The sequence below is a fragment of the Lampetra fluviatilis genome, chromosome 41 (genome assembly GCF_964198595.1).
Source record: "Lampetra fluviatilis chromosome 41, kcLamFluv1.1, whole genome shotgun sequence".
Lineage (NCBI taxonomy): Eukaryota > Metazoa > Chordata > Hyperoartia > Petromyzontiformes > Petromyzontidae > Lampetra > Lampetra fluviatilis.
In genome coordinates this window covers 7,860,575-8,104,367 of record NC_136315.1, presented here as the reverse complement: position 1 = coordinate 8,104,367, position 243,793 = coordinate 7,860,575, and the positions used below count along the sequence as shown (strand labels likewise).

Here is a 243,793-nt window from a genome sequence, read left to right as displayed (position 1 = left end):
GCTCTGCAATTTCATCCGATGGAAATTGCAGTAGTTCACGTATACAGATGCGTGTTTAAAGAACGCCATTCAGATGTTCTATTTGTGAGCATCTATTAAGGCTGGCAACTGAATCAGAATGGGAGGATGGACAAATACTTCGTCTGGCCGCGCTTGTCTTTCTAGGTCTGATGTTGGCGCATTGCTGCACCAGCTACTCATTTAAGGCTAAGTTGACCTAGGGGAAACACACTGATTCAACTACAAAATCATTTTAAAACAATACTGTACGGTCGTGTATCAATCCAATGCTGGATGAACGCCTTTCGGTCGTGAGCTCGTTTAACTCTACTCCTCTACGCTGGTCCCAGTGGGTTTGGTCAAGAGGTTGTTGCCCAGCTGGGGACCAGTTCGGATACCACTTGGCCACTCGTGTTGGCCGTGGCTGCCAATCGAACTCAGGCGATCGCGTCCGCAGCTCGGTGCGCAATCCACCGTTACCACTTTCGTTCACCCATCACCCATTGCGCCAGTCCCGGCGAGCCGTGCGACGTACGCGTCATCGGCAGTTGTGAACGGAAGGTTCCCCGAGACCGCCGTCGAGTCAAGGTCACGGGGTCACTCGACGACGCTGTTGCCCCGCGGGTCTGCAGCCGAACACATCCACAGAGCGGGGCCATGTGGTCACATCGGCCCCAGCTGTGGAAGTTGGCTTCATGGCACGGTACGGAGCCTGTCGACCAGGTACCGTTTTAAACGATTCAATGTGCGTGCGTATTATGGTGTGCGGTCTGTTCTCCTATAACGCGGTTCCTGAAGAACACCGCGTTATGGGGGGAAAAGTCGCGTTATAATCTCCATATATATAAAAGGCAAAGTTGTGATTATGTGTGTCTGTTCAAATGTTTAGCGTACTTTCCGACATACAACAAACTTGAACTTTGCCATGTGGGTACTTTCCAGACTGTACACCATGCAAAAAATATAAAAATACACTTTTGTGCTTTTTGGAGGGGGAGCTCAATAATGCATATATTTTTTGCACAGCAAGTGAGCTGTGACGTCAAATCTGTCATGTGACCCGCGCATGTGGAAGCGTAACGCATTGTAGTGTAGTGGTTCGCGCGCCGCGCTACGAACCCGGCGCCAGAGTTCGATTCCCGCTCACGGCCACCACCGGTGACGATTATTTGAAACGGTCCTGGGCCTCCCCTAGGTCGACTCAGCCTCAAACGAGTAACTGGTGTGGTGTGTGAACATCGCCACTGGGGAGACAAAGGCGGCCGGGCGTGGTGAATCTAAGTCCCGGGCGAATCCGGCTAGTAAATAATGTGGTAAAAAAATACGTGAGATGCGTACGCAAGGCCCGACAAAGACTGAGGCGCGTGGGTAGCGTCTAGAAGCATCCAGCAGCATCCCGCTGCCTTGTGCGACGATGCTACGCAGAGGCAGCCGTGCAACCACTTATTCCAAATCGCGCGACGTAGTTATGTTCACTCAATCGCGTTATATCCAATTCTCGTTCTGAAAACACGCGTTATAGGTGAACAGACTGTATTTCATTCAAAGCGTAATATATTTCGCTGCATATTGCCCATGTTGCAATTATACTCCAGAGTCGTGCGTCTCTGTACAGCCGGAGAAACGTGGAGCAATGAGTCACAATGCTGAATCTCGGTGCTTTCGGAGTCACCAGACTCAACGCTTCTTCTGAGGCTACACATCTGCTGGGTTCAGACGAGGCCAACCCTTCTCTTTGTTACGGTGACTGACACCAGAACCCCCACCGGGTGCGCATTGCGTCGTCGCTAGCGGTGAAACGATCATTTCAATTGCTATAATTCAGGTGGTTGCTATTCGATTAAAATGTGTATCGAGCACTGGTGAAGGCTCGCGGCCTCTAGTGGCTGGAGGAGTCATATGAAGCCATCCCCATCCAAGATAGACGAGTCCATACCAGACAGACGCGAATCTATGCACGTGTCGTGAGCTAAAGGAAATTGATAATTACCGTATTCTCGTCTAGATTACATGACGCACTTTCCCCATGTCATTCAAAACAACAGTTTGGGGGCAGGGAGGAATGTGTGAGACCAGAGTTGCAGTGCTGGATTAAGCTAGTGCGGGGCCTGTAGCATATGTTATAAAGCGGCCTTAAATAAAAATATAAATATTAAAATACAATGTTTTGACTTGCATAGTAAAGTAATTGTGTATTTTTTCATTTGCTATACAGACAGATAATACGACAAATCGCTAACCTTAAACACCCGGTCGTTCATAAAAGTTGAAGGCGGTGTAGTACTATAGCAACAGAGCAAGTGCAGAATCACTGAACCGGAATCGATATCTTGAAAGCGTTTAGCGCGGGGCCCTTGAAAGTGCGGGGCCCATAGCACGTGCAGCTACTTTTGCTACCGGGATAATCCGGCACTGCAGAGTTGCATTCGGGGTGCATTTATTTGGTACCGGGCACAAGTTTGGGGTGCGTCTTACCTGTCCGGAGTAGCTCTTCATCCAGACGATGCCGCAAATGAGTGGAGCCGAACACCCGTAAGAGGCCATCCATAAATGACGTCACGCGATTTTGGACGATTTTTGACCCCCTCCCCCTTCGTCACACGGCGTCACAAAAAGTCAGACCCCCCCCCCCCGTCAAATATGACGTCACATAGCTCTGCCCCCCCCCCCCCCCCCCAAAACCATATTTCCATTTTGAAAATAAAACATGCTTCAAATAGCTTTAAACTATTGTCATTGTAGTGCGTATTTAATGTGGTGCTGCACTCTGATGTTGCAGGAGAAAGCATTTATTAAAAATTATATTTAATTAAGTAGAACGTGTTGTCTATATTCATTTAAAGTTGCGCATTTTGATGTGACGTCACATTAACCCTCCCTCCCCTCGTCACACATCGTCACAAATGTCTGACGCCCCCCCCCTCCCAGGTGCGTGACGTCATTTATGGACGGCCCCACAGCATCCGTAGCTATGTGGTTGAACGTGACCTTGGAAGAAAGACTTAACCCCAATCGCCTCCAGCAGGTGGTGCTCTGGTCAAAGTTTATCCGCTGAGTGCTGCCTGGTATTGCCGTGGCTATACGTCGCAGTACCGTGTACAAGGCGCCCAGTGTGATGACGTTTGAGTTGATCAAAATGCGCACCTGCAAAATGTTATTTAAGTTGCCTATTAATATAGCATTTGTTTCATGTCGTGCTGTGCGCAACGGATTCATTGGGAATATCATCGGTACGAGTCGTCACCCCCGAGGCTCGATTTCAGCCAGAGCTGTCCGGTGCCACGCTCCGGAAAATATAAAATAAAATATTTCCTCCCCGAGTAGAATTCCCAAGTGAAACTTGGACGGACACCCGCTACGATTATTTATCACGGAGAGCGACATGCTCACATGTCGTCTCCTCTTAAAAAGAGAACGTAGCAAAACACGCATTCCACACGAACAACACAGAAGTGAATGAATGTTAATGGCCCGTGCGGGAAAAAGCGACTACGTGACCGAGCCTCAAGACTCGTTGTGGCGAGGGTCCTGCGACGCACACAGCGTTGGAAGAGATTCGCGTTCACGGGAGTTCCACTGCGGAGCAACCCCGCGAGTAACGAGGGAGGTAACACACAGACAAAGACAAAGGTTCCCCGGTTATAGCCTGTAACAGACTGTTGGGGCGAGTGCCTGTTCGCGAGTAGCGCACATGAAGGCACAAGACGGGTGGCCAGCACCACGCCCGGCCGCCTTTGTCTCCCTTTGTGGCGATGTTTCGTACACTGCACCAGGTTACTCATTTGATGCTGAGTCGATCTAGGGGGAGGCCCAGGACCGGTATCAGATCATCGTCACCGGTGTTAGTGGCCGTGTGCGGGAATCGAACTCGGGTGTCCCGGGTTCGTAGCACATCGCGCTAACCGCTGCACCGCCGCTCCTCCCACACACACACAAGCTCCGAGTTCGTGAATCAGTGGCTGCACTTAACAACAAGCCTACAACACCTGCTACTCCCGTGCACTCTACCACCATCGACGCACTCACCAGGCTCACCTGAGCTTAGCTCACGTGACCACACGCCAGTGGGCACGCATCCTCTCTGGATGGCTGCTGCGTAGGCTGCCGTGTGATGTCCGACGTTTCGCGGCCACGTGCGAGGCGCTTCCTCTCAAGAACCGCTAGCTAGGCGAGGCGAGCTGTACGAAGACCGTCATCGGGGCAGTATGCGGGCGGGAATGGACAGTCCACGGAAGCAGCCAAAAGCGCGCTGCCCCGTGGGGTTTGGGTGTCGATATTTGCTGCCAACTCCTCGTGTCCATCATCATCATCATGACCACCACCACAGCCCCGCGCGTTACGCATCGCCACCGTTCGCCTCTCGCGTGAACCAAGTGTCGTCGCTAGCGAGACCCATCTGACGGCGACTTTAAGAGGAGCTTCAACTATCCCGCAACCCGTCCTCCAACTGCACCCCACCACCCACCCACCCACCCACTCCCGCTCCAACCTCGATGCACGTCAAATCCCACGGATTAATCTGCTGAAAGCCAACCAAAGAGGATTACGTCCTTGATAATTCCCGGGCACTTTGCTCGGACACCACGGCCGCTGCCTTTGACAGAGGCCACCACCACCACCACCATGGCCGGCTCGCGTGAGCAGCGCACCGCGTTCCCCACGCGCCTTCTGCTGCTGCTGCTGCTGCTGCCGCTCGCCACGTGCCACAGCCAAGCGCAGTATAAGTTCGACACCGCCGTGGTGCTGCACCTGGCCAAGGTGCTGCTGGACAACTACTGCATCCCCGAGAACCTGGTGGGCATGGACGAAGCCATACAGCGAGCGGTGGACAACGGGGAACTCCTCGGCGTCTCCGACCCCGAGAGCGCCGCGTCGGCGCTCACCGAGGGGATCCAGGGGGCCCTCAATGACCCCAGGATCGCGGTGAGCTACGTGCCAGACGTGGACGACGACGGCGAGCGGGAGGAGGGTGACGCGGAGGGATGGGACGCTGGTGAGCAGCACCGCCCCACCACCTTCGAGGAGCTGCTGGCCACCATCCCGCAGAAGACGAGCTTCGCGGTGCTGGACGGAAACGTGGGCTACCTGAGAGCCGACGAGATCATAAGCGAGGCGACCATCAAGAAGCTGGGCCCCGTCATCGTCCAGAGGATTTGGAACCGGCTGGTGGACACGGACACCTTCGTGCTGGACCTCAGATACAACTCGCACGGCGACATCACGGGCCTGCCCTACCTGGTGTCCTGCTTCTGCGAGCCCAGGCCCGTGCTGCACCTGGACACGGTCTACTACCGGCCCACGAACGAGAGCAAGGAGATCTGGTCCCTGCCGGACCTCCAGGGGGCCCGCTTCGCCAAGCACAAGGACGTGTTCGTGCTCGTGAGCGCGAACACCGAGGGAGTCGCCGAGAACGTGGCCTACGTGCTCAAACACCTCCACCGGGCCACCGTGATCGGCGAGCAGACGGCCGGAGGCTCCCTCGAGGTGGAGCGCTTCCGCCTGGGCGACTCTCGATTCTTCGTCACCGTGCCCACGGCGAGGTCCCAGAGCCCGCTGACGGGCCGCAGCTGGGAGCTGACGGGCGTCTTCCCGTGCGTGAGCGCGCCCTCCGAGCGGGCCCTGGACAAGGCCCTGGAGATCCTGAACGCTCGCGGCGTGGCCCGCAAGGCCGTCGAGGCGGCGGGCGAACTCCTGCTCAGCTCCTACACGTTCGTGGAGCGCGCCTCGGCCATAGCGGACCACCTCTCGTGGTCCGAGTACGGCTCCGTGGTGTCCGTGGAGGACCTGACGTCGAAGCTCACCCAGGACCTGCAGTCGGTGGCCGAGGACCCGCGTCTCGTCGTGAGCAACCGCGAGCCCGAGTGGCCCCCGCTGGCGCAGCCGATCCCCCCGGGCCCACCCGCGCCGCTGCCGGACGACGAGCAGATGCTGGAGGCCATCGTGGACAGCGTGTTCAAGGTGGAGGTCCTGGAGGGGAACATCGGCTACCTCCGCTTCGACGAGTTCGGCGACGCGTCGGCCGTGATGAAGCTCAGGAAGCAGCTGGTCTCCAAGGTGTGGGAGCGCATCCAGCCCACAGACAACGTGATCATAGACCTCCGCTACAACCTCGGGGGTTCCTCCACCGCCATCCCCATCGTGCTCAGCTACTTCCAGGACGCGTCGCCGCCCGTGCACTTCTACACGGTGTACGACAGGCTGCGCAACGTCACCGCCGAGTTCCACACGGTGTCGAACCTCACGTCGCAGCTCTACGGCTCCAAGAAGGGCGTCTACCTCCTCACGAGCCAGCACACGGCCACTGCGGCCGAGGAGTTCACCTACCTCATGCAGTCGCTCAACAGGGCCACCATCGTGGGCGAGATCACGGCGGGCAGGCTGGCGCACAGCCTGGCGTTCCGCCTCTCGGACACGCGCCTCTACATGACCGTGCCCATCATCAACTTCATCGACAACAACGACGAGTACTGGCTGGGTGGCGGCGTCGTGCCCGACGCAATCGTGCTGGCCGAGAACGCGCTGGACGCGGCCAAGGAAATCATCGACTTCCACCCGAAAATGGTGTCGCTGCTCGAGTTGGCCGGCTCGCTCGTGGAGGGCTACTACGCGATGTTGAGCGACGGCGAGAACGCCACGGCCGAGATCCTCCTCAAGTACCGCGAGGGCAAGTACCGTTCGGTGGTGGACTACGAGGCGCTTGCCTCGCAGCTCACCTCGGACCTGCACGAGATCTGGGGCGACCACCGCTTGCACGCCTTCTACAGCGACCTGCAGATCGAGCGCATGGACGCGGACAAGACGCCCAGCGTGCCGTCTCCCGAGGAGCTCAGCGTGCTCATCGACACCGTCTTCAAGGTGGACATCCTCGCCAGCAACGTCGGCTACCTGCGCTTCGACATGATGACCGACGCCGAGGTGCTGAAGCACGTGGGGCCTCAGCTGGTGGAGAAGGTGTGGAACAAGATCTCCGGCACGCGCTCGCTCGTCATCGACGTGCGCTACAACATGGGCGGCTACTCGACGTCCATCCCGATCCTCTGCTCGTACTTCTTCGACGCGTCGCCTCCGCGCCACCTCTACACGGTCTTCGACCGGCCCAGCAGGAGCAGCGCCGAGGTGTTCACGGTCCCGCGGGTGCTGGGCCAGCGCTACGGCGCCAGCAAGGACGTCTACATCCTCACGAGCCACATGACCGGCTCGGCCGGCGAGATCCTCACGAGGGTCATGAGCGACCTCAAGCGGGCCACGGTGATCGGCGAGCCCACGGCGGGCGGCTCGCTGTCCACGGGCACCTACCGCATCGGGGACAGCCGCCTCTACGTCTTCATCCCCAACCAGGCCGGCGTGAGCCCTTCGGGGGGACGCACGTGGAGCGTGGCGGGCGTGGAGCCGCACGTGCACACCAAGGCGTCCGAAGCGCTGCAGTCGGCCCTGCGCATGGCGGCGTTGCGCGCTGACGCCCCGTCCATCCTGCGCACGGCGGGGAAGCTGGTGGCCGACGGCTACTCGAGGGCGGAGGCCGCGCTCGGCGTGCCCAGCAAGCTGGCGGCGCTGCTCGCGGCCGGGGAGTACGGAGCCCTGAGGTCCGAGGAGGAGCTCGCCTTCAAGTTGACCGTGCACCTGCAGCTCATCACGGGGGACCGCCACCTCAAGGCGGTGTGCGTGCCCGAGCATGCCACGGACAGGATGCCGGGCATCGTGCCCATGCAGGTGAACGTCGTGCCCACGCGCATTTAACGCGATCAAGTCCGTCGGACCGGAGGCAGATTGGTCATATACTCGCAGGGCAGGCTCAGCCGAAAGTTACGCATTTGCTGAAGACCTGCAATTAAGATTCCCATCATTACCGAACTTAGTCGCTTGCCTCCCACGAAGTGTGCGACTAAAGCCAGGAGGAAGAAAGAAAGGAATACCCACTCTGTATGACTCGTACACAGTGTTCTGTCTATCAAGCTGGCTAATGGTGCCTCTGCAGGACACTGGTGGTGTGTGGACCTCATTATTTTCCATTGGAACCCAGGAGTCATCAGAGTTTAGTTTATTGAGCCATGAAGATTAATACTGAGCCCTGGGCATGAACAACGTGCTCTGAATGTTAATGCTCGGGGCTCACAAAGACACTATTATTGTTTAAGAATTAGCAGTGAATTTACAAGTATTCACAACAAACGCTTGAGAATGTTCGGCATCTTATGTTTGGCATAATCTGACTTTCTGAGCCTCATATTCTTAGATTTTTTCGGTAAAGTCACGTGACTTTACCGGAAAAAACCTAAGAATGTGAATCCTTGCAGTCACGAAAGCTTTAAATCTAGAATTTCTGAGCCTCATGAATTAATATTGGTTCTTGATGATCCTAAATAGCGCATGTTCATAACACTCATCATTGTGTATGTATCCTGCGTGTTTTATCTAACCCATGTGCTCCTCTTCCTGTCTATCAGTCTTAGTTCAAGCGTCTTTGCACGCTTCTTAACCGCGCAGGGTCAATACAAGCAGCAACTCTGCGTGAGAGTTTCACAGCAATCGCTGGCCCACGCTCATTTGAGCAGAGAGACACTTTGAGACACTATTATGCGTCAACATCACAATGTGATGGGCCACGAACGTTTGCTAAAACGCGATGCGTGCTCTTGGCTCGTGCGACGAGTTTAACGTTCTCAATCAGAGCAGGCTCCTCGCAAAGTGCTGCTTGTCGCACTCGCTTCTGTGTGTGTGCGTCACAGAGTGGGGACCCATAGGCAACTACGAACCCGGCGACCCGAGTTCAATTCCAGCTCACGGCCAACACCGGCGACGATTATCTGAACCGGTCATGGGCTTCCCTTAGGTCGACTCAACCTCAAATGAGTACCTGATGCAATGTGTAAACATCACAACTCGGGAGAGAAATTCGGCCGGGCAAGGTGCTAGCGAGCAACCCACTTCATCGATGCTCTCTAACAGCACTTGCCTCAACAGTCTGTTCGAGGCTATACCGGGTGGTGGAATCTTTGTCTTTGTCCCAGATGCCTCCAACCGAGTCGTTTGAGGACCTCATCAAGTTCTCGTTCATCACGGACGTGTTGGAGGGGAAGATCGGCTACCTTCGCTTCGACCTGTTCAGCGACCTGGAGGCGCTCGAGCACGTGGCCCACCTGCTGGTGGAGCACGTGTGGAAGAAAATCTGCGACACCGAGATCCTCATCATCGACCTGAGGTGCCGGGTTTCTCCCCCAAACACCCACCCCCCTTTCCCCGATACAATCGCGACAAAGTTAAAAAAAAAATGGTGTTTGTTTTTTACTACCAGGTAAGGCCCGCTGAGCTTGTACATCGCTCTTGATCAGAAGCGATCCTGTCTATCGCAAACGATGGCGGCTCAATGTAGCGGCTTAGTGTCGTCTTCGTCGCGTGGAAATGTATCGGAGCCGAATGCTCTAGACGCGTGGCGTCGATTCTAAATGTGGAAGAAGCAACAAGTAAACCCGTAAAAACAAAGTTTTTCACTATAAATCCTTTATATGCGTGGCGGCTAGAGTCATCTCGTCCTCTGGCTTGAGATGGCTGCCACCTATGGGTCAGATGATTGCATGGCAGCATTAAGCAATTGGTAATTAAATATAATATTTTTGTCCTAAAAAGTGTAAAATTTTGGAAAACATTTTTCACGAACATTAATTGTCACGCACAACGAGTCTGTGTGGAAAATGTCAGCTCGATTGGATCACGGGAAGTGGGTTAAAACACGACCGAAAGATTTGCACGGTCCTAAGCAAGCAAGCAAGTGAACTTAATATAAAGGATTTAAAAAAAAAACAGAGGACTCCCGAAGAAAAACCCACGCGACCACGGGGAGAGAAGCACGCAAACTCCAAATATACAGCAGGTGTCAAGAATCGGGATCGAACCCCACGACCTCGTGTATACCAGGCGAGGGAGTTAACATCCCCTAGCCACCGTGATGATGATGATGAGATAGAGAGAGGGACGCAAACTCCAAATACACATCAGGCATCGTCAGGGTCGGGGATCGAACCCACGCCCTCCAGTATACCAGGCGAGGTAGTTAACGTCTCGTCATAAATACAGAAGCCCGGGGTGGTGGTGCCCGACCGTGAGTCAGCCCTCTAGGGGCGAGATTGGTGGCTCAGCCATAGAGGCCATCATGCGCGTGACACCCGCCTGCAAGTACAGCAAGTGGGTTTGTGATGACATGACTTCTACATTTGAAGCTTTCGTGACTGCAAGGATTCATATTCTTAGGTCTTTTCGGTAAAGTCACGTAGGTAAAAACATTAAAATTAATAAAAGTAAAATAAAATAAATAAAATAAAAATCACGACGTTTCGGAGGCAACACAAGCTTCCGTCTTCAGGTGGAACCATCACAGCCACGACAGCTGTATCAGCTGTCGTGGCTGTGATGGTTCCACCTGATGACATGACTCTTCTATCAGAGGTTATTATTATTCTTGCTACCACCAGGTGGCGCTGTGACACCACATTTACAAGTTGTAGATCCAGACTTGGAAATCTTCGGCTTCGTTTCCGATTGGGGTTGATTGGGTGGCGTCGCTTGTTCCAAGACTGTCGGCATTTCCACGTTTGCCAACCTCGCCGCATGAATCCGCGAGACGCTGTACTCGTCAGAGCGATTGTCGGTAATTCGCAGAGGTGGGACAAAGTCATTGTTATGCAAGTCCAAGTCGAGTCACAAGTCATCAAATTCCTGACTCGAGTCTGACTCGAGTCCAAGTCACATGACTCGAGTCCACATCTCATAGGTGGGACAAAGTCATTGTTATGCAAGTCCAAGTCGAGTCGCAAGTCATCAAATTCCTGACTCGAGTCTGACTCGAGTCCAAGTCACATGACTCGAGTCCACATCTCATAGGTGGGACAAAGTCATTGTTATGCAAGTCCAAGTCGAGTCGCAAGTCATCAAATTCATGACTCGAGTCTGACTCGAGTCCAAGTCACATGACTCGAGTCCACATCTCATAGGTGGGACAAAGTCATTGTTATGCAAGTCCAAGTCGAGTCGCAAGTCATCAAATTCATGACTCGAGTCTGACTCGAGTCCAAGTCACATGACTCGAGTCCACATCTCATAGGTGGGACAAAGTCATTGTTATGCAAGTCCAAGTCGAGTCGCAAGTCATCAAATTCATGACTCGAGTCTGACTCGAGTCCAAGTCACATGACTCGAGTCCACACCTCTGGTAATTCGGTAAGCGTGGACTGTGGGGGAATCGGAATTTGTGAACCAAAGCGTTTGCGACACATCCTTTACCACTTTCCCATCAGCACTTGCAACATTTGGCTTGCGTTAACTGTTCATCAGCAGTGAAGTATGGTCAAACAATCCTCGTGAGCCACGCAGCATGGGAAGAAGACCTCCATCCAACAGTGTCTTGACCGAGGGCTGCAAGATAAATTATACAAATCCAAGGTTATGAATATTATTAGATTACAATTATCCACGGTTATCAGTTTTCACACACACACGCACTTCAATGGCTATGTCTAGAACGATATTGTCTCTGCTGAACTCTCAATCGATTATAAAGTTAATCGATTCATCATTGAGTCCGAGCTCAGTCCAGAATGAGCGATGATGATGATGATGTTGTTGCACTGCAGGTACAATGTAGGAGGTCCCATCTCCTCCATCCCCACACTCGCCTCCTATCTGTTTGATGAAGATCAGCCGGTTCTGCTCGACAGCGTCTACACGAGACGGTCCAACACCACCCAGCAGATGTGGACCATCGCGCGATTACCCGGTAAACAAAGCACGGCACGCAACACAGCGGCGAGCCCGGCAGGTACAACGCTCACGGCATCGTGCGCTTTCAGATGCGCTTCTGCGGCTGTGGTCTCGAAACGCTCTTCCTTCCGATGTTAGGCAGCCACCGGAGCAGTGCACTTTCAAATTATCCAGTTTGAAAGGCCATTTATTCAGAACTGCTAGTTTTGTGTGTGTGTGTTTAGTTGGTTGTTCTTCACTCCGCACCTCCGATTAGCGCCGTTGGCTACGTACAGTGCGAAAGACGTTCAGCGTTCATACACACGTAAGTAAAACAACGTGGAATAGGCCGGTTCAACGGGATAATCCGGTGGGAATTTTATTGGATGGAATTATGATTTGGTGTCCACACACACACACAATGCATGATTCTAAGATCGGTACAAGTGTGAATATTGAATTGTTGCCTTATGTAATCAAACAAATCAATTGCCGCTGTGTCTATAACCCACGAATGCATCCGTCGTGAGTTATAGTGTGAGCCTCGATACACGAATTTAGCTTACGACTACCATATGACCAATAGCAATTAAACCATACAAGTGGAACAGAGATTGTCATGATGCGTTCTCAGCAGAACGCATTGCCATTACAGTAATGTGTTTCTTTATTGTGATTGTTCCTATTGATTGTTTTTGTTAGTATTGTCATCACCATTGCCGATGTTGCAATGTTATTGTTATTGGCATTATCATTGTTGGCATCAGAACTTATGTTATGCTGCCCACCAATCCACCCGCCTGTCCACACTTACCTTGCTAACACACCTACCCACCCACCTGCTTGCTCCTACCGTCCAAAATACCAACCTGCCCATCTGCTTACCCACCCACCCATTCACCTTCCTGCCGACTTGTCTATCCAACCACCTGCCTAGCCACATACCCACCCATCTGCCTACCCACCTAGCCACCCATCTGTCTGACCACCTAATCCACACACCCATCTCTCGCCTTCCCACAACAGCCCCCCCCCCTTGCCCACCCATCTGCCTGCCTTCTCATCCACTTGCCCCCCACTCATCCACCCACAACGCACAGCAGCAGCAACAGCGGCCACCGTTAGCTGCTCGGTGGCGGTGGTGTCACCACGGCGCTTGTGCGAGGCGAGGTGCCACCTTGAGGCCACGCGAGGTGTCGAGGGCCCGCTGGTAGGAGGCCCCCGGGACGGGCCGGTTGAGTGGCCGGGATGCACCACCGGTGCCTCGCCACTGTGATCTCGCACACAAAGACAAAGGCCCCCCGTGTGGCCTGTAACAGACTGTTGGGGCAAGTGCTGTCAGCGAGCACTTATGAAGGCCGGCAAGGCACACGATGGGGTGGGTGGCCAACACCACGCCCGGCCGTCTTTGTCTCCCCAGTGGCGATGTTTTAACATACCGCACCAGGTACTCGTTTGAGGCTGAGTCGACCTAGGGGAGGCCCAGGACCGGTTCAGATAATCGTCACCGGTGTTGGCCGTGAGCCGAAATCGAAGTCGGGTCGCCCGGTTCATAGCGCGGCGCGCTAACCACTACACCACCACTCCCCACTGTGCTCCCGCGCACACACACACGTTCACGCACACACATGTTCACGCACACACACACGTGCACGCACACACACACACGTTCACGCACACACACACACGTTCACACACACACACACGTTCACGCACACACACACGTTCACGCACACACACGTGCACGCACACACGCACACGCTCACACACACACGCTCACGCACACGCACACACACGCTCACGCACACGCACACACACGCTCACGCACACACACACACACACGTTCACGCACACACACACACGCGCACACACACACGCGCACACACACACGCGCACACACACACGCGCACACACACACGCGCACACACACACGCGCACACACACACGCGCACACACACACGCGCACACACACGTTCACACGCACACACACGTTCACACGCACACACACGTTCACACGCACACACACGTTCACACGCACACACACGTTCACACGCACACACACGTTCACACGCACACACACGTTCACACGCACACACACGTTCACACGCACACACACGTTCACACGCACACACACGTTCACACGCACACACACGTTCACACGCACACACACGTTCACACGCACACACACGTTCACACGCACACACACGTTCACACGCACACACACGTTCACACGCACACACACGTTCACACGCACACACACGTTCACACGCACACACACGTTCACACGCACACACACGTTCACACGCACACACACGTTCACACGCACACACACGTTCACACGCACACACACGTTCACACGCACACACACGTTCACACGCACACACACGTTCACACGCACACACACGTTCACACGCACACACACGTTCACACGCACACACACGTTCACACGCACACACACGTTCACACGCACACACACGTTCACACGCACACACACGTTCACACACACACACGCAGGCAAGCGCTACGGCTCGCGCAAGCCCGTGCTGGTGCTCACGAGTCGTCAGACCCTGGGCGCCGCCGAGGAGTTCGCGGCCGTGCTCAAGCGTCTGGGCCGCGCGCTCCTCATCGGCGAGACTACGGGCGTCGGCTGCTTGCCGGCACACACCTACCACGTGGACGGCACGCACCTCTATCTGGCCGTGCCGGGCCAGCGCTCGCTGCTGGCGCGCTGGGAGCGCACCGGCGTCTCCCCCCACGTTCCCGTGGCCCCCCAGGCCGCGCTGCTCAAGGCCAAGCAGTTGGCGCGGCACCGGCTGGCGGCAGCGCCCCCCGCCACCACCGCCGCAGTGCCCCCCTTGAGCTTGTAGGCAAGGGTGGGATGCAGTGGCGTGGTTGGGTTGGGTGGCGTGGGCTCCGGTGCAACAAGTGAAAAGAGATTTAAAGCTTTCGTGACTGCAGGGATTCAACTTCTTGGTTCTTTCGGTAAAGTCACGTAGAAGGGAAGTAATAAAATAATAAAAATGAAACATAATAAAATAATATAATAAAATAATATAATAATATAATACCATAATGTAATAATATTATATAATTTTATTATGTTTTATTTTTATTATTTTATTACTTCCCTTCTACGTGACTTTACCGAAAGAACCAAGAAGAAGTGAAAAGAGATCACCTGGCCAGGGCGTTGCCGCGGTGGCGAGATGTTAACTACCTCGCCCGGTATACGGGAGGTTGTCGCGTTCGATCCCAACCCTGACGCCTGCTGTATATCTGGAGTTGGCATGTTCTCGCCATGGTTGCGTGGATTCAAGAGTATTTTTGGCTGCTATAAATTTCCATACGCTAAGCCAATATCGTTGAGCCATCATTTGTGGCCAGGTCGCTTCTGAAAAAGAGCTACGCAGCTCGGTGAGCCTTACCTGATCATAAACTAGTTGTAGTTTTAATTTCCACCCCCACATCACTTATTGTGTAGGAATAATCTGCGGTTATTGTGTCGGAATTACATACAGGGGCTATACACTGGGTGGCATCGGGGATAAATGCATTAAATATAGCCGTGAGATTCAAGGATTTGAGATACTGGGTGAGGATCACAGTTTACAGATGTAATGTGTTAAGTGCGGTGTAGGATGAGATGCAGCGATTAACTATCGGGTTGATGCAGGGACATATATATATGGGGCTTACGTGTAGGGATTCGATATGGGGTCAGATTTATGGGTTCGCAGGAATACTGCCATGGATCACCGTATTCTCCAGATTGTAAGATTGTCCGCAAAGTGAGAGGCACCCCAAACGTGTGCCTGGTGTCAATCGAGTTAAACAAACACAGCAAACAAACAGACAAAGATCCCCTGTATAGCCTTTAACAGACTGTTGGGGCAAGTGCTGTTAGCGAATAACACCTTTGAAGATGGGCGCGGCACACGAGGGGGTGGGTGGCCAGCACCACGCCGGGCCGCCTTTGTCTCCCCAGTGGCGATGTTTACTACACACCGCACCAGCTACTCATTTGAGGCTGAGTTGACCTAGGGGAGGCCCAGGACTGGTTCAGATAATCGTCACTGGTGTTGGCCGTGAGCGGGAATAGAACCCGGGTCGCCTGGTTCGTAGTGCAGTATGCTAACCGCTACAACAGTAAATGCATAATACAACAAGATTATAAAACGCACACCCATCTGTTGCTCTAAGATACAGGGATGGGGGAGGGGGAGAAATAAAACAAAGTGCGTCTTATAATCCGAAGAATACGGTACTCGACCGCATACGCACTTGCGATCCCAGAGGTCACCGATTCAGCTCGATCTCCCCGGCGCGTTAGTTGAAGCCACGTCGCGAATTTCTCCTAAAACCCAGCCACCCACAACCGCCTCTGTCCCACCCAGCGGTGCAAACGGGTTCAACACGCCAAGTCGATCGGCAGGATGGGTTCAGACTCGGCCTAATAACCCCTCCAGAGGGGGGGGGGGGGCTCCGGAGAGCTCGTCACGCACAGTTCAAGCACTTGGCGAAAGACGCGGCGGCATTATACTCGCAGTGTACCATATAGCACGTGATTGTGATCGCATAGGTGTCCTATATATTTATTATATAAGAGAAAACCCTCGCTGCGGGATGGCACTCGGTTGTGTGGCGATGTCTCTTCGCTCGCACGGTCTCCCCAGTGCCGGATTAAGCTAGTGGGGGGGGGGGGTGTAGCATATGTTATAAAGGGGCCCTAAATAAAATAAAAACACGTAAATATTAAAACACACATGTTTAACTTGCATAGTAAATTAATTGTATTTTTTTCATTTGCTATACAGCCGGATAATTCGACAAATCGCTAACCTTAAACACCCAGTCGTTCGTAAAAGTTGAAGGCGGTATAGTACTATAGTAATAGAGCAAGTGCAGAATCACTGAACCGGAATTGATAGCTTGAAAGCATTTAGCGCGGGGCCCTTGAAAGTGCGGGGCCCGTAGCACGTGTAGCTACTACATATGTAGCAGCGACTACATATGTAGTCGCTGCTACATATGTAGCTACTACACGTGTAGCTACTTTTGCTCCCTGATAATCCGGTACTGGTGCTCCCCCCTTGCTCTCTCGGTGTGTAATTCGTTAGCGTGCAATTCTTTACACAATCCATTTCCAGCTTTTTGTTCAATATTAATTGTTCAGCGTCAGTGTTTCTGATCCGTATGTTATAAGGCTAATGTATGATTAAACACTTTAAATCTTTACCCCTGTCAGTATGGTTTTTTTTTCATAATTTGGTTCAGTTTTCCAAAACGCACTCCGACCTATAAGGTAAGGCCCACTGAGCTATTTAGCTATTTTTCAGAGGCGACCTGGCCACAAATTATAACTCGACGCAGTGGCTTATCACGTGGAAATCAATAGCATCAAAATTCTCTAAAAGCATGTTTCTAAATGTGGAGGAAAATCGGAGGACCCGGAGAAAATCCACGTGACCACTGGGATAGAGAGACACGCAAACTCCTGTATACCGAGCGAGGTAGTTAACAGCTCGCCACCGCGGCATCCCCAATTTGTTGGAGAAACCCCGAGTACCCGGAGAATACCCATGTATGCAAGGGAATCCCACTAAAAGCTTCGCATGTTATTTAATCCACAGACTCAATCCAGTGAGTGGACCCAATCTATCCATGGATCGCATCCATTTGCTGGACTGCCATCTCCTGGCATCTCATAGCCATGCACTGGTGCTCAGCCGTGTGAGTATCCGAATGACCAGGCTAAAAACCGGCTTAGCTTCTGAACTCCGACAACAGCGGGCTCAGCTCACAGGCAATACAATAATTGCATGCGTTTATCTAAAAATGCGCTTGTCCTGGTGATGGTTGCGGCGGCAGCGTGTTGAGTCGGGCGGTCCAGACCTCCCTTGCCCTGGCGACAGACTCCAGCTCTTCCTAGGGAATTCCCAGGCGCTCCCAATTCTATTTCTTGAAAAACAAATGACGAGGCTATGCAAGTTCCGATGGTTTGTTAAGTGAGGACTAGTCCGTGTTTTATTAGCAATATACAATGTGTTTAAGCACGTTGAGCAAATGATTCACAACAGATAACGCATAACAAATAATTCGTAGCACATAAAGAGACGTCGGCTTGATCGTTTATTCCCATTTCAACATTCTTTCCAAGACATACAATGGCACCATCACTAAATCGTATTGTTAATGTAGACATAGCAATGCAAATAATATTAAAAAATAATATACTTTATGCATAAAATATTAATAATATATTTAGCGGTTTTAAATGCATTGGTAATTTGACAATACTTCTTCGTAAAAAAGACTAAGACTGATGTACGTTACAGTTAAACATATACACAGGACAATAGTCAAAAGAAAATGCTCATCGTGGGTGGAAGGAGTGGTGGCACAGTGGTTAGCGCACTGTGCTATAATCTGGTGACCTGAGCTGAATTCGGGCCCAGGGACAACATCAGTGGCGAGTGATCAGCACGGTGAAGAATGGTGGTCAAACAACCGTCCATGACTGACACGTCGTTGGAGAGACCTTCATAGACAATGGTCTGTGATCTTCTTGGTTCTTTTGGTAAAGTCACGTAGAACGGAAATAATAAAATTAAAAAAATAAAACATAATAAAATAATTCTCACGACGTTTCGGCCACAACGCAAGCAGCCGTCTTCAGGTGAAGAACAGGTCTGTCGCTGTCTTTCCGACAGACTTGTTCTTCACCTGAGGACGCTGTCTTTCCGACAGACCTGTTCTTCACCTGAGGACGGCTGCTTGCGTTGTGGCCGAAACGTCGTGAAAATTATTTTATAATGTTTTATTTGTATTATTTTATTATTTCCCTTCTACGTGACTTTACCGAAAGAACCAAGAAAATTAATCCCTGCAGTCACGAAAGCTTTAAATCGAAATGGTCTGTGAATTCATTATTTTATTTAGATAAAAAAAATTGCAGACTATTTATTGTTTTTCCGTTTATTACTCATGACCAGTTTTACTGTTTTATGTTAACCTAAGTAGTATGTGTGTGTGCATTTTCATACATATCACTATAAATATATACATAGATAAAATATCTCTAAAACCTTTTTATTTTAAACATAAAATACAGATCAAAGAATATTTGTTTTCTCTGCAGTAAAAATCCGTTACACACATCGCACAAGTCACACTACAAAAGGCACATTGGCACCAAATTACTGCGCATAAATTGTGCTTAATTAACGTCACCGTACGTCGGCCTTGCCAACCAATATCATCGCTGCAAGCGGAGCATGGTCGGGATTTCACAGTGGGGTTAGGGTAAGCGACGTTGGGAGCTCGTAGCAGAGCGCGGCGGAGAAAGTGTCGTCGATTTCATCGCGTCGAGGCGACGGCGGACGGGTTGCGACACGCGTGCGGGTTTCGAGTCGGACAAGGCAAACTAACTCGGGGAGTTCCGAATAGAACGCGGCAATGAAGCGTATGCAGGTGTAGCCAGGAGGAGCGGGAAGGCGGCCGACGGCGGAATTGCGGAGTCCCATGCTCGTCACGGCGGCCGTCACGCGGGTCAGTTATGCGATATCATGTGCCTGGACAGGTGGTGCCTCTCCCGGAAGCTCTCCCCGCACACCTGGCAACGTAACCTCTCCTCGCGGCGCCTCTTCGACAGCGGCTCGGCCGAGCGCTCGCAGCGGTGGTGAGAGCGCATGTGGTAGACCAGGTCCGACGTGAGACGAAAGGACACGTTGCACTTGGCGCACCAGTTCTGCGGCGGCAACCCTAGCCCGCCGGGACCGGCCACTTGAGGCATGGGCAGCGGAGGAGACGGCCTCAAGATGGGCCTGGGCACCAGAGGTTTGGACCAGGAGGCCCTGCAGTCCGCGTAGACGAACGTGGGCCCGTTGTGAGCGGCGGCGGCGGTGGCGGCGGCGGTGGCAGCGATGCCGCGCACGCCGAAGTGAGCGGACGCCGTTGTTGTCTTCAGCAGCTCGGAGACCATGAACTGAGAGCTGGTGGAGCGCCTGTGCTCGGACTTGGCTGGAGGCGAGAAGGCGCTCTTGTGCTGGCCCCCCACAACGCTCTTGGGCGTCTCAAAGACATCGCCCCTCGAGGTGTCCAGAGGATTCGGCTCACCGGCTCTGGAAGGAGTGCGCCTCTCCGAGCGTTCACCTCTTGCGATGCTGCTGCTGCTGCTGCCGTTGTTGATGTTGTTCATCCACACCGCGTGCGTCGGTCTCGCAGAATAATGAGCACCGTCATCCGGGGAGGACGTCTCAACCTTCTCAACCTTTCGCTCTCGTTTCCACGCCTGCTCCTCCCTTTGTTCGCCCCGCTGCAGGCCACGCTGAGCCTTCGGCCGGGCGACGCCGTGCGCGGACCTGGGACCTTCGACCGCTGCCGAGCACAGCAGGCGACCGTGAGCATCCGACGAGGTGTCACGGGCGATGTGTCCCTGCATTGCGCTCTCGCTTAACGCGGGCCGCGACTCGAGATCCCGGGCCAGGTTGTGAAAGTCCACGGTGCATTTTCTGGCGGCGGGGGCAGCACAGGGAGCGGCACTCGGAGAGGCGAGGCACACGGGGTTGGAGTCTCGCAGAGGAGTGAGCCACGGCTGCGGAGCGAGTCTCACGCCGCACGGAGGAGCGCGGGGGTCGTGCGCCGGCGGGCAGTCCAGTCGGAACATCCCCGCGTAGTGTGAGCAGCGGTATCCCACGGAGTCTGCAAGGAGCGCACACGAAGCACAGATTGTCAGACAGAGAGATGTACTCGTCTACTCAAGACTTCGCCGTTTGTATTCTGCAGCTCCTGCCCACCTTTTGGAGCGACAAGCATTGGATGTGAATCGAGGCTCGTTCAGTTCCACAGTCGAGCAGACTGCATCGGATTTATATATATGTATGTTGAACTTCTTTTGCACCGTATGTAGCCAACCGTGCTAATCGAAGATGTATAATTGTGCATAATTAACTAAATACGAAGGGCAGGCCAATGGATTGTGTAAGATATTCTTCAATTATTTTAGTGGAGTGACAGATTTCTCATATATTGCTTGCATGCCAGTCTAAATGACAGGTGGAATGGCAGCGCAGATGATTAGCGCACCACGTTATGAACCCATTCTATACCCTGCTACGGCTAACGCCTTGTGCCACGGCACTAACCCCCCACACCCTCCACCCACCACTCCTCACTTCACCAACCAGCACTGACCAGTGCGGTCACGTATAGCCAAGTAATCCGACGACTAAGGCAAGCGTGGATAAAGAGGCCTTCATCTCGCAGTGGATTGACAAAGAACTACAAATAATGACGATTATTTTATTATGATCACTTCTAATCTAACTGAACACGAGGGACATCAATCGCACTTGTAATAGGACGACTCGAATCTCCATATTAATGTGCGATGGTGCGCGGTGATGGACACGCCGACGACTCACACATCATATCCATGGGAGACGCGGGACCCTCCGATCCGACGCAGCTCCTCCTTCGCTCGCTCCTGCTGCGTCGACGTTCCTTTTCAAGTTGTGGATGGTCGCCGTTATCCGCCGCCTCTGGCGAGCTCTCTATCCCCTTGTGCGGACCCCTCCTCCTCCTCCTCCTCTCTGCCTCGCCCTCCCTCCCTCCTTCCCTCCCGCCCGCTCCTTCTCTTGTTGTATTCTCCGCTCCCCCCACCCCCACCCCTCTCTCTCTCCACCTTCCTTCTCCACTCGCTCAACTTCTCTTCTTCTGTCGCGCCGCCGCCGAGACTCGAGTCCAATCGATCTGTTCCGCCTCTGCCGGAGAAAAGGGCGAGCACCGTTAGATTTGTTGCTCCGCGCAAGGAGTCGCTTTTAAGTCCTCGTAAGGGGGAAGCGGGTGTCTAAGTGGACTCAAACTACCTCGCCTGGTATGCAGGAGGTCGTGGGTTCGATCCCGACCCTTGACGCCTGTTGTATATTTGGTGTTTGCGTGTCTCTCTCTCTCCCGTGGTCGCGTGGTTTTTTTGTCCAGATCCTCCGGGTTTTCCCTCTACATTTAAAAAAGTGCCTTTAGGGTATTTGGCTGCTATGAATTTCCACGTGATAAGCCACTTCGTTGGGCTATCATTTGTTGCCAAGTCACTTCTGACAAAGAGCTATATAGCTCAGTGGACCTTACCTGGTAACATGTAATAGCGATGTAGACTACCTGTTCGCAATGCACTTGGAGTATTTAGCTGGTGATGGGAAGTCTGTGTCAATGTCCATTGCCTTGAGTTTCACAATTCGCTCGTAGAAGCAATGCCACGATTTTCCATCTCCGTGACTTTACCGAAAGACCCAAAGAATAACAATGCCACGATGCCAAACACATTACGAGCCGGTGACAAACAAAACTTAACATCGCCGAGCCACATTGCAGCTCCACGTCTACAAGATATTGGCAATCCCTGCTCGTCTCAAAACAAATGATCAACTTTCCGAGATCCGAATATTATTATTATTATTATTTCCCCCACATATGATAATTATTCCAGGTGACTAAATATAGTTTGTGGAATTCGCAGAAATGTTGAGTGTTCGGAAGGATTTTCTCTAGGGTGCTCCAGTCTCTTCCCGAATTCCAAACACTATTTTGTGGAATTGGCCACATATCTCATGGAGGTTTCCCTGTGCAAATAATAATGAGCATTGTTGTGGTTCATTGTATTCAACTTAAAATGCGTCAAATTTTGCGGTCAATTGTACACCACGTTCACGCATAATACAAGGAAGAGTAGCTTACAGGTTTGAAGATTACCATACCTGTCAACCCATACGGTGTACCCTTGATATTGTACAGGGAATTTGAGTTTTCAGGTCCATACGGCATGCAGCCATTTCAATAGGGCAACATTTGTTTTGTCTATTTGTGTTTCTCCCTTGTGATGACACTTTGTAGGATGAACTTTGAGATTTCTAAGGGTACGGGGTGACCAATAAGGTCCGATTTGGTCCGCAATAAGGTCGGCACTGATAAGCGATCGACAGGTACGTGATACACAACGCACGTTTCAATTTTCACCGCACATATACACACGCATTGCACGTAAACGTAGGGATACAAAAGTGTACAAAGTGGTGAGAAATCTTTAATTAAATTCACAACGTCTGGCTCCGCACTTTTCACCTGCCCCATCTTGTTCTAGGTACGAGTTATTACCGTCGCAAACATCGCACAGGGAACAACTTCACCTCGCGGTTTCGTTAATCACCATTCCGGACAATAAAAAAAAACGCACAAAGCTTTTCTTAACACCTACGCGACTCCCGAAGTTGAGCAACTGTGTTCAAATCGATCAAACCCCCGCCCCCCCCCAAATCAATGAAAAAATATAAAATCTAAAAAAATATAAACAATAAAATTTCTGACCGCAACCATCACCCCGCCGTTCCGTCCCGAAACCAACCCCACTCGCGCCCACCGCTCACTCAACTCGCTTACCACCAAGCGAAGAAGCAGCAACAGCAACAACAAAAGCAAGCCTCGACTCGCCTGCGCGGGGTTCCAGATTGTTTCCCTTCCGCTCGGCTCAGCGAGGTCTCCCCACAAGCAACGGGAGCCACACTCGTCCGGGCTGGCAGCGAGCAGCGAGGGGATCTGGAAGCATATGGTCGCAGCGTTAGGAGCACCAGGCCATTGTGGCGCGTTCGCCACAAAGCGTCAAATGAGGCGTGTGGTCGCCTCCGCCTGTGTGGTCTTTTCTGGAGGGGGGGGGGGGCATGCGGTTCGCTTTGTGGGATTCTTTTTTTGGGGCTCGCCCATCGATTTGTTGCCCTATACCGCGGGCCCACTCTTGTGCGAAATAAAAAAACAACCCCACAGAAGGGGACGGAGATGGGGGGGGGCACCCTCCCACCCCCATCTCTCCCCGCCTCCCCCCCCCTCTTTTCAGCGCGGCGACAGAGGGTAAAGGACACGGCGCAGATACGCGTGACATAAGCCTCTTTGAGACCGAGTGGCATCTCAACGGGTTTAAGATGTTTTTCTTTTGGGGCCGGGGGGTGGGGGAAAGTGTGGAGGGGGTGGAGGGGGAGGAGGAGAGGGGCATAATGGCTTTTAGCCTCTTGTTCCTAATTTGCTGCCGGAGCCCCATGAAAAATTCAAACGTTTGGCAGCCGATCGAAGCCCCCTCTCAATTTGGATCATTCACCCGCTCCCCACTCCCCCAAGTCCATCAATTATGCGGCCTTCCTCGCAGCAAATGGATTTTGGAAAGGAAACTTCCCGAGTCGCCGATCGAGCGCGCCATGAAGCCGTCGCGTTATTCCGCGAGCTGAAGTTGTTGATCCCAACGAGGAGTCGGAGTGACTCCTCTGACCAAAGCCGTAATTATAATATATATTGGGGGGACACACATCCCCCCCCCCCAATATTCAAATATTCTCAAAATTTCCCCCCCAATATATTGCTATAAAACATTGCTATGCTATGTAAATAAAAACAACAATATGCTAAACCTTACCCACAATATCTGGACTTGTCTTCATATAAATCAATGCATAGATTTCTGTTCATATGATTGTGGTTATGGTGGTACTTTATTAATCCATAATCTCTGCTATTACAGACAATGAAACAAGAAATGGTAAAAAAAAGTAAAAACAGAACATTGTAAAAAATAAAAAAGTCAATCCAATGTGTTCATGAATTTTTTAATATTTTAGGCAGGAAATGAGTTTTCAAATTTAGATATTTTTCTGGGTTGGGACCCCCAGACACCCTGGAAAATTTGGTCTCCCCCAATGTTGAATCCATGGCTACGGCCTTGCCTCTGACATACACGGGGGCTACGCGCGAACGTTCATCGCTTCGATGAGGGCGAAGCTCGCGGAAAGAGGTCCATGAGTTGCGAGTGCCTAATTCAAAGGTGTCACGCAACAAGATGGGTCAACAATTAAGGAGGGGGGTCAAGGAACCGTTCGGATAATCGTTACTGATGTTAGCCGTGGCAGGGAATTGAACCGAGGCCGCCGAGACCGTAACGACGTATCGTAATCGTGTAGCCGCAATGTGATAACCACCGCGCTACCACATCCCCTACGAACATAGCCTGTTACAGACTGTTGGGGCAAGTGCTGTTAGCGAGTAGCACATATGTAGGCCGGCACGGTCAACACCACGCCCGACCGCCTTTGTCTCCCCAGTGGCGATGTTTACACACCGCACCGGGTACTCATTTGATGCTGAGTCGACCCAGGGGGAGGCCCAGGTCCGGTTCAAACATTCGTCACCGGTGTTGGCCGTGAGCGGGAATCGAACCAGCGTGGCCGGGTTCGTAGTTGCAGCACGCTAAGCGCTGCACCACCGCTCCGCTACAAAAATACACAACAACAACAAAGACACACACTCATACAAAAATACTAGACAACGGTACACAACATATGTACACGCGGACACACTTTCATACAAGATACACCCAGAATCACACGGACACAAACACAAACCCACAGGTACGTACAAAGACAAAAGATCCTCCTACACACGCTGTTGGGGACAAGTGCTTTAAGCGAGTACCTATGAAGGCATGAGGGGGTCGTGTGGCCAACACCACGCCCGCCCTCCTTTGTCTCCCCAGTGCCGATGTTTGCACATCTCACCAGGTACTTGTTTATGGCTGAGTCGACCTAGGGGATACCCGAGGACCGGTTTAAATATTCGCCACTGTTATTGGTCGTGAGCACGAATCGAGCTCTGGTGGCCAGGTTCGTAGAGTCAGTGCGTTAAGCACTAAAAAAGACAAAGATCCCCCGTATAGCCTTTAACAGACTGTCGGGGCAAGTGCTGTTAGCGAGCACCCTTGAAGGCCAGCACGGCACACAAGGGGGTGGGGGGTGGCCAGCACCACGCCCGACCGCCTTTGTCTCCCCAGTGGCGATGTTTACACACCGCACCACGTTACTCATTTGAGTCTGAGTCGACCTAGCGGAGGCCCAGCAGCGGTTCAAATAATCGTCACTTGGTGTTGGCCGTGAAAGGGAATCTAACCCGGGCGAACCAGGTTCGTAGCGCAGCGCGCTGACCGCTACACTAACCGCTCCACACACACACACAGCCCCACACACACACACAGCCCCACACACACACACACAGCCCCACACACACACACACAGCCCCCCCACACACACACACAGCCCCACACACACACACACAGCCCCACACACACACACACAGCCCCACACACACACACACAGCCCCCCACACACACACACAGCCCCACACACACACACATCCCCACACACACACACAGCCCCACACACACACACACAGCCCCACACACACACACACACAGCCCCACACACACACACACAGCCCCACACACACACACACAGCCACACACACACAGCCACACACACACAGCCCCACACGCACACACACAGCCCCACACGCACACACACAGCCCCACACACACACACACAGCCACACACACACAGCCCCACACACACACACACAGCCCCACACGCGCGCGCTCAGAGACAGACCCACACGCACGCATAGCTTATGCTCGGTGGGCGTTGATGAGCGTTCGCACCATTAGTCGCGTTAGCTTTGTCCGGAGCTTCGCTCCCGAAGCCTCGGCACCATTGTCCGCGAGCCGTCCGCCTCGGCGTGACCGAGGCATCCGTGGCCGCACAGCGAGAGACGCGGCTTTGTGCGCAACCTCGCTCGATGCTTGCATACGTGTCAGGTCCGCTATCACAGCGAGTAGCGCCATGCATGTAATCCCTGGCCGCTGATGAGCGTCGGTGACCCTCCACACACACACCCAACCATCCCGGTTACCCGACTCCATTCATATCAATGCGGACAAAGACAAAGATCCCCCGTGTAGCCTGTAATAGACTGTTGGGGCAAGTGCTGTTAGCGAGCACCTATAAAGGCCGGCACGGCACACGTGGGGGTGTGGGTGGCCAACACCGCGCCTGGCCGCCTTTGTCTCCCTAGTGGCGATGTTTACACACCGCACCAGGTACTCATTTGAGGCTGAGTCGACCTAGGGGAGGCCCAGGATCGGTTGAGATAATCGTCACTAGTGCAGCGCGCTAACCGCTACCCTACCGCTCCCCGCAGAGGGGACACACACAGACACACACACAAAGACACACACAGACACACACACAAAGACACACACAGACACACACAGAGACACATAGAGAGACACACACAGACATATACAGACACACACAGCGACACACACAGACACACACACAGAGACACGCACAGAGATACACACAGAGACACATACAGACACACACACACACAGACACATACAGACACACACACAGAGACACACACAGAGACACACACAGACATATACAGACACACACAGCGACACACACAGACACACACACAGAGACACGCACAGAGATACACACACACAAACACACACACAGAGACACACACAGACACACACAGAGACACATACAGACACACACACAGAGACACATACAGACACACACACAGCGACACACACAGAGATACACACACAGACACACACACAGACAAACACACACACAGAGACACATACAGACACATACAGACACACACACAGAGACACATACAGACACACACACAGAGACACACACACACAGACACACACACAGAGATACACACACAGACACACACACAGAGAAACATACAGACACACACACACAGACACACACAGACACACACACAGAGACACACACACACACACAGACACACACACAGAGACACACACACAGACACACACAGAGACACATACAGACACATACACAGAGACACACACAGAGATACACACACACAGACACACACACAGAGACACACACACACAGACACACACACAGACACACACTGTCGGCTCCCTTGTCCTCTACGTATACGTACAGCCATCGTGGCACACGAGGGGGGTGGGGGTCAGCACCACCACGCCTGGGCTGCTGGTGTGTAGCCACCCACACTAGGTGTGTGTGCTCATTTAAGGCTGAGCGGACCTAAGGGAAGCCCCGGACCCGATAAAATATTGGCCACTGGTGTTGGTCGTGAGTGGGAATTGAACTCGAAGGGGTCGCTAGGTAGAATTGATGCATAATGGTATCACTAATATTACTAAATATTTATAAATGTTTACAAAATTAAATTCGACAAGACATTTGACGAGAACGTTGTCGTGGTTTAATGGATGGTAAACAGGATTTGGAAACCAGAAATCACCCTCTCGATTTCTCCACCAACATGGTGAAGTATGGTCAATCAATCTCCTAGTCCGTGACAGCGTCCGGAGGATATCCAGCAATGGATTGACAAAAAATTATGCAGTGATGTCGACGGTAATATTTCTTTCAATTGTAAGCTATTGTTGTTATTATTGGCAGTAGAAAACCCTTTGCCTTTCAATGGAAAATAAGAGACAGCTGTCATTTTCATCATCTACTTTCATTCTTCCTGTACTCGGAGCACAAAAAGTAACATGCTTTTTTTTTACGTAATAATAAAATGCCAAGATATGATGTATTCTTTTAAATCTAGGGTGTAAACATTCTGGGGAAATTATTGCATTACCAGGAGCACAAATGTAAAAGTTAGAGCAATTTGAAATGAAATGTATTCCTTGACTTCCACGTCTTCGGTGTTGCCATCTATATTCGATGTCTTCTGAGCTTCTTCTTCCGCCGTTTCAACTCAATCCAACGTTTATTTGTTTCGCGGAAGGAAAAACAAATCCCGTGTAGCCAGCTACCCGGCTAGTTTCGGTGGCAACGGCCCCGCAGCCCCTCGAGTCGGAGTAATTGTTGGGGTGGAGAGGAACCCAGTGAGCAGCCAGCCAGGAAACTCGAGGCATACTTTTTTAAAAATAGTTGTATTAATTATATGTTTATACTACACTTGACAATTCCATCACATAGATGTGTTTTTGCTAGATTGTATGATAACAATTGGTAGTACGTTTATATGCGTATTAGCGGGTTCGCCCGTCCTAGGACGGAAGCTGTAATATTTACGAAAAAATTAAGCAGAGTATAATTGTATCTTGTGGAAATTTAATGGCAGTGAATCTTGCACGAAAGTATGTCATCAAACACTTCACTGCATTTCACTGTAGCATTGTATTAATGGCAGTGATTCTTGCACAAAACTACATCATAAAACACTTCACTTGATGTCACTGTAGCACTGTATATAACTGACCTTCAATTTGTGCAAGTTCACTGATCTGATACTTTATTCTCTTCTGCTTTCGGTCGCTGGGGTTGAAATAAATTGGAATTCGATACACTATCATGGAAAATCACCGATAAATGTCTATTTTACCACAATGTAGAAGCATAAATTAGACTTGCCTTTTGTCTCAAGTGCTGAAGAAATAAATAAAGACACCAAATCCACTTTGTTGCTGTGTAGAATTATTTATTAAATTAACTTTCAATAAAGAAACGTAAAACTTCAAGCGAATTTGCGAAAAAATGTATTTCCGCTCGACCTTCTGCGTGAGTGTAAAAATCCACCCGCTCATGAATATTAATGAAGGGGGGTGCGCACGTGGAGTGACGTCACACGCTCATGAATATTAATGACGGGGGAGGGGGGTGCGGCATGTGGAGTGACGTCACGGGCGTTACACACAAACATAAATTCTTGGCTCATTATAGTAGAAATGCAAGTAATGTGTTTCAAGTCAGTCTCTGGTTCGAACAAGCTTTTGTGTGAGACGTTCATCTTCCACTGGTAGTGTCGAGTGAGTGGTGGAAATTCCGCATTCGTGTGAAGGGGCTCCGTCCATTCTGTTGACTTTCCTTTCCCGAGATACAGCTCAGATGTTAACAGGGAGCAGTGCTCCCCATCGTGAGCTCAAATCCAGGCCACGCTTGTTGCCTTGCCATGCATTCGAATATTTACGAGGTCGATAAAATGAGTACCACCTGATGATGTTTCATACACACAACGATACCCTGTTAAGTCTTACAGCTCGTGTCGGCAAGTGCTGTTAGCGGGCACCTTATAAGGCAGGACGCCGCACGTCGAGGTGGTATGATGAGTAGCAAGGCACACGCCTTTTGGGGCCGTCCATAAATGACGTCACGCGATTTTGGACGATTTTTGACCCCCTCCCCTCGTCACACGGCGTCACAAAAAGCCAGACCCCCCCTCAAATATGACGTCATAAAGCTCTGCCCCCCCCCCCCCCCAAAAAAAAAACATTTCCATTTTTAAAATAAAACATGCTTCAAATCGCTTTAAACTATTGTCATTGTCGTGCGTATTTAATGTGGCGCTGCACTCTGATGTTGTAGGAGTGTTGTTATCACAATTAGTGTTGTTATAACAATTATATATTTATTTAAAGTTGCGAATTTTGGTTTGACGTCACATTTCCAACCCCCCCCCCCCTCTCGTCACACATCGTCACAAATTTCTGCCCCCCCCCCTAGGTGCGTGACGTCATTTATGGACGGCCCCTTGACCGCATTGTCTCCCAAAGTGCTGATTTTCTCGGTACTCATTTTAGGCTGAGTTGAACTGCGAGAGACCCGGACCCAGTTCGGATATACAGCGCCACGAAGGGGCATCATGGGGAGGATGTCACCAGCATCTGGTTGACTGAGCAGTGTTTAAATGTGCACGTGAATAGTTACACGATTAGTAGCTGTTGAGTAACAGACGGAACGTGCAACAATAAAACTCACGAAATTAACGAATTCATATAAAAAGGTAAATGTACATGCAATGGTGCTGGCACGTTGAATTGCATTTGGGACGTCAACAAATAATTCGCTTCGAAGCGTTCACGTTTATCTCGCTGGTAATCCGTGCACAGTAACCACCACACAAAGATGCCCCGTATAGCCTTTACATACTGTTGGGGCAAGTGCTGTTAGCGAGCACCTATGAAGGCCGGAACGGCACACGAGGGGGTGGGTGCGCCAGCACCACCCCAGACCGCCTTCGTCTCCCCACAGCGGCGATGTTAACACACCGCACCGGGTACTCATTTGAGGCCGAGTCGACTTAGGCGAGGCCCAGTCCCAGCTCAGATAATCGTCACTTGGTGTTGGCCGTTAGCGGGAATCGAACCCGGATCGCCAGGTCCGTAGCGCGACGCGCTAACCGCGTCACAACGCCGCTCCCCACCCACACGCGCACGCGGTCTCTCTGCTCCGCAGGAAAATAACTCAAACGCACACGCGAGGGCGTCATCCCGTTGTGCACTTTTTATTCCCGCTGCAACAGAAAGGTCGACAGCCATATGCTGTTGCCGTGTAGACCTGCGCACGGTACACCTTTACGCCAGGCCTTCCTAAACCCCGGTCCTCGCAATCCACCACCACGCTCCCTGCGGCTTTCCGCGTTCACCAATTGACTCACCATTCAAATTTTGATTTAAAGCTTTCGTGACTGCAGGGATTCATCTTCTTGGTTCTTTCGGTAAAGTCCTGCATAATGCACGGGGATAATATGACTTTGAAACCCCCCGCCCACCACCTACGCATTCCATAAGTAATTACTAATCCCATATCTGCATTTCCCATAAATATGCTAAATTCCTCTTGATATGCAAATTCATTTGTCAAGGCGCTCTTCCCCCTCCAACCCAGCTTAAATATACGCTGCCAAGCCTGGTGGTGTTCATTCAGACGCTGTCTTTCCGACAGATCTGTTCTTCACCTGAGGACGGCTGCTTGCGTTGTGGCCGAAACGTCGTGAGAATTATTTTATTATGTTTTATTTTTATTATTTTATTATCACCATTCAAACGCAATTTAACTCGTTCCCACGCTGCACGCGCCCGATGATTGCTAAACAGGCGCCCCACGTGACGCGCTAAGCAATTGAGGCTGTCTGCGTCAAATGTAACACGCGTACACATACGCGATGAACACTTACACACGCACTCACACAAGTGTATGTACCGTATGTTGAACCTCTTTCGCACCGTACGTATCCAAGCGTGCTAATCGCTGGTGCAAGGGTAAAGAAATTGGTTTTCCATTTAAAATAACGTGGAACGTACGCGTACAGCGTGGAATTAGTTAATTTTCAATTGAATGGGGAGTCAATTGGTAAACGTGGAAAGCCGTAAGCGTGGTGGGGAGGATCGCGAAGACTGGAGTTTGGGGAACCATACCTCTGGTGGGACAATTCCATGTTACTATGGCGGGGTTCAGTACATTTATCATTGACCTCTCACCGATTGTTGCAAGCCTGGCCAGGCGGTGGCGCATTCACGAGCGCACCGCGCTATGAACAAGGCCCTGCAGGAAGTTAAATTCCTTACCAGGGACAGCAACAACAACAAGAACAGCGATAAGAATAGGTTTTACCCTTTCTGGCAATAAAAACAGTTGTGTTGAGATGCTAAAACACCAAACTGAAACATTTTGCGAGGAATCGTATACTGCATTAACAACATATATTTGAAGTGAACATGCAAACAAAAAAAAACATGCTTTGGTAGTATTTGATGCATTGTCTTTGAAACTGATTGGTCCACACCAGAGACAGCTTTCTCTAGAGCCTCGTCTCAAACGGTGTCAGACCAGAGGACGCCAAAAGGCGAACAGCACAAAGAAAATGCCACTGCCAGGGACATTGAGGGCTCGGGGTGAGCAGCCACATCATGGGACCTCCCTTGCCAGTATCAAAGTATATCAATAGTTTTTTTTTCATTTCAGACGCTGTCTTTCCGACAGACCTGTTCGTCACCTGAGGACGGCTGCTCGCGTTGTGGCCGAAACGTCGTGAGAATTGTATTTTATTATGTTTTATAATTTATTATTTAATTATTTCCCTTCTACGTGAATTTACCGAAAGAACCAAGAAGACATAACAATAGGTTTCACCCGATCTGGCAATAATACAACAGTTGTGTTAAGGTGTTAAAACACCAAAACTGAAACCTTTTGCGAGGAATCGTGTCTGCACTAACCACACATACTTGTGGTGAACATGCAAACTAAAAAAAGCGATCTCTGAAGTTCTGAGCCTGCCGCCTTCCCCTCCCACCTCCCGCCCCTCTCACTTCACCAACAGTTCCTATGATTGCTTTTTCATTGCTTTCATGGCTTTATTTTGGTGATTTCGAAAAGTGTATTGGTTTGGCCATGTTTGTTTGTTGTAGTACAGAGTTAGACTGATGGCCTTAATCTAAGCTGTCTTGTGGTTGTTGTTGTTGTTGTTTGACTTGCATCCCACTGGGATTTTTGCACACAGTGTTGGTGTACGGTGTTTTTTCTGCAATATTTTGCTGTCTTTTCTTGGATTTTCTGTTTGCACTTAGTCACATATTCACTTTAAGATGTTTTTTGTTCATGTTTTTGTTTTTTGTTTGTTGCGGTTGCACCCGATTCAAGAGCTGAATGGCTCACAGGGCTATACCTAATAAATGAACTTGAACTTGAACCAAACCGCACTGGCCAGAGTGGTGAAGTATGGTCAAACTCTCACGATCGGCGTGGGGAGCCCTTTTCATCCAGCGGTGTAATAACAAAGGGCTGCACGTAATTCAACTTAGAGTGTTCATTATAAATACAGTATATAAGTGGAAAAACATATCTGATGTGTTATGAATTTGTCGTTGTGTGTAGCGGGGGGCAGTGCTGCAATATGAATTGTCCGGATGGACCCTTACAGAGTGGCCCAGATGTATTGTTACCCCCCCCCCCCAATTAATTGACCCCTAAAAATGTTTCACCCTTTGCATATTCATGTGTTTTAAATTAACCTTTCAAAATTTTTTATCAAGTTTTATAGAATTAAATGGGGGGGGGGGGGGAGGTTGGGGTCACAAGACATCTGGACCACCATGTACCTCGAGGGATTAATTTTATCGGGAGCTGTCCGGGGCTAAGCTTCGGAAAATATTTAGCCGCCCGTCCCCCCTCCCTCTTCCCGATGTCAGGCTGGCCCGGGTGCGAATTGAACGTAGCATGGCCTAAGTAACGACCCACCCACCACATCAGCGAAGAGACCCTTTATCCAGCAGTGGACAAATGAGCTGCACGTCGTACGATGCATTGCAATGTTTTTGTTGTTGTTGTTTGTTCAAGGTCACAACAAACATCGTTGTTGCAGACTAAAACCGAAATATATTTCACCCCACGCACAACCTTTGCCTTCGTGCGACTGTGGTGACGGCTGATGACAGCCCACCTCGCAACAGCGAGCCGGCGGCCTTCATAGGTGCTCGCGAGCAGCACTTGCCCCAAACAGTCTGTTCACACAGGCTGCTACGTGGGGCGGGTGGGTCTTTGGTGATGGCTGGGTGGTGGTGGTGCTGGTTGTAGCAAGCTGGGTGGTGGTGGCAAGCTGGTTGTTGTTGGTGCTGGTTGTTGTTGGTTGTTGTTGGTGCTGGTGGTAGCAAGTTAGGTGGTGGTGGTGCTGGTTAACAAGCTGGTTGTTGTTGGTGCTGGTTGTTGTTGGTGCTGGTTGTAGCAAGCTGGTTGTTGTTGTTGGTGGTGGTTGTCAAGCTGGTTGTTGTTGGTGGTTGTCAAGCTGGTTGTTGTTGGTGGTGGTTGCAGCAAGCTGGTTGTTGTTGGTGCTGGTTGTTGTTGGTGCTGGTTGTTGTTGGTGGTTGTTGTTGGTGGTGGTTGTTGTTGGTGGTGGTTAGCAAGCTGGTTGTTGTTGGTGGTGGTGGTTGTCAAGCTGGTTGTTGTTGGTGGTGGTTGCAGCAAGATGGTTTTTGTTGGTGGTGGTTGTACCAAGCTGGTTGTTGTTGGTGCTGGTTGTTGTTGGTGGTGGTTAGCAAGCTAATTGTTGTTGGTGCTGGTTGTTGTTGGTGCTGGTTGTTGTTGGTGGTTGTTGTTGGTGGTGATTGTTGTTGGTGGTGATTAGCAAGCTGGTTGTTGTTGGTGGTGGTTCCAGCAAGATGGTTATTGTTGGTGGTTGTTGTAGCAAGCTGGTTGTTGTTGGTGGTGGTTAGCAAGCTGATTGTTGTTGGTGCTGGTTGTTGTTGGTGGTGGTTGTTGTTGGTGGTGGTTAGCAAGCTGGTTGTTGTTGGTGCTGGTTGTTGTTGGTGGTGGTTGTTGTTGGTGGTGGTTAGCAAGCTGGTTGTTGTTGGTGGTGGTTGTAACAAGCTGGCTGTTGTTGGTGCTGGTTGTTGTTGGTGGTTGTTGTTGGTGCTGGTTGTTGTTGGTGGTTGTTGGTGGTGGTTGATGTTGGTGGTGGTTAGCAAGCTGGTTGTTGTTGGTGGTGGTTGCAGCAAGATGGTTGTTGTTGGTGGTTGTAGCAAGCTGATTGTTGTTGGTGCTGGTTGTTGTTGGTGCTGGTTGTTGTTGGTGCTGGTTGTTGTTGGTGCTGGTTGTTGTTGGTGCTGGTTGTTGTTGGTGCTGGTTGTTGTTGGTGCTGGTTGTTGTTGGTGCTGGTGGTAGCAAGCTGCTTGTTGTTGTTGGTGGTTGTAGCAAGCTGGGTGGTGGTGGCAGGGAGATGGAGTGATGAGGAGGAAGAGTGGTCACGTGCCTCGTCTCGCCCTCTCGTCTCCTCCCTCTCAATGGGAGCTCAGCACCACCCCCATCCTCCTCCTCTGCGCTCCCAGCAGTGGCTGGAAGAGAGAGAGAGTTTAAGCGGGAGGGGTGGTGGTGCAGAGCTCCCTTCGATTCATCATTGTTAATTCCTAAGCACTTCCCCCCCACCTCCTCCCTCCCTCCCCCAAAAAATTAAATCATATATCCGTCTATACATTCAACGACACTTACACTACAATACAACATCCAGATGTCTATACAAGGAGCAACACAATAGGGTGACGACGACGACGAAGACATTGGTAACGGAATTCGGAAACTTAGCGAGCGAGCGAGCGAAGCACAAAGGGAAGACCAGGAAAACAACAGCAGCAGCAGTAGCAGCAGGCAAGCAAGCAAACGTGGGGAATCGGAAAAGACGGCAGAGTTTTGCAGCATGCCGCGCGCCTAGAATGTGATCTGCAGCTGCGGCCGCAGTGCGCTGGGCTCTAGCGGGCGGCTCTCTGCAGAGCTCCGTCGTGGCAAGATGGGCACTACGGGGAGAATGAGGATGATGATGATGAAGGTGGTGGCCGTGGTGGTGGTGATGATGATGATGACGACCGCAGTGGTGAGCGCTGCCCGGGCTGAAACTCCGACGGCGGGACCGACGGGCCGAGGCGGGAGCCAGTGTCAGGGAGCTTTCGATCTCTACCTCGTCTTGGACAAGTAAGGATTGATGGTGGTGGGGTGGGGGGAGCGGTGGCGCTAGTGGTGAGCGCGCTGCGTTACGAATCCGACGAGCAGAGTTCGTTCCCGCACACAGCCATCGTCGTATATACGGTGGTTATCTGAACCGATCGCGCTCGACTCTGCGTTAAATGAGTTGGTGCGGTGTGTAAACTTCAGAACCGGGGAGACAAAGGCGGCCGGGCGTGGTTCTGGTCACACCACCCCCAGTCGCTAACAGCACTTGCCCCCAACAGTCTGTTAGCTATACGGGGGATCTTTGTCTGTTGATGGTGGTGATTCGCAGGGTAACTGCCCTATTATTCATCTTGCTGCTTCTCTTCTTTGTTGTTGGCAATACGCAGGGCATATTCACCGGGTGGTTAAAACCAAATTAAACAAATTTCATGTTAACAGGTAAGGCCCACTGAGCTATATACTGTAGATTTGTTTTTCATAAGAGACCTGGCCACAAATGATAGCTCAACAAATTGGCGTGTTACGTGGACATTTAGAGCAGCCCAAAAATCCTCTTAAACGCGTGTTGAGTCTCAACGTGAAGGCAAAAACCAGAGGGCTCCGAGAAAAACAAACCACGTGTCAGGCTCTGGATCGAACCCACAAACCTCCTGTGTCCCAAGCGAGGCAGCTCAATTCTCGCCAGCGTTAACGGGTCGCTGTAGATGTTGCGCTGGGTTGTTCAGCGAGGCTTGACGATACTAAGTCAAGGTAGTGGTGGAGTTTCCACATTCCTACGCCTGGGATCAAGTTAATGTCGTATTGCTATAAACTACATTATTACATCATGGGATCTCCTTTGCCAGTACCAAAATATGATCATAAGTATGCCTTTTGGTTTCCTCTTGTCTAACACCGTTTGGGACGAGGCTCAAAAGAAAGCTGTCTCTGGTGTGGACCAATCAGTTTCAAGGACAATGCATATATTATCAGAGTTGTGGTTTTTTTTGGATTCTGACCACAAGCATTGTGGTTAATGCAGAAATCATTTCTTGTAAAAGGTTTCAGTTTGGTGTTTAATCATCTTAACACCTGTTTTGTGGCCAGAATCAAGGGGGGAAACTCATTCTCATACGTTATTACAATTGTAGTTATTGTCACAGTAGTGGCTATTATTAATGTAGTTGCGTATTACGAGATTATTTATTTTTTAATGTACGTGGCAATTTCAACCATATATGTGACATCATCCGTCAGATCTGGGAAGCTAAGCAGGTCTGAGCCTGGATAGGCAACCAGCTCGGCTGCTCATAGGCTGCTGCGTTCATTGTGGTGGACTGGAAACAGCAGTGCAACAAAGTCCATTGTTGTACAGTACTCTGCTTATGAGCTCCCGTGCCTATGCTCCCCTTCCTTCACCAACATGCACTAACCAGTGTGGTGCAGTGTGGTCAATTATCCCCCACGACCCCCACGTGGTTGTGTACTCGCAAATGTTTGTCCCAGTTTTGTGTTGGCTGCCTCGTCCAAGTCTTTGGGTGCTTGTGTCTTGGACATGCAAGCCGTCATCCAGCAGTGGATTTTCGATTTGCTACTTGCACAATGCACGGGTGCTTTTGCTTCTAATAAACAAACGGTATACTGTACAAGGAGTGTTGTAAATATTTGAATACGGTGCTTCAGTTTAGCTTACAACCAAATCGCCACAAATACACTCGGGCTTGTTGAAGCTGAGAAGCTAAGCAGGTGAAGCCTGCTAAGTAATGTACTTGCCATGGGTGACACACCAATGCTTGCCAGGTGTTGTATCGGCATGGGACTGCAAGGTAACGTCAGGAGGTGGGTTGTGTTGAATGTAACCCCTGTCTGGTGAAGCCAAAGTCGCATGAATGGATTTGGCCAAACATCCAAATGCTGGCAGGACCCTGCTGAAAAGATTTAAATGTGATCACTAAATTATTTATCAAGTACAGTACTCCATTGGAACCTCATTTGGCAGTAAAAAATATGATAATTGTTTTTTTACCCTTCTATCTGGCAACAAAACTGACACCTTTTTTTTACAAGGAGTCATGTTTGCATAGACCACAATACCTGCAGTCATAATGCAAACAAAAAAGATAACTCTGATAATGTGCACTGTCCTTGAAGTTGATTGGTCCACACCCGAGACAGCTTTCCTTAGAGCCTAGTCTCACATGGGTGCAGGTATTATGGTCTATGCAAACATGACTCCTTGTAAAAAAAAGGTGTCAGTTTTGTTGCCAGATAGAAGGGTAAAAAAGTCAATTATCAAGTACAGTACTGTTGTATTTTATTTTTTTGTTATTATTTTTATTTTTTATTCACACTTTTATTATTCTATCTACGTGACTTTACCGAAAGAACCAAATAATATAGTACTTCTGTATAGCACAATAATAGAATGGTATAATATGTTCTATCTTCAGATAAATGCAACGTTACATTTCCTATGTAACTTATACTCAGTAACTTAATACCCAAGTGTTTCTGTTGATTATCAGATATTGCCAGACTGATTTTTAATAAGGCACAAGTAAAATGTGGTTTGGCAAGTACTGGCCCTGCCTGTGCAAAATGGCACAGCGCTTGCTCAGATGTTTTCGGTGATGTAATTCAACAAAACCGAAATGTAATCGTCAAAGTTGGAACCGTTTGACGACTTGTGGCGAGGCTGCATGGTTTTCATTTCGGCAGCGATGGCACTTTTAGAGCCATGAGACACTCGAAACGTAATCCATGAAAGATTGAATCGTAACGCTTTCCTTAATCGTTCAAACTCATTTTTCCGCTGGCAGTTTATCTCAATTTAAGAGGACATCCCATTGATTCAAGAAGTCTGAAGTTATTTCTTTCTCTTGTGGACTCTTTCCTCCGATTGGAGTTTCAGTCATTGATGGACTTAATACAGGATGGAGCTTTTGGTGACCTTGTCATGCAAATTAATACGAAAAATATAAAGTTAATCATTTTTAAATGCTTTTTCCTTGCTGATCATTGCCATGACCAGTTTTATTTTTACATGATAATTTCCCTCTCAACTGTCACTCCAGAATCATTCTTTATTCATTTAAATTGAATGCACATATTCATCTTATTCTGCAGTCCCATTATTCACCTTGGATTTCTTTTGGGTCATAAACCATCTTCCGCCGATAAATATAATTGTAAATTAATTAAAGCAATTTTTGTTTACATTCTTCATTGTTACATTTTTCAAAATGAAATACCGTAATCTTCACATGGTTACTTTCTTCGTATTAAGTATCCTTTTTTAGAAACGTTTTTGCATAACGTAAATAATTTGCAAGTGAGGATTAAAGTCAATTCTTAAGCATAGCTCTCCGAAGGTGTGATGCAGTACAATCTGAAAAACACATTGGAGACCAACGCAGCAACACAACTGTTACAATGTATGTATGTTGAACTTCTTTCGCACCGTACGTAGCCAACCTTGCTCATTGGAGGTGCGGGGGAAGGACAACAAACTAAACACAAAAAGCAGTTAAAACCTACGCAGTGAACGTTCAAACATCATTCAGTGAATCTCATTCCTAGCAGTTTGAATTACATGGATATTTGAAGGTCAAATTATGATATGCTGTAATGAAGCTTAAAGTACATTCAGAGGTCGTGGCACTGCACCACCGATGAACGCATAAGGAAAAACATTCAAAGGATTTGAGGCAGGTAGCCAAATATTCCTTCGGATATTTAATATTGTATTTTAAAGAACTTTCCATGCTTTGCATTTTTTTGCATCGAATGAAATATATTAATTAAAAAATGACCCACTTTACAAAGCAACTTCACACAACTGTGAAAATTACACATCCGGCCCCTTTGTATATGCATTAGAGTACAATGAAACATTTTAACACGTAGGCTTTCGCGACCAACATTATCCATAATAAAGGTTTTTGGGTTAGATCGCGTAAGTATAAATATGTCGAAACCCTCCACCACCCGACACAGCCAATCAGTAAAGGATTTGTCACGTGGGCTGAAGTAGTATTTACTGATTGGCCGTGTCGGGTGGTGGAGGGTTTCGACACATTTATATGTGAACCGTCAGATATGTGAAATGTGGCGTGACTGTCATTGCCGAAATGATAACTACACATTAGATTTTACGTGCGTTTTACAGACTTAATAACGGGATGTGTTGCCGTGTGCGTGTGTTTCACTGCAAGGTCTGGGAGCATTCAACACCACTGGGGTGAAATCTACCACTTTGTGGAAAAATTGGCAGAGAAATTTGTAAGGTATGTACCTTCTTTTTTACTGTTGTTGTGAAATATTGTGTTGACTGTTACTTATGTGGTGTTCTGGCGGGCACACAGGACTTGCAATCCCGAGTTCAGTTCTCTTTCCCAGCATGGCAGCTGAAAGTTGAAGCAATGGTCAAGTTTCTTGAGTTGTCCTCACCGCAGTTAATCAGCAGGGTTTATATGGTGGGGTAAAGTGTGGCTACTCTCACCTCTTTCAAGACTTCTGATCAGTGTGGACGAGTGGACCAAAATACTCTGGGTGGGTCCCTCTAGAGCTCTCTAGCGGGGAGACCCTTTTGCCCGTAGTGGCGTAAGCAGGTGATTGCAGGGCTGCACCATTCAACTTTTTAAAACTTCAAAATCCAAAGTCAAACGGTGTATTAATTCTAGATTTGAAGCTTTCGTGACTGCAAGGATTCATATTCTTAGGTTTTTTCGGTAAAGTCAACACAAGCTTCCGCCTTCAGGTGGATTAAAATTCCACCTGAAGATGGAAGCTTGTGTTGCCTCCGAAACGTCGTGATTTTTATTTTATATTTATTTTATTTTACTTTTATTAATTTTAATTTTTACCTACGTGACTTTACTGAGAAAAACCTAATAATATCAAACGGTGTACCCTGCTCAAGTGACCAATGGGGTATTGCTCATTTGCACTGCCTTCACTTTACACGTCGTGTAAGTGGCAGGGCTCGAAACATCCACACGATGACCGCTTGATTAATATTGAGTGGGATAACTGAGGTGACTGCCTTCCGCGATTTGAACTCGTCACCATCCAGTTGTGAGTAAAGCACTTGAAATCGCTGTCACCTGACCAGATTTGACTGTTTCTGAAGAAGCTTCCAGCACATGAAGTGAAACGTCCGACATCGTGCCGAACAACACTCGATTCAACGCCAAAACACCTCGGAGAGCTTCGTTGCTCGTACGAAGTGAACCTTCAGTCCAGTTCACCAAAATGTTTAGGCCCTTTTTACTCGCCACTGTCTCACCACTAGGTAAATACAAATAAAGAAGATGTATACTCTTTGGTTCTTTCGGTAAAGTCACGCTTGTGTTGCGCCCGAAACGTCCTGATTTATTTTATTTTATTTTCTACTTACGTGACTTTACCGAAAGAACCAAAGAGTATGGATTCCTGCAGTCACGAAAGCTTCAAATCACGATTAAATAAGATTTTTTTACATTGGATTGTCATCTTGGAAATTTAACTTCGTATCTTGAATGCCACAAAAAGTGTGGGTTTTTAGAAAGTCTATTATGGTTTTACTATCATGGCCTAGTATTCTGAAAAAAAAAAACATGGGTGGGGCACTGATGAAATGCAAATTTGTTCCAAAGATTTCGGCATGCTGATGTCTTTGTGGGTATCATGTTTCCTTTGAAATGAAATACAATCATGCACTTGCCATCACATGTCATATACACAAGCTCAGGAAACCCGTCTACCGATTTAAATTGTCCACCAAGTGAAACGTGGGATGTGGGAGCTTAATTTTCTCGTAACGTTTCAAACATTCACACTTGTGAAAGGAGGCAGGCAAACATCACCGTGAATCCATTCGAGGGGTCGTTTAAAAAATGTTTTACTGATGCGCACAGTGCAACATCGCACATCAGTCTCACCGAGGATTGAGGTAAAAGCGAAAATGTGTTGCAAGGGGCGGGTACGTGAGCATCTTCAAAAAAATTAACCCGTAAAAACAAAGTTTTTCACTATAAATCCTTTATATGCGTGGTGGCTAGAGTCCTCTCGTCCTCTGGCTTGAGATGGCTGCCACCTATGGGTCAGATGATTGCCTGGCAGCATTAAGCAATTGGTAATTAAATATAAAAAAAAATTCCTAAAAAATGTAAAATTTTGGAAAAAATTTTCACGAAAATAAATTGTCACGCACAACGAGTCTGTGTGCAAAATGTCAGCTCGATTGGATCACGGGAAGTGGGTTAAAAAACGACCGAAATATTTTCACGGTCGTAAGCGCGTAAGCAAGCAAGTGAACTTAATATAAAGGATTTAAAAATTACAGTTACACAGCCGTGCAGAATCACTGCACGGGGTGTGGGCGGCAAATTGGTCAGAGTGGATATGCGACGGTCGGATATGCGACGTACGTATTTTTAAGTCCTCTGTTTGTAACCGTGCTCTGTAGATAAGAAAAGGATCTTTGTTTAACTTTGTACAGTACGCGACAAACGTGAGAGAAATGTGCGAGCGTGTTTGGACAGAAACAACACAGCTCTCGAATGTACTCCAGATTTTTAGAATTCTTTGTCTTCATAGCGCCGCCGTGACTGGGATCAAGGTGAAAGCTTTAGCCGCTGGCTGAGACAGCTCTTTCAATCATTTTTGTTTTTTCTTAAGTTTTTTAATGCTCTTGGCGTTTGTGAAAAAGCAATATTATTTTTTATTGACCACACTGACCAGCCTGGTACTATCCATCCAGACAATCTCTGTCATTGTTCAATTATGAACAAGTTCATCTGGATTCTTATTTATATTGATTCAACCCCGTCACCCATCCTGGGTTGAAAAAAATCAATGACCACATTGTGTGAGAAGTCAACATTGGTTGTCCTAAGGGCAGACTCATTTCCTACATAGGAATGTGGAATTTCCACCAGTGGCTCATAGCTGAAACAGGGAGACACTGACTGTGAGTTAAGTTGTTTGCATGATACTGAACTTTGTATCACTTATCTTGCTTCTCAATATTCCTGCGCTGGAGGCATAGACTTGCAGACTAATGATACGTATGGCGAAATGGCATCAACAATAGTATAACACTTTAGGAATCCCAGCATGCTTTGCTTACCAAGATGACACCCAAAGTCTTGGGCCCTTTCTGCCACACAGCGTTGTGACGGCCAACAGCTCACAAGAGCCGAGAGTGGCAGCAATCAGTCCCTTGGATTTGTTTCTCCATTTGCTCTGGCTCATTTGTATGGTTTTGAGCACTAATATTACCATAAATATTGCTTCATACTTATTTGAATGAATTTCTTTGTATGTTTTCATACAATTCAATACGTGGCACGTAATATTAAGTGGTGACATCAATGTTGTCTGTTCGTGCTGCGAGGAATTTGCATCTATTGCTGAGAATTACTTTTAAATCAGCTACTTGCTGACTTAGATTGTTGATGTAAACCGTCTTGAATTTGCCTGCAAATGGCGTCGCCATCCCTATGGCCAGCCGAATATGTACAAGAATGGTCATGGCATCTTGATATTTAATCCCCCTCGGTGTACCACGACCACAACCCCCAGTCTCCAACAGCTCTAGATCTCACAACTTGGGATGGTGACGGAGCAGCAAATGCTAACAATCGCTGGGCTTGAACAGGATTCGTCATGGATCTGTCCATCGCTATGTACAAGTGCATAGACTCTGTGAATTGGCAGCAGGGACACGTCACTAAGAAGGGATGATAATAATAATGGAGTGGCAGCCAAAGAATGGAACACACCGTCGCTGTACGCCCTCTGAGAAATATGGCGCGGTCACATTGCTTGATGTGCAGGATGATTACGTTGCAGGATCGCGATAGGTGGCAGCAGCCGCGGTGGCCGCTATGGGAAGGAGGCCTTCATCCAGCAGTGGATTCGCCACGGCTGACGATGATGAGCCAGATGTGTTTATTGGTAACGAATGCAAATGATGAACGGTGCTCGCGTTTGGTGAGCATAGGCCTTGGCAGGGATGGACGTGAATTCATGGCAGCAGCTGAGAATTTCCACAATGTAGTGTTGTGGAAAGTATTCCACAGCAGATATCCAAAATTAAAATAACGCCAGTAAATTTTATATTTTTCACTCCGCACACCTTGGCTTTGTTGTTGACTAATGAGGCCGCGTGCAAATTAAATTTCTCCGCAATGACTTTGGGTAGGGAACCAGCGGCGTTCCTGCACTCTGCGTAAACATTTACGCCCGCCGATCCATTGCAAGAGGCGGTGCACTTTGGGATATTAAAACTGGTGGATGATAAATTGAGGGCATGAATAGGGGCAGCACGCCATTTGGTGGAAATCACTCGAGCCGGGCGATCAGGAGGGGCCCCTATTTTTATTGTCATCGTCTGAAACCGTAACATTGCCAAGTCTATTGTGTTTACAAAAAAAATCTCGCTTAAAATAAACCAGGACATGTACACGCGGTGAACGTGGCACATAAATTAGATTTATTGTTTTAGGGAGTGTATTGTACTATTTAATGACCTACTTCTGTATGTGTTGGCTCTGAAACGCACACACTCCCACACATACACCATCAAAAGATACAATCTGGTCGTGAACGCCTACAGTATTGAGGCATGCTAAGAGGGCGATGTTACTGGTATAGCCAGCAACACACCTGGCCACCTTTGTCTTCCCAGTGCTCATGTTCATACCCCAATGTGAGAGAGACATTTAAGGCCGAGTCTATCTAGTGGAGGCACAGGACGGGTATTGGCATCACTGGTCACTGATGTTATTTGTGGCCTGGAATCAATCTGAGGTCATTGGGTTCATTGACCACTGCATTACACTGATCCTTGCAGCTGGTTCGGTGGACTTGTGATTTATTTCAGATTTAGAACATGCTGTAAGAGTTATTTGTAAAAACAAAAACACATGTAGTTATTTCACAAGCATGTATTTATTGTGCCGATGTGCTTGCTTACTTATTCACCCATAAACATTCATGTGTACGATGAACTGCTTCGCAATGCATGTACTGTATATAAATTATATGGGTGATGTGAAATTTTAATTCATTAACAAGGAGACACGTCTGAAAATGTATATTTTCTTGATACTTAAAACACATTTCTCTTCTTCTTGGTTCTTTCGGTAAAGTCACGTAGAAGGGTAATAATAAAATGAAAAAATAATAAAATACAATTCTCACGACGTTTCGGCCACAACGCAAGCAGCCGTCCTCAGGTGAAGAACAGGTCTGTCAGAACATTTATCTTGCCATTCTCTGAGGGGGTTGTTGGACCATACTTCACCACGATGTGAGCCATGGCAGGGAATCACACTCGCCAGGTCTATAGCTCCATGCCCTGACCACTGCACTCCCACTGGCCTCCTTTGGAGCCTAATCGTCCAATTAATAATTTGTACAGTATGGTTCCTGCATTGTCGTTTTTAAAGTGGTGAGTGGTGGCACAGTGGTTGGCGCAATGCTATTAAACTATTTAAACTAATTCTAGATTTGAAGCTTTCGTGACTGCAAGGATTCATATTCTTGGGTTTTTTCGGTAAAGTCACGTAGGTAAAAAATTAAAATTAAAATTAATAAAAGTAAAATAAAACAAGAAATAAAAATAATTTTACTTTTATTAATTTAAATTTTTTACCTACGTGACTTTACCGAAAAAACCCAAGAATATTTAAACTAAACCATGTATTTATTTTACCAGGTAAGGCCCACTGGGCTATACAGCTCTTTTTTTTCAGAAGTGACCTGGCCACATATAATAGCTCAACGAAAGTGGCTTACGATGTGGAAATGTATAGCAGCCGAATAAATACTCTAAACACATTCTTCTAAATGTGGAGGGGGAAAAACTGGAGGACCCGGAGAAAAATCCACACGACCACAGGGACAGAGACACGAAAACTCCAAATATACAGGTGTCAGGTTTGGATCGAACCCACGACCTCCTGCATACCAGGCGAGGTAGTTAACATCTCACCACCGCGGCGCCCTGCACTACGAAGCCATCAACCAGAGTTTGATAACATCAGTGGCAGCATTTAATTATTTAACAAATTTCCCTTTTTATTCAATGAATGAATATTGCGAAGATAGAAATGCTCGTGTAATATGTCATTATATGCAGGAATGTTGATGCGCTGTTTCCTCTCCCTCCCACCTTCCCCCCCCGTCTGCGTGAGAATGAACGTTGTCAATGACCAGAATTGTGTCTGCTTGTTGCTGCAGCCCCCAGCTGAGGATGTCCTTCATTGTTTTCTCCACCCATGGGACTGTGGTCATGCCCCTAACAGGAAACAGGTGGGACACCAACCGTGACACGCACACACGCCAGTGGCGGCAACACAGTGGGACCATTACTCTCATTCTTGGCGTGGCTGCCTAGCTATTAATGATATTATTATAAGTCGCAGAATAGTTTTTTTATGTCGTTGAATTACTGTTGGGATATTTCATCATCACTGTCATCATCATCAGACATAGTGTATACACTGCTGGATTAAGGCATCCATCGGCCATCTCTCAGGCTCGCGATGCAATAAACTATCCAGCTGCTGGACATTGTTATTGAATTACTAAAGGTTTCTTTCATCATCATCATGATCAGCTATTATCTATGCACTGCTGGATGAAGGCATCCACAATTCCATCGCTGTCTTTTATGGTCTCACTGTGCAACGATTCTTGTAGCTGCTGCACCTGAAGCTGATTTCATCGCTCCATCGCTGCGGCTGACATCTTCTAAACCGCAGCCACTGCACAAACCATGACCGATGCGGATTCCTGATGCACAAACGGAAAATTAAAAACTCTCCAGTGTACGACTGGTCGTTCAGAACAAACCATGCAACGTATAACAACACAATTGCCCGATCAACAAATACGAAGGGAGACATCACAGTGATACACTCCACTGGTCCCGACGCGGTTATCTGGCTTGGCCACCTGAATGTGAAATTGTAGTCGTTGCTCTGAGTCTGCATCGGCCGTGCGAATGAAAAAGAAGTCGCGTGGTAACCTTTGGTTGCTACTCGGTCGTCATTCCTCGACACGACGTGTCCAGCCCCCACGTGATCAGAGTGGGTATCGGGGTGCTCTGCGGTCTCGTATGCGGATGTAGGTAGTGACATCGTGGATCATCCAGTGTTTGGAGATGAGAGATTTTATGATTATAAAGTTTTCTTTTATATAGTAGCGTCGTGCATGCAAATTGCATCTCTCACAATCGCTGAGGGCACCACAGGCAAGCGGTGAGGCAGCAGCCAGGCGGCGAGCCACCGGAAAGAATTTCCCGAGCTTTGTAGTCCTCTATATATAAAGATATTTTTCGGCCTATTTAACGGGCGTTTTATACACGTGGGAATAAACTAAAGAACTCGGAGAAACCCCACGCTTCGCAGGGTCCTACCCTCGATCCCATACAGAAAGGCCCGATTATATTATTCTGCACTTTGCCGTGTCACCTTCTCCTGGCAAGCCAGGGTATGGCTCCGTGACACCTACGCGAAGGGAGTTTCGCGATGTTTCCGCGCGATGCAGCAACCCTCGTTGCCTCCACGGTGCTGGATCGCGGGCCGCGGGCGTAGCCACCACCGCTCGGATTCGTGGAGGCTGTAGAGCCAAGAGGGTTTCTGTCGTCGAGTTGGGATGCGTCGAAGGGTTCACGTGAAGGTTCCAGTGGCAGCTGGGGCAAGGAAATGTTGCAAGGATGGAGGTTGCGAGCTCCTGCAGATGAGAGGTTTCTGGGGATGGAAACACGAGCTCGGCCAGCCTGAGGTTCTGCTCGCTTCCTGCTCGTGCGATGTCCGAGTTTTCGAAAGTGCACGCGCTGTTTACTGCGTGGTGGATTTTTGTGTCGTTGTGCCCCCGCCCCCGATGTGAGAAGTTGCTCCCGTTTTGGCAACTATTATCTGAAGGAAGTTAGAACAAAACCAAGATGAGACGAGCATCCATAAAGGCAGGATGCGAGTGGACTCTGAGGTTGGGTCATGGGGGAGTCGAACCGAAAAAAAAACGAACTCTGACTCCATCATGAACACTGCCAACCGATGTTGATGCAGACCAACGGCTATAATTTTACGTTGAAGACGGTTGATGCCAAATAATTGCAAGAGTAGCACAGTGGTGCATCGCTGCTGTGATTCACTCTCTCGTGTTTGTGAATGGGGGCATTGAGTCGTTCTGTACGTTCCATGGTCTGTTCTGGGTGACCACAGTCGCACATCAGAGAATTGTTTTAATTTCCCGTTTGTGCATCGAGTATCTGCATCTGCTGCTGCCATGGTTTGTATGTACGTATGTTGAGCGTCTTTCGCACTGCACGTAGCCAACAATGCTAATCGGAGGTGTGGGGAAGGACAAAAAACTAAACGCACAAAGCAGTTCTAAAGAAATTAGTTTTCAGTCTAGATGATTAAACAGGGCATTGCTCCAGTGATTTCCTGATATCGGAAGGAAGAGCGTTTTAGGCGGCTGCAAAAGCGCATCTGAAAGCGACCATCTTTGTTCGATGGCCAGCCAAATTGCAGTGGATGCGGTTCTCGGGCATTGTGGAAGATCAACATCGGGGATCTTCTGCTTCGTTGGGTCTTTCACGAGGTGTTTGTTCCTCTTTGATATCTTGTCAACTCCCATTTGGCTTACCAAGTATCATCGTCCTCATCATCATCATCAACACCAGGGTTGAAATATGCATTGTTGAAGGTTGCGTGCGTGGGCTCCAAAAGGGCTTCCTGTCCGACTTCTTCAAGCGACGGTGAGGGACGCTGTTGAGACCCTCCTGGCGGATAGCGTGAGTGAGCTAGAGGAGTAACGATGCTGCCACATGGCCCGGCAATTGGGCTTGCCGTCACGGCCCAGGGTCTAGGGTTAATTGTTTTTTTTTTACAGTGTGGTCAATGTGGTGGCCACTTTTGGCGATGTGTTTTTTTTACATGAACCCTTTTAAGTACGACGTATATGGTTGGAAAAATGGTTGATTCTCGCACAAATGATTGATTACATGTATTGTGATCTAGAGCATCATCTTTATGCCCCCCCCCCCCCCCCATTACATTTAATGTTGAAGATGGTGAATTCATTGTTGTGCTGGCAAATCGCCACCACCAATGCCATCCCCTTAATTTCAATAGAACCTTTAAATGTGATTACTCTGTTTTATCCACACACGAACAAAGTGACATGTTAAAGCAAATATAACTCGACATGACTGTGGCCTCCGTATTGAAATTGTGCAATATTTTAGTTGGTGCTTAAAAGTATGAAAAAAAATCTTACATTTTCTTATAATGAAAATGTTTGATTCTGTGTAATTATGAAAACGTGAGTAATATGTAGTGTCACTTTTGTAAGAAAACCTCCCTGATTCTCAACATTTATCCTTTCCTGAGCCGGCGGTGGAAATTTCACATTCCGTCGGCAAGGGGACCTTGTTCTGTTTGTAGACCATCTGCTGCTCACTCTCCACAAATTGTTACCCATTTTTATCAAACCGATGAGTAAAATAAACACGGCGGTGTATTCCGTTGTTTCTGGTGGTAGCTTTCGTGTAGAGTAGAACCTCTCCTTAACGAGCACCCCTGTTAACGACTAATCGCTTAACGACGGGCCTCCATAGAGCCCAATGTGTAGTGTATAGTGTAGTGTAGTGCCTCCATAGAGCCCAATGTGTAGTGTATAGTGTAGAGCGTAGTGTATAGTGTAGTGTAGTGCCTCCATAGAGCCCAATGTGTAGTGTATAGTGTAGTGTAGTGCCTCCATAGAGTCCAATGTGTTCGCTTACCGACCATTCCCCTGTTGACGACGGGCTTTTGTAGGTACAGTAAATATGAATGAATGCATTGATTAGACTTATTTAAATATTGTATTTTTATGTATTACTATCCATTGTTTAAATATCATGAAGTACTTTTTTGGGTGAAAAGGGGTAACTTTTGATGTTGTCGAAACGAATTAAGGCTTTAACGTGTATTCCCTATACCCGCTTCACTACCAAATCCCTTAACGACCGGTTTCGTGGAACCAACGACCGTCGTTAAGAGGGTTTCTACTGTCCGTGTGGGTCACAGGAAACTGTTATCGAGCCTTTGCTCGGCAGCATTTCTGACATCGTCCGTGTGTTCACTTGGCATTCCAGGGAGCAAATACAGCTGGGCTTGGAGGAGCTGAACCAGGTGCAGATCGGAGGAGACACCTGCATGCATGAGGGGTTTGCTCGCGTGAGTTTCTCTCCGACATCTATGTCTTTTTGGATATTTTTTTCGCTGGCCGTCCCCCAACTGTGATATCACGACGCGTCATGAAGCAACGGAAACATTCTTGTGGAAATCCATCGGTAAGCAGAGCTTCGCGGTTCAGTCTGGGAATGGGCCCCAGACCGGGCTCGAGATGGCACGCCACTGTCAAGCGTGATACTCCGCGTGCCAGTCATCCAGTATTATTTCATAAAACTGGTTTATTATGATGAAAAGTACACGGCAATGTTTTCCCCTTTTTTTCAAATATTGGAGTGTTACCGTGGTTACGGGATATCCCCGCTATGTTGTGTTGAATGTCCTGTGGACTGCGAGGAAAACATCTTTCATTTGCGTCTATTGAAATTAATCGGACGGTTCGGTTTAATTGCCAAGGGGCGGTGACACGAGGGAGCTGTTGCTCGTTTTGCCGCTCATTGCAAAGGTTCGCGGTTCGAAAATAAGCACATTGTCCTGCGGAGGGAGCTGGTAGGAACGTTGGGTTGCTCAGTCAATGGCCAGGGTCAACGGCTGCGTGGTGTATTCCGCAAATATGGCCGACTGTGAGGGCGGGCACAAGCCGGCGTGAGTAGGCTAAACGTTGAGTTTTATAAGGGCACCGCGGGGTGACCAGCCCCGCCCCACCCCTCCCACCCAGCCCCTCCTCACCCTCACCACCCTCCCCACCCTCCCCACCCAGCCCCTCCCCACCCTCCCCTCCCAGCCCCTCCCTCCCCACCCAGCCCCTCCCTGCACGACGGACACAGTAATCCCCTGTGGGCTGGTGTAACCAGGAGGTTCCTACCAGTATAAAACCCCTGAAAATTACTCTGTTGTGAAACATATCAGGACCTGCCTTAACAAAAAAAAGTCTTGAGACTCGACGAGGCTTTCCTGAGGAAAATAAATGCGAGCAGAATTAAATGGTATTAATTCGGCATGCAAAGAGGCCTATGTGGACTTGTAGTTCAGTTTTGCCAACGGTGTTTGTTGACGTTTAAACACGTAGGCTTTCGCGACCAATATTATTCATAATAAACGTTTTTGGGTTAGATCGCGTTATTTATAAATGTGTCGTAACCCTCCACCACCCGACACGGCCAATCAGCAAAAAAGTGTCACGTTGACAAAAGACAAATAGTTCACTACTTTAGCCCACCGGTGTGTTGAAGAGTGAATCCACAACATTTCCAGTTTTTGAGTACGACGTTTCGCTGGTAATTACATCATCCAGCATCATCGGGCAATTCGCCAGAATGGAGAAGCCCTCCACTTGCTCCCGGTCTTAAATAGAGCAGCAGCAGGGTGACGTCATCATTTAACTCCTGCAGGTGTGATGATTTCAGGTGGGGTTGGGGGGTATTGTAATTATATAATAGATTGGTAATCAGTCAATTGTTATGATTAGTAATGAGTTGTAATGTGTGTTATTGTAAATATCAACTATGTTAGTAATCAGTTAATTAGTATGTGTTTCCCCTATAAGGAATTGTAATTTTGTTGACGTGTTCGTTCAGCTGACACTTATCTGTCATCTTCCACCCAGGCGAGCGAGCAGATACAGCAAGAATTTTATTACGGTATGTGGTCTTTTTTTACTGCCTTTTTATAAGCAATAATTTGCAATGGATTACTCTGTTGCAAATCGTTTCGGCTACAGATGGCCCACAGCTTGTTGGCGTAAAGTGTTTTTTTTCCCCTTTCCACTGGTGGGAAAATGCTAATTAAAAAATCTGTTAAAATCTGCGGTGATTTGGTCATCACTTTTCCAGGGCACTGGCAGAAACTTGTTGCGTGCAGTGACGCGTAAAGTAAGATTATTTTATTTGTTATTTACACAACATTAAACTGGGCAACTCGTTACGTAATTCATGTAACATTACGCCTAGCCAATCCTTTTGTCTGATGAAAGCCAGCACTGTCCTATTTTTTTCATTCAAACGTAGGCTCAAAGGTTGCCGCACTTTGCTCCCATATTGATATCCGTGTTAAATTCCATTCCTCTATCTGGCACTTTTTAATTTTCCACATTTACCAGTTTAGTTCACATTTTGGGGTATGCACCTCACATGCCTGATGATTGGTAAAACACAGAAACCTGTGTCATGGTGGGCAACAGTGAACTGGCGTTTGTGATTTGCAGGGTGTTAGAATAAAGTCAGGAGAATGTGTAAAATGTGTTTTATTGTGTTCTCGGGTTTAAAAGATGTATTCTTTTTCTCCCATAATGTAAAGCAAATTTAGGGGTGTGTGTAATAATCTGGTAGGTGTGTGCATGTTTGTTTGTTCATGTGGTCAGGTTAGTATAACTCTTTTGACAATGGGCACACGTTTGGGGTGCGTCTTGTATTCAGGAGCATCTTATAATTCTGCTGAATACCCTAATAAATATTCTACCCATATCGTTAAGAGAGGCTCCTTGCTTGTAGGATTTGGATAATCGCCAGCATAGATCGAGGCAATCCTGACTCTGCTGGTGATACACTGATTTTGCTTGAATTTGAATGTTAAATGTATTGCTTGCTTTGTAAATGTCAAGAAATAAAGGACCTGGAATTGTGGGAATGCCAAGTAATTAGATTTAGAAACAATTGAAATGGTGAACGTTGGAATGCTTTGGGTGGTCCTCCATTATACTTTGCAAAGCCCTTACTTAACCATGGTAAAACAAAAAAGTGATGGTGGAGTAGAAGACGTGGTGCCAGGTGGTTGGTGCAGTGCTATGAACCTGGCAAGCGGAGTTGTATTTCCAGCCACGGCTAGCATCAGTGGTAAGGCACCTCCCCTTCGCCAACCGGCATGCTCTGAGCATCGTGGTGAAGTATGGTCAAATAGCCCCCCCATTACTGACAAGTTGTGGGGGAGGCCTTCCTCCAGCAGTAGATGAACAAAGGGCTGTATATTATTATAATTAAATACACAATGTGAAATGTGGAATGATGCCATGAAACATATTCCTGTGGCTGTTTCTAACAACGGATTTGACGTGTGAACCGAAATGGTTCATTCTAGATTTTAAGTTTTCGTGACTGCAAGGATTCATACTTTTTGGTTTTTTCGGTAAAGCCACGTAGGTGAAAAATTTAAATAAATTAAATCACGACGTTTCGAAAGCAACACAAGCCTCCGTCATCAGGTGTAACCGCTCCAGTACGCTACAGCAATTTTACTGGAGCGGTTACACCTGATGACGGAGGCTTGTGTTGCTTCCGAAACGTCGTGATTTAATTTATTTTAATGTTTTACCTATGTGACTTTACCGAAAGAAACAGAGTACGAAATGGTTCGGCTGCGTTTTTCCGTATTTTCCCGCGTATTTTGTCGCGGCACATCGTCCGACATTTCGCTCCCCGTGCCGAGAGCTTCCGCGTTTCGCTTCGCTTCCCTTGGAGAAGCTCGCTCCCCACGCGCGGAGTGGAAACGTCGGGCCTCGCTCAAAAATAACGCTCGGCACGACCTGAAAGCTCGGCGGAGAGCGCTCATTGTTTTTTTTTTCTCCTCCGCACTGCTTCTCGTAGGCGAAAAGGCTGCCAGCATAATCATCGCGCTCACTGACGGGGAGCTCACGGAATATTTCTTCTCCTACGCAGAAAGAGCGGTACGTACGCCGTTTTGCGGCCACGTCCGGTGCAGAAGAATCGCTGCTCGGCAGAATGCAAAGTGCTGGGTTTCTACGCTTGATGGTAGCGTTCGCGTTGGCCACGTGTACGAGCACAGGCTGAGCATACTTTAGCACCGTCGTCATTTGCAAACACTGCCTTATTGCCTCGTAACCTTGAATGCACTCGGTCTGTAATGAGCTAGTGTTTTGGACAGTGGCTTTTCTTCACAAGTAGGCAATGAGAGAAGCAAGTCGGAATATTTGAACCTACAGAGGTCGCACATTGCAATGGGAGTGATTTTTTTTAAATACTGACATTTGAAAAGGGATATTTTGTCAATTCCCATTCGTTTGCTTTCCCAGTCTCTGTTCAGCGCACTGTACAAATTATGCATCTTTCGTTTACGCGTAATGCGACGTCCGTGAATTTTGCGCAGCAGTGCAGAACTAAAGCCAGATGTTGGCTTACTGTAGAGCGCAGACGGTGGGAGTTCGGGTGTCAGCTTTACAACAGCTGTTCGGTCGAGCAGAAAGAAGGAAGCGATGATGGTGGAGGAGGGGGGGGGAGAGGTGACATCAACAACCGCTGTCCGCGTTGACTTTTCGATCGCGATCTTAACGATGCCGTGAAGGATTTTGAGTGCGTGCGTGCGTGAGTGTGCGCCGGGCGCGTTTGTGTTATTTGCGTTGGGCGGACATGCGGGCAACCATCCCGAGCCCTGACCCCCCCCTCGCCCGAGCGCCCGCTGACCTTGACCCCGTCTTTTGCCGTGCCTGTGGTCGCGGGGTTGCGCAGGCCGATCTGGCTCGGCAACAAGGAGCCATGGTCTACTGTGTGGGCGTCAAGAACTTTAACTACACGCAGGTGGGGCCCTTCCCGCGCGGCGGTTTGGTTTTCGCGGAATGCGACCGACTTTGGTGGAATGCGTAGCGGTGCACGTTGATTGTGTGCCACGGTGTCAAACAAAAAGTCGGTGATTAATTGTTTTCCTCTTTTCCCAACTGAGCATTGGGACGCTACTCCTTGTCATCTCCCGTTCACAGATCCTGAGCCAGTGGTGTAAATTGCACATTCCGCTGGTGGATGTGAGGTTATCCGTAGGACAACCTCTGTTGACTCTCGCACAAAGTGGAAGCGATTTTATTGACCTGGAAATGATGATGGGCTGAGTCAACGCCCTCCCCCCCCCCCAACCAACCAGGATTTGAACTCGCAATGTGTTTGGAACACAATGAATGGATTGCAATTAACAAATTTGAGCCAATGTACATATTCTACGTGCACTGCATTGTGGGCAGTCCTGTGGCTAAAGGGGATAAAGACAATCACAATAACCTCAAAATTCACATATTATTAGGGACCTCATTAAAATCGATAATACCTTGGGTTGTATGTTGTCCAGCTGGGCTAAAATGACCGAAATAAAATCCTATCAGGATGCTAATTACTGTGGGGAACACCGTCATAAAATGCTTGGAGTTTTGCAGGGTCCCCGTGTGTGCCTGGCCTGCCAACCCTTGCACCCTTGTGTCTCCATTGCTACCATTTGAAGAGTCCCCTATGGGTTCATTCTATTATGCCACATCTACTACCACTTACTGGATTGTGACGCACTGTTTTTTCCTGTTGTTTTTAAGCTAAAGTTGGGGGTGCATCTTATAATCTGCTAGCCGTGTGTGTGTGTGACCTAGAACTGTATCCCACAGTGGTGAGATGTTAACTACCTTGCCTGTTAACTGTTAACTTCCTCGGTATACAGGATGTCGTGGGTTCGATCTCGACCCTTGACGCCTGTATATTTAGAGTTTGCATGTTCTCCCCGTGGCCGTGTGGATTTTTCTTCAGGTTCTCCGGGTTTTCCCTCCATTTAGAAACGTCCGTTTCGAGTATTTGGCTGATATACATTTCCACATGATAAGCCACTTCGTTGAGATATCATTTATGGCCAGGTCACTTCTGAAAAAGAGCTATTTAACTCGGTGGGCTCTATGTTGTAAAATAAAAAAAGTTAATTAGTTTGACCTTTTTGACACCGGTTACAAGTTTGGGTGCGTCTTCCATAATCCGTAGAATATCGTAGTTAACGTGCCTGCATCGGCCACTTGTAAATGTTTCACTGGCTCGCAAGGCCACGCAACGTTTGTTTATGGACTTGTTTTTCCAAAATCAACTATCTTTTAAAAGAGTGCAGTCATGTAGCTTTTGTAGTGTTCATTTTAAAAAATACGCTTTTATGATGTCCATTAGCCATGAAATCATGCGCAGGAAGTTGCATTTGCAGCCTACACATTTGTATTGATCGGAAAGAGGCTCGGTGTAACGCCAAGCCATTTCCTAAGTGCTCATAAATAGAGCAGGGAAAGACCCTGCTTGATGTGGATTAGCCCAAGTCAAGCACTAAAATCGCGTCGGTCCCGAATTGTAACGTCAGATCAAGAATTGCCTGGTTTATTTAGTGCCATAATTAACAATGTAACACAGCAAGACATTTAAACCGATTATCAATTAATTTGATCCACGCGAGACCGTGAGGGCCCTTTTGAGATACGACCTCGGTTAATGCATGAACTCACTGGCGTCTAGGAGTAAGATAATGACCAAAGCACTTGGAATGCTTCCCAGTCTCGTAAGACAACGGAAGCCAAGCTGATTCGAGCCTGGACGGTGCTTGAATAGGCGACCACTATGCACGCCAGGGTGTTATGGGCTGGCTGTGGGGCGACCCAAGGAGGCCAGCAGAGGGGCAGTGCAGCCAAATCTGTTGCGCTATGCACCCACATCGATGCCCCCCCACCTTCACCATGCCGCATGGACCAGCAGCGGTGAAGTACGGTCAAATATCCTCCATGATCTTCTTGGTTCTTTCGGTAAAGTCACGTAGAAGGGAAATAATAAAATTATAAAAATTAAACATAATAAAACACAATTCTCACGACGTTTCGGCCACAGCGCAAGCAGCCGTCCTCAGGTGAAGAACAGGTCTGTCGGAAAGACAGCGTCTCATTCAGACACTGTCTCATTCAGACGCTGTCTTTCTGACAGACCTGTTCTTCACCTGAGGGCGGCTGCTTGCGCTGTGGCCGAAACGTCGTGAGAATTGTATTTTATTATGTTTTATTTGTATTATTTTATTATTTCCCTTCTACGTGACCTTACCGAAAGAACCAAGAAGATGAATCCCTGCAGTCACGAAAGCTTTAAATCGAAATCCTCCATGATGTGCACGGTGTTGAGGAGGCCCTCGTCCAGTGGCGGATCGACCAAATGACTCGAGGTGGCGCAAAGGAGGGTGAAGTATCCGTTTGGTTCTGTAGCGTTCTTGCATAGTGTGGGGGACCCAGCGGTTTCTACGGTGGAGTCATTGCATCACTTTGCAGTGAAGCATTTTCTAGGTTCGTGGCGGGAAGCGGCGGCAGTGTTGTTGTTCGCGCGGGGAGCCAGCGCTGTGGAGCCAGCGCTGTGGAATGCTTCACCCCGCGCGTAATTAGGTCATCGCCATAGCTGGACGGTTTTTTTTGGGTGGGGGGGAGGAAAACTCGGTAAGAGCTCGCTTGTTGAAATGAAGCACAGTGGTGCACGGTGAGGAATGGTATCCCGGTAAACATGCCCCAACGTTTTGGGCCCAACGTGTTTGGCTTGTTGTTGGAACCATTGGACCATCGTGGTTCCAACATTCCTTGTTTTACTGAGACGAGACGGAAGTAAGCTTTTCCGTCGACTTAAAAATCACTCGTCGCTTAACGCCGGCTTGTATGGCTGCATTTGATTTTTCATGTTTAATTTGTACTGAAAACCACGTGTGAATTTCTTTTAATGAATGATAATGCATTGTATTCTGCGACGGCAAATGTATCTGTTTTATTTTATGTGTAAGGACTGAAAATTAGCCAGATGGTGCGCGGCTATGTGATTGAAAGGTTCAGATTTCAAAGTCCCGGTCTGGGGTTGACTCGACTTCACATTTCATCATAGTAATGTATAATTTTTTGACTCGGCCCTTCATCCTTCCATGGCTGATTTCAAAATAAGTACCACTTTGTGGAAAGTCGTGCCACGGAAACACTCTTCACCACCATAGGAATGTGGAATTTCCACTGCAGGCTCAGTGCTACCCCTCCTCAAATCTGGCTGTCGCCTGATGAAGCTAGTTGTAATTACTGGCGAAGCGTCATAATCAGGTTGTAAATGTTGTGGTTTTGCTCTCCAACATACCGGTGTGATGTATTAGTAACGAACTGGCATGTGCTGCTTACGTAACAATCCTTACTAATTGGCTGTCGGATGCTGGCGGGTTTAACGACACATTTATACGTGTCGTTATATATTTACGCGCTCTCACCCAAAAAAGCTGTATTATGAATCGGTGCTGTAAATGGGCATAAAAAAGACACTTCCGGACGAAGTTGAGATGAAAACCACACTCTGGACGTGTTCGACTTTTGCAATCCCGAGTCTCGCCGCCATGTGTTTGTTTGCAGTTGGCCCGTATTGCAGACACCAAGGAGCACGTCTTCCCGGTGCAGGGAGGCTTCCAGGCTTTGCGAGGAATCATCGACTCGGTGAGTTGAAACGTTTCTCTTTTTTTTTTCGTCTCGTGTTCTCAAAATCAAATTTGTGCCACAAAACCCCCTTCATCGGACATTGCCCACGACGCGGTATACGGATCCCCATCCTTCCCGTGACCTCGTGCTGCAGCCGTTTTTGATTTGCAGATTATTTTTACACTTTCTCTCGCCGCTCTGGTAATCTCAGTTAATCGTTCCTCGCTTACGAAATTAGCCGCACGGACACGGCTAAGGCTCCCGCTTCAGAGCCCAAGCCAAGGCTTTTTTTGCGTGCGTGTAAGCGTGTAAAATGTGCCGCAATCGACTTGGCTGCCAAGGCGTTGTTTTTTTTTTATTGCCGGCGAGTCTCTTTTTTCCACCTGACTTTTGGATTGCATCCCTGGCTTGTCGTTGTCCTGTTGTGTCGGTCTGCCCTCGGCGCAATTATACAGCGGTCAATGTGTTGACGCCGTCGGTGCGGGTTACTGCTGACGCGCTGCGTGAATGCGAAACAAGCCACGAAGTTGCTTGAAATGCCGCCTCGCCATAGCTTCTGAATCGCCCCACGCACATCGAGCTGGATCGACGGCTTGTCTACTGTGCCGACCTATCAATCCGTTTGAGCCTCCCGATTATGATCTTCCCACGCTTAGAGATGCGTGCGTGCGGATTGTCGCTCAAGAGCAGCCGCGGCGCCGTCGAGGTTGTGCGACCAGTTTTGATGGTTTGCGCGATGCGTTTTATGCCTTCGTCAATCTCTGCATTTGCCGATGCGTGCATGTACCAGCCCAGCTTGCATGACAGATGTGCTTTCACAGTGTTTTAACGTGACTGTAAACTGGATACAATTGATGAGTCGAAGGGTTTATTTTATTCGGATATATTTTTGGGATTTTTTTCATAATTGGACCAGTTCAATCCGCTTTCAGATAAAGGCCTCCCCAATTAACCTCAAAATGTTGATGTAATTATTAGGCTGTGGCGACTTAATTTATTTTTTAAGACTCATTGCCACCAACTTGTGTGGAGTAAATTATTTAACTGTAATCCTCCAGCACCCAACCGAGTCAATGAAATAAAGTTTGTAATCTCCAACGAAATATTACTTTAAAAAATATTGTCAATTTTGCTAACTTTTCAACATTCCTCCCGACTTACCCCATCAACCAAAACAGTTGGCACGTTTGGCCACTCGACAACCTAATTCGATCAGCTCTGTCGGATAGTGGAGGGTTTCGGTTAACATGTTACATAACACCTACATGATGATGCCACCAAAATTAAACTAAATTCATGATCATAACATTGGTTGTGAAAGCCCAAGGAATAAAATGTGTAAATAGTATTGTGGTTCGAACCCATCGGGAATACGGTTAAGATGAAAAGATCAATACTCATGCGCACACGTGCTCGTTACCCTGCTATCTGTGCGAGCAGCAATGGCTGCTTTATAGTGTTGATGACGTTCCTTCTTTGTTTTAGATTCTGAAGAAGTCGTGCACCGAGATCTTGTCGGCAGAACCTTCGAGCGTCTGTGCTGGAGGTAAGAAAGCTAATGATCACGTTAAGTTGGAAGTTTTTATTTTCACGGAAAGCCTCAACGAGAGTCCGAAGTCTCTTCCAAAGGGAGAGTCCTATTGTGACGTTTGGCGAACTTTCATTCGCGGGGCGTTTTTTGCGTCTTCTTGGTTCTTTCGGTAAAGTCACGTAGAAGGGAAATAATAAAATAATAAAAATAAAACATTTTCTTTTTAGAAGGTAAATAATAAAAGAAAGAAAAGAACAATAAAACATTTTTTATTTTATTATTTCCCTTCGACGTGACTTTACCGAAAGAACCAAGAAGATGAATCCCTGCAGTCACGAAAGCTTTAAATCGTTTTTTGCGTGTTAGAGAAAATTGGAGCGCCCGTAAGAGAATACCCGCATTAAATCTCCGCCATGGGCTATGGGCAACCTGTTTTTGCTGGACTACATTCTACAAGAACCACCTTGTCCCCTTGCTGGTAGCTGCCACACATTATTTTTATCGTATATCAGGGATTCATTAAAATTTCGCTGCACAATCTGGGACCTTCTTACAGAACCGACTTGGAACCGCTCACGTTAAGTCTCGAATGTACACAGTTGTCGGCCGCTGATACCTGCTGACGAAGGCCCCCCAAACCAATCGGATATCCACGCAGCGCAACCGCGAACACCTGCGCCGTCGTCTCCATCCCAGCGTCACCGCCGCCGCCAGCTTCGCACGTCCTCGGCCGACTCTCCTTTTTGCGTGGCGACACAATTCGGTTGCGGTCAGTCCGCGGAGTGCACGCACGGACGAGCACTGCGCGGGCTTGCCCGCTAACGTGTTGGAGCTCGTCAAAGTAACTTTTTTTCCCTTTGCGACCTTTCCCCTCGTAACGGCGTGCCGTGAGAGAGTTTGGCGTTTAGCTCGGCGGATAAACGCCGCCCCCCCCCCGTTCCCTGAGCGCGTGCCCACCTCAATTATGTAACCGCCCGCGCACGCTGGCGAGTAGGTGACCGAGGGGGCACCAGCCAGGTTTGTTGCTTTGCAGACGGAGTCGTGACGAGTTTTGTCACTCGCGACAAGGAGTACGATGAGAAGGTCGTGTACACTTTGTGTGTGCGTGCGTGTGAGTTTTTAATTCCTTTTTGAGGGCCTTAGGAAAAAAAAACACCAAAGGGAGATCTGTGCAATGTTGATGTGTGTGAGTTTTTTTGTGTGGCCGTGCTTAAGTTTAATACAAGGTCCGTGTGAAAACTGCTGAACAAACATTAATAATCGTGATACATTGTGCAGGGCTGTGCCTATTTAAATATACATGCAATTTAATCTCACTGCAATCTGCTGTATTACCAGTACTATGTTGCAGTACTGGTGATGCATTGTTTAGGACTGTAATGTTTTATATTCACGTAGTGACTGTGAATGTCACTGTGTGGTGCCGGGCTTGCGAGGCCACAGCGGATAATGTTGTCATTATGTGCATCCCGGTTACTGGGCCTAGTACCAGGCCTAGCGGGGCTTTGGTGAGCGCTGGTCAGCGCGGAGGCACCACGTACAGTGTGCGGTGCGGGCTCCCGGTGAGGGAGCGAGAGGGAGCGTCAGTCAGCCAGGGTTACGTTGGGGCAAGATATGCCGGTTGACCTTTTGACACGTGACCGGATGATATTGTAGGGGGGCCACCGGTGGATGGGGGCCGCTGGGTGGTCACGTGGTAGTAGAAGAGCTCACGGGAGCCTTCGGGAAAGGGCCAGAGAGATCGAGAAGGTGGGCGGGGCGAGAGGCGGGGCGAGAGGCGGGGCGAAAGGCGGGGCGAGAGGCGGGGCGAGCCCCAGCCCGGACCGATATAACGGGGTTCTTGACTGTTTGTGAGTGAAGATCCACGTCGGGTTGAAGAAGCCTCTAGCCACGCAGTCCGGGACCCAGCTCGAGGTCCAGACCGAGATAGCGGGACCGTGTCTCGTTCTGCCGTAGCGTGGTTAGGTGGGCGTTCAACACCCGAGTGTATGTCACGTGATGTTGTGTTGAGTTGATGTAGTAAATAGTGTTGCTCCCAAGACAACGTCTGCAACTCCATATAAATGAAATTAATCTACACTCGGGTGCCGCTCAATGTGGAAAAGTGAAGTTTAAGTATTCTGACATTGCACCCTTTCTCAGTTTGTTCATTTGGTTGTAAAAGTCAACAGCTGAGAATCTCCTTCTATTCTGTTCATAGTTACAGGTGGCTCAGGGTCCCCTCTTATTTTCAGAGTCTATTGTTTACACTTTGACTCTGTATTGAGTGGTTCCCTACTACTCACCTACCCTCTCATTTACTCACCTACCCACTATTCACCTACCCACTACTCATCTACTCGCTTACTTACTCACCTATCCACTTCGTCACCTACTCACTCACCTACCCACTTATTCACCTACTCACTCAATCATTTACTTACTCACCTGCTCCCTCACCTGCTCACCTACCCACTGATTCACCTATTCACCATGAGTCTATAATCACTCACCTACTCACTCAGGATCCCCTCCTCTCCTTCTCTGCGTCAATGTCCCTATACTCTGACTAAACCTATTGACCGTAATGCATTTTTCAACTCCGTCAAGCAACTAAAAATTATGTATGGATTGTCTTTAAACTCGGTTGGCTTTAGTTTAACAGGCGATTTGAATAAAACCAGGAACGTGATAATGACAAACCTTTATTTTGAGTAGTGCCATAATCTACACTTTGAACTGAAAAAAATGCATTATACGTTTATAGTGTTTTCATTTTGTATTATAATTGATGGGAACATTTTATGATGTGAGGAACTGTATCTGATTTTGCACAGTGCTTATTTTCCTGTTGGACATTGTTGCTGGAAAAAGACGAACGAATGAATATCAAACACCATTGTGCCTGGCCTCTGTGGGCTATGAAAAGGCATTTGACTCGGTGAAAATTGATGCAGTGGACTCAGGCATCTTCCAAATGAAGGCCAACGTTTTTTTAAATAAGTTATGAGAACCGTTTTGAAATGGATGTACAGTGTTTCAATGTGAGTGTGGTCTCTTTTGTCATAATTGCAACTCATGATGATAATCATGAAGCCACTGTTATTTGTTGATTTTTCTAAATTCAAGTTTTAAAGCCATGTACCTCAGGGTTATGATTTGATGCACAAAACGATTCCTTTATAATTTTACATCGTGGTGATTATAGCAGCCCACTAGTGGTTGCAAGGGTCACATGTGAATCTGTTACATACGAAATGGGACCTTTTTTGCCATTATCAAAGTATGAAAAAATAAGAATAGGTTTTAACCTTTCTGCCAATATAACAGGTGTTCAGATGTTCAAACACCAACAGATAATCTTTTGCAAGAAATGAAGTCTGCATTAACCTCGCGTGTAGCCCAACCGGTTTCAAAGACGATGCATGTTTGTTTGCATGTTCACCACAAGTACGTGTGGTTAGTGCAGACATGATTCTTTGCAAAAGGTTTATATTTGGTGTTTGAACATCTTAACACTTGTTTTATTGCTTGAAAGGGGTAAAACCTGTTTTTATTCTTTCATACTTTCATTTTGATACTGGCAAATTTCCATTTTGTAGCTGCTCACCCCGAGCTTTTTGGCGTTCTCTGGTCTGATACTGGTGAGATTCGGCTGCAAAGAAGGCCAATCAGTTTCAAAGACAATGCATACATGATCAGAGCATATTTGTTTGCATGTCCACCACAAGTACGTGTGGTTAATACAGACTTTGGTTAATACAGACTTTATTCTTTGCAACAGGTTTCTATTTGGTCTTTGAACAACCTTAACATCGTTCCATACGACCCACAGAATATGTCATAAGACACACGTTGGTTCTTGCACGTGTCATTCTACGCCTATATCGGGAGCTCAAGAAACGTATTAATCGGTGAATCGATACAGTGACATTCCCGTTGTGAGGTTTGCCAAAAATCCCCTCGCCGATTGTTTTTGCGATGGAAGAAATTTCTCAGATTTGTAAAAAAAAAAACAACCGCCAACTTCGTCCGGTATCAGAGGTCAACAACATTCCGTTTTTCCTTCAGTCAGCCTTTTGAGCTGCTTGTTTTTATTTCGGCTGAACTCGTGCGCAGTAGCAACGCTTGGCCGAGCGTCATATTACCGTAATATTTTCCCCAGGGATCGTCGGCAGGAAAATTTAAAACTATTCTGGCTATCGCCTGATGAAGCTTGTTGTAATCACCAGCGAAATGTCGTACTCGAATTGTAAATGTGGTGGTTTTACTCTCCAATACATCGGTGTTGCTGACTGTTATTCACTCAATCTCACTGGCTTCTCTTTCTCTCTGGACAAGGACCATTGCCACAAAATGTCAACCTATTCTATATTCTATTCTATATTTTTTTACTTTTCATGGCAGTGTTTCTGACGAATGAGTTAAGCTTGTATTTATCAGTGGGTTGGGCATTTGTAAGTTGTGTGCGGCATGCCACGCGTTTGATACCTGATGTAAATATTTTTGCAGATTTGTATTATTATTATTTCTCATTGACTAAGCCCAGCAAATATAGCCCCAGGTACTTATGTAGAAGATGAATAGCTATTTAGTCTTTGGGCTCTGTATACCTTTTTTTCCATTGCCAAGCAAATTGTCTACTCGAATCAAGGACTCTAGGTAAACGCTGAGTAAGCACTTCATAACGGGAGGATACGTGCAGGCTGAACAACATCAATCTATATATATAAAATCGCAAATCTGTCTGTCTGTGTGTGTGTCTGTGTGTCGCCGGACCATACGCAGTTTCATTGGACGGCGGTTGCCCCTGGCAACGGGTAGGGACGCATTCGCTGCGGGGTGGACGCCATTTTTAATTCCCGTTAAAAATATGCGCATGCATTAACACGCGACTCTGAGGTAAATTCATCAAAGTTTCACGTCCTCTTCACTCCCCTCCCACCCCAATGTGTGCAATTACTATTATAGGGTCGGTAGATAATAAAATTATAGCGATTACACAGTATTATTGTAGCGCGGGGGGGGGGGGGGGGGGAACGGCACCCGTACCCAGCCTCAGCCGGGTGGGCTATTTAGGCGAGGCCGGAGGCTCTGCACGGTACTAGGCCTCGACACCCACCACGCGACTCTGAGGTAAATTCATCAAAGTTTCACGTCCTCTTCACTCCCCCCCCCCACCACAATGTGTGCAATTACTATTATAGGGTCGGTAGATAATAAAATTATAGCGATTACACAGTATTATTGTAGCGCGGGGGGGGGGGGGAGGTAACGGCCCCGGTACCCAGCCTCAGCCGGGTGGGCAATCTAGGCGAGGCCGGAGGCTCTGCACGGTACTAGGCCTCGACACCCCACCACACTATAGGCCGTACATATTACTGCACAGCGGCCGAGGAGATCGTGGCTGGGGCGGGGGGGGTAGCAGCCCATCTGTGTATATATGTAAGGTTATTAAGAAATATATTTTTCACCCGGGCAACGCCGGGTACTTATGCTAGTACTGCTATAAAAGACCATCTATGCCTTGAGTTTCCTGGCTGGCTACTGGCTGGGCTCCTCTCCACCCTGACAATAACTCTATTGTTAGTCGCGGTGAGTCATTGCCACCAAACTAGATGGATAACTGGCTAAACATGGAGACGTGTAAGGTTGTAGTAATACAATACATTTAATTTGAAACGTTAAAAAAGTTTTCTATTTGTGCTCCCATTGATGTCATTCTTTCACTATAATATTCTTTCAATCCTAGAGTATATATACAGTACAACTAAACCCTCAGAATACACTTTATCTTGGCATTTTATTACGTTAAAAAGAAAATTACTTTGAGTGCCTAAGAGTACAGGATTGAGAGTGGTGTTAAAACGGCAGCTGTCTCTTATTTTCCGTTGCAGCGTAATGGATTTCTCCACTCGTAGACTTGACAACACGCAAATGTGTGCTGCTGCTGCAGTTCTCAAACAGCAGGAATGCGCACCACTCCTTGCGCGCATGCCATGTGACCACCGCATTGCATGTCCGCTGATCTCAGCCTTGTCTCGCTGAACATTAAAAAAAACCACAGCCTCACTTTAAACCGTCTTTTGAGTTGGTGGTCTAGACAAGGCTGAGCGCGTGCATGCGGCGCGTGACGAGGAGTCGTTCTTTCTTTGCCCGTTCGCGACACCGCTACACCTTTTTGTACGTTGCTGGTTTGCCAGCTCCAAAGACAAAGATCCCCCGTATAGCCTTAACGGATTGTTGGGGCAAGGGGATGTTGGTGAGCACGCCATGAGGGCCCAGCATACGAGGCACGATGGTTGGTGCCTGGCCAACGCCACGCCCGGGGCCGCCTTTCATCTACCCAGTGCCGATGTTTACACCGCCACACACACCGGCTCCTGTGACTCTGTGGCTGTGACTCGACCTCGCGGAGGGAGGCCCAGGACAGGTTCAGATATTCATCACTGATGTTGGCCGGGTTCCGAATTTCTAAATGTTTTGAGACTCCGCTGCGCTGCTACTCCCCCAAACACGACGTTTGTTTTTGTAACACTCAGACCACCCCCCCCCCCCAGCCTTACTGGGCATCTGTGAAGAAGAGCTTCATAGCTCATCGGATTCTTCCAGTATAAATACAATTTTCTGATTCTGAATAACAACAGTACTGTACTGGGTGTGGTCCATATGTCTTGTGACCCCCCCCCCACAATTAATTTGCCCCTAACATTTCTTTCCCCCCTTTGCACATTAATTTCTTGCAAAAATATTAAGTTTTAGATAACTAAATGTGTGTGGGGGGGTCACAACCACCTTGTACGTGTACAAGGTGGTTGTGACCATGGTCACGTGCACAGCACCCCCCCCACTGCTCCTTGCAGACTCGCAAAGTTCGCAAGGCTCCTGTCTCGCGCCCTCACTCTCCACTCTCCCACACACATCTCCCTCTACACCCCCCACAAACCTCTCCCTACTCCTCTCCCCCACACAAACCTCTCCCCCCACCCCACACACCTCTCCCCCCCCTTTACACCCCTCCCCCCCTCCACACACACCTCTCCCCCCACCCCCCACACCTCTTCCCCCACCCCCCACATCTCTCCCCCCCCACACTCCCCCCCTCCACATACACCTCCCCCCACACCCTCCACACCTCTCACCCCTCACACACCTCTCCCCCCACCCCACACACCCCCCCCCCACTCCTCTCCCCTCACCCCACACACCTCTCCCCCCACACTCCCCCCCCCCTCCACATACACCTCCCCCCACACACCTCTCCCCCCCCCACACTCCCCCTCCACACACACCTCTCCCCCCACACCCCTCTCCCTCCACCCCCCACACCTCTCCCCCCCCTCCACACACACCTCCCCCCCACACCTCCCCCACCCACCACTGCCGGTCCCTCCCCCAAGCCGCTGCGAGGAGGCCTCCCCCTGCCTCAAACCGGTTTGGCAGCGCACGCTGCACAAAGTTGCTTCAAACTTTCTTCAAACTTTGCTTCGTGGACAGAGAGGGGGGGAAAGTTTTTCGCAAAGGTCGGCGCGCTCCCCCTCGCAGCGGGGAATTTGTGAACAGTTTGCCTCTGCTTCGAGGTTTTTTAGCCCATTTGCAGATGTGTGTGTGTGTGTTTTTGTTTATCCTCTCGTTCGAATGCACATTTTTATAAAAGTTTAAAGCAATGGAATTGTGTGTGTGTGGGAGAGGTAGGGGAGCGGTAGTGCAGCGGTTAGTGCTACGCTGCGCTACGAACCCGGCGACCCGAGTTCGATTCCCCCACTCACGGCCTCCCCTAGGTCGACTCGGCCTGAAATGAGTACCTGGTGCGGTGTGTAAACATTGCCACTGGGCCGGGCGTGGTGCTGGCCACCCACGTGTGCCGTGCCGGCCTTCATAGGTGCTCGCTAACAGCACTTGCCCCAACAGTTTCTTAATGTTATACGGGGGAACTTTGTATTTTATGAATGCATGCGGGGAGTGGTGGCGCAGTGATTTGTAGGCAGGGCTTTAAACCTTTTGCAGCCCGAGTTCGGTTCACAGGCCATGGCTTATAACACTAGTGACGATTATCTGAACCGATCATCCTCTAGGTTTCCCCTCGAAAGGCTCGGCCTTGAATGAGTACTTGGCGTGGTGTTTAAACGTCAGCACTGGGGGATACAAAGGCAGTCCCGGGCGTGATGCTGGCCAACCACCCCCTCGTGTGCCGTACCGGCCTTAATAGGCGCTCGCTAACAGCACTTGCCTCAACAGTCTGCCTAGGCTATACAAGGGAAGGGATCTTTGCCTTTTTTGTATGGGGATGGAAGTCTGACCCCCAGAAATGATTTGTACAAAAAAGCCTGCTGCTGCGTTTTGTTGTGGTGACACGAGCTGCCCAATGCTGTCGACCTTTGCAAACATCTGACGACGTCTCCCCCCCCCCCCCATGGATGGACTCGTCCCTGTCCACAACAATGTGGAGTTTCCACTGCCACTGGAGGTGTGGATTTCATTCGTTTGCGCAACGTTTTGCAACTGTTTTGCAACTGTTTTGCAACTGTTTTAGCTCGAGAACTGCAATCTGTGTGCACGGGCGGTGTACATAGCTTGGTACATGACTGCGGCATGATGTATGCGTGTATGTTGAACTTCTTTTGCACCGTGCGTAGTCAACCGTGCTAATCGGAGGTGCGTAATTGTGCTTAACTAAATACGAAGTGCAGGCCAATGGGTTGTGTAAGATATGCTTTAATTATTTTTTGTGGAGTCACAGATACATGAAGGAGATGGGTGCGGGGAAGGAACAACAAACTCAGCGCAAAAAGTAGTTCTAAATCAGTGAGTTTTCAATCTAGATGATTTAAAAGTGCACCGCTTTTAAATCTAACATCGGAAGGGAGAGCATTCCATTTCAGACGGCCGCAGAAGCGCATCTGAAAGCGCGTGATGCGGTGACCGTCACCGTCTTTGTTCGATGGAAATAGCCAGAAGCCGCTGCTGCGAGGATGACCGGATTTCATGTGATGGTTGAGATCAGCAAGGCATTGTAGTTCATTTGTTTATGTTTCTGAATGAGATCGGCAATGCATTATGGGTCATTATTCTTTGGTTCTTTCGGTAAAGTCACGTATAAAGATAAAATAATACATTAAATAATAGCATACGACGTTTCGATTGCAACACAAGCAATCATCATCAGGTATAATGAAATAGCGACATAAAATCTAACCAGAAAACTATAGACAGACATATAAGCAGACAGATATCACCAAGATACATAGGTGGCCACCCCACAGAGACGATCACCCCTCTCTGTACCTGTATCTTGGTGATATCTGTCTGCTTATATGTCTGTCTATAGTTTTCTGGTTAGATTTTATGTCGCTATTTCATTATACCTGATGATGATTGCTTGTGTTGCAATCGAAACGTCGTATGCTATTATTTAATTTATTATTTTATCTTTATACGGTGACTTTACCGAAAGAACCAAAGAATAATTCCTGCAGTCACGAAAGCTCCAAAATTAAGATTGGCATTGTGGGTCATTTGTTTATGTTTCTGGACGAGATCAGCAAGGCATTGTGGGTAATTTGTTTGTTTCTGGACGAGATCAGCAAGGCATTGTGGGTCATTTGTTTATGTTTCTGGACGAGATCAGCAAGGCATTGTGGGTAATTTGTTTGTTTCTGGACGAGATCAGCAAGGCATTGTGGGTCATTTGTTTCTGCTCCTGGACGAGATCAGCAAGGCATTGTGGGTAATTTGTTTCTGGACGAGATCAGCAAGGCATTGTGGGTCATTTGTTTATGTTCCTGGACGAGATGAGCAAGGCATTGTGGGTCATTTGTTTATGTTTCTGGACGAGATCAGCAAGGCATTGTGGGTCATTCGTGACGAGCACATTGGTGTGTAATGAGTGCAACCTTAGAATGTGATGATCGTGCACGCTGCCCTGGGCTTTCTCATTCACGTGCTCGACTCTTGTGTGGACGTGCGTTCAACTTCGCATTAATGGACACTGTACATGCTGTAGATTTAAACAAAACAAAAGTTTTCGGTCGCATCCGTGTTGCTGCTACGCGTTGTGCCAGGCTGTTACTTGACACCCTGGCGCAACGCTTGCAGATGACACGTTCCATCTCAACGGATAATCTCAGCAAATTGTTTCGATCAATAATTGCATACACAATTGTTGCAGTTATCTTCACCTAAAGAAACGCTGATATGTTTTTTTTTAAATAGATATATAAAAAATATATATTTTGCCAACTCCGCACTTTTGCAGCGTGAATCCGCTGCGATCCATCTGCAACTGCGGCTCCGCTTTTTGTTCGGGCGGAATTTTTATTTTTGAAGGCGCCAATTATTTTCATGATTTCATTGCACGGTGGTGGCTTTCGGCACGTCGTCGTCGTGGGAGACGCCAGCGCACAGCGGTCGCTCGAGTCTGCCGTGGGGTAGGAGTGCAAGGAGGGTGGGGGCTAGGGTGGGGGCAAGGGTGGTGGCAGGGGGCCGTATTATCCAATATGCCACAGTGTAGGTACTGTGACTATTCACCTACTCGCCCACCAGGGCCATATTATCCAATAGGCAACAGTAGGCACTGTGTCTCGGGACGACGAAAACTAAAGGGCCATGTTTTTTTGTTTGAACGATAAAAAATTAAACCCAAGATATATTGAATAAATATATTTATATAGCAGGGATCGGCACAGTGTACAGGGGGTTAGGTTCCTTGTAGCCGCGAATTCGCGTAAGTTGGGGTTCGCCGTTACGAGTATATAAAATGTATAAAGTATGGTACTGTACAGTAATTTATCCACTAATCTGTATTTGATCAATAGTAAAGATGCGAGCTGGGTGGACTAATTTCTTACGTGGGCGATACGCTTGCACGCCGTCAAATCCATGTTGGCGTGATGGCGGGCGGTGTGATTTGAATTCTCGCTTCTCGCCCCATGCTTGTAGCGAAAGTACGAGTCACAAGTGTAAGTACGAATCGGTCAGTCGCGTATGAGCGGATCCGCGTACTCTGAGACCTTACTCGATATACAAAGAGGCAGAGTCATGTAAATGTCAATCTTTTTTTTTCACAAGGTGAGAGAAATTAACACCGGAGATGAACTTTACGAGATTTTGTTCACTGCAAAATTGGCAACAACATCCTTCAAATGGTGTTTTTTTTGCACAACCTCATTCTCAATAGACAAGCGTGCAAGGCTTGGTAACATGGGGCAGCGGCAGGCAGTACCAACTGCATACGGTTATCACTGAAGGCCTACGAAACACAAGTGCCTAAAGGGGGGCCATCAAGAACATTAATCCGGCCCTGGGTGGTGGGATCGCTTGCAATCCGGAATTCTCAAATTGCCCGATGACGCAAGCGAAAATGAGCGACGCACATTCCCTCTCCCCCCTAGGGAGCAAGTGTTTGAGATCGTGTTGTTCTTGTGTAAATACCTTGTGTCCGCTTGCCTACACACGAAACACATGCCACAGACGTGCTGTGTTTATGTACATGGTACGTACGCACCCTAGGTGGCCTGGTGGCTCGCAGGCTCAACATTCGGCCACTTTTGCAAGTGTGCAACAGTTTTTATTCCGAATGCTAGCCGCTCGGTTGAGTCTGTAGAGAATTTGCCGATGCTCGGATTGCTGTTTGTGTTATATATTAAAACTAGCTTTACTACCCGGCTTTGCCCGGGACTTGGATTCACCACGCCCGGCCGCCTTTGTCTCCCCAGTGGCGATGTTCACACACCACGCCAGTTACTCGTTTGAGGCTGAGTCGACCTAGGGGAGGCCCAGGACCGGTTCAAATAATCGTCACCGGTGGTGGCCGTGAGCAGGAATCGAACTCGGGTCGCCGGGTTCGTAGCGCATCGCGCTCACCACTACACTACAATGCGTTACGCTTCCACGTGCGCGGGTCACGTGACAGATTTGACGTCACAGCTCACTTGGCGTGAAAAAAATATATACATTATTGAGCTCCCCCCCCAAAAAAAATACAAAAGTGTATTTTTATAATTGTTGCATGGTGTACAGTCTGGAAAGTACCCACATGGCAAATTTCAAGTTTGTTGCATGTCGGGAAGTACGCTAAACATTTTGGACAGGCACACAATCACAACTTTGCCTTTTATATATATGGAGATAGCTGTCCCTCTGCATGGCTGTAGATCATCGTTGGATAATGGTCGTAAGTTAATCGCCCATTTAAGCATTTTAAGTTTTGTAAACCAATTGTAAAACTAGATTGTTAATTATGACGGCCATTAGATCGACTTTTTTTTTCGTTTCTCTTGAGGTTTTCATCATTCACAGAAAGTGTTTTTAGAAATTCGTTGTTATCCCTCCTCGTAGCGTATGGCAAGTGTGCGCACAGTGCATCACATGTCCAGCTTTAACGTTTGTGAGCCATGTGGGTGACAGCTTTGGGAATAGTGTGACGAACGCCGGAGAGCCGACTGGACAGTGTTAGTCACGCGATGGGGCCGTCCATAAATGACGTCACGCACCTAGGGGGGGTCAGACATTTGTGACGAGGGGGGGGGGGTTTGAGAAATGTGACGTCACATAAAAATGCGCAACTTTAAATAAATATCGAATTGTTATAACAACACTTATTGTTATAACAACACTCCTACAACATCAAAGTGCAGCGTCACATTGAATACGCACTCCAATGACAATAGTTTAAAGTGATTTGAAGCACGTTTTATTTTCAAAATGGAAATATGGTTTTGGGGGGGGGGGGGGAGCAGAGCTTTGTGACGTCATATTTGAGGGCGGGTCTGACTTTGTGTGACGCCGTGTGACGTAGGGGGGGGAGGGGTCAAAAATCGTCCAAAATCGCGTGACGTCATTTATGGACGGCCCCGATGGACCGCGTTGACTCGTCAGCAGCAGCGCGATGCGGCCCACCGTGCGGCCCACCGTGCGGTTCGCGTGGCCACAGTCGTCGCTCCGTGGGCCCCCATCTCGAACGTGTCCCGCGTGTGGCGAAGAGCCCGGAGCTGTTGATGGGCGGAGGAGCCAGTTTCCCTGGCAGAGCAAAGCCGTGTCGAGCAGTGGTGTGGGGGGGGGTCCCCCAACCCCCAACGGGGCTTTGATGAGGCACCTTCTGCAGAACTCCACGGTTGGCATTCGCCAGCGGTCCTTCGGGTTGACCCCACTTTGTTCAGTCTTCTCGCGCGGCGACCCCAGATTGGTTTCCTAGATCGCACACGAAATTTGAATTATCTCACCCCCCCCCCCCAATAGACCGTGCCAAACTGTCCCCACAGCGATCGGGGGACCACTTGTCCACGTGTATGTGGGGAGTGGTAGTTTAGAACTTTAGATTGTTACCCTATGAACCCGGCAACCCGGGTTCGATTCCCACTCACGGCCACACAACCACTGATGATTATCTGAACCAGTCTTGGGCCTCCCTTAGGTAGACTCAGCCTCAATTGAGTACCTGTTGCGTTGTGTAAAATCATCGCCACTGGTTCGGCAAAGGCGGTCGGGCGTGGTGCTGATCACCCACCCCCTCATGTACCATGCCGGACTTCATAGGAATTCGCTAACGGCACTTGCCCCAACAGTCTGTTAAGGCTATACGGGGAATTTTTGTCTTTATGTTGAAATATTTTACCACCGTACGTAGCCAACCGTGCTAATCGGAGGTGCGATTTAGCACGGCACAAGACATCAGAAAGCAGTGATAGCCGTCCTCTACTGTCCTGAATTCCCAACAAGAATGACACTGCCGTATGTTTACCTCATGGTCCTGTTGCTGCTGCTGCTCTCTAAACTGCCGATTGTCGGTTAGTGTTTGTAACACCGACATCTGCCAAGGACGGTGCTCTTTTCTATTGGTGGTTCTGAGCCAAGTGGGAGGAAATTCCACATTACTGTGGCAGGAACCACACCTTTTGCAGAACAACTGCTGCTGAGAATGATTACCATAAAAAAATAACCTCTGCTGAATGAGCTTTTTTACTGAAAATCCTTACACAGATTATATTAACCCTTTAGGTGGGGGGGGGGGGGGGGTTATCGTCTGGTTAAATAGGGGGGCACTGATGGATCACACGCCTGGGCTCGTTCGGCAGCGTGTGCCTCATCTGTGGTAATCCCCCCCCCCCTGCATGGCGCAGAGAAATCGGTTCCTGAACGCAGAGGTGCGCCACGCTGTCGCGCAACTTTTTATTTATTAATCCTTTATATTAAGTTCACTTGCTTGCTTGCGTGCTTGCTTGCTTGCTTGCGCGCTTACGACCATGCAAATCTTTCGGTCGTTTTTTAACCCACTTCCCGTGATCCAATCGAGCTGACATTTTGCACACAGACTCGTTGTGCGTGACAATTAATTTTCGTGATTTTTTTTTTCTAAAATTTTACACTGTTTAGGGAAACATAAATAAATATTTAATTACCAATTGCTTAATGGTGGCAGACAATCATCTGACCCATAGGTGGCAGCCATCTCAAGCCAGAGGACGAGAGGACTCTAGCCGCCACGCATATAAAGGATTTATAGTGAAAAACTTTGTTTTTACGGGTTAATTTTTTATTTTATTTTATTACACGCTTTTTATTAACTCACTCTGTCTGTTGTTGTTGTTGTCGTATCCTCAAATCTTGTAACTCTATTTTAACCCACTTCCCAATGTGGCATCGACTGCAAACTTGGTATACTTATGTCGTACTGATGACAACACTATATTCTATCATAAAAAACATGTGAAAAATTATTTTCTTTATGTTATGTTTCGGCTTGGGTCTAATTGTCCACGCTCAACTGACGTTGGCTGTAAATCACCATGGTCCCTTACGTTATGGCAAGCTTTGTGGCCACTTCCTGCAGTCGTGGAGTTCTGCCATTACTAGTACATTTCATTAAAGCGTGTTTAAAAAAGTTTTTAAAAGTTTACTTTTTTTTTTTAACCCTTGCGGCCCGTGGCTAACGCTGTCCCCGTGGCCCTCTCGCGCTAGCGCCGGGTTGCTGTTGCGTTTGGACGGAGGAGGAGAGAGGGAGAGAGGGCGTGCTCTCGTGCGTGCTAATGGGCTTGGTTTGGGCCACCTGGATCAACACGTGTGTCAGTGTGCACAGTGGAGAGCTTGGTGCTGAGCGCTGGAATAAATAGAAGGAACGGTGACGTCTTCGTTGGACAGTTTTGAAGTCGTCATCACCCCCTCCCCGACTCCTACAGAGCTAAACATGAGAACGTCTTCGCGATGTGTGATGTGTTGTCTACTGTACTCCAGTGCGTCTATCATTGCGTATGCTTCTGCTGTCGTATGTATGTATGTTTAACTTTTTTCACACCGTACGTAGCCAACCGTGCGAATCGGAGGTGTGGGAAAGGACAACAATAACATACACAACAACAAACAAACAAAACGTAGTTAGATTATGGGGAGCAGGAGCGGAGTAGTGCGATACGCTATGAGCCCGGTGGGCCGAGTTCGATTACCCCTCGTGGCCATCACCAGAGACGATCTAAACCGATCCTGGGCCTCCCCCTCGTGTGCCGTGCCGGCCTTCGTTGGTGCCCGTGAACAGCATTTGCCCCAAAAGTCTGTTAAGGCTATGTGGGTGAACTTTGCCTTTGTAGGTCGAGCAGTGGCACAGAGGTGTTCCCGCACCGCTGCGCTATGAGCCCTGCGGCCTGAGTTTCATTCCTGGCCATGGCAAGTGGCGAGTGCTATCTGAACCAGTCCCTGGGCCTTCCTGCGTTCCAGTCAAATCGTCCTGAGTGAGCAACCGGTGCGATGTGTAAAACATCAGCATTGGGCAGACAAAGGCGGCCAGGCAAGGAGCCCCCCCCCCCCCTCCCCACCGCGCCGGCCACGCCACCAACTCTCTCGCATGCCGTTCCGGCCTTCACGTAGATGCTCGCTGACACCACTTTTCCCCAACGGTCTGTGTCGGGTAGGTGTGGGATCTTTGTCTTAGGGGCAGAACTCGCCCCTCCCCACCACCGACCCCTGGGGTGATCTCATCGCTTCATCTCCACGGTGGTCTTCCACTCGGGCCTCGTTCCCTCCTTTGGCTGCCATTCTGTCATCAGTCTCGGCCATTGGCCATCGACGCTTATAAGTGGCGCGTCCGTACAAATACAGTTACGTGCGTTTTGTGTTGTGCCATTGCTTCAGTGACTCATTTGCCAAAAACAACTGTGAAAAATGTGAGCTCCTTAAGTGGGGAGTGTTGGGGAACACACGAACGTGCAATAACAGGGAGACTTAAGCTGACCGCAGACAGCTTATAGCCCTGCTGCGTAGTTTGGAATTGATTGAAGATGGAGCCAGTGCACAGCTGTTTTGTGCTCTGATTCATGCTATGAGAGAGCATAGATTACTTACAGCACATGCCTCTACCTCCCTGCATTGTATCAAGTGGTCAGCTGCATTAGTTTACCCACACATGCACACTCAGCTTTGAAAGATCCAACTTCTGTTACATGCGAGTCTTGTGAATTTTTGCACGTCGGCCATGATCAGCCATTGAGGTGCCATGGTGGTGAGATGTTAACTACCTCGCCTGGTATGCATGAGGTCGGGGGTTCGATCCCGACCCTGACGCCTGCTGTATATTTGGAGTTTGCATGTCTCTCTCACCGAAGTCGCATTCTTTTTTCTCAGTCCTCCGGCTTTTCTCTTCACATTTAGAATAATGCGTTTAAGAGTATTTGGTTGCTATACATTTCCACTTGCTAAGCCACTATCTTTTGAAATAGCCAGGTCTCTTCTGAAAAAGAGCTATATAGCTCGGTGAGTCTTACCTGGTAAAAATAAAAATTGTTTATTTTTAGTTGTTTAAGTCTTCTGCTGGATGAAGGCCTCCCCGCGCCGTCGTTTTTCTCACAACCCCGCGATGTAACAACCCATCGAGCGCCTACACACGAGCGGATCTCATTGCTCCACCCTTTCGATGGCCGTACTCTCGGGCGCGTTCTATTCCCTAATTATTATTCTTGAACGTGAGCCATCATTATCCCTTCCCAGAGCCCCACTTACGTTTCTTAACAGTTTGCGTGATATCTTTGACCTGCGCGTCTATGTGCACTCAATAAACTGGCAATGCAATGTGATCATAAGTTCTCTATATGTTTTAGACGAATGCCTTGCCAAGTTAAAAAAAAAATTTCAGGTCAAACCTTGTTTTTCAGATGTTTGGCCGATTCCATTTTGAGGAGTCTGGTTTTCCTTCATGGAGAATGTAAGAGTTACCATATGAGGGAAGCGCACTCAAACATCTGACAGGTCGGAAACCTACTTGCTGTACTGCTAACCAGTGTCCACATCGTAGACCTGTGAGCTGGGAGTCTCACGTATGTGCATGTACAGTTTATTGTTAATCCACTGCTGGATGAGGGCTTTGTGTCTCACAGCGCATGATAATCCCTGCGTGATTCACAAACCCCTCATTCTAAAGAGCTGGATTATGGGGTTGCACAACCAGCAAAATGTTATTAAAAAAATAACGGAGTGCAGATTTAGGGTTTTTTTTCCCTGAAAGTTTAAAATACTAATAACATTTCTAAAAATAAAAACGTTCTCTTCAGAAGTATCTCACCCAGCTACGATTTCATAACCCTAAACACCTGTAAAACACACCCTGCACTCAGCCTTGCCACGTGCAATCCATAGAAACTGTCTTGAAGCGACATATTTATAGTCTCCGTGCATTCCAGTGGGTGCTTTAAAAAAAAGAACCCAAAAAACCTGGACGTTTAATTTTTGTGAGTTTGTATTTGTTTACGTGCCGCGCACCTCTCGACGCGAGGCTACGTTCGCTTTACAAAACAGCGCTGCTGTGGAGCCCAGCAAGCCGAGTTCCATTGCTGGCCATCGCTAACGCCAGTGGCGATTGATATCTCTCCGGACGGGTCCCCTGTGCCCCCTACCCTCCCCCAACTTCGCCGAGCTGCGCTGGCTAGCGCGGTGAGGTGTGGTCAAAAAGCCTCCCAATACCTAAACATCATGGGGAGGCCTTCATCATTTATTGTACTCGGCTGCCCTGTGACTGCCAGGTGTGATAGGCTTGAGCTGCGAGGTGGCCAGGAGATGACGGTACAGCAAAAGGATTCTTGAATCTATCTGTGCGGTGTTTTGAGTATTTGTGGGAGTTTTCTCCGTTCACTCCAGTTGGCCAAGCATCCTAATGATGCAAGACCCTCGTTAAAATGTGTCTTGAGGCTCGGCAAGGCCTTTCTGGGCATTGTTTATTATTGACTAAAGGGCAATACGTGATTGCTCTGTCACTGTGAGCTCAGCCTCGCCCTGTTCCCAATACAGGTGTATGTTGAACTTCATTCCCACCATACATAGCCAACTGAGCTAAACAGAGGTCCGTGCGAAGGGCAAAAAACTTTATGTAAAAAGCAGCTCTCAAGAAGTGAGTTTTCAATTGAGATTTAAAATTGCATCGCTCCAGTGGCTTCCTAATATTGGAAGGAAGAGCGTCCCAGACGGCCGCAGAAGCGCATCTGACAGCGCGCGATGTATTCACCGTCTCTGTTCGATGGCTAGCCAAGAGCCCGCTGCTGCGAGGGAGGGTGACCGGAGTTCGAGTGGTGGTTTGTGCTCCTTGGCGAGATCAGCGAAGTGTTGCAGTTCATGTGTGATGATGCATTCTCAAGTGTACGCCCGTCTCTGCTGCCCTTCCCAGAGTCGTTCCAAGTGGTCGTCAGGGGCAATGGATTTTCCCACTCGAGGAACACGGAGCAGGTCCTGTGCAGCTTCAAGATTAACGACTCGGTCACCATCAGTAAGTGGACGCACCACCTGATCGTTGACCAGATCACCGCAGCCACGCTCACGTAACCATAAAACCGCGTCCTCTCTTTGCGCTTGGATACGCGCGGCGGGATCAACGGTAACCACAGCTCTCTCCCAGAGACGGTTGTCGTCGGAAAACACGAATGCATTTTGTGCCTCCGTTCAACTCTCTGCCCACTCTTGCAGCTCTGTCATTGGCTGAACCCGAGGTAGCACGGAGTTCGACTCTCGCTGCTGCGTAGGTTTTCGGGGGTTTGTGCCGTGCCGTTCTCCCGAGTGTTTTTGGGATGCACGGCGTGGTGTTTGGCACGGTGTCCGACGTTTTGCTTCCAAGTTGAAGCAGATTCCTAATGAGCTGAACTTCATGGTTGTGCCAAGCTTCAAACAGAACAAATTGGAATAAAATATCGGACATCGTGCTGAACAACAGGTGGTTACAACCCGAAATACATGGGAGAGGTGAGCTTGACCCGGTTAACCTGAGGGGTCAGTGAGTTCTCACCCGGTTCAACAAATAAACTTCACTGCACTCTGTCCTCAAGTGAAATGCCCACGCACCGTAGTCTCGGAAGTGATAAAACTACGAGTTCATAACTTTCATTGTTGTGGCTTCAGCTATTTATCCACACATTGTGTATAATTGGCCGATAACACCTTAATTTGTCTAATACGAGGACTACGAAGCTTGGGCAATTGTTCGCGCCTCCTCGCGCGCCTAGTGAGTCGTTCCCTCCGCGGGGAGAGGTGAGCGAAATACTGCCCGGTACGTTCCAAGTTTAAATTGTTAGTTATTTTTATGATCGCGTAATGCGTTACTAAATGATGTGTTTCCGATGTGCTTTCGGGTCGTGGTTAGTGCCGCGTGCCGGGCGCACAGTGGGGTGGCCCTCGACGTTTCCCCAATGCATCTGGTGCGCTATGTGTGCTCGGGACGCAAACCGTCGCGCGCGACAGATATTCCGCAAGCACCTCACCCGAGAGAGACCGCGCCGCGCGTTTACGTGAAGCGTAGCCGAGTGGACAAGAGAATCGCTTCGCTCGTCGAGAGGGCGAAGGTGAAGCGTCGCTCCGATGTTTGCGCCTGGCTGGCCCACCCCAGGGGAGGGAAGGAAACAGCAGCAGGGGTGTTCTTTTCTTTTTAGCGCTGTACAGCTGGAGCGGCAGGGGGCTCTAATTGTTGTTGTGTCCTGGAGATAGTTGGGTCATAGTTTAGGGAGGAGGTGGACAGAGTAGGAGAGAGAATTAGTAAGCATGTGGAGGCAGCGGAAAGAGCTTTCATGTGATGCCTGTCAGCCGGTGGTCAGTTTTGTCTCGGCAGTGAGCTTCACCTAAGGCTGTGTATCTAGGTCAGGGGTCTGCAACCTTTAAGACATAAAGAGCCACTTGGACCCGTTTCCGAAGGAAAAAATAAACTGGGAGCCGCAAAACCATTGCAACATTTAAAACAAATATAACACTGCATATATTGTTTCTTACCTTATTGCTATATACAGGATCGTGCAGTCAGCTGTCAATCTGAATAAAAAAATGACTTTTTCACTTAACAATGTAAAATATATTTTTGCAAATTAATAGCTAAATTACCTGGTTAATGGGATTTTTGCTCCTGAACCTCAGTGCACAGTGTCTGCACATCAGGGCTGTAAGACGTCACCTTCATTTTCACACAGGCTTGCAAGCTGTCATCTGTGAGGCGTGATCGATGTTTGTTTTTAATATAGTTCATGTTGGAGAAGACCTGCTCACATACATATGTGGAGCCGAAGATCGACAGGACTCCAAATGCATACTTTTTCATGTTTATATAAGTGTTGGGGATGGCATTCCATGTTTCGAATACAAGTTTGTCCTGTTTGGGAAGGTTTTCAATATCACTCCATTTATGATTCTGAGCCAGAATGGCCTTCTGACGGGCAACATCCTCAAGAGTAGCGGTCAAGCATTTGAACTTGGACACCCATATATCTTTGTCGGCTATATCGGCCAGTTCCATCTCAAGATCAGGTTGACTTACACCTGCAAATGCAGTCATATTCAATAGGGATGGATCGATCGCCAGGGGAGTGACAGGGAAGGATAATGTCGTTTTTTCCTCTCTGAACTCACAGAATCGTTTCCCAAACGAACTTTGCATTGTGGTGATTGCAGACTTGAAATATTCCAAATTTATCGTATCATGACTTTTTTGAACTCTCTCAAAGAGGGAAAGTGAGACAGTGTACCTCTCTGTAAATCTTTGACAAACACTGTCAACTTGCGCTCGAATGCCAAAACCTCCTCCAGCATGTGCAGGGCTGTGCCACCTTTCCCCTGAAGGGTTGTATTTAGCGTGTTTAGATGTGCTGTCATGTCTACCATAAAATGTAATTTTTCCAGCCACTCTGGCTGTTCCAGCTCAGCAAAGGTGAGCTCTTTGCTGCCCAGGAAGGTTTTTACTTCTTCCAAACATGTGACAAAGCAACGGCAACGTTATTGCCTGTCACCGGGCGGGCAGTGTGGAGCGGAGCGGCGACCTGTCAGCAGCGGCAACGCCAGAGCAGGTGTCACAGTGCGCCTCCTCCCCTCGCTAGCATCTGCCCCGGAGCCGCGGTCAAGGTTCAAAAGAGCCGCATGCGGCTCCGGAGCCGCAGGTTGCCGACCCCTGATCTAGGTGGATGTCGCGGGAGCCCCGATAGAGGGTGTTTGGTCGATTTTTCCACGCTGCACGTTATATAACCACGGGGAGGGGGCGGGGGGGAATGAAAAGAAGTAGTGTTTAATAATGTACTTTAAGAGACACGCACGCAAACACACGCCCGCCCACACGTAGCAACTTTTAAAATGTCCCGGCGCTGTTTTGACGTTTTGTAATGTGTTCGTTTGTCCCGAGGCTTTTGCTCTTCTGAATCCTTTCGGAAGCTTTTGGAGTGAGGTAAATCAAGGAACCCTATTAACCGCCCAAACTAACAACGATGTAATGAAAAGGGCATTCGGTCTTCGCCGAATTAAGTGGAAATGCCTTGGCTTCGGGCAGGCAAAACTAAGGCGATGATGCGAATGCGTGTCGCGAGGATTTAAGGGCCCGCGATTGCTGCGCGGCGGGGAATTGTTCTCGCCCACAAAGGGAGTCGCTCGCACAAATTAGCCCCGGGGGCGACGGCCGCTCCGCTCGCAGACGCCTCAAGGCTTCTAACGCGCCCGCCCGACGCGTTGCGGATAAATTCCGAGGGGGTTGAGGGAAGCCCGGCTCCGCGACCAGAACCCAGATGAACCGAACACCGAGTCGCTGCCAAGAGACGCACAAACGGAGGCTTGTCTATGCGGCCTGGCACAGCCGTTGCCTCATTCTGCAACGTGTGAAAAACAGTTGACAAGAAAAAAAAAGCGGCGGCCCAATACGTAAGCTTAAAACGGGGGGGGGGAGGGGAACAGTGGCTGGGAAAAGTGGCCGAGGTGGTGACTTGGGAAAGCTGCAGCAGTGTCGAGTTGGCAAGGAGCAACCACGTGTTTGTTTTCTCCCGGCTCGGGATACGATTGGGCTTGCCCACCGTCGCCCCCCTGCCGCCACCCGCAAGCTCCAAGCGCCGGCTCTTGACTTATTCGGCATAGCCGACTTCTGACGCTCGTGCCCTCGCCAGAGCGTTTTGGCACACGAGCGTACGGCGGAATTTGCTTGGAAGCTAAAATCGCCCAAGCCGAACTTAACGCTACTGCGCGGGCTATCGCGGTTGTGCGGTGTCGCTCTCGGACGGTGGTCTTTCGTGGGGTGGTACCGCGCGTCGTTCGGCATTGACATCCCCAACGTTTGGCTGCGTGAGGAGGCTTCTTCGGAGACTGCATTTCCGGCACGCGGAGGGTTAAATGAAGGGCATCGTGCCGAATGACACAGCGATGTAACACGACAAAACACATCGGAGAGATGCATTGTGTTCGAAATGCTGGCGTCGCCTGCATTTGACAGGACATCCTGTGGTGTATCCCATGACAATGTTTAACAAAAAGTAGTATTTTTAGTTTGTGTGCGCATTTCAGTACGTTCTTCTTTGAACCCTGAGTCTTTGCTTTGAAAACGATGTCACAAAATTTGACACTTTTTTTTTACAGTATAAATGCAATTCATATTTCATCAAACGCATTGCTTTATGGAACTTATTGTTCGGTAATTTGCCAAGCAAGGAAAAAAAACATTTGTACACTTACACATCAATGTTAAAAGGCTGACTGAACTTTGCATTCATTCTCTTAAAATAAAACTAAACTTTTTTTTTTACCAGGTAAGGCCCAGTGATCTACATTGCTCTTTTTCAGATGTGACCTGGCCCGACAAAGTTACTTATCACGTCGGAATTTATAGCAGCCAATTACTCGAGAACGCACATTTCTAAATTCATACAAATGAAATGGCCGAACCTTTTTTGGCAAACTGTGTACAATTGTTTTGGATTTTGGTTGCATCGCATAGGACGAGGGATGCTGACGTGCCGTAACTGTCAGCAGCACACTGAACTTGCAATTCAGAGGTCACCAGATTCTATCTCCTGGTACCGCAATTGAAACAATGGTGTAAGTTTCTTAAACACCCCACCCACCTCTGTCCACCCATCAGCATGAATGGGTATGCCACAGTCAGTTGATATCGCAGATCATGTGTGGCGGGGTAAAGAGTGGGTACTCTCAGCCTTGTTGTGGAAGTATAGTGGTCAGCGCACTGTGCTCTGATTCCAGCGATCCGAAATCGATTCCCAGCCTTGACAATGTCAGTGGCAAGTGGTATCCCAACTTATCTGGGGCCAATTTAACACATCGGTTTTCGCGACCAATATTTTTTTTGGGTTAGATCGTGTTAATATAAATGCGTCGTTAAACCCGCCACCACCCGACACAGCCAATTAGTAAGGTTTGTCACGTTTACGACACGTTTATATTTACACGATCTAACCCAAAAAAAATCTATGATGGATTATCTTGTGGGCCCTCGCCTAGGTTGAAACGCTTTTATGCAATAATGTTTTCAGTTTCATTTATTTGGTATAGCCCTGTGAGCCATTCGGCTCTTGAATCGGGTGCAACCGCAACAAACAAAAAAACAAAAACATGAACAAGAAAACATCTTAAAGTGGCTATGCGCAAGCAGAAAAATCCAGAAAAAAACAGCAACATCTTCCAGAAAAAGCACCGTACACCAACGCTGTGTGCAAAAATCCCAGTGGGATGCAAGTCAAACAACAACCACAAGACAACTTAGATTAAAGCCATCAGTCTAACTCTGTACTACAACAAACAAACATGGCCAAACCAAAAAACTTTTCTAAATCACCAAAATAAATCCATAAAGGCATTGTAACAGTGATCATAGGAACTGTTTGAATGCGATCACCGGGGTAGAGAAAGGGGGCCGGGTGTGGTGCTGGCCACACTGCTGTGACGCAGCGGCCTGTTGCAGGGTGCCTGGTTAACAGCACTCCCGTCCCCGGTTTAATTATAAAGCACTTGGTGTTCTCCGTGTGCGTCATCATTGTCACGAGGTTCCTCCAATCACGATGGTTGGCCAATATCATCCGCGAGTATTTAGAGTGGTGGAGGAAGCCGGAGAGTACTCGGAGAAAACCCATACTGCTCCGATTAGCATGGTTGGCTACGTACGGTGGGAAAGAAGTTCAACACTCGTACAGCAATTTTCAAAGCTCTACACAGACCGATTCAAGAATCCTTCTCTCGACTGCCATGTCCTGACCACCTTGTACCCTAACACTGCAATATTGAATTTTCATAGACAGTCAAAGAAATAATTTCCATTCATTGTTCATCAATGGCTTCCCCAATGATTAATCATGGACTTTTGGGTCGGATCGGTTCGCATAATTCAAATTTTTGTTGTTCAACCCTCCTCCATCCGAGACGGCCATTTAATACATTTATCTCTTGGTTATTGCCGCTTCAGCACACTGGCAATGTTGAATGATCCACACACATTTAACAATTTGGTCGTTTGACGTTTTTTCCGGTAATTTCAACCAGCATCATCAGGCATGGTGTATGACACACATTTTAATGGCGCTATCCGACCCAACAAAATGATCTATTATGAATCATAACTTTGGTCGCGGTATTAAATTTGGCCTCCCCCCATGTGTTTCGGTCTTAGTGGGCTTTTTTAACCATACTTCACCACGCTGGTCATCTGCACGGGTTTCTGAAGAAGGAGGTTACGGGGGGGGGGGGGGAGCAGGGGGGGGGGAATGAACGCACCTTGCCAGGCTCGCAGCGCATTGCCGCTCGGCACCACCATATGTTTATTCGAGCACGGTGGCTTGTACCAAGAAAAACAGCATGCCCGAGGTAGTTTCGAGTGGACGTCTATGTGTCCTCCTCTTCTCGTCCTCTCTTTCCAGCGGAAAAGCCCCTGGAGCTACAAGACAGCTACCTCTTGTGTCCCGCGCCGACCTTGCAAGACACAGGAGAGTGAGTGGTCCTTTGTGCAACTCTGCCCGGCGTCGTGAGCTAACGGCTCCGCTGTGTTTGCTAAGTAACACGCGAGGCAAACTTTCCATGAATGGTCCCGTGACAATAATCCGGTGGAACGTTGCGCCTGCGAGCCAGTGTCGTTGTGAGAGGCTCGCGGGTTTGCAGGTGGCTTGCTTGTTGCCTGAACAAAAACCACCGAGAGGTTTCGTTTCCTGAATGTGAATCTCGGAGAGCTGCTGCTCTTATCAGATGATATGCATGTGCAACCCTGCAATTGTTAGCAAAGGTGCCTCTACGAGAGAAAGCTCTGGAGGGGTTTTAGCCTACTTTTGTATGCCGCCAGATGTCTTATGATAATGAACAATGTGTGCAATTGATGTTTTATCAACTATGTGAAGGCATACCTTTAGTCAAATCATAATGTTCAATTGTTTCCCTATATATTCGCTGTCTTGCATGGTAAGTAACAGTGAATTTTAAAGTGAACATAAAAACCGACTCTGTCACCGAGAGGGAGAAAAAAAGGGACAATCTGTCTCCGTGACATAAAAAATTCCCGATTTCATCCTTGCCCTGCCTTTTATAAACGTTAAGTTTATTTAGATTGCCGTACCGCGTATCCCTGTATTCAAACCGTAACTCACGACTTGCTCCTGAACATTTTGTCAATGACCGTAAAAGATGGCCATTCTTTGCGAGCAGAATTTCCGCAATGCAGTTAGGAGCTCAATATAAGGGCATCTTACATGGGCGCAAACTATTTGACGCTTCTGCTGCTGCTCCGTTGGTAAGCAAAATGAACAAATAATGTGACACTCGTCAACAACACTGTGGCCTTAAAATATATATACTTTGTTTGTTTCATCGGTGACGTTTGTGCGATTTCAGAAGGGGCATTACCTGAAACGTCGTCTTTATATTTTCATTATTTTAAAGCAGTTTTGATGAATGGGTTTTTTAAATATTTTTGTAAAAGCGTAGTTCTGATAGAAGCAACACATGGCTATGTTACACTGGTTCGGGCAAATACGAAGGGCACTCATACCATGGACCTGCTCCCAATTGGGGTGTGCTTTTACTCAACTTCTGACAGTGTAAAATTATCCTATTAAACGTAATCCCTTGAGTGTGATGTTGTGACATAACTGTAAAGAGAGCGTGGAATAAAATGTAACAATATAAAACGCAGGGTTTAGTGAGAATTGTGGGAAGCATTCAGCAAAGCAGCCATGGTAGAACTTTTGGTCTGTGTTATTACAGAGGATTGGAGTACAAGCCTTATCAGCTTTCTTAGAGATACGGCCTTTGTGTCTGTACCAACATGCAAGACTTTTTAGGCGGAAAAAAACCCCTCCCTGATTCTAGGTATTCCCATTCAAGAGAAACAAATTAACTCCTGCCACAATTGAATAACCTAAAATGGATTTTTTTTTCTCCCCCCTCGGTAGAATACTGCACAGGTGGGTTTGTTAATGGTAAACACTGAAATGTCATTTTTTATTGGATTGAGTGACACAAAAATAATAATCTGTCGCTGTTCTCCAAGTGCCTAATTGTCTTCTGTCTGTTGTTTTTTTCCCTCCAGGCAGGTTTTCCTCCAAGTGAGCATGAACGATGGCCTGACCTTCATTTCCAGTTCAGTTACCATCACAGCCACCCACTGCGTGAGTTCCTTTTCCATCTTGACGGTGTTTTCCTTTCGTGCTTAAACGCTACTCGCACGCACGCTGTGCACACCTTTTCAATTAACCGTTCCATTGCCGAACCGCACTGTGCATTGTATTGCAATGTTTGCCCTACGTCTTTGGACAATAATTTACTATTATTATATCGGTCCGTCACATTGGCTGGCAGATGGTTACATGATGGTCCCCTCTTGCGCACAATATTCTGGGGTCTTTAATCTCCACCTCATGCCCAACGGCTCACGTCCGGTAATGTCCAACAGTGTTATTACCGAGGTGGAAGGCATGAAACGAAGCATCGATTCATTGATTGAGATCGATTATTGCACTCACGATGCATGCATCGAATGATGGGTCTGAGAATAAATCATTTATAGTTCATTAAAATGATGCAAAGGTTGGCGCACGGCGTTATAGAACGGTCCATCAGGATTCGAATCCCGGTTACGGGAAACACGCGGCGAGGAGACATCTGAACTGGTTCTGAGCAACCCATGATGTCACCAACCCACACATTGACCAATCTGGTGAAGTATGGTTAGATAACCCCAATGACCAACGTGACATTCCGAGGCTTTTATGAAGTAGTCGATGGGATGTACAGAATATACTGATAGGTCACTAATTGGAGTAAATACAACTGTGGACAAGCATGGGAAATACGCTAGCAGGATCAGCTCCTTTCCATTGTTTTGAGGAGCCGATTGCTTTCATGACTGCTTCCAAAATGATATAGGATGGGATCCTCTGGGACCAAATGTATATACAGGTGTCTGTACATTACATTTGAGAGGCTATTAGACAGATGCTTCAACTACACAACCACCCTCCACCATCACCCATCCATTACATATAACGTACACGAGTGGAAAAACATTGATTCTTACACGTGGGATTCAATGCATTTATCGTGCATAATTTTGAATCGATATGAGCTATATGCGTTGTTATATACAGCTTAACTTAATGCAACTTCTTCGTTAAAGCTGAAACTCATAATGGATTTTGGAGGCATTATGAAGCTGCACATATGTAAGGAATTACACACACGCATTATACAATGTTTTTATAATATATTTTTTCCAATCCCTTTACAAGAATTGCTGGAGGGCTTTTATCACTGCGAGTCTGTCCATTCAGTGTGTCTGTCCCTGCAGATGTCAATGTGTCACGTGTTTCTTAAACCGCGATATCTTTAATGGTTGTGGTGAACCCACATTAGGTAGTTGAGGTTCTGGATTCTGTCTGCAATTTTGAATGATGTCTCCAGCAGTATAAATGAGAAGTACATTTTATATGCCTCTTAACTGGCTTAATTTGATGTTACTCTTTTTAAAACTGAGCATATCTTAGGAAGAAAGTAATACTGCCATTTCTTGATATACGGAACCGATACGTTCCTGAAAAGTTGTCAATGAAGCAAAATTCCATTTATGGAGCTCTGCTTTCCCATTGACTTCCATTAATTCATTGGAGGCACGTTCTTACAGAAAACATTTTGGTCCCAAGACGTAAGAAAATCACTCTCAAGAATGCAGCAGACCTTAAAGTACATTCAATAGTAAATTGATAAATATCTGATAAAGTAATAATAATACTCAAAGTCTTTGGAAACCGGTACGTTATTAAAGGTGTGCATATTACCTGGTAATTAAAAAAAAAAGTTAGTTTATTACATTGCAGGATCGTGAGAGATGGCAAAGGCTTATGGGAGGCCTTCATCCAGCAGTGGATTGATCGTGGCTGCTGATGTTGACATCGATGTTATATTTTGCAAAATGAAACACTCGATCATACTCCTTGATTCATTTATTCTGTACTCACGATGCGTAGAAACACCACTGCCACGCATGCCATTCTCTCCTTCATAGGTGCTCACAAACTGCCCCAACAGTACTCTTTGGTTCTTTCGGTAAAGTCACGTGATTGAAAATAAAAATTAAAAATAAAAATAGAAATTTTCTTATTTTTTTTTTAATAAAAATAAAAAATAGAAATAGCATTTTTTTTTTTTTTTTTTTTCCCTACGTGACTTTACCGAAAGAACCAAAGAGTATTATAATTATCATTAACTAAATTTAGTTATTTTCATTTCATTATTTTTTTCATCTACGTGACTTTGCCGAAAGAACCAAAGAGTATGAATCCTGGCAGTCACGACAACTTCAAATCTAGAATGCCCCAACAGTCTCTAAAGCTGCGCGCTTTTCTTGTCTGCGCATGTCTATGAATAAGTGATGTGCCTGTAAGCGAGAAAGTCAGCAGGCACGTAAGCTATTGTGACGTCACTTATTGCATGCCGTCACGACTTCCAGTTGATAATATTTTAACTCTTTTGTTTGTATAATTGTTTCATATTTAGATTGTGCACGTAAACGAGGATATGAGAAGGTCAAAACAAAGACAAAGATCCCTCGTATAGCCTTAACAGACTGTTGGGGCAAGTGCTGTTAGCCAGCACTTATAAAGACCAGAACGGGACACGAGAGTGTGGGTGGTCAACATCACGCCCCACCACCTTTGTCTCCCCAGTGGCAATGTTTACACACCGCACCAGGTACTCATTTGAGGCTGAGTCGACCTAGGGGAGGCCCAAGACCGGTTTAAATACTCGTCACTGGTGTTGGCCATGAGCGGGAATCGAACTCGAGTCATCAGGCTCGTAGCACGGAGCAGGTCACCGCACACACACATACACGTGACGCAATATTACCCAGAGAGCCAGATAAATTCAGAGTTAATGCAGCGTTCATCCACGGGGGCTCGGCAAGTCAGACTAAGCCATCCACATGATTCTCAGGGTTCACCGTTAATACTCCAAGGCTCAGAGAGCCAGACGACATCTTTATAATTCTTGGTGTTGACTGATAATGCACAAGGGCGCACAGGGAGCCAGACTGACACTTTAGGGATTCGCAGGCTTCGGCGCTAATGCCCGAGGCTCCGAGAGCCAAACTTAAGCCCACCTACTACACAATCTTTAGGCTTCATTGTGAACGCCCGAGACTCAGAAAGCAGACTGGCCACCTTTTTGCGATCCTTAGTGTTCGATGTATGTTTGCCCTATGCTCGGAAAGCCAGCATCAAGCACAAGCATGGCTGTGGGAAAGCGCCGAATGTAGTGATGCGGCACACTGCCAAAAGTTGATTCTTGGCTTCGGAAGAGAAAAAAAAATACTTGACCAAAATTGATCGAGTGCAAACATCGCACATTCACGTTGGGTACTTGAATGTGAGTGGTGGAGAGTATTTTAAGCCTGGGTTGCCGGGTGCAAGTTGCACACACGCACACACACGCGCTCGCGTGTGTGCGCTACTGCGTGGCGCGATGATGTGCATTCCGGCACCCAAGTGTACACAGAAGACGACGACCTGAACCCCCCCCTTCCCCAATACCGACCGAACGCGCTGCCCTATTTTACACACTGCTCTCCGTGTTGTGTAGGGCTGGTGGACGGAACGTTGAATCACCTTCTCCACACTTTAATGGAAGAACATTCCCCCCCCCCTCCGATGCAGTTTTTGGGGCATTGTTTGGCGTGTTTGTCAGAAGTTTCGCTGCACGTACCATGAGCTTCTGTGAATGTTCGGTTCCTGAAAAATGTCCCAGCACGAGGAGCGAAAAGTCAAGACGTCACTCGGAACAACACGTGCACACACAACCCAAAAATACATTGCAGATCTGTACAGCACTACCGCGAAAACCCCTCCCTTCCTTTTGAAAGGGAATTACACCTTTATCAGGATTTAAACAAAGAAAGCATGTACAATCGGACATTAGGGCAGTGTTCATCTCTCTTAATAATTTTGAGCCAATGGTGGAATACCACTTTCCTGTGGCAGGGCCCAAGTATGTCCTTATGATGACCATCCTTGACATCCTACAAAATTGTACGTTTTTTGTTCGAGTTGGAAAGATGACGGGGTTGAGTCAACTCCTGGCCAGTATTTGAACTTGCAAAATTAAGATTGTGTGATGAGTGGATTCTGACCACAGTGTCACCCAGCCTAGCCATATAGTGTGTAAACAATCTGATACAGTGGTATCTCGGTATACGTCGTTAATTCGTTCCAGAAGGTAGGACTTATACCGAAAATGACGTGTACCAAACGAATTTTTCCCATAGGAAATAAAGGGAAAGGACACAATCCGTTCCAGAGTATAAGAAATTATATTTTATATGCCATATTATACATTAATGGGGTTGTATAAAATAATTTATACACTACTTATTACTAAAATGCATACATAAATTAAAGTAAATGCATAAATAAATAAAAATAAATGGAAATAAAAAATAAAATTTAACGTCACTTTACCTTGCTGAGAGGAGTTTATAGCCTACGAGGATGGTGGTGAGGAAATGGAGGAGTCGTGAACGGGGTCTACGAGGGTACGCGGTGACTCATCCCATCCCATACAAGTTCTAGCAAGCGCGTCGTATCCCAAGCAAGACGTCGTATCCCAAGACATTTTTTCTTGTCAAAAAATGACGTATACCAAATTCGACGTATTGCAAAGTGGTCGTATACCGAGGTACCACTGTATTATTATTATTGCTTATTGTGGTGTAACAATGCATTTCTTATTCTTTGGGTCTATCGGTAAAGTCATGTAGATAGGTTATTTTTTTTGAACCTATCTACGTGACTTTACCGAGAGACCCAGAGAATATGAATTCCTGCAGTCACGAAAGCTTTAAGTCTAGATGCATTTCTTGATCATCGATTCTAATTTCCACAATACATTAAATCCCGCATGTTAAGAATCGACTTCTTCAATTCGTATACGTTGTACTTGATTAGTTCACGTAACCCCTGCAGCCAGTTAGAGGCGCTACAACGCACTGGAATGTGAAATAAAAATAAGAAAGATCATCTATAACAGGGTTTTTTTAATTCCATCACGAAAATATAAAAGTGTCGTTCAACCCGGCACCACCCGACATAGCCAATTGGTAAGGTTTGTCACGTAAACAAAACATGCCACATCCAGAAATCTGGCTGTCGCTTGATGAGGCTGGTTGTAATTCCCGGTGAAACGTCGTAATCGAATTGTAAATGTTGTCAGTTTACTCTCCAACAGGCCGGTGTGCTGAAATTGTAACTAATTGGCACGTTTTATTTACGTGACAAACCTTACTAATTGGCTGTGTCGGGTGGCGACGAGTTTAACGACACATTTATATTTACGAGCTCTAACCCAAAAAACACTTCTAGTGAATAATATTGGTGTTAAACAGAACATCATCTTACATTGAATAGGTATTGGCAAAACATCCCAATGCTTCATCACTCAACTGGGATTTTCACATCGCAGCATCGGCCCCCGACTTCAAAGTCTTTGGCAGAACAAGCCTGAAAAACAGTCCTGTGACTCGGTGAGGCATTCCTGGGTGAATAAACTTAAATAAAATAAATAACATTATCACACCGAGGATTTGGATAGCCCACATAATTACAGGCCTGACTATTACAACGGCATTTGACTTTGTTTACTTGTTTAATACATCTGTTCCCCGTGTTTCTTGATACGGTAGAACAATTCCCATTATCTCTCTCTGTCTGTCTGCGAGCGATTCCTATTTGTCAAAAGACGGTGCCAACGAGTTGTGCACACGTGGCTCTCACCGCCATCGCACAAACGTGAAGCTTGCTTTCCTGCGCCCAATCCTAAACTAAACTATTTACAAGATAAGGCCCACTGAGCTATACAGCTATTTTTCAGAAGCGACCTGGCCACAAATGATCACTCAGTGAAGTGATCTTGCACGTGGAAATGTATAGCAGCCAAATACTTCCATAATAGAGGTTTTTTTTGGTGGTTGGATCGCGTAAATATATAAATGTGTCGTTAAATCCCACCACCACCTGACACAGCCAACTAGTAAGGGTTGTCACGTAAACAGAACTTGCCAATTCGTCACTAGTACAGCACACCGGTGTGTTGGAGAGCCAAGCCACAACATTTACAATCTGAGTACGACGTCTCAGCGCACGTCGATTCTAAATGTGGAGGGGAAAAACCCGGAGGAGACAGAGAAACATCTGCACGACCACGGGGATAGAGAACATTCAAACTCCAAATATACAGCAGCAGGCGTCGGGTTCGGGATCGAACCCACGACCTCCTGTATACCGAGCGAGGTAGTTAACATTTCCCCATCGTGGCGCCCCGTGCTTGCTGCCTCCACACCCGCGGCCGCACCCACTGTGTAAGCACGTCAGGTGGGGAGTGTTACTTAATAGGAGCCCCGTTTACACCCACTCAACAAAACGAAAAATGCTCAGCTGCTTTACCAAGCATGTTTGTACAAGTTCCGTGTCAAGTTTTGACTCAGGTTCAATTTTTTTTTACGTTTATTTATTTTTGCTCCATAAAGTAGAAAAAAATATATTGTTGTGGGGGAATGTGCAGCATTTTACAATAGCACTCTTGTTGTTTGATTTATACATGACCTGAATGTAGAATTTTACAAAGAAATATTAAGCATTCTTAAGCGTTTTAAAGATTTATTGTTTGGCAAAGCTTTAAACTGCTCTGGTCGTGAATGAATGAATAGTTGGTTTATTCTATTTCTAGATTTAGCATAAAAGTATCATGATTTTTTTTTATAATGATAATAGACTTGGATTGTTTCCTTTTCCCACTCTGTGTGAATCTAAATAAGAATAATGAGCTCAAGTTATTTACCCAGGAAGGCCTCTTTGAGCCTCAAAAGCTCCCTTAACATCAGTCCTGCATAGAGATGTATGGCCAATTCGACAAAATAATGTTTTAAAAATAGAAATGTACTGCCTTTTATAACAATTGTGTGGTTTTTGACCAAATCACCCGAAATGCACCCGATCTCTGAAGCGAAGCAGAGCTGAACCCGAATAGTATTTGGATGGGAGACCACCATGCTTACCAGGTGTTATAGGCTGTGGAATTAACTTGTGAGCAGCAGAGGGCGGTTCTGCAAATTCCATTGCAACACTACTATGCTCCCATGTGCTTGTTCGCCGCCTTTACAAACCTGAGCCAACCAGCTCGGTGAAGTATGGTCAAATAACCAAATAACACGGAGAGGCACATATTCAACCGTGACAACAAGGCTTTATATGTGCACACTACACAGTGGTGTGGAGACTACACAAAGGTCTATTCTCGGTAATAAACGGCGGCAGCGTGTCGTAACTGGTATGGCTGGGTTGAGGCACATCTGAATATCTGTATGAATGCCACAGTTCAGACATTGGATCACCCCCAGTGTGGTTCAGTCAGCCTCCCTTTGTGTCCCCTTCTTCCCACCATTGCTTTCTTTGTCCAGGACTGTGTGAAATTGTGTCCGTAGCCTCCCGTCAGATGTTTTGCCTCCAAACGTTTGAAATTATTAATAAATTAAAACACGCAAAAAAACATAATTGATGGCCGTTTTTCAGCGACTGCCGGAGGAATGCCTCCCTGCACCATATCGTTCATGAGGGTTGTTTGACCATACTTCACCACTCTGGTAATTGCTGGCTTATGAAGGTGGGAGGGGCCCAGGTCCGATTTCAGATATCCGTCTCTACTGATGTGGCCGTGGCTGGGATTGTAACTCGCGTCACTGGGTACATGGATTATGGATTGACTCATGCAGCTAACGAAGGATGCTAGGTTTAGTAATATATGTTATATATGTCGCTATTATTAACTTTCAATCACATTTCTTATGATCACTGTTACATTGTTTTTATAGCATTATTTTAGTAATTTCTAGAAAGGTGTAGTTTAGCTCGATTTTTTTTATGTAGTATAGAGTTAGATTTAATTTTTTTCATCTAAATTGAATTATGATTGTTATTGTGATCTAACATCAAAATGGGATTTTTTGCACAATTTAGTACACAGCATAAACAAATGGTGCTTTTTCTGGAAGGTGTTATTGTTTTTGTAGGGGATGTTTCAATTTGCGTAACAGTACATTTTAAGTGTATCTTGTAATTTTATTGTTTGTTGTGGTTGCACCCAAATCAAGAGCCGAATGGCTCACAGGGTTATTCCAAATAAACTGAAATCGTGTAGCTTGCTAACTGCTTTGCCACCGCTTAGAATAACATTGCTGGTTTTGCCTTCAGATTCCTAAGAGCTGATCTCGACAGAATTATGTTTGAGCTTTGCTGATTTTCAGTAAATGGACACGCATTTTACAATTACGATTATCACATGCACAATTTCGCGTATGTGCATTGTGAGCGTACTAAATTAAACTAAACTATTTTTTGGTTTACCAGGTAAAGCCCGCTGAGCTATATAGCTCTTTTTCAAAGTCACATGGCCACAAATGATAGCTAAACCAAGTGGCTTATGTGGAAATTTATCGCAGTCAAATTTTCTAAACGCACATTTATGAATGTGGAGGGAAAAGTCGGAGGAACTGGAGAAAAATCCACATCGCCACGGGGACAACATGCAAACTCCAAATATACAGGCGTCTAAATGGTTTTAATGGAGTGATGCGTCGCTGCGTGTCTGGCATTCAAAGCTGATAACCGTCTTCTCAATTCCCGCAGTCGGACGGAACCATCCTGGCGATCGCCTTGCTCATCATCTTTCTCTTGCTGGCCCTGGCCGTCTTCTGGTGGTTTTGGCCGCTATGCTGCACCTTGGTAAGAATCGCGGTCCGCTGAATAGATGTTTTATAAACTCGTTGTTTAATGTTCATATTCTCTGGATTACAAGACCCCCACCCCACCCCCGCTGCCGCCCCCCCTGACACTGTAAACCACGCGCCAGGCTTTGGGACTCGTATCTAAGAGGGGCGCCATTGGCCCATGGACGTTGGGCAGTTTACCAGTTATTGGTTTAAGCAAGCCTGACTGCTGATAAGACGATGAGTGTTGAGACCGGTCTGGAGGCTTACCTGCATTAAAGCAATGGCAATAAAATTCGCTCCCAGATGGCCATGCAGCCGAAGGGATGTGTAACTACAATACTTTTATATTTTTTTTACGTGGAGAGAGACATATGTCAAATGACACATTGTCTATTTATTTTATTAACCCAAAGTTTGTGTTAATTTTTAAAGGAAAATAATAAAAATAACGCCAATATAAATAAGCCCTGGAAAAGCAGAAAACAAGACAGTAAAATGTAAAAAAAATGGAGTGAACATTGGGAAAAAAGTGTGTCTCATTACACAGAGAGCATACCTGTCAACCCCTTATCAGTGCCCTACCTTATTACAGACCAATTCAGACCTTATTGGTCACCCCGTGCTCCTGATAAATTGCAACGTTTATCCTACAAAGTCCCATCACGAGGGAGAAACACAAACAAAAAGACAAAACATTTTTCCGTACGCTGTATGGACCTCAACTCAATTTCCCTGTACTAGAATACGGGGTAAACTTTATGGCTTGACAGGTATGAGAGAGTGCAGATATGGTAGAAGTGGCCGTGTGGTGGTAATAAAGTCGTTGACTGTACCCATCACAAGTGAAGTTAATGCAATCACACGTGTAATGGTGGAAGTGGCCCTTATGGCAATAAAGGCTACACACTGGATGATAAGATGCACCCCCCAATCCGGAGATTATAGTAACGGCTTTGCTGTTAACGCTCTCCACTTTCGTCCGTCCCGTGCTGTTTTTGGGTCAGCTGAATTTCTGCATTATCCCTTCCCCGTCCATTCTGCTCCGTTTTTGTTTACTTATTTTCACCGTTTTGCCCCTTTTGAGGTTACCGCTGGGTGCTGCTAAACCCCTGAAACCGGCCACCTCCCGCTCTGTTCCCTTGTTATCGCATAGTCCACCTCAGGTGGCATTGCCGGTATAGTGCCGCACTCGATTGATTGACAGGCTATGGTGCCGTGGCGTAACGGTCTTGCACCCTGCACTCGCAATCGCTCCCCCACCAACCGCCTATTTCCACCCCGATGTTTAAGTGGATGCATCGCACATTTGGACGATCGGCGGGTCGCATGTGGTAGAGTAGAGTGTAGGTTCCCCCCCAAGTTTTGTTGCAACTTTCTGACCCCGTGCACCTGCCGGACATCTGTGAAAAGGAGCTTTATAGCTCATCGGATTCCTCCTGTGATAATAAATAAGGATTTTGATTCTTCAGTGCTTTCTGGTCAGCTTGGAAGAGGTGAAAACTAAGCCAAAATACCCTCACGGATGGGCTGTCTAGAGCTCTTTCCCATGGAGGCCCCATCCACCAGCAGTAAGTCATTGCAGAACTGGGCCAATGCCTTCACTGTACATGCAGCGTGGTTGTTTATCTTGCAGTGTGTTTATAAACACAGCTGCAATATATATAGAGCAGCTCCCAGGAGTAACACCTATTGAGCCTTGCGGACATAGCAATAACTCGGGCTCAACCCGTGTCTGGATTTGTTCTCACTGCTGCAGGAGACTCTGGTGAACATGAAATAGCTGGCAGGAAATGGCTCGCGCCGATTGCCTTCGCAGCCTGTTTTTATCGAATGCATCGTTTTCTCCTCTGTACGGCCGCATGGCTAAACTCCTTGTCCGATTGTGTCTCGCCGTCGGTATACGTTGGTCAGAAGGCACTGAGCTATCGCGCAAGATTAATGACGTTTTGCCTGCCAAATGCTGCGGCTTGTGCCGTTTGTTTTTGTAAATTCGTTTTGGCAGCGACGGTGGTCATTCAGCCGTCGTGTTTGTTTAACCGAGTCATTTGTGTAGATCGTGCTCTAAACAGCCATGTAGCGATATTTCTAAACTCTTGATTTTTCTTTTTCTTCTAGGTCATTAAAGATCCGCCGCCACCACCAGCGATCGTCGAGGTAAGGTTTTAATGATTTATTCTGGCTTTGTCTGAACATCAGTTTACCGTGGCACAGAAAGCGAAACGACTGCGTGGTGGACATTAGCGTGCCGTACAGTTTCACTTTCAAGAAAAACAAACGCTGCTGTTGGCAGTGCTCTGCTTAGAAAGATGATTTAGACTTGGGCAGGACGCACGGTGACCCCCCCACCCACTCATCATTGATCCAGGTGAATTTGCTTCCAAGATCATAGAAAACAGGAAATGGCCTCCTTGCTACCGGTGTGAGTTGTACAGGCAAGTCCTGGATTAACGCGTGGCGGCGTTCACACTGCAACACGTTTCCGCTACAGCGCGGTTCTTCTGCGGGGGAACGCTTTTCACACAACAAGGAATGCGCGCGCACCGTTATAACGCCGTTTCTGCCGACGACGGACTACTGCTTTCTTGAGCTGCGCGGTTGAGCAGTGTAATACAGCGCGTGGAATGATACCGTACTTGTGGCCTACCCTCATCCCAATTCCTGCCATGGAATGACTGCAGGCTGATTTTAGAGTGCAAATGTGGTTCGGTACAGTACAGCGATTCCTCGCTTAACGCGGCTTTCACTCCATGCGGCACTTTTCAGGAACGCCTCTACTTCGGCGTTAAACGAGGAATTACCATACATGTCGAGGTGTGATTTATTTATGAGCGTGCCTGTGTTTATTAATCCATAATGTTTTCTTAAGCGAGCGTTTGTAGCTATAAGTCATTGGCTAATGGTTTCACACAGTAATTAATGTTTTTTTACATTATAGTTTGGACACCATATGCATCACTAATGGGGCGGGGGGGGGAGAAAATTGAGGAAAATTAATCAGGAACAATGTTTCCATTGTTGAACTTTGAATATAGTCCAAACTGTAATCATCCCTGTTTTATAAACGGAGGGACAGCTGTGGTTTATTTGAAGTTGTTCTGGTCGTAGTGGTTATTCTCAAGTTAACACGGCCAGATGAGAGCAGCGTTTGTCCAGACGTGCGGACACTTAGTGTCATGATAAATCCAATAGTTTCTGCACCCAGTCCAAATCTGCGCCGTCAGAATATATTTTTCCGTGCAAACTTATCAGTGTCTCTCCCAGCGGGATTGTCTTTGAGACGTGTAATCTTTTTTTTATTAAATTGTGTGTTTAACCTCAGCAGACACGGAGGACATTTTTTCTGACACGTTTCCAAAATGAAGGCCTGTCGTTTCATTGTCTTAACTCCCACATGTATCCAACACGTACTAAGCTATACAATTGTTTTAATCTGCAACAAATTATGTCATTTTGTTACCTTTTCTCTGCCCAAGTGCAGTGTTCAGACTCGCAAAGAGAAGTTTGCCCATCATCCTTCTTTGGTTGATAAAACCAGTACCACTTTACAGAAAGTCAACAGTGGCTGTGCTTTGTGAATAAACTGGCTCCTATCTTGGGAACATGGAATTTATGCTGCTGGTTTCAATGGAGATTGGCACTGTATGCTCATTTGAGCAGAGACGCCCTTCAGCTTGACTTTGTTTTTAATTGTTATTTAAAATTGCGTGGTGGTTGTAATATTTACGTTCGTAAGCCTGGCGACACTGAGATCGATCCCAGCCAGGGGGGAGTGGAGAGTGATATTGCAACCGGTCCTGACCAGTGCGGTGAAGTATAGTAAAGTAAAACAACACCCATCATCTGTACAGTATTTGGGGGGGGGGGGAGGGGGGAGCAGGGTGAGTTGACCTTCATGTAGCAATGGATAACAAAGGGCTGTACATGTTCCTGTGCAGTTAGAACTATAACTAGGTTCGTGTGAGTAGGCATCATTTGAGAGCCTCAGCCAAAACGTTTCTTGGCAGTGCATTTTATATGCAGCAGCAGCAGTTGCAGAAACGCACTCTGCTTACATTGGAGACTTGTGTCCCCCGCCTCGAAATGGACCCTGCTTTGAAAGAAAGCGTCCCACTGTTCCAGTGTGGTCTGAGGTTTTCGGGATCTGTGAGTATTCCGTTAGCCGCAGCTTGACATTCTGGCTTCCACAAGGCAACGGGGGCCCCCTGTTCGGCTGCCCCTTTCGCCTGTTTCAATGCGCCGAACTAGGCCGGTGTCACTTTCCAGAAGCGGCGCACAGGGAAGCGACCGCCAATTGTCTGGGCATTGTGCAGTCGGCTGTTGTGGGAGTTGTCACAGTCCGCTGTATTGCCAGTTGACGTTGCGTCTTGTTATTGAGGAAGCTTTGAATAAGTCCCTGCAAGGTTTAGGGGGGAGAAGGGCCACTGCTCAGAATTTTGCCTGTAATGTAGAAGAGGATGGATTTTATAAACGGAAATGGTTTTGGCAGTGGTCCTTCTTCGTAGCAGAAGGGCCTTCGCCCGAAATGCCCCCCATTAAATATTGCTTTCCTCTCGAGGGCAGTGACATTGACGGACCGTAGAAAGGGGGATCGCCCAAACAGCTTGGTTTTTTGGAGAGGAGAATAGCCCGAAAGGAGAAATTGAGCAGACCAATAGGAGAAGGGCAGGGCTGAGCGACGATGCCTCGCGTAACATCATCAATGTTCCTTCGAAAAATATTCTGAAGCAGAAGATGATTAGTGTTGGAAACGGCGACATTTGCCAATATGATGTGTAAATGTAATCCATAATATGTATCGAGTTGAACTTTAACGTAAATCTTTTTTAAGGGACTGTCTGTTGTCTTGGTGTGGTCTGGGACTGTTTTTGCTGTTGTTTACTGCCTTTCCCAAGCTTGGGAATTGATGATGCACTTTGAACCCGCAATATTTATTTATTTAAGGAGCTCCATGGTGGTGAGATGTCAACTACCTCTCCTGGTATACAGGAGGTCAGGGGTTCGATCCAGACCCTGGCGCTTGTATATTTGGAGTTTTCATGTTATCCCTGTGGTCGCGTGGATTTTTTTTCGGGTCCTCCAGTCTTTCCCTCCACATTTAGAAACATGCGTTCAGACTATTGAGGTTATTTTGCTGATATAAATATCCAATTGATAAGCCACTTTGTTGAGCTTTCATTTGTGGCCAGGTCGCTTCAAAAAAGAGCTTTATAGCTCGTCGGATTCCTTCAGTATAAATACATATTCTTATTCTGTTTGATGAGCGCATGTAACGGTGTTGCAAGACATCCGAACAAGTTGGTATCAGGGAGGTTTTTGTTTTTTATAGCATCGCCACATCAGCACCGTACGCTACAGCAGCTCCGTGCGGGAAGGCCCTGAGGTCTGTCGCATTGAACAACTAGGTTGCAAAAGTGCCTCCGCTCCTGCTTAAATCCGTGTCAGTTAAGGGAGATTTACACTTAACGTGTTTTTTTAAAATGCAATTCGGCTGCTTGGGGGTAACCACAATGGCAACAGTGAAACAGAACTGCGCTGATTCACTGCATACGGGGTGGGGGCAGATGCCCAACGAACATTGCTTGGCTTCGCTTGGCCAGGCAGAGCACAGCAGTGCCATTGTGTCGCTTGGGCTTTAGCTCTTCTTCTGTTGCGCGGTACTGCGAGTTACGTAAGCCGCAGGAAGCAGAGAGGGCCTTCACGAAATTAAGTTACGTTTGGCCGTTTGCCACCTTGGGTGGCGATTCGTATCGGCACTTTCGTACTTGATTCACCGGTGTCGCACAGTGCCCCTTGAGACCAGAAATAGACGAAAGCAATTGGTTGAGACGGGGATTCACTTTTAGCGCTGAATATTGCCTGGGTCGCTGATGGACCAGAGTAGGTGGCACGTGACTTAAGTAGCACACAGCCGAAGCGAGAACGGTATACTGGAGGTTGTGGGCCCTGTGCAGAAATATTTCACGGGTTACTGACCCCGGACAGACTCGGCTGAGAATTCATTCCTGGGTTGAGACTGTAGGAAATGTTATTCCACGTTATCGTGGTGGATCCAGGCCTGTGCCCATCCATCTCTCCATCCATCTCGCGTGACCGACCGACTTGACGAGATTGTTGAGGCACCGTGGTGGCGGCTCTGGTTTTGATCTCCCTCCACGTTGACTGGTCATCAACCTCACGGGATCGGTCGACTTGTGGTTTTAAGTCTGTCCAGCCTGCTTTATTCTGAACGGGCAAGTCTTTCTTGGGTCCCCTCTTAGTTGTGTAGTGATTAGCACGCACCGCTATAAACCCATTGGCCTGCGTTCAATTGCCTTGACCATGGCTAACCAACAGTGGTGTTTGATATGTATGGATGTTGAACTTTATTCGCACCGTACAAAGCCAACCAAGCTAGTCGAAGGTGCGAGGGAAGAACTACAAATGAAACACAAAAAGCAATTCTAAAGAAAATCGTTTTCATAAATCAGTCCTGGGCCTCTTCCCCCCACCCCCACTTTCACAAATCTGCATTGACCAGCATGGTGAAGTATGGTTAAATAACCCAATGATCGACACGGCAATTGGAGAAGCCTTCATCCACCAATGGATCGACGGAGGACTGTACATGACAATAAAGTTTTTTTGCAAAGCGTGGGAAGGTGCTTTGCTTGTTACCATGCGTGTGCGATAAAGCGATTTCCGAATGGAGCGGAGGCAATGTGAGGCTTCACTTGGAACTCGGCCCATTAGCCTCGTAGACGGTGTTTCTAGCCGCAGCTGGGTATCGGTTTCATCGAAGCCGCTGCCAAGTTGCTGACGGTCGCTTAAAGCTTTGCGACACTCATAAGTGGCTGTGCGTCCATCCACGCTCAGGTACGCGCTTCCGTTTTTGGGACTGGTGAATATTCCTAACGGATCATTCATTCATGCTGCTGCATTGGCATTGATGCACTGGCAGAATTAACAAAAGCAGCGAAGAGGTTTGTCAACACCGTGGCCTTAAAAGGAAAAAAATTGGTGAAGTTTTAGGCGATGGCCCTTCTTCACAACATATAAATAGAGGCCCTAAGAGATGGTGGATAATAAGAGCTAGAAATTGCACTTTACGCCATGGGGCCTGCTAAGAATTGCGTTTTCTAAAATGTTTCTTGTTGACCAGTTGAATTTTATGGCGGGACCCTGGGTCTCGAATAAACGGAAGTCAAAATCGTTATTAATTAACTACTATATTTTTGGCGACTCCGTCCCACCGCGCACATAAACGCCACGACCCACCTGGCGCAGGTCATTCTGTTGTCGTGTCGTGTCCAAGCGCAGCAGCGAGGACGAATGCGCAGAAGAAACAAAACTTTTAAACTTTGATTAGCGCATCGTGCAGAGCTCGTCGAGAGGAATAGATTGCCGTGTCGTTCGCCTTTAACAGACAAATTACATCGCAATGCAGTTTATGTGAGAGCCCGGGGTTTATGGCACCCCGGGGTCCCGCCACAAGGTTCAGTTGTTGAATTGGCATATGAATAGTTACCTCATAGTAGCTCTATCAGGTAGCAAAAAACCCCTACTATATAATAAAAAAAGTATCGCTAAAAATCTCATTGATATTAAAGGTCAAAATATAAAATGTTGTTTGGCACATTGCATTGTGGGAAGATTTATTCTCGTGAAAACAAGGCATAATCCACCTCGCAATGCATTCCTGGGCTCAAATTGCCATTTCAATAAAATGAATATAACTTTCGATTTAAAGCTTTCGTGACTGCAGGGATTCATCTTCTTGGTTCTTTCAGTAAAGTCACGTAGAAGGGAAGTAATAAAATAATAAAAATAAAACATAATAAAATAATTCTCACGACGTTTCGGTCACAACGCAAGCAGCCGTCCTCAGGTGAAGAAACAGGTCCATCGAGAAGTCATTCAGACTCTGTCTATTTTATTACGTTTTATTTTTATTATTTTATTATTTCCCTTCTACGTGACTTTACCGAAAGAACCAAGAAGATGAATATAACTGCGCTACTTTCTTCAGGCAGAGATATCTGGAGTGTGGTGAAGTATGGTCGAACAATCCGCACAACCACCATGCCCCAAAATGGTTTGGGAAGCCCTTGATACAGAAATGAATCGACAGAGGGTTATACATCATTATTGTATTCTTTTCAAAAACAAATATGTTACCTAACACCAGAAGCAATAATAATATTAATAATAAATGGTGGCGAGATGTTAACTACCTCGCCTAGTTTACAGGAGGTTTTGGGTTCGATCCCGATGCTGACACCTTTATTTTTGGAGTTTGCATGTCTCTCTCCCCATGGTTGTGTGGGTTCTTCCCCGGGTTCTCCGTTGTTTCCCTACAAATTTAGAATCAACATGCGTTCAGAATATTTGGCTGCTAAAAATGTCCAATTGATAAGCCACTTCGTTGAGATTTCATTTGTGGCCAGGTCGCTTCTAAAAAAGAGCTACATAGCTCAGTGGGCCCTACCTGGTTAAAATAAAAAAAAATTGTTGAGTTTTTAATCTTGATTCGAAGCTTTCGTGACTGCAGGAATCCATACTCTTTGGTTCTTTCGGTAAAGTCACGTAGGTAGAAAATAAAATAGATCACGACGTTTCGTGCGCAACACGAACGTCTGTCATCAGGTGGGAAAGCAACCACCTGATGACAAATGCTTGTGTTGCACCTGAAATGTCGTGATTTATTTGATTTCATACCTCCGTGACTTTACCGAAAGAACCAAACAGTATGTTGAGTTTTTGTTTGATCTGCCCAGATGGCACAGCGAGATGGGGGGGGGGGGTACGTTGCTTACAATCAGAAGGTTACGAATCCAATCCCTGTCCGGGGTCGGCTCGGCCCATCGTACCTGCAGGGTTGTTTAAAACGAGCATTGCTTTATTGGGACGTCGTGACGACACGTGTTTGATGTAAAGACTCGCCCCCTACCACAGGAATGTGGAATATCAACTGCTGGGTCAGGGCTGTGAACAGAGCACCCACCCCCACGTTCAATTGAGAAAAAAACAGCTGGGGTTTTTTGTTGTTAAGTGAATTGATGCATCCGAGGAAACGACTGCCTGGGAGATGGAGTGATGAAATCGGATTGTTGCATCGCGTTGGTGAGCTGTGATGTGGTTGTTAGCGCCCAAAACCGGCCACCCGAGTTCGATTCCCGCTCACGACCGACAACGGTGGCAGATATCTGAACCGGTCCCGGGCCTCTCCTAGGTCAACTCAGCCTCAAATGAGTATTTGGTGTGTAAACATCAAAATTGGGTGAGGCAAAGGTCCGTGGTGTGGGGCACCCACCACCATGTGTGCAGTGCCGGCCTTTATAGGTGCTCGCTAACAGCAGTTGCTCCAAGGGTCTGTTAAAGGCTATATGGGGGATCTTTGTCTTTGTTACATCGTAGTATCGTCAGAAGTGATGGCAGCTTCGGAAGGCTTTCATCCAGCAGTGGATTGACCATGGTCTTGATGATTAATGAATCATGAAATCAGTTATAACTCTGTTTATTTCAAACTTAGCATTTTCTCCTTTGTAACAAATGCACATTCTCTTTAAGCAGCTAAAACATGCTAAGTTTAGAACTTTAGATTCCTTCTAGATAATGAAGGGCACTATTGGTGTCATTAATTATTATATATAATTCATGCACCGGATTGTGAGTCTTCCCACGGGCTGGAAATTAAATCAATAATGTTATTGGCTTCTGTTAAAATATTTGTGCATTTTATTTTAAGTTAACCAGCAATTTGTATGCAGAGTATTTGTCTATTTTCAGATGTTTTATTGAAAATGAAAACATAAAAAGGGAAATTTGTTTTCCATGAAATGCCAAGACACTCCTGCAGAAGAGAACAATCGTGACACGAGGAGCATTCGCTGGATAAATAATAATAATGATAAAGATTAAAATAGATCGGATTCCTCCTGCCGTGGGACGCGCTACCGTGGTGTGATGATTAGCACGCTGGACTTGCAATCCTGAGGTCACCGCAGCAGTCGAAGGGATTTCCAGATTATGAGGACAGCAGAAGGGGAATGAGCCGACCTCCCACTGTGCAATGGTTGTCCTTCGACAGAAGGCCTTGGTAGCTGGAGTTGGAGGGTGTGTAGAGGGGAGTAGAGTGAGATGAGGGGGGAGAGGTAGGAGAGTACATGGAGGGGAGTAGAGTGAGATGAGGGGGGAGAGGTAGGGGGGAGTGTGTGGAAGGGCGTAGAGTGAGATGAGAGAGGAGACGTACTACTGTGCACTACATTTCACTATCTCGCATGCAGATGTTCGTTCAACTTAACATTACATTCTGGTATTACGCTATACTCCTCACTGCAAATGCCTCGATAAATGTTTAATATAGTACACAACAATCACATGAACTCACAGCTAAGCACATTCGAATTCGATGCACTGCACGTTTGGCCGCATTTATCCAAAGTTGTAACTATTGCATTTGGTATTACATTCATGCACACGCGTGTGTGTGTGTGTGTGGCTCAGATTCACAGCACGCATGTGTGATTAAATGCACATTGGCTCTTCAGACAAACCTTTTAAATTAAAATCCTTGTTTCCTAATCCGTGATAAGTAGTTCAGCCATTTTAACTGAAGTATCCGTTTTTGAGCTGTACATAGTGCTTCTCGGCGCTTCACCCGTCACCCCCACTCATGTCCTCTTCTACCCGTCCCCCCCCCAATGTGTGCAGATTCTACTGACTCAATTGTGTGTAGGGGTCGACAATTTTTGTAAACCTGTTGGATCAACTTTGAACTCCCACATCTGGGGGGAGGGGGTGGAGTCCACTTTCTAGAACTTTTTGATTCGGGCCTTCTGAAAGGCTCTTATAATTTAGTTGATGGACAAATAGACAAACGGAATGCCAGGATTTTATAATAGAAGTCCAGCTGGGATGTGCAGTTGGTGTATTTCGCAGCCCATATTTGGAAGTGTAACTAAATCAATTAAATAACTCGCCACCTTCATGAGTGACACTGCCTTCTAACAAAATACAGGAAATTTGGCCTACTCTTCCACACTGGCCTGGTGTCTTGGAAGAGGTGGCACTAACCCAAACTTTATCCAACCACACACGAGCCACGAGCCTGCCGATCGTCTTATCTGCGGCTGAACCATGTATACTTGCTGCTGAGTGGACCGAGGCGATGGGGGGGGGGGGCGATTAATTGAATAAACTCTGTCCATCGTTTCAAATGGCACGCCACGGGATGGGGTCGAACAGGCAACCTCTGCATTTCCGGTTGCAGTGCGCGAACCGTTACGCCCAGGGCATCATCTCTCTTTATTTGTTAAGTGCAATTTTTTGCGTAAAAATTAAACATTTTCAGCCGGGGCGCTGAGAGAAAAGTAGCAGCAGCAGCAAGCCAGAAGCCTTGGCACATATTTTCCAGCTGACCATCTGCCGCGACCACAAGGCATGTCATTGCAACTTCTCGACAGCATACAGTACGGAATATTTAATTGCGCTGCCAATAAAAATAAGGTACCTTAATTTTTTTTTGCACTAAGGCTCGAATTTGTCCCGGAGTTTTTCGCGCACAGCTGCAGGCGGTGGCGGAAAGGGGAGACCGCAGCCAGAAAAAAAAAGATCGTAAGCACTACGGTTGAGAGTTTGAAATGTTACGTTTTCATAACTTAAGGCAGTGCACCTAGAGCATATATTAATATGAGCGTTATACGTTTTAGCTTAATTTGACGTGTGGTTTTGTCTGCTTGGAGTGGTCGTGTATGTATGCGTGTTAAACTTTTGCGCTGTACATAGCCAACTGTGCTAATCATAGGTGCGGCAGAAGGACAGCAAACTGAACACAAAAATCAAGAAGAAACATGCGTTTAAGAGTACTTGGCTGCTACAATTGTCCACGTGATGGGCCACTTCGTAGAGCTATCATTTGTGATAGCCAGGTCACTTCTGAAAAGGAGCTATATAGCTCAGTGGGCCTTACCTGGAAAAAATACATATTGTTCATAGTCTAATGCGGATTAGTTCTTTGGTCAAATGACCTCATGGCCCACACAGTGGAGTGACATAAGGGCCGTACATGTATAATATGGGGTGAAAGTTGAATCGAGGTTGGTGTACTTTGCTATGATCCCAGAGACTAAGGTTAACTTCCTTTTTAAGTGGTTATTTGCGTAATAAAAACAACTACCGTACAATGGCAAACAGCATCGCATAAACTATAAGCACAATTACAATTATTGACAAACTGTTAATACTAACGGGGACAAGTGCAGTCATCGTTACATTCCTGACCTTGATGCTCAGTACAAGTCGCGATTGATATCGTTTCCTGAATTGGGCCTTCTTTAGGTCACCTCAGCCTGAACTGATTTTCCGGTGCTAATTTGAACATTTAATCGGAGAGGTGAATGTGGCTGGGCAGCCATTCTGCTGGCCATCACTGCTGCATTGTGTGATGTGACATCGGTGCTCTCGAATAGCACCTGTGAGTCGAGTGGTGGTGCACTGGTTAGCGCGCTATGCTTTAAACCCCGACAACCTGGGTTGGATTACCATCAGCAGCAAATGTCAATGGCGAGTGATATCTCAAGTGATCCTACCCCCCCCTCTCCCCGCCCACACCTTCACCAACCCACGCTCCACGGTGAAGTATGTTCAAACAAGCCTCACGGTTGACATGGCATGGAGAGGACTTGATCCAGCAGTAGATTAACAATGGGCGTCGCGTAACAATTTGTAAGGCTAAACAGAGCACCTCAGTCCTTACAGCGTACAGTTTTGCCACTTAACATTTGAGCGCCGTGCACACCTCGTTGGCGTCCTTAAGAAATATTACGTTGACTCGTTAGAAATTGTTCAGTCTTCCGTCATTCACATGTTGGCGATGTCCGTACGTGTGCGTGCTCAGGACTCGTCAGATGATGAGATGCCCAAGAAGAAATGGCCAACGGTGGACGCGTCTTATTACGGAGGCCGTGGAGTTGGAGGCATTAAGAGAATGGAGGTGACAGAAGCCCTGAGGCAGTGTTGTTCATCGCAAGGCCCAGACGATACACAAATGTGATAACACCCCTTGCAGGTTTTTTGACGGCCCTCACACTGACAATGTCTTATCGGTGAAAGTGCCCCCTCCCCTTGGAAAATGAGTGAAGAACGCTGCCCTGAGGCCTGGCCCTGAGGCCTGGCGCTGACTCTTGGCCTACTTCACAGCTGTTTGACGACACCCTCGATCGTATTGCTCTTTTTTTCAAAGGAATTTCCACTTCAGGTGGAGCTCTTGAGTCTGCATCTCTGAGATATATTGGGTTCAAATCCAGCTGCCCGCGATTAAACTAAGTTCTCGAGTAGAGCCTGATCACAATACGATTTCACAAAAAATTTCACTGCTAGGCGTGGCCTGCTGTGCACGTGAGGCTTTGGGGTCCTATCTCTGATCATCATTGCCTTCACTTATAATAAAAAAGCATCTGTCTCTGTAGAAATTAGAGCAACACGTAGCAGCGGAGTGCAAAATTACACGTGCTCACACCGGCTACAGCAGCACCTAAGCGAACCAATCACACGGGGCGCGCTCTCTCGTCTGTGCGTGCGTAGGTGCGCTGGGGGGATAAGGGCTCCACCGAGGAGGGCGCCAAGCTGGAGAAACCCAAGAACGCCGTCATCAAGCTCCCCGAGGAGGAGTTCGAGCCGCTCCGAACGGGCCCCAGCAAACCCAAGCACCAACGGCAGCCGCCACGCAAGTGGTACACGCCCATCAAGGTGGGGGACGCTCGCGCGACGCTTCGCCTACCCGCTCGCAAGCACGCGTGCTCGCTCTGCCACCGGACGTACGCCTCGCCCTACGCCGCCCGGGTCGTGGCGGTTGTTTTGACCATACTTCACCACGCTTCGTCAGTGTGGGGGTTGTGATGGGGGGGGGGGTGGCCACCCCCACCCCCCCTTCCCCCATCTGAATAGTGTGCCCTCTACTGTGAATAGTCTACACTTTGCTGAAAGGGTTCAGGGGCCGGGGGTGATTACCCCCCCTCCCCCCGAACCCTTTCAAGATATTGCTCGCTCACTGATGTTAGCTATGGCCCTGGGAATCAACCTCCGGTCATTTGGTGAGGGACTTTACGATCGATGCGGGTCGGGGACGGGGAGTCGAGGAGACGGTGCCTGGCTGAGTTGTCACCCTCGACACTGATGTCAGCCGTGGACAGAAACGGAACGCAGGTTACCGGGGTCGTAGCGCAGTGCCGCTATTCACGGCTCCACCCCACTGATGACTTATGGCGTTGCTTCTTTGTCAAGCGTTATTTTAAAATCTAGATTGAAAACGTATTTCTTTAGAATTGCTTTTTGTGTTGAATTTGTTGTCCTTCCCCCACACCTCCGATTAGCACGGTTGGCTACGTTCGGTGTGAAAGAAGTTCAACATGTATACATAACACATGTCCTTTAACGTAAAACACGCATCAAGACCGATGGTGAAGAAGAGACCCACTGATTTTCACACATCGTGGGTGAAGAGACCCACCGAGTCGACCTGCAGACACCAAAGACAAAGATCGCCATCGCAGCTTTTAACAGACTTTTGCCGCAAGGGATATTCGTGAGCATCTAATGAAGGCTGACATCGTGCACGAGGGGGAAATGTGGACAACGGAACGCTCGGCAGCCTTTGTCTCCGTAGGGCTGACGTCGTTTACTCAGCGCATCAGTTACTCATTACAGGTTGAGCCTACTTGCAAGCACGGGCGGTACGCAGACATGTACATTGTTGTCATTATAATGCAACTTTATTATCACGTGGGGCAGACCAATGCCAGAGTAGTCTGCTTTTTAAAATCTGTGAGCCTGAGTTTGATACAACACATTCCTGCGGAGGGAGCTGGTAGGAACGTTGGGTTGCTCGGTCAATGGCCAGGGTCAACGGCGGCGTGGTGTATTCCGCAAATATGCCCGACTGTGAGGGCGGGCACAGGCCGGCGTGAGTAGGTTAAACGTTGAGTTTTATAAGGGCACCAGGGGGTGACCAGCCCCACCCCTTCCACCCCCCACCCAGCCCCACCCTCCCCACCCTCCCCACCCAGCCCCTCCCCACCCAGCCCCTCCCCACCCTCCCCTCCCCTCCCAGCCCCTCCCTCTCCACCCAGCTCCTCCCTGCACGACGGACACAATAATCCCCTGTGGGCTGGTGTAACCAGGAGGTTCCTACCAGTATTATGTATTTATGTTTAGAGATTTGCTTTCCTTTCCTATACTTTGCACTCTGATCGTTTTTTTGTATTGTTTGGTGGTTGTAACGTTTTTACCCACCCCTACTGAACATCTATGAAAAAGAGCTTCGATAGCTCATCGGATTTCTCCAGCAGTAATAAAGATTCTGATTCTGATTCCCGACGACGGCTAACGGCCGTGGCGAATGATTATCCGAGCTAGTCCTGGGGCCCTCTCTCCACCACCCTGCGTTGGCCAGCACAGTGAAGTGCCGGTGAAATAATCAAACGGTACTCATGACTGGCACTTCACGGGGCGGACCTTCATCCAGAGTATTTATGTATACTGGAGGAATCCGATGAGCTATCAAGCTCTTTTTTCACAGATGTCCACTCGGGGCAGGTAAGAACGTTGAAACGTTACAACGTTAGAACAACGAGCGACACAAAAACAGTCGTGGATTGACTAAACCGTAACTACGTATTGTTTTTAACACAACACGATGCACGTATAGATGTGGCCAGATACACTGCCGCGGTTGGGTTTGGATGCTGGTTTAACGGAGTTGCTGCTGGCGGTGTGGTGTTCTTGCTGTCGTCCTCTTGTTTCCCAGGGGAAGCTCGATGCCATCTGGGTGCTTTTACGGCGCGGCTACGATCGGGTGTCTCTCATGAGACCGCAACAGGGAGACAAGGTACGCACACCGCCCTTTGTTTAACCCGCCCCCCCCCCCCCGGGGCGAGAATCTGTGAGCCTTGCGAACGCATTTGTAGCACAGGGGAGACCCGCATGTGAACGGCGAGTTGTCGAACGTTCCGACGGGGCCCGATTCGTGATTCGTATTTGGGGGTTCTTTTGCTGTGGTTGTCCCACCTGATGACGGACGCTTGTGTTGCGCCCGAAACGTCGTGATTTGTTTTATTTTATTTCTAACTACGTGACTTTACCAAAAGAACCAAAGAGTATGACTTGGTTTATGAGCAAAACCGTAGCGAATGTTTGCAAAGCGAGAAAAATGTATGACCTTTCGCTGGAGATTAGGACCAGCATCATTGGGTATTTAACAAAAGCTCGGCTCTGGTGGGAGCTGGGAATATTTGCCCACGTGACAAGTTGCTTTGATTGGCTTTGTCGTCGGGTGGTGGAGGGTTTTTCTAGAAAATAAATACATTTTCCCCACACCACGATCTAACCCAAAATAAAACAATTAAAATATCGGTTGTGAAAGCCTTCATATAAAATTAACCGGTCCGATTCATGGAGAGGTTGTGTTTTTCAACTATTTTTCAGGAATTCTGGTATTCGCTGGACATTTCTCAATTGCACCAAAAAAATATTCTTACACATTATTCAACGCGTGTATCGTGATCGATATGAATCAACGCAAAGATGCTTCATTCCAGCTCTGGCTTTAGCAAATCCCTCACTCGTCCCTTCTAATCTCACTCTGAAGGAAACTATTTCAAAATGCTTGACACTCAAAATATCGAAAAAAATATTTATTTTGCAGCAGAAATTATTATTTGTTGCGTTTGATCAATGAGGCACGAGTGAGCACTGTTATAGAGTTCTGCGCACAGCATTACAAACCTGGCGACCTCAGTTCGATCCCTCCCTCTGCCCCCTCCCACCACCGTTCACCATCCCACACCGACCAGCGTGGTGAAGTATGGTCAAAGAACCCTCACAACTGACGTGGCTTCAGGAGACCTTCACGCAGCAGTGGATTGAGAACAACAAAAGGGCTGTAAACATTTTTTTTTATTATGATATATCTTAGATGGCAAACAATATGTATAGTCCATAATAGAGGTTTTTCGGGTTAGATCACGTAAATTTATAAATGTGTCGTTAAAACCCACCGCCACCCGACACAGCCAACTAGTAAGGGTTGTCAAGTCAACAGAACATGCCATTTCGTCACTAGTACAGCACTAGTGTATAGTGTAGTGTATAGTGTAGTGTATAGTGTAGTGGTATAGTAGTGTATAGTGTAGTATACTAGTACAGCACACCGGTGTGTTGGAGAGGCAAGCCACAACATTTACAATCTGAGTACGACGTTACAATCTGAGTACGACGTGTTGTCGGGACGCATTTTAGCGGCAATGGCAGGTCAGGTGAGCATGTGAAAGGCTCGGTTGTTGGTGTGTACAGGGGTTTTCTAGGAAAGCCACGGCAGTTTGTTCTTTCCTGGTGTTTCTCATTTCCTGACATCCTGTGTGTTCAATGGAGCTGCAGCGAGAAGGGGGGGGGAACAACCCAGAGAGAGGAATTCTGGCCATGTGTCTGCAAATGGCTGTGTTGCATTTAAATGGTTGGCTGTTCTGCAATATGGCCATTTTTAAAGGCACTGAGAAGGGTCTTATGTTTTTATGATATTTCTTTAAAGCTGAACTTTTACGTCTCAAATTCTTTAACTCGTTATATTTTGTACATTGGGGTGGAAAGGTGGTAAAGTGGTTAGAATGCTTTAACACGTAGGCTTTCACGACCAATATCGTCCATAAAAAAAAAAAATGGGTTAAATCGCATAAATATCTAACCCAATAAAACCTATATAATGGATGGTTAGTACACTGTGCTAATACCCATTAGGCCTGAGTTTGATTCCCGGCCATAGCTGACATCATTGGCAAGTGATTTCTGAACCCCTACGCCTTCACCAATCTGCACTGACCAGTGTGGTGAAGTACGGTGAAACACCCCCATGACCAACACCGTGTGGGGGAAGTTGTCCTTCATTCAGAGTTATCTTAATTGTTATTGCTGTTAAGCTAAATTGAATTGATTTGCATGATTTTAGACATAATGCACACGTTATCAGTATTATGTAGAATTATTTACAACGGAAAGGGAATACCCTATACGAGCTTTTCGATTGTTTTATATTTGGTGTATAAATTCACATTATAATGTATTATCTATATAATTTATTAAATATATATTGTATGAGGTATAGTAACTAGATTTGTGCATTATTTTAATGTTAGTTTCTGTGTCGGTGATATACATTTTGCGATGGCGCCACGGTTATTTTATATTATTACGACAGCAACATCTTGAAACGAACCATACATTTCACATTCGCACAGCCTTTGGGTACAATAACAATCACGGTATCCGGCCGGAGCATGGGACACTCACTCGGAGCCCTGTGGGATTTTTTATTCCTTCAATTGTACAATTATTCGGATACACATTTGCGTGATCCGACGAAACATTTGCTCACCGTCGTATCTTTTGCTGCTCACGAAACGCTCGTGTGACCGCAAGCGACGCATTCACGACAACAACAACAATAATAATAAAAAAATGAAAATGCAAACTAGTTAGCGGGTTGCAGAGTGGTGCGCCGTGACAGGTTCATGCCTCGCGGTGTTGCCCGCGCCATTCTTTCGCCAGCCGCTCCATCTGCCGAACGCAAACACGGGTGGACGTGCGCATCACGTGTCCCCTCTCTCCCCGGCGCCCCTCTAATCGGATGGGACTGCTTGAAGGGGCGGCCCTTTCCGAAGGTGGCATCTTGACGGGGCAGACCTTTTTGCGGGCTCCGTCGGGCGAAAACATTTCGGCGCAAATTTACGTCGCCTGGACTCCCCCCACCCCTTCCCTCCCGACCCGACGCTCCGCTCCGCTCCCCGGCGAGACGTGGTGACGTTGGCCGGAGCTGAGAGCCCCGGCTGCTCGTCGCCTCGAGAGCAGCGGGGGCAGCTTCGTTTGCGTGTGGAGGGCGAGCGGGGGCAGCTCCATACTCTTTGGTTTTTTCGGTAAAGTCACGTAAGAAGGGGGCAGCTACGTTTGCGTGTGGGGGGCGGCCACCCCCATTGCAGTTTGACCCCCTCATTCATATGACGTTATACCACTCTACGGTCAGGGTAAATCTATCTGATTTAGCGAAGTTGTCTACGTATGGTGTGAAAGAAGTTCTACATGCATACATAGAAAGGTGTGTTAGCGAGCAGCTAAAGTCAACGTCCGTGTACTGCATGTTGTGTACATACGTACGCCTAGGAATGTACGTATGGTCAGTGTATACGTAAATAGTTATGTTACCCCAAGATTGATGTCGGTAATTAATGCAATTGTAAATCAAATATCAACAAACATAGCGTTGTTTTGTAATATACACTTAAATGAATTATCAGATAGATACATTCGTCTAATGCAATTGCATTACTTTCCTCCTGTACATCGTGTAAAATTATGGTTTTAGTCTTTATAAATACTTACAGATAAATAACAACCAGATGCTCTGTATTATCATACAAAAATAAATAGCCACAGCATTGGCAGTGGTTCACAAGCATAGCCACCAATGGCACATGATTTATTTCTATAATATATGGAGAACCTGCTAATATATCAAAAAACATATTTTGCAGTGCAGCACTGTGTATTGCAAAGGTAGGCTGCGTTCGAGGACAATAGATGCAATATATTTTTCTGATATAAATATAATTTAAAAAATTACTGTGCCTATGAGCGCGAAGCAATTTAAATACAGTAAAACCTTGGATTGCGAGTAACTTGGTCTGCGAGTGTTTTGCAAGACTAGCAAATTTTTTTTATATAAATACTAATTTGATAAACGAGCGAGGTCTGCCGAGCGTCACGTGATCACAACTGATATACGAGTGCTTTGATATACGAGTGCTTTGGATTACAAACACGTTTCCGGAACGAATTATGCTCGCAATCCAAGGTTTTTTATGTATTTGGAATTGTAAAACGCAAGTGGCCAACTACCCCAGTAGACGTGCCCAATGCTGGGCCAGTGCTGGCATGTGGTTGGGACTGCTGGACCAACGTTGGCTTAATGTTTGCTGGGAAGCTGCGATGAAAATGCGGTGCTTATTTTTAGTTAATTGAGGCAAATGTGTTTCTCTTGAATTCCGGACGACAATCTGGTGCGTGCCTTGTCAGTTTCGCACAGCGTTGTTAAGAGGAGTAAAGTAAACAAGACTGCCCCCTTTATACACCATGTAAGTTGCCAGCCTTGTGCAGTGAAGCTGCATGCGTGCGTGTGTGTGTGCATTCATACCAGCCAGCCGTAGTTTAGCGGCTAGCGTGTTGCGCTACGAATCCGGTGACCCGAGTTCGATTCCAGCTTAGGCCGATACCAGTGACGCTTATCAGAATCGGTCCTCTGCCTCACCTGCATCACCTGCGTCGACTCAGCCTCTAAAGAAGTATCTGGCACGGTGTGTAAACATCGCCACTTGGGAGACGAAGGCTGCTGGGTGTGGTACTGGCCACCCACCCCATCATTTGCCATTCCGGCCTTCATCGATGCCCCGTGAACAGCACTTGCCCCAACAGTCTATTAAGGCTATTCGGGAAAACTTTGTCTTTTATACCAGCCAGCCGACCAACCGTGCAGTGCGTTCCACACAGCGGCTCCTGTGAGTAAAGTTGGTTGAAACTGAGCTTCGTTGCTTATCGGGGTTCAGCATGCTCTCCGGGAATGACCCCCAGGAAGTCTGATTAAAGCAGCCAAATGACATTGTTTTTGTTATCTTTATTTATATTTGAATTGCGCGCTAAAGGCGGCGTGCCACGAGGTGCAGGCATTTCCATTTGGAATTATTTGCAGCGGCGCAGCAGATCACGTCGTGCGAGGAAAGTCACTTTTCTAACTGCTGCACTCTAATTTAACGCTACGCTTTGCACCGCTTACTTACCACAAAGATTATCGCATTTGCAAACTGAATGGTTTTAATTCTTGGAGCTGGAACGTTATACATTTCAGTACAAAAAACTGATTTGATACGATTGGTTTATTGTGTAGTCATCGGTGACCACACAGAGATGACCGCCTCGATGAATTTGAGAAACTGGTCTAATATCTGGGATGGAGCACCCAGTGCCCACCTCATTGATTCGACCCAGTCACTCACTCCCTGGAAGTCGGTCGCCTCCTTACCACTCCTCTATTGCTACTACCACAGACTGTTACCATGAACTTGCTTCCTCCACCCATGTTGAGGATTCAGTCTACCTCACTGACTGCCTCGTCTCATCCATACCACAGTTCAAGTCTGATTTCTTTCCTAGCAACTGCGACTTTGTAATTCCCTCCCATCATATTTGTACACTATTTTCTTTATTACCTCGCTCGATTCAATGAAGGCATTAATGCATTTCTATTAAACCTTTTAAGAGTGCTGTTGTTTATCACTGGCATTTTGGGTCCTTTTGAGCCTTTGGGCCTGTGGTCAGTGTACATGATTTCAAAATAATTGCAGGTGGCTGAAATCCAGATTGAAACCCATGCTTTGAGCAGTGTCCACTCTGTAAGCCACCCAGCCACTTTACTCCCCCCCCCATTATCATATATTGTTTGTCTGGTCGGGGCATGGATGTATGGAAGCCACATTGTTGCCGACTTAAATCTTAATAACAAGCAGGCCAGACGGAGCGTGCTGTGCGATGCAATTTTACAGCATGTGGACTCTCCACCCTTCCCCCCCCCCACGCACCTCCTCCCCCTTCTCTCCCCGCACCAGCCCTTCTTGCCACCCTGAGGTTATTTTCGGGCTTTCCCATTACCATGATTCCCGCATTTGGCTCGGATGAGCGCCGAGGCTGGGACGATGGTGGAGGCTGTCAGAGGGTTCGCACGTGAATTCCCCAACCGCTCGTGACATGCCGCCTGAGATGTGTCCAGCAGTGGGATTAATGCCTATCCCATGTGACAAGTGACGGCTCCTAAAACCATGAGCAATTAAGGCCAAACCCTCTCTGCTGCTGTTGATGCACGTTGTTTGCTGACCTCTCAAAGTAAATGGTCGGACCTGGGGTCAATTATCACAAATGATAACAACTGCAAATTTGTAATGGATTGTGGTCGCATTGTAAATGGAAATGTACATTACTGTTTGTAATTGTAGTTGTAATTGTCCCTGGGGACTGGTAATGACGCTACATTAACACAATGTATCTGTCCAGTCGCTTTGTGTGTCTGAAATTTGTGGCACACACCCGAGATATGGATGATTTTGGAGGTTGGTGTGGTGTTGCTGTGCAGATGTCGTTGTGTGTGAGACCCCCATCCTACAGGGGCTGTGAGATGGCCCGTGGAAGGGAAATATGTGAAGTAGGTTGCCGAGCTCGCTGTAGATAGTTGAATCTTAACTTCGTTGTGGATGTAGGTTTTTTTCCCCCCCGTTTCTTTCCACGTGGAAAAATACTCAAATTGTTCAAACGTTCCAATGCTGCAGGATCTTTGTGACAAGGAATGTTGACTCGGCGAGGCCTTGCTAAGTAAATACATCTCATGAAATATATTGCGGCAACGTGGTGGGCAGGAGATGGCAGTGCAGAAAAAAATACATTGTTGTACCGTACTGATATGCTCCCGCAACTATGCTTTCTGGCTTCAATCCACACTGACCGGAATGATGGCATATAATAAAGTAATCCCCCGCCACAGCCTTCATGACTTAGGGAGACCCTCATCCAGCAGTAGATTGACAACATGGGCTGTACATGTACATATGTAAAATATATTGGATTATTGTCATCTGGTGAACTGTTCCCTTTAGAGAAAGAAAGGGCGTCATTTGGTGTTAAACTATTGAGTCAACTTCAGAAGTGTAATGCTGTGTTCCCATTTTCTGAGCTCGTTTTCAGACACGAAGGACAAGTTCCAGTAAGAGTCTTCTCATCATCCAATGGCGACATCACAGTACTCCCATCACAGTGCAATCGAGACATCATTGGCGATATAATTGTCCCTTGACATCCAAACTTACTTCTCCAAAAAATTAAAATTAATAAAAGTAAAAAAAAAATCACGACGTTTCGGAGGCAACACAAGCCTCAGTCTTCAGGTGGAACCGTCACAGCACGCTCGATGTATCAAGTAAATGAGAAATTCCAAGAGATCCGACCCCGTATATATATACTGGTTGAGGGGGGAGGAGCCAGGGCAGGCTCCTGGATAGGAGTTTTTTATTATTATGGTAAGGTTGGTGCGGCTGAAGCTACGGCTAGTCTACATAACAAAGGACTGAGCCTTTGTTATGTAGCGTGCTGTTACGGTTCCACCTGAAGACAGAGGCTTGTGTTGCCTCCGAAACGTCGTGATTTTTATTTTATTTTTATTTAACTTTTATTTATTTTTATTTTTTACCTACGTGACTTTACCGAAAAAACCCAAGAATATGAATCCTTGCAGTCACAAAAGCTTCAAATCTAGAATTATTTCCCCAAATCCACGAGTGATTAGATCTCGTGCCGAAACTCCGCAAAGATCCGCACAGTCAGCGCCGTTTTTGCCGCTCGTCTCGAAGGGCGGTGGTGGCTCCGTGCAGGAGGATGTGTGTTGGTGGTTTAGTCAAACTGCGGGACACATGGCATGGGATAACCAAAAAATATTCTATCGTCGAACGTTTCCACGTGTCAGTGTGGCTAAATCTCAAACACATGTCCGTATGGGTTTACTGCAATGGAAGTCTAAAAAATTGCTAGGAGGGGTGGGGGGTGGTGATGGTGGGGGAGCCAGGAGGCTGGCAGACTATTTCAAGAAGTTCTGTGATCTTGCCCACCCCGTGGTAGTTAGGCCGAGGGGTTCAGACTCACCGGGGTATAAAACATGGTTGGAGCTCTGCACTCTTGAAATGTTTCATTTCTGTTTCCACCAATGTATTACGTGTTTGCTGTCGGCCTCGTATCACGAGATGAGGAATCCGTTTGGAAATCTCGCAGAAAGGCATATCCCCCCCCCCCCCCTGTGCGTCAGAGAGAGAGTGAGAGCGCTTCCAGAAGTGAAAACTCACAGGATTTGGCCCAGAAAAAATCCCACAAGTGGCTATTTAAAAAAAAAATACAAGATAAGGAAGCATAATGCCTCGTAGCCCTCTGCACTTGGATTGTCACGTGACCGTCAAACCGATATTTATGATTTCCCATAACTAGAATGTTAGTGAAATTACGTTTTTAAAACCCAATTTAATGTGCTCTGTCGTTTTCCAGTGACATTTAGAAAGGAATCGTCCAAACATCCCAATCGGGACCCTCCTAAAAAACGAGTCTTAATCTTATAAATGAGTGTTTATAGCGAGCAGTAATAATAAGTTGGAGCCCTATGTCAACTTACTGCTGCATTAAATCCTCTCTATGTTGTGTCCGTCATGATGGTTGTTTTGACGATACTTCACCATGCTGTTCAGTGCGGCTTGATTAAGATATCACTCGCCGCTGATGTTAGCTGTGGCCGAGAATCAAACTCAGTCATTGGGCTCGTCGCTCAGTGTGTGAACTACTGCACTACCGCCTCACCCCTAACAGATTAAAATAATATACAGTATTTGAAACCAGGCCTGTTGAGATCGGAAAGATACAATACTTCATGCGGTAGTGTCTGACTTAGCAATTTAATCCCAACAAGAGACCAGCCACTGGACTGAACATTTTCCAGTGCCGAGAATCTTAAGTGAGAATTAGAGCTGCATGGGAAGCCGTTGTGTGAGAATGAGGCGAACAGCTCTATCAGCCGTTATTATGTGGCTTTGTGGAATACAGATGCTTGTTATGCAGCGAGGTGACTGTAGCCACCCAGCCTCGGGCTTCAATCACTTCTTGGAAAGGGAAGAAATGACACAAACTCCCCCACCCTCCTTCTCCTACTCTTCCATTAAGGACCAGCAACCTCCCCTAGCCTAACCCACACAACCTGCCCAGATTCCACGCAAGTAAACCGAGTTGAACTTTTGAGGTTTTTGCCCAGAGCAGTGCAGAAGTGAATTGAGACTTGCGACATAACTCGGGTGTATGGGAAACCTTAAGTCTGACTTGTGGTCACATTAAGCTTGCATTGTTTCGGGATTTTAGACAGGTATGTCTGGTGGGCTAATGTTTCGCTTTTATAAATATAATGACGGGGACACACCTTGTTTTCCAGAAAACCATGCGCGAGATGTGATTTAATTTTGAAATGTCCATAAAACCTTAATGCGTGTCTCTTATTACTCCATGTTTTTTGGTGTAAAATGTTATTATTATTCTTTAGTTATGGCTTTTAGTGAGAAATATCCAACATATGTTCGTATCGTAGGGTTTTTACACCCATTATAACGTGCTTTACGAGGCCTTAACTAAGGCTGTCTGCCACCTAGTGGATATATTGTGCCAAAATAAAGTCAACATTTAAACAATTTTGGCTTCATAACATTCGTTGGTACTATACCGTTGAGTGTAAAATACAATTTGACATCTTAATGGATATTCTAAAATGCTTTTGTGCATATTGCCACTTTAACATGCTCAGCCAGGGTAAGGCAATTAAACTGAGACTAATTGTATTGCATTCGTAATTTAACGTGCGTTTAAATTGCAATCAGTTCACAAACACTCTACACAACATGGCATGCACGGTGTTAATAATGTCCTATATAAATGTGGAATTTCGACCAATATCTCTGCACAACCACTGCACTTGCTCACTTGATAGTGAAAATAAAAAAAAAATCAACATTTGTCAATCGCACTGCCTTAAAAGAACACACATGCGTTTATAAAATCTATGTAATTTTCCTTCTTCATTGGACACGCACTATTGACGAATGTGTAGAGTTTTTTTGTTTGAGCACCATTGCCAACGTAGCAGCATCACCAAATGGTAGAACGCACTTGTATATTTTGTGTTTTAGTTTTTTATTGTTCCTCAATTTTTTTCCCAATTTTGCTATTGGTGTCCTGTCACGAAACGGTACCGATGAGGTTGTCTCACAGAGCAGTGCATTCCTTTTCGGTTGGAGAATGGCCCACTGAAGTGGATATCGCAGACCTACCTCTGAGATCAATTCAATTGACTCTGTTCTACACAGCAGCAGAGTGAAAGCATTTGTTGCAAATCCGTGTCAAGCAGCCACACTGCACCAAATGATGATCTCGCCTGCACGTGACAGATTTGGAGCAAAACAAGGCTGAGCAAACTTCAGGATGTCATTACATGTACTGTAACCTGAGAGTCCCCTTGGAGGAGTGACCAGGAATGTACTCGCCCGTCTTGGCAAATGATGCCCTTTGGGATACTCGCAGGAACCCTGCAAGCTAATTGATTTAGCATCCATGTGCTGCATTTATATCTGGCCGTTCAAACCTAGTGGATTAGTTACTTTATTCGAGAGACTGTGTGTGCAGGTCCATGACAGTCCTTGTTCCCACTCCACTGTTCAATGTGTTCAGGAGCCAAATGGCATTTCTATTTAAAGCTTTCGTGACTGCATGGATTCATATTCTTGGTTCTTTCGGTAAAGTCTACGTGACTTTACCGAAAGAACCAAGACCAAATGCCAGTCGAGGTTTGCTAGCTAGTAGATGACTTCAGGAGAGATAGTTTTGCTATTTCTCGATGGAAGGAGTGCAGGCTACAGTGGTTGACCAGATGGTCCATAGTTTGGGTTGCATGACCACAACTACACTGTCGCTTGTCTTTAATGATCTATTTCTGAAGGAGATGTGTGCATCGGCCTGTTGTTGATGTTCTGATGCGGTTGATGGTTGTGCCAGTGTCTTCGAGGAGAAGGAGGAGGAATGTCAAAGCCAGCGGGTGCGAATGAGGTGTCTATTCTGGACGTCCACGTAACCCCACTCAACAGCTCTGTGGTCACACGTTTATTGTCAACCCCTCCACCGCTGTCCACCGAACAGCATTAACGGCTTCACCACAGTCGGTCGCTCGGCAGGCCGCGTGTGGTGGGGCAAAGTGTGGGTACTCCCACCTCTTCCAAGATGTCCAAGCAGCATGGGAGAGTCGGCATATTGGCCCTCGAGGGCAGCGTTTCCCAAACTTTCTTGGACCCGCGGATCACTCGGCCGATGCAAACATTTCCGCAGACCAACCAAACCCCCACCACTCCTGGTAACAGAACGCATTTGCTTATCTCTAAATGGCAGTAATGTAAAATTATTCATATTACCGGAACATATAAATGCTGCTCTTAAGATTTTTTTCTCAGGGGGTGGCATTTAGATCTTAGAGTTAGGGTGATTTAATCCGGGTAGTTTACCTAACTTAATAAAAAAAAAACAATATAAGTCAAATATGAATGAATGTCCAAAACACAAGGTATAATCATACGTTGTCATTATTGTCCGGAGCAACCTGCGTTTGCATCGCAGCCACCGCGAAACCACGTGGAGGAGCCGTTGCGGACCGCTGGACGGTGGTAACCTGGCCCACACTCTCGGAGGACCACCGCTCTAGAGGGAGTTCTTTAGAGCAGTGGCATGAAAAAAATATTCCTGGGATCCACCTTTACCAATTGGCAGCATCTCGCTCATTTCTAAACCAAGTAATTGGAAATCTGGCTTTGACCCTTAAAAAATACCGTATGGATATTTAATACGCTTCACTGGGTTTACAGTTTTTAGTCTTTTTTCTCTTCCAAGTATTTGCCATCATGGAGGGATGGAGGGAGGCCACACATGCGGACCAATGGCGCTACTATGCGCAACCTAGCGGGGTAATTGAAACCAATTCCCACACTCAAACTTCGAAAGTTTTTTGTTGTCGCCAAAGCCTTCTATGGCCATTGCAGCCCTCAGGCTGAATCTCATGTTTACTTTTCATGCCCCAGGGCCCGCTGATTACGTTAAATTGTGGTACGAGTACATGTGTGCGTGATACAGTAACGGAAGTGATTTTACTCCATAATGGAGCCAACCTAAATTCTTAAGAATTTTCCGAGATCTTATATTTGCCACATTTCCCTAGATATGATAACCATTATGAAGTTACATGAACAAAACATGCATTTGAAAATCTTATCTTAGTGGGTGTTTCTGAAGCATTGACTCGACAGTATTATTTGAGTCAACTGTTAGCTTTCTAGCCATGCTGCATGGTCCTCCCACATGCTTATCCGTCAAAAATTTAATTGGTAAAAACACCGCAATGCAGGACCCTTTTTCATAGAGGTTTCATACTCTATGGCTTTCCTGGGTAAACAAATAGCACCATCATCATTATAACTTCACACTATATTTATAATAACATTTGCCGTATTACTCGATGTAAATTGCCACAAGCCTCCCTTGAATGACGTCACTTCTGTGTGGCCACCCCCACCCTGAATCCCCCCTCCCCTTGCCCCACCCCCTGTAGAAACAGACGCTGCTCCTCCGTGCATTTGACGTCTGCTAGCTCCTTGCTTCTCTCTCCCTCTCTTCCCCTCCCCTCTCATCTCATCCCCAACATTTGTACGGTCATTCCTGCTCCCTCTCCTCACCTGTCCAGCGCCCCTCCCCTCCCCTCCTGCTCATCTTGAGCCCTTGCCCTCTTTGTCCGTCTTGGGGACTTCCGTCCTGGCATCCCTTTCCCATTCCTTTCTCTTTTTACATTCATTGTATCCTCGACGGTACTCGGCTTCCCCGTGGTGTGGCACAGGTAAAACAGTTTTTATAGTGTTTAAACGGAATGGAGCTATGCTAATCAATCTGCACTCGCATACCAAGTTGCTGACTTTGATTCCCGGCCACGGCTTGTATCAGTGGCAAGCAATATTTGAACCGGCCGTGGGCCCTCCTTTACCAACTCACACTGTGACCAGCTTTGTAAAGTACTGTCAAGCAACCTCCGTGACCGACGAAGCTGCGGGATGCTTTCATCCAGAAGTCGGTTGACTTAATTTGACTGTAAAAATTATAATTTTTAGTGTCTACATTCAATAGCATTTCAAGACATCGCATGTAAAATGGCACCACACCTTAACTTCAGAGGAATTTCGTCTTAGGTATGGCTATGGGTCAGCATCGTGAGCCTTGAATCCAAAGCCTTAGAACCTGGCTTTTCCACTGCATGGCAGTCGAAGGTTTATTTTAATTTAAAAAAAGGGAATTTTATGTTGATCTGAGCCAGCACAGCTTCTGCCAGGGAGCCTGGTCCCTTTCTTGTGCCAAGTGCTCTTAACAGTGATTTAATAACGTTGGATGGAAATGTTCAACCTTTTATATTTACATTGCAGTCATTTCCAAGAATAATTGTGAGGAATGTTGCATAGTTGTATGAAATTAGGCTTCATAGTTTCCCAGTGAAATACATTTTATTTTGAATGTAGATATTAATTTGTTTTAATAAACGTTTATCCACACACATACACATACGATTATTTGAATTATTGAGTTGTAAGTAAATTGTGAAATTAATTCAAACTGAAAGTCACCGCTGTGCTTTCTCGTACTATTAAAATACCTCTCTTCGTTATTGCCAATTAATGATTAATATTGTGCAATGAAACAAGAATCGTGATTATTGGTGGAGTGCAGATCACGGTTGCTGGCCACTGGCCCAAAAGCCTTGAATGCCAAACGGCCAGCAACAAAGGTGTAATACATAAGAGTTATTACATTTTTTGAATCGAGCAAGGTTAAAGAACTCTGGGGAAAACGAGACAATGGGAGGGAAACCCATGAACTCGATGACTCTGAAACACCCAGCGGAAGAGGCACGAAAACTGGCACAACGGAAGACCTATCATCATCATCATCGAATAACTCTGCTCGATTTACATTTTGCCGTGCCGTGCAACGCAGGGCCGATGCATCAACTTCACGCGCGTGAAATCCGAGACCTCCGCTCCACCGCCCGCACGGGCCCCCCAGCGGAACGGCAGCGCTCGCAGCAGCAGCGGAACCGGCAGCACCTGCGGCAGCGTGCGCTCATCGCGGCCGCCGTCCGTGCCCTCGCAGCCTCTGCCACCCCCGCCGGTGCCCGCGGCCGCCCCCGCGAGCCCGGGGCCTCCCCCGCCGCGGCAGCCGCTGCCGCCCGTGCCGACGCGCGCCGCCCCCGGTCCAGCGGCGGCGCCGTCGGCGCTCGCCGGCTCCCCGACGCGGCTTCCTCCGGCGCCGCCGCCGTCGTCCCGGGCCCCGCCGCCTTCGCGGCCGCCCCCCAAGCCGACACTGCCGCAGCAGCGCGCGTGAGCGTTGGCGGGCGGCCGCTCGTGGTGTGGTGAGCGAGGGGCCTGGATGATGCCGTCTCGACGGTGTTGTACGGTGGCCTCCTGGCGACTCGCGAGGGGTGAACGTCTCCTCCAGTTGGCAGCGATCTCCATCGGCTGGAAGGGTAGCAACGAAAGTAAAGTGCACTGGTAGAGAGACAAATGCCAATGATTTACTGTGCATTTTAAGGTGGAATGTGGAGTGTTTTTTTGGCCGCACTGAATCCGTGGGAAATATTCACAATTCCTAACAAGCTCCGTCGGAGAGCGGGCAATGTGCATCGGTTTGGCAGACTGATTCGCTGGTTTAAAATTTTAAGTGGTGAATAGATTTTTCACTTTCGTGAATTTTTTTTTTTACCTTTCCCCCATGGTCCAATACACCTTACATATTGTTGTTAGTTGCCAAGGTTTTGTCTGATGCTCACCGTGCCCTTCTCTGCACTGCGTTTTGCATTATAAACAATGGCCCTAATAACAACTGTAATTCAGCACAGACTGACACATCAATAGCACAGGCCCATCAAGGACACTGAAGATAAGCACTATAATAAAATTTGTCAATACACAGTCCATCCCAAAAAAAATCATATCTCTTGAAAAGTGTAGGTAAATCTTCTCCTGTTTTGGTGGATCTGTACTTTGGTGTGTTGACTCAACCGGAACACCGTCTCTGCGTCAGGCTCTGAACGGGCTGCAGAGTAAGTAGAGCATACAGTCATCAAGAGAGTTCTGCAAAGAGCTGTTTTGTCATTGCCAAATCTAGTTACAATTCAAATATAGCAAACGTTTGGGAAAAAAATTATCGAATGGTGCAAGCCCTGTACAGGGCTATGCGCAACGTTAAATGCTTTTGAACAAACTTTTTCGTACCGGGAAAATTTATTCAAACTCGGCCGCCATTGGGCAGATTTGATATCGGAGAGCTCGTGACGTAATAACACAAAGCTTGGTTTTACACTTTATCATTTCCCAGTGACGGGTGGTAAAAATAGAGTAGTGGTTGTCGCCAGAGGTGTGGACTCGAGTCATGTGACTTGGACTCGAGTCAGACTCGAGTCATGAATTTGATGACTTGCGACTCGACTTGGACTTGCAGAACAATGACTTTGTCCCACCTATGAGATGTGGACTCGAGTCATGTGACTTGGACTCGAGTCAGACTCGAGTCATGAATTTGATGACTTGCGACTCGACTTGGACTTGCATAACAATGACTTTGTCCCACCTCTGGTTGTCGCCCCCATCCCCCCTAATTATTGCTCATTCAAATCTGATCCTCGTTTCAAAGCAACTGCCTGGCCAAAAGGAGCATTGGGCAGCGACGAGGTGATGTGTAAAGCGACCTCTTGTGATGACGCACTTCCCGCAATATCATTGGGCGCCACGGTGTCGAGATGTTAACTACCTCGCCAGGTATACAGCAGGTCCTTGGTTCGGTCCTCACCCTGACGCCTGTATATTTGGAGTTTGCATGTTCTCCCCGTGGTCGTGTAGATTTTTCCCTTAATATTTAGAAACATGCCTTTAGAGTATTTGGCTGCTATAAATTTCCACGTGATAAGCCACTCTGTCGAGCTATCCTTTGTGGCCAGGTCGATTCTGAAAAAGAGTATAGCTCAGTGGGCCTTACCTGGTCAAATAAAAAATAGTTTAGTTTAATTTCACCCGCATCAGAAGTGGCCGGGGATAGGGCCGTTAAGGTAGATATGTAATTTCTCAGTAATTGCCGACCTACCCCGTCCAAAATACCATGCCAAGCGTTATGCGTTTGTCACTTTGCTCTTGCCGTAATTGATAGCCGATAAGAGCTACTCGGAACAACGGACAGGGTGAACCGTACTTGGCGTCGGGGATTCGCAGGCTGAAAGTACGGCAAAGATGCAAGGCTTATCGTGATCATTATCTTCGGGCCACCGTGTAAAAATCGCCGCGTGTGTCCGTTGGGCCTTTAGTGGGCGTCAGAGTGCATTAAAGGGGGGCGGTTGATGGTGCTCGTGGTCATGGGATAGGTGGTGGTGGTGGTGCTTTTGAATGTGGTTGGCAAACAAAGGAGGGGTACATGGCTAGTCTCTGCAGGTCATTGAGACGAACGCTGTACAGGCATTTTTTTTTATTGTTTCGCCATAATTTTTATGTGGGGAGAAAATGGACATTGACTATAGCCTGCTGCAAACACGTTACTTTGTGTATGCCTCTGCAAAGCCGCATCATACCGCTGGTGACATGTCGCCACAATGGCGAGATGTGATCTCCCTCGCCTAGTATACAGGAGGTTGTGGGTTCATCCTGACCCTGATGCCGGTATATTTTGGAGTTTGCGTGTTTCTCTCCCCGTGGTCTCGTGGATTTTTCTCCTGGTCCTCTGGTTTTTCCCTACCACATTTATGTTCGACGTGCATGTAGAATATTTTCCTGCTAAAAATTTCCACTTGATAAGCCACTTCGTTGAGCTATCATTTGTGGCCAGGTCGCTTCGGAGAGCTGCATAGCTCAGTGAGCCTTACCTGGTGAAATAAAACTAAAACATTGTTTAGTTTAGTGTTGTGAGTGGTGGCGCAGCGGATTGCTCGCTGAGCAGTGATTCCCACCACCCCCCCAGTAACGTCAAGTTTTGAGTCCTGGCCACGTTGTACGTGAACACGAGTTGTAGGACCTGGGAGATAAACTCCATGCGTGGCCGAGCGCTGCGTGGTATAAGCCCACAACCATTCTCCTTCGTGTTGTGCCGGGTTTCATATTTGATCGCTCACAACACTTTTCCCAGTTTGTAAAACTAAATTGTAAATCGCATGTGTTTTTGTTGTTGTTGTTGTACTAACCCATAAATAATGTGGCTTTAATATTTGATGCAATGCTTGAACCTAATTGGAAATTGTGTGGCAGCACTTTCAGGCACAAAACAGGCTTTGCAATTATAATGGACCAACAATTAAATTATGAAATTACATAAGTGGTAATAGAAGTTGATTGATGCAGGCTATAGTCATACATTCTTTTCAGTATGTTGTTTTTTGTACATTTATTTTATAATCAATGTAACGGGATGCACCATATTGTAGAACAATATGGTATATTCTGAAATGATTTTTTTAAATATTATTTTACGTGGTTAACCTTCTCGGGCTTTCAGTTATTAAACCAAAAAAAATAATAATAAGGCCTTACAGTTCCTAATTGCAGTCGGAGGTACTTTTCTATAAGTTTTTTTTTTGTAAGCGGCTGTCTTAACGTAAGCTCAGGTAGCGCATTTAAATATTAGTAAAGCTTTGCTTTGGAAAAGTAAAATTAGTCTCAAGGAGGGGCTTTGTGGCTATATTAAGTATAACATCTACACTCCAGCGCAGTTGAGGCCTTGATCACATTGATGTGCTTCACATGGCCTCAATGAACCACAAACGTGCTTTAGAAATGCCTTTAGATTCGCCGTGGCACGACAATGCCGTATCGGCTCGCCAATGAATGCCTCTACATTCACTCCCTTACCACTCGCGCCTTTCTCGGATGGCTTTTATATTGCTCGCATTTCTAAGCCTATGCATAGATGTGCACAGTATTACCAATGTCCATAGCTGATCGGAGAGGGGAGGTCAGACAAAGTGCTAAACTGCTTGGAATAATCCGATTTGCGCCCGCTCCTGAGAACGCATTGCCAACTGTTTAACCATCTGCTCGCTCTCGGCCCAGTGCTGTTTTGACCGTCCTCAACAGCTTTTCTTCTCAGCGTGATACAGGGCCGAGGTGGGGGGGGGAGAGACGGGGGGGGGGGCGTTAGAAATCTGCGGAAGCGCCACTCGCCGGTTCAGCGCGAATGCTGCGTTCGTTTTCGCACGAAATGTGACGGTGCGTAAGCGTTGCGTGCGCTCCACGTACAGTCGACGCATCTCCCGAACGGGGCAATGTGGGCTTCAGCGAAAGGGATTTTTGGTGCTTATGCAGATTTCTCTGTGGACCCGGTGATGGCTGCGAAGTGGGCCCCCCCCCCACTCTCTCGCAAGCTGGGCAGGATTAAGGAGCAGACCGTGCCACTATCCATTCAGGACACGTATCCACTGACCCGATCACCTCGGCCAGGCCTCTTGGCAGAGCCCAACAGCCTTTTGTTGGCCTTGTCACACAAACTGTTCTGTGTGGCGTGAGCCGCTTCTTATTTAGTTTTTTTTTCTAAAGCATTGGAGGTGGAGGCGGGGGGGAGAAAGGCACCCTTGATTTATTACTTAATTGCCACAATTACACCTAATGGCCTCGCATTTGACATTGATGGGCTCCTAATCTCCATGACTATGGATTTAGCGACGTGTAGATGTCTCGGCCGCTTTGGTGCGGCCGCAGAGAGGGATCGTTATCTTTGTACTTTATTTAGAGCTTCGAAGCTCGCCACCCCCGGGTCCGCTCGAAGGGACGAAAGCCCCCTTTGGGGCTCTGCAGAGGATCAAAACTCTCTCCTCGTCCGAGCGGCAACACATTTCTTTTTAAAACTCACACGGCTGGTGATCTTGCATTGCTTTTCATTTTCCCAGTGATTATTAAGTCTTCGTTTTCGATCATGTCACAAGGCTCGTTTGCTCAGCCAATACTGGCACAGGCAAATTTAAAACTTTTAAACTCGTAAGCCCCCCGCCATAATTTTCTTTACATGGCACAGCTATTGTTTTTCAGCCGAACTGGGTTCTAAAGTAAAAACAAAACACTACATATATACATTGTACTTGAAATTCAGTATCGAAAGTATAACCTCGGTTTTGAAGTGTGTAATTGTTTGGTAGATTCAACAAAGTGGTATGAATGAAATGTATTTTAACAAAAAAAGTTCCAATCTGTGTTGTTGAGCAACATTTTCATCTTGTAGCTATCAAAAAAATATTACTTTATTGTTTTACACAGAACCTTTATTGGTCTTCAACGACCCATCTGGTCTTTTAGCCCTTGTACTTGGTGGATACATCAATGATAAAAAAATGAATATATGAATAACATTATATTCAAGTTACAACTTGGTGTGTCACCTATAAATGTGTGTTTTGTATGTCTCTGTAAAATCCTGAATATTATGAGAAGAAAAACACAAACAAGCCCTCTCCCCACCCTCCTTGTATTGTGGTATTTCCAGCATGCGAGGTACAAACGTAATGTCTCGTCTGGTTCATCGTTCGGCCCCACGTGTGTGCGTCTTCGTCCAGGGAGAGAAATTCTTAGCCCCTTGAGGAAATTTTAATTTCGGGTGGCTCGTTCCAAAATTCTGGACAAGCGGTGGCATGCGTCCAGGCTATGGCAAATAGAACCATGTTGAGTTACCAAGCTGCGGGATGCCCCTAGCCAGGTTTGTAAAGATCAAGTGCAGAAGAAAATGCAGTCGCGCCCTAATTACTTAAGAGAAACGCACTGTGGTGGAAATTCTTGGAACTGTTTTTGGTGGTTTTTTGAACAAAACATATATGGCACGGATTATGTACATCCCCCTGTCTTGTGAGTATATACTGTAAATGAATTGTAAGTTTCAAAAAATAAAGTTATTTGCAGAGGTATCAAATTTTAACAGTTTGCGGTTTGCACTTATTAATAAAATGCCTTTTATCTTAAAGACAGAGTCACACAATAATACTTTATGTGTATATTTTGTTGAATAGCCTGTTTAGGTCATCCATCTACTTGATAAGAGACACCCTGCTACACAATCATAACAGAGCCTCAGTAATGAATACTAAACATCAGCCATATGGGCATGAATCTACAATATCGTAGGTAGGTAAGCAACGTCTGCATGACTGCTGTTTGGTTATTGTTTAGGGTTGTGGTGTGGTGCTCGGTGCAGTCTAACAATGCTGATTAAAATGGTAAGCTTTCTGTAGTATGTTGTCAACAAAACAAAAGTTTAAAAAAATAATAAACTTCGTGTATTGGGTCATGTTATAAAAACATACAGTTGGTGTATTGTTGGGAAGAGCAAGCATCGTGATAAGGAAATGGACAATTGTGGTGGTTATATCGGTGTAATTGCAGCTCTTTAAATCCTGCAACATCTTCCAATGTGCCAGGTGGTGTCAAGCGCTGTTATACTTTAATAACTCTGGTGAATTTGGTGCTGGAATGCTTTTTGGTTTATGAAAGACAAAACACTTCTGCCTCTCTATTCCTCTTCTTGAAGCTATTTGCTATTTATTTTCAATGTAATTATAAATATCTTTGAAAATATTCAACTTGTGTCTGCAGTTTTTTTCCCCTCCATTTGGAAGGGCCTCCTATGTTTGGAAACTTCATTCGATGGTTCGGTATTGGAAATTAAAACGAGATGCGTCGGTGTCCATAGTTTAAGCAAAATATTGTTTTTGTGCTATTTGTCGGGTCTCGAATGTATGCGTGTAAAAAAAATGGTTTAAAATGTGCCAGTTTTTATTTTAAGTTAGTTTATTTTTATAGACGTGAATTTATTGTGGCTTTTATTAAAAACATTCCTAGAACATTTCATGACGAATGTAAGCTAAAACTGGCATTATTTTCCATATGTGCTTACACCAAAATGTTCCAACACATGAGCATGGAACGTATTTATTCTTTATTTTAAACAAAAAATATAAGTTAAATACGACCACATTCCAGCCATAATTTAGCGAGTCTTGTCTTTTCCACAAAAGATCATGCCAACATATTTCCGTAGTTTAATTTAATCTTCAACACTTTAACATACATGGTGATTTGTTTCCATAAAAATTATGGATATATCTGAACAAAAAAAGTATACATGCTAAAATGTGACACTGCTTGTGCATTTATCATGCGTGCATTTGAAAGTTAAAATCATTCTCAACGAGAAATCATGCCAAAAATGTTTACTTCCTTACAGCTTACAATTTGCAAGTGTGTATTCATTATTTGAGTTTTCTTTTTAAAAGGATGAAGACAACTTATAAACGAATTACGCACCCCCCCCACACACACACACACAAAAACAACAATATTTTTCCCCATAAAACTTCCTGCCCAAAATATAAACCTTATTTTATTTATATATATTAGAAGACTATCACGTTCATTATTTCCATTATTAATTTAAAGAAAGCTATGTAGGAATGCAAGCAGATTTTGGCCAATATTTTTTTTCCATACCCAATAAAAACCCGTTCAATATATATATTTTATTGTAATGAATTTTGCACATTAGTTCCGTGGGTCTTTATAAAAATCTAAAGGAAACATTCAATTGAAATGTTTTAACGTAGCTTTTCTTTACAGAAATAAAGTGAACGATTTTAAATCATATATATATCGTCACACACTCATGACACAACACAAAGTGCTTGTCACAAATTACCCACAACACCTCGTTGATCTCGTCAAGGAGCGTAAACCATCAAGAGATCTCGGTCATCCTCGTACCAGTGGCTTTTGGCTAGCCATCGAGCAAAGACGGTCACTGCATGGCACGCTTCCGAATGCACTTCTGAGGCCGTCTGGAACGCTCTTCCGATATTAGGAATCCACTGGAGCTGTGCACTTTTAAATCACCTAGATTGAAAACTCATTTCTTTACAACTGCTTTTTGTGAGTGTTGCCCTTCCGATTTGCACGCATGGCTACATACGATGCGAAAGAAGTTCAATATACATCTGAGTGTTTTTGTTGCACCTTTTTTCTCCCTCAAATATTGCTTGTTAAACCATGATGTACAGTCGTGTTTTTTTGTAAGAATATTGATGGAGTGGCAGTTTAAGCGGGCGGGATTGTGCGAGAGGACGTGCCCTGACGAGGACGATGAGATACCACTTCGTGCGCACCTTCATCCAGCAGTGGAGTCATCATGGCCGATGCTGAATAGGTGAACATTCTCAATCAGCTGGCACCTTCTTTACGACGCGACAACACATGATTTCCAGTCTCAAAAAAATGCTTTATTGAACAATTGTACGAGACAAAAATGTCTACATTTAAATATTACAAATATAAAGAACATAAAAAGTAATAAAAAAAACACCAAACCCACCAAAGCTGGAAATCAATTGGACTTGGCAACATAGATGTTCATACGTTTAAGGCCAGTATTAAAGGAATGATAACGGTGATTGTGTGGTGTTAATTTTAAACATGAAATCACAAAGCTCCCCTTGCTATTGGCAGATATGCAGTAAAACTCCCGTAATCCGCGTCTGTTTGGGGGGATGCTATTTGCAGATCCTCTCATCTGCGATACACCGTCATAAAAAAAAACACCTCCACCACAAAATAAACTCCCAGAAAGTTGTGGAGAATAGCAGTACATATTTTTTTCCTTTTCGGCCGCTTAAACGAAAAACTCTTAAATTTCACATTTTTCACGCATTTGAATCGCGTGTGGGGGAACAGTTTTTATCGATGTAACAACTCCTTAAAAAAAAATTGCTCGGAGTTTGGATTTTCGCCGACCGTGGGCAAAAAACAAATGGTAAGTATCTACGGACAAGAAGAGAAGCGTGGATTGAGTGTTTTTATTCCTGTACTTGTTATGATTGCAGCGTATGTAATAACAATATTCACATTTCTTCGAACAAAAAAAAAACGGATATTTCCAGCTCTTAGCGTGCAGAAACGTTTGCACTTTAAATTTGTATTGCACTCAAATGTAAATTCAATTTGGTCCCAAGCATAAAATATTAACAAAACAACACCGCCGCCACCCATTTAAAGCAAATGTCACTTTGTTTTTCTTACAAAATTGGATCTTGTAATATTCACAAAGGGATGGATAACCAAATTATTTGTTCAACTAAGGCACTTTCAGGCTTTTAATAATTCCATCCTGGGTCAAGAAACAATGACAATATAAAGGTTAACATAATTGTTACTTTAATACTAACTTTTACAAATTTACAACGTTATAAGTAACATGCAAAATTAATGTATATTAATTGCATTAAATATTTTGAGTTATATCCTACAATATGGTTCTCTAATTAAAAAAAATACATCACAATGCACGGATCAAAATCTGTAAAATAACAGAGGACTTTAAAAAGTGCTTGGTTGGACAACATTTGTATCAGGTTATTCTCTCAAGGCAAATCTAAAAAAAAAATCAATTGACAAAACTTCATTAGAAAGCTTTTCATGGTGAAACCTCGACTATTGCAATTCATCCGGCCAGGTTGCGCTGCGATTAGAGCCCTCGACTCTTGAATGAGAAGCATGGGAGTTCAAATCCCAGCCGTGGTGACGAACTCGGCCCGTCGTACTTCTGCGGTTGATACGATCCTAATTTTTGCAAAGTTGACGGCAGTTGTCATGTGGCGAACCATCCCCTGCCACAAGAAAGTGGAAATTCCACCGCCTCCTCTGGATTGCCAACGGATGACCACCACATTTCTCATTTCAGCGAGGAGAGCCTTTGACGTCAGAATTCATATTACCTTTATTATTTACAAGGTCAGGGTATTGTACACTGATGTCAAGCCAAAGCCCAAATTTTTAAATTTTATACAGGACTAAAGATATATGTAAAAAATACTTTCCCGACATACCTATTCTCACAAAAGTTTCCCCCTACAAATGACAATGAATCTCGATGGAGCTTCGGATGGTTGAATTAATGACGTCGGAATAAAGTGTTTCACAACGACGGGGAAATTAAAAGTGTACCACCGTATCGCATAATCTAAATCCCACTGATTTTGCAGGTTAACCCCATGGACAATTGGCCTGCACAAACACACTGTTGAGTTAAAAAGAGATCTACAATTCCTATAAATTTTCTCTCCCCCTCCCCCCGCCCATTGTTCTATAAAGTTTGGCTCAATGGAATGGTAAATACATTTCAAGAGATCTGAATAATGCATCAACGGATGAAATGACTCCACGCCTACCCACCTCCTTCAGGCACAAGTCCCCTTTGTGGCCTTTAAAACGCATCCATAGGAAAGGCACTGCAGAAGCTTTGAATAGATTAGGGTCATTGTGGACGTGTGTCTGGGTGACCCCAACATCTGTTGTGCTCTTTGCAATCGAGCAACTTGTCCTGTTGGCTCAAGCATTCGCGTATGCATATTTAAAAGCAGAATGGGTGGGGGGGGGCAAGATACAAAAGACCAAGAGACTTGTCCAATTTGATGGCTACAAAGTTGTGTGCAGCTTATGCTCGGCTTAAGCAATCCACAGTGCTGTCGACGCTGAAGCTTTGTCCGCTGACGGTGGTTGAACGCGTTTCTCCACATCCGTTGATTGATACCAATTTCATAGCCTATTCCCCCCCCCCCGCGCCTCTCCCCCCCCCCAACAGCTATTGTGAATTTATAAAAACGAGAAACAAGCGATTGTAATGCAGGAGGACTGAACGTGCCCAGCGAAGGGGGCATTAGCATTTGAAGCACGAGCATCTGGCGATGGGTGGTGTCGGGGTGTGTAAATGGACAGCGGTTGGATGACTTCAACATCGATGAGTTTTCATCTCATGCCGCCCGTCCACTTTTGACTTTTAGAGCGATATAGCAAGCGGTGGAAAATCATATTATTTAGTTTAAATAAAATAAATAAAACTGTAAAATTGCAAATACACTCTCAACTTAATTTAGCATTCTTCAGCATGCCTGTAAGCTTCGTTTTGGTCGACTGGCCAATAAAATGTGTTTGTCGTATATAGAGGTTTTTAATGTTTGTGACCAGTACACACTGCACCCGATAGATGATGCTCCAGCTATTGTAGTTGCATATCATTTGGAACGTAAAGAAAAACTTGCCTAATTAGAAAGCTACATGTATTGTAATTCTCGCATGATTGTCACCCTAATTCACCATCAGGATTTGGCCATTCAGCATTGGTGTCATTTGACAAAAAATATTTTCCTGATGTAAAATTTCCTTCCACAACTTCCTGATGCACATTGCTGAATTTCTAATTAACCTCCACAATTTATGAATGTTGTCTATTTCACGAACACTCTCGAAGTCAGGATTTTTTGAGTACGTAACTTTTTTTCTACCACAGGATAGTGTAACAAAAATCTAAGTAAAAACAAAATACATTCGTGGGCTTTGTGGCCCTGTGAGTTATGGAAGCTGAATTTTTTTGCTCCCTCCTAGCAGATGGTAACTCTCCGAATGCCGTGATGCAACCTCCAGAAACGTCCCGGAGAGGGCCTTTAAGCCATTTAAAGCTGCACCAAAATAAATCACGTGGGGAGGCACTTTCAATGCTTGCCACGGCGAATGTCTGGACGGGGAGGGAGCGGTGATGTTCCAGGGGGTCCCATGCTTCATTCCACGGTCACAGACTTGGCCAAGTTCCTTGGACAGTCCACCTACACGCAGAATGGGAGACATTGTTTGAGCAGGCGTGCATTACACGTTAAACGCGGTGCTAGGGTTCCGACAATGGTAATGTCTCTCGGCAACTGATATTACGGTGTAGGTTTTTTCGCGCTCGTGCCGTTGTACGTATAGCCCTCCGTAGTGTTTTCGGGTTCTACCGCGTGTGGTTTTGCACGACGTTTGATGTTTCGTGGCCACGTGGTGGGAGCTTCTCCCAGCACGTGGAGCGAAACGACGGTCATCGTGCCGATAGGCACGCGGTAACAACCCAAAAACGCAATCGGAGAACCGGCAAAAATGTTTTACGTTCTAAGCCGGCGATTCCTGAGCAGTGGTGTTGCACCAAGTGACGCTGGGAAATAGTTCCAAAGATAGCAGTGCAGAGCCACTGACATTGCCTCGTTATTGTCGTGTTGCATTGGTGAACCGTGAGCGCTTGAGTCGCATTGTAAGGTTAGGGATCGACTCAGCCATTCAGCCCTTTCGGGTTTGATGATATGAATGTCAATTGGTGGTATATATATATATATTTTAACCCAGTGGTTGGCTTTTGCAGAATGTGGAAATGCCACCACTTGGTGGCAAGACATATAAGCACCCCGCCAATGTTTGTTTGAGGACGGCGACGCTGCTTCAAGCCTTTTGATTCTTTTGATGAAGAAATAATTAAAAACAACAAATAGTAAATCAATAACTAAATGCTGCATCTGGAACTTGAAAGCAGTGCAAGCAGCAGCAGACCACTGGTGTTTGATAGGAAGTTCCCCATCATCAGGGAGTCTGCCTCAAGCATCGCTTTCCCTCTCGGATTCCCAGTGGTGTCTCTCTCTCTCATCTCCCGCTCAGATTTATTGGCTCCCCGTTAAAAGGAGGACCACCGACTGTGCCTCTGCAGCGCTGAAGGATAGACGGCAGCACAGTGACTGAAGCGGGGGAGGGGGGGGGGTTCAGAAGAAAGGGGAGCGAGGAGGTGGCTGTGCGAAAGTTAGACCGCGGAGCTCGCACGTGCGCACCAGAGGTCGCAACCGGGTACCCGATACCCGTACCCTACCCGATACCCGGCTACCCGTACCTGGCCGGGTAAGGGTACGGGTACCCGTTTGCGACCCTGGTGCGGCCAGGTACGGGTAGGCCGTGAGTCACTGGTGAGTAACCGTTTGTCACTCATTTCGAGTAGGGTACGGGTAGGGAACGGGTACCCGTACCCGGCCGGGTACGAGTACCCATTTGCGACCTCTGGTGCACACACAGCACAGCCTACGGTCGAGCGACAAAAAAAAAAAATTTGACCGCGGCAAAAAAAAAATGTTTTACTCCGGCAAAAAAAAAGCACAAGCAACGGAGTTTTAGTGCCCCGTCGCCAGCAATCGGCACTGCCGGTCAAAATGTAGGAGACGATTGTGGTTTGTGACAACCGCATTGGCAGTGGGTCACATGCACAAATAATAATACTCCAACAACAAAAACCTCTCGACACATTCACGAACAGCGCTGCACCGTGGATCGGCCGCGTTTGTCTCCCTCAGTACTGACGTCTTACACGTGTTTTTTTGTTGCACCAGGTTACTCATTTAAGGCTGAGGCTGGTTCCAATATTACTTTGCCACTGATGTGAGCCGTGGGCGGGAATATAAGGCCAGGTCGCTATGTCCGTAACGCAGTGCGGTAACCACTGTGCCACCATGCATATACACAAAGGCAAAGTTCCCCCGTATAGCCTTGACAAGACTGCTGGGCAAATACCATTTGCGAGCACCTATGAAGGCTGGCACGGTACACGAGGGGGGTCGGTAGCCAATACCATGCCTAGCCACCTTTGTCTCCCCAGTGGCAATGTTCACACATCGCGCACCAGGTGCTCATTTGAGGATGAGTCGACCTAGGGGAAGCCCAGGACCGGTTCAGATAATCGTCACTGGTGTTGGCCGTGAGCGGGAATCGAACCCAGGTCGCCAGGTTCGTAGCGCAGCGCGCTAACTGCTACACTACCGCTCTCCATTATATAAAAAAGATAAAGATGAAGATCCCCCATATAGCCTTAAAAGACTGTAGGGGCAAGTTCTGTTAGCGAGCACCTATGAAGGCCAAAACGGTACACGAGGGGGTGGGTGGCCAGCACCACGCCCGACCGCCTTTGTCTCCCCAGTGACAATGTTTTACACACCACACCAGGTACTCATTTCAGGCTGAGTCGACCTAGGGGAGGCCCAGGACCGGTTCAGATCATCGTCACTGGTGTTGGCCGTGAGCGGGAATCGAACCCAGGTCGCCAGGTTCGTAGCGCAGCGCGCTAACCGCTACACTACCGCTCCCCCATGATATAATACACACAATGACACACATCTCACCACTATGTTTGGCATCCTGATATTTCAAGAATCTGTTGCAAGTAAACAAACCGATGACTGTTGAATTGGGCTGAGACGCCTGCAGCACAGGGGGCATATCCCATTTCCTCCCCCATTCGAATGTCACCTCCTATGCATCACAGCTGCAAGTATGTCAATGTTTGTGTGACCCCGGTCGAGTGCCCCTGAGCTCTCTCCCTCCAATCTTGGAAGCTAAGCAGGGATTTTAAAGCCTGCTTACTACTTGAACGGGAGACGGTCTGGGAATAGCAGGTGTCAGTCGAGTTTGGCCAGGACGTGGCAGTGCCGAAATGGATTCTTGAACACAAATGTGCAGAGTTTTTGGGTGGGTGGGTTTTTCGCCAGGTTAATCAGATTTCTTTCCAACATGCCAAACTCGAAAACTTGGCTGTGACACCATTTACTACTTGCGTGTTATGTCACAGCGTTTTTTTTTAATGTATATGTCAGATGGGACACTTATATAAAACAAATCACTCTAGCTATTGGTAGGCATCAGCCCGTCAATTCCACGTAAAAGTGGGGTGAGTTCTGAATAGGGTTGCCACCTGTCCTGGTTTTCCCAGCATCGAGGTCTCTTTTTTTTAGTAAGCTATCCTAAGGCGCAATAATGCATGTCATATTTTGCACGGCAAGTGAGCGGTGACGTCCCATCTGTGATGTCACCCGCATGCGGCAGCGTCAAGCAGTGTGCCTGCTGACGTCACGCATCCCCCTCCCCAACCTTCCGTGTCGGGCCGTGTATTAATCCAAGACACGAATCCAAGTCCCGGGCGAAGCCGGGTAGTAAAGCTAGTTACGGTATAAAGCTTGACCTACAAAATGCCCCGTTGGTCCTGTAACTGAACGCCAGTGTCAGGGTTGGTAAGACACCGTGCTCTACTGCCACCTCGTGGGACGGAACGGACAGTGACTGCGGTCAACTCAAGAGGTTTTGGAGGTTTAAAGGGCTTTAAGAGGTTTAAGAAGCCATGGCAATGCGAGAAGGTAATTTAAAACCGAGGTAATGGCCACCAGAGGTCGAAGGCATCTACGGCTGCCTAATCTTTACTCGCCGTTTAAAAAAAAACAATTATTTAATAACAACAACCGCCATTCGCCACTCAGTGGCGGTGACGTCACCACGGCGCTTGTGCCAGGCTACGTGCACCGCGTTAAGGCCACGTGAAGTCGAACGCCCGCTGGCAGGTCACGGGACAGACACGGGTTTTCTATGGGTCGACCGACTTTGTCCCTTCCACCTGTTACACAATTCCGACGGCCTTGCATGGCCTATTGTTGACACTACCCTTCTTAAACTCTAAAGCAGCTGGCTCAGGGAAGTCAGGAATGCCACCCAGTGATAACATTAAGGTGTGCGTACAGACACACATTTATAATGGTAGCTATCACCAAAGCAGCGACCACGATGATGATGATGATGCTAAAAGGCAATATACTATAGAAATTAACATTTGGTTATTGCCATTATGACCGAAAGCTGTTGGCATTACCAGCAGTTTGAAAGAAGCTTTTATGCAAAGTGTTACTATTCTGATACTCTTGTATCAGAAGATAAGTAGTTTTAAATTTAAATAGACCGGTATAGCATGAATTAGTCGCCAAGAGTGGTAAGTTTGCCCTGTCAAGTGTGCGTCACAACACAGCATGTAATTAGACCCCATTTAGAACTGAGAAAGCCAATCATTCCTGCACGTTCTTGAATGGTGCTGAAATGCATTTGATCACTCTGCAGGCTAGAAATGCCAAAAATTATTGCACCATCCCCTTGAGATGCAATTAGTTCTATCTCGGCACTGGCATGCCACTTAAAGACATGTTAATTAAAATAAATGCAACTGCTATAAATAACATGGCCACATTTATCAGCTGTCACATGCGGATAATTATGCCACTTTAGTGAATTAATGTTTTGATTACGCAACGCTAATTCTATTTTATTTCATGAGTCTTGGTACATTGCCCATCCTTGTAATACCCCTTGTATTACCTTGTAAAACCCCTGGTATTACAAGGATTCTTATAAGCACAATGGTGGGTGGACGAACAAAAATCCTGAAATATATCAAGAGTAATACGAGAGATGATGATGTCATGCCGATGATGATGTCAATCATCCGCAATGTCCCTGATCCCATCAGAATTATGGATCGGCGATCACCACCGTGCATAGAACAGGTGTCATGGGCGTTGTGAATAGGCGATGACAATGCAGCAAAATTTACTGCATCCCCCCCCCCTCCTTCACAGACACACCCAACGCCTTCACAAACCCGCACTGACCATCGTGGTGAAGTTTGCTTAAAAAGGCCCACCATGACCGAAACATCGTGGGGGGAGGCCAAATTTTACACCGCGAACGATGTCACGATTCATAATAGATTTGTTTGGGTCAGATAGCGCAATTAAAATGCGTGTCATACGCCATGCCTGATGATGCTGGTTGCAATTACCAGCCCGTACGGCCTGGGCGGAGGCCCTCGCTCAGCAGCGGCTTGACAACGCAGGCCGTGCGTATAATCGAAGGAAGCCGACCCATCCTTCAGGGGCGATCGCGGCAAGCAGACGACACGAAAGCAAACACGAACGACCGAAGGGATGTCAACTCACGTCGAATCCGCGCAGGTTGGCGAGGTGCAAGGAGAGCAGCTGCAGGGGGATGATGGTGAGGATGCCCTGCAGGCAGTCGACCGTGTGTGGGAGCCCCACCACGCGGTAAGCCTGCTTGGCGATCTCCTCGTCGCCCTTGTCGCACAGCAGGATGGGGCGGCCCTGTGAGGTCACGGCACAAGAGCCATTCGTCGTCACCACCGCCTTTTCCGATCGAATCGTTCGTACATTGCTAATTGGCTAGGCCATCGAACGAAGACGGTCACCGCGTCGCGCGCTTTCAGACGCGCTTCTGCGGCCGTCTGGAATGCTCTCACTTCCGCAATTACAAAGCCACTGAAGCTATGCACTTTTAAATCTGATTTGAAAACTCATTTCTCTGTAACTGCTTTTTGTAGTTTGGCGTCCTTCCCCCGCACCTCCAATTTGCGCGGTCGGCTACGCACGGTGCGAGAGAAGTTGAACACAAATACACCAAGTATTGATACCGGGCGGTGGTGGCTATGCACATGGCCTGCATTCCAGCCCTGAGGAGGTGAGGGTTGGAGGATCACGCACACGTGTCGGAGAAACTCCCTTCCCTTCCCGTGGGCATCAAGGTGCCATACCCTGGCTTGCCAGGAGAGGGCAGTGCAGCAAGTGGACGAAATCGCCCATCTCTTTCTAGCACACTAACCGCTTCATCTCATCCGCACCTTGTCCAACCCCCATGGAGTCGGTCGCGACAATTCTCTTTCTGCGTGATCCCTCACGCTGCTCCAGTTTGGAGTTTGTCCCCCATCGTCCCGAATCGCAAAGCGTGTATGACAGCCTCGCTCGATTCACCGAAATATAAACGAGCCCATCAGGCCTCATCCGCCACAGCTTCAGCGGTGCCGCTTGCGGCTGGCCGCCCGTGACGCAAGTACACGCGCGTGTGATGATTCTCTCTCTCACCTGTCTGGCCACCACCTGTTGCAGGGCATTCTGGCACTTGATGTAGGTGGGGTCCTTCATGGCGATCATGATGACCGGCATGTTCTTGTCAATGAGCGCCAGGGGCCCGTGCTTCAGCTCCCCCGCCAGGATGCCCTCCGAGTGCATGTACGTGATCTCCTTGATTTTCTGCAACAATTCGACCATGGGTTGTGTCATGGACGTACGGCGGCACCTCCGATTATCACGGTCGGCTAAGCGCGGCGCGAAAGAAGTTCAACATAAACTAGGCTATTTTTTATTTTGCCAGGTAAGGCCCCGCTGAGCGGCATAGCTCTTTTTTCACCTGGCTATCGCAAATGATAGCTCAACGAAGCAGCTTATTGTGCATATTCATAGCAGTCAAATACTATTCATAGCAGTCAAATACTATAAGCCCAGAGAAAAATCCACGCGACCACGGGGAGAACATGCAAACTCCAAATATACAGGCATCAGGGTCGGCATCGAACCCACGACCTCCTGTATACCATGTGAGGCAGTGAACATCTTGCCACCACGGCCCCCTACATACCACACACACCACGGTCACAGACGAACACCATCCAAATTGGTGACGCTGTGGTTAAGGCCGCAAACTAAGGGTGCAAGTTTGAATCCCCGGTGAGAGTCTGATTTAGTTAAATTACTGAGGTGGAAACAACACTGAGAACATAGATTTAACCCAGGATAGCCTCCCTGGGTCTCAAGACTATTTTTCCGGGGGTGATCCTGTACTGCCCTCTGCTGCCCGCAACCTGCACCTGCAGCAGCCGGTAACATCCAAGCACGATCCAGGCTCAGGCCTGCTGAGCTGGGATATTGCGAGATCGGGCACATTATCTCCGTGATTTGAGGATTTGGTCGTAGTGCCATTCACCAGGCTTTGGTGTTACTACAACGAACATTGCTTTTACCAGTGCTCCCTCCATGCAGGTGGAGTAGTGGTATCCACGGCCCATGACCAGCAGCGAGCGCTCCTGGTACAGCTCCTGAGACAACTCCAGCATCTTCTCGTCGAGACTCAACACCTCTCGGATCAGGTCTGTGTCCACGACACGCGCGCACAGACACACACACACACACGGGCAGCAGCGTTAGCAGCGTCATCGACAGAGAGAGGGGTCTGTCATCGTGTCGGAGGGCCTATTTGAGTGAATGAGATGCTCTGTCGCTGTATGGGGACAATACAGACGTAAGTTGTTGCATGTTCTCCCTGTGGTCACGTGGCTTTTTCTCTGGGTCCGCTGGTTTTTCCCTCGACATTTTAGAATCAACATGCATTTAGATTATATTGGCTGCTATAAATATCCACGTGATAAGCCACTTCGTTGAGCTATCATTTGTGGTCGCTACGGAAAAAAGAGCTACATAGCTCAGTGCGCCTTACCTGGTAAAATAAAAAAACAGTTTAGCTTAGTTTTAGACTTAAGAGCCACTGGTTTACCACCCCCGTCCTCTCGTCTATGGGCGTGGCCCGTTTGTGGTGGTGGTGGTGGCCTCTGCCCTGCTGGTAGCCCTGACCGCAGGGAGGGCGCGGTGGTGGGCAGGCGGTTGTGACGACGCACCTGGCAGCGCGTGCATGGCGCTGATGATCTCCCTGCGGCGCTCCTGGAGCGAGATGCGGTCCTCGCTCATCATGAGGCCGAACATCACGAGCGCCACGAACTGGCTGGTGTACGCCTGCCGGGACCACGGTGGGGTGGGGGGGGGAAACGGGGAGAACGTTGCTTGGTCAAGGCGGGGCAGAGTTCATGAAAGGCAACGTGGCTCCCTACACTCAAGAGCTTGACGGAGAGGTGGTGGTGGTGGTGCGAAGCATAACGAGAGCGAGTCTTTCTTGAAAAAACTCACCGCTTTAAACTGACCTTTACCCCCCATAGCTCAGGCCGTTCACCCTGGGTGTTTTTTTTAATTAGTTCTGTTTTTTTATGCTCTCCATACATGGGTGCATTGGATCTACAGATTCAACGGCCCTTACAAATGTAAATAATTATCACTATTGCTTATTATTAGAACCCCAAAAAGCTCAAGGGTGCACCACACCCCCCACCCCCCCCCCCCCACCGCGATTCATGACAAATTAGGGGTGCATCCAATATCCACTCGGAAACAAATCCTGATCACCAAAACGAGATAATTTAAATAAAATGGCAATTAACCTCTCCCAATTCACCGTGTCTCCTCTGTTTGCACCTCTCCTCTCACGACGCCACGTCTCTAGTTTTGTTCCCATTTCCCTTGCCTCACGGTCATCTCTCGATTTACTTTATTCGGTCATCTCTCGCCCCCCTCTAAAAATACGACCCCTTCTTAGGTCTCCCAATGTTTGCTGGGCGAGAACACAGGCGGGGGGGGGGTAGCAGGCAGAGGTCGTGACCGGGTACCCGATACCCGTACCCTACCCGATACCCGTACCCTACCCGATACCCGGCTACCCGTACCTGGCCGGGTACGGGTACCCGTTTGCGACCCTGGTGCGGCCGGGTACGGGTAGGCCGTGAGTCACTGGTGAGTCACCGTTTGTCACTCATTTACCAACGTCTTGTCTCTTATCACAATTCAAGTTCCTAGAATCAACCCACCCGCGCCTGCAACATGGCTTCATCCCAGAGGTCGCAATCGGGTACCCGTACCCGTACCCTAACCGATACCCGGCCGGGTACGGGTAGCCGGGTATCGGATAGGGTACGGGTAACAAAAAACAATTTAGCTTAGTTTTAGACTTAAGGAATCAAAACCCGTTTGCGACCTCTGGTAGCAGGGGGGGCAAGGGGCGTGGTCAGGGTGGGTGGGTGTCGGGCAGGGCGAGGCACCTTGGTGCTGGCGACGCCGATCTCGGGCCCCGCGTTCACGTGGACGCCGCAGTCGGTCTCGCGGCAGATGGAGCTGCCCACCGTGTTGGTGATGCCCACCGTCAGCGCCCCGCGTTCCTTGCAGTAGCGCAGCGCCATCAGCGTGTCCGCCGTCTCGCCTGCACCGCGACGGGAAAGAAAAGTCGATGTCGTCGTTAGCCGGGCGGCGGTGGCTACGCACGCCTGTAAACCAGCACCGTGGAGGCGAGGGTTGCTGGATCACCGCACACACGTCGGGAAACTCCCCGTTCCCCGTGGGCGTCGAGGAGGAGCCATAACCTGGCTCGCCAGGAGAATGGCATAGAGTGCTACGATTTCATCCCACACGTCAGCAGTCATTCGTTGGCCGACAACACTTTCATCCATTAAAAGAACTGCAGAGCTTGGGCAATTGTTGGTGCCCGGCTCTCGCCGCCTGGCTGCTGCCTTCCCCACTTGTCCGCGGTTCCTCGCACCGCCGAGTTGTTCTCTCTCATCTGGAGCGAGCGAATAATGCGCGGCGCATCACCGAGTTGACATCATTGTAATTATTACCATCGTTCGCGCACCCGGCCGTCGTTTCTCTCAAGTGCATAGCAATTGTTGTTGTGCTGTCGATAACATAGCGGCGCGAGATGACGCGTACGTTCAGAACTCTCGCAGAGGAGTGCGCAATGGCCCACAGAAGCAGATGTGAAAGAACTACTTCTGAGATTCCTTCACGAGAAGTTTTTTTTTTAAATCCACACACGAAGCGATCTGTGCTTCTGACCACACATCCAGTCAAAGAGAAATGTTCATTGCATGGAATTTATACAAATGAAGTGAAAACGTAAAATAATGTTTTTTTTTTGTACACCGATTTGGCGGTTCTGAATGCACAGCCGCCTTGTGATTGGCTGTGGGGAATTTCGTAAGCATACCATGTTCTTTAAAAAGGAGAGCGGTATAATTTGTATATATAGGCCTTTGTGCCCAAGCAATCATTGACATTTAAAATTTGCTACAATGAAATAACAGAAAGAATGATCACCTGCCCTGCTAGGAATTGTGTCAAAGGGATATATTTTATCCTGCAGATGGTGCATTTTGTATATGTACGTATGTCTTTGAACTTCTTTCGCACCGTACGTAGCCAACTGCGCTGATCGGAGGTGCGGGGGAAGGACAACAAACTAAACGTGGGTGTGTGCACAATGAACCTGTCGGAAGGTGGAGATTAGACCTTCATCTGAGAATCCGACATAAGCCAGCCTTTGTACTACCCAGCCACTGCTTGTGAAGTATGTGTGTGTGTGTACACAGGGTGGACCCAAAGTGAGGACAAATAGCATTATTATTTTATTTCAACAAACCACGTCAGGGTTATTTCATTTACGTGAGCAAATGTTCAAGTTGACTTCCAGCGCACCGAAACCACTGGTGTACCTTTCGTCTACTATGCGTCACGGACCACATGCAAGTTGACGAGCAACGTGGGAAATAAAAAGAGCGAAAATCAATCTCTGGCTGCGAGCGTCAGTCGGTAGGTCGCTCGGAGGATCGATCGATCAGTCGGTCGGCCACTTGGCCAGTCGCTCGGTGGATCGATCAATCAATCAGTCGGTCGGTCACTTGGTCGGTCGATTGGTCACTTGGTGGATCGATCAATCAGCTGGTCGGTCACCTGGTCGGTCGATTGGTCACTTGGTGGATCGATCAATCAGCTGGTCGGTTACCTGGCCAGTCGATCAGTCGCTCGGTGGATCAATCGATCACTTGGTCAGACCGTGTTGTGTGAAGTGTGCCGGGCAGTTGAGATTGAGAGCGCCGTACCGGACTGGCTGATGAAGAAGCAGATGTCGTCGCGGAACACGGGCGTGCTGCGGTCCAGGAAGTCGCTCGCCAGCTCCACCATCACCGGCAGCTCGGTCAGCTCCTCCAGGGTTTGCCGAGTCTGCACGCACAGAGAGGCACGCGCCGGCAGCAGCAACGTTTGTCAAGGGTCAGGGGCGCTCCAGTGACGAGGCTTTAGTTAAGCATGTCGCGATGATGACGATAATAATTTGGACTTATTAGAGCGCTCTTCATCCAGGGATCACAATGACAGTGAGCATAAAAAAAAACTTCACGCTATGAACAAAATAATAAAATGGAAGGCGAGAGCTTAATGATGCGATTCGGTTGAAAAGCGTTCCTGAACGAGGAGGTTTTAAGTCGAGACTTGAAGATCGCAATGAAAGCGGAATCCCCGATGTCCCTCGGCAAAGCATTCCAGAGTCTAGAAGCTACGCAGGGGCGGAAGCCCCGGGCCCCCATAGAGTGGGGCCTAGACCTGGGAACAACACGGAGATATAGATCCACAGGCGGAATCGATGAAGTCAAGGAAATTGACAACTTGGTTTCATCACGGCAGGCTGAAACTCAGAACAGAAGCCAGGATCCCATTGGCTGCCAGCTCAGTGCCCTGACCACTTCTACCACTCGGTCACCTCCCATGTAATAAAGAATGTTCATCCTAAGCAGTCCTATCAATGGCCAACAGGGCCAATAAATCTCTTGACTTTTATTACGGCCGATGAAGCCACTGCACGTACAGCGATGCAGGCGTGGTAGCTGGTTCCGCAGCCGATCAAGATGAGACGGCGGCACCGCATGATCTCCTTGATGTGGTCCTTGAGGCCGCCCAACATCACTGTTGGAAGAGCGATAACACTGGTCAACACATTTTTTCTGGCATAAGCCATTCCAACGATTCCAAATCTGGCATCAGTTTTTGTCTATCACATCAGGTTTTTGAGATATCAAATATTGCATTTTCAATAAAAACTGCAGAAGAAAAATATTAAATAAATGTGGATATCTACATAAAATGATATTATAAACACACTATCCTAAAAATACAGCACCATATTTTAACACTAAAGCAGTCACTGACTCGCAACAAGTTGCAATCATAAGTGACAGAGTTAATTTTGGGTAAAATCAATGAAAATGGGGTATGCCGATAGCATAAAAATGAGATGTGATGAGCAAATCTGAGATCAGATTTGGAATCAGCACCCTGAAATTAATCTAAAACAGCTGCAAAAGTCCAGGGCAGAATTTTTTTTTTTTTGACCAGTGTAATTTAACACAGAAACTCTCCGGGGGGAAACATATAATCCACGCACAAGCAAGCACAACATGTATGCATGTGTGTTGAACTTCTTTCGCACCGTACGTAGTCAACCGTGCTAATCGGAGGTGCGGGGGAATCACAATAAACTAAACACAAAAAAGCTATTCGAAAGAAATTAGTTTTCAATCTAGATTTCAAAGTACACAGCTCTAGTGGCTTTCCAATATCGGAAGGAAGAGTGTTCCAAACGGCCGCAGAAGCACATCTAAAAGTCTGCGATGCAGTGACCGTCTTAAACCTAAAGTATTAAACTAAACAATTTAAATTTTTATCAGGTATGGTCCACTGAGCTATGTAGTAGCTCTTTTTCAGACGCGGCCTGGTCACAAATGATAGCTCAACGAAGTGGCTTATGTGTAAAATTATAGCAGCCAAATACTATAAACGCATGTTGATTCTAAATGTGGAGGGCAAAACCAGAGGATCCGGAGAAAAAGCCACACGACCACGGGGAGAACATGCAAACTCTCCAATTACACAGGCGTCAGGGTCGGGATCAGGGTCGAACCCACGATCTCCTGTACACCAGGCGAGGTAGTTAACATCTCGCCACCGTGGTGTCTTCATAATCATCATCCCACTGAGACACCACATCGTTTCTATTTAGGACAGAAGTTTGCGTGCAAATGCCGGAGGCGAGTCGTCGGTAGTGGTCAGCCAACCTGTGAAGTCCTCAAAGTTGACACGGCCACGCATGGTGTTCATGATGGACTCTGGCTGCTCGAAGATCTCCTTCTGCATGAATGATGAGTACGAGCCTGTTCAACGAGACAGCGTGTGGTAGGGCAACATGACGAGTGAGTTGTGCACTACTTATCTGTTAATTCCCCGTGCTACGATTGAGAGAAGCTGACCCTGAACTTAAAAGCTACCCAAATCCTAAGCCAATTGAAAGAAAGATACTTCACCGATTCCACACATTTATCTTACAGTTCCATCGCCATGGCGATGATTAGTCATGATGATAATCATCATCATCGTGATGATAATCATCATCATCGTGAGGTATCAATAATATTAAACGGTTATTTTATATCATGGTGTTCGTGGTCATACTCTTGTGTACTGGGCAAAGACCATCAACCAACTCAGTCTACTTGAGAACCTGGTTTAATCATCGGTGCTTTTCCAGATCTCAGAGGTCACGAGTAATGGGCGTTGGCCCATTACTCGTGACCTCTGAGCCACAAGGCCACCTCGCAATGCGCATCTGTCGTCAAAAGTGACAATGGCCAATGCATCTTTACTGTGCGGACGTCTCTCACCCTTCATGATCTGCTGCATCTCCATCTCCAGGGTCTGCACGGCACGGGCCGACTGGTCTCCAGCCTTGCGCTTGATGCGGTGGATGGAGAGGTGACCATTTAAGACTGCCGCCACGTCGTCATCCTCCAGGAAGATCACCTTGTTCGTGTGCTCAATGATGGCGCTGCACAGCAGAAGAAGAGACGTTCCCTTACCAAGTTCACCACTCTTGCATCACAACCACCATCATCACAACTACCACCACGACTATTAGTGCCGTCATCATTATCAATGCAACCACTTCTATTTCTGCCAACATCATCATCATCACCACAACTATCATTGTCATTAATTATATTTATTCGAGAGTTTATCGAATAATGTTTCACCGTTTTTTTTCACCAACCTATGACCGCTGGGTGGCTCAGGGTGGTCGCAGAAAACCACTGAGTGTCACGTGACTGTCGTGCATTTGAATATGTGCTGCCCCGAGTGTGGATGAGAGACGCCTTAAAAAAAAAAAGTTCAAGAAGTAGTTCTATAGGATCACCTTCCACAGGCCGTGCTGTAACACGGAGTGAAGCAGTGCTCTGAGATCGTTCTAAGTCGACACTTCATTTTGTGACATGGCACGGACAGAGAGCACAGTTGGGAAGAATAATCATTAACTTATTATTAAAGCTTCATTGCTACCGCTAAACGGTTGGTGACGCAAACTCGCACATTACCGCACCTGGCATCAGAAGCAAAGTAGTACTCCACAGCCACGTCATCTCCCAGGTGGTTGAAGGACGTATCCGTGCTGTTCTCAGAGATGAGCACTGCCTTCTCGTGGGAGCCTGAGTAACCATGACACACACACACACAACAACCACGTTACACGTTCACACGTACATTTATAGTTTGGCCCAACCTGTATAAGCTCTGCAAAGAAAATACCGAACACCTCCCATTGGGGATCGAACCTCAGACAGGCTATTTACCTGTCGAGATATCTTCCACTTCTGTGTTCTCTAGGTGGCTGTTGAACATGATCCGATGGCAGTGGGAAGCTGTGGGGCAGAGAAGACATCAGTCAGTTAGCCTGCAGGGACCAAGATATACCGCCGAGACATCTGAACCACGAGAGAGCCAAGTATCGGTTCCAAGTACGGTGTAACATTCCAGTATTCTCATGTGATACATACTTAGAAGGTCCAATAGACCGCGTTTCAAAAGCGAAATTGCTTCCCTGTTAAAACAATTGCCGGGTGTTGCTCACTCCATGTTCTTATGATGAGGCTCAATATTGCCATCGAACAAGCACTGTAAATTTTTTTCACAAAGTGGAACTCATATCAACAGTGGAAGAATGATGGGCCTAAGTCTGGATATGAACAATCTGGATTATGAACGTGCAGCCTTCCGCATGCAAGTCAAGCACTCTGTCATTGACGACGATGATGATGGTGTAGATGGTAGTAGTTGTGTCACCAGCATCGCCCGGCATTGGTACATTTAATTGCAGATTATGAAATGCTGGCCGCTCTACACTTCGCCGAGCACTGTAGCAAGAATTATTCATTGCGTCAAATGAGACACGCGCTCAGCAGATGTGTGCGAGAGAGCAACTTCAAATTTCACACCTTCAATATTTTTTTGCACCCTGGTTCGGCAACATATTTTTTTACTGTCGCTTGCATGCCTGCAAGCCAGAATCATTTTTGTGCTGTCTCTTACGCAACGCCTGCTCTCCAACGAGTAGGCGTCGATCAAAAGAAGACTTCCCCTTGGGGCCTAATGTTGGTTGTGGCTTCACAGGGGATGCACTTTGCTCAGAGAGAATGGGTGAACAACCATTTTTTTTTATCGCAGTTGCAGACCACAGGCCCAAAGGCTAAAAATCACCAAACTGCCTGCAACAAACACGACTGTCAAAGTTCATCTTCTTGGTTCTTTCGGTAAAGTCACGTAGAAGGGAAATAATAAAATAATAAAAATACAACATAATAAAATAATTCTCACGACGTTTCGGCCACAACGCAAGCAGCCGTCCTCAGGTGAAGAACAGGTCTGTCGGGAAGACAGCTGTCGGCGTCGATCTGAGGACGGCTGCTTGCGTTGTGGCCGAAACGTCGTGATAATTATTTTATTATTTTATTATTTCCCTTTTACGTGACTTTACCGAAAGAACCAAGAAGATGAATCCCTGAAGTCACGAAAGCTTTAAATCGAAACTGTCAAAGTTGTTTTATATATATAAAATAATAATAAATAATAAAAGTTCACAAGTTTCTCGAATTGAGCTGGGTTGTTGTAAGAGCTTTGGAAAAGAGACGACGGGAAAGAATTCCCAAGTGGAGGAGTGCGAGGGTAGAAGCAGAATTGTAAGCGTTGTATGTACGTATGTTGAACTTCTTTCGCACCATACGTAGTCAACCGTGCTAATCAGAGTTGCGGGGGGAAGACAACAAACTAAACACAAAAAAGCAGTTCTAGAGAAGTTCGTTTTCAATCTAAATTTAAAAGTGCATAGCTCCTGTGGCTTGCTAATATCGGAAGGAAGAGCGTTCCAGACGGTCGCGGAAGCGCAAGTGGTGGATGAACACCGTGTGGATGACGGCACAAAACAGTCAAGTCTGGTCCACTGAGTTTTGAACATTGGCGGAGGAACCAACGAGAAGAGTTTATGGCGGCCGTAACCCAAAATCGAACCAAGGAATCTCCGTGTTCCGCTTAAATCTCAAGCCACGCGGCCACCTCCAACGTGGAGGCAAATTAAAGTACGAAAAAAAAATGCAGTCGGTGAGTCACAGCCAGAGTGTGGGCGTGACGCCGCAACGTGCAGCTACGTGCGGGTCCTCGGCCTGGGCGCAGGAATCGATGAGCGAAGAGCACGAGAGCAAGCAGCCATGACGCTAGCGATGGGAGAGAGAGTGACGAAGAGGCGCCGGAGTTGCCCTACCTTTGCGGTAGCGGATGGGGATCTCGTCGGCGGAGAAGCCATTGCTACGCACGCCGACCAGCAGAGGGCTGCCTCTCCTGCAACGAGCGCAGTGACAATAACAGCGTTAGCCATTAGACCCACGGAGGTGGGGAGCGGGGGGGGGTAACAATGGTAACACCAACGCGACACAGCACGGAGCGCCTGGGTTTGATGCCTGACTCGGGTGCGGGAGTTTGTATGCAAAAAAACCGCACACTGTAATCGGTGTTGACACCATTCATCCGAATGCAGGATCCTCCTGGCAAAGCCGAGCTCGTATCCCAAATGAGTCATCAGTATTCATGCTTGGCAGCCGCCGTGCATTCATAGTTGTGAAGCCATTAAAGGGAAGATGGAGTGCGGGTGGGGAGATGGGGTTAGATGTCACACACTACTGCTGTTGGCCGTGGCCAGGAATCGGACTCGGGTTGCCACTGCTCTCCCCCATGATATACGGCACGAATATAAAGGTTCAGGTCAAAGTGTATCTCTTCTAAAATACAGCACTGAGCAGCACGCAGCACAATGGGCAGCCCTGACGCAGACGATGGACATTCCACGTTTCTATGGCGGGATCTCGTTGATTACACAGGACACCCACTGTTGATTGAGAATAGAATGTAAATGCTAATACAAGCGGTCCTGCAGAGTAATAACAAAACGCCGCTAATCTATCGTTCTCTCTCTTTTGCGCAGCACTTTTGACAGCTGTGTGGAGCTTGGCTTCAAATACGTTTATTAATAGAATGACTTGACTTGATTGTGTATCACTGCCAACGCAGTATCACAATTTTTTAAATTGTTTTGACCAGTTATTTTTAATTAGCAAACATTGCCAATGTTTGGAAACTCGACGTCAAATAACCTTGGCTTTTTGTAACTGTAACTATTGTGCAATTCCCACAGTAATGGAGAAAGTGAACAATGACACATCATGAACAAGTAATAACTGTTTGTTTTTTCTCTTCTTGCAATGTTCAGTTTTTTGGCCGTTTTTAATGAATGCTGGGAAAGACCGTAATCTCGGTGGGATTATGACGAGTGAATGAGGTCCAGCGCAGAACGAAGACAGCTGTTGCCTTCTTCACACTGAGAGGCCGCCTGGGAAAGACTCTAAGGCGTGTGCCCTGTACGCACACCCGATTGGCACGACGCTGTTCCAGATGGCAGGGACGGAAAAAAAGCAGAGACTTCGGTGACCTAAGGCACACACAACGGCGACGACAGGCAACGTCTCCCGCGCATGGGTGGAGTGTCTCGTTTGGCTCCTACGCTTTCGCCGGCGTGTTTCTCTTGCCATTTTTTGCATCTTACTCTCGTTATACGACAATGTCGGGTTTTTTTCTTCACTTTTTCTCTCCCTTTTCTCCACGGTTGTGCTATACAGCTCTCCCGATGCCTTGTCGGGTTATTGCCGAGTGTCGAGTCGCACGATGTCCGACGTTTCGCTCCACACACTGAAGAAGCGCCCAGCATGTGGAGCGAAACTACTACTACTTCTACTGTTTTGTATTTTACCAGGCAAAGGCCTACTGAGCTATATAGCTATTTTTTTCAGAAGCGACCTGGCCACAAATGATAGCTCAAAGAAGTGACTCATCACGTGGAAATGTATAGCAGCCAAACGGGTGGCGTTGATTCTAAATGTGGAGGGTAAAAACTGGAGGACCAGGAGAAAAACCCATGCGACCACGAGGAGAGATACACGAAAACTCCAAAAATACAGGCGTCAGGGTCGGGATTGAGCCCACGACTTCCTGCATACTAGGCGAGGTAGTGAACATCTCGCCACCGTGGCATCCGTGCCGTTGGACATCGTAAATACAAGGGAGAGCTGTTCTTTTTGTGACGCGTTGCGTTCACGTGGTCGAATATTTACTGGCTGCGCCGCTCGTCATGGTTATGTGCCAACGAGATGTCAAATTCGAGACATCTTGCTGGCACATTGAAATGTTGTGGCTTGGCTCTCCAACACACCGGTGTGCTGTACTCGTGACGAATTGGCACGTTCTGTTTACGTGACAACCCTTACTAGTTGGCTGTGTCGGGTGGCGGCGGGTTTTAACGACACATTTATATATTTACGTGATCTAACCAAAAAACAAAAACTTCTATTATGAAAAAGTCTTACCTTGCGCAAACCACCTCGCCTGGGTAATGTGAGCTCTTCACCACAATAGCAAAGGCCCCTTCCTACAGGAAGTAAAACACATTGCATTGAATATGAGACGGTGATAATAACATAGATAGATAAGATCGATAAATCAACTTTACTTAACCAGGGTGTTGGTCCATTGAAAAACGCATCTCAATGCGCCAGATCATTTACATACAAATTGAGGACACGAGATGCAGAATTCCATTCTCGACAGTTTAAATCTGATATTCTGTATCAAATATCTGCCAGACTAATCTCGTGGCACGGTTATTATCTTGGCAAAAAGAGAAATGTCTCCATTTATCTTGGGACTTGGCGGTGCAATTTTCATCGTTGGGTGGGCGGCACTTTTTTGCCAACGTCAAATTGAAGAAGACAAAGGCGTCCCTCCAAGATTGGGAATACAGCCATTGGTGTTAGTTTTGTTGTGAAATCACCGGGGAGAAATTTGGCAGAGGCTAATAGACTTTATGCAGCTGGCTCATAAGGACATTGGGCGAGACCCAAGGCCCCGCTTGCGTCGCGGGATGTGATGAGCTCAGTCTCCGAGTCGTCAGTGCGACTGTGTGTCTACGCATTCCGTCTTAGTAAGCGGGTGGTGGCACTTGAACTGCCAAAGAGGGCAGGGCAGCCGGTTTGCAGACGGATGGCATTGCCAACAGTGAATGCTCGATGCGGATCAAAATATGCTTAGAGGAAGAATATGTACGTTTGGAATGAAAGAACGAATTAAAGTTGTGTTTAACTTCACTTTATTTGCCATTGCTGGATATTAGATGTTGTCAAGCAAAGTGTTTGTTTGTACAAAACAACAGTTATTTCTAGGTTAATTTGCTGAAAATGCATTTAACCAAACAACTAAAATCTGATCTTGTTCTGGGCCTCCCCAAAGTCAACCGAACCTTCAATAGCACCTGGTCTGGTATGGTCTTGTTCTGGTTCTTCTTTGCTCCCATGTATATGCTGCCTATGTTCACTGACCAGCATAGTGAAGTATGGTCAGATAACCCCCTCGACCCATATGGCATAGGGAGGCCCTCATCCAGCAGTGGATTGACAAAGGGCTGCACATGTAAGGTATAGCAAGCATCAGCGCAGGGATAACATTTGTGGTCTTACATGCATGGTGCTGGCTCCATCACCCCCTAGTGTACCATAGTGACCATAATGTGCTTGCAAACAGCACATGCCATTACTATCAATGACGCTAAATGGAGGTTCTTTGTCTTTCGTAACGTGCGTTAACCTCTCTGACTTCGCACGTGCCATCATGAGTGTTTGTTTTGTTGTGCTTTCTAATGGGGCGCTGTGGTGACGAGACGTTAACTACCTCGCCTGGTATACAGGAGGTCGTTGGTTCAATTCAGACTCGGACGCCTGTATATTTGCAGTTTGCGTTTAGAGCATTTGGCTCCTATAAATTTCCACGTGATAAGCCACTTCATTGAGCTATCATTTGTGACCAGGTCACTCCAGAAAAATCGCTATATAGCTCAGTGGGCCTTACTTGGTAAAAAAAAAATTGGTTTATAGTTTATAAGCACATGGGGTGACACCTAAGCCTGCATGCATTGTGGGAGCTGATGTGATGAGTGCTGGGCAGACTCCACTCACCAGCTGCTGCACCACCCGCTCCACCAGAACGCTGAAACGGATGTCGTCCTTCTCGCGGTTGTCGTACATGTACTTGATGAGCTTCGGGATGGACTCCGTGTCAGTTTCGGACTCAAAAAAGTAGTTCTTGCTCTCCTAGGAGAACAGGGACATCCAGGGGAGAACATTACTAACCCATTCAAAATCGAAATGCAATACATTCAGCATTAACACTGAAGCCTCAATTGAAACAATATATCTAATAGGTGGCATTATATCTATTCACTTTGTTGACGAATATTTTGAGAGTTTATCGGTAATTGTGCATGTGCACCACTGACAACGCAGCAGCACCATCATAAAAAAATTTGTAAAAAATATATATAAAGCCCAATTAGTCTGTTTCATCTCGATCTTGCCTGCAATCACTTTTCTCTCATCTCCCTCCACCTTCGTTTTGCTGGGTCGTGGGAACTTCTGCACCGCCGCTCCACCTCCCAGAGCTTGACCAATTTTTAATTCCCACAAAGTGCTCTAGCCGCAGCGCCGCTCTGCCGGACACGCCGGCTTTGTAAAAATGTACGGATGTTTGAAAACCTAAGTTACACCTAAATGTGAGGCACGGTATGAGCAAGGTAAACGTCCAACTTTTGGCAGAAGGGCACCCACGAGAGAATGTTCTAGGGAACGCCTCTAGAGGGTATTTGCGACCTACTCGACCACGCTGGCCCGATATCTTTTTAATTCGTTGTCCTACGTACGGTGCGAAAGAAGTTCACCACACATACATCTTGGAAGAGGCGGGAGTGTACCCACGCTTTGCCCCACCACACGTGATCCTGCCGATCAATTGGGGTGTACCCATCCGTACCGCGTGATGGACAATGGTGCGGGGGGGATGAACAACTTTGCCCACTGTTTCACTGCCCTGCCAGGAGATGAAACCGGTGACGCCTAGAATGTGAGTCTAACCATTGCAGCACGGCAGCATGCCGCCGTATACGCGTGAGTAAAATCCAGTATTGTGTAGGAACAACTTAGCCAGAAAAAGTATAATAACCATTGCTACAGTCTACACTATAGACTGCCAGTACACTCACCAAACTTAATAACCAGGCTACAGTCTGCATTATAGACTGCCAGTACACTCACTCCGATTAAGAACCAGGCTACAGTCTACATGAATGGGTTATTTATGTATTATTCATTTTTATTCACTTTCTTTTTATTCTTATTTTTCTGTCTACGTGACTTTACCGAAAGAACCAAAGAATAAGAAAAAATCTAATATAACAATATAAAACACATTCTGTACGCGTGGATTTTTTCTCCGGGACCTCCGGTTTTTCCCTCCACATTTAGAAACATGCTTCTAAATAATTGTTTTAATTGTTTTACCGCTATAGGCCACTTTGTTGAGCTATAATTTGTGGTCAGGTTGCTTCTGAAAAAAAATCTAATAGCTCAGTGGGCCTTTCCTGGTAGTTTAGTTTTTCTATATTTTTTAGTGATTTGTTTACCTTTCCCATACTTTGCACACCTATTGTGCTTTTGCATTGTTGTTGTAACGTTATGACCTGCCCCTACTGGACATCTGTTAAAAAGAGCTATATAGCTTATTGGATTCCTCCAGTAATAAATAAATATTATGATTCGGACAATCTTCAGCAGACTCAGGCCAAACCCTGCGAGGCTGTGGACGCGTCATGGTGCCAGCTAGGTCTGTCGGGAGTTTCAAGTTAATGGCAGTGGAAAACTGCTCCCTTACCAGGAACTTCTTCAGTTCTTTGTAGTTTGTGATGATGCCGTTGTGAATCACCACAAATTCTGTCGCAGAAAACGCGCAGACACACACGCACGCACGTGTCATTAATATCAAATGGGATCTCAAACGGAAATGACTCTGAACTGTGGACAGGGGAAAATCAAATCAACATAGGATACGTTTTCAATACTCATGCTGACAACTTTAGTGAACACAAAGAACAAACGAATATTTTTTTACAGTATTGTATCATTCACCATAACATGTATATAACAATACTAGTATATATAGAAAGAGTGCCATGTACAGTACATTTCGATTTAAAGCTTTCGTGACTGCTGGGATTCATCTTCTTGGTTCTTTCGGTAAAGTCACGTGGAAGGGAAATAATAAAATAATAAAAATAAAACATAATAAAATAATTATTATTTCCCTTCTACGTGACTTTACCGAAAGAACCAAGAAGATGTACAGTACATTTTAATGATTAAGATCAACATTCTTAAACATTTCTCGAAATCCATTTGTTTTTTTTACATTTCCAGTTAGCAGATAATAGTCAGCGGATAGAACCAGCTACCCGATTAAGATTGCGCAAACTGCAGCAGGAACATGACACATCTTATTAAATAACACCCACACGTAGAATAACACCCACCAAAGGAGAGTTGGATCTAAAGAGTTCACAGCTGTAAGATTCCAATTGAGTAATTCCTGAGAGGCGACGGAAGAGGCCACGTGTCACCAAACTAAACCAGTTTTTTGTGTTCCTCTTCGAAAAAGCCCACGCATTCCATAGACTGACTTTGGATGTCCAATTCCACTTTAGTCTCGAATCGGGCAGTGGACACGAGATCCGCACAGCAGCAAAAAACCGGTCATCGGGCAGATCCTTAATATTGTGGAAAAAACCCAGAGTATCTCCGGCCATAGAAATGAATCAGCACTTTCGAAATTCACGTGCCATGAAGAAGGGCCATAGCCCAAAACGTCGCGTATTATATATTTATATTAATGCCACAGGAGTTATTGGCGAATGTGTTGAGTTATTTTGTTTTACATTTTCCCTGGCTCTCTCCCCCCACCGACCCCCCTCAAAAGATAAATGCGAGCCCACGCCTTCACGCAGGCAAGAAAGAGAAGATAGAAATGCGGGCTCGTCACGTCCGTATCGATTTGAAAGTTAAAGGGTAAAGGTGTGTGTGTGTGCGTGGAGAGAAGAGTGGGGTTGCTTTGAGGTGCTGGGGGAGGCAGTGGCCGGTGTGGGGGGTGCTTTGGGGCAATAGGGAATTGATTTCTGGGCTTAGTGCCATGAGGGAAAAAAGTTAGAAAGTTAAAAAGGAGACAGCATTCTTCGCCCCCTCCTGCCCACCTTATAACGCCCCACAGAAGGCATCTGCAGACCTCACGGAACGTACAGGCTATCCTGACGACACGTCGGCTAATACAGAAGCGTCGGTTGGAGCCCGCGCCAATGCATGCGCTGAAAGCACGGACCCCGCGGTGCATCATAACGGACCCGCGAGTTGTTTCGTTGAAATTTTTTTTTTAAAAGGAGACAGAAAAAAGTCCAAATATTCCGGCACATCTGGTTCTGATGGAGCAGATGTGAAGGGAGCCTTGCACGTGGCCACTCTGCTGCGTTTTGCAAGCGGCAACATTCCCCCCTTCCTGTTCTAAATCACTACACACTCTGCCTCCTCTGAGCTGAAGTGCCTTCACGTATGAAGCGAAAAATAATATGAACCCTCTCCGTCTGTCCATGTACACGCGCGTGCGTGTTTGTGCACGCAAATGTGTTTCGCTGGTACAGCGGTTTGGCACGCCACGCCACAATGCCAGAGGTAACCTTTGGGTTAGATTCTTGGCCACGGGAAGAAAAAAAAACGAGTGGGGTTTTACAATGCGAACTGGACTGATTTGGCCCAAAAAACGAACAAGCGATACTCCCGTGTGTGAACGCTCGCGCTGGGGGAACAGAAAGTGGCCAGGCAGCAGCGTGTTGGTTACAATGCCACATCGCGTGTCAAGATGACCTTACAGGCAATTTCGAACAACAATTCCCTGGACGATCTATTGCGTGTGGTTTTTATGGGTAATAATTAAGTGAACACGAAATTGAAGGGTGTTGCCGGTAAAATACACATATGTATACACACGCACACACAATGGGGATTGCTCATTTTAAAAAAAGAATGTATTCCCGATAGGGCATCGCTCGTTGCCAGGGTGGAGGGGAGGAACTGTGGTTAGAGGTCTGTGCTAAAACCCCAGTGATCCGAATTCAATTCCCAACCATTACTAAGAGGAGTGACGGATCAAACTCAGTTCGCCGAGTTCACAGTGCAAGTGCGCTCATCCACTAGCACCACCGCCACTGACCCCCAATTTGCATTCATAGCCGGGGGAAATGCCTTGACATTCGACTGTTAAGATGTTAATGATTGCGCGAACACACGCAGGGGCCTAATGTCTCGCGAGACATTTTTCGGAATGTCGGCGACACTTCGACGCCGCGGACATTTGTTCCTTATGGCTTCCTCATTGGATGCAGTTCACCTTCAGTAACGGGGAAGTTAACGTCTCAGTTCTTTAACACGCGCGCACGCATCGCAGCAAAAAATCAGGACAAAATTATTGGGTGACGTGGCATGGTTGCCAAGAACAGCGTTCCGGACTGTTTCCTCCGACACGAAGAAGTGCTGTTTGTAAAGCGTATAAAGTGTACACATTATGCTACGCGATCTCATCGCCTTTGTTTGGGGAGCAATTGTTAAAATGCGAAGCCCCGAAACAGCATACGTGTTCATGTGCAAACAACAACAGCCTTTGTACGGAGCACCACCAGATATTCCGGTCTTTCGTGAATACGCACAGGTACTGTCAGGCAGTCAAAGAACAATAATTACGCCTCGGCTTACAAATGAACCCTGAAAGAACCAGCGTGCAAACAAGTAAAACCGGGCAGCTAATAACCTGCAGTAAATCACACGGTGGAGACACGAGGGGCTAGGGCCTGTCCACACTTACAAACGGATGGAATTTTAAGACAAAACGAATTTGACGATCGCCCGATCGGTTACAGTATATATATGTTCTTTTTATAAAACATAAAACAATATTTCTGTCGCATGACGGCACCTGTGTGCCTCGTCTGTCATAACATTGCCTCGAGTTGACAGCACACAACGGACGTATCGGTGCAGCCGTGGTTATTTACGGCTGTGTCAGGCGATCCCGAGTCGAATCCTCGGATCTCACACAATACGCCGACTCCGGATTCGAATAACAGCGCCGTGGTGCACTCCTGCTGCGAACCCGGCCACCTGAGTTCGATACCTGGACCGTGGTTGCCGTCAGCGGCGAGTGCAGTGTGAGTCCGACCTTTCTGAAAGTGAGTTTTGAAACTCAGTGAAGTTTTCCAAGTTACATTTTAAATATATGTTCGATTTCTAAAGTTCATCAATTCGAGACTACATCTTGACTTAAAGCTTTTGCGGCTGCAGGTATTCATATTATTTTGGTCTTTCGGTAAAGTAATGTAGATAGGTTCAAAAAATTATAAAATAAACAAAAAACTACGATGTTTCGACCGCAACACAAGCGATCGAAACGTCGTAGTTTTTTGTTTATCTTATTATTTTTCGAACTTATCGACGTGACTGTACCGAAAGACCCAAACGAATATGAATTTTAGACTACCGTAACCATGCAGGACACCCCCCTCCCCCTGTGGATTAGTTCACGTTGGAGCGTTCACTTTCGTGAAGATTTATTAACGTCAATTATCATTTCACCTCGTGCCTAAGGAGGCCTTAAAGTGACCCCCTCTACAGATGCCCCAGGTCAGAGGTCAACCTACCCCGTGATACTGAGCACCGAGTGCACTCCATTGCGATTAGAAAGCTCAAGGAAAACCCTCGGAAGACACGGATAGAGGCAATGAAATAAGTTAGCAGTTTGAGTGGAACGTATCTAAACGTTTTGCCCTGCAAGGCGTGCCCAATTCCAGCGTCAAAAAATACCGAGAGTTAACTACTACAGCAATATCGCAATCGAGTAATGAACGGTTGGTTGCACAGTGTTAGAAATGGATGCAATGCAAAAACCACTCTGGGGCTTCTGCGGATTTCGGCCAGAGCTGGCAATCTTGGGAGCTAACAACAGGAAAAGCAATGAGGGGAGGGCGCATGTGGGTAACGGTCATACTGTACCACACACGAGGGCAGCTCTGAGTACCCTCTGTGTTCCTGCAAAAAAATATATCCCTCGGCGGGCACGGTCCAGTGGGCACAATTGGTGTCACTGTTCCCGCCAAAAATGGGAGCTCTTTCCCACCCGCCCAACTGCCCACCCGCCCAACTGCCCACCCGCCCAAGTGCCCACCCGCCCAAGTGCCCACCCGCCCAAGTGCCCACCCGAACATCTGTCCACCCACTCATCTGCCCACCCGCTCAACTGCCCACCCGCCCAACTGCCCACCCGCTCAACTGCCCACCCGCCCAAGTGCCCACCCGAACATCTGTCCACCCGCTCATCTGCCCACCCGCCCAACTGCCCACCCGCTCATCTGCCCACCCGCCCAACTGCCCACCCGCCCAAGTGCCCACCCGCCCAAGTGCCCACCCGCTCATCTGCCCACCCGCCCAACTGCCCACCCGCCCAAGTGCCCACCCGCCCAAGTGCCCACCCGCTCATCTGCCCACCCGCCCAACTGCCCACCCGCCCAACTGCCCACCCGCCCATCTGCCCACCCGCCCAACTGCCCACCCGCCCAACTGCCCACCCGCCCAAGTGCCCACCCGCCCAAGTGCCCACCCGCTCATCTGCCCACCCGCCCAACTGCCCACCCGCTCAACTGCCCACCTCTACCCATGGCACCCACGTCCGGTCATGTCCATTCTAAGCTTGAGCCCTCAGCACATGCACAACTTGCGTCGCGTGCCTTGTGGGAGATGTTATGATGCTTTAAAATGCATTGTGTGTTACTCCCTAGATGTGATATTCAAGAACGAGTGGTGAAAAATTGTACTTTGGGTCATGGTGAACATCGGAGTGCCTTAGATTTGTAATTTGTCATCGTGAAGGTGATGATGGGTGTAATTTGTAACACTTTATTTGAGATTGATGATGGCGATAATAATCATAACAGCTCAATTGCTTATGATGACCATGATGATTACTGAGGCTTCCTATGAAGATGAGATGGCGATTGTGGTTCCAATCTGCTATATATCGGTTGTCGCTTTGAATGATGGAGATGACAACGATGATGGATAAGGCAGGACGCCACGATGGCGGGATGTTAACTGCCTCGCCTCGTATGCAGGAGGTTGTGGATTCAATCAGGACCCTGACGTCTCTATATTTGGAGTTTGCGTGTTCTCCCCGTGGTTGCATGGATTTTTCTTCGGGTCCTCCGGATTTTCCCTCCACATTTAGAAACATGCCTTTAGAGTATTTGGCTGAGATACATTTCCAAATGATAAGCAACTTCGTTGTGCTATCATATGTGGCCAGGTTGCTTCTGAAAATTTACTTTAGAGCTTAGTGGGGTTTTTTTTACCTTTGTACAATAAAAAACATATAGTTTAGTTTATGATGATGGCGATTACAGCACTGATGCTTTCTATCAGCAAAATTAACGACGGTTCGAACACAACAGAGGTCTAAACACAAACCCCACCACCAAAATATGAGTACTTAATGTTGAACCGCACGTACATGAATCTCTGGGTTGGCTCATATGTGCAAGACATGAGCTCTTGCCTGGGTGCGTTTTCATACGTTTGTATGTGTTGCGTGTAACGTGTGTATTGCGTGTGTGTGTGCTTATGCACAAGTGGTGGCGCAGAGGTTACGTGAATGGGGAGCGGTGGCGCGGTGGTTAGTGCACTGCGCTCCGAACCCGGCGACTCGAGTTCGATTCCCACTCATGACCAACAGTATAAGAGTGCTGAATATTTGACCCGGTCCTGGGCCTCCCCTAGGTCAACTCAGCCTTAAAATAAGTACCTGCCGAGGGCTGTTATATATCAGCGCTGGGGAGACAAAGGTGGCCTGGCGTGGTACTGTCCACCCACCCGCTAGGTGATCGCTAACAGCGCTCGCCCCAACGGTCTGTTAAAGGCTACGGTGGGGCAGGCGGGCGGGCGGGCGGGGGGGTAATTTCATCTTTGTGCCATATGCGAAGGTGAGCACACACAGGGGCGCCTCACCATTGTCCTTGTCGGAGCGGTGTGGGTGGCTGTTGAGGGAGCTGGGCTCCCCGTGCGTGGCCCAGCGCGTGTGAGCGATGCCGACGTGGCACTTGAACTCCAGGTCCATCTCCAGGTCCTTTTGCTCTGCAGGTACGAAGAGAGGCGCGGCGCGGCGGGTCATTTCCTTTCAGCGACATTTACATAACCGGGTGTGTGACCGCCACGCACCCGAATTCATTCAATGGCAACAACGACGACAATAACAAAAAGAGAGAGAGAGGGATTGACGACGAGATTACTTAGTCCGTTTCCTTGTCGCGAGATGTTAGTGTACGTTTGTAACCACGGTACAGCAAAAACAGCGCATCGTTCTATTGTGTCAAACTATCAAAATGATTGAAGGGAAATTATTTGTCGAAATGTTCGTCTTTTTTCAAAGTTTTACTCCAATTCCGCAATCAGCTTTCGCGTCACGGAATGACAACGGCTTCATTCGAGGTCTCGCAAGAGCAGAACACCGTCGAGTGTTAGAGAATGGCCCGCTGAGGGAGATGTGACAGAACTACTCCTGAGATCCCCTCAGTTCACCGCTTATCCCCACCCCTGTGGTGTGGTTGTACGGTCCTGCGTGTCCTCTACGTGTTCTTCACATGGCGGTCGAACGATGTTTTTCGTTCAGTCCCAGAGCTGGAATTTTTTGGCAAATGAGGTGGAAAATCTTGATTTTAAGCTTTCGTGACTGCAGGAATCCATACTCTTTGATTCTTTCGGTGAAGTCACGTAGGTAGAACGTCAGCAGTCCTCCTGCTGTGTTTGTTTCACACCTGATGACGGTTGCTTGTGTTGCGATCGAAACGTCGTGATCTAGAATTATTTCTACCTACGTGACTTTACCGAAGGAACCAAAGAGTATGAAGTCATTATTGGTGAGTGGATCGAGAACGCTGACTCTTTACGCTTGTAAACCCAAGATCTCAGCGGCAGCGGCCTCTGTTCTTTCCGGTGAGCCAACCGGTGACTAATTTGTATCAATTAAATTTTGTTTTAGTTTTACAACCAAGTTGTGGGTAACTTTTAACTTTGGGGTGCAGATTATAGCTCCTAAAACCCGGAGATGCATTTTTTTGTACACGCTTAAGTTGGTGATAACACAACTGGGTGAAAGTAGCCAGATATCCGTCCTCACAGTCAACATCAGTTCTGCATTCCTTAGCACGTCACTTGTGCTGATTAATTTTTGCACGGCGTAACCTTCACTGCTGTCAACGCAATAAAAACAACTCATCATAAAGCTCTCAAACACGGTTAACAAACCCTCTAACATATGCACCTGGGTACACAAAGCAGTGCAATGTTTTTACTTTCTCGCACCACTGCTTGGAGAATGCCCCCCCCACCCCTCCCCTGCTAGAGGGGGAACCTCTAGAGAAAACTCCGTGTAGCGGGTACCTTGGCATACTTTTCAGCACTGGATAAACGTCTTGCAAGAGACGGGAGAGATCCCACACTTCACCCCGGCACACCCGAGCTGCCAATCGAACGTGGCCGTATTCCCTAACCCCTGCTAGGCAGACAAGCGGCGGGGTGGGACCCACTGTCTCAACTGCCACGGTGGGAGACCGAACGTCTTACACTCGCCGAACAAACGTTCCTCTTGACCGCAGTTCACAATGCAGTCAATTCACTTGGCGACTGTGTGGGCTTACCTCTCACCTCGGTCTGGTCATCATTATAATTATCCTAGATTTGAAGTTTTCGTGACTGCAAGGATCCCATACTCTTTGGTTCTTTCGGTAAAGTCACTTAGATGAAAAATAAAAATAATAATAAAAATAATAAAATGAAATGAAAATAACTAAATTGAGTTATTTTCATTTTTTTTCACCTACGTGACTTTACCGAAAGAACAAAAGAGTATTATAATTATCATTAACTAGGTGTTTACTTTGCTGTCCCCCCCACACCTCCAATTAGCAAGGTTGTCTACGTAACAGTGCGAAAGAAGTTCAAACACACACGCATCCATCCGCCCAGGGAGTGCAATGCTTACTGTAGATCTCCTCATCCAAGGCCTTCACCTTTCCACGCTTCTTGATCAGGGTGATGTGCTCGGCATTCTTCTCCCAATCCTTGCTGTTGCCTCCATCGATGGCAATGCCTGGCAGGGAGGGGGGGGGTCACCGTCACAAACGCTCTCAAGTATAGATTTTTTAAAATTTTCCCTTCATGTGTGTGTACATTTTTTTTTAACTATTTCTTTTGTCCAATCGAAAAATATTCTACCTGGATCATCGCTCGAGAAGGAACGTCGCGTTGTCAAGGGTGTCCAAGGTTACACGTACATAGAACAAACACGTGCTTACATGTATACAAAAAATATTTTGTAATTCTACAACATGTACTTAGTCGTGGTGGTGACGCTGCGTTGGCAGTGGGTAACACGCTCAATTAATTCAAGAAAAGCAAACAAACTCGATAACAACACTGGAATTAAATAATTCAATATAGCATCTACGACGTTTTTTTGTACAAGTTGTCCCTTCTCCATGGCACGTGTAGATTGTCAAATACCTTTAGGGAGTGTCAAGCATGAGAAACAAAACAGCCAAGGCGGCTCACGTGAATGTCACACCACAATCAGCCACATACATTAATTGTGCCCATCACCGGCTCTCACTGAATGTTCTTAACATGAACCTGCTTGCCCTTATGATGTTTAATCATGCATTTGTATTTGTATAACTCGAGAACATACTGCTGGTAGGATGTGTTACGTTTCACCCAGGTCTCCCTTGAATGAGAACATTCTAGTGTCCGCAGGCTATTATAAAAAAAATATTTAAAGCTTTCGTGACTGCAGGGATTCATATTCTTGGTTCTTTCGATAAAGTCACACCTGATGATGATTGCTTGTGTTGCAGTCGAAACGTCGTGAGAATTTATAGTTTTATATTTTTATTATTTTATTATTTCCTTTCTACGTGACTTTACCGAACGAACCAAGAATACAGGCTATTATTACCAGAATTGAAATAATAGCATTGTCATTGACATTTCACAAGCGAAGCCATGGGCAACACGGCATCAGCGCTGAAAATAAAGATTTCAATGGCTAGGGCTTGTTCAGGGCTCCTGCGGATGTGTGTGTGTGCGTGTGTTAAACAAGTATTGGGGGGAAAATTGAGAGGTGGGATATGGTGGAAAATTGGAAATGAAATAATAATAATATGTGGACAACAATCTTTTCACTTTAATTTCGTATATTTCCGGGGCACTTGTTCCGAAGTGATCAGCGATTATGGCTGACTCAGGACATTTCGGGGGAGGTCAACCTTCGTCTCCCAAGTGCAAATGATCACAGGTCACAATCATCTTAATCCAAGTCAACCAAGGTTGAGGTGAAGGAGAGGTTCACGTATTAATTGCCATTAGTTTCATGGCCAGCACTTGAACTTGGATCACTGGGGCACTACAGCGTTGCGCAACGATCGCTGCTTTTAAACGAAAATACATTCAAAACAAGAATTTAGAAAAACCTCATACCCATGCATTATGTTCATGAGTTAGAGAGATGTTTTTTTTCATTGTAAATTGATTACATGGAAATGCACGTCCGTCTTGATTCTCTTTGTTTCATTGCCATAAAGATGCGTCTTATTTTAAATATTTGAAACGAGTGGCATCTATGAATTGCATGATACTGTCCAGGTGCTTAAAGAGTGGTTGCTATTGCGAAGCCGGATGTTTCTACGTAAAATTTGCATACAGCTATACAGGATTAACCTGTGCAGTTTTGGAACATTATCTTGCCTGATCCAAAGTGGTAAAACTCAAAGCTTTGTTTGTGATCGGGTTGCACCAAGTAACGCGTTTAATCTGTACACTATTCCATTTCGCTTGACCATTATCACCAAACTGCACCATAAAAGCTGTTGCACCCACCGCTATTTGATTGGTGGATAGAAGCAAAGTCTTTGTTTAACTTGGTTTTATCGCTGGAGGTTGTATCATTCGCAAACGCACATGCACGTGACAAAACTGATACCCCCTCCCGCTGCCCTTATCAATTCTCGACCGCTTGGGTTTTCCCAACAAGCAATGGGCGCAACAAAACGTATCACGGAACAGGCAACGAATTCGCGGCTCATAATGGCCGGCTCTCGGTTTTTTAAATATTTCAACGTTTCAAAGAGACAAAGAACCGAGCTGCACATTCTCAGGATGACTGATGCACAGCAGGGGGGGGGGGGAGCATAATTATTGTGATCCCCAGCTGTGGATATAAGGAGCAGGAAAAGAACAGAAGAGAGTAAGAAAACACACGCAGAAGGATCGGAGGAGACAGAAAGTGGAGAATGAAAAGGAAAAATAAAAAGAAGAAAAAAACTCAAATCAGAAACGAATCAGCAAAAAGGTAACAGATCCTCCAATAATGTTGTCATTGATCCCTACGGCAGAGGCCCCTCGGTGTTCAGGGGTGGATGCCTCTGGCATTAAGTTTAACCAATCGTCCAGCGTGGGTCACTCGTGAGTCTGCCGTCGCCAGCTCGACGCGGGTATTCATTCACCTGCCGAGTCGTAGCCACGGTACTCCAGCCGCTGCAGTCCCTTGATGAGCGTCTCGAGGATTTGCCTGCGGTTCACGGGCACCTGGTGATTCAGGTAGGCGAAGATTCCTGAACGAAAGAGAACAAAAAGACACGTAAATACCCATCGGCTAGAAGCACACAAACTAATACCCATCTCGAATGCAAAACATATACAGCATTCAAAAATCATACGCAAATGTGCGCATTTACACACATCACATGCAGGTGTCCATTGTTTTCGTGCTTGATGACGGCCTCCCCACATCGTACGGGTCGTAATGGTTATTTGGTCATACTCCACCACGCGGGGTCAACGCGGGTTTATCATTGTGCTGCCCATAGACGTGGGAGCGTAGAATCACAGTGCGACATTGCATGTTGCCGCACAGGCCTTCTGTTCACCACACGGCACAGTTCAACGATCCTCCGACAACCTCGAAAATAAACCTGGCATGCATGGCGGTCACCCGTGCAATCACGAATTCAGGCCCAACCCTGCTAATGCTTCCAAGGGCTTCTGAGACCGGGGCTCATGCCACGTGATTTTGTTCGTTGGCATATTCTTTTGCAGAAGCGACCTGGCCACAAATGATAGCTCAACGAAGTGGCTTTTTTTTTTTTACCATATTTGCATATCACGTCCACGTTACTAAAGTATTGCTAGAAAAACTGTTGTCAACGGTGGCCATTTATCAGGTGACCGTTTTTCCAGTTCGTAAAATGTTACCGAATAATGTTACCCCTTATTTAGTTTGTATACAGTACAGTACTTTGAGCCTTCTTATCATTAAAAGTAAAGAAGATATTGCGTATTTTACCGAACAATTACCCGACAGGGTCAAAGTAAAGATTACATCACGGTATGTTTGTATTGTCACACGTGGATGTGATTTCTTGATAGAATATCGACCACTTTATGGCATGAAAGCGCCGTATCAATGTTTCGCTCCAACACAAGTTAACTCCTGGTGCTGTAAAGGTGAGCCTGCCCCCTTTTACGACACTGATTTACTGTGCTTGACCTCGCTCGGTTTGATAAAATGTTCACGATCTTATCCGGTAAGTCAACCCTCTTTTAGTAGTTTAACGTGTCCCAGGAATAGCACACAGCATGATTTAATTGCACGCAAAAATAGCGGAGAACAAGTACTAACAAGTACTAATGTGCATTGCATCCATGCTAACCCAACTGTATATTCACGTTTATATGTCTATGTCGACTGCAAGGGGTGGTCCTCTAACTAAAATACATGCTTTGATCTGACACCCATGACAAAGTTCTTACGGAAAGGCCAGACTGCACGAAAAAAGAAAACGAATCTAAACTTAGAAATGTTAAACCATCAAGTGGAGTCGACTGAAAATGTGGATTCTTAACCCGGGTCTTGGCAGTGTGAATGAATTGATCTGACATTTAAAATACCTTAGGACCGGTTAGCCACCACACCATGTATGCACTCCGAGTACACATCATAAATGAGTGTACAGTAAACGTTTCTCAAACGTGCTTTTTTATCCACAATACAGGTTTTTTTGGGTTAGATCGCGTAAATATATAAATGTGTCGCTAAACCCGCCACCACCCGACACAGCTAATTAGTAAGGTTTGTCACGTAAACAGAACGTGTTAATTTGTTACTAGTACAGCACACTGGTGTGATGGAGAGCAAAGCCACAACATTTACAATCTTAGTACGACGTTTCGCCAGTAATTACAACTAGCTTTATCAGGCGACAACCTGATTTTTATGTTAAAGAATTGCAATGGCTTGCTGAAACCTTCATGTAACTACATCTGAAACCTGTGAAGAAGCTACTGGAAGGTTTTTTTTTGCAGGAGTAAAGTTTAAAGGTGCGGCTCTGACATTGCTTGCTTGCTTTCGCAACTGCTGACAAGAAGGGGCCTCCGATAGAGGGAGAAACCCCTGTGAAGGGTATTTGGCCTACTCTTCCACCTTGGCCGTGCGTTTTGGAATAGGGGCGAGTACCCACACTTTACCCCGCCACATGCGTCTTGTCCATCAAATGACACAGCGGTGGGGAAGGGTACGGAGGGATAATAAATGTGCCCAATGTTTCAACTGGCGAGCCAGGAGATCGAACCGGCGACCTCTGAGCAGGATACACACATTCCAAAAAGTTATATCACTTTTCTCTTTCTTCTAAGTCTCTCTCTCGAGCTGTGTTTGGTGCCCCTGTTTTGAGAGATCCACTAAATCTGCCACTACCAAGAGGGCCCCTTTAAGAAACTGCCACACACGCACACTCCACACCCACGCACAACTATTTCGTCATCGCTTCAAAAGCCTCACGCTGCCTTTAAACGCCTCCCAGCAGCCAACGCAGAAACACAAACACAGCCGCTTCCGGACACGTGTTACGAGTTGCAGTGGCCCTTTGACGCTACGCCGTGAAAAGTTGGGATGGTGATGGAGGGGGTTGGTGATGGCGAATAGCTGTTAAGACCGTTGTCACATTGTACCGAGGGGCCTTCCAATTCACTTGCCATGTGCCTTGCATGCAGAGGGCAAGTAAGTTCCTTTGTAGGCGGATTCATGTAACAGAGGCACCGGTAAATCAGGGCCACATTAATGTGCGCGCACACGTTGCGACTGCATTCCAGACGGCATAGCGCATAAATCACTTGGGCCTCTGCTGTAATTGAGCAGTTTGAAAGTAAAATTGCAGTCTTATTAATAAGCTCAAGCATCCCGAGCAAGTATGCGTGTTTGTTCGGCAGTGTGCAAAACACGTGCGCTTTTATTCATATTCGGAGTCTAAATCGAACTCGACGCAGTCAAACTCAGGGAACGTTCAAAGTTGTTACCGGGGGTATTTAAAAATAACACATTTGCCCAAACCCAACAATTCCAGAAATGTAAGTGTTCGGGCCAAAAAATACGTCCTGCTAAAATAGGCCATCATGTCAATGCTGCCACACATAGTATGCCCGCTTGCTTGTGTGATGCGTGCTTATTAATGTCTACTTAACGATGTTGTTGAGCGGCATGTATGTGTCCAGGGAAATCTGTGACGTCTGCTTGTTTGGTCATTGTTTTGGCAATCATGATAATTGGGAGTGCGTTTCACTGACAGCGTAAAATATTAACTATTAACTACATTCACATTACATCATCATAAAATACCGTGCACATTTAGCCCTGCCTAAACGAGCAATGCGGTAAAATCTAAATTCCATCCATTTGTGAAAGTTTGTACCGAGGACCCGCTTGTTGGCCATCCGACAAAGTCATTGTATGAACCCCCCCCCGCCATAGATGGGATCGACTGGGAATTAAAATCTGTTATCATTGTATTAAACCAAGTTATCTGACCACATTTACCACCGCTTGCGCGTGTACCTATGACACCCACAGATCGAGAAACAGGACCCGCCAATCAATCGCTCGGCACACGCGCCGACGTGTCATCCGCGTCCGGAATAACCGCGGCGTATACAGCTTGCGCAGAGTGTTTGCTTAGCGACACGGATGTGTACAGATTGGCGTTTTTACGAACCGCGGACATTGAACTTTGTGTTGCATTCAAAGCATCGGTGGCCTTAGCCAAACAAATGGGGCTTCACTGAAGGTGCTCAATTACGGCTCCGGGTTCGTGCAACCCAAAGCACTCACCAATGACCCCCCCCCCCTCTCTCACTCCCCCCCCCACCTCGTTCAAGTTCATGGCACTCGTTACATCACCAATGGCTCTGTTGCACAGCGGTTAAGTAAAATAGACTGGATATATTGAAGGTATTTCTACACTCGCTGTTGTTAATACTAAGGCTTCTTTCCGGGGAAGGTCCTGCATTGGAGTGAATGGCCGATTATTCTTAACTTTATTTAATTTCGTAGATAGAAAATATATAGGTCACGACGTTTCGATCGCAACACAAGCAACCTTCATCAGGTGGGACAACCACAGCAGGATAAACTGCTGACGTACGAAACGTCGTGATCTATTGTCTACCTGCGTGACTTTACCGAAAGAACCAAAGAGTATGGATTCCTGCAGTCACGAAAGCTTCAAATCAAGATTTATTTAATTTGTGTTGGTTTTTTTTGCAAGGTTGGAAGGAACCCCCAGACGTTTTCTGTGGAACGCTTAATTGTAAACCAATGTTAAAATAAATACAATCCATCAATTTCAATTGGAGACACGCATTCTCGGCGGGCTCTCGATCGTGTTACTAAATCCATTGATAATCCACGACTAAGTCCCATCTCATAGTATAAAGGGGGCCTGCTCACGAATATACAGTATCAGCTGTTCCGACAGCTTCAGTGTACAGCACATATCACAATTCACAGCCACAGTTACATAGCAACCTACACGTGAATCTTGCGAATAGCAAATGTCAGATAATAAATCAAGATACGTGAACACAATCGCATGTTTACGTTTCTTCAATGAGCATCCTTGATCAACGTAACGATATGCACGCACACAGCGCGCGCACGAAGCGCTCGTCACATTGAGTACTCACCACACATGGTTTGAAGCGCTGGACAGCACAGACGAAAGCCGGTAACAGGCGAGCGATAGCTAGCTAGGTAATCCTATTGCTTAGGACGTCGTACACACCCAAGCTGATGAGAGCTACAACAATTCAAGAGAGAGAGGGAGGCGAGAGAGACTGGCACTCACAGAGAAGGAGCAAAAGCGGCTGTCTAAAACACAGAGCGGCGTGTGTGAGCTCCGGGATGCTCTGCTGTTTTTATAACCCCCGAGCGCTGTGACGCATGAGAGAGAGAAAGAAGGCCAGGGGGAGAATGAATGAGACTTAAATAATGAATGCCATCGACCCGCCCCAGCGAACGACGAGGCTGGGCGCAACTGCCCTCGAATTACGACGAGATGCGGGTCTCGCGTCGGCTCGAGGGGGATGGGGATGGGTGGGTTGGAGGTATGGTGACGCGCATATAGGTGGAAGGCAATGTACAGACCCCACCCTGGCTACCCACACACACAACACCCCATCCCTTCACCCCCTCCCATAGACCACATAGAGGATGGAACCAAACCCCGGGCGCGAGACGCACGCTCTGAGTGACATACGTCACGCACGCGCACACGCACGGACGCACGCGCGCGCACCAAGAGGGTGCAGCAGCAGCAGCAGCGGGAGGGGTGCAGCATGCGCAGCGGATGCCAGCAGCCAGCGGCGACATCCCTTGGTTGTGATTGTCAGCGGTTGGGCAAGAAGCGTTGCGTTGCGTGTCACACACGCGGCGACGCGTTTTGCAAATACTTGATAGTACTGTAACACGGCGGATGCCCTTGGAGCAGTCTGGACCCTGACTAATCATTTGCCACGATTGAAGGGAGAGCGGGGTGGGGGGCAATCTGGTAAGGGGTCGTGCATAAATGACGTCACGCCATTTTTGACATTTTTTGACCCCTCCTTAGTCACACAGCGTCACAAAAAGTCAGACCCCTCCCTCAAATATGACGTCATAAAGTTCTGCCCCCCCAAAAAAAATAAAACATGCTTCAAATCGCTTTAAACTATTATCATTGTAGTGCGTATTTAATGTGGCGCTGCACTCTGATGTTGTAGGAGAAAACATAAAAAAGTATTTAATACTGGTAGGAACCACCTGGTTCCACCAGCCCACAGGGGATTATTGTGTCCGTCCGTCCATCGTGCAGCCAAAATTGGGAGGGGTGGGGCTGGGTGGAGAGGGGAGGGTGGGGAGGGGCTGGGTGGGGAGGGTGGGGAGGGGCTGGGTGCGGAGGGGAGGGTGGGGAGGGGTTGGGTGGGGAGGGTGGGGCTGGGTGGGGGTGGGAAGGGTGGGGCTGGGTGGGGGGTGGGAGGGGTGGGGCTGGGTGGAGAGGGGAGGGTGGGGAGGGGCTGGGTGGGGAGGGTGGGGAGGGGCTGGGAGGGGAGTGTTGGGAGGGGCTGGGTGGGGAGGGTGAGGGGGGCTGGGTGGGGAGGGTGTGGCTGGGTGGGGGTGGGAAGGGTGGGGCTGGGTGGGGGGTGGGAGGGGAGGGGCTGGTCACCCCGTGGTGCCCTTATAAAACTCAACGTTTAACCTACTCACGCCGGCTTGTGCCCGCCCTCACAGTCGGGCATATTTGCGGAATACACCACGCCGCCGTTGACCCTGGCCATTGACCTAGCAACCCAACGTTCCTACCAGCTCCCTCCGCAGGAATGTGTTAAGTAGAACGTGTTGTCTATATTGATTTAAAGTTGCGAATTTTGATGTGACGTCACATTTCTCAACCCACCCCCCCCCCCTTCGTCACACATCGTCACAAATGTCTGACCCCCCCTAGGTGCGTGAAGTCTTTATGGACGCCCCCTAAGATATTAGTTCTGCATTCTGTATGTGTGGTATGCCGTGGTCTGTATAGAGTGGTAGGAATGGGCTAGTATACGACGTAATGCCACGCCGGTTCGGTACATTTCAGAACAAGACATGACCACGGGTGTTGTGAAGAGCACTTGTTGAGAACGGATCCTATTCCTTTACACGACGGTATTCCCGCAGAGGGAAAACGGATGAATCGGCTTCATACCAACACTTGTATATTTCCGCACGGTGGCCCAAAGTCAGGACACATTGTAATTGTAACCGTATTTGAACACATCAAGTAGGGTTACTTAATTTTATTAAACAAATGTTCAGATTTACTGCGATACATGAATTATCTTTTGAAATAAATTTTAGGATGTTTTTTTAAAATATTAAAACTACTTAACTGAACTCGTTCGTCTTTTGTCAACGTTCCATTTTTAAACGGCATCTGAAAAGGAAGAAGAGACATTTATATTAAGAGTGATCATCGATATTAACCTAAAGACTTTACGGCTAAAATGTTTTAATGCGAGTGTTAAAATAAACGAAATAACCCAGGGTGTCGTGATTTTTGGGCCACCCTGTAAATCGGAAACCCTTCTTATCCGCACTTATGTAAGACACGAAAACTGTTGGTGGATTAAGAAGGCTCGCAGATGACAGGAGTTGTCATCCTAACGTTTTCTCAATCCACTGCTGGATGAAGGTCTCTGGGAGTTGTTCCAGCATACTTCACCATGCTGATCAGTCCATGTTGAAGGTCAACCAAGTAGACGTGGAACGTTGGGCCAACAGTTTCAACAACATGCCAACGATGGCCCAACGTTGACTTCCTGGGAACTTATTATCCAAGACAATTACCCTTTATCTGTGAAACTCGGGTAGCCGTGCGATTTCTAGCTGCATGTCACCGCTGGCAGAAGAGTTGATTTGCTGCTATTCTTCCATGCTCGCCAGACATCTTGGTAGACGTGGGAGTGCCCACGCTTTAGCCCACCAAAAGTGACCTGCTGATTTACTAACTGAACTGAGTGGGTGGACAGAGGCAAAGAGGATACAAGAAATGTGCTCATCGTTTGAACCGGTGCAGTACGGTCAAACGAGGTATGGGGGAGGCCTTCATCCAGCAGTGGATTGACAAAGGGCCGTAAGATTAAAGTCTTACCCAAAGCCTCTCTCAAAAGTGGAGGAAAATATTTTAAACAGCCCTGTTTAAGATGTCGTTCAGCATGATGTTTAAGTGAATTTTATACGGATTTCCCAACTCTCGATCACGTGTGCTTGTTGTAAACAATTGTTTTAGTTTATTTTAAAACATCAATATATATAATGTAGCATGGAACACATCCAAGAGGACCTCCACCGAGGCGATGGAGCAATTAAATCAAATTAAGGTGCTGCGGTAGCGACATGTTAACTACCTGCTATATGGGTGGTCATGGGTTCGATCCCGACCATGATGCCTGCTGTGTATTTGGAGTTTGCATGGTCTCCCTGTGATCGTGTGGATTTTTCTCCAGGTCCTCCGGTTGCTCTCTCCACGTTCAGAAACATGCATTTAGATTATTTGGTTGCTAAACATTTCCACGCCATAAAGCCACTTCGTTAAGCTATCATTTGTGGCCAGGTGGCTTCTGAAAAACGAACTATATAGCTCAACGAGCCTTATCTGGTCAAATAAAAAAAACATTTATTTAATGGTTTAGATTATATGCAGGTGCTGGGTGTATCGCTACATAACAAGAATTGAGAATTGGCAGTAACTTGGGGAGGCCGTACAGCAGTGTATTGAACATGGCCGATGATGATTATAGTATAATTAGTGACAATATATTGACTTAAAGCTTTCGTGGAATTCATATTCATTGGGTCTTTCGGTAAAGCTACGTAGCAATCGTCTTCAAATAAGCAATCGTCTTCAGGTGAAGACGATTGCTTATTTTGATTATTTTTTCTATCTACGTGGCTTTACCGAAAGACCCAAAGAATATTGTGACATTATGTTGATGTTGATTATGTCTGGTAAATATTCCAGACTGTTTCGCTGTTTTGTCATTTTGTTCCACGATAATTTACACAAAAAGCAGTAACATTGCCCCTCGGGATATGTCAGGACAAGGTCCTCTATGCTGAATACACAGACTTCACCAACTGGATACACATTTACAAAACAACTTGCACTACGTTCCAATACACGACATTGTATGTGTGTATGTTCAACTTCTTTCGCACCGTATATAGCCAAACGTGGAAATCGTAGGTGCGGATTGTTTGCTCTGGGTCATGAGAGTCAACACGCTATAATAAAGCACATTTTATATGCGTAATAGCATTGAGCAATAAGTTACAACCCGCATTTAAAAATATATAATTTCAGAAACGAGTCACTTGGCAGACACACCTCTCATCACATGGAAGACATAGTGGGTAACAAATAGTCGTACACCATATACTGTATTGAAATATATTTACAAATAAATGTATATACGGAGGAGAACGGTGGTGCAGTGACTAGCACTCTACGCTAAGAATCCAGTGACCTGATTTCAATTCCCAGCCACCGCTCACATCATGGATGAGTGATATCTGAACCGGTTCTGGGCTCCCTCCTCACCAATCCCCACTAACGAGTGTGGTGAAGTATGGAATGAAGAAAAACATCATCTCGATTTAAAGCTTTCGTGACTGCAGGGATTCATCTTCTTGGTTCTTTCGGTAAAGTCACGTAGAAGGAAAATATTTTATTATTTTATTATTTTCCTTCTACGTGACTTTACCGAAAGAACCAAGAATAAAAAAACATCATCATCATATATCTCTATACACTAGCATGATCCGGGTGGGTGGTGCTGTGGTTAGAATGCGTGGCTACAATCAGAAGGATTCGAGTTTAAATCCAAGTTTGGGGATCGACTCAACCCTTTGTAGATAAACTGAGAACCAATTTGTGGTTCTCCTCTAGATAATATCATAACAATTCCCTTGATTCATAATCAACGTTTTTGGGTTTAGATCGCGTTATTTATAAATGTGTCGTAACCCTCCACCACCCGACATGGCCAATCAGTAAAAAAAGTGTCACGTTGACAAAAGACAAATAGTTCACTGCTTTAGCCCACCGGTGTGTTGAAGCGTGAAACCACAACATTTATAATTTCAGTACGACGTTTCGCTGGTAATTGCATCCAGCATCATCGGGCAATTCGCCAGAATGGTGACACTTTTTTACTGATTGGCCGTGTCGGGTGGTGGATGGTTACGACACATTTATAAATAACGCGATCTAAACCCAAAAACGTTGATTATGAATAATATTGGTCGCGAAAGCCTACGTGTTAAATTCCCTTGATCTTCACAGGGAGAAGGCTCACAGTCTCAAGACTGTGTGCCACGGTGGCGAGATGTTAATAACCTACCTCTCCTAGTATGCATGAACGCGTGAGTTAAATCCCGACCCTGACGCCTGCTGTATATCTGGAGTTTGCGGTGTCTCTCTCCACGTGGTCGCGTCGATTTTTCACCAACTCCTCCGGGTTTTCCCTCCACATTTAGAATCAACATCACGCGTTTCGAGCATTTGGCTGCTGTACATTTCCACATGATGACGATAAGCCACGTCGCTGAGCTATCATTTGTGGCCAGGTGGCTTCTGAAAAAGAGCTACATAGCTCAGTGGCCCTTACCTGGTCAAATAAAATAGAAATAGTGCAATAGGGCAGGAAACCGGAGTAATTGGCGAAAGTCGACCTATGTATGCAAGGGTAACGCATATCTCCACACAGATAGATTGCATAGATTGCTGTACTGCAGTCTTCTGGCCACCTCAAAGCCCAAGCCTGTGTAACAATACCTGGTTTTACTCTTTAGTTCTTTCGGTAAAGTCACGTAGAAAGAAAATAAATTAAATAATAGAATACGACGCTTCGATTGCAATCGATCTTTCCTCTCGGTCGCTTCGGGGTGGATTCATTGACATGATAATTTCTCTGCTCCAGCAGCTGCCCTAGCAGACCCACGTCTTTCTCTCTGCCCCCCCCCCTATCTCCCTATTTAAGGCCTCGACACAGAGGGATTGGGTCTCTGTGTGTCTATGTTGTGTGTCTCTCTCTGTGTATCTCTGTGTTGTCTATCTCTGCTTGTGTGTCTGTCTGCGTGTCTCCGTGTCTGTGTTTTGTCTCTCTCAGATTTAGTTCTACCTGATGACGGTTGCTTGTGTTGCAATCGAAACGTCGTACTCTATTATTTAATTTAATTTCTTTTTTACGTGACTTTACCGAAAGAACCAAAGAGTAATTTTTGCAGTCACGAAAGCTTCAAATCAAGTTTGAAACACCTGGTATCTCCAGGGCATTCACCCATTCAAATGCTAGTCAGGGTTTAATCCTATTTTCAGGGTGATTTTTGAATGGGCAATTACTAATGGTTTAGGACTTAATATATAGGATTCATGCTGCCACACGCTCGTTTGAGCAGAACACTTACCTCATTGTTTTATATTATATATGCACAAGTGCAATGACAGTTTGATACATTTCAAGTCACAATAAGTCCACGCACAGTAAGTGATTTGGGTCAAGCATGTAAAACGTGAAGACCAGAGGTTCCATCTCAAGGGATTAAACCCAGGTGAAATATTTCCATTACAAACATATTTGCGTACTAACGATTGCATTTTGAAGCAAATTATCTTGCAATGTGTTGTCATTAAATCCGACATCCATTATTATCATACAGTAGCAGCTGTAGAGTGTCTCACGGAAGCTTAATGATGATGATAGTCTAAAAATAAATGCAAACAACAATCTCGTGTTTCTGCAAGCTAGTCTGCTGAAAGGTCTACGGAGGAAATAAACCCCTCGATAATCTCAAAATTGTATTTAAAAACCTCACGTGATGTTGGAGGTACGAAACACAGCTTTAGTCACCGATGTTCTGCAAGCTAGTCTGCTGAAAGGTCTACGGAGGAAATAAACCCCTCGATAATCTCAAAATTGTATTTAAAAACCTCACGTGATGTTGGAGGTACGAAACACAGCTTTAGTCACCGATGTCGTGACATATATAATGCTGTACAACTATCCACACGCACGCCCAGAACTCCCTTTATTGGCATTCCGATGCAAGTATATTTTGATGTATTACATCGTCTTTGCAATTAGGTAATGCTCAAGGTCCCACAATAACTCAGCCATCGCATGGTGTTCTCTTACACCTCGGGAGTTCCACACGATGACACGCCACGAACGTTGACCCTGCACACAATCAACCTCTTGTTCACGTATCCCACACCTCAACTCGGCGGAGACACGTGTAAAGCACTGCTTCAAATTCGATGTTAGCGATGGATTATATATATTTTTAACAAACATCGGTGGCAAGACATTCGTGGAATATTGCTATGGAATGACCTTATCCTAGAGGTAGATAGATCATGGCTGATGATAATGTTGTTGTTAACCTTGTTGCAGAAGAAAAACAAACACTCTCCGTATCTGCTCCATCTATTTTAAACAAACTGAAGTGGGCCACATTTGCAGAATGTCAAATGGAAATGCTTGTGTGTCCATAAAAAAACACGCTTTTAAAATTACCTAAAAATACTCAATTTGCGTGACGCAGCAACATTATCACCCTCCAATAAATGTACTGTCGACTGCGTAACTTCGTGATTTCGTAATAGCCTCGTGCTATGAAAGTGGCGCAGATGTCAAATTCACCACATCATCATCATCATTAATTGTCATTGCATTTGGCGCCTTGAGCCTTTTTGTGAAAAAGGCAAATTATGATTGTGAAATACTTGACTTTGGCATAATGCATTGGCCATGCTGACAAATCAGTGCATGCACATCACTCACCACTTCTCTTTCTGAGAAGTCTATCTGCTTCTGGTAATGTGAGACCCGGGCACAAACAATCCTCTGCAATGTTGTCAGATTATTATTTTTTTATATATATAATAATGGTGGTAAAGGTTCAGCCCTTCATTTGCGTTGTCACGCCACTTGCTGGTGGAAGAGCTTCCACGAGACCAAAATCGAGTCTACACCTTAGATAGGAGATCGAATTGATCAGGCGACCGCTGGACCTGTTCTTTAAATTAAATCTTGAATTGTCACGCGAGACGCGTCTGTGTATAAAATTTCAGCTCGCTAGACTTCGTAGATCCGAAGATATTAAATGTCAAAGATTTGAAAGAATATGAACATACAACACGGCGAGTTAAATAAAAGTGTGTAATAAAAATGTGTAAAAACCATTACACCGTGTATGTGTGGAATTATAAAATAAATAATTTAACCCATGGAAAATGAGACGTGGATTTTTTTTCTAGATTTAGCGATAATTCAACGTGTAAAATTACTGCCGTAATTTCATGCTCATATATGATTTGCTTTCCAGTTGCACACTGCAATGTATAATTTAAATAATAGATGGACATTAATTATTTAGCAATAAAATATTCATAGATGATTCTCCTTAAACACTTTCTAGAAAGGTGTTCCATGATATGTTTGCAATTTCTTTATTACTATTATATAAATCATCCCATCTTGATTTAAAGCTTTCGTGACTGCAGGAATAAATATTATTGGGACCCTATTCCTGAAGACGACTGCTTGCGTTGCGATCGAAACGTCGTAGTTTTCTGTTATTTTTTTTTATTATTTTCTTTGAACCTATCTACGTGACTTTACCGAAAGACCCAAAGAATATAAATCATCACAATTGCTTTGCTCTTCTCTTCCTTACTCGGAATTTCTTTTCTTCAACTTGTGTTACACTTCCTCGTTGTGTATGTTTTTTTTACTCATACGTGTACCTTACAATATGCAAGTTCAGATATTACTCGACGCTGATGTTAGCCGTGGCCAGGAATCTAACCCTCGTTTCCAGGTTCACATCGCAGACGCGCTGAACCACGTCTGTCACCACCAAAGCCGCATTGTATCAACAAAGATTAACCAGCAACATATAATCGGTGATCTAAATATTATTCTTGGTTCTTTCGGTAAAGTCACGTAGAAGGGAAATAAAAAAATAAAAAAATTAAAACATGATAAAATAAAATTCTCACGACGTTTCGGCCACAACACAAGCATCCGTCCTCAGGTGAAGAACAGAGCTGTCTGAAAAACAGCGTCGTAATGAACACTGCTAAGCTTGGCAGCGTATATTTAAGCTGGGTGGGAGGGGTAGAGTGCCTTGACAAAGGAGTTTACATATAGCAGTGTTCATTACGACGCTGTTTTTCAGACAGCTCTGTTCTTCACCTGAGGACGGCTGCTTGTGTTGTGGCCGAAACGTCGTGAGAATTTTATTTAATTATGTTTTATTTTTATTTTATTATTCCCTTCTACGTGACTTTACCGAGAGAACCAAGAAGATGAATCCATGCAGTCACGAAAGCTTAAAATAAAAAAATAAAAGATGTAAATATTTTCACAACGCCCAGAAAATCGTGCATAAGAACAGGCACGACGAACGCCTCTTCATGGGGGTGGCATGTCTCACAAAAGCTATCTTGATGCTAAACAGAAACTCAGAGATTGCGTGGCAAACCTGTTCGCTCGGTCGCCGCTGGCTGTTTGCAAACCAATGGGCACCATATTTGAAATGCAAGCGTTGGTCCCTTGCCTTAACATAACATACAGGTTTAACACGTAGGCTTTCGCGACCAATATTATTCATAATAAAGTTGTTGGGTTAGATCGCGTTATTCTGGCGAATTGCCCGATGATGCTGGATGCAATTACCAGCGAAACGTCGTACTCAAAAATGGTAAATGTTGTGATTTCACTCTTCAACACACCGGTGGGCTAAAGTAGTGAACTATTTGTCTTTTGTCAACGTGACACTTTTTTGCTGATTGGCCGTGTCGGGTGGTGGAGGGTTACGACACATTTATAAATAACGTGATCTAACCCAAAAACGTTTATTATGAATAACATACAGGGTTTGTGCGGATGGCAGACAGGGTCGTTATTTCGCCTGTGCGGATCATGACTGCGTAGCCGACAGGATTGTTCTGCCTCGGTGAGATCATGTCTGCGAGAAACAAACTGCTGGGCGGCTGGGATTTGCAAAATATGCTCTGGCAGCTGGAACCAGAATCCACTTTCATGAATTAACGGACATCGATCGTCATTGTGAAAACACGAGGCAAGAGTCGATTCTTTTTTTCTTTCGTGTTCACTTGAAAGGACCGCACCTTTCGCGGGAAGTGCGTGTTTGGATTTTCGTCATCATTTTATTTTTAGACGATGTGGAAACGAATCGTTTAGAGGTCACATGAATGTCACATAATCAAGCCAAACAGAAGCCCCTTGAACGGAGTACTGTAATTATATTTACTGCCCACACATTGCAATGCTCAAAAAAAATTGGGCGGTGCTAATTTCGTCCGATACAAATTGCGCGTGTAAGAATCGATGTTTATTTTTGGTTCATGTATGTCACTGCGAACCCGTTCACATGCTCTTCAACAACAATAAAAACCCCACCAATCAATTCTTAAGTAGAATCTCAACCCGGAATACGTGACATTCCATCAGTCGCTCGGAGGAAGGGGACGTGGTGGTGGATTATTTCATCACCACTGCACAGTGGCGTAGTGACTACGTCATCACCCCAGTCGGTGCGGGAATCGGACAGGTGGGGGCCCCAGTGTTTGATGTGTCGCGCGCGGTCGCACCTAGGGCTATGACATGTCGCGACTCGTAACCGCATCGTTACGCTCATGGTCTCGAGCATTTAACGCTGCAGGGGCGCTCCGTCTTCGCAAAATAAGTGTTTTTTGTTCTTTTACACTGTTGTTGAAAAACACATCTCGCGGTGGTTGTCAAGGGGGGCCCCCCAACTCGTCGCTTTGGCCACCAGAGGGGGTCGAGGTACCCCCTGGATGCAGTGCCGGGTTATCCCGGGAGCAAAAGTAGCTGCACGTGCCACGGGCCCCGCACTTTCAAGGGCCCCCGCGCTGAACGCTTTCAAGCTATAAATTCCGGATCAGTGATTCTGCACTTGCTCTATTACTATAGTACTATACTGCCTTCAACTTTTATTAACGACTGGGTGTTTAAGGTTATCTGGCTGTATAGCAAATGAAAAAATACAATTACTTTACTATGCAAGTTTAAAAAAATATTTTAATATTTATGTGTAATTTTTTTATTTAGGGCCCCTTTATAACATATTGTATTATCTGCAGACCCTATAATAGTAATTGCGCACACTGGAGTGGGGGGGGGAGTGAAGAGGACGTGAAACTTTGATGTATTTACCTCAGCGTCGCGTGTTAATGCGTGTGCATATTTTTAACGGGATTTAAAAATGGCGTCCACCCCGCAGCGAAGGCGTCGCTGGCCGTTGCCAGGGGCAACCGCCGTGGTCCGCGCCGGTCGATAATAGTAAATAAATAAATAAAGAGAAATCGCACTAAATCGATAATCGGACCGATTTGAAGGCGACGGACGAAAAATCTGAAATGCCTACGTTCACCGCGGGGCCGGGGGCGTGCCCACCTGCAAATTTTTTTCTTCCTAAACCCCACGGCCCGAGCGCCAAATCCCTCCAAAGCGAGCGTACGCAGAGGGACAGACGGACAGACAAAAAGTGACGTTTATAGGTTAGAAGCCACAGGCCCCGCACTAGCTTCATCCAGCACTGCCTGCCTACCCCCACGCAAGTTACGCTAACTGCTGCGCTGTATACACTTTAGACTTTCCATATAAAGTATTGGTCGCATGCAATACGGCCGTGTCCATCACAAATGTGGCTTTTGTAATAATACTGTAATAATCATAATGATACGTTTTATAGCCCCGTAGCACGGTGAGCCATCACACGAGCGCTGGTAGACCACTGCCGATGCGTGTGTGTGGTGCGACGGTTATGGGGAGCGGTGGCGCAGTGGTTAGCGCACTGCGCTACGAACCCTGCCACCTGAGTTCGATTTCTGCTCATGGCCAACATCGGTGACGAATATTTTAACCGGTCCTGGGTCTCTCCTAGGTCGACTCAGCCTGAAATGAGTACCTAGTGGAGTGCGTGAACATCAGCGCTGGGGAGACAAAGGCGGACGAGCGTGGTGCTGGCCACCCACCCCCTCGTGTGCCGCAGTGCCGGCCTTCATAGGTGCTCGCTAACAGCACTTGCCCCAACAGTCTCTTATAGGCTATACGGGGGATTCATATAATTGGTTATTTCGGTAAATTCACGTAGAAGGGAAACAATAAAATGATAAAAATATGAAACAATAAAATTATCACGACGTTTCGACTGCAACACAAGCAATCATCATCAGGTGTGAAAAACACAGGAATAACATTTTCTTGCTGTGTTTTGTATTATGATTGCTTGTGTTGCAGTCGAAACGTCGTGAGAATTGTATTGTTTTATATTTTTATTATTTTATTGTTTCCCTTCTACGTGACTTTACCGAAATAACCAATAATATGAATCCCTGCAGTCACGAAAGCTTTAAATACAAATTTATACGGGGGATCTTTGTCTTTTTTGGTGGGTCACGAAGGTGAATCTCTCCACCGCTCTGTTGGCGGTGATAAGTCAGCCATGTAAGTTCCAAAAGTCCTACAGCAGGAGCCAGTCTCGACATCGAATGACTCCAATTGACTTCACGCATTTCTCCGGCCATGGAGTTGTTTGATTGTGCGCTGAGTCTACCGAAGTCTGGAAGTTGAACTCCTTATCTTTGGCTTCGACTGTGACCAATTCGCTTGGAATGGAGCCCGATCTCATCAGATCTCAGAAGCTAAGCAGGCTTGAGCCTGGATAGTGTGTGCGAGATATGTGTGAACTTGCATTAGTGCCCATAATTACATGTTTTTGTTTTGGGTTAGATCGCATTATATCGCGTTGTGTGCGCATTGTCTACGCGATCTAGCCCCCCAAAAAACTTGCATTATGGATGATATTGGTCGCGAAAGCCTACGTGTTAAATTGCATTTGTGGATTTAGCGAATCCTGATTTAAGCTATCGTGTTCATTAACATGTTTGGGTTTTTTTTTTTGGGGGGGGGTGCAATTATTTGTATTCGTGCCCTATCATGTTAACCTTCAAACGCTCGCTGTTTGATACTTTATTTGCCCTCCACGTCTGAGCTGCAATATGGTAATTGCAGTTGCAGAGATCTCACATCACACGGCATCACTGCAGTGACCAAAATAATATGCTGATCTGTATCGACTGCCGCCAGGGAGAATAATAACGCAGCCGATAGACGGACAGAAAGATCGAGTGACACTTCAGTGAGTTCAATAACACTCCGTTTAAACTTTTCACTTGATAGGTTCCTCGCTTTTCGTCGGTTTTTGTGATGATAGAGGCAGCATTTAAATTAGACTGAAAGTAATACGCGCACCATCGCATACAACTAACTCAAAATAATAACGAGAGTCGCTGTGGAGGATATAAATAACAACATACATGTACAGACAATGTCAAGGAAGTCTGACTCTACTGATGAGATGCGAAACATTAAGACCATTCCTGAGTTGTCTTTGAGCTGTACGCCTTTTGGCGTCCTCTGGTCGAGCACCAATTGGGTCGAGGCTCAAAAGAAAGCCGTCCCTTGGTGTGGACCAATCAATTTGAAGGACAATGCATATATTATCATAGTATGTTTTTTGTTTGCATTTTGACTGCAAATATTGTGGTTAATGCAGACATGAATCCTCGTAAAAAGGTTTCAGTTTTGTTGCCAGAAAAAGGGGAAAAACTCTATTATCATTCCTGAGTTGTCGTGTCTAGAATTAATGCTGCTGATGCACTCTTAAGAAGGCTGTGCGGCTGATGGGATGTGACAAGGATACGTGAAAGAGACGTTACTTGCTCATTTATTTAGTGACGGTACACAATTATATCGACATAACTGTCAACCCATACGGTTTTCCCGTATTCTTGTGCAGGGAAATTGAGTTTTCAGGTCCATACGGCGTACAGCCGTTTCAATACGGGCAACACAAATAGTCTGTTTGTGTTTCTACCTTGCGATGGGACTTTGTCGGATGAACGTTGACATTTATAAGGGGTACGTGGTGATCAATAATTCTAGATTTTAAGCTTTCGTGACTGCAAGGATTCATATTCTTAGGTTTTTTCGGTAAAGTCACGTCGGTAAAAAATTTAAATTAAAGTTAATGAAAGTAAAATAAAAAAAATCACGACGTTTCGGAGGCAACACAAGCTTCCGTCTTCAGGTGGAACTTACTTGATACAGCTATCGTGCTGTGACGGTTCCACCTGAAGACGGAAGCTTGTGTTGCCTCCGAAACGTCGTGATTTTTATTTTATTTTTATTTTACTTTTATTAATTTTATTTTTTTACCTACGTGACTTTACCCAAAAAAACCTAAGAATGTGACCAATAATGTCTGAATTGGTCTGTAATAAGGTAGGGCACTGATAAGGGGTTGACAGGTATGCATCGATACATGAGCATCAGCTTATGCCTGCACGAATACATGTGGACATAACAGTCCAACGTCGCGTGCACATTGCTGATCTTGTCAAAAAGCATTCACGATCACACAAACTCCGGTCATCCTCGCAGCAAGAGCAGCGGCTTTTGGCTAACCATCGAACAAAGACGGCGATTACCGCATCGCGCGCTTTCATATGCGCTTCTGTGGCCGTCTGGAACGCTCTTCCTTCCGCTATTAGGAATACACCGGAGCTATGCACTTTTATATCTAGATTGAAAACTCATTTCTTTAGAACTGCTTCTTGTGTTAAATTTGAAAATGTGTTGTCCCCTGCACCTACGATTCGCTTGGTTGGCTACGTACGGTGCGAAAGAAGTTCAACATATAATTCCTTGGCTGCCTCTCCACTATTATTCTTCACCGGCAGCCCACTTAGTTTTCTTAACGCACGTAAATACTACACAGCATACTATGTTTAACGTGCAGTTCATACGTACGTACGTGCATACAAACGCTACGTATGCCCAAACAATATAAGCGTGTTAAACTTCGTCCACCAAGGCGCTGGCAAAAAAAGATAACGTACTCCGAAACATTGCACCCAACTCTACAATGTTGAACACGTTGACGATCAACAGAGGACCCATTACTGTCAAGTATACGGAGACGTAATCAAAGCAGTGTGCGGGGGAGGCTCTATGTCAATAAACACAGCTCTTGGCATGGATAAGCTCGCGCGGACCGATGCAACCGGGGGGGGGAGGGATGGTGGGAGCTTCCCTCGCTGCCAACACCGCAAACCCCGTTCCGTATGGCGGTCCGTCATCTGCCCGTTGCCAAACTCATGCGCATGTGGTTAGGGAACCCCGGGGGGCGGGGGGGGCGGGGTGGGGAGTAAAAGTTCGCCCCTTCGACGGTGTTTGTTCCTGGTCAGCACAATTTGCATCGCGTTGTCGTTTATTTGCTCAAGTATATATATGTTTTTTAAAGCACGTAACGCGCACCTAGGGGGGGGGGGGGGGGCTCAGGCTTCCAATAAATATAGACAACACGTTCTACTTAATTAAATAGACTTTTTAATAAATGTTTTCTCCTACAACATCAGAGTGCAGCGCCACATTAAATACGCACTACAATGACAATAGTTTAAAGCGATTTGAAGTATGTATTATTTTTTTTGTTGGGGGGGGCAGAGTTTTGTGACGTCATATTTGAGGGGGGGTCTGACTTTTTGTGACGCCGTGTGACGAAGGGGGGGGAGGGGGTAAAAAATCGTCCAAAATCGCATGACGTCATTTATGGACGGCCCCTTATGACAGATGCTACGAAAGTAATGCCTCCTATCCCCCCCTCCAACTTCACCCCTCCCCCAATAACTCTCATTCAAAACGTAGACATTCGTAGTAATGTGATGACCCATTGGGCTTCACTCAACGTAGTCTCCGTCCTCTTTAATCTCAGCAGTTGTGCCGACATGAAACCAAGACCAGGGTAAAAGGATTGATGAACGTCATGTTACCATTTTGTGAACTACATCGCGTGTCCGGTGTGAGAGTGACCGGCGTTGGCTGTGTGGCAGAGGTCGCAATCGGGTACCCGATACCCGTACCCTACCCGATACCTGGCTACCCGTACCCGGCCGGGTACAGGTACCCATTTGCGACCCTAGTGCGGCCTGGTACGGGTACGGGTAAGGAATCAAAACCCGTTTGCGACCTCTGATGTGTGGTGGATGGGGCAGCTCAGTCCACCCGAACTATGTAGTGACATCTGGCTGGCCATCGAACAAAGACGGTCACTGGCATCGTGCGCTTTTAGATGCGCTTCTGCGGCCGTCTGGAACGTTCTTCCTTCTGATATTAGTGTTGAGGCGTAAATGATGACTCGGAGGCAGATCGTCATGTAAGGGATTGCGCCAGTTATTTATTAAGGGTTTAGACAACTTCCCCCCCAGGAGTAGGGGTCCTTCACTAGGTCCCTCGCACGAACCTACACTCGGTCTCTTCCTTAGCTCGGCTAGCTCCGGTCTCTCTCCCTCGAGTCGGATCGGGGACTGAGCCAACTCCACCGACTGGGGAGAAAAGCACCTCCTATGACTACCACCGGCTTCTATCTCAACTCTCTCTCAGCTCTACCCCTGGCTGGCTCTCCAACCATCCACCATCCCGGGCTCCCACAGTGACCCCGGTTTCATCACGGAGTCCCCCTTAAGTACCTAGAGGAGACATGACGTCATCGCCCCACCCAGCGCGCATGACGCCACGTTCCATGACGTCATCGCCCTGCCCAGCGCGCATGACGCCACGTCCCCATATTACTCCTCTACATTAGGAAACAACTGGGAGCTATGCACTTTTAAATCTAGATTTAAATATAATAATTTATTTAGAATAGATTATTGTGTCCAGTTTGTTGTCCTTCCCTGATGAACACCATTGGCTACGTTCGGTGCGAAAGAAGTTCAACATACACACAGTATGTAATCTGATGTTCTCTGACTCCGTGTGTTGGCAGACATTTGAAAGAGGGCTTCTGCCAATTGACGCCTATGCTCTGGAGTCCGTTGGCCGTACAAGATGTTACCATGGCTGCCTCAATGTCTGTTTAACGCGTTGGCTTTCGCAGAACAATACTATCCATAGTAGAGGTGTTTTGGGTTAGATTGCGTAAATATAAATGTGTCGTTAAACCCGCCATCGCCCGACACAGCCCATTGGCAAGGTTTGTCACGTAAACAGAACGTGGCCAATTCGTCACGAGTACAACACACCGGTGTGTTGGAGAGCCAAGCCACAACATTTCAATGTGCCAGCAAGATGTCTCGAATTGGACATCTTGTTGGCACGTGACCATGACGAGCGGTGCAGCCAGTAAATATTCGACCACGTGAACGCAACGCGTCACAAAAAGAACAGCTCTCCATTGTATTTACGATGTCAACGTCATCGGTGCCACGGTGGCGAGATGTTCACTACCTGTGTTGGAGGTTAAACCCACGGCATTGACGATTCAAGGACGACATTTCGTCGTAATAATGACAACCAGCCTCATCGGGCGCACGGCCAGAGTTGTGGATGAATCCTGTTGCGGTCTTAAATAGAGGAGGGGGGGGGGATAAATGTGATAAATGTGATCAATAAATGTCTACGGCCTTCCTGAGTGCTGCCCCCCCCCCCGAATTGGTTTAATGTGGACTCCTGGACTCTGGCCTCTTTGGCTCCGGGATTTGTGCCTTTTCCCCATCGGTCCACAGTGGTTTGCCGCGGTTTTGTCCGCTCCCCCCCCCCCCACATCTCTCTCTCCGTCTCTGCCAGGAGTCCCTCTCGCCTTCTCCCTGGATTTTGTTTCCTCTGCTCCCTGCGTCGCTGTCAACTTCCTCCCCAGCGTTTTCCCTACATTTATAAATGCATCTTGAGGATGCCGTTGCATTGAGACCGCAGTTGTAGTTGTTGTTGTGGTGCAGAGTTGACGCTGACAGCGACTTGAACGCACAACCTTGCAGCCATGAACCCAAGGGATTTCGGAAGTGAATGCTGTATTACCAACTCAGCTGTATTAATACGTTTAACATACTCTGCGTTCAGCGTGACTGTCTGACATGCTGTCATTAAATGTGTAGCTCACCTATTGACAATGTTTATCAGAATATCAGAATCCGAATATTTACTTATACTGGATGAATCCGATGAGCTATACAGCTCTTTTTCACACATGTCCAGTAGGGGCGGGTAAGAACGTTACAGCAACAAACAATACAAAAACATGATAGTAGTGCAAAGTATAGGAAATGTAAACAAATCACCTAAAGAAATGCAAATACAACTAAACCAAAGCCATCCTACCACGAAAAGCCCACCGAGGTATTAACCTAATTTTCAGAAGCGACGCGGCCACAAATGTTAGCTCACCAAAATGGCCCATCACTTGGACACTTAAATCACCAAAAAATGTATCAAAATAATCTTCATGCATGTTTCCAAATGTGGAGGGAAAAGCTGGAGGATCCTAGGCAATGTTCGGTGCGCATAGCACGTGCTCTGTACGAATAGCATATATTGTCCCAGTTATATCATGTAAAAAAAAATTTTCTTTGCAAAGGTTCATGAATATTTAATATTTTTCAAAGCCAATATTTTTTGGACTCAATTTCACACTAAACTGAAGTAAATGAATATGTTAGTAGCTGCATACTGGAAGTAATTTGTTAGGAGAGGGATTTAACTTGCAGTCCTTTATGTGAAATAGTCTAATTTGAAGTAATGATAAGTCTAAATGATCAAGGAGGCTCTGTTATTGAATTTGAAACACTTTGATGATTAAGTCCAGTTACAAGCAATTTGGAATATAAATTATTTTTCCATCAGAGGAGAACACTGTGCAGGAAATAAACATGGAATGAAAATCGTGCATACGAATGAATTTTGTAACGCGTTTGTCCGTGGAAATATTTAATAGCTCAACTAAATGGCCTATGATGTGGAAATATATAGTAAAACTCTGGCAACAAAACTGAAACCTTTTTACAAGGAATCATGTGTGCATTAACCACAATACTTGTGGAGAAAATGCAAACAAAAAACACACACTGATAATATATGCATTGTTATTGAAACTGATTGGTCCACACCAGAGACGGCTTTCTTTTGAGCCTCGTCTCAATTGGTGCTAGACCAGAGGACGCCAAAAGGCGTACAGTTCAAAGACAATGCACTATCAAAGTAATGAGGGCTCGGGGTAAGCATCTACATCATTAGACCTCCTTTGCTAGTACCAAAATATAATAATAGGGTTTTCCCCTTATTTCTGGCAACAAAGCTGAAACCTTTTTACAATCAGCTGTTGAGATGTTAAAACACCAAACTGAAACCTTTTACAAGGAATCGTGTCTGCATTAACCACAATAACTTGTGGTCAGAATGTAAACAAAATAAATAAGGGGTGGTCCGGGACAGGTTCTGATTTTCCCCACTCGTGTTGGTCTGCGAGCGGGAATCGAACTCGGGTCGCCGGATTCCTCATGTTAAATTTGAATCACAGTTCTTATGATCACTGTTGTTACATTGTTTTTATAGCTTTATTTTGGGGATTTAGAAAACAAATGGGCGAGCCATGTTTCTTGTGGAAGTGCGGAGTTGGCTTGATAACTTTAATCTAAATTGTCTTATGGTTGTTATTGTTTGACTTGCATCACACTGGGATTTTTGCACACAGCGTTGTAATACGGTGTTTTTTTCTGGAAGATTTTCTGGTTTATCCAGGATGTTTCTGTTGCGCGTTGTCGCTTTAAGATGTTCTCTGTTCATATTTTGTTTGTTGCGGTTGCACCCGACTCAAGAGCCGCATGTCTCACAGGTCTATACCTAATACATGAAACTTGAAAACTTGAAACTTGAACTATGCCACCGGTTTTAGCTGTTATGCACCGTACACTAAACACCCATGCGCTCGCTATATAGCAAACGCGTGTGTGTGTGCCATGTATATCCTGTACATAGATGGCTTTAGTGCGAAAGCAGAGTAGGCTTTGCGAACAGTAACTCACTTGTTCAGGACCTTTTTTTTTACTAATTGGAAAATGTGCTGCCACTATGTGGAGCCAGGAGCAGCGAGCTCGAGGTAAAGACGACACTTGGTTGGGACCCCCCCCCCTCGCAGTGGTTCTCAACCTCGTGTCACTAACTGTACCCCTTGTTTAATTTTGTTTGTTAGGCGCCACGGTGGCGAGATGTTAACTGCCTCACCTGGTATACAGGACAGTGCCGGACTAAGCTAGTGCGGGGCCTGTTGCATATGTTAGAAAGGGGCCCTAAATAAAAAAAAATTACTTGCAAAGTAAAGTAATTTGATGTTTTACTTTGCTATAAAGCCAGATAATGCGACAAATTGATAATCTTAAACATCCAGTCGGTCATAAAAGTTAAAGGCAGTATAGTACTATAGTAATAGAGCAAGTGTAGAATCACTGAACCGGAATTGATAGCTTGAAAGCGTTTAGCGCGGGGCCCTTGAAAGTACGGAGCCCATAGCATATGTAGCTCCTTTTGCTACTGGGATAATCCGGCACTGATACAGGACGGACGTGGGTTCGATCCCGACCCTGACGCTGCTGTATATTTGGAGTTTGCGTGTCTCTCATCATCATCATCATCACGGTGGCTAGGAGATGTTAACTACCTCGCCTGGTATGCAGGAGGTCGTGGGTTCGATCCCGACCCTGACGCCTGCTGTATATTTGGAGTATGCGTGTCTCTCTCCCCGTGGTTGTGTGGATTTTTCTCCAGGTTCTCCTGTTTTGCCTTCCACATTTAGAAACGTGCGTTTAGAATATTTGGCAGCTGTACATTTACACACGATGAGCCACTTCGTTGAGCTATCATTTGTGGCCAGGTCGCTTCTGAAAAAGAGCTGTATAGCTCAGTGGGCCTTGTCTGTTGAAAAATAAAAATTGGTTCTTTGTTGTCAACTGAGTACCCTCTTCCCTGACCCAACATGGTTCTGAGAAATGTGTGAACAATGAACATCAATGTTTTAACCAATTGTCAGTTTTTGTGAGGTATCCCTAACTAGCTAGTAACTGCAAGCGAATAAAAAACTAATTGAACGAACGTTCTGCATGCACGTTGTCATTTATTCCCGCTCGCTGGTACCTCTTGGAAACCACATTGTTCTAATATCATTGAGTTTAGACAGGCCTTTTATGGGGCCGTCCATAAATGACGCCACGCGATTTTGGACGATTTTTGACCCCCCCCCCGCACGTCACATGGCGTCACAAAAAGTCAGACCCCCCCTAAAATATGACGTCACAAAGCTCTGCCCTCCCCCTCCCCCAAAATAAACCATGCTTCAAATCGCTTTAAACTATTGTCATTGTAGTGCGTATTTAATGTGGTGCTGCACTCTGATGTTGTCGGAGAAAACATGTTTTTAAACGTTTATTTAATTAAGTAGAACGTGTCTATATATATTTAAAGTTGCGCATTTTGATGTGACGTCACATTTCTCAAACCACCCCCCCCTCGTCACACATCGTCACAAATGTCTGACCCCCCCCCCCCCAGGTGCGTGACGTCATTAATGGACGGCCCCTATATCGTTCTCGGCTACCATAAGGCTGCAAATGCTATCGTGGTTATTTTACATTGCCAGATCCATGCACGATTATCCACCAATGACTCTCATGTATGATATAATTTCACACATTAACATTTTTTTTTAAATCACCTCACGTAACCCCCCTGGGACATTTCCACGTAGCCCCAAGAGGGGGGGGGGGTCCGCTTGCCCCACTCCCCGTGCCCCCCCCCACTCCGAGTTTCGTCTGTGCCGCTGTGTGGCTGTACCCCTTCCTTGCGTGCCCCCCCTCCCATACAACGATCCTACGACACGTGACGCCGAGCGAGATTGTTTTTTCTCTCTCTCACTCTCTCTTCCTTCCTTTCCCAGATGATTTTCGATTTTGGCTGCGCGTGTGCATGCGGTGCGTTGAGCATAGCTCACGGCCTGTTGTTACGATGGTTAAACAAGGCTCCCCCGAACACATCACGATCCGCACTTGTGGATAGGCAACACGGGCGAGCAAACGGTGGCTAACTCGGAGCTACAGAGAGGGACACGTTCACATATTTGACATTTGGACGACAACGCGCTTCCTTGAAGGCTTGCTGAACCTGCAGTAAAGAGAAATGTGCCATACTCTTAGTTCTTTCGGTAAAGTCACGTAGGTAAAAAATGAAATTAAAATTAATGAAAATAAAAACTAATAAAAACAATACAATCACGACGTTTCGGAGGCAACACAAGCTTCCGTCTTCAGGTGAAACTGTCATTTTACCTACGTGACTTTACCGAAAGAACTAAGAGTATGAATCCTTGCAGTCACGAAAGCTTCAAATCTAGAAGAAATGTGCCACTGTAATAGGGTAAACGCCTATTGTGCTCTGCCAATGATTAACAAAACGCTGTTCAGCCACTGGTCTCATTTTGTACGGGGATATTTACAAAGTGGATTAAAGCACATTACGTGGATTAGGACCAATTTGACTTTTAAAACTGCGCTGTCAAATTAAACTGCAAATAGATGCATGCTTATTTTTGGATCTTTAAAAATGTTTTTACATAGGCGATGTCGGTTGTTCACGCACAAGCTTATTGCACGCATTGCACTTGAATGGTGGGATATTATGAATACATTAATTTACAACCAAATTCATCTTGTTTATAATGCTCTTCTAAATCTGAGCACGTGATATCAATTTCAGACACAGCTGGAGAAAGCCCAGACATGTCTGCCTGTATTTGTTTATAGTCTGCTCCTGCTAGCTGCTTTAAAAACACATTTAGGAATACAGTAGAAGTTGGCTTTAAGCACATACGATGCAAGCATATTCCTGGTTGAAGCAACACGTGCAAACATGATACTGTTGGGGGGGATGAAAATGGTGACTTCTGATGCAAGCACACTACTTAAGATAATATGCACACGGTGGCCTTTTCCCAAGCAGTGTGCTTATATCCAGACACCGATGATTAAACTAGGTGCTCAAGATTTGCCACATGATGGTCTCAGCCTCAGTCACCAACGACTGCACACAACAACAAAAAACGCAGCAAAATTAAAAAAAATTGGTCTCTCGATTAATTTAACTTCCTTAATCCCCGCTACTTATGAACGTTGCTTTTGACTTTTTCACGTGACGAACGACCTTGCATGCTCCCCCCCACTCCCCCAGCGGAGATAAGGAAGGCCCATTGCAGTGACTTCAGAAGTAGTTCTATGATGGCATCATACGGGGGACCAATTCTCTGACACCGCACATTTTCAAATGGGAATGTCTTGATGTTTAACGCACATCGAAGTGTGATGGTAATGTAATCGGAAAAGGAGCGACACGACTTCAAAAGAGAACGTACGTGCATTTTTCAGTCTCTGTCGTAACCGTCAACTCAATTGCACACTGATTCTTCATCTCATGCGATGATGTCAATTGCATATTTCAAATGTAATTGGGGGTGAGGGAAGACTAAATTTAATTCAAAGAGGGAAGCATGCATTTTCATTCTCTTTGATTTGTCTGTCACTTGTCGCTGTCACATTGACTTGAAATACTTATTTGTGAATAAGCTCATGTCAACAAAAATGATGGACATCTGAGAAACACATGAGGACAAAGGTTTATATATTTGCAAGCAAATTACTGTGCATGCGTTGAGCTTTTTACTTATATCTCAAGAGTCAGAGAGGGGTGGAAAGGTGAAAGGTAGGCTGTTGGTAAAAAAAGTATTTTTCCAACGTGATTTAGAATACTCATATGACATTATATGCCTTGGAACAAAAGTCGTACAATATTAAATCAATAGAGTGGTGCATTTAAAGCCATAGAAATAAAATAACATTGCTATACAGTGTGTTTATCTTGGAATGGCCTTGACATCTTTTAGTAACAGGCAAAGTGCCACAATTCTGAATCCCCAGATAACCTGTGTTTAAGGGTTAGCTGTACATTAGCATTCCATCATTTCCCGGCGGAATGGCGGAGTGAGTCGTGCTATGTTTTACATCCACGCGAAATTGCAGCGTAGGGGTTGCGATCGGTTGAGTGGTGATAATTGGGTTTACCAGCACCGACTTTAATTATTAAAAGGTTTTTTTATCTAATGTGCAACAATAGCAAGAGTTGCATGCAGAGAATATCGAGCCGCTTAAATTAAATGTTATATTGCGATAATTACGTTGTGGTCAATTATTTTAAAGACCGATCGAGGCTTTCCCTGGCAATTGAAAAAAAACCATAATATGGCTATTAAATGCAAAAAATGTACATGCACCAGTTCATCACTTTTTAATATCATCAACAGGCATGTTCTCTCCACTGCTCGATGAAGGCCTCGCCTAGCTGGCACTAACCCATACTCTGTCGTTATGTAACAATCCATCCAGCTCCTGGACATGAGCTGACCTCATCTATAAGCAAAGCCAAAGTGAATTTATTTTCACTCTGTAAGAAAAGTTGGCGTGTCTCCATGCTTAAATCAACATTGAAGTGACGGCCCTGAACGAAAAACAAATGTAATTCCACATTCCTTTAATTGAGGCCATTTTCTTCAGAGGGTGACTAACAAGCGCCATCTGTTCCAATCAACACCTTTGGTGTTGGGTGATAAAGATCTATAAAAATAAGTATTTCAGGAGGAGGTGAAAGAGATAGGTTGAGGAATGAAGAAGCACGGAAGAGAGCGGGGATCATATCAACGATTCTGTTGTTGAAGCAAAGGGAAGGCAAGTGGAAGTAGTCAGGACAGGCCATGCGTACGACTGACCAGAGATGAGAGACAACATTAACTCCGGAGCTGAGGCCGAGAGAAGGCGAGGATCGGAGAGATGGCGACAGTGGGATGAAATCAAGCGGACAGGAAAATAGCTCGCGGAGATGATGGAATAGAGGACGGTGGAAAGAGGCTTATTCACCGGAGTGATGAGTTAGTGGCGGACGGCAGCAAGCAACAATACGTTCACGACGTGAACGAGCAAAGGAACGCAGCGGTGTGAATGCGCGGTGACTCAAAGCGTGGAGTGGCCATCGCAGCACGTGCTTTGCGCGGCCCAGGTTAGAGGACAAATGTTATTAATGTGTGCAGCCAGGGGCGCTGCTGTGTTTTAAGACGGAACACCGAGTCACCGGATAATGAACACATTCTGACTGAGTCGAGGGTTTCTGGGAAAGACTTGTGAGGGCCCAATTAGCGGCTTGGGACTTCCAATATATGAACAAAGGCGCCTTAGTTTGGCCATTGCTCATGAAAGGCTGAGAACAAAAAAAACAATTGTAATAAAAACGCATTATCCCCCCAAAACATGTTCCAAGCGTGCCATGGTGACGGGCGCTACAAGGGGGAGAAAAAAAATGATTTGTAACAGAGGGTTCGTAGACACGTTTAGCAAGGTAAAACGGCCGTGCGATTACTTGCAGAAGGCAGAACAGCAAGAAGGGCTGCGTTACCCAATCTCTGCCGGTTGTTGAGTGCTCGATCTTGCAAGGGGTGGGGGAGGGGGGGTCTCCCCAAGTACTCCGGTTAATTCTCCGTACATGCTCACGAGAAAAGAAAGAAAAAAACCCGCTGCGTGTTCACCCCGCTATGGCACGTGGTGCACGGACAAAATGCTGCTCGCGAAAAGAATGGCGGGCTACAAAACTGAAAGAGCGCACAAGGATGGATCGATAGGCGCGTGACTCGTAATGAGATCGAGGGACGTACTGACGAACACGTGGATTAGAGCAGCGGTCCCCAACCTTTTTGGCACCAGGCACCGGTTTCGTGGAAGACATTTTTTTTACGGACCGGGGGAGGGGGGGGGGTCATCAACGTTTGTTTTTTACTCATTTTGGCTGGGGGTTAGAGCTTGTGGTCTTACCAACACTGTGACTGAGACAAGCGCGCAGTGCGGGAAAGAGGCGCGGACGGAAGTGGTGAATAATAAAATAATGGGAGGGCCACATGCGGACTCACCGTTCACCTCCTGCTGTGCGGCCCGGTTCCTAACAGGCCAAGGACCGGTACCGGTCTGTGGCCACTGGGTTGGGGACCCCTGGATTAGAGGACACACATCGGCTAAAGGCATCATTCACACTGTTAAAGGTAAGACAAAAATAATCAAGTGGGCTGTGGCAGAACGTGTCACTTGAAGGGATGATCTTCTTCTTATTTCGTATGGCTGATGTAGCTGCAGAGCACAACATCTACAATTTCACATTCAGGTGGTCAAGCCAGACAACCGTGCCTGGAGCAGCCGAGTGTATTTCTCCGGGTCTTCCGGTTTTCCCCCTCCACGTTTAGAAACACGCGTTTTAGAGTATTTGGCTGCTATACATTTCCACGTGATGAAGCCACTTCGTTGAGCTATGATTACGCCAGGCCACTTCTGAAAAGAGCGATATAGCTCAGTGGGCTTTACCTGGCAAAATAAACAAAAAAAATTGTTCAAAATAGTTCAAATAATATCGCTGTGATGTCTCCTTCGTATTTGTTGCTCGGACATTGCGTCGTTATGTGTCGTACGGTCTGCTCCGGATGACCACAGTCGCACACGACTGGAGAGTGTTTTGAAGGCACGATGGCTGACGGTGAAGGATAATGACGGAGTGGCAGGCAAGGGATGGAACGCGTGCGAGAGGACTCCGCCGAGGAAGATGGAGCAACGCGCTCGGAGAATTATCGCCACATCACACGAAAGCTGTAGATGGCAGCGGGTTGGGGAGGCCTTCATCCAGCAGTGGATTGATCATGGCTGAGGATGATGATGATGATACAAAGAGCGCTAAATAAATACGTATAAATTAACCGGTCTATTATCATGAAAACAAGATTAATAAGAAAAGGTCCTGCGTATCTGGGAGCGTTTGTGTGCAAATAAGAGGCGTCTGTTTTATTTTTAGATTAAATTGTCTAGATGTGTGAGCAACATTCGGCATGAATTTTAATAAGTCCCCAGTGTGGTGCAGGAATTGCGGATTGGCTTAATTGGTATCTATCCAATTTAGAAACTATTTTTTGCTTTGCGACCAGTGAGAGGAGTTGACGCATGCAAAAATCCACTTTCATCAACAAAATAATGGTGCAAACTTAATATTCTCAATAGATTTGTGCAATTAAGTTGCTCTGTGCGCAACATTACATTTTAATCACGTATACTGGAGCTATTAAAACCTTGTCGTGGTTACTTGCGATGCTGTCGTGGGACAATAGTCAGCACACTGGACTTACAATCCAGAGGTCTCGAATTCAATTAAATCTGCCTGCGTGGCAGTTGAAACAGTAGCCAATTTTCTTCTTTCTACCACCCCCTCCACATCTGTTCAGCCAGTTTTATAAATGGATACACCACAGGTTAGCTGATGGGCAGGTCACGTGTGGTGGGGGTAAAGTGTGGGTATCCACACTTTTATTTAGATGTCTGGCGAGCATGGAAGAGGAGGCCAAAACACCCTCTAGAGGAGTATTCTGGGGTTCCCTATACCAGAGGCTCTTTCACCAGCAGCGGAATGACCAAGACGATGCAGAGCTGTGCCTTTTTTATGTAGTTGCTAAGAGTATTACTTTTAGTTCCAGGCTGTGGGTCAAAATCGCGTTCGGGATCGACTTGAGTCATTATCCCTGCTGGGCTGATATAAAATAGGAACCACGTTATGGGAAGTTCACCGTGATTTTCCTCGCGAGGGAGAGACTGGCTCCCAGCAAAGGAATGTGGAATTTTCACAATTTTGCACAGGAACCACAGGGTAAGTGGGTTCTGCACGAAGCTTCCTTGAATATGGCGATACTCTTGTTGTGGTATTGATACGTAAAAAAATTGTTAATACATTAATTGTGTGTATTTTGTAAGTCGGTTTAAATCATAATAATATTACTAAATAAAATTTGATATTTTAACTTGCAAGCCCTTGTCATGCCACTGCTGGATTTAAGGCCTGTCCAGGCCATGTCGGTCATGTGGGTGGTTGGACCATGAGTAGTTCACCACGCTGGTCAGTGCGCGCTGGTGAAGAGACGGGGGCAGGGATATGTTCAGAGGTCACTCACCACTGTTGGCCGGGAGTCTAATTCAGGTTCACGGAGTCCCGATTAGCGAGTTTTAAATGTGTTTTTGCGGCTATAAACACAGCTATTGTTACCGATTTAATTATAAAGTTGTGAGAAAAGCGATATCAATCTTCGCAGCGGGATGAAACCCTGTGAAAAAGTTTATTAAGAATACAACGTTTTATCATTGCAAAATGATCGCTCTATGTTATATGAAACTTTAATGGGTGCAGCCGCACTGCTATTATTACGTGTAATACTAAGAGGCGCTGCGAATAACAGGCCTCTTCACCCAATTATTTCCATGCCATTGCAAACGACGCTTTCCTCAATCCAAATCAAATTTGTGTCAAAAAATACACGTTCTTTTGTGGGGGGGGGGGAGTGGGGGTTCGTCCCACGGGAGAAGCTTACGCATCAACGGCGCTTCTCGTTGGGCGAACCACTCGGTGGCTTCCCGCGATGCCCACGTGGGGCTGGTTGAATGCAGCGTCTCCCGCTACAGATATCAGTGGGCACTTTCGGTGCGATAGGTTCCCCGGTCCCGGGCACTCACGGCCGCCGTCGCACTTGGGGGTATCACATCCCTCGTCCTCCGCTCGTGTAGCAGGCGACTGCATCGATCGTCTTCCACCCTCATTGGAGGGATGACGAACAAGCCAGGGACCGCTGCTGGTTGGGTCAGCGATTGAGGTGGTGGTGGTTATTTACGTCGCGTTCGTGCCACACATCTCGTCCGTCTGGACAATGGGTGGGTGCCAGCTGCGTACGAGGATAGTGGCTGGGGAGACGATGGCAACCCAGGCGTGGTCTCCGTTCGCTGAGTGTCACAGACGACCGAGCAACCGAAAATAGCCTCCCGGACTGAAACGTAGAAACACTGATGCGTATTTACCATTTGGCTTAGCCCTCCGATCAGTTTTCTGGTTGTACCCGGCGTTGTTCGGCACGATGACCGACGTTTCGCTCCACTCTGCCGGGAGCTTCTTCAGGCACTGAGTTGAATTGAAGAATCTCCCTGCACGCTGGAGTGAGAACCGTCAGACATTGTGCGGAGTGACACGTGGTACAAACACATCGGAGAGCTGTGCAGCACAGGCACAAAAAATTCATACGTGCAGTAGTTATCATACTTAGCTTTGTAATGGAATTAATCTCAAATCGATTGTTCTAAACGTCATAAGGAAACTCAAGACAGCTCTCTACATGTGTACAAAAAAATAAAAACATCGTACCGTATTGTGTCTGTACATTTGTCCGTTTAAATGACGATTAATACAATTTGTCGTTTCGCTTATATATATGCGTACATTAACTTCTCGTAACATGGTTCCAACCGTTTCACATAACAGCGTTGTCCGACTAATAATACGGTCACCTACACGACAGCTCAAATAACAGCAACATGCAAAAACAAATTCTGCTAACCAAGGCCGTAGCCATGGAGTCAACATTGGGGGGGACCAAATCTTCCAGGGGGTCTGGGGGTCCTCCCCCAGAATAAAAAAATCTAAATTTAAAAACAATTTTCCTGCCATTTCCTGCCTACATTTTTTAAAAATTCACTAACACACGGGATGGACTTTTAATTTATTTTTAACAATAATGTATCATAGTGTATTTTATTACATTGCTCTGTTTTTTTAATTTTGTACCTTTTCTTGTTTCATTGTATGTAATGGCAGAGATTAGCGATTAATAAAGTACAACCATAATCACAATCATATTAACAGAAATCGATTTTATAGCAATATATTGGGGGGGGGACATTTTGAGCACATTTGAATATTGGGGGGGGGGGATGTGTCCCCCTCAATGTATATTATAATTACTTTATTATAATTACTTGGTGCTAACGCTGGACGCGTTAACTTTGACACCAGTTCAGATATTCCCCCCGCCGCCTCCGTAAGCCGTGGCCGGGAATCCAACTGGGGATCGCCAGGCTGATAAACATGTCGTCACGGCTCGAGTCCCCTGCATGATACACGCTCATCCTCGTTGACTCATCTTCTTTGACGGTTTTGAGCCAATACTGCAAATTCCACATTGCTATGACAGGACCCAGGACGCCTTTGATACAATGCAATGTCCACTACCGGGTTCATAAGGCGTTTGTTGCATGCAACACCAGGCGGTTTCCATTATTACGCCGACGACGGCGATGATGGGGCTGAGTCAACCAGAGCCATACGCGCATCATAATAATAATAACAGCAGCAGCAACAACGGTATGACGTGGTCGAAGCTATCTAAGACGTCGCATTGCGGTATGGGAGGATCTGGCCCAAGTGATTGCCCCGAGGAGGACACCAAAGAAGTGAGATGCATGACCCCTAACACCCCCCCGCCTCCCCCAGCGTAGAACGACATCGAAACCCTCCCATCACCCACAGCGAGACGGATCGGCTGCAACGGATTGCATCGGCACAAGCGGCGCGAGTGCTGTAGGGGGGTGGAAGGGGGGGCTAAGAGACTGCCCCATTTGTTTCTTGGGCAAAGGGGGGAGGGGGGCTTCATTCAAAACGGTGCACAGTCTTGCATTTGGGTGGCAGGATTGGGGTTAGGGTTGGCGTTGGCACGGCATACTTCGTGATGCAGAAAGCTGCGAGCAGAAGTCAAAGCGTATCCTGGATTTAAAAAGAGGAATGGGGGCGGTAATCGATTTGAATTGGCAGTTCACAGCCATTGGTGGTGGTGGAGGAAAATCCACATTTTCATGGCAGGGGTCAATCTCTTACCATTGGACTACCGCGGTTGAGTAATGTATTGCAATAAACGTTGGTGCGTGTATTTCGGTGACTCACGAGCCAATTAGGCTGATCAGAAGTCACAAGTTCACTTCCTTTTGCCTCTGTTGGGAATTAGAGCAAATGTCCAGTCCAGGGTGTCGGCAACCAAAATAACAAGAAGAGACATTTGTGTTTTGTCGGATTCGGTAAGAACCTCAATATCTCAAGAGCCGCAATGCAAGTGACGAACAAGAGACGGTGGTCCCGTAATAAATAAGGTCACGTGGCAGGCCTTGAAGAGTCGCACGTGACTCTGGAACCCCAGGTTGCCGAGCCCTGGTCTCGTCCGATGTGAAAGAGGACAATGTCACAAACTGAATTATATTGTCAAGGAACCCTCACTTGTACAAACACGTAACCTTAAAACACAGACACAAATATCAATCTACTCAATGTGAAATAGGGCAAAGTTCCTAAAATTGGACAGAACCCTCTATAAATAAAAGTATTTCGACTAAGTGAGGCTTTCCTGGCTATGAAACAGACACAGCATTTTATTATACGCCTTTATACAATTGATAATAAATCGCAAGTATAAAACAGTTCGCCTCGGACGTGAATTGCTCATTCGCCGGGGGTACAACCACCGAGTTTCACTGCAGCATTGTGCATACAAGGCCTCAACAACTTCCATCTGTGGCTGACGCACAGTAAACAAATTGGTTAAAGATGTTGCACGACTGCGCATGTCAAAGTACACGCGAACGCAAGCCAGCTGTGCAAAATCAAGATGTCTTGTGCACTGTATGTTACGTTTATAACCGTGTCATATCATGTGACTCTTATTTTTTCTCCTCCGTTTTACCAGCAGGGCCCTTCTTGCCAAATCCCTCCACCTCCCACCCAAAGCTCTCTCTCTCCGAGTCAAAGGTCTAAGCCTTAGTTGTATTAGCCAGCTGTATTAAATTCGCTCCCACTGAGTACTTCACAAGGTATAATTTTTGGGCCGTCGGTAGTGAGGGTTTTTCAGGAAAGTGTATTTCTTCTCCATCATTAGACCTCCTTTGCCAGTACCAAAATATAATAATAGGTTTCAGTTTTGTTGCCAGAAAAAAGGGGAAAAAAACAATAATATTTTGGTACTGGCAAAGGAGGTCTAATGATGTAGATGCTTACCCCGAGCCCTCATTACTTTGATAGTGCTTTGTCTTTGAGCTGTACGCCTTTTGGCGTCCTCTTGTCTAGCACCAATTGAGATGAGGCTCAAAAGAAAACCGTCTGTGGTGTGGACCAATCAGTTTCAAGGACAATGCATATGTTATCAGAGTGTGTTTTTTGTTTGCATTTTGACCACAAGTATTGTGGTTAATGCAGACATGATTCCTTGTAAAAAGGTTTCAGTTTTTTTGCCTGAAAAAAAGTGGAAAAAACCCGATTATTATTATTGTATTTCTTCTGTTCTTGCGCAGTTCCACTTCCTCGGAACTTTCCATCCCTTATCAGAACCTCGGCGCAATCTCTGCTTCGCGAAATCCTATAGAGCGCCCGTACAGCAACTAAGAAGTATAGTTAAGGATATATTAGAAAATAATCAGGAGTGGTGGTGACACAGTTGGTTAGCACCATGCGCGATAATTTTTGCTGATCCGGAGTTCAAATCTCGGCTACGGCTAACATCAGATATCCAACTGATCATGCCACCCTGCTCCCCACTGCCCTTCCCTCCCCACCTCCCCGCCCCCTTCACCAACCTACACTGACCAGCGTGGTGAAGTAGGGTCAAATAATCCCCATGACCAACAAGCATGAGAAGGCATTGATCCTGGAAAGGGTTTGATGAAGGGCTCTAAGTTATAAGTTATGATGATTGCAGTATCATTTTAATATCGTAATTAATGGAAAAAATATCACGTAACAATTTTAAATATGTAGGTCAGGCACTAAGGAATTGAAAATCATTATAATTTACAGCAATGTCAATTCTTATTCATTATCACATCGACAGTAAATGAATGCGCATCCTCCACACATGCATATGCAGTACAATAGATGCCCTCACACATAATTTACTCCTCAAATTCTCCAAACATTTTTGATGGTCTCTTATTAACCTCAACCTTTACACAATAGTCCCAAATTAGGTGTACACGTGCTCAAGTGAGCCACGGGAAACTATCATTTTCATCATTGAATCCTGATGCAGTGGTGAGAATTCCTGCGTTCTTGACTGTCCACCAAAAATGTGAAGCTTTTGCTGGTGACGAATAGAAGCACTTTGCAGTCACGGGTCAGGGGTCACTCTCGTGACCTCAACCGCAGTGGCTCTCCTCCCGTTCACACTCGCCATCTCGGCAGCGCGACTCGCAAACCTCTCCCTCCACACCAAGGACAGGGGCCCTCGCGGTGGCAGCTCCACGCCGTCTGCGGAACGCCAAGCCCCGCAAATGTTGCGGCGTTCAATCGCCAGTGACTTTTAAGAGACACATGAAGTGCCCCCGCCTCTCTCTCTCTCTCTCACCTGGCTTTGAAGCGACACTGACCTTGGCACAGAGTCACGGATCATGTATGTCCGTGACATATTGTGCGCATTACAGGTTGTATTATTGTCATCCTTATCTTGAAGGTTATCCATGGACCCACGCATGTCTACTCTCCCATCTCATCTCACTCTTCCTCTCAGCGTGCCCTCCTTCCTCTCCCTGCTCATCTCACTCTACTACCCCTCCACACACTCTCCACTCCAGAAAGCAATGCTTTCTTTAGAAGTCCTGTCAACCTTCGTTCAGTGGGAGGTCACTCATTCTCCTCTGCTGCCCCCATTGCCTGAAATTTTATTTTCCTAGGCATCTGTGCTGTCGACTCCACGTCACCATTCCCGTCCTGGCTGTAAGATGTCACAGATTGTGATGTCACAAGAGCACAAGGACACACAGACAAGGCACACGTGTACAAGACAGTAACTTTGTTTTCTGGGTTGCATTTTCTCGTGACTCTATGAGTAGAACTCGATTCTGTCTCCACACAAATAAAAACACGTTTTAGTCCATCGGCCTATTGGCTTTCCAGAACAAAGCGATCAAGTAGCATCTGTTTACGTAGGCAAACTCCGGACCGGTTTCAACCTGCTGGGTCTCATCAGCAAGCATCGGGCTTGTTAAACAAATACTGTAGTATCCGTGACATGTTTCTGTGTATATTTGTATTTTTGCTTTGAGCCACAATGCCCCACAGCAACACATTTGCAGTGTGTGTGTTTGGTCTAACTATAATCGCTGCGTTAGCACCTTGAGAAAAAACAAAAAACATACCGAGTGGAGTCGTGTCGAGACATGTTAAACGTGAATTTTCTAAGTAGAAGCCAGAGGAAGCCACAACCAGATATAAAAACAAATTCACGCGGATTTTTCCAATCTAAGCCCGGCACTTTCAATTCTCAGTTCCAGCGCGCTCCTTCTAAATGTGCCTTGACCTGCAACACTGTGAGCAGGTCAGGTGCTCTGGTTTTTATTTTCTCGAGCGAAAAATGACGAACCGTGCTTAAGGGCCAGTTGTGTCAGTGTCCAGCTGGGCAAACGTAATGGGATGTTCGCGCTGATAAATTGGTTGAAACGCAACGTACCCATTTCGGAGAGAGAGTTGGTACAAAGCAGAGACAATGGCGTGTCGTCAGACTCGTTTGTAAGTCTAGTTTTACTGGTAGGAACCTCCTGGTTACACGAGCCCACAGGGGATTATTGTGTCCGTCCGTCCGTCGTGCAGGGAGGGGCTGGGTGGGGAGGGGAGGGGAGGGTGGGGAGGGGCTGGGTGGGGAGGGTGGGGCTGGGTGAGGGGGGGCGTGGGGCTGTGTGGGGAGGGGCTGGTCACCCGTGGTGCCCTTATAAAACTCAACGTTTAACCTACTCACGCCGGCTTGTGCCCGCCCTCACAGTCGGGCATATTTACGGAATACACCACGCCGCCGCTGACCCTGGCCATTGACCGAGCAACCCAACTTTCCTACCAGCTCCCTCCGCAGGAATGTGTTTGTATGCCAACCAGTTGTGATCATCTTTGATTTTAATGGTGGCTGCAGTGCATTGGAGGAGTCCCTGCACTGAACGGTGGGAATTTGGGATGGCCAATACAATACACTGGCCAACACGGCCAATCAATCTCTGGACTTTTATTACGGCCGATGAAGCCACTGCACGTACAGCACTGCAGGTGTGGTAGCTCGTTCCGCAGCCGATCAAGATGAGACGGCGGCATCGCATGATCTCCTTGATGTGGTCCTTGAGGCCGCCCAACATCACTGTTGGAAGAGCGATAATTTAACACAGAAACTCTCGGGGGGGGGGGAAACATATAATCCACGCACAAGCAAGCACAACATGTATGCATGTGTGTTGAACTTCTTTCGCACCGTACGTAGTCAACTTTGATAATCGAAGGTGCAGGGGAAGGACAACAAACTCAACACAAAAGGCGGCTCTAAAGAAATTAGTTTTCAAATTAGATTTAAAAGTGCATAGCTCCAGTGGCTTCCTGATATCGGAAGGAAGTGCATTCCAGACGGCCTCAGAAGCGCGTTTGGCCAAATGTTGGTGTGGTTGAATCTGAAAATCTAAAATAACAGTGCAGCGGTAATTTACAATTGTTAGCCCTGAGTCAGTGATGAGAATTCTACATTTACATGGTAGTGACCAGCCAATAGAATAACCGCTGTTGACTTGCGATGAAGTAATGCTCACTCTATCGCACCCAGAGGGATGACGTGCCTGAGTCCACCCGCATTCAGGGTTTGAACTCACAACCTCCCTGCTGCGAGGCAGGCGATCTCACCGCAGCAACAGCCAGCATGTCAAGGCAAAGAAAACCCGCTTTAAAATTGGCGCATGTACCAATTGTCCATAATGATTTGATGTAATGGGATGCAGCTGCTATTTAGTTTGGTGAGACAGTGACGCTTCAGTCTATACCAGATGTCATACTTAGACGTCTATCAGAATGTCACCAGTGCAGACTCATCCTGGAATGTCATCCTCTCTCCATGCTTTCAGCGTTACGGTTACTTATTGCATCGCCCGTCAGCCTGTAGCACGCCTACGCCACTGATTGACGTGACGTCGATGAACGGTACCAATTTAGGGCAATTATGTTATATGATTTTGACTTATTACCTTCACGCCGACAGAAAAAGGTTTTTTTTCAAGATGACCTCAACTCGATGGACCAGGTGGAAACTTTCACGAGATTCAGATCCAGGATCCAATCGTGTCGGCTAATGAGGGTCAGGAGGAGCAGTCGCACTTTTTCGTGACGATGTTTGAACATTGTTTAGTTTATGCTTTTATTTATTCGACTACTACAATTAAGCCAATGAAGCTAAACATTTATTTTTTATCTTCTTGGTTTTTTCGGTAAAGTCACGTAGAATGGAAATAATAAATAATAAAAATAAAACATAATAAAATACGATTCTCACGACGTTTCGGCCACAATGCAAGCAGCCGTCATCAGGTGAAGAATAGGTCTGTCGAGAAGACAGAGTCAGACCGAAACGTCGTGAGCATTATTTTATTATGTTTTATTTTTATTATTTTAGTATTTCCATTCTACGTGACTTTACCGAAAGAACCAAGAAGATGAATCCCTGCAGTCACGAAAGCTTTAAATCGAAATTTATTTTTTATTTTAATCTTTGAAAGGAGTGGAGCGTTGGTGCAGCGATTAGTGCCCTCTGAGCCGTGGAACCTGGTGAACCGGGTTCAGTTCCTGGCCGCAGCATACATCAGTGGCGAATTGCATCTGATCCAATGCTGGCCGTGCCCTTCATGAGCACGCATTGACCAGTGTGGTGAGGTATGGTCAAATAATCCCCGTGATTAACACGATCTGAGGAGGCCTTCATCCAGCAGTGGATTGAAACAAGGACTATACATTATTGTTATCGCAGACGTTATGATCAGTCCACGTTATAACTTTTCTCATCCAATTCATATTGTGTTCCTTCTGCCATGCCCTATAAGATGATGTTAGATGGTCTTTCTTTTCCTTGTCATTCATGCACCACATAACTGCTTCACTTTTTGTGTTTAGTTTGTTGCCTTTCCACCCCATCACAGATTGGCACGATTGGCTATGCACGCATGCGACAGAAGTTCAACATACATACTTAAGTAATCGATTCTTACACAATGCATGCATGGTAAACGTCATAATACATTTTAATCGATGCATCAATTCCACGTGGTTATTTTTTTGCTCTGATTTATATTGTCTTCATTGTTGTACTTGTTACGTTATTGATTTTGTAATTCTGCCGTTGCCCAAGTCACCCTTGCGAATGAGGCTATCCTTGACCACTCACCTGGCTGAACGAGATGAGCTTGGAACTTTGATACGCTCACGGGCTTTGTACAGCCGCACGTACCACGCATTGAGATGCACTGCATCAGCAAATAATGTATGAACCACAGCAACGCGATAAAACAACGAGCAGCAGACTCAATACATAATTTGTCTAAAACAACAAAAACTCATACAAAGGAATACATCCAACCGCACTTCTTTGATGAATCACCGATAATTTGATTGGATAATAAGTATCCGCACGCCGTAAAGAAATGAGTCGCGTGCCCCAAACAAGGCAGTCAGTGTTTTACAGCCAGGAAGCTCAACAGCTGACCCCTGGCAAGGTCATTAGAAATCTGCGGATGCAGTAACTTCCTCTTTAAAAAAAATGTTTATGTTTAAAAATATTTTTTTTGCATGTAACGATACATCATGACATTGATCAAACACGGTTCTGAAGCTCACGATGCGTGCGTTAAACGAGTTACGTAAGAATTGTCATTGTAATTCGTACATGGTGTATGCAAATGTAGGTTGACGTGGTGAAACTATTTCAAGTTGGACGCTGATGGTATTGGGCATAGTGCGGACACTGTAAACCCTGACTTAAGCATGTTTGATATGCTGTTGTAATTAGGCAAAGGGGTCGTCCATAAATGACGTCACGCAACCTAGGGGTGGGGGGGGGGGTCAGACATTTGTGACGATGTGTGACGAGCTGGGGGGCGGAGAAATGTGACGTCACATCAAAATGCGCAACTTTAAATAAATATAGACAACACGGTCTACTTAATTAAATAGACTTTTTAATAAATGTTTTCTCCTACAACATCAGAGTGCAGTGCCACATTAAATACGCACTACAATGACAATAGTTTAAAGCGATTTGAAGCATGTTTTGTTTTTTTGTGGGGGGTGGGGCAGAGCTTTGTGACGTCATATTTGAGGGGGGTCTGACTTTTTGTGACGCCGTATGACGATGGGGGGGGGGGGGGTCAAAAATCGTCCAAAATCGCGTGACGTCATTTATGGACGGCCCCAAAGGTGAAAATGTTTCCCTGCTCAATTGAGAAATCGGGTGATACTCATCCCCAGTGGTCTTCGTGAGCCAGCGGTAGGACATTCCACGTCCCTATGGCAGTGGCCAGTCCACCCGGAGGAGGGCTGAGTGTGCAAACAAACATCACTCATCACTGATGTCAGCCTTGGCTGGGAATCAAACTCAGGTGGGTGGCTTGGTAATGGAGTGCACTAACCACTAATTCAATGAAAGGCTAACACGCTATTCCATTACAATTTTTCCAACAACAAAGATTATATTATATCTGTCTCTCTGCACAAACCCATCAGCCGCACGGCCTTCTGGGAGTGCTTCGGCAGCATTGTTTCAAGGCAAGCAGAGTAGTTGGAAGACGGCTGTTTCACAAAACGTTTGAACAAAAAAATATGACACAATGGATGTGTATTGTGTGGTCAGACTGAGGCCATCAAGTGCACCTACGGATAGGCTGTGTACACCATTATGCACGCATCCTGTGTTATGGATTGTTGTTGTCGGTTTTTTACCGAATGCAATACATGTGAACATTGGCAAAGAGCTCTTGGCCTTTTGTGAAGTGCTTCAGGTGCGGCGGTTAACCCGGGGATTATCATCTTGCAGACGATTGCCCAGTGTGAGTCGCGTGTGTGAGATGAATGCACCATCATCAGCCACTCTGCGCTCAATGTAATGGTAAACGAATTGTGACTGCACCCAGCGTGAAGGAGTAATGATGTAGATTTCAATGAGTCGATGAACCATATGACAATTCAGGCCTTTGAGAACACTTGTAGAATCTAATGCAGGGTGGCACTTAATTGCTCATTGCTACATTGTATCGGAGCTATGAAATCAGCTCGTGCACGGGTCTCTGGAGAATTATTACATCGCTGAATGGTATGGGGAGGCCTTCATCCAGTAGTGGATTGATCATGGTTGTTGATGACAATGATGCTGATGACACGGTATTATTATAAGTTCAGAGTGGATTGCTGGAAGCTGCACTTTCTCAATCATCCTGCAATAGTTATCTGCTTCACAGCGGGTGACCCAAGCTATGTTGAACATGACGAGATTGATATCGTGTGACCCCACTCAGAGCATCAACTCACTATACTTGAAAGCTCCTAATCCAGGATCTCAGCCAGGACAGTTCAATGCTCTGACTCCTGATTCACCCGGCCACTTCAAGTTGTGTTCATGGCCTGAGATGAGAATTCAGGGTTGGGTCGAACCCCCCCCCCTCCATCCCCAAAATGGGACTTGAACGCGCGACCTTTCAATCACATTCTCTAACCACAATACCACGTGGTCGACTGCCAAACGGAGGAATACACACGTAACGAAATTCACATACATTATAATGATGCAGGTACCAATTCATTTTTTTGTTTGTTTCACAGTGCAGTGGAAACTCTAAGCACATCCATTGGGGACAAGGTCAGGTGTGCTTATATCCGAAGTAGCGTGCTTGTAACAGAAGTTACCCTCTGCCTTCCCCTCCACCAATGTAATGTAAGCACGTGTTGCTTCTACTACTGCTGTGCTTATATAAGATGTGCTTACATCCAGATTTCACTCAAAATGTCCAGAAAATAAACTACACGTGCCTTATGAAATGTGTATTTGTGAAGAAGATACATGAACATGCAAGCAATCGATATGATTTGGCCACTGTGATTATTTGTTATTGGAACAAACTGCTCTGTTACTTCTTTGGTTTTTCAAGACCTGACCTACATCAGCACCAACGCATTATCATACACCCGTAGGTAAAAGGGTCTTCGACATTTGCCTTCTCTTCTTGGTATATTTGTATTCTTGTGTTTGTTTGCCTACATGCTGCGTGGCGCAAACAATTGTGACCATTTGCACAAAGGCTTATGTTTATGGGCATGGCTAAAGTCAATTTGACCACTGAGTGCTCTTTTTGTCGTCGAAGCAATGACATTTTCAACGATTCCCTATCTTCTGAAGAGGCCGTAACGCAAACCAAACGTTTATTCTACGTTACATCACACGCGTAATACAAGTTGCCTGCAAGAGGGCGACCGCTGCAGAGGAGGAGCGATTACATCAGTTCACGTGCGCGAACGAGATGGATCGTGGCAGCACGCGGCCGTGAGGGGGTGGTGATGGCATGGGGAGGCCTTCATCCAGCAGTAGATAAACAATGGCTACAGCTGATGATGATGATGCAATGCTTAGGACCCCATTGGTTCAAAGCTGAAAATGATGAGACTGGTGGCAAGGTGGAGAGCAGTGGTAATGCTTGCGCCTTGCAGAAAGAAGGACCTGGGTTCGATTCCTGACTAGGGCGCCTTTTTGTGTGGAGGTTGTACGTTTGGAGTGGAGGTTGTGTGTAGGTTGTACGTTTGGAGTGGAGGTTGTGTGTAGGTTGTACGTTTGGAGTGTAGGTTGTGTGTAGGTTGTTCGTTTGGAGTGGAGGTTGTGTGGAGGTTGTACGTTTGCAGTGTAGGTTGTGTGTAGGTTGTACGTTTGGAGTGGAGGTTGTGTGTAGGTTGTACGTTTGGAGTGCAGGTTGTGTGTAGGTTGTACGTTTGGAGTGCAGGTTGTGTGTAGGTTGTACGTTTGGAGTGCAGGTTGTGTGGAGGTTGTTCGTTTGGAGTGGAGGTTGTGTGGAGGTTGTACGTTTGGAGTGGAGGTTGTGTGTAGGTTGTACGTTTGGAGTGTAGGTCGTACGTTTGGAGTGGAGGTTGTGTGTAGGTCGTACGTTTGGAGTGTAGGTTGTGTGTAGGTTGTACGTTTGGAGTGTAGGTTGTGTGTAGGTTGTACGTTTGGAGTGTAGGTTGTGTGTAGGTTGTACGTTTGGAGTGGAGGTTGTGTGTAGGTTGTACGTTTGGAGTGGAGGTTGTGTGTAGGTTGTACGTTTGGAGTGTAGGTTGTGTGTAGGTTGTACGTTTGGAGTGTAGGTTGTGTGTAGGTTGTACGTTTGGAGTGTAGGTTGTGTGTAGGTTGTACGTTTGGAGTGTAGGTTGTGTGTAGGTTGTACGTTTGGAGTGTAGGTTGTGTGTAGGTTGTACGTTTGGAGTGGAGGTTGTGTGTAGGTTGTACGTTTGGAGTGGAGGTTGTGTGTAGGTTGTACGTTTGGAGTGTAGGTTGTGTGTAGGTTGTACGTTTGGAGTGGAGGTTGTGTAGAGGTTGTACGTTTGGAGTGGAGGTTGTGTAGAGGTTGTACGTTTGGAGTGTAGGTTGTGTGTAGGTTGTACGTTTGGAGTGGAGGTTGTGTGTAGGTTGTACGTTTGGAGTGCAGGTTGTGTAGAGGTTGTACGTTTGGAGTGGAGGTTGTGTGTAGGTTGTACGTTTGGAGTGCAGGTTGTGTAGAGGTTGTACGTTTGGAGTGGAGGTTGTGTGTAGGTTGTACGTTTGGAGTGCAGGTTGTGTAGAGGTTGTACGTTTGGAGTGTAGGTTGTGTGTAGGTTGTACGTTTGGAGTGCAGGTTGTGTGTAGGTTGTACGTTTGGAGTGGAGGTTGTGTGTAGGTTGTACGTTTGGAGTGGAGGTTGTGTGTAGGTTGTACGTTTGGAGTGGAGGTTGTGTGTAGGTTGTACGTTTGGAGTGTAGGTTGTGTGTAGGTTGTACGTTTGGAGTGCAGGTTGTGTAGAGGTTGTACGTTTGGAGTGGAGGTTGTGTGTAGGTTGTACGTTTGGAGTGCAGGTTGTGTAGAGGTTGTACGTTTGGAGTGGAGGTTGTGTAGAGGTTGTACGTTTGGAGTGGAGGTTGTGTAGAGGTTGTACGTTTGGAGTGGAGGTTGTGTGCTTATCCTCCTTTTCTGCACGCGTTTCCTCCAGGTTTTCTGGTTTCCTCCCACAGCTAAGGGGCCGTTCATAAATGACGTCACGCGATTTTGGACGATTTTTAACCCCCCCCCCCCCCACATCGTCACACGGCGTCACAAAAAAGTCAGACCCCCCCCTCAAATATGACGTCACAAAGCTCTGCCCCCCCCCCAAATAAATAAAATTGTAGTGCGTATTTAATGTAGCGCTGCACTCTGATGTTGTAGGAGAAAACATTTATTAAAAAGTATATTTAATTAAGTAGACCGTGTTGTCTATATTTATTTAAAGTTGCGCATTTTGATGTGACGTCACATTTCTCAAACCCCCCCTCCCCCCCATCGTCACACATCGTCACAAATGTCTGACCCTCCCTAGGTGAATGACGTCATTTATGGACGGCCCCTAAAAAAGAAAAATGAAAACATCCCAATGCCGAAAAAATTACCCGCAAATTGCACAATTGGGATTGCACACGTAGCAGAATCGCACCCGAATGCGACAACGTTGGCAGGACCCTCCTGAAAAAGAGTCTCGAGACTCAGCGAGGCTGTCCTGACCAAACGAGTGGCGTGGTGTTATCTGCTTCAACATTGGTGTACAGGAGGTCGTGGATTAAATCCCAACCCTGACGCCTGCTGCTGTATATTTGAAGTTTGCATGTTCTCCCCGTGGTCGCGTGGATTTTTCTCCAGGTCCTCCATATTCCCCTCCAGAATTGATAAACATACGTTTAGAGTATTTGGCCGCTTTAAATGTCCACGTTATACGCCACTTCGTGGAGCTATAATTTGTGGCCAGGTCGCTTCTGAAAAAGAGCTATGTAGCTCAGTGGGCCTTACCTGGTATATTTTGCTGTCTTTTTTATGGATTTTCTGTTTGCACTTAGTCACATATTCTCTTTAAAATGTGCTTTGTTCATGTTTTTGTTTTTTGTTTGTTGCGGTTGCACCCGATTCAAGAGCCGAATGGCTCACAGGGCTATATCTAATAAATGAACTTGAACTTGAACCTGGTAAAAATAAAAAAATAAATGTTCGTTTTTTTAGAGTGTAATACCCAAACAAATTGCTCAGTCACATCGAAAGCATGGTGACCAGATATTCAACGTATTATTAGACTTGAATAAACAGTACTGAAACATGTTCTTGGTTATTTCGGTAAAGTCACGTAGAAGGGAAACAATACAATAATAAAAATATAAAACAATAAAATTCTCACGACGTTTCGACTGCAACACAAGCATGTTGTCAACGTGACGCATTTTACGATTGGAGTGGTGGGATACATTGGCAACACAAACATACGTCTTTAAATGTCGAAAAAAATAATTTTCAATTCATAGCACTGATTATATGGGAGAGAAACAGCGTATATCTATGTAACTGGTGGATGGAATATACTCTTAGGTTTTTTCGGTAAAGTTACGTAGGTAAAAAATCATAAAATAATACATGAAAATAAATCAATTAAATCACGACGTTTCGGAGGCAACACAAGTCTCCGTCTTCAGGTGGGACCGTCACAGCTAAATTTACTGTATGATTATTATTTACTGTATTATTTTTTTACCTACGTGACTTTACCGAAACAAACCTAAGAGTATGAATCCTTGCAGTCACGAAAACTTCAAATCTAGAACGTGTATTACTATTTCCGAGTCTGCGTATCAAAATGTAGTGGTCATTAAAAACGGCCTTGTTTGATGAAAAAAGACACACCTACAAATAAAAGATTTTTTTTACATCTACATTTCGTTAAGATTATGGGTCGGTAGTAACATAATGTTAAGGGAAAAAAGTAACGTATGTACAAAAACGACGTAAAAATAATGTCACGGTTCTGACACACAGGCTCAAAAAAGCTTCAAATCTAGAATGGTGGATGGAGGCCACCTCAAGCCATCACCGTCTCTCTTGTTGGACAGTGGGAGAGGGTGACAGCTTGGGATGCATTTATCGAGCAGTGGATTGATCATGACTGATCATGATGAACAAACAAGCGCAATATGCAACAATTTACGGAGCAATTTCATTCGGGGAGAATGCGTGCACATTAACCAACTTCATATTTTTTTCTCTCTCTCTCGCTCGGCACAGCCACTCACTGGCAAATGACCTCAGCGCGAGCTTTGCCTCTAGTAATTGCAACGCAGAGAACGTAGCGAAATGTTTCGCATCTGCAAGCATGGGCAGGAGGACAAGCCAGCCTAAGACCGCTGGCCAACTCGACGCGGCAAGGACTATGTCCACTCTGACAACAACAGTCCACTATGTTAGGCGCAATAATCACAGCCCAAACCCGTGCGCACGTGTGGTGGAACGGTTGTCACTATAATAGCGGGGAGTGTTCGTGCGCGCGCGTGTGCGGGCGTGCGGCCGTAATTTAAGCTCCCCCCCACCGCACCTCAGGAAATGGCTGTCTCCCACCGAGCCTCGGCTCGCAGGTCGACAAACCAATGCCCGATGCTACGAAACGCAAGGCGGAGAACGCACCCTGCCGTTGCTGTGTGCGCTGTGGGTCTTCCCGGCACTCTGTCATTTCAAGCCACCGTTTGATGTCCGCGTGCATGCCACTCACTGTGTGTCTGTGTCGCGGGGAGCGGTGGCGCAGTGGTTCACGGTGGCGAATATCTGAACCGGTCCTGAGCCTCCCCTGGGTCGGCTCAGACCTTGACTGAGTTGCTGTGCGGAGTGTAAACAACAGCATTTGGGAAACAAAGGCGGCCGGGCGTGGTGGTGGCCACCCATTCCTCACCAGAGTCGTGCTGGGCTTTATAGGTGCTCACGATCAAAAAGGTCTGTTAAAGGCAAAACAGAGGATCTTTGTTGGTATGCATATGTCACGATTGTAACACCCGTCCCCACCAATTTATATTCCAACTCAGTTCTGTCTCCACGTATGAGGGGCCGTCCATAAATGACGTCACGCACCTAGGGGGGGGGGGTCAGACATTTGTGACGATGTGTGATGAGGGGGGGGGGAGTGAGAAATGTGACGTCACATCAAAATTCGCAACTTTAAATATATATATATACAACACGTTCTACTTAATTAAATATACGTTTTAATAAATGTTTCTCCTACAACATTAGAGTGGAGCGCCACATTAAATATGCACTACAATGACAATAGTTTAAAGCGATTTGAAGCATGTTTTATTTTTGGGGGGGGCAGAGCTTTGTGACGTCATATTTGAGGGGGGGTCTGACTTTTTGTGACGTCGTGTGACGAGAAGGGGGGGGGTCAAAAATCGCGTGACGTCATTTATGGACGGCCCCTGAATACAAATATAAGTCTGTCCATCGGTCAATAGTGATTGTCCAAACCACTATTTACCAAGCAGCATTTATTTAAGCATGCAATCCCTGCACCCGTTTGACCTGCTGGGTCTCATCAACAAAGTCATGCTTGTGAACCAAATGTTACTGGATTACCTGATGTTATTGGCAGGAGCATTCCACATAAACGGTGGGACTCCATTCAAGGCAAACAGCAATGCTGATCATGCACACACCTATGAGGCATTGCCCTGAAACATTATGGATAAAAAAAAAACATACACACTGTACTGTATGAGCAGAACTCCATTGGTCTGCAAAGCCTTTAGGCCGAGGTACTCTTTAATATAGACACGTGGAGACATAGAATGGAGTTCTGCTGGGATCGGCATCACGACACGAGATGAAGACATTTGAATGAGGAACCCTCACAGCGATCAGAGCACCACCCTGTGTCAGAGAACAGCCCCGGGAAGTTGACGTCAAGGAACTACTTCTCAGGGTGACTTCAATCAGCCCTTTTATCCACACAAGGAGCACGCAAACCTTTTAAATGCCACACATAAAAATAAGTCTGTCTCTGATGTAAGCCAATCGGTTTCAAAGACAATGCATACATTTATAATAATCGTTTTTTGGGTTAGATCGCGTTATTTATAAATGCGTCATAACCCTCCACCACCCGACACGGCCAATCAGTAAAAAAGTGTCACGTTGACAAAAGACAAATAATTCACTACTTTAGCCCACCGGTGTGTTGAAGAGTGAATCCACAACATTTACAGTTTTTGAGTCTGACGTTTCGCTGGTAATTGCATCCAGCATCATCGGGCAATTCACTTGCTCCCGGTCTTAAATAGAGCAGCAGGGTGACGTCATATAATATCAGACCACCACAAGTCCCACGCGTGATTAATGCAGACATGATTCCTTGCAAAAGGTTTCTAATTTGTGTTGGAACATCTTAACACCTCCTGTTGTATTGCCAGAAAGGCTGAAACCTATTCTTAATTTTTTTCATACTTTGATACTGGCAAAAAAAGGTCACATTTTGGGATGGATTCATTGTACGGACCACTGGATGGATTTGTTCTAGGGAGGCGGCAGCGGCTTGGGGAGGCGTTCATCCAGCAGTGGATTGACCATGGCTCATGATGATGGACTCGATGACGCATTTTTTGCTCCGCATCTCTCCGATGTTTGTTCACCAGTGACGAAGCAAATACTGTCCATCGAATCGGCCGGACGACATCAAACACCGGCAGCAGCAGCAGCCGGAAACACGGTCTTATCGGGGGGAAACGTCAGCCGCTTCGTTCAATTGCAAGAAGAACGCCCCAGGACGAAGAGTAAAACGTCGGACATCGCACACGGTACAACCTAAAAACACATCGGAGAGCGGATCCCTTTGATGAGAGTGATGTATTCCAACAATGTCGTTCCTTTGGGATGGGTCTAACGTCATAAATTAAAAAATATATATATATTTATGACGTTAGATATGTCTGCTACCTGGTTTGTTGTAGGTGATAAAGGCAACTTGTTTGAGAGAGTAAATATTAATAAAGTTGATATCGATAGAGTGAATGTTAATTAAAATACCTTTGGGGTGTGCGTCTTAAATACCAGTTGGTATGTGTGTGTTGTATGACAATACGAAAATGTATCACAATTTTAAGAATACACAAACTAAAAATACGTAATATATTATGTAAGCAACAGGCCAACAATTGCCTGGAATTAAAGACGATAAATTGCCCACGGTTAAAGAGGCAATGATTGCGAGACGTGGTCAGATTTTCTTTTTAGAAGGTACATCATCGAAAGCACAAATTAAGCACGGCCACGTAAGCACAACTACTTCATACTCTTTGGTTCTTTCTGGTAAAGTCACGTAGGTAAAAAATAAAAAAAAAATTTAATCACGGCGTTTCACAACTACTTCGTTTCATCAAACCTGTGTATTAACATGATAATTGTTAATTGTTTTTTTACCCTTCAATCTGGCAACAAAACTGACACCTTTTTTACAAGGAGTTATGTGTGCATAGACCACAATACCTGCAGCCATAATGCAAACAAAAACATAACTCTGATAACATATGCACTGTCCTTGAAGTTGATTGGTCCACACCCGAGACAGCTTTCCTTAGAGCCTAGTCTCACATGGGTTGGACCAGATGACGCCAAAAGGCGCACAACTCAAAGACAATGCACCATCAGAGTTGTTTGCATTATGGCTGCAGGTATTGTGGTCTATGCAAACATGACTCCTTGTAAAAAAGGTGTCAGTTTTGTTGCCAGATAGAAGGGTAAAAACCAATTATCATATTTTATACTGGCAAATGAGGTTCCAATGATGATAATTGTTTTAACGACTGAGAGCCAAAGGGGTGCAGACTGCGGTCAACGTGAAGAACCACCGGTTTAAAGGCATCAAGGTGCTGTGTGAGGTGGCTCATTTCTTTGGGGTTGATCGGGTTTGTGCCACTGTGCAGCAACCAGACTATGGAACAACGCTCTCTGCCTTTGTTAATGGTACAAATCGGAGTCGTTCGAGCTAGTGTTTAGCAGAGGTGGGACAAAGTCATTGTTATGCAAGTCCAAGTCGAGTCGCAAGTCATCAAATTCATGACTCGAGTCTGACTCGAGTCCAAGTCACATGACTCGAGTCCACATCTCATAGGTGGGACAAAGTCATTGTTATGCAAGTCCAAGTCGAGTCGCAAGTCATCAAATTCATGACTCGAGTCTGACTCGAGTCCAAGTCACATGACTCGAGTCCACATCTCATAGGTGAGACAAAGTCATTGTTATGCAAGTCCAAGTCGAGTCGCAAGTCATCAAATTCATGACTCGAGTCTGACTCGAGTCCAAGTCACATGACTCGAGTCCACATCTCATAGGTGGGACAAAGTCATTGTTATGCAAGTCCAAGTCGAGTCGCAAGTCATCAAATTCATGACTCGAGTCTGACTCGAGTCCAAGTCACATGACTCGAGTCCACATCTCATAGGTGGGACAAAGTCATTGTTATGCAAGTCCAAGTCGAGTCGCAAGTCATCAAATTCATGACTCGAGTCTGACTCGAGTCCAAGTCACATGACTCGAGTCCACACCTCTAGTGTTTAGTATTTGTCTTGCAGCTCTGTTTATTTCCTGCTTCCCATACGTCGGCACGACATTGGGATCTTACGAATGAAATGCACCTTACAAGTGTGTAATTTTGTATTATTAGTAGTCGTACAGTCGGTTCATTGACCAACGTGTGAGAAAAATGCAATGATGTCGGATTTTCTTCAGGGAATCTGCTTTAGCATCACACGCAAACATATGAAATACAATTCAAAAAATAATTCCACAAAGCTTAAGCAGGACCTTTCCCCGCGAGTCTTGAGCCTTGCGAAGGTTTTCCTGGGTAAATAACCACACGATCACAACGACCCGCTCAATGCAATAACGCAGCCTGTCTGCAGTGTTCCTAGAGACAAGTCACACACTTTCCGCGGACTTCCTCTACCCCAACCGCCACTCCGTCTCCCTCCGAACGCGTTGACCCCCCCCCTCTCCCGTGTTGTTTGGCACGATAACCCCCGACGTTTCACTCCACGTGCTGGTTTTAATCTTCTTCAGGAACTGAAGTTCGACAATGCGGTAAAACACGACCCGAGAGCACACAAATCAGGAGGTCGTGGAGCAATACCCTCGCGGAAACCCTCCGCAGTTGGTGACCCCAATTCCATCAACGGGAACAGGAGGACTTTTTGCACGCAATTATCGGCAATTCTTTGCGCGTTCTCAGGCGTAGCTTGCGAAAAATGTTTGTAACGACAATTAAAAATAAATACATGTTTCGTAAACATTTCCACAATGTCATTACGGCAGACTGTGTGTGTGTGTGGGTGTGCGTGTGTACAAAAGGGATGAGGCACTCAAATCACTCGTGCTGTCATTTATTCAGGTGTGTCTTTTGTTTCAGTCGTCATCACCCCCCGCGGGGATATTCAAGATGAAGCTCATCCTGGAACATTGTGCACCACACTTGTGATCTTGACGCAGCAGCAGTATTTTTAAACAGTGTCCATGATTTCGATTTAAAGCTTTCGTGACTGCAGGGATTCATCTTCTTGGTTCTTTCGGTAAAGTCACGTAGAAGGGAAATAATAAAGTAATACAAATATTTCATTATATTATTTTATTATATTTTATTTTTATTATTTCTATATTTCCCTTCTACGTGACTTTACCGAAAGAACCAAGAAAGTGTCCATGATATTTGGCGCTGGAGCTGCGGTTGTTTGTGACCAAATCACCTGGGATGCGGCTCAGATGTCGGAAGCCGAGCACGATAGGCTGCTGCAGAGATGCTTTGGAAGCAGAACGCAGTGCAGTAAAATCCGTCATTGGACTTTACTTCCTACCGTCAATCGACACGTGCTGAACCAAGCGTGGCCCAGTCTGATCAACCCCCATAATGGCATGAAGAGGCCCTCACCCTCATCCAGCATCGGATTGACCAAGGGGCTGTCGATTCCCTTGCTAAGTCGTTTTGTTAATTCAAGCAAAACTCATGAATTAATTGTTTGAATTTATTTTAGATGTACATATATATAGTAAGTGCATATGAATCATGAGTGTAAGAATACATGCTTTATTGTGTATGCTAAATATATGAAAATTCTATTCTTAAGTATAATTTTAATCAAATTTTTAAAAAAAGTTGTACAAATGAGAGAGATAGATAGATAAAAACAATACAAATGAGAAGGTAAAACATGAGATTCTAGATTTGAAGCTTTCGTGACTGCAAGGATTCATAATCTTAGGTTTTTTCGGTAAAGTAACGTAGGTAAAAACATTAAAATTAACATTAAAAAACATTAAAATTGCCTCCGAAACGTCGTGATTTTTATTTTATTTTACTTGTATTAATTTTAATGTTTTTACCTACGTGACTTTACCGAAAAAACCTAAGAATATAAAACATGAGAGTCCATTCTTAAATGGAATCATGACCCTGAATTTTGACAATTGTGACAATTATTTAAATCACGAGAGGATATTTTTTTGCATAATGTGTTTATTTTGAATACCGACTTTTATATACAGGGCTGCGCTTTCATAACGCTTGAAAATATATGGATGCTAAGAAAATTGTAAATAGAGCGATACATTTCATATTGTCCAAATGTTGTCTACTATGCTATGTACGTAATAATGTGGCTTTCACTCTCTACCATTAAGAGACAAAAAAAAGGTTTCAATTTAAATGAGGTTTTATGAAAATTATTTGGTCATAAACCATGAAATCGTCCTCCTTGTCTCTGGTAAAAGGAGTTTTTCTTAATGGCCAGAGTAATTAGAAGTATACATAAGCTTCATACATGCACATATTGTATTTACATATAGATAAAAAAAGTACACAAGAGTATACATAAGTTAATACGTACACACATTGTATTTCCATATAGATTTTTAAAAAACGTATACAAAAACTTCAAGACCCGATACGGTGTACGATTAAAAAAGATGGAAGGGAATTATTTGTAAAAAAAAAAGAGAGAATGTTATGGGTCTGAAAAGCAACTCAAAAGTTTGGAATGCAGCTTCAGCTTCCTGTAAGACTGTAAGTGATAAAAACCGCAAAGATGTTGATCCATAGCCCGAGTCGATTTCCAAGATGTTGCATTCCCCTTTAACGTGAGACAGAACCTCAAGCTTATTGATGTCCACGCGTGCGGGTGGCTTTTTATTTATACAGAACAAGAATGATACATCAACAGCTTTTATCCTGCATGTAGTCGTGCATAGAGCAGAGGTCGCAAACACGTTTTGATTCCTTACCCGTGCCCGTACCCGGCCGCACAAGGGTCGCAAACGAGTACCCGTACCCTACCCGTACCCGGCCGGGTACGGGTAGGGTACGGGTAGCGGGTACCTGATTGCGACCTCTGGGATGAAGCCATGTTGCAGGCGCGGGTGGGTTGATTCTAGGAACTTGAATTGTGAGAAGAGACAAGAAGTTGGGAAATGAGTGACAAACGGTGACTCACCAGTGACTCACGGTCTACCCGTGCCCGGCCGCACCAGGGTCGAAAACGGGTACCCGTACCCGGCCGGGTACGGGTAGCCGGGTATCGGGTAGGGTACGGGTATCGGGTACCCGGTTGCGACCTCTGGCATAGAGTCATTCTTGTTTCTTTGACATGAGCCGAGAATTGTATCGTTTCACATTCTTCATCCCTGAAACATATCCTCACCGTGTACTGTGGAAACAGTCATCCACGTAAATTACGAACGTGTTCTCGTCCTCAAATAAACTGGCACGTGTCTCAGAATGTCACTGTTAGCTCAGACGGTTTTTGGGTATGTTTTTCTCATTAATATATAATTACCATTCCTAATCTCGCCTCTCATTTCCTCCGCAGATACTTGGGGTGACCCAATGCCCTTCTGGAATTCCTCGGATGGGAGGATGGCTCTACCCTTAACATTGTAACGTTATCAAGTCCAAATTCCGGTGGATGATGTCATCGGAAACCAATTGTGATGTCATTTGTGATGTAATGAGATAGCTCAATGGGTGAGGGGTTGAGTCACGGGTCTCAGGGTGGGACTCTGCTAGTCGCTGTATTTCCACACTTTGGAGCCTGTGTGTCAGAACCGTAACATTATTTTTACTTCGTTTTTGTACCGAAGTTACTTTTTTCCCTTAACATTATGTTACTACCGACCCATAACGTTAACGAAATGTAGATGTAAAAAAAATATTTTATTTGTAGGTGTGTCTTTTTTCATCAAACAAGGCCGTTTAATATCCATAACATTTTGATACGCAGACTCTGCAAGAGTAATACACGCCCACATACCCAACACGTATCATTAATTTATGACCGTACACACCACCATGCTCCCATAGCAACGGAGTTAAATTACATTCCAATTACCCGAGACTGCATTGTATCTGCGAGTGTGTGCTCTATCCTTACATAACGACATTTTCGAGAGATGGCGAATTCTATGAAAGGAATTCGATCATTTAAATATACGCACATTTTACATTCCCCTCCTCCTCACGAATAATATCAGTCATGATCAATCCACTGCTGGATGAAAGGCTCCTCAGGCTGTAGCCATTTCTCATGATTCTGCAATGTAAGAATCCGCTTAGCGTGTCCTTGACGTCCTTTTTAACATTTTATTTGATTTACATTTTTTTGTGGTAGCTGCTTAATTTTGACTGTTGTTGTAGAATACTGTATAGCGTTTGGAGAGGTTGTTGAGGCAACCACTAATAGACTAGAATGTTTTTTGTTTTAATGGTTTTCTCTGTAAACACTTCTCTATTTCCAAAAGGTACATTTTGTACAGAAAATGTACATTGTACGTTACGTATAACAGGAGACAAATTCTCCAACATATATGAAGGAGAGCACACGAAATGGCGAACCTTTGTGACATGGTCGTACATCATCATTCATAATCAGTATTTATCCTGGAGGAATCCGATGAGCTATGAAGCTGGTCAGCAAGTTACATCATCAACAACAACACAAATTCGATAAAGGTTATAAGAGTAAGACAGAGAAAAGTTAAGCGAGTCACTAAATCTAGAAATAAATATAAATAAATCATAAGAATAAATCATGGACGTACGAATTTATATCACTCAGTACATACTTTCCTGCAGATTTGTCAAGATCAAATGCAAGCTTCGGCAGGCAACAAAAACGACAACAACCATTACTGGACATCTCTGAAGAAGAGCTTCAGAGATCATCGGATTTCTCCAGTCTAAATAAATATTCTGATTCTGATTGGCTGTAATAAGCATGCGAAGACGACATTGTTGGGACTGGGAAGCGTACGATGCAGCGCAAATACAAACAAAAGTATTTCATTATATCCACCTCTCCACAGAGACCAATTGTCACAACATTACTCGCATTTATTTCACAGCAAGGGATGATGCAGTGGTGCAATGGTCGGCGCACTGGACTTGCAATCCCATTCACGAGATGTTAAATTAATCCCCTGGTATAGCGGAGGTCGTGGGATCGATCCTGACCTGACGCCTGCTGCTGTATATTTGGAGTTTGTATGTTCTCTCCGTGGTCACGTGGATTTTTCTCCGGGTCTTCCGGGTTTTCCCTCCACATTTATAAACGTGCTTTTAGAGTATTTGGCTGCTATAAATTTCCACGTGATAAGCCACTACGTTGAGCTGTCATTTGTGGCCTGGTCGCTTCTGAAAAAGAGCTATATAGCTGAGTCGGCCTTACCTGGTAACAAAAAAAAGTTTCATCATCATGGGACCTCCTTTGCCAGTACCAAAATATACTAATAGGGGTTTTCCCCTTTTTTCTGGCAACAAAACTGACACCTTTTGCAAGGAATCATGCTTACATTAACCATCATCAGTCTCATATGGTGTTCGACCAGATGACGCCAAAAGGCGTCATCTGGTCGAACACCATATGAGACTAGGCTCTAAAGAAAGCTGTCTCTTGTGTGGACCAATCAGTTTCAAAGACAATGCATAAATTATCAGAGTATTGTTTTTTGTTTGCATTTGACTGCTAGTATTGTGGTTAATGTAAGCACGATTCCTTGCAAAAGGTGTCAGCTTTGTTGCCAGAAAACAGGGGAAAAACCCTATTAGTAAAAAAAAGTTTCGTTTAGTTTTTCCAATCTCCTCGACGAGCACGGGAAACAATGGGGGCAAGTTTCCTAGCCCCCCCCTTCCTCCATCCCCCATCGCCTCTGTTCACAGAACAGTTTCTCTCCGTCCAAATCTCAGTCCCCATATAGTCGGTTGCCAATGGGCGTGTGGAGGGGTAAATTGTGGGCACTCCCACCACTTCCAAGACGCTAGGCCAATACGCAAGTGGGCCAAAGGGCCTCAAGGAGGGTCTCTCCAGATCTGCATCTGTGCCCTCTTTTGCTCTTATATCTTTCCACAGAGACCAAATGGCACACGATTACTGACGTTCAATTCACAGAAGTGTGAAGTTTGGACCGCCGGGTAAGAGCTCCCTATGAGTGCTTGTTAACGTCTTGTTTATCTCTTCTCCCATGGATTATTCAATAACACAACGCTGCAAGGCGGCAGTGGAGAGAATGCAGTCCGCAAATGAGGGTGTAGTCCTGCCCCGGAGGGCCGAGAAAAAAAGCGGCTGAGCAGTGATTATTTTTAGGGATAGGCTTCTGGTTTTTTGTTTGACTGACTCATTTGTTTCTTGACTGCAATCACACCCACAGGCTCCGTCGATTTGGTGGGGGTTGGAGACCGCATATATATTTACTTACGATAATTATACGATGCCCCCAAGAAGAAACGACGCGCGTTGAGGGAACATTGTTGGGAGGTCGGTCGTGAAATTATGGGCCCTCTTAAAATGATTACTGGCCGAGCGTGTTTTGTATAACATTGAAACTCAAGGTTGGCAGTTTATTTGCAATGATGCGCCATGGATTTCGAGCCACACACTTCACTGCTGTAACAAAATGAGCGGCCGCACGTAGCAACAAACAAACACACTTAGTGCGATACAAATCTCGGCTTTACAAAATATGCTCATTATCTAAGTGATTTAAAAAAAACTGATTAAACAAAGCATTATCTATCGTGTGAACGAATACTATTATGAACAAGATAGAAAATAGGGGAAAAGTCATCCGTTCCCAATGTTTTCGTTGGAACGGGCTGAATAACCACAGCATAGACTTGCCAATATATTTCATAGGGAGATACAATTTATAGCTGTAATATATATGCTCTACGTACACTGTAATAATACAGTGTATGTAGTGGATTTATATCACCGAATGTAATAATCATTAATAATCCTTTGTCAATCCACTGCTGGATTAAGGCTTCACTATACCACGCTGGTCATGGTGATTGTTTTGATCATAATTCACCACACGGTGCATTGCGGGCTCGGAAAAAGAGGGAGGAAAGGTGGGGAGGTGTTCCAGGGTCGGTTCAAATATCACTTACCGCTGATGTGAGCCGTCACCGGGAATACAACTCAAATGTACTCTTAGGTTTTTTCGGTAAAGTCACGTAGGTAAAAAATTACTAAAAGTAATCATAGAAATAATAGAAATAAAATAAAAAAATAAAATTCTTTCATAAAATAAAAAAATTACTAAAAGTAATAATAAAAATGAAATAAAAGTATTATTACTGCCTACGTGACTTTACCGAAAAAACCTAAGAGTATGAATCCTTGCAATCACGAAAGCTTCAAATCTAGAACAACTCAAATGTGCCTGCTTCATAGCCGCCACCCTAGTTAACATGGAACTTTGGGCCAACGTTGGTGCCACGGTTCCAACCACATGCCAACGTCGGCCCAACGTCGTATATTTACTAGGACCCCCCGCCCCCGCTCGATATATAAGGTCATGGATAGCAATGAGGCGATACTGATCTATCGAGCTTCGCGTGTTCTCCCCTCAGTCTTATCTTCTGAAAGTAAAAACATCACAACTCGGAGGAGCCATATTAAAGAAGGGCCCAATTTCTGACCTCACTGGGCCCCTCGCCGCCAACCCCACCCACCGAGCCGACCAGCGTGACGTATGGACCGACGAACCCCATGAACAATACAGGGAGGTCTTCATCAATCAGTGTATAGACAAGGGGACGTAAATTCATAGCATTTTTATACTACTACTACTAAGCGAGTTTATCGCGGTTGTGTCGTATATCTCTAAGAAGTCTCTTTCTCTCTCGGATTGTACTGTGTGTTGCTCGGAATGGTGTCCAACGTTCCTGAAGAAGTTCTCAACATGAGTAGTAGCGAAACATCGGGCATTGCGCCGAATAGCACGTGGTGCAATAGTAAAGCACATCAGAAGGGAGGCGTTATGCTCGTACAACACACATCCAAATAATCGTAAAAATAACTGCTGTAAAGTTTTTATTTTATTTCGAGCACTCGTAACTTTCTTTTCCTACTCACGGAAAGTAATTGCCTAATCGTCGCTAGAAGGACCCCCGTGGAAAAAAGTTATTTAGAGTTAGGTGAGTCTGAGCTGGCAAAGTCAAGATCTTCACCTGACTTTACCGAAAGAACCAAGAAGATGAATCCCTGCAGTCACGAAAGCTTTAAATTGAAATCATTATTAATTGTTGAACAGTAATAAAAATGTTTTGCAATGTTCACGTATGTATTATTATTTAAATCATTTACAATACATATTTTTACTATCCACCCAACTTCAAATACCGCTAAGGAATTATCTCAAAATATAAAATTAACCAAACCATATATTATTGGGTTGTAAAAAAACCCAAGATAAATTAACTCTGGCCCTAATTCTCCCAAAGGTCACCCGCGATGCCTGGCTTTGGGCAGATGCCAGCAACCTTACCTTATAATCTCAGGCATCCACAATCTGGATCCTCGTTTAGCTTAAGATTCCCTTTGAAATAGCCCTCAAGCACATCGGCTGATTAGAGGCCAATTAGCAATGGCTGAGATGGTGCGGTGGTGATCATACTGCGCTGCATATTTCAGAGTTCATTTTCCATCGATGAACAACATCGTGGGGAGTGAAATCAGAACCGGTCCTGGGTGTCCCCACTACCCTGCACTATTCATTATTTATTTATTTCTTCTTGGTTCATTCGGTAAAGTCACGTAGAAGGGAAGTAATAAAATAATAAAAATAAAACATAATAAAATAATTCTCACGACGTTTCGGCCACAACGCAAGCAGCCGTCCTCAGGTGAAGACCAGGTCTGTCGACAGATCTGGTCTTCACCTGAGGACGTCTTCACCTGACTTTACCGAAAGAACCAAGAAGATGAATCCCTGCAGTCACGAAAGCTTAAAATCGAAATCATTATTTATTGTTGAATAGTAATAAAATGTTTTGTAATGTTCACGTATGTATTATTATTTAAATAATTTACAATACATATTTTTACTAAAACGTTACGTACTTAAAAGTCATAACTATTTTTTTTTAGGTTTGAAAGTTCTTTTGGAAACGCGTGGACACCAATTTATATTAGTTTGGACTTAATGCGATACATTTTGTGTCATATTATCCGAATGATGATCACATACAATACTGCTGATGTCTCCGCGTGCAATTGAACCAATCCACTTTTTTTTAAGCCAAATAAAATCAGATCTGTTCCAAATATGAGACCGGTTGGTTCAGGATTGGAATATACGTAGTCTTAATTTATACCAGCAGCAGTGGCATTTATGCAGTTGACTAATCCACATCGCAAAAAAAAAACATCAAGGGAGCAATCTTAGTTATCCTGTAATCAAGTCAAGGTGTGGACAGTTGGTGGCCATATGCGTCAATGATTTAACATTCGGAGAACAACAAAGCAAAACTTCTGTTTACTCTCAGTCAAACTATGACTAAACAGTGATTGCAAGCATTTCATAGCCATTAGTTAGGTAACACAGTACACACCTATCACCGCCTTTCACAAATGCTCACAACCGTTTTCTTTGCATTGTGACTCACATTTAAAAAAAAAATGTATTTTAAAACAAAAGTCGGTGGTTTCATCTCGCACTCCGGTAGGTGTTCACGTGTGGACCAGATTTGTAAGCGTTTATCGACACCGGGAAACAAGTGTTGGGGGGAGGTGCGTGCGTGCTACTTTTCATGAGCGTCTTAACACATTCCTGCGGAGGGAGCTGGTAGGAACGTTGGGTTGCTCGGTCAATGGCCAGGGTCAACGGCGGCGTGGTGTATTCCGCAAATATGCCCGACTGTGAGGACGGGCACAAGCCGGCGTGAGTAGATTAAACGTTGAGTTTTATAAGGGCACTACGGGGTGACCAGCCCCTCCCCACCCAGCCCCACCCCTCCCACCCCCCACCCAGCCCCTACCCACCCTCCCCTACCTACCCAGCCCCTCCCCACCCTCCCCACCCAGCCCCTCCCCACCCTCCCCTCCCAGCCCCACCCTCCCCACCCAGCCCCCCCCCCACCCTCCCCTCCCCATCCAGCCCCACCCTCCCCACCCAGCCCCTCCCCACCCTCCCCTCCCCACCCAGCCCCTCCCTGCACGATGGACGGACGGACACAATAATCCCCTGTGGGCTGGTGTAACCAGGAGGTTCCTATCAGTATAATTCAAAAAAAAGAGTCGCGTCCACGGACACTGACAGAAAAAAAAAGACGTGGAGGACAATTTGGACATTCCCCGAGCTTTGCATTTTATCATCTGCCCAGATCGGAGGAGGCCCACACGCACTTCTTAGCGTCTGGGTTGTCACAGCAGGCGCTGCGATCAGCCAGCTTCTAATTCGAGGAAAACGAGCGTATCCTCAGCCGAGAAATTGAACACGTCCGTGGAGGATGACCGTCCCCGAAGGAGATGGAGTGATGAAATCAGTTACTTTGTGCGTGTGCTCTGTGGGTTGTTACGTCGCAAGAACGTGTGAGGTGGCGGTGGCGGCTTTGGCGAATGAAAACCTCTCCCAGCTCCAGGGGCGGTTTCTTCATTAGGGCGATTGGGCGACGCACCACCAATGTCATTCAACCACAGAGTCACGCTAGCCGTCACTGTGCCTCTGGATATAGTCCAATCAGCGTCATGTCACGTTCTGTGGAGTACCGCCTCTTTTTGGGCGATTTCACTCCGGCAGAGAATCGCCCCGAGTGGTCCCATAGACTTACATTCAAAGATGTTTTTTTTCGAACGGGGGGCGCTGCAATGCATTCTCTATGGCTTCCGGGAGGGCTCGCACTAACGTGCTTACGTCATCATACGTAAGCACGTTTCAGTCAACAATTTTATTTGTCGCCACCTAGTGGAATCTTTAATAAAAGAAACTTGAGTGGATTGTATTAATAGTGAGTATAGAAACAAACAAGATGTATTGTAAGAGTCACTTTATTTTTCATTAATATTAAAGAAGTGAAGTTGCCTTTACATGCTTAAGCTGTTAATTTATCCTTTGCATGGGTGGATCTTATCCTTATAAATCATCCAGACATTTGCCCCCCCTGAGAGATTTTGCAGGAGCCGCCACTGCCCAGCTCCACAATTCATTTAGAGTTCATTCTACTCGGGCAGTCCCCTTCCTCCTGCTGGGGCAAACGCAGCCCTCATTTTTTTCGCGCGAGGTTTGTTATAGCGCGGCTGTATACGTTCATCTCCATTTCCATTTGAGCGTTTTTCACGCAAGGCCTCTGTGGAGGTGAGTCTCGGGGAGGGCGGTGGATAACGGCTGCGTTTATTTGATATTCACTAGTCCTTTGCCCCCCCCCCCTTTTGTTCTCGCTGTTTAAACACATTCCTGCGGAGGGAGCTGGTAGGAACGTTGGGTTGTTCATTCAATGGCCAGGGTCAACGGCGGCGTGGTGTATTCCGCAAATATGCCCGACTGTGAGGGAGGGCACAAGCCGGCGTGAGTAGGTTAAACGTTGAGTTTTATCAGGGCACCACGGGGTGACGAGCCCCTCCCCACCCAGCCTTACCCCTCCCACCCCCCACCCAGCTCCACCCTCCCCACCCTCTCCACCCAGCCCCTCCCCACCCAGCCCCTCCCTGCACGATTAACAGACACAATAATCCGCTGTGGGCTGGTGTAACCAGGAGGTTCCAAACAGTGTGTGAGATGTATAACGCTGCTGCTACGCGTCATTTGTTGAAGGCGCAGAGCGACCCCTGAACTCTTGTTACGTTCACTAGCAAATGCCCCTGCTTCTCGTTTTGCTCCTTCGCCAGATGTCTGATATGCGTTTTTCGTTTTGTATTATGTGAAGCGGGTTGCCATGGTTTAGCGTTATTCCTGCAACTTTCTGCAATACAACTATATTCATGATTAATTCTGTCCCCACCATTTCTGAAATAACTCTTTGGTTCTTTCGGTAAAGTCACGTAGAAAGAAAATAAATGAAATAATAGAATACGACGTTTCGATTGCAACACAAGCCATCGTTATCAGGAAGAACGAAATTTGAGAGAGAGATAAAACACAGACACGATATTACACAGACAGACACACAAGCAGAGAGGCACACATTTAGTTCTACCTGATGACGAGTGATTGTGTTGCAATCGAAACGTCGTATTATATTATTTAATTTATTTTCTTTCTACGTGACATTACCGAAAGAACCAAAGGGCAATTCCTGCAGTCACGAAAGCTTCAAATCATTTCTGAAATATTACAAACAGCAAGACTGTGGTCTCGTATACGTCAAAGACGATTCATGATAAAGTTAAGGCGTTGCCTTTCTCAAACAAGGATTGGAGAAGTTGGCCGCTTCAGTTCATGTGCCTTAACGATCGGTAGATATTCCGCATTCCTGTGACTAAGCCAGGGTTGGAGGAGCTCATTTAACCGACCCAAAGGGGACAGTAGGCTCCCTCCAACTGCCCCTCCACTCGCTGCACTCTGCTGACGAGGTCTGTTTGAAGACCCTTGCGTGCTGAGTGCTGTTGTATTTGTGGCCCCTGCACTGTGGAGTTCTACACCGCGTGGGATAACAACAAGTATAACCCGTAAAAACAAAGTTTTTCACTATACATCCTTTATATGCGTGGCGGCTAGAGTCCTCTCGTCCTCTGGCTTGAGATGGCTCCCATCTATTAATTATATTTAATTGGTAATTAAATATAATATTTTTGTCCTAAAAAGTGTAACATTTTGGAAAACATTTTTCACGAACATTAATTTTCACGCACAACGAGTCTGTGTGGAAAATGTCAGCTCGATTGGATCACGGGAAGTGGGTTAAAAAACGACCGAAATATTTGCACGGTCGTAAGCAAGCAAGCAAGCGCGCAAGTGAACTTAATATAAAGGATTTAAAAAGAAGGGAGCGCCTGTCAGCGGAATTTTGTAATACACTACACTTCAAGGCCCACCGTTTTCCCCTTGCTTGAGTTTTTATTCACATTGGCTGAGCTGATATACTAAAATGTATTCGATTTCAACGATGATTTACAAGCATTTACTTAACTGCTGGGCATCTGTGAAAGAGAGTTGAATAGCTCATAGGATTCCTCCAGTATGAATAATAATTCTGATAATTGATTGATTCAATGTTACATGGACGCGCATCAATATTTGAAATGATGCTTCACAACCAGGAGCCCTGCTGCTCTAGCCCACTCAACGAAACCCCTGCCAGCGTTTGAAATGATTTAATATGAAACCTCCAGTGCTCCTTTTTTAGATATAAAGGCGGTAAAGATCAAAGTGCAGCCCTACAATTGCTTGGAGGAAGGGCTTCCACTAGGAGAAGCTCTAGAGAGCCACCCCCCCCCCCCCACCGTTGGTATTTGGCCTACTCTTCCACGCTGGTTAGACCGAGTTCTCACACTTCACCCCACCACACGCGATCCGCCTATCGACTAAAGAGCACAATTCACAACCTATACTGCCTGGGTGCACAGAGGCAGAGCTGATTTAAGAAACTTGGCCCCCCATTGTTTCAATTCCCACCGACAGGGCAGTGAGCCGATGACCTCTGATTTGCAGGTTCACTCCTTCTGTTACGCCGCGACACTATACAGACGGGGGTTCTTTTTTTAAAGACAGTTTTAGTCACTAAAAATAGTTTAAACCGCGTGTGTAACAAGTAAAGGGTGTGGACTCGGAAGGAGCTCTGAACTCTGCTCATAAAATCGTATATCTCCCGGCTAAGCAATTCGAGTGACGTACATCGGTAATGTGTTTGAGGTTTTTTATATTTATTTTGGAAACGCTGGGTTAATCCTTGGAGCTCACCCCAGGGTGGTATCTGAACATCTTTAATAGTGGGTACGTGTCGTCTGTGAATCACCCTTGGTTTTTTTTTTTGGGGGGGAGTTCAACCTTAACGAGGGAAATAGCCCTTTGTCAATTAGAGCTTGTAATCTTTACATTGCACCTGTAGCCGTCAAAACATACACGCGTTAAATGTGTGTATCAAGCATGGCAACACGACTTGCCAGCTATAATAGGCTTGCTCAAAGTCAAAAAGCTAATACGCCTAATTTTCATTTTTAGGAAATGATAATTCGAATGATATATATTTAAAGAGAATATTCGATGTGTCCGACAGCAACAATGTGCCAAATCACTCAGGAGAGAGACAGCTGCTCGTTCATTCTGTCAAGGTGTCAATCTGTGCGTCCGAATTTCTTGTCCGCTCACTCGAGCGCGGGTGCCGCGCTCTGCTCCGCTAGCAGCCCGGAACCAGTGGTGGAAATTCCACATTCCTATGGTGGGCGACAATTTTTTTTAGAGCATACCTTCGAGCGACTTCTCGCAGACAGGTTATCTGTGCGCTTGTGTTTGTGTGTGTGTGCGTTGAACTTATTTTGCATCGCACGTAAGCCAACCGTGCTATGGGAAGGACAACAAACTAAACATAAAAGTAGTTCATTCTGACCTTACTTTTTTGAACTCACCAACTTCTAGCTGCACGTTCAGGTTTTACACCACAGGACCATGTGGCAATCATCATGCTCTATCTACTGCTGAACGGAGGACTCTGCATTACCACGTCTCAGGCGTGTAAAGTAACAATCCTCCTTTCATCTACATGCGCTGATTTCATCGTTCCATCTCTGTCAAAGCGTCCCCATCGTTTTCGCTGCCTCTCCATCGTTGGTTTCAATCGTTGACTACCATCCAATCTCCGTGACGTGTCCTGGCCAAGCCCACGCATTTTTATCTCAACAGTCAAGCCTCGTGACGTCTCTGAGTTAAAATTCAAGTCATGGGCAACTGAGCTCATCACGTGTGGCTATAAATTAATTGTGAATGTCTCTACGGATGCACAGGCCGTCACGGGATGACGATGATGCATATGCTTGAATGTGTGTTCCGAGGCAAACTAAATGTTCGCATCGTTGGACTAAATATGTATAAACAAAGGAGTGGCCCATGTCTAAACACCTCGGGGCTACTCCAGGTGCAGCTCTGACGTGAACAATGCATGCCATGGCTCACGACTCAGCATCTCGCGAACGAACAAGGACAAACGGGTTAGGTGCATGCCCGCATTCCTGCGATGCAAGCGAAATATTTTAACACGTGGACGCGCACCGCCGTAACAAGGAAAGACACACTCGAGTAGTTTTTGTTGAGGTTTTATTTTATGGCTCGCAAACGGAGTAGGACTCAGCCCATCATTCCTCCGGGATCGATAACTCAAGTACAATTTTGTGGGGTAGTCAATCCTGGTTGTGTCACGTGGATAGACTCGCTTTTGCCATAGGAATGTGGAATTTTCACTACCGTGCCCAGAGCTGGAAACAAGGAGTTGGGCGTTGCGGGAAATCGCTTTGACTTATTTTAAATGAATGTGTTCACGAATATAATGCATGTCTTATTATTATAAAACAATTAAAGAAACAAGAATAAGGTGATAAGAGTAGTTCTGGAAAAGCCAGCGTGATAGAAAAAAAACGAGTCGTAAGATTTTTCGATTTAAAGCTTTCGTGACTGCAGGGATTCATCTTCTTGGTTCTTTCGGTAAAGTCACGTAGAATGGAAATAATCAAATAATAAAAATTAAACATAATAAAATAATTCTCACGACGTTTCGGCCACAACGCAAGCAGCCGTCCTCAGGTGGAGAACAGGTCTGTCGAGGAGACAGAGTCTTAATGACAAGCCCCAGGCTTGGAGCGACTATTTAAGCTGGGATGGAGGGGGCGAAGAGCGCCTTGACAAAATAATTTGCATATCAAGAGGAATTTAGCATATTTATGGGAAATGCAGATATGCGATTAGTACTACTTGTGAAATGCGTAGGAGGTTTGGCGAGGGGTTTAAAGTCATTATGCCCGTGCATTATTTTATTATGTTTAATTTGTATTATTTTATTATTTCCATTATACGTGACTTTACCGAAAGAACGGAGAAGATGAGTCGTAAGATGTCCTAAAAAGACAGGAACGAACACGGACTTCTTGATGTGCACGAGCGACGGGTCCTACGATTTGTTTCGATGGTGGAGAAACGAGCGCACTTCCCGTTTAACGCAGTTGCACACGTTTAGATGTTCGTGTCCACGTACACATGGGGAACATCGGTCCCACTCATTTTCATCCAACAGTTGGTCTCCAGGCCCTTGACAGTACCCACATTGATTATTTTCCCTTATCACATTCTTTTGAAGAGCGCTGCTTGCTTGTTCAACTGCGACATCGGCAACATGATCTTCATTATTCAAAACGTATGCATTTCAATCCATTTATGTAATGCAATTTGTATTCAAATGTGATTTCAAATAGATATGTTCGAAAATGGCACCTTTCGTTGGCTGTCGATACAACTGTAAACCAGTCTGTGAACCAGTTTAAAGGGGGCTGTCATTTTGTATTTGTTTTTAAAGCTGATGGTGTTTCACTGTTATAAATAAGGACATGTTTCTTCATATATCGTGTCTATTTTCTTTCTTCATTGTTTGTTTATTTGTGCATATATATCTTGCTCTCCATTCACCTACCAACCGATCATGGCTCTGGATTTTTCCGTATTCGTCTCATCACCTTTGCACGTGCCAAGACGTTCTATCTGCCTAAAATAACTCGTAGCCCTTTTTGCCAATCCACTGCTGGATTAAGGCAGTTACTTGACCACACTTCACCGTGCTGGTCAGTGGAAGGGTTAGGGAGGAGATCCAGAACCGATTCAGACATCGCTCGATTCCTGGGCGTGAATGAAACTCAGGCTGCCTATGTTCGCCGTGCAGTGTGCTAACCACTGCACCACGACACTCCCCCCCCCCCCATCTCTTTAAACACACGTGCGCATCTCTTACGTCACTCTGTCGATTGTGACAAAGATTTTCCTCCGTGATTATGGTCACGTACGTTGTGATTCGCACTTAGCAAAACTTAACAAAAAACGAAAACTATTTTTTTTATTTGACCATGATAGCTCAAGAAAATAGCTTATCACGTGGCGATGTATGGCACCTGAATACTCCAAACGCATGTTGTTGATTATTAATGTGGAGGGAAAGATCAGGAAGAACCGGAAAAAATCCACGCGACCACGGAGAGAGAGAGATAACGCAAACTCCAAATGTACAGGCCTCACCAGGGTCGGGATCGAACCCACGACCTCCTGCGTACCAGGCGAGGGAGTTAACATCTCGCCTCAATCTTTGACCTAGTCGCATGTTAAGCAAGCACCTGACGAGGCCGGCAGAGGCTTAGTAACACGCCGAGGTGGGTCGTGAAACCTGACTCAATCATCCCCAATCAAAGCTGCAGCTACACTCCTGACGATGACTTTGACACGTTAGGGGCCGTCCATAAATGACGTCACGCACCTGGGGAGGGGGGGGGGGTCAGACATTTGTGACGATGTGTGACGAGGGGGGAGGGGTTTGAGAAATGTGACGTCACATAAAAATGCGCAACTTTAAATAAATATAGACAACACGTTCTACTTAATTAAATATACTTTTTAATACATGTTTTCTCCGCAACATCAGAGTGCAGCGGCACATTGAATACGCACTACAATGACAAAAGTTTAAAGCGATTTGAAGAATGTTTTATTTGGGGGGGGCAGAGCTTTGTGATGTCATTTGAGGGGGGGGTCTGACTTTTTGTGACGCCGTATGACGAGGAGGGGGGAGGTGGTCAAAAATCGTCCAAAATCGCGTGACGTCATTTATGGACGGCCCCTTACGCAATGGAGTACATTTTTAGGCTGCGTTAACCAAACGGGGGGTGGAGGGGGTCCACGCCGCAGGTCGTGTGCAATTGTCTAGGATTGTACGTGGGTCGCAGCGGTTGCAAAACAATTGCTTTACGAACCGCGCTGCCCACTGCAAAAGCCAACAACAATCACCCTCCCTCTCTCCCTTACAGCCCTGGTCGACAGTGACGTGGCACGTATTGCGAGCACCCACGCAGCCGATGTGTACGTACACACTGCGCCAGGGACTCGTTTTTTTTTTTAAAGACCGAGTTGACCTCGAGAAGGCCCAGGACCAGTTCGGACATTTGCCACCGATGGTGGCTGTCGGCGAGAATAGAACTCAGGTTGCCGGGGTTCGTCGCACAGAGAGTGCCCTAACCACGATGATACTGCTGGGGGCATATTGTGATTCGCACTCAGGCAAAGGGTACCAAGAAACTAAAAGGATTCATTTATTTAACCAGGTAAGCCCCACTGAATTATATATATATATCTTGTTCAGAAGCGACCTGGCCACAAATTATAGCTCAACGAAATAGCTTAGAGGCCGTTCATAAATGACGTCACGCACCTAGGGGGGAGGGGGGGAGTCAAACATTTGTGACGATGTGTGACGAGGGGGGGATCAAAAATCGTCCAAAATCGCGTGACGTCATTTATGGACGGCCATTATCACGTGGCGATGTATGGCAGCCAATTACTCCAAACGCATGTTGCTGCTTCTAAATGTGGAGGGAAAAATCAGGAGGGCCCGGAGAAAAATCCACGCGACCACGGAGAGAGAGATACGCAAACTACAAATATACAGGCCTCGTCAGGGTCGGGATCGAACCCACGACCTCGTGCTTACCAGGCGAGACACACGCACACACACAATGACCAGTCTGTGTTTTCTCAGGGGTGGTCTAAATATTTTTGTTAGTGATTATAATCACCCAAAGGCACTCCACTGTTACGATTGCAATACCAGTGCAACAACTTTGATCTCATTATGTAGCAATCCGCGTTTCAAGTCGTTTCACAAATAACGTCGTCACTTGATTCATTTTGTGAACACCGCTTGCCTTATTACGTCGCCTCAAAGCCACGCTTACGTCGCTGGCAGCATCGTCCGGCCTTTCTCGTTATCTGTCGCCTTGGCCATCGCCTCCACCTACCCCATAGAGCAGTGGTTCTTCTTAACCTGGGGTGTACTATTATATTAACCACGAAACCATATTTTTTTCGGATTGTTTGTCTATTTCCTAATGGTGTTCCGATTGAACTTTCGGCATGGTGCCATACTACAAAGTATATCACAAGTGTCTCGCAGAACCATGGACGTTCATGTGTCAGAGAACGTCTCGCAGAAGATTCCTCAGACGCGCTTACGAAATCTCTTCAAGTGACCTTTTCCAACCGCACACGTGGGTGCAAATTCCTACACACTGATATTCTTCAAATGGCAATTAAAACACACATCTCAGAGGTATAATTTTGCCCAATTAAGTGAGAAGCCAAATTTTATGCAATAGATGTATTGTGCAGCCGTGGTGCCTGCGTTAAGACGATCAACGGCCGATACTTGTAAACTAACTCGGTTTAATAAGGAGTAGATGTAAATTCAGATTCAAACCCAGGATCTCAGTTGCATCACCTCATTGTTGTGATTCCTGAGCCACCCACCCATCCATTCAACTCCACAGTACGATATAAATCAAACTGTGGCAGTAAAGACATAAGCTCACATTGCACAATAACACCATGCCTTTGAAAGAATAATTATTTATTATACGTAGTATACTTTCCGCTCTGAAAGGGCACGTCTATCACGAAGGAAAGTACTATGTTTCACAGACACAGTCTGCCGAAGTTTTACAAATCTACGCGACCACGGGGAACGAGAGAAAGAGAGAGACACGCAAACTCGAAATATACAGCAGCAGGCGTGGTCAGTGTGGGGATCGAACCCACGACCTCCTGTAGACCAGGCGAGGGAGATAACATCTCGCCACCGTGGCGCCCTCGTTCCGTGTCAAGAACAACACCGTGAATGAGTGCGCTGTCTTAGAATTACAAATTTATATAAAAGTCGACGTTTCGAGCTATGGCCCTGGGTGCTCTGAAGAAGGACCATTGCCTGAAACGTTGCCTATTTTCTATTGTTCCTTGTAAGGCCCCTGGGACCCCCGGCTGTGTGTTTGCTTGGGGAGGTAGATATCCTTCCACCTCCGATTAGCACAGTTGGCTACGCACGGTGTGAAATAAGTTGATCATACAGACAACACGGGCGTGATGATGTTGCTATGTGTAATCCCAAAGGAGCAATCCGCAGGTGATTTTCCAATTCGGCAAAGTTGTTCGACGACACAGCAACGGCCTACTCTTTTCGAATGACGGGGATCCTTGACATCCACCGCGAAATAACCGGTGCGCATTCGTGCGGTGGGTGCACACGCAGCGATAGCCAGGACGGCTTGCCTGGGGTTCGATCCAAGAACCTTTGCAAGCAACGGTCGTACGTGCCACATCTGGGCCACGTCACCGCCGCAGTGAGGACACGTGGCTCGTAATGTACAAGGTGAGCAACTCCACGGCAGATGAAATGCGTGACGTGGTTGCAATGCAGTCCACGTCTTGATGCCTTGCCACGCGGTCATGTATTTGTTTTGATACGATAAGCAGCTTCCGAAGTTTAACCTGTCAGGCCTGAATTTCGCAACAACAAAGAAAGTATCCACGGCTCACATTTTAAGGCAAGTTGTGCTGTTAAGCGACACATTCGTACGTTGTGGGATTCAGAGGGCAGTGAGTTGAATGGTTCAGGCTTGCTTAACAGAGGTTATGATTTGATGAGCATTTACCTATCATCTTGCACGTTCATGCAGCCGTCTGTCAGTCTGTCCATGTTTCAGTGACTAATTCGACCATGAAATACGTCAAATATTCATTGTCCAACAGTGACCGCACACAATAGTGAATGTGAAAACATGACAGAAGGAAATGCAATATAGAACAGTACTTAATTGTCAATACCGTACATGAGGCTTATTGCATCAGACCAAGGAATGTCTGTAATGCGTAATACGTCATTATCATTCGTGCTTTTCTGTCTCAAAGGCAGAGCCAAGTTAATTTGTTTAACCAGGTGGTGAGAACTCAAGAGACCAGGATGCTTCTCATTTCCAAGAGTGACCTGAATATTTGACATTTATTCTCACAGTAGCTGTCCTCAAGGCTCCAATAGCCAGATGAAGGCCCCGTATTGCTAATCACAAATATAAGAACTTAGTTGTGTCTCCACAAATAAATGAAATACGTATTAGTCCATTAACCTATTGGTTTTCCAGACCAGAATTATCAAGCGGCAAATTCTGGAACGATTTCGACCTTCTGGGTCACATAGCATCAGTCTTACCAAGAATCGGGCTTATTCAATAATTATGACTACATCACCAGATGTTCTTGGCAAGAGCATTCCATGTGAAATATGGGGAGGCATTCAATCAAAATGTGGTTATGTTCAGGGATGTGGCTTGCATGCTAGAATCATTTGGATGCAGTGTCAATTACCACACTTGCAATAAACGCTGAAAACTCCACTTCGACTCTAGAGTTTGTGCAGATTTGTATCCCCGGCTGATGGCCTTTTATTGGCAACGCCTTTCTGTACCAGCAACGATTGCATGTGAGCCTTGCAAAGATCAAATCAGAGATAGCAACCGAGCCAGTGACAACGGTGCTTGCATTATTTCTGCAATTCTGGCTACATATTTGTTCAGACATGCAGAGCTTAATATGTCAACATTACTCATCTTTGCTTTATATATTTTTAGCAAAATCGTCATATATTTTTAATAGGCTATATGATGAAAAAGATATTGTGAAATTGTATATTCATACTAGTGTTTATTGCAACATAAGGTTTAGTGCCTAAGTTCCAATCGTGGTGTGATTGAAGCGATGTATGCTTAGTTTAATCTAAAATGTGTTTATAACATAATTTTTTGTCAACTCTGGGTGAAGACCTCCCCATGCTGATGACAATGATATTCGTTTGGCCATGCTTCACCGCCCTGATCAGTGCAGTTTGTTGAAAAGAACACCAGGATTTGTTCAGGTACTGTATCATCCGCCACTGATTTTAGCCGAGGCCATGAATCAAACTCAGGTTACCGGGTTTGTAGTGCAGCACGCTTACCACTGCACCACAGGTCTACCCATACAACTTTATTTTTGAATTCATGCACTGCATCTGTTTTTTTGCTATGACTTGAAGAAAGCCAGTGCATGTGAGATGACGCTCAAACATCCATTCAATCTAGGTAGGTGGGCAAACCTGCTTGTGGTACTGCCACCTAATAGCCACCTTGCAGCGCTGCATTTTGATCTGTTGATAGCATCGCGTGTTGATCTGTGTGTGAGCCATCGACCCAGCCACCAAAGCACTAAATTGCAGGTGTGCGTCCATGCAAAGCGTGACACCTGCAGCGCCCGTGAACTCGGCACAACGTGTTCAAGCAACGGATTGTCACCACCAAGAGAGTCTTCCAGAAAAGGTGTCGGCGTGTAAAAAATGTTCGGCTGGGGATTTTAAAATAGAGCGCTGCTGAGGC

General features: G+C 46.4%; 4 protein-coding genes across 6 annotated transcripts; 2 read left to right on the top strand and 2 right to left on the bottom strand.

Annotated features, from left to right (window-relative positions):
* Positions 1-4,336: 4,336 nt before the first annotated feature.
* Positions 4,337-14,856, top strand: RBP3 (retinol binding protein 3). Its single transcript, XM_078875466.1, has 4 exons — positions 4,337-7,710; positions 9,009-9,199; positions 11,625-11,767; positions 14,245-14,856. Exons 1-4 carry the CDS (start codon positions 4,624-4,626, stop codon positions 14,595-14,597), a joined length of 3,774 nt encoding a protein of 1,257 aa, XP_078731592.1. The 5' UTR covers positions 4,337-4,623; the 3' UTR covers positions 14,598-14,856.
* A 3,879-nt stretch (positions 14,857-18,735) lies between these two features.
* ZNF488 (zinc finger protein 488) lies at positions 18,736-21,307 on the bottom strand. The gene is made up of 2 exons (XM_078875619.1): positions 21,153-21,307; positions 18,736-20,430 (listed from the first exon to the last, which is right to left on the bottom strand). The coding sequence occupies exons 1-2, from the start codon at positions 21,163-21,165 to the stop codon at positions 19,280-19,282; spliced, it is 1,164 nt and encodes a 387-aa protein (XP_078731745.1). The 5' UTR covers positions 21,166-21,307; the 3' UTR covers positions 18,736-19,279.
* A 13,936-nt stretch (positions 21,308-35,243) lies between these two features.
* LOC144946516 (anthrax toxin receptor 1-like) lies at positions 35,244-125,333 on the top strand. 3 transcript variants are annotated; one of them, XM_078875478.1, is made up of 18 exons: positions 35,244-35,861; positions 40,034-40,105; positions 46,050-46,121; positions 49,957-50,038; positions 51,600-51,633; positions 53,572-53,651; positions 54,451-54,519; positions 58,134-58,214; positions 59,682-59,742; positions 78,344-78,442; positions 84,825-84,894; positions 86,483-86,498; positions 95,121-95,216; positions 97,319-97,357; positions 108,078-108,173; positions 108,764-108,928; positions 110,985-111,065; positions 124,913-125,333. In XM_078875478.1, the coding sequence occupies exons 1-18, from the start codon at positions 35,680-35,682 to the stop codon at positions 125,297-125,299; spliced, it is 1,782 nt and encodes a 593-aa protein (XP_078731604.1). In that variant the 5' UTR covers positions 35,244-35,679; the 3' UTR covers positions 125,300-125,333. The 3 variants fall into 3 exon arrangements, with proteins under 3 accessions (XP_078731604.1, XP_078731603.1, XP_078731605.1); XM_078875477.1 differs by having other exon boundaries at positions 86,483-86,561; XM_078875479.1 differs by lacking the exon at positions 46,050-46,121 and having other exon boundaries at positions 86,483-86,561.
* A 10,235-nt stretch (positions 125,334-135,568) lies between these two features.
* LOC144946514 (glutamine--fructose-6-phosphate aminotransferase [isomerizing] 2-like) lies at positions 135,569-173,817 on the bottom strand. Its single transcript, XM_078875473.1, has 20 exons — positions 173,519-173,817; positions 169,009-169,116; positions 166,491-166,598; positions 164,459-164,584; positions 158,244-158,302; positions 156,497-156,631; positions 154,856-154,917; positions 152,704-152,780; positions 150,743-150,811; positions 150,493-150,598; positions 149,780-149,943; positions 149,177-149,272; positions 147,931-148,028; positions 147,170-147,290; positions 145,337-145,494; positions 144,089-144,203; positions 143,438-143,565; positions 142,503-142,670; positions 141,567-141,728; positions 135,569-136,577 (listed from the first exon to the last, which is right to left on the bottom strand). The coding sequence occupies exons 1-20, from the start codon at positions 173,523-173,525 to the stop codon at positions 136,533-136,535; spliced, it is 2,112 nt and encodes a 703-aa protein (XP_078731599.1). The 5' UTR covers positions 173,526-173,817; the 3' UTR covers positions 135,569-136,532.
* Positions 173,818-243,793: the final 69,976 nt, after the last annotated feature.

Coding starts and splice junctions, on each gene's coding strand:
- RBP3 (XM_078875466.1), top strand. CDS start 4,624: ATGGCCGGCTCGCGTGAGCAGCGCACCGCGTTCCCCACGCGCCTTCTG. Junction 9,200..11,624: donor ATCCTCATCATCGACCTGAG/GTGCCGGGTTTC, acceptor GTTGCACTGCAG/GTACAATGTAGGAGGTCCCA. Junction 11,768..14,244: donor GACCATCGCGCGATTACCCG/GTAAACAAAGCA, acceptor ACACACACGCAG/GCAAGCGCTACGGCTCGCGC.
- LOC144946516 (XM_078875477.1), top strand. CDS start 35,680: ATGGGCACTACGGGGAGAATGAGGATGATGATGATGAAGGTGGTGGCC. Junction 53,652..54,450: donor TCTCCTACGCAGAAAGAGCG/GTACGTACGCCG, acceptor GGGGTTGCGCAG/GCCGATCTGGCTCGGCAACA. Junction 108,929..110,984: donor AGTGGTACACGCCCATCAAG/GTGGGGGACGCT, acceptor CTTGTTTCCCAG/GGGAAGCTCGATGCCATCTG.
- LOC144946514 (XM_078875473.1), bottom strand. Junction 148,029..149,176: donor CAACTTTGAGGACTTCACAG/GTTGGCTGACCA, acceptor CTCTTCCAACAG/TGATGTTGGGCGGCCTCAAG. Junction 147,291..147,930: donor GCTACCACGCCTGCATCGCT/GTACGTGCAGTG, acceptor CTGTGCGTGCAG/ACTCGGCAAACCCTGGAGGA.